The following is a 254,019-nucleotide window of genomic DNA, read 5'->3' as shown; positions in this document are numbered from 1 at the left end:
CATGGTTGGTCAAAATGTTGGAAATGTTGTGCCGGTCGCAGACCTGTAACTATGGAATCCACCGGACTGCGTGTGTGTGTGTGTGTGTGTGTGTGTGTCTGTGTGTGTGAGTGATCGACGGAAGTGGAGTTTAGTTTATCTGTGCTATCAGACCTGAGCTGAGGAGGGTGTGGAGGGCTTCTGTTAAAGAAACTGACAGAGCCGACTGAGATGCAATATTATCTCTCCGGGTTGCGCGGTAAATGAGCGGTGAGGTGATGTATTTCGATTAGAATAGAATAGAATTCTTTACTGTCATTGTACAGGATACAATGAAATAGGGTGGTATTCCTGTTGGTGCTTTGCAAATGAATAAAATAGAATTTAAAAACATTAAAAAATTAAAAAATAAGAATGTAAAAGCAATATTGTCCAGCCATTCCCTAAAAAAGTAAATTTTTAAAAGTGAATACTATATCCTTAAAAAAATGTCAAAAATCCATCAGAAGACAATAATAAATACACACACACACACACACACACACACACACACACACACACTTAAATGATGTACATTCCATCTCCATCAGGAATAATGTAAAAAAAAGAGGGAATAGGAGATTCGGTCCAATATTCGGCCCAATCTGAAGTCGAATCTGGGCACCAAATCCGGGATTCGGCTTCGGGTTCAGTCGGGTTTGGTCAGATTCGGCGGGGTTCGGGATCAGGTTAGATCGGGATTAGGGTCAGGTTCGGTCGGGTTCGGCCTGGTTTGGCCGGGTTCGGGATCCGGTTCGGATGGGTTCGGTAGGGTCCGGTCAGGTTCAGGATTTCGTTCGGGTTCGGCAGGGTTCGGCCGGGTTCAGTAGGGTTCGGCCGGGTTCGGGGGCGGGTTCGACTGGGTTCGGATTCGGGTTCGGCCATGTTCGGGTGGGTTCGGGTAAAGAACTTCAGCTCTAACTGAAGGTCGGGTTAGGGCAAAGAACTTCAGCTCTAATTGAAGGTCGGGTTCGGTCGGGTTTGGGCAAAGAACATCAGCTCTAACTGAAGGTCGGGTTCAGTCGGGTTCGGCCAGGTTCGGCAGGGTTCGGCCGGGTTCGAAGGTCGGGTTCGGATGGGTTCGGGCAAAGAAATTCAGCTCTAACTGAAGGTCGGGTTTGGTCGGGTTCGGGTTCGGTCAGGGTTCGGCCGGGTTCGGTCAGGGTTCGGCCGGGTTCGGCCGGGTTCGGGTTTGGCCGGGTTCGGTCAGGGTTTGGTAGTGTTAGGGCAAATAACTTCAGCTCTAAGTACTCAGGGTTCGGCCGGGTTCAGTCAGGGTTCGGCCGGGTTCGGTTAGGGTTCGGCCGGGTTCGGGTTCGGGTTTGGCCGGGTTCGGTCAGGGTTCGGCCGGGTTTGGGTTCGGCCGGGTTCGGGTTCGGGTTCGGCCGGGTTCGGTCAGGGTTCGGCCGGGTTTGATAGTGTTCGGGCAAAGAACTTCACTCTAACTGAAGGTCAGGTATGGTCGGGTTTGGGCAAAGAACTTCAGCTCTAACTGAAGGTCGGGTTCGGCCGGGTTCGGTCAGGCGGTCAGGGTTCGGGTTCGGGTTTGGCCGGGTTCGGTCAGGGTTTGGTAGTGTTAGGGCAAATAACTTCAGCTCTAAGTACTCAGGGTTCGGCCGGGTTCAGTCAGGGTTCGGCCGGGTTCGGTTAGGGTTCGGCCGGGTTCGGGTTCGGGTTTGGCCGGGTTCGGTCAGGGTTTGGTAGTGTTCGGGCAAATAACTTCAGCTCAGTGCTCAGGGTTTGGCCGGGTTCGGTCAGGGTTCGGCCGGGATTTGGGCCTGGCCGGGTTTGGGTTTCGGCCGGGTTTGATAGTGTTCGGGCAAAGAACTTCACCTCTAACTGAAGGTCAGGTATGGTCGGGTTTGGGCAAAGAACTTCAGCTCTAACTGAAGGTCGGGTTCGGCCGGGTTCGGTCAGGGTTCGGCCGGGTCCGGGTTCGGCCAGGTTCGGTCAGGGTGCGGCCGGATTTGATAGTGTTCGGGCAAAGAACTTCACCTCTAACTGAAGGTCAGGTATGGTCGGGTTCGGGCAAAGAACTTCAGCTCTAACTGAAGGTTGGGTTCGGCCGGGTTTGGTCAGGGTTCGGCCAGGTTCGGCCGGGTCCGGGTTCGGCCGGGTTTGATAGTGTTCGGGCAAAGAACTTCACCTCTAAATGAAGGTCAGGTATGGTCGGGTTCGGGCAAAGAACTTCAGCTCTAACTGAAGGTCGGGTTCGGTCAGGGTTCGGCCGGGTTCGGGTCCGGGTTTGGGTCCGGGTTCGGCCGGGTTCGGTCAGGGTTCGGCCGGGTTCGGCCGTGTTCGGTCAGGGTTCGGGTTCGGCCGGGTTCGGTCAGGGTTCAGCCGGGTTCGGGTTCGGCCGGGTTCGGTCAGGGTTTGGTAGTGTTAGGGCAAATAACTTCAGCTCTAAGTACTCAGGGTTCGGCAGGGTTCAGTCAGGGTTTGGCTGGGTTCGGTCAGGGTTCGGCCGGGTTCGGGTTCGGCCAGGTTCGGTCAGGGTTTGGTAGTGTTCGGGCAAATAACTTCAGCTCTAAGTACTCAGGGTTCGGCAGGGTTCAGTCAGGGTTCGGCTGGGTTCGGTCAGGGTTCGGCCGGGTTTGGGTTCGGCCAGGTTCGGTCAGGGTTTGGTAGTGTTCGGGCAAATAACTTCAGCTCTAAGTGCTCAGGGTTTGGCCGGGTTCGGCCGGGTTCGGGTTCAGGTTCGGCCGGGTTCGGTCAGGGTTCGGCCGGGTTTGGGTTTGGGTTCGGGTTCAGGGTTTGTTAGTGTTCGGGCATGGTCGGGTTCGACCATACCTCACCTGAAGGTTGGGTTCGGGTCCGGGTTCGGCCGGGTTTGATAGTGTTCGGGCAAAGAACTTCACCTCTAAATGAAGGTCAGGTATGGTCGGGTTCGGGCAAAGAACTTCAGCTCTAACTGAAGGTCAGGTTCGGCCGGGTTCGGTCAGGGTTCGGCCGGGTTTGATAGTGTTCGGGCAAAGAACTTCACCTCTAACTGAAGGTCAGGTATGGTCGGGTTTTGGCAAAGAACTTCAGCTCTAACTGAAGGTCGGGTTCGGCCTGGTTTGGGTTCGGGTTCGGGTCCGGGTCCGGATTCGGCCGGGTTCGGGTCAGGGTTCGGCCGGGTTCGGGTCCGGGTTCGGCAGGGTTTGATAGTGTTCGGGCAAAGAACTTCACCTCTAAATGAAGGTCAGGTATGGTCGGGTTCGACCATACCTGACCTGAAGGTCGGGTTCGGCCGGGTTCGGCCGGGTTCGGTCAGGGTTCGGCCGGGTTCGGGTTCGGGTTCGGGTTCGGTCAGGGTTTGGCCGGGTTCGGTCAGGGTCAGGGTTCGGCAGGGTTTGATAGTGTTCGGGCAAAGAACTTCACCTCTAACTGAAGGTCAGGTATGGTCGGGTTCGGGCAAAGAACTTCAGCTCTAACTGAAGGTCAGGTTCGGCCGGGTTCGGGTTCGGGTTTGGGTTCGGCCGGGTTCGGTCAGGGTTCGGCCGGGTTCGGGTTCGGCTGGGTTCGGTCAGGGTTCGGCCGGGTTTGGTGTGTTCGGGTTCGGGTTCAGGGTTTGTTAGTGTTCGGGCAAAGAACTTCAGCTCTAACTGAAGGTCGGGTTCGGCCGGGTTCGGGGTCGGGTTCGGCCGGGTTCGGTCAGGGTTCGGCCGGGTTCGGTCAGGTTCGGGCAAAGAACTTCAGCTCTAACTGAAGGTCGGGTTTGGTCGGGTTCGGGCAAAGAACTTCAGCTCTAACTGAAGGTCGGGTTTGGCCGGGTTCGGCTGGGTCCGGGCAAAGAACTTCAGCTCTAACTGAATGTCGGGTTTGGTCGGGTTCGGGCAAATAACTTCAGCTCTAAGTTTTCAGGGTTCGGTTAGGGTTCGGCCAGGTTCGGGTTCGGTGTGTTCGGGTTCGGGTTCAGGGTTTGGTAGTGTTCGGGCAAAGAACTTCAGCTCTAACTGAAGGTCAGGTTCGGGTTCGGCCTGGTTTGGGTAAAATGAGCATTGATGTGATGTATTTCGATTAGAATAGAATAGAATTCTACATCTCATTGTACATGATACAATGAAATAGGATTGTATTCCTCTTGGTGCTTTGTAAATAAATAAAATAGAATTTAAAAACATTCTAAAAGGGAATAGGAGATTCGGCCCAATATTCGGCCAAATCTGAAGCCGAATCCGGGCACCGAATCCAGGATTCGGCTTCGGGTTTGGTCGGGTTTGGCCGGGTTTGGTCGGGTTCAGTCTTAATTTCTATCATTTTACACGGGCTCGGGCCGGCCTCGGGCCTGCGCCCCGGGTTGCGCGGTAAATGAGCGGTGAGGTGATGTATTTCGATTAGAATAGAATAGAATTCTTTACTGTCATTGTACAGGATACAATGAAATAGGGTGGTATTCCTGTTGGTGCTTTGCAAATGAATAAAATAGAATTTAAAAACATTAAAAAATAAGAATGTAAAAGCAATGTTGTCCAGCCATTCTCAGCCGAATTTGAAGCCGAATCCGAGATTTTAGATGGATGTTTTACTAATATTTTGAGCATGTAAAGGCCGGGCCCTGATAGCACAGATAAACTAAACTCCACTTCCATCTATCACTCTCACAAACACGCAAGCATGCACGCACACACACACACACACACACACACACACACACACACACACACACACACATTAGATGTTACAAAGTGCTTCACAAGACAGTGAGAGCAGATAAATTAAAAGCGATAAAATAACGATATATCAATAACAATATAATAGTAAAAATAGGTTGTTGTTGTTGTTGTTATTGTGTTCTCTCTTCACTTGGGTATTAGCTAAAGGTCGTTGCAGATGTTGTCAAAGTTAAAGGAAGGTGTGTTAAGTTGATGTATGGCAGATAATTTGCTTCGCTAAAGGTGTGTTAGGGATGAATACGCTAACACACCTTTAGCAAACACAAGTACCACATTCCAATCAGGATTGTGATAACAGCCAATAGCAGAAAAATGGACACCTGCATTATCTCTATCTCAACAAGACACGTTAAGAGAAACACAAGTCTGAGGAGAGAGACTACAGCTGTGGTGCACGATGACCATTTCATCTTTTTCTCTAGGACAGTGGGAATAATAGTCTGACTGTACTGTATGCTGCCGTCCACACAGGCACATACTGCATTTTCACAGATGCTCACGAGTGCTCATAAATTCCTCAGAAGCTGTCAACTCCATCCAGTCACCCATCCATCATCTTACTGACACTCTTGGTCCAAGGACAGCATGCATAACGGTGTTTACTGTTTATTATTGTAGAGGAATTCATTCCAGTCAAGAGGAAAGGCTAAGTATATCCTGGCTCTGACATAAAATATATCATACTGTAGCTTGGCATAGCTTAGCAGAGACACTGTACATGAAAACAGCTACAATACAATACCCTTTTCATAACTGTGTCAAAGCACTTTGTCAAACCCATTACAATTACAAATGAAATTCAATATTGTACCCAAAGATTGTTTACACTATTTAAAAACAACTGGCTGCATAAATGTTCTGTGCTGCAGTATTAGAGCAGAGGCTACATTTACTTACTGTGTAAGGGAAACAAAGATCAGGCAATATGTACAGATTTATTGTATTCTTTTACATAACAGCATTATCAGGCAGTAATATACTGTGTATTCACAATGTTATTTTACAAATGGTGTACTTGACAACAGAATCAGAACTACAGTGACTTGAAAGTCGTGTGTATGATTACACTTCTGCCAAAACAGTAGCAGCATTTCTTTGTAACATTATGTATTCATTTTTATTTATTATACCCATTTTCGTTCTGTTCTTACTCCCTAACATCATGCATCAAACATCTTCTTCCTGCCCTCCATACCAGACATACCCTCCAGTTTCTTACGCCAGTCACCCACCTCCATGGTCAGCTCCTATAAGGTATCAAAACAAACACACACACACACACACACACACACACACACACACACACACACACACACACACACACACACACACAGATCCTTAAGTTTTTTGCAGTTTTTTTTTTTCATTCAAATTTTTTGCTTGAGGAGCCGCACCTTCTCTTGCTTGATGTCCTCTTTCTTTACAGACTTGAGGTTTGCCCTTAGGTCCATGGAGCCCTTGTTTTTGGATCCAAAGAGAGCTTTCAGCATCTCATCTGCTGACACTCTCACTTTCCTCAGTGCTGGCTTTTTGAACTTCCCTCCGAGGTCCTGAATCTTCAGATTCAATTCGTTGATCTGGTGATGGTGAAAAGCTTAGCTGGTGACTTTTTGTTAAAGGTGCATTGCCACACAAAACCGTTTTTACTTGTATTTTTTGAAATATGTTAGGTCCATATGTGTTTGTGTTATGTTGTGAATGTGAAAATGAACTGCTATCTCCTCTGTCAGCTCTAGCCACTGAAAAGAAATTAGCGGAGAAATCAGGCCAATTACAAAAGTTGGTCAGTCTGGCGTGGTGTTGCCTGAGCTCATTACTATTCATGAGCTTGCCCAGTTGTGCTGGGTAAAGGATGCTGATAGCCAGGCTCTCATTGGCTAGCTGTTAGCCATTCAGAGTCAAGCAGCTTAGCTCGTTGCATATTAATGATAACTGGCACAAATCAAGCTGAGTCTTCCTGCAGGCTTTCTATACCATGCTGGAATGGCTTGAAACAAGGTAACCAAGGCATTTTTTCCACAAATAAATGTTGTAGAGTCCAGGGTAGAACTTCAGACATTACCACAAAGTAATGAAATATGTGTGGCAGGGCACCTTTAATAAAGGCAGAACCCTTTTTCTTGATTTACTTCTACTTTGTGTGTCATAGCGCATGACATACATCTTTGTTGTTCTTGATGACTTTGGCCTCACAGTCGTAGCGCTCCTCATCCACCATATCAACCTTTTCATGCATCTGCTTACAGAGTTTCTACAAAACAACAGCAAACAAATATCCACACTATATTTAAGTGAGACACATGCTTACTGTTTTTGCATAATCAATCTTGCATTGTTTGTCTTAAGGACATAAGCCCTCTCACCTGCAGTTCATCCATGTTTAAACCAATGAGCTGCAGTGGTGGAAGTTTCTCTCCCAGGTAGCGGACCTTTTCTTCCTCTATTGCAGCCTTCTCTGCCTCCAGCTCTTCTGTTGCACGAGCCAGCAAGAGAATCTGGACGAGTCAAAGTCAACATGGAAAGAAGAACGTCAAATTGTGGTGCAGAATCAGGGCTTATCCTTTCCCTTTTAGTTGTTACATGAAAAAAAATGCTCTTTCATACTAATAGATTGGTGTAGAGTGTACAGTGTAAAGGAATGAGTTAACACATTTACCTTCAATGATAGCTTGCGGGAGGCTGAAATCTTGCATTTGGGCTGAAAATAATGTAAAAATAATGAGATATTACAACTGATCTTGTAGATTTAATGATGCAACTTAAATTAAAATAAGTATAGATTTACAAATATAAATAAATTGCAAATTCCTTACCTGCAATATTGCAATATTGGTACCTCTTTTTGGAGTAGCTGCTCACTTACTTATGTGACTTGACAATGTGACTTTGACTGACTACGTACATTAGCATCTCACTAACAACAGCAGCTTACAATGCCCAGTATTTAGCTATGAAAAGAGTAATTTTTTCTTGTCGAAATGTATGCTGCCTCTGTGTTATGTCATCAAAAATTCCTCCTTAACCTGTAAATTCATAAATACATTTGCCCATGACACTGGACAAAACAGCACTACAAACCTTTAGTTTACTTGACATTTAAGCTACAGTATTTAATCATATGCACCTTAAAACTGGGTAAGATCAAAATGAAAGCAACACATCAACAATTAAAACTGAATGAGCAAGAGAGTTGTTCAGTCAATGCTCCATATACTATGAAATCATTCATGAGGCCAAAGTTGAATCATTAGTATCATTGTTTCTTTGTATTACTGATCTTTAGAAAGAATGAAATTGAAATGTATGAGTCAGTGCCAATATGATACAGTACATATTATAGTTAACATGATTATATACAACTCAACTTATGTTTTTAAACTTTGCATTCAATCTTATTGTAACCCATTTGCTTTGTAATATTGTTATCTTCCAGGGAAGCTGTTAAGCCAAGTGAAAAGATTCAGTCATTCAAACATGCATACTCATAACTACTTGACAGGTTGCCACAAAGGAACTATTATTCATAAACACATTGTTAGTTAAAATAGGTATTGCTACCTTTGCCACTGCCTGGGGGGGCATGAAGGCTGGTGTGTACTGAGGAGAAAAGGAATAAAGACAAGGGGTTTAAACTACATTAAACAATAAACACTGTTAGAAAGCATAGTACAACATGCAGTCTGTAACTTACATCACTGTGATGGCCATGTGGAATGTGTTGGACCAGAGAAATCAGAGATACACAAGCAAACAAGAGACAATGTTATTATTCTGAGACAAAACTTCATAGGCCAATAAACACTCTGTAAAATGTACTTTCAAAATGTGTGATGACAGAACTTACTCATCAGACATTATTGCACCTTTGAGAAAGAAACAATTAAGATGCTGTTAGATTTGAAAAAGAAAAAAATTGTCCAGTGAAAAAAATGAAAATGACACCTACAGTAACAGAACATGCATCAATAGTTAGAAATCAGAATGGTCTTTAACAGCAGTTGGCTGTTATATGTCGGACTGCACCAAAGATCTTCTATTAAGAAGAAGAATCACCCCACTAAATCTTCTGGTCAAAAAGAAAAAAGAGAGATGATAGCTCCCTCTTGTGTATCAGGTCTCTATGGGTTTCTATTGAAAATGTCTGACATCCAGCTGCTTCTTGTCTCTTTGCAGCATTTCAGATCTTCTTCGGACTTTTTCCCTCAAGTCAACACTTCCTTATCCACTTCACCAACACAGTGAGTGTAACAGCACAGTCACATTCTGCTTACATAAACATCTGGTTTGGATTTAAAAATAATAATCATAAAATCCTGTTCTTCACAAAAATGCAACTTGTACTCTGAATGTCAATATTTGTTACACACTAGACTCTAGAAGACTCTAGTCAGCTGCAGCGGTTATCTTGTCAGGAAGACATTTGTGGTGCCTTGAAATAAGACGAAGTGAGATGTCTGCTCTTTTTCTAACTACTCTAATATCTGGCTTTGTGGCACCGCCCACCTCTCAGTCAGGATTTATTGGTCGGTCGCCGCGATTAACGGGAAATCTACACTTTGTTAACTCAACAACTGTACTGACTGACACAATTATCACCTCTGTTGAAAAGGGTGATTTCCTTAGTCTTAAACTAAAATAAAGCATTTGCCTAGTCATTCAAATCCTGGACTGTGAGAGAAATAACTGAAAACACTTGTTTTATACAATATTCACAGTGTATTTGAATATGCTATACATTTGTAATTGTGTGGTCATGTTTGTATGCTTCAGGGTCTAGGCTACATACATGAGTCCCTATAGCTCTATAGTTAACTAGCTTGATTGTTCTTTTTTTGTTTGTGTTTCTCCACAGCAGAGGTCATGTTGCTATATTCAATAACTGTTCTGGTGCTGCTATGTCTGTCATCCACACAATGTGGTGCAACCACTCAGTCACTATAAAACACTTCCTGTAAGAGGCCCAGGGTGCAAAGAAAAGTTCCCATCAAGCATAGCGCACGCATCTGGGAACCATTAATGAATGTACCAAATTGTGTGTCAATCCATCCAGTAGATGTTATGATATTTTATAGGATGAGTGAAAATTTTAAGATGCTAGTGTCCCATCTGATGACCATGTTTTTGAAATGCCTGTATCCTCTTTGATTGTTGTTAATAGAAGTGTCAAAAATTGTAATATGTATTTAAATATGTGTGTATCGGACATACAATCTGCTCAAATTCAGGCCAAGAAGAGCAAGAGGCAACAAGTGATACTGTGAAGAGCACTGCTTCAGTTTTGTCTAAATGAATTACTACTGGGACAAGTGCCCTAGCTGTGTAATACGACCACTGCACAGACTTGAGCAACAACATCAAAGGTTCAACCTGCAACATTCACTCATTCTTCACACCTGTAAATTGTTTTTCAGGGTAACAGACAGGTTGGATTCCCAGCATGCACATAGGGAAGGCAGGCTATGGCCCAGATCACCTGACTTATGTATGTCTTTGGACTGTAGGAACAAACATAAACAAACACCACAGCTGAGATTCAAACCAAGGACATGTCTTTGATGTGAAGTGACAGTGCCAGTGACAGTAACCAATATTTCTCTTATTTCTAACAGGATGTTTACAGGTTTATGTGGGATTACCAGGAAAGCATGTCATAAATGTCTGCTCTGTTATCACTTGCAAGGTGGACAAGTTTTCTTTTCTATCTCTTGGGTTTGCATTGAAAACTGATTCCATTTGCATAGGGCTGAATCACTTTGGGCCATAGCTTGTGTATGTGTGTGTGTGTGTGTGTGTGTGTGTGTGTGTGTGTGTGTGTGTGTGTGTGTGTGTGTGACATGATTCAAGTTTGAATATAATGCAAAAAGAAACTATTGGTTCAATGTTTATTGTATCTTTTTCATCTTTATGGCACATAGCTGTTGTTGGAAAGTGTTGACCTTGATGGTGTCAACCTCCTCTGGCATGCTTCTCTTCTATGGGAGTGATGATATGTTTTGTGGGCCTACATGAACAAAAGCATGTTGTGTTTTAAATAGAGGCAGGTTCAGTGTAGTCTCCTGGTGCATGAGACAGCATGCAACACAACCTTTTTGCATCTATTTTTGGAACACAACTCCATTGTCATCCTCCTGACCCTCTGTAAGTATTTCACATATTGTAACGAACACGGGGCTAGTAACGTTAAACACCTATTTAAGGAAAATTCTAACTTTTAAAATGGGTCCAGGTGAGAGGACATCATTATATTAACACATATAGATGGTCATACATTTGTAACCTAATCATGAGCGATGGCTCCCTCTCTTAATAGTTACAGGGATGACACAGACATTTGTCTTCATAGATATAGACCAAAAATACCCAACTATGGCCTGACTTCCCTCACTGGACAGAGGTGACAAGCTGTTTGCTTTGTGATTTAATTCAGACGAATCCACCTGGTGCATAGTTCAGCATTGGAGTATTTCATGACAAATAAGCCTCAGCCAGCACCTCATTAGAAAGCACTGAAACAATATAAGTGCATTGTGGGATTTTTTGACAATAAGAAAAATGCAAAAAAAACAACAACATACTTATCCATTTCTGTTTACAGTGTAAATAAAAAGTCAAGTGAAACAAAAGGTAAACAATAACATTATTGACCAATAACACTTAACATAACATAACATAACATAACATAACATAGAGACATTATATTTATAACAAAAGGGAAGTAGGCTACTTGCTACTCCAACCAGTGTCACCTGGAAGAGGTTGTTAACATTGCGCATGTCGAAGACAAACCCTAATGCTGCCTTTAGTTAATTTCGGAATACTGTATTTTTGTGTGTACGTAGCTACGTAAGATACAGAGAAACAGATCAAAATCTTCTCTCAGTTATTATTTTATTCATATGTATATATTGTTTTAATGTTTCCAGTGAGGGTAGTTGTTAAAAGGTTTATTTTGGGATTTGTTTCTGACAGGAACATTAGTGTAAAGTTTCACATGGAAGAACGAGTTTACTAGTTGTACTTGAAGGCAGCCATACTAACCCGTGAAAACTCATTCATCATGAACTGTATCAGGCAGGCTAGCCGTTAGCTTTACGCGCTAAACAGTGACATGTGTCTTTCCTAACGTCACTCGTACAGCCGTATCTATTTAGCCGTAATATCAGCTGATGAATATTTCTAAACTCAACGACACTTTCCTGCCTGGTGTACTGGAAACTAACGTTAACGTGTCGTGTTATGGGAGATACACGGAGGTCAGACGAGCGGTGGGCTGTCGACTCAACAGTAACGTAGAAACGTTATTGCTCCGCTGCCGCGTTGACAGCTGTTTGTTGATATTGTAGCAGTGGTAAGGATGATGCTTTTTGCACTGGAAGCAGCAAGATAATATTGTTGTTAGATAGGCGTTGGCTTTGCATTATAATTGTAAAAACATGGCCGATCAGGTAGAGCTAAGGGGATTGACTGCAATGCAGTTAACCTAAGTGGCTTTTCTTGCTAGACTTGGTTTGCTAACATAATCAAGCTAACTGACAGTTGCTGTCGTGTACGTAAACCATAACTTTGAACTAAGGCGATAGGCTATTTATAGTTAAGCTAGAAGCGTTACATTCTAGTTTAGCTGAGGGAAGCTAGCGTAATAGCTAACGATAATGAACATGTAACTTAAGTTATATAAGGGAGGGGGCTCTCCACACTGTCAACAACATATGCCCATGTAGTTAACGTTAAGTGGCCCACTCTTCAGTCTTCACTGTTGTCAGCGTTGATTACAGCAGATGTCAATTTAAAAGCCATTGATACATTTATTATCGTTATTGATTTGTTCACAGATCAACCTAAAAGTGAATCATGCCTGGGAAACTTAAGGTAAAAATTGTGGCAGGGCGCCACTTGCCTGTGATGGACAGAGCCAGTGACCTCACTGATGCTTTTGTAGAGGTGAGCAAAGTCTTTCTTCACATCTATAACAACGTACATTTTACATGTGGTTTCAGTATGGTTGGTACATAATTATTACTCAAAATAGTAAATGAGGCATTTAAAAGATGTGTCTTGTGCCTTTTATTTCCCAGGTTAAGTTTGGAAACACTACTTTCAAAACCGATGTCTTTCCCAAATCCCTCAATCCACAGTGGAACTCAGAATGGTTCAAATTTGAGGTAAAATGCCTGTGAGCTTCTCTTTTAAACATGGCAGGCAGTGGTAGTATTATATTAATACATCACACAATGTGAATTAATTGAATTTCAGTATTCCCAACCTTTCTTACATTCTTGTCTCTGCCCTCTTTTGTCGTCTTGCCCTCTACTCTTGCTGTGTAGGTTGATGATGAGGACTTGCAGGACGAGCCATTGCAGGTCACAGTGTTGGACCACGACACTTACAGTGCTAACGATGCCATAGGGAAAGTTTACATTGACATTGACCCGCTGCTGTGCAGTGAGGCTGCCTCTGTCATCTCTGGCTGGTTTCCCATCTATGATACCATCCATGGTACAAGAATAAACTAATCTGACCATGATAATTGCACTTTTCCCCCTTGTTATGTACCATTCCTTATTATTATGTATTTCTCTCTCTTTTATTTGTTAGGTATTCGAGGGGAGATCAATGTCCTAGTCAAAGTGGAGCTTTTCAATGATTTGAACCGCTTCAGACAGTCCTCCTGTGGGGTCAAATTCTTCTGCAGTATGTCTGACTTGACTTTTGGTTCACAGTTGTTTGTTTGCAGATTAAACATCCATCACAAGACACAATTTGGGTGCATAAAATGCAGATCAACAGTATATAGGGCAATTACCTATGAAGCAATGCATGAATGATGTTTAATTTGAGGACATAATAATGTTGATGTTGTAGGCACAAAGGTCTTGTTCTTATTCAGTCTTATGTGCACCAACAGAAAATGTGTAATTTCCAAGATTAATAAGATTACAAGCTGCATCAGTGCCGATAGTGTCTGCGATCTTTAAACAAGGAATTGTCACTTAAGAATATGTGCTAAAAATTGAATAACAGCTGAAGAGAGGTTTAGAAGAAACTTTTCCTATTTAATCTAAAATCCTTTCACTCTATGTGATGTTTGTCTAATTGTGTATGTTAGCCACATCCATTCCACGGTGCTACAGGGCAGCGATGGTGCACGGGTTTGTGGAGGAACTTGTGGTGAATGAAGATCCAGAGTACCAATGGATCGACCGAATAAGAAGTCCTCGGGCCTCCAATGAGGCCCGTCAGAGGCTCATCTCTCTCATGTCTGGTAAGAAAATTCACGGTGATCCTCTTTTCATGTCGCTGTGGAGGAAGAGGAATTTAGTCCTCCCTGTTCTCCCCCTCTCTTGTTCATGTGGCTGTGTGTTATCCCCTATTTAGGAGAGCTGCAGAGGAAAATAGGGCTTAAGGTACTGGAGATGGGCGGGAATGCGGTGGTGGGCTACTTGCAGTGTTTTGACCTGGAGGGAGAGTCGGGCCTGGTGGTCCGGGCCATAGGTACTGCCTGCACACTGGACAAACTCAGCTCTGGAAGCGCCCCCAACACCAACACACATATGCACCCTAATACAGCCCCTGCTTCCAATGCCTGCAATTCCCCTTCTAAGGATGGAAAGGAGTAAGTATGAACCAACAACACAAGCATGGACCCTCTTTTTAAGTTTCACTGCAAATCTAGTATGTGAGAATGGGGAAAGATGATCGGTGTGCCCATGAGAGGGAGAGCGTGTGGACCAAATTAACTGAATGTTAGTCTGTGTGTAGTCTAGCAGTTACTCCTGTGTGTGTCTCAGAATCTTTGATTCCCCCTTTGTAGTTTGTGTCTATTATGTCACCTGTATTGCATCATAAAACTAACCGCACACAACATATCCTGAGACACACACATGTACAGTACACACACAGCCATCCTCAATCCCGTCCTCCCTAGTCTGCTCTTTTAGACCGCTCTTGCATGGCTTTCTGTTCTGCCTCTGCATGTTTTAGTGCTGCATCTTTTAGTGAATATCTAGCACACATGTTCTGCTCAGCCTCTAAAAGTGTGCTCCTTCACTTTGTTCTGTGTTCCCCACCCTGGCTATTGAGTGTTTAGCTTGTGATTTCATCCAAATACTGGAAGCATACCTACAGTTGAGTGCATGTGTGCCTCTTTTTTTGAATTTATGCAGTGTATCTGTGTGTCAGTGCGTGTGAGATTGTGTGTATCAGGGATATAAACACCTTTTTTGTGATTTTGTAATGGTTCCTCCTGCTCCACATCTAGAGTTTAGCTTGTCCCTGTGCCTATTTAGGCCTTCATCTTGTTTTGCATCCCTGTTGGGCATGTTTGTGTGAGACTGAGCTCTTTAGCTGAGAGCTATGCATGAGTTTCCTGCTGCTTTCACATGCCTTTTAAATGGAAAACAGTGTCAAAGAGAAACTTATTTTTCCTTTTTTGTATCCTTTTACACTCTATTGCAATGTTGTAGTGTTGGTTCTTGTGTGCGTGTCTTTCTCCCTCTCTGGCTCTCTGGCTCTCTGGCTACATTCGGATTGGGGCGTTTCTCACTTGTGTCCAAACGGTTGTCTGTCTTCTTCCTTCTGCGTGCTGACTGGCCCAGGTCCCCCCTTACCCACGGATGCCGCTCCACCCACAACAGCCCAGTGCATTTGGCCTGCAGCTCCCAGAGACTGTCCCAGAACTTCTCTGTCTCTGTTCCCACACTCATCTTCACTGGTACGCAGAGGCAGGGAAGGAAATAGATACAAGAGAAAGAAAAGAAGTAGAGACTGGTGTTTATATGGAACAAGAAAAGTGAATATACTTTTGCTGGAGTCTGGTTGGTTGACAGCCATGTATTAGCAATAAAGCCATTGTGTAGACAGAGGCATCAAAACAAAGAAGGACGGCAGACTCTTATACCTTTGTTAGAGAAAGATCCAACGTTGATACTAGCCTCAAATCCCTCCACCTGTCATGTCTTTTTCCAACAATAGAGGTTGGGCAGTCAGGTTCCCAGTTGCATCCTTCTGCAAGGGCCTGTGATCTCTCTACAGTCCTCTGACCTTTACTTCACTCTAGTGGGACACATGCTTCTGCTTGTCATCCTCAGTTGAATCTGACCTTCTTGTGTTTTGGCATGTTGCTTTCTTCAGTTTAGTGTTTGTGTGTGTGTGTGTGTGTGTGTGTGTGTGTGTGTGTGTGTGTGTGTGTCTGTGTACATTTAATTTCTGTTTATCTGATTTTTGCTTTCCATTCTTGCTTTGTTGTTGTCCAGCCATCCGTAGCACTTCAAACACACCTCACCCAAAGCTAAGAAATCGCACATTAAAACAAGCACCTTCCCACTTAATGGCAGGCATCGCTAACCAACTCCCATATACAGTATGCACACACACACACACACACACACACACACACTCAGAGGCTGAGGTGGCGACTGACGTGTGTGTGTGTGTGTGTGTGTGTGTGTGTGTGTGTGTGTGTGTGTGTGTGTGTGTGTGTCATGTTCTCCTGGCAGGCCGGTATTTGGTGAGGACCTGACCTCGTCCTCCGGCCCGCCAACCCCTTTCAGAGCCCTTCCCACCACCTCCTCCTCTCCTCCCCCCTTCTCTCCCTCCAAGCCATGCAGCCGCCAGTCCTCATCATCAGACACAGACCTCAGTTTGACGCCCAAGACGGGTAAGAACACTTGGCCCCATCCCCCTCTCCCATTCTCATCCCTCCCTTCTCCCTGACCTCATTGTGGTGCTACTCTGGTGGTGGTTTTTGAATTTTTGATCATTTATTTAATACATTATTTTCATGGTTGAGTTTAACATTATTATAAGTTATGTTGTAAATATATATATTTTTGCTGTGTCCCATCCTCGTCTTTGTCCTCAGTGGCCTGGTGTGGCTTCATTTTTCACACTATTATAAAAAGATATTCAAGAGAGCCTTTAATTTGTATAAAATGTGCTTAATTCTGAGAAGACACACCAGATCTCTGTATTAGTTTTCCCCCCTGTTGTTGTGGTCTTTAATAGAAGCATTGTGTCTCATAAGGGTGCTGTTGTTGATCTAAGGTCACTTCTTCATTAGCAGCCATTATGGTTAATCATTGAGGAAAAGGTAAGTTTAGTCAAACCTTGCCTGAAGGACAACTTGAGCACATTTTAACGCAGTTCAGCTATAAACACTGTATAGCATGAAGAACCTGCTGCTCCCGCGACCCCTCAGGAGGGAACCAGCAGTCCCCCAAGCCAGCCTCACTCCTCTTTGCAGCCACTCCTCCCTTTTCTTTTTCACATTTCCTCTTCTCTCTCATCTGTTATCATATTCTCTCCATTTTCCATGCCCCTCATTTTGCCTACAATATCCTCATTTGTGTTAACTTACCTATCCTTATCCTTTGCATACCTCCTTTCTGTAGTTCGGTTTCCAGACCTCTGAATGGCCTCCCACATCTCCGATTTGTTCTGCGATTGAAATGGGTCTGGTGTTGTTCCCACTGTATCATGTGTGCTCATAAGTTTATGAACCCATGCTAAAGTTGACTTAAAAGAGGAATAAAAAAAAAAAATCATCTTTTGGAAATTGATCTTAATGTCTTAATTACATTTTGTTTTGGAAAAATCCAACACTCAAGGACTTAAGGACACTCATTTTCTTTGTGAATGAATAATGTATGTATGTTAAATTCCCATAGAGGCAGGCAGATTTTTATTTTTAAAGGCCAGTTATTAATCTAGAGATTGGCATGGTTTTACTTCAGTTAGCCTAATAGCTGGTTCGATTTGCATTAAGAGTTGATTTTATGGAAAGGACCCCATGCCAATCTCTAGGTATGGTGAAGGGTATGTGATGATGTGGGTCTATTTTAATTCCAAAGGCCAAGGGATTTATCAGGATGCCCCTGTATTTGCCCACTAGTTGGAGAAGCAGTCACCCAATCAGAACTTTGTAAGCTTGCTAGCTAAATCCATGATTAATGCCGACAATCGTTGCAGAGATTGCAGAGTCAACAACATTACGGCTAACAGGAACACAGTATCGTGCTTAATGAATGAAGTCAAACAATATGGCAATTTAGTCTCTCTCTACACTACTGTTCACTTTCTCCCCGTCACATCCTTCTTCCCCTCCTTGGTCGTTGTGCTTCTGACCACTCTCCTCATTGCACTGCCTGTCAATTCTCAATATATCTGTGTTTCTCTTTGCACCCTTCATCTTTTTTTCTGCTGTATAGTGGAGACAGTGAGAAGCAGGTCTGGGATCTTCCTCTGCCCCAGCTCCCCCACCCTCTCCACGAACACTTTGTCCCTTTCTGGCTCTGGCTTAGTGGGCTGTGGTCATGGCTCTGCCCCTAGAGCCACCACCCCGCCCCCTCCCCCTCCTCCATCCCCTCATACACTGTCTTGCTGAGAAAGAGCGTGTCCTTCACTGAGGACCTGCTGCTGGCAGCCTCTGGTATAGTAGGCCTGCTGTGTGTCATCAAGTAACAACCTTCCAATAGTGTAGTGTTGGCACCTTTCTTGTATATTGGGTCAACAGCAGGACTGTTCAGATTGACTTGACTGGTGTTCTCCAAAACAAATAACTCAACATGCATGGTGCATCTGCCCAGAGCTCATTGTGATGCAACAGTACTGACTGATAGTCCTGAGTCCTACTCAGGATTCTCCTACTCCAGCATGTGGTTTGTTTATCAGGCATACTCAAACCTTATTCTAGGTCCAGTATTTATGCCTGAATAAGATACAATGTTAAGAGTAGGCTAGTCTTAGCATGAGGATAAAGCAGGTTTATTGACTGTTCTCAGTCTAAGGTGTTGTGTGCAATTCCAGCTGTTGCTTTCACTTGGTTTGTCATAATAACATTAATACTGCAATGTAGTAATCAACTGACTGTTTGACTGGCTCTTTAGTCCATTGACCTGTGTGTTGAAAGTGACAAAACTCTCCTCTGTGGTCAGGAATGGGCAGTGGGGGCAGCGTCGGGAAGGAGGCAGGGCCTCTGAAGACCCTGCTCAGACAGCAGACGCAGACGGCTCTCGAGCAGAGGGTACGATGACTCAATGCTCACATATGCTTATAAATGTGTTTACCTACTCACGCTATATGCAGACATTTGAGACTGAAATGCACTGCAAAACACAAGTCAAAGTGTGCAGTTTCACTGAATTTCACATACACATATATGGTGTTTTGTTTCAGGCTGGGCCTTAATTGACTTGCTGCATAACTGCAATGAAACACAGAAAAATAAAAATATAACACTTTTTTTTTTCGACCCTCAAGGGGCAACACAAGACCAAGCAGCGAGCTAGGCGTGGCATTTTTGACAGTTAATGCTTTGACATCCAGTTTGCGTTGCGTATCAGCTAGAGATGCACAGATTACAACTTTCTAGGCCAATTCCGATTTCTAATTTTCTTTGAGTTAGGCCAGCCGATACCGATTTTAGCCCATTCCGATTTCAATTTTTCTAATCACTTTACAGCACACACAAATATTTATTTTCTATCTTTTCTTTAATAGAACATTTTACACAGAACATAGAACATTTTTGAACAGATAATGGATCACTATAAAATAGAACTATATAAATTACTCCTGGTGTGGGAAATTCACACACATCTAAAGTGCAAAGTTAGAACCATTTCCTTCTTTTCACATCAAATATCCAACTAAAAAAATGTGATTTTGGTTTTTGGTGTCGTCCCTCCACGCTCTACTTTTTCCTTGCAGGTGTTGCATATTGCAAACTTGTTATCTTCTGCACACACGCTGAAGAATTTCCAAACAGCTGACATGTTGTAGGTTAATTCACGAGGTTCCCTACATGTGCGAGAATAGTGCGGATACGCGCTTCACACCGCGAGCGGTTATGCGCGACACACGGCTGAAAAGTTGAGAGAAAGGAAAAAGAGACTGTGCTGTCGCGTCCGTGTGTGCGTGCATCCTTGAGAACTGTAACTCGTATAACTTATGTTGTCAGTTAATTGTAGCATTGACCGGCATGAAATCGGCATATGTCAGACTGACCTGCCGGTCATGGCCGAGCACGTGAAAACCGGCCAATTCCGGTCACCAGCCGGTCTATCGGTGCATTTCTAGTATCAGCCTCAGATGTCTGCACATAGGGTCAGACAGTTACTCTGTGTCGCACACTATTCACACAGCTGCATTCTTTGTGAAAGATCACTAATTTACACTTAAGTCTTTAATTGGGAGTGGGTCTATGTAAGAGCAAGTAATGTTCCCTTTCTCTGTCCTCTTGACCATTTGTGCTACTCAGGGAGCTTCCTCCTCTGGTTTATTGTTAAACGCCAGGGTATGTCCCATCAGTCTCTCTCTCTCTCTCTCTCTCTCTCTCTCTCTCTCTCTCTCTCTCTCTCTCTCTCTCCACCATTTCCCCTAACATCCTGACCAGCTGATGGCCACCACTAAGTCTGAATCAACTCCTAACCAGTCCTTCCTCTGCTGTTTGTAGATTTCAGTGGGGCAGGCTGACCTGAGCAACATAGCAGTGGGTCCTTGTGTGACCCCTGTTGTGTGTTTGCTTGGCACCCACCGCACTCTAAAAGGTTCAAACATGTTAGGCGGAGGGCTGGAGGCTAGGAGTTGTGTTCCCTTCAAGTTTGAAGGGGTGTGTGACTGTGCGTGTGTGTGCCATCTGGATACTCATGTCAAACATCTCCCTCCTTTCTGACTTCGTTTCCTGAGTCTGATTTGGTTTCCCTGCGTCAACAACGGGAATGAGCACGTTCACCTCATCACCTCATCCTTTCCTCCTTGCTACGAGTGGGAGGAGCTGTCAGTCAAATTAGTAGCTATCTTTCTTGCTGGAGTACTTGACAAGAAATAAACGTATCAGTAGTCCCAGCAGATTTTTTTTTTCTCCCCACGAAAGCCATTCATCACATATACCTGCATGGTTGGAAATCAAACGTCCTTTCAGATTTTCTGTAAGGTGGTCATCACTTCATCCAAGGATGAATACCAAAATGCTAACAGGCAGTCCAAGTATTTCCAGCTCCTCTTGTGAGTGACTGTATGGATTTGCATTCAAATTTTTTGACTGGAAGCAGAGGACCAGCTATTACGTTGGTTGACAGAAAAGCATCTAAAACAGAGGCCTGATCCTCAGCCGGGGCCTTGTGTGTGTGTGTGTGTGTGTGTGTGTGTGTGTGTGTGTGTGTTTGTTCTTCACTTTCAACTCCAAACCTAATTGATGCATTTGTATAGATTTGTAAGGATTGAATTAATCACTAAATCAGTGACACAAAATATGTAGGCTTTACTGAAAACACATTTTCCCAATCACTTCCAGATCTATTTGAAATGCTCTCACGTTTGTGTCTACAAGTGTAGGCTGGAATGCAGCGGGTGGGGACTCCTCAGGGGTAAACTTTGCATGGGGGACACACCATCACAGTCAATCCTTGCTGCATGCTGCCACTTTTCCAAAGTAAAACTGTAGCAGTATTATAACCCATGTCTACACATGTCAGTTAATCTTTAATCAATACATTTTTACAATATGCCCAGAGAGAGAGAATTAAATCTAAAGTGTGCAGTTTTTAATATGTTTTGAAGATATTAATTCTTGTGCCTGTAGCTGCTGTTAAAAACATTTGACTTCTCTGTTTTTACATATAATTAGTTGTTGTTTTTGAAGCCATATAAAACATATTGTCCTGTATTACAAAGTACTGATATGTAGTTCCTAAAATAATATTTTGTAACATGTTTTCCACCTAGCCAAAACAGGACATGGGACAATAGAAACGGTCAACACTGATGTTAGACCTTAAGTCAAGAAAAATACCATAAAATCTAATAAAATGCTGGAATCATTGAGAGGCCACTTAATATGATTAGCAAAAATACATTGGAAAAGTCCAGAGTGTGTTTTCCCTTACTGTAATTGACCCTGCTGTTTTCTACCGGCAGGAGTTCCCCTTCTTCACCTTGACGTCTTTCCCACCTGGTTTTCTGCTTCATGTCGGTGGAGTGGTCAGCGCCCGCTCTGTCAAACTACTGGACCGTATACACAACCCTGGTGAGTGCAGCGCACACAAACACACACAATGTCCTAATGTAGCTTGCCCATTGTCCTGTGGAACGATATAAGTGAGCTCCTCTATTGACTTACAATGTTGTGTGGGTGTCCGGTCTTGTTGAAACTGGCTGTTAGTTAATGCTGCCCATTATCCATTTGTGTTGAACAGTTTTCCCATGTATGGTCCCAACCTGTTTGATTGTTTAGAGAAATCATGTAGAAAATCCTAAAGCAGGTGAAAGCTGTTCCTGGATACACTTATAGATTGCAGCTTTGTAGCCTTTTGATGGAAATAAAGTTAGCATAGGCTATGATCAGCTATTTCAAAACGTTTCATGGATAGGGGCAACTTTCACCTAGTGGTTTGACTGACTGGCTTTGTGTAATGTATTGTGCGTGCGTGTGCCCTAGTTGCTGTGTAATTGTGTGCTGCTCCCTGGAGGTGAGGTGTAATAGTGGTGCATGGCTCCAGTCTGTTGCCTGCTGCTTCTGTTGTCTGGTGTTTTTGGCTGCAGGTGGCGCTGCTGTGGTGAGGTACTGGGGTGTTTTATATATACTCTTGAGTTTCCAAAAAGGCTTCTTCCATCTCTGGGTTGAAATCCTTATGTTTTATTTCCTTTTTGTAAACTTTATTTAATGAGATTTATATTGATGACGATAAGACATTTGCTCTTTAAACAAGTACCTGTCTGTTAAAGGTGTTGGACTATCTGAGTCCACTCTGCAGCCTCAGTAATTTTGCCCTTTGACCGCTCTGACTCAAGGATGTCTGAGAATTTAGGGAGAGGGGAGTGCTGATGAATGTCGGCTGGGTTAGGATAAGCAGGGTTCTTTTCAGAGATGGACAGGGGAACCAATATAAGACCCCAAAAATTATTATAGTAACAATCTGCAAAAAGGTCTAGACATGCAATAATTCAAATTTCATGTCTAAACTAGTGTAAATGGAATAGTTTTCACATTGTTTTCACACAGTTTTTTCTGATCCAAATTGCAGGTTGAACTCGGAAAACCATTCTGAAAAGAGCCCTGTTCACTGTTGCTATGCCTTGACTATATCAACTACAGAGCACCATCAAAGGTACCCTGTGGAGCTTTTGACCCCAAGTAGCACTATGGAGCAATGTTTTTACAAGTTTGTCCATGTTCAGTTTATATTGTGGACAATGGCGCACATGCGCTAGCATGCGGAAAATGCGATACATTGACCATTGGTGGCAGTAACGTGCAACAATTTAAAATGTTAAAACTTTTAAGGCTTTTATGAGGAAGGTGTGTTAGACCTACTGGACACACAAGATACACACAACTCAGTTGTTTACAAGAAAACTCCACAGGGCACCTTTTTAAATTTAGAAAGTATACTATATTAGACTTCAACTGCATGTCCCTTTTTTTGTACTATTATAGCTTCTCTTCTTCTTAAATCTTTTTAAAATGTTTGGCTCAATCTGTAGCTTTTACTCATCTCTATTCTTCTTTTTTCCTCGTCAGTCTTCTTTCGAGATTGTGTTAGCAGGCCTGAATATAGTTTGTCTTTGCATAGCGACTGTGAAGTGCTGTCTGTCTTTGCATAGTGACTGCGGGGTGCTGCTGTTGTGCTGTGCTTGTTTGTTAGACTGTCTCTTCTTTTCTTTTTCTCTCTTTCCTGTACTAACGGTGTGTTCTGGCCCAGCCTTGGGTAACACACGCTCATACAAACTGCTAGACTGGAATAGTGTCACTGCAGGTATTTCCCCCCTTTTACTGCTCTCACCCACAGGAGTGATGGCAGCTCAGTGAAGTTAAACCTGTACTCTCTTAGCATGCACCCAACACTGACATTAAACTAACATAGACCAGCTAGCATAAATATCCACAAACAAATTCAACATTAGCTGGATAGTGTATCGCTGAAAATTGATCAATTTGGTGAGCTGCCATTCTCCTCCTCTCTAATCTGTGTGAGTGTGTGCTGAGCTGAGTTGAGCATGCGCTGTGTCCCCCCCACCCCATCCAGCCTGGCCTGCCCCCCCCCCTCCCCCTACCCAGCTCATCCCGCTGCACAGAAGAGCTACAGCTCTTCCCTAACATTGTCCCAGCGGCAGGGTTTACGCTAGACTTTTTTTTTTTTTGGACAGCCAATATAGTTTGGTTATTATAGTATAGTATAGTATAGTTAGTTATAGCTGTCCATAAGCTGTCAAGCCAGACCCACATCAAGGTGTTGGGTCTGGGAACTCACCATTGGCAGGGCTCAATCCAAGGGGCGGGATAAACAGTTGTCTTTCAAATTCCCTCTGCACTCATAACCAACCAGAGCAACGCTAGTTGATAGATTAAACTTTTGCCGTATCCGGTCGGCAAAACTCCAAACACATCTTCCTTTTTTAAGAATGACTTCAGTGCTTAACTCCAAGTCTTCCAGAGTCGCGGCCAAAGCCGATTCGAAAGACCGTTGTTCGCCAGCAGCAGCAGCCGTCTTCTTTGTTTTCAGGTAGCAGGGAATTCACGTGGAACCGTCGCAACTCTTCCGTCCTTATGTTAAGCCCGCCCACCAGCTCTATACACGACGTGATTGGCCTGACCAGAATTTGTTTTTTCCAGCTCGCAAGCCAATGGAGAGTTGCTAGACTGACCCTGGCTGCAAATTACATTTGCTGCCACTAGGGTGCGTCTAGATTTCTAGGCTAAATATAGTCGTTAATATTCCAGAATTCCTGCCATATAGAACAACTACCGGACACGTTTTAAATAGCCATATACTACATTTAAACATCAATGACACACAAAAAATACAAACCCCATGATCCAAGTTCCAACTACAAGTGTATTTTAAGAAGTCAGCAGAATGATCTCTTCACAAACTTTGTGCACTGAGTATATAGGCTACTGTACAACAATAAAATAAAACAAATAGCCTTGCTATTAGGTTTGGGTGATATGTAAATTTTTTCAACTGGCCACCGTCAGCCCAGCAGCTGGGACTGCTGATATATTCGTTCAGGTGTGTGTATGGCGGCATCGACAACCCCCCTCCTCTGTAAGCTGCAAGACTTGTCCAAGCGGCGTGTTCGCTTTTGTTCCACAAGCTCTCTTAGCTTTTTGAGTCTATAAACTCACAAACTGCCAAGAAACAATATTCCTACACCTATTTTCCTTATGAAACAGAAAAATACAACGTAACTTTACACCTTCTGATTTCAAGTTTCTATAGCCCCATTTTCACCTGGTATTCAAATCCGATTTGAGTGATACGATTACAAGTGGACAGCTCTAAGTACAGGTGTGAATGCACCCAGGACTCACCGAACTAAGCCTTGTTAACTCATGGTAAATCACACTTCAGTTAAACTCAAATAAAACTCACCCGCTTTTCCAACAATCACCACATGTTTTTGGCTGAAATATATCCTTAATTCACAGAGTAAGATGTGAAAGTAAAAGCTGGCATATGCCGGCTATCGTAAACCCTGCCCAGCGCTGTTCTAACGCTTCCTGAATCAGCATCGTGGTCAAACCTGTCTAGACCAGAGGAGGTTTAGGAGGTTTACTCTGTGACAAAGAGCCATTGACCAGGCATGTGCATCCCTGACTCACTGGGCCGTATTCATACAGAGAGAGAGAGAGAGAGAGAGAGAGAGAGAGAGATGAATGGATGCATGGAAGGCAGGTTGATTTGATGGGTGGCAGTTGAGGAAAATTAAAAAATGGATTTGGGATGGATAATAGGGATGGAAGGAAAGATATGAGCTTGGGGAATGGAAGAAGTTTGATATCACTCAGTATTCTCTTACATAAAAACTAGACTAGATTTGATGGACTCTGGTGAATGAATATGGCCCTTCTCTGCCCATGAGCGTGCACATGGTCATGAGTGTGCACGTGGTGAGCCTGTGCCTGTGTGACATGCTGCTTCTGGTTTAAAGGAACCCACCTCGTGGCCCTGATGCCTGGCCATCAGTCATTATTCTTCATCTCTTCAGTTGATCTCCCATTCTTTTCCCCTCATCCATTCTCACCCAGAAGCTCAGTTTCTTTTCTTTATTTTTTTTTTTTTTTTTTTTGGGGGGGGGGTTCCATCAGCATGTGGCCCTCTTAAGGAGTCATGGGGTGCGGCTCAATACTCTAATGTAGCTTCCTTCACGTATTCTTTGCTCAGTAATCCAGAAATGAGTGAGAAATAAACTCACAACTGGCAGCGATTAGGCTCTCATGAACAATGTTAATAAAACAGATGTGGTATTGCAGCAATGCCTCATGAGACTATTGAAACACACCCATGGTTTAGCCTACAGTAAGTATGATGAAGGCTCAATTCCTTTGAATTTAAAACCTTTGTCACCAGGGTTAAACACATCAGGCTCAGGGTCTTCTATTTAATTACTCTTTTACCAGCCAGCAAGATTTTCTCTCTAAAACCTCCACAGCCAAAACATACCTAACAGCTGGTGACCGGATCTCTCACCTGTGTCCTTTCTGTTGGTGTGGCTGACTGGAAGGAGACATAAGGAAGCGAGACAATATGTTTTATATAATGTGCATTTAAGGAATGCCAGTGAGAACACACACACTTAACCTAACCATTGACTTTGCCTTCATCATCATCATCCTCAAATTCTCATTTCATCATTCTAATTGTCACTTTGTTTCACAAACTGATATTTGGTTTTGGCTTGCTTTGATACACCATTTAATTAATGTATCATCAGCAAATACAAAGTGTACTTTTTGATGTCTGTTTGTTTTCTGGTAAATCAAAGCAATCAGATTAGATACAAACTTGCCAGATGTCATGTTAGAGTGGTTGTACTTGTCAGGCAGTCTTTTTTTTTTTTTATCTAACTACGTTGACAACAGTTTGTTAGGGTTAGCGTTAACTCATCATTAGCTAGACTTCAGTGTTCAGTGAGGGTTTTGATAAATAATTTAGCCAATTAGAATTTTTTGTGAAAGCTGTCCGATTCAGAATTTTGTGTTTTCCAGATGAGCCAGAGACTCGCGACGCCTGGTGGGAGGAGATTCGCCAGGAGATCAAATCTCATGCCAAAGCTCTTGGTTGCCATGGTGTTGTGGGGTACAGCGAGAGCACTAGCATCTGGTATGTAGTAGGACATACACACATGGTAAAATATGACCCTTTTATCTTTTTTTCAACTGCCATAAATGCCATGTTTATGTTTATAAACATAAGGTTTCATGTCCTGATCTCGTCCTCTCCCCTTCCTTTCGCTCTTGATCTGTCCATCTCCCCTCAACACAGTGAGGAGGTGTGTATCCTTTCAGCATCAGGCACAGCAGCCATCCTGAATCCTCGGTATATGCGTGAAGGCTGCCTAGACATCGGAATCACAGACCACAGGTTGTTATGATTCAGAGACTGAGCAAACTGATTGTAAATCCTTGTATGTGTACAGTTTATGTCAGCACAGATTAGATTGAGCTATGGAGGCTGATACCAGATGGTGTGTGTTGTTCGCCAGGTTTGAGGAGCCGTCTCCCCCGAGCTGTGGCTTTTGCCACATCCCGTATGATGAGCTCAACATGCCCTTTCCGGCCCAGCTCACCTACTGTTACCACTGCAGGCGACAAAAGGTCTCATATATATGTTCTTGTTTGCCTAAATCAAAGACTCCTACATGTTAAACATATCTTTGGTTGTCCAAAAGTATGAATGCAGTTTAGTATGAATTTATTATAATAATTGTTGTGTTTTTTTCAAGGTTCCTGATGTGCTGTTCACAACAATCAACCTGCCACAAGAAGCAGCTGTCACAGGGAAGGGCTGCCTTATCCAGGCCAGGTAAAACACCTCACAGTTAAATGGCTTCAAGCCCTTTTGAAATGATTGCCAACACTGAGAAGAAACACAACAAATCAAGCCAAATCAGATCATAAAGAAATGTAGCTCTAAGTTCAGTAGCAACAGAGACATTTCAACAGTACCAGGATTTATACAATAATATAGGTAAGATTTAGGGCAGTGAAATGTATAGCAAAGGGGAGAGTACTTCAAACATAAAGTTAAATCCCTCTGATTCAGCAATCACACCCGTGTTATCTGAGAATATTTCCCAAGTGGCAGCATGTAGGCTAAACACACGTACCAAAATGGAGCCTCACATCAAAGACATTGATCAAAGTGAGTTAATGCAAGTGTTTAATGTCTTCTAGGCTGTGTCGTCTAAAAAAGAAGGCCCAGGGTGAAGTGAATGCGACGGCCATCTCCAACCTGCTGCCTTTCATGGAGTATGAGCTGCACACTCAGCTGATGAACAAGCTGAAGCTGCGGAGCATGAACGCTCTGTTTGGCTTACACATACAGATCAGTGTCGGAGAGAACATGCTTCTGGGTCTGGCTGTAGGTTGACATTTTAGGTTAACAGCTTAATCACCGATACATGTGCTTGCTGCAACTCTTTAATGTGTGTGTGTGTGTGTGTGTGTGTGTGTGTGTGTGTGTGTGTGTGTGTGTGTGTGTGTGTGTGTGTGTGTGTGTGTGTGTGTGTGTGTGTGTGTGTGTGTGTGTGTGTGTGTGTGTGTGTGTGTGTGTGTGTGTGTGTGTGTGTGTGTGTGTGTGTGTGTGTGTGTGTGTGTGTGTGTGTGTGTGTTTTTCAGTCTGCTACAGGAGTGTACCTTACAGCCTTGCCGGCACCAGGGGGCATCCAGATTGCGGGAAAGACTCCTGGTGACCTGAGCAATGAGCACCACATCCTCACCATCCAGAAAAGGATTAATGACACCATAGCCAAGAACAAAGAGCTCTATCAAATAAACCCTCCGGTGAGATACACATGCATGGACAGTAAATTAATCCATGGAAGACCAGCTTTGTGATTACGTCTGCAAATTATCCCCTAGTATGCCAGGTTTCCACTGCTAAGTAGGTTTCTGCAGTGTTTCATTTCAACACTACAGTAGCCAGGGTGTCATGAGGGTGGTAGCCTACAGCCCATGGCATAGTCAATGTGAAAACCTTTAGCACAAAAGTAAATAGAAAGCTTTGGGAACGTGTTTCAACTAAAAACATTTAAAATAGTGTTCAGATGTGTTGGAAACTTAGCATTAATTTACCTGTATTTTAGGTCAGTTGTATGTGGTTTTTAAGGCTTTGATGTCAGATGTCAGAATAATATCTACAGTTTATGGTCATTATATACTTAGGAATTGTGCCTGGCACATACAGTGTTATATCAAGTTAATAAAGCTTTATTTTAAACAATAAGTGGAGTGATTGTTTTACACAAACTTGTTGTTGCTATGATTATCTCTTTTCTAGTGTTAATATCATGTACGTAATCATACATTATATATAGTCTGTTCTTGTGAATCATGATAAACTTACCCCTCTTGTCTCTCTCTGGTCATAAAGAAATTATTTGCCCTGGACCCTGAGGTGTTCTGCGGCATAAACATGGTACTGAGCACGGCAACTTTTAGCTGTGAGACACAGCAAAGCATGACAAATATTTCACTATATTAATCACAATATTACACCACCTTTACTATAACTGTATAACCGCTCTTAACTTGGAACGTTTGGGAGCAGGTGGATGTGTAACCCACTCCAGAGTCACCTCTCGAGGGCAACCCACTGTAGACTCATTGTATCTGTGTTAATGTACTCTTATTATGGCCATCTACCCTGCCCATTCACACTCACCTGTGTATGTTTTTATGGTGTGTGTGTTTTCGCCCACTCCTTACCCTTCCAGATCCATATTCAAATTAACATCAGCCAAATGTGTGTGTGATGCTGCGACTCATTGGGTACTTGAGTGAGTGTGAGCATGTGATGTGTTATTAACATAGACTTTCTACTGGCTGTAGTCTGGGCACATGTGGCTGCTGTGGTGTTCTGGTGTGCACTTTGACATCCCGTCTGCTCAGGTCTTGTGTCCATTTGCTTGCAGGAGCTGACAGAGGAAGTGGTGGGTTCTCCGATTCCTGAGCCGAGGCAACGATCCAGACTTTTCCGCTCCCACTCAGAAAGCTCAGATGAGCTGTCAGAACTGGACCTCTCCCATGGCAAGAAGGATGCCTTTGTCTTGGAGGTGTGTATCTATAAAAAGAAACCCATTTATATGCAACTATTTCCATAGACAAGTATAACCATTTGCAGTCATTTCCATAGATTGATGATACTGATGCTGTGGAGGACATTCACTCCCTCCTCACTGATGCTCCTACCCCCACAGGTATACTCTATCTACTCACTCCACAGCAATGATTATGCACTGCACATGCTCAAGTCAGTTATCTCCTGATTGGGTCGAGGCTCTTACAAATGTCATTATGTCTCTGCTTCATCATCCATGTTGCCATTTCCACTTTCATATCTTCAGGTTTCTACAGCTGCAACACTGAGATCATGCCTGGGATTTACAGCTGGACGTCAGGAGTTCAGGTTACTCTTCATAATAAAGTGTTACTTCCTTCACAGTTTACAGCAAACCTTCTGTTTTCTTCACCAAACACAATTTTGGGGTGTCTTTTTCATGCACGTACTTTGTGCCACTGTGCATACATGGTATTTTTTAACCAGTAGAGGCATCTGCATATCCAGCATAAGTACAGTTTGAACATAAATATCGAAAAATCTGTCAGTAAGGCAGGGTACTGTACTTTAAGAAATGAAGCCCCTTTTTTGTTTGTTTATGCTATGTGTTTCTGTTACTGTCTTGCAGATGTTTACATCTGTGAGGGTCTTTAGGTTGAGTAATGCCAATCTTACTAACCAAGGCTTGAACAAGATCTTCACTGACCTATGTGAGAATCTGCTAAAGGTAAGAAGCCATTATAGAGTACATACACTACAGTTGGTAATTACACCATATGTGTTGCAATGCTTATCCTTTGTAATGGGAATGTAACACACTGTTTAAAATGGTTCTTGCAGAGGTTGTGTTTTAAAGGAGTTACAAGTTAATTAATTGTGTTTGTTTCAGAGTTTCTACTTCAAGTTGCGCTCTATGATCCCCTGCTGTCTGTGTCAGCTCAACTTCGCTGTAGCAGTGCCAGAAGAAGAACTTATACAGGTGAGAGGTTTTGGGCCAGCTCTGATTTGTGACACTGCAAACAAAATAAAATTGATGAGTCAAATGAAAAAGTTTCTCATATCTACTACTGTACCTCTGCCTGTCTGCCTCCCAGGTCGCTGTGACAGCAGTTGCCATGACGTTTGACAAAGACCAGGCTCAGGAAAAGCCAGCAGACAACTCCACCACCAAAGGTCTGTCTGGTTAAAGGAGATTATTTATGCTGTTGGGCAAATTTCTACTGACCCAAAGTCAGAAGCTCATTATTACATTCACCATAGCTTCGCTCAATTTCTGGATCTGTGGCTTCAGTTGCAACTCTGCTCAAATGTAGGGAATCACATATTTGACAGCACTGAGGTTTTATTATATTAAACTTGTTAGTCTAATGTTAACAGCTTTTTTAAGCAATGTGTTGTATTTGTTGCTAGTCAAATTTGAGTGATGTGTCATTTACAAAATATAGGTTAATTAGACAAGCCATCTACTGTCTATTTGGACACATTTAAAGGTCCCATGACATGGTCCTCTTTGGATGCTTTTATATGGACCTTAGTGGTCCCCTAATACTGTATCTGAAGTCTCTTTCGCGAAATTCAGCCTTGGTGCAGAATTACAGCCACTACGAGCCAGTCCCACAATGAGCTTTCCTTAGTATGTGGGGGTGTGGCCATGACCAACTGCCACTTTGATTGTTTGCAAGCCATGATGTCTCTCTCTCATGGGTGGGCCAAATTCTCTGGGCGGGCAAAGCAGAGAAAAGGGAGGTAACCTTGCTCCTTATGACCTCATAAGGAAGAGGTTCCAAATCGGCCCATCTGAGCTTTCATTTTCTCAAAGGCAGAGCAGGATACCCAGGGCTCGGTTTACACCCATCGCCATTTCTAGCCACTGGGGGACCATATGCAGGCTGGGGGAACTCATATTAATGTTAAAAAACCTCATAAAGTGAAATTGTCATGCCATGGGACCTTTTTAAAGCTGTATCTTTGAGCAGAGCTGCTACTTGATCCCTCAGTCATGTAGCTTCTGAGCTAAGCTAGGCTAATGAACTGCTTGCAGAAACATAAAAAGGATGTTAAGAGTTTGTCTCAGTAGTAGTGAAGTAGGAGAACAGAACTATCCATTTTAAAGACCACAGTACTCTAAACAGTGTAACACATTTAAGAAATAACACTTATGTTGTGTTTTGTATTTGAGATCAGGCTAAAGTCCCTGAGTGATGCTATGTGCTTCTTTTCAGGAGGCAGTGAGACTGAAGAGCAGCTGCAGTTTCCCATGGAGTTATGTGCAGATGCGTCATCCGCCAACACTCAGCCATCATCCAAAATCTCAGGTAGCTTTTAACCTTTTTTTTAATTGCTCCCTTACCTCCTCCTCTTCCCTGCTTCACTAAAAGGCATTGCCCATCTCCTTCACTAACAACTTTAGGTACAGTCTCTTTACTCACACCAGCTGCAAAACTCTGCCAAAATCAGCTGGTTATGGTTCTTTCACCAGGTAAATAAACAGTGACATGTCACAGTCCAGTGTGTTCTGTTTTGATGTGAACTTGAGACTAGATGACCGTGTGATGTCTAGATGAGATGTCAAGCTCCTAAAGTAGCGTGTCTTACTTTTCGTTCACATTAAATGAACGCCATAAGAAGAGCAAGCAGCTAGCTCCATCTGTAGCAAGTTCTGACTATAGATGGGTAGCATTTTGATGTACAAAACATTTAGATTGGGAGATGAAACCTAAGTAACACATGCTGTGTAAGCCTTGTGGCAAGGGATTGATCATGAACCCTTTTCGTTCCCTGCCAAGTACAAAGGTAGACTTGTGTCTGTATGTGTGTGACAGGTGTCCCAGAGAGTACCAACGTCTCATCCAGAGGTGAGCCCCCTTCCCCTCAACCATCTCTCCCTGCTCCCAAAACTACTACACTGCCCTGTTTTGACTTTCCATCCTTTTGTCGCGGACAGAGTTATCCTGCACCACTTCCAAACCTCACCCACTTTTGTTCTTTTCTGTTCGTTTGTTCATTTTTTGTGTACTGTTTTTTTTTTTTTCCTCTCTTTTTGTTGTTGCGTTTGTGTATGTTTGCGTATGTTTGTGTGTGTGTGTGTGTGTGTGTGTGGGTGTGGGTGTGTGTGTGTGTGTGTGTTCTCTCCAGCTGCCTCCGTTGATTACGGTTCCTTTGCAGACAGATGCAGCACCTGGCTAGAGCTGCTTAGGCTGAAAGCTCACACCATAAGACGAGGATCAGTTAAGACAAGTAGGAGGACACAGTCTCTAGCACACTCTGGTGATCATACCCACAAATACAGAACACAGTTTCACAAGCGATCCCACATATACACACACACACACACACACACACACACACACACATCCGTGCTCGCATACGCTCACACACCCCTCCATGCATGCCGCTGGGGGGCGGAGCATCGTAAATCAAGCACCAGCTTTTTATCTAGAGTGTGAACGTTGAAGCCCCGCCCCTCAGAGGGATCCGCAATCAGCAGCTTGGCTTTGAAATGCCTGTAGCCGTGGCAACCATGATGACAAATTAATAGGATGTAAAAAATAAAATAAAACTGCATTGAGCGTACTTGTACTTGTCTAGATATGAAAGGGTTAGATGAGTTGCAGTAATTTGATGACAATTACTGTAAGAATTCCTTTGATTTTTCTCTGTGTTTACAATCGTGAATGTACTTAAGCTGAGAAGACATCCCATGATTTGAGGATGTACTGTACACATAAAAATTTAAACATAACGTGGTAGAAATCAAGGTGGGGTGGGTGGGTGGGGGGCAATGCTTTTCTGCTAGATCTGGTGTGATTTTCAGTCCTGTGCACAATAATAGTAAACTACAATCTAATGTATGGCTCTGAAGGTTCCTGGTTTGATGGATGTAAGCCACATCAGGTAAATTTGCAGACAATAATGGAGCATCTTTCACACTCTGGCTCGTGTACATGTGCCCAGCTCAGCTCATAGCTGTCTCTGTCCATCTCCATTTCTCAAGCCTCTTTCACAAATGCAAACAGATTCAATCAATCAATATTCTCTCATGTACTTCACTGTACTGCAAATAATGTATTCACACTCATACACAGCTGTGCCCAGGTCTGTCTGTCTGTCTGCAGACACTGTTTAACTGTCTTGTCTGTTTGCTTCAACTGCATGATATGCATGGCAGCGCACGCTTTCCAAGTGATTGTCTTGGCACAACACATCCACACCACAGCATGTCAGGTCACACGTGTTTCTAACACACACACACACACACACACACACACACACACACACACACACACACACAGAAAACTGACATACTCGCAGATAAGAGCACACACTTGTTACTCCTGCTGTAAAAACACTATCAGGGTTGCAGTTTTTGCACGTACATTTCACATTCACATTTCTTTCTGCTTTAAAGTTCATATCTGCTTTTGTTTTTCCACTATTTTTGAGTGTTTTCTGGTATTTCCATTCCCTTTCGTCTTTTTTCCACCTCCCCTCCTCTTGTTTTCTTTTCATGTCTCGCTCTTTTGGACCTCCACTTGCTCTCTCTGAACCTGCAGTCTCATCTTTGGAGCACTGCAGTCCGCTGCCTGAGGGACGTTCCCGCTCGCTGCACTCCAACCGCTCGTTCAGGGGCAGTCCAGTCACCGTGGTGAAGATGACGCCGCTCTCCTTCCTCCCCGGGACACGCATCATTAAATACCTTGGGATCATCAACATGTTTTTTATCAGAGAGACAACATCATTACGGGAGGTACAACAGCAAGAACACATGCACAGGCCCCAGGATCTTAGGCAAAGTGTAGACATACCTGTACACATGAAATGTGTTTGTCCTCTGCAGGAAGGTGGTGTCAGTGGCTTCCTCCATACATTCATAGCAGAGGTGTTTGCGATGGTTCGAGCCCATGTAGCAGCCCTGGGTGGAAATGCAGTGGTGTCCTACAGCATGAAAGAGTGTATGTTAATGGAAAATCCAAACAAGAACCAGGTACTCACACACACACACACACACACACACACACACACACACACACACACACACACACACACACACACAAAGTATTTACCTGTTACAGTCCATTTTTACATGAAAGCACAATGAACTACCCTCTGCATCCTTAGACCTTTACAGTTATTAGTGTCCTTATGGTTTAATCTTCTTGTCTTTGTTCCTCCTCAAGGCTCAGTGTCTCATTAATGTGAGTGGTGATGCTGTCATCTGTGTCAGGGAAACGGACCAGGAGCCCAATCCCTCAATGGCAAATATCGGACAGACCTGCGCTAGCGGAACAGATGGGGCTACATGACAGTGAAACACAGAGCTTCACTTTGTCTGCAGGACACACTATCTAAGTAAATATGCTCGCTAAGTCTAGCCCGTCCAAATTTGAGTCATTTATGTCTGCCTTAAAACTGTAAAAGATCCAAAGGTTTGGACAGAGGTAATAAAGAACAAGTACTCACACACTCAAAGCATGCAGTCTGGATTAATATGGAAGTACAGGATGTGTCTCTGTGTTTTTCTATGTTTAAAGAGAGCATTTGTGCTGGAGATACTAATGTAGCTCAACGTCAAAGGACCCCTCTGCATCTAACTTCTGCTTATGTGTTACATCCATCCATATTTGGGGTCACCCAGAGCTACAGTATGTTGGCCATTCCTTTGTGTGGGCACAAGTGATGCTTGAGGCAGCTATGACTAATTTGTCCATCCATAGCTCACAGCTCAGCTCATTAAATGGCCATGTCAAAAGGGACACAGTTGTATACCATCAGATAGTCAGATTCTCATTCAGTGTTAGGCTCTGTTTTGAGTAACTTTCAGATTAAAGGCCCACCTGCTCATTTCGGAGTGGCCACAAAATGACTGCAAGTATTTAAATTTTCAAAAGCTGGTGCTCTTCCTCAAAATAGAAAATTCTCACTAGAATGGAAATTTTGAAACTAGAATCGAAACAATCCTGTGATGCCATTTTGTTAAAATGATCTGTTAGTTGGTGTCCAGTTTTATGTCTAAATTAGATTTTTTTAAATGTTTTTGTTGATGGATAATCTTCCTAATTACTGTCACAGTATTGCTCACAATCAGTTTCCTACAGATAATCAAATTTCTTCATAAAGTGTCAAATAATGGTGTCATCTATAAAAAAAAAACAGGCCAGGATTACTGGCTTATGCACGTATTTTTGTAGGGCAAGAATTTTCCTTTTAGGACAGTGATTACCCTCTATTCCAGTGACTATTTTATAAATTAAAACTAATGTATTAGAATTTGTATTGCTTCATCTTAAAATGGTCAAATCAAATAGCAAAATTATGTGTATGCCTTTTTATTTACTGTGATTGGTATAATGTGGCCCTTTGGGGTCTAACAACAGGGATGTTTCATAGGATAAAGTATTTGGGCTCCTTCTGACTGAATTTGCAGTGTGTACTGAAGCAACTCTTGCTTCACTTGCAGCTCTAGGATCAGTTCCTCTTGTTGATGCTTCTTGCTGTCAGTGTCAGATTTCACATACCGTTGTCAAGCTTCATCACTGCTGCTTTGGCACTCGTATTCTGAATATTAATCTTGCTACTGATCTGTCCATGTTGACATTCATGTCCAATGCTGGAAAAAAAAACACTGTATAAATGTTCTTTAAAATCAGATTTTAGTATTTTTGTAACATAAAATGTATGGAACCTGCTCATTTTGCCTGTGCAATGGATTCCTGATATTTTGACTCAATGGTCTGAGAATTAGTGGCACTCTAATCTGTTTGTGATCAGTTTAATATATTTGTGTCTAAAACTTGAATGTACATAGATGCTTTTGCTTTCTGACTAGCAGCATGCAGACCCCGTTTTTATTGCTATGAATCTGTATGCATGTCTGGTATGTCTTGCAAAATAAACTCAGTCAAACCAAGATGCATGTGTTTGATCATCATCTTTGATAAGTGAGCATACTCTTCTTTCGGGAATAAAGTAGAAATTGATATAATACTGTAGGCCCACTGCTATTCAATGCCCAGTTTAGGTTTTGTCAGCTGTATTTGAACCACGGGAATATACAATCGAAACTGAAAAATCAATGCATTCTAAATTAACCCTGTGTGTTACAGTAAGCGTACTTCAACAAGGCAACCAGCATTTAAATAATGTACACATACATGTACTGTACATGTTTTATCCGATGCTACCTGAATGCAGCATAACGTTCAAACGAACTGCAGCGACATCTTGAGGCCGTTTGGGTTAACTTCTCATCAACCACTCATCGCTACGTGACGTGGCCCGACCCTAGGCTAAAGTTAAATCCATCCTGTCCCTGCTTCCTCGGCCCCGGCTGTTACAGGAGCAGACAGCGGCAACTCGGCAGTGAAAGCACCGGCTGTCCCATCCAGCAGCTCGGCCCAGGCATGAGGGAAATCATCCTGCCACGGCGCATGTTCCTCTGGAGCATGGCGGTCATCTATCTGGCTGCGTTTGTGTCCCTTTATATGCAGATACCAGGTGAGACCACAACTCTGCTAACTCTGTGGAAGCTAGCTAACTTATCTTACTACTAGCTGGGAACTTGGCGGTCTGTCTTTCTGCGGTGAAGAAGAAGTCTATGTGGGCTGCAATCAGAAAGGTTTACCTGCTCCTGTCTAACTTTACGAGCTAACAGCTGCTGAGAGAGACCCAACCTGTTGTAAAGATGCACAACACACAGGACAACGTTAACGGAGTTAACGTTAAGAACGCTTTATTTTAGTAGCCCAGCAGAAGTCTAAAAGACCTCGCCCACGCGACGTCATAGTGCCAACAGAAATTTCCAGTGCATGGTTTCCACAATGTAATGTATTTTTTTAAAAAAAAACATGTTTATAGACATTTTTAAACTTGGAATATGTATTTGCCAATGAATGGCATATTCAGAGTATATTCAATTAATGCAAATGCAGAAACCAGATCACATCAAGCTATGAAGCGCAAACACACTTTTTAAAATATACGTATATGTATGTCTGGTATTTTTCTTTCTATGAGGCTGTTTTACTACATTCATACTCTATTAGCAGTGGTTCCAACCTTTTTCCTTCAGGCACCCTGGCCTTTTTTATCATTGAGTAAACTGACAACCCCTGACTAATTCATGGATGTTTCATTATATTCAATGCATAACAATAATAGCAATACAATAATACAATAACAATACAGAACAACTGATAAACTCTTTATTTAACCCACATAGTTAATAAAACGAGCGATTTGGATACATTTTGAGCAGACTATCTTTCTGTAAATAATGCATCAGAGATTAACTTTTAATACAATTCTTTGTATTGTGTTTTTTCAATATAGCCTTTTTTAATCTGCTTTCTTTTTGACAAATTCAGTGTTTTCTTCTCTCTCAACGCTTGGCAATTGTTCATTGGCAATAGCTCTTTGGGTATTTTACTGCATACTTTTTTAATGCACGACGAGACTTAGTTTAGCAGAGATGGGAAAGCTCTGTGAATATAGCTTCAGTGTTCAGGTCTTCACTGTGCCCTTATCCTGTTATATAAATAATAAAATGATAATCCAAACTTTAAAAATGTAGTTTTCTTCACAGAAATGATTGAAATGCTGAGATAAAGGCCAGCTGTGTATTTAAAAAAAAAAAGCATACTCCTAAAATCAAGAAGGCCTTGGCGACTCTGACTTGGCGTCGGCACCCCAGGTTGGGAACCAGTGCTCTATAGTAGTGATAGCTCCACTGACGGATAGGGCACATGAAGAATTAACCCTTGTGTTGACTTCGGGTCACATTGACCCATTTTAAATTTTTGTTTTATATCAGAAATTATGGGACGTAGAAATAAGCGCTTAAAAATTTAAAACTTTGGAAAAAGCAAAAACAAACTGTGAAAAAAGACATCAAAAAAAAGTTCAAGGTTGAAAGGAAGACAACACAAGGGTTAAACAAAAAAATAAATTGCTTACAAATGCAGATGCTCCCATACAGTGCACAATGAATCATTTATTGTTTGATGTGTATAACATTTTTTTATTTTAATTGATTTATGTTGATTTACATTGTTGCTGACCATGTCTATTTCTAGGTCTCTATGGTAATGATGGGCTGTTGCCTGCTCGTTGGCAGCTGCGTTACAGCGGTAAGTCACTAGGGGAACAGCTGCTGTCCTCTCCCACCCTGCTGTGGCTGGGACCTTGGCTCGGCTTGGACACGCACACCGCTATGGAGCTGCTGTGTCTCATAGGTGCTGCCCTGAGCCTCGCTGCCACGCTGGTAGAGGCTCTGCGAGACAGCGTGGTGTTTTTCTGCCTGTGGGCCTTGTACCTGTCCATGTACCAGGTGAGTCTACAGTGTCAACTGCACTTAGTTTTCTTTCACAGGTTGCTGTCATGGTGTCTCTTCTCTCACTGGCCATTTTTGTTTCACATTTCAGGTGGGCCAGGTTTTTCTCTACTTTCAATGGTGAGTAATGATCTGTGGATTTTGTATATTAAATGTTTTGTAATTAACACAATAGTGTTATGAATAGCAGCTGGTTAAAGGATCCCAAGATAGTTTTGGTGGTTGGCCCATAGGTTTATGTCATCCTCAGTCCACTGTTTGTAACATCGTAGTAATGTTTGTCTCTGCTGCTGTGCAACAACACCGTAGACATCAACAAAGTAGAATGACAACCCTGGTTCTCTTGTCCTCTCTGTCTGTCCCTTACTTGCAAATCTTTCCATTCATTTAATTGTTTTCTGTTGCTCTTTCTACTTACCACTGTCCAGGGACAACTTGCTTCTGGAGACAGGATTCCTCTGTATCCTTGTTGCTCCACTGACATTAATCCGAGGGTCACGAGGGGTAAGAGCGCATGATCGCGTGACCTTCTGGCTGATCCGCTGGTTGCTCTTTAGGCTCATGTTTGCCTCTGGTGTGGTGAAACTCACATCTCGTTGTCCCACATGGTGGGGCCTTACAGGTATGTTTCAGAGTCTGTAGGTTGTGCCTTTTTAAAGTGTATTGTTGTGTGTATGTGTTGAGGGTAGAAAAAAATCAAATATCACAATATTTTGGACCAAATACCTTGATGTCGCAACAATACTTTAGGGTTGACTATTGGTGCTTTCACAAAATATTTACCCAGTGAGATTTTTGACAAATAATCCTCAGTACTGTGGATATGATGACTAAGTGGGTAAAGGCAAAAAAGCTAGAACAGTCTGGTAAGTTTAGAAAATTACATCAATTTACTGTAACGCAGCCTGTAAAACCATGAAAAGAAAACACTTTTGCCATATTACGATATCCAAAATCTAAGACGATATCTAATATTGTATCACAGTATCGATGTAATATCAATATATTGCCCAGCCCTAGTTGAGGGTGTGCATCCCTTAAGAAAGGACATTACTACAATTTGAAAACTGCAATTTGACTTTTGTGACATCTCAGCCGCTGTAACTGACATCAGCGCATTTAAAATAACGGTTTTATATTTCCTTTTGTCAGGATCTTGTCCTATTTTTCAGTTGAATAAATCTTTTTTTTTTACTGTGTGTTACAGCTCTGACGTATCACTATGAGACTCAGTGTATCCCCACCCCGCTGGCCTGGTTTGCCCTACAGTTGCCGGTGTGGTGGCATAAGTTCAGTGTGGTGGGGACCTTCGTAATAGAGATCGCTGCACCCCTGCTTTTCTTTAGCCCACTGCGCAGACTCCGGCTTGGGGCTTTTTACTTGCAGGTGGGTAGAAATTCAAGTGATCTCCACAAACTGGTTCCGAGATCTACAATTAGCAAATATAATAGCAAGGGTGTGCATGTAAAGCATTTTGCTAGTTAAAAAAGTAGCTACTTGGTTTGTGCAGTAGAATACATTATTGGTTAATTTGTTTTTGTTTGTCTTGTGTAGGTTTTGCTTCAAGTGCTCATCATTTTGACTGGCAACTACAATTTCTTCAACCTGCTGACTTTGGCCCTGTGTCTGTCGCTTCTGGACGACCAGCATGTACACTTCTGGCTATGCAAGGCCGACAAGATCAGCAACAATGGTATGATAAAAACATAACTGCAGCATACATATGCGGGCTATACTTTGTAAACTCTAAAAATTAGCTTGAATAATAAAGTATGCAGGTAATCATCCAGATACACATTTGATAAGTAGTTTTGCACAGCTATAGGCTCAGTGTTGTTTCTCAGACAATATTTTTGTCATATGCTGTCATCAGGGTACGCCAGCATATTAAACACCCACCATCACCTTTAAAATCAGTTGACGCGTAAACGTTTTTCATTTTTAAACTTAAAAAAAACCTGAATCCTGCCTACAGAGTAACGCACAGTGAAAGCTTAAATTTGGACCAGAGTGGTTTGTCCATTATGCCAAAGTTTACTTACCAGAGTATCATCATGCTCTCTCTTGGATGTGGTCAGACTCCAAGTTGCGGTCGTGGCTGTGTTACCTGCTGGAGTTGGCAGTCTGGGCTCTCATGATCTTTGGATCAATTGTATTCTTTGACCTGAAGCTGGATACAACGAAGAACAGCATCTCCTCCAGGACAGGTGTGTGTGTGTGTGTGTGTGTGTGTGTGTGTGTGTGTGTGTGTGTGTGTGTGTGTGTGTGTGTGTGTGTAGTTCCTTTTTGTAATCCATTTTTGTCCTTGCAGCATTCACATTCCACCAGTTTAACCAGTTTCTGAAGACAGTCACTATCCCCTCTATCTGGATTGGTGTTCTCTCTCTCACCTGGGAGATGGTCACAGCCATGTTCAGGTGTGTGAGTGTGAGAGATTATGTTTCGTTTTCTGTATTGTATGTTGTACAAACAACGTACGTAATGTGTTTTTCTAGGTGTGCGTGTGTCTCCGGTTTCCTGAAGAGGTTTTGGGGAACTCTGCAGTGGACTGTGTTTGCTGCTGCCACCGTTGCTATGTTCACTATAAGCCTGGTGGGTGCTGTTAGAAATACAGTAATTATTGAACTTCATATCATAAAGCTAATGACTCATGTAGTTTAACCTTATAATTGATCACAAATATTTTTTTTTTTTTTTTTACTCTTTATGTTGACTGTTTTTTTTTCTGTTCCAGGTGCCATTCAGCTATATAGAGTTTGACTCTCATGCCAGATTGTGGCCGGGAGTGCGTCAGGCCTATGATATGGTGGATCGCTACCAACTGGTCAACTCATACGGCCTGTTCAGAAGGATGACCGGGGTCAGTGGGCGGCCAGAGGTTGTTATCGAGGGAAGCAACGATGGAGTCTCGTGGACGGTGAGAGAAAAGAGTTATCATGGACGATGGTTTGAACAGGATCTAAATATGCCTGTTAATGATGACAGGCGTGCTATGCTAATGTTCTTTAAACATGCTGTATAATCCCTAAATTCCACCTGGCGCATCTGTAACTGTACCCTAATACCGTGGAGGCACTACTGAACAATTTCATTATTAATAATTGTGCAGACTGACTGTCCTGCTACACTGTAGTAAGTTATTCCTATCAGTATGTTTTTTTTTTTCCTTCTTTTAGGAGATTGAGTTTATGTATAAGCCAGGCAACCTAAGTGCAGCACCTGCTGTGCTGACACCCCACCAGCCCAGGTTGGACTGGCAAATGTGGTTTGCTGCCCTCGGGGATCAAACACAGGCTCCATGGTTCACCAGCCTCATATACAGCCTGCTGCAGGGCAAAAGAGATGGTATGCATCCTCAAGAGTGTCAACAATTAATTTTGTAGCTGTGTTTCCTGTCACTCTTTTATCTCCCTAAAGGACAATTCAACACAGAATCAAACTACCACTGCACTGCTTTGCATTGGTTTAAAACTTTCAAGGATGCTGCACTTCTAGCCACACACAAAATAATGATGTCACAGAAGGTGTTTTACCGTTTTATCAGCTTATTGAAAAGGCCTTTATGTGACTACTCACTGACTGAGTTGTGATAAGAAATGAATCCAGCCCCAGATCATTGCAGCGGTGCTCACACTAATGTGTGGTCAGAGTCATTTTAAATACATGTTTCTCACTGTTTGTAAAGGCTGCCCCCCAGTGGTACTATCAAAACACTGCTGCGCCGTCTTTATTTTGATGAAAACAACTTACAGTATCTCTGTCGGGGTGTTAGTTTGGGACACAGAACAAACTGTTCTTGGACCAGGGCTACAGGTACCTAAATGTTTCAACCCATAGAGCACAGAACAGAACATGTTTGAATGTTAAATTATGAAAAGAAGGCAGTGTTTGTTTTTATAAGAACAAGCAGATCTCTGAAAGCTTTGCTTTATGTCCTGCAGTGATAGAGTTGATCCAGACCGATGTATCACAGTATCCGTTCTACCAGCAGCCTCCCACCTACCTCCGTGCCCACCGCTACAGATACTGGTTTACTGAACCGAAGGCTGACGGGTCAGTTCTCTCTCTATCTCTATCTCTCTATCTCTATCTCTGTCTCTGTCTCTATCTATCTCTATCTATCTCTCTATCTGTCTGTGTGTAAAGAAATCAGATCAGAACAGCTAATAGCATCACTACTACAACAACAATAAACATGATTTATAAAAAATTTCAGCAATTTTGTCACTATTTTAAAAGATTTTTAGTTAAGCAAGTTTAAGGTAGGCATTTAGAAGTTCACTTAATTTTTCCTGTGCAACCATGTCCTCAGAACATCAGGATATTTACTGTTTGGCTGTTTTTTGTTGACAGTTCCTACCCAAAGCGTTGGTGGAGGAGGGTCTATGATGAGGAATTTTATCCCAAAGTGCATCTGGGCAGCACTTTCCTGGAGAGCATGCTCAATCAGCATGGACTCAAGGTAAATTAATGTAAAAACATAATATTAGCAATTATGGAAAAAAAGAGAAGTATGTGGGAAGGAAATGTCTTTTCATTCTTCTGTTGAATATTGATTAATATTCATCTATATTTGTAGGACAAATCTCCTCCACGTCGTATGCCCAACACCACTGTTGCCCAGGCGGTGAGGTGGGTGCGCTCTCAGGTCAAAGGTGTTCCTACCCACATACTTATCTGGACTCTCATTGCCTCCAGCGTCACCCTCTGTCTGCTCCAGGGATTGCAAAACAGGAATAAACTAACAGAAAGGACCCCACTCACTTATATGGCCGCTGGGAACGATCACACAGATAATGTACCTGACGATTCTTCAGACCATTGTGGGAAGTCAGATGAACAGCAGGCAGTGAAGGAGGAGGAGGTGGAGGAGGAGGAGAAGAAAGAAGGAAGATGGACGGGACAGTGAAGATGAGGTGGAGGAGGGCGGAAGAGAGGAGAAAGAAGATGCTGTTGACAACGAAGAGGACTAGGTAAAAGAGGAGGAAGACGGGAATGATGAGAAGTTTTGAAAGAGATGAATGTAATCCCGTTATAGACTGTTATCACCACCTGCCTTTATATAATGTCACCAAAATGACCAAAGAAGTTGTTCTGTGCATAGTTGTAATTTTGGATCAGCCAATTATTATAACTTTATTTGCCTTCTCCCATCCACACCTCACTGCAGTATATATTTCATAAATCAGTTGTCTACATCAGAAACCAATTGCTTAATTCAGCACATCTTATCAGATGTTTAAAAACTGTAAAATCTTCCTGGTTGCTTCTGACGTACGTTGAACATTCAATCTAGTCAGATCAAATCATGTGGAAAGAATTAGAGAAATATGAATTTAAAATATAAGATGACGTGTGTGTGTTCCATTACTGTGGTCTGCCTCTTGCTGTATCTACTGAACTAAAACAAGTGCACTTTTTTTCTTCTTTTTTTCCACAAATGTGTCTTTTGTTTCAGTGTTAGAAATGAAACATCACACGATGTATTTTTAAAATGTTTTTTTTTCATATAATAAAGTACAATAAAATAAACACTTTTCTGTACATTTTAATCTGAAAATGTGTAAAAATCGTGAGTTACACAGTATATATGTAATTTGAATTGTCAGTATAGATCAATACGTACTGTATAAGAAATATGTGTGTACAGGAGATACTAAATCCAGCTTAGTGTTATTATAAAGCAACAACATGACAAATCATTCTATATTTCTCCACATATGTAATCACCCTCTACTATATAGTGTTGCAGTTGAATTCAGTGTTGTTTGTTTCACCACTTCAGTATTCCAGGACAGTACTTGTCGATCAGAGACTGGTAGTACGGCTTCAGCTTGTCGACGTCTGGGAGCTCGGTGCTCTTTGTGTACAAGTCAAATTTGCTGTGGAAAGGATGGAAGATGCAGCTTCAGGTCAAAGCAACGAGTGGGATAATGTGCATATGAAGAGAGGAAGATGCTCACTTGAACTCTTGGACCCAGGGCAGCATGCGCAGGTCTTTGTCATTGCACAGGTGCATGTAGTCTCCGTGGGAGTGCCAGGGGTAGAACGAATGAAAGCGAATCATGTACAACCCCTGAAGAGACAGAAAAAGAGTAGATCCATAACTGACAGGTGAGGAGAGGAAATCATTACACACTTTATTCTTTCGCTCCAATTTCGTAATTGCCCAAAACATAACTTAAACAATCATTTAATGTACTAATTTACTGACCTGCTCTGGGATGGAGCAGTTGTTAAACTTCATAACTCTGTAGAGATACTCTGAAGACAACAATGCAAACATTCAGGTACAGTATCGTAGATAAACAGGCACTTTGTGTGTGGCTGAATGTGATGACGTCTCTTACCATCATGGCCCCAGGACATGAGGACTTTGTCGAGTCCACAGTTTGATTCATAGATCCCATATTCTGTACTAAAGAGCCAAAAAAAAGTGATACATCAAACAACTAGCCTACATGTGTCGATAATTGTAGTGCTGAAATAAACGGGTAGTAGAGCAGAGCACTTTAAATGGTAATTGCATAGGAAACATTGTATTTTTGTTCCATTTATTAAAATTGATGGACTGTGGACTACACATACTGAGAGGACAGTTTTAAATGCAAACAATTCAGCGGTATATTTACATTGTAGATGGCAAAAAAACTGGCACAGAGATAGTGTGGAACTTGTGGAAAACCTGAAGTACATCTCCTTAGGGTTAGGGGTAGACCTTCAATCACATACTTTGTTAATGTAACATGAAAATACCAACTTGTAGCTGGTAGTTTTCTCATCTGGGTTATCCATAAAGGTATTGTCTCTGAACACAATGGAGTTTTGAAACTTGCAGCCCACTGGGAAGGTGTCACCTACTACAGCCCACTGTGAGCACACATACACAAAGCCTGCTATAAAAATAAATTATATCACTTCATATATATTATATAAAACGAAAAATGTCAAGTTATTCTTGTAATAATGATAATCTCTTATCAAAACAGAGTTCAAGCATGCCTTGAATGAAAAGACAAAAAGGATTGAAGAGGGCTCACAGAAATAGCAATGACAGTATTGGAAAGACGAAAACTAAAACTGGAAGAACACAAATAAAAAACCTCAGTTTGAGGGAAAGGAAATCTGAAAAGGTGTGACATTAAAGCGGCTATATGTAACTTTCAGATTTTAGAGGCCGCTTTGGACAAAAGCGGTAGTCCTAGTGTTTTTACCACACCTGCTGTTGTAAAGGTGTTTTCTTTACCAGTGCTGTATTGCCCACTGTAGATTATGAGATAGCGTTACTGGGAGGTCATACAGTTGAAATGAATGTTTTGCTCAGACAGAAAAACATTCATTTACAATAAGAGAATAAGTTACAGATGCATCGTTGCATTTTAAGTGTTGCATACAGTAACTTAGCCTACTTTGGATGTCTCATGAGATAAACCGGGTATCACTCACGAGCCAAAGCATTAAGAAGTTCTAGCAACCAACGTAATAATAACTTTCATATAGCGCAATTCATAAAACCCACGGACGCTTTACACAAGTAACGTTACAGGGGGACAAGGGAACAGATAATAGTAAGCCAACACAAACACTGAGTAAAGGGGAAACGTCTGCGCTAAATGGAAGGGGGGCGTAATTATATCGGCTACTGTAACCACATCGCGCATTGTAAAGTTATTTTATGAATGAAATAGACACATACCCAAGGGCCAAGTCGTCGGTTTTTAATCATTTACAATCCCCTAATTGTCTCCATCTGTTGATAGCCCGACCGAAGTTGACTCACGTTATTGCAATTGTCTTTTCTCTTTTAGCTTTTAGTTGTTCTTTGTTTAATTTCCTTCTTTTCTGTGATGGTCCTGCCCCAGTATCAGCCATAACTACAACAGATAACTTCTAAAATAACATTAAAATACAATTAGGCCTAATCTGTGACTTATCAGAATGTGTGACTGTAGCGGCGTCTACCTGCCACAAATCATTCTGTGACTACGCTGGAAAAAATCGAAACCAGGCACGAGTTTTTTTTTTTTTGTAGGGTGGTAGGGGAAAACTCATGAATATTCATTTGGGAACTCATCCCTGAATGGCTAGTACTCGTTGCCTGCTCTGGTTGGGTTGGTTAGGTTTAGGGGGAGTGGGATTGGTTATGGTTAGGGTAAGAATGTCAGGGCGAGCCAATCAGGGATGAGTTCTCTAATGAATATTCATGAGTCTTCCCCTACCACCCTGCAAAAAAAATTACTAAAAACTATATAAAAATGGTTCTTTTCACTGTTAATGTCGTTTGTTGTTACAAGTAATTTAAGACCATTGTATGAAAAATGACAGAGCTTCAGAAACATTATAAGTTACATATAGTCACTTTAAGGTAGGAAATTGAACCCAGTTCAAAGTTCAGCAACCTTGATGGAACTGTAATACCAGACAATGTGTCGTACCTGGGGTTCATCCCAAAGAGCCATTGTCTTCCCAACATCATGGATCAGACCCACCAACTGGAACCAGTCTTAGGAGAGATAGTGAATACAGATATTTATTATTTATTATTTTTATGCATGTACTTGTACACAGCGTGTGTATTTCTGTCTCTCCCTGTATGGTACCTTTGTCCGGGTATGCTTGGCGGATGCCCTCAGCAGTCTGGAAGGCGTGGAAGGAATTGGGGAAGTCCACATCAGGATCGGACTCGTCCACCAGCTGGTCTAGAGACATGATGGCGTCCATCATCCTCTTACGATCGTGGTTGCAGCCGGCCCATACAGAGTGCTGCAGGAAGGTACGAGTCATAGCATTACTGAGGAGGCTTTCTTTCTCAAACTTGCTAAGAAAGCCCCTGAACACCTCTGGGCAAAACAACTTTTTGAAATATTGCTTTCTTGTTGAATTTTCAGGCATAAAGGGACCAGGTTTGTCTGCAATTAATTTGCAGTGTCATGGAAAGCTTCTGTAGCTGGGTCACATACATAAAAACAGGACAGTGTCTGTGTGTTATCTTTGGGAGAAGTGAAAATGAGGTTAATCAAACAACCTTTAGTCCAGACAACATCTTGTGGCTCTTTGCCTTTGGTGTGTTTGTCGGACATGAGGACTTGGTCATCCAGAGCAAAACAGACATTCACAAAATTCAAAGAAAATACAAAATCAGTACGCTTTAGTTTAGGGGTGTCAAACTCTTTTTAGTTCATGGGCCACATATCCCTAATTTGATCTCAAGTGGGCCAGACTAGTAAATCACTCCAGAAAGATCAGAAACTTTATCTGCCACAGAGTTTTCTGCCAGCTTGATGTTGGCAAACACAAGTTGCTTCTGCTAGGACAGCGTTCTAAGGCCATTGTAGGAAAAATATAATGTTACGGACCCGGGAGAGAGGGGTAATATTCTGAGAAAAAACTACAGAATTTCTAAGATTACAGTCGTACATTTACGGAAAAAGAACTTGGATATATTTTCTGAGATTAAAGTGGTAAATTTGGAATTGGAATAAATTAATTCTATGAAATTTGCACACAAGTCATCCAGTGGGCCTGATTGGACCCTTTGGCGGGCCGGTTCTGGCCCACGGGCCGCATGTTTGACACCCCTGATTTAGTGCAAGACAAGTTCACCAAGTCCACCACATGTCCACCTGTATTTACTCACCTTTTGTTTCACAAAGTCTAGTGTCTGATTGGTGTGCATCAGCTTGTATGTGTTGAACACACGGTCAATTAGACTTCCACTCTAAAACACACGCATGCAACACAACAATAGATTTACAGCATCTCAGGTTAATAAAATGCTATTGAGTAACTGCATGAAATCTTTTATGGCAGAAATGTATTTTGTCAATGACCTCTATGGTTTAAAGTATAAAATTCATGAAACGTCTGACTACACCCACCTTCACTCTTCCTTGTGACTTTTTACATCACAGAGCATGAAACAAGGTGAAAATTTCAGTTGCTACATAGCAACAAATGTACATTTTTCATACTGGTAGCATTTACACTGACCCACCAATAGTTTAGCCCATTTGCAGGTAATTTGCAGAAAAGCAGTCCATAAGATTTGTAAATACAAACTGGATTTACATATATTTTGTTACTACAAACTATAATAGGAATGAAGGAAAACTGGATGTTAAAAAAAATCCACCACTGTTGAATACATAATCAGTGAAAATGAGAGATTTAGTAATCTATAGTACTGGTGTTTACTTATAGAGAGAGCACTACAGGGCCAATAGGGGATAACACTCTGCTGATTGAAACAGACACAGCTTTGCATCCCTGCTCCAACCCTCATTATGACTGAGAGAATTGGGAGACATAATCATAGCTCACCACCTGAGATGCACTGTTTTTGAGAAACTTATTTATATACTGCATTTAATTGTAAATCAGATTCCTTCCTTCCTTCCTTCCTTCCGTCCTTCCTTCCTTCCTTCCTTTCTTTCTCCTCTCCTTAGCAGAGGATATAGCCTATCAGTCTCTAGTCCAGATATCAGGAACATTGTACAAATTTTCTCAAACCCGATTGCACAGTTTTATCCTTTTAAAAACTTCTAAATGAGATTTTTATTTGTATTTTTTATTATTACATATGTGGCCAATAGTGTTTTTGCATAATTATAACCCTCCCATACATGTAACAACAGTGTATTTCTCACCTCTGAATTCACCCCTCTGGGCATAAATGAACGCAGCAATAAATAAGTGTCATCATCAGAAGGAGAGCTTTGAATGCTTACCTTGAAGTTTCTGTAGTCTTCCTTTTCTTTGGTTTTATCCATCTCCAAATTTGGCCGATATGCCAGAGACGGGTCTGGACCCTGCATTTGAAATAACAGACATTGCAGACAACACTTTTAGGTTTGACAAAGATAAATAACATTTGTGCTTTCAAAATAAAATTACATATTAAAAGTACTTAAAATAAAAAAAAAGTAAAAAGGATAATATTGAAAGCATAGCCACGGTATTTATTAAGGCCACACGTACGATGTTGATGACACGCATGGCTGACAGATGAATGTCTGTGTTGTGGTGTTTTGTTCCTCCTGCCTGTATATATCCTGCAGGTTTAAAAGGTAATGCTTTCGACCTGCACTGTAAGCCTGCATAAAGTGCACACCAATGTCCAGTCACACTTTAACCAAACCTCATCTAATGGGCTACCCTGTGTTGAACCTTGGCCTTGTGTGCGTGTGTGTTTGTTTGTATGTGCATGTGTGTGTGTCCATCCCGGGAAGAGTTTTTCAGCAGGTTACCTGTTTGGACTGATGTAGCATGACTCAGTAGTTCTTTGTTCCGCAGTTAAGTTGTTTATCTCTAATCATATAATATATTTATTATTTAAAAGAAAGCACATTTACCGAAATTTACAGATCTATCTAAGTTTATACAGTACATCTGTCATCTATACCTGTAGCTACACACAGAAAGAAGAAACCAAATAAGCTTCCATTGATACATTTTTATTTCTGGTTATTGATCACATTACATAACACAGACAACAGGGTCGGCCCGTGATGGTGATTATTTCTCAGTATCAAATGTCCTGGTTCTGCGTAAGTTAGACCAAACCCATAGACCTCTGCAGTGGTTGTGACTGATTAGGAAGAAATCTGTTCTGTTTGTTGTACCCGCGGTAAAGTTGACCTAAGTGTTCAAATAAGCCTCGATCGACAGTCAGTATGCACAATTTGTTGATTCCTGCCAGTCGTAGCCACCATACGCGCTGTTTGGCATCAGTCCTGTCCCTTTCACAAACTTATAGTGTCATCGAAAAAGTGTTCTATAACATGTCTGATCATTTACAATGAGCTCTACCTAGTTAAACATTACTTCTGTGTTTACCCAAATTTTCTACTTGTTTTATTTTTATTCAGGGGTGTCTCTAGCGGTGGCGCCACCCTGAAATCTGATGTATATATATATAACTGACATTAGTTATATTAAATTTTTTTGTAAAATATCAAGCTGTCAATTAGGTTTTCTAAAGAAACTATCTGCTAACAAACCAAGATTTATTCATTCAATTTATGTATCTTCTTCTTTGAAGCATCCAGAGTTTTACCAGTTGTACATTACTGCCACAACCATGGATGTATATTCTTGCAACAAATGCAAAATTGCAATGCATTGTGGGTGATACATACTTCTAGAGTAACCATCTTTCACTCACTCCCTCAGCCCTCCGAGAGTTGATCTCACAAAGTTCACTTCAGTTTTCAGACAAATGGAACAACACTTCTGATGGCAGCAGGGATTCCCCGAGGGGAAGTGAATGAGGGCTTGTTGAACGACTACTGAAACGCAGCCATTTTTAACAGAAAAGCCTGTGAAACAAACTGCAGGTGTGGAGTTTGAAAAATGTGAGCATTCACAAGGGAGTTGGATTTAATGAAAAATGCTATCAAGTTGCATTATGGGAAATATAGGATCAAGCTTTTTTGGAGCTTGTCCCATACTAGGGACTAAGACATCGGATATCTTGGCCTCTACTGCTTTGATTCATGACTCCTTTGTGATGCCATGAACCTGATTCTGATAATGTGTGATCCTGATGAGTGCCACCTGTTCATTAGGAGGGGTGTTATATAAGGGTACTTGATCCACTCTTTTCAGTGGGAGTGGTTTGGACTTTTTATTTTCCCTATCCATGCACTGGCACTCTCTTTCTAATGTGTGTGTGTGTGTGTGTGTGTGTGTGTGTGTGTGTGTGTTCATCATCACCACTAACATGGTGTAACACACATTTTTCAATCATAAACCAAAAAATGGGTATTAACATTAAAAAAGAAAGAAAGCCAGACTCGCACAAAAATACACATGCAGGTTTGACTGGAGTTTTATTACACATTGATGCTATTGTAAAGACAAAGTATTAGCTGGAACCAAGACGGATGGTTTACAAAAGGACACTTGTACCTTGAAGGGGCACTCACATGAACATTTAGATTTGGTAAAGTGGGATATTTACAGCAAAATGGTCTCATTGAGTTTAAGTTAAATAACACATTTTTAAAATTCAAGTCATACTGAATGTAAAGATGAATAAAGTGCTCTCATGCTTTCCTAAAATTGAACTACTGACACTGTTATGCTGAACTGACACACATAGAAAAGCAGAAGACTATAAAGCTTTAAATAACACTTTGATAGTCAACATTCACAGTGATGCTTAATTTGGATAAGTGAAAGGCGAAACATTACAAGGCCTTTACAACAAATTAAAGCAGTTAAGGCTCAAAAACAGACTTTATAGTGACAAAAATCAAAATTATGCATCGTTGATTTACAGTTTACAGTTAAAAAAACACTACAGTATAGTTGTCCTTGTTAAGAGACAAGCTATTTGTCAAGAAGCGTCACAACAGATCATGGATTAGGGTTTGTGGTTATTTTGGCTATTGGGGTTTTTGGGTGAAGGGTTAACGAGGTCTGATTCGAGGTTATTCTTGGTTTCTGTTCTCACTGAAGTAAAGCTACTTGTTTGCAGAGAGCATGAAGGTGCTTTTAAGAGACAAGGTGGATTAGCTCTGAGCTCAAGTAAATTCAGATCAGCAGGATCACCAGTGATGACGATAGTAGACATTAGTCATTAAGGCCAGTTTGAAAGAGGCTTCTCTCATTCACAGTTTTGCACATAGATAGTGTCTACATCAGGGGTGTCAAACATACCGCCCGTGGGCCAGAACTGGCCCGTCAAAGAGTCCAATCAGGCCCACTGGATGACTTTGCAAAGTGTGAAAATTGCAAAGAAGTAATTAATTCCACTTCCAAATGTATCACTTTAATCTCAGAGAATATCTGAGTTCTTTTTCCGTAAATTTACAACTTTAATCTTAGAAATTCTGAGTTTTTTCTCTGAATATTACCCCTCTCTGCTGGGTCCACAACATTATTTTTTCCTACAATGGCCTTAGAACGCTGTCATAGCAGAAGCAACTTGCGTTTGCCAACATCAAGCTAACAAGAAACTCTGTGGCAAAAAAGTTTCTGATCTGTCTGGAGTGGTTTACTGGTCTGGCCCACATAGATCAAATTAGGGTTATGTGGCTCATGAACTAAAATTAGTTTGACACCCCTGGTCTACATGGTTGTTTTGGTATAGCCTAAATGTATGCCAAAACACCTAGGACTCTAGTTTCACTGGAGTAAACTGCCGGTAATGGCCGATAACGCTGGAAATCTCCCATTTGCGCTGGCTTATAACAACATTGTACTCACCAGAATAAATGCTTAGATCTGGGAACATGGTAACATTCCTACATCTGAGTCTAATGGGGCAAGAAACTCAATGTTCTTTCTCAGTCAAATAATCAAACAAGCTAAAAGTATAGCCAGATTTGCTCGTAAACCCAAAAGTGAGCACACCTGAAATGTTGGTGATAATAAAAAAAAGATTGAACCAGGAAATTGGCCTATAAACTGTGGCGAGACTATTGAGGCACCCAGACTTCTTTTTAGTAATGTTGCCACATTCCCAGATCTCAGCAATGTATTTGATTGGTGAAATGTTATTATTACCGATGAGAGTGATGGTCAAAACTACAAAAATAAGACCATAAATGATATAAATAAACCATAATGGCCATTTTTGCTACTAAGCAGCTGAGTTTAGATGATACATCAAGGACTAACCCTGTCTCCTTGTAATGACCTGTATATATTACTAATTTGGAACAGCAAATATGTTTTGGGAGAACAACATTGCTGCACGGATTACGTTTTCTATATATATATATATATATATATATATATATATATATATATATATATATATATATTTATATTAGAAAAATAATTTAGTAGGATTATGCAGAGGTATTTTCTATGAGACAGGGTTGCAAAGACTGATATCAAAGGCTTATTTTGGGCCCTTATTGTATCTCTAATGCAACAAAGGACCTGGCTAACTTTGACGATAAACTCATCAAAGTTAGCAGTAACCTCGAGGTGTGGTGTTAGCCATAGCTGTGAGGACTGTGAGGGTTAATGGGGGAGGAGTCTTCCCTCCCGCTTTGTCCAATCAGCTGGTAGAGACGGTGGCTGAGGTTCTGAACTTGACAGGTGCCAAGGACACACCCCACCCTCATCAGATGGCTGTGACCCCTTCCACCGCCACTGTTGGCATGACGACGACCCCGTGACCCACGCTGCCACACCGGCGCTTCCCATAGCACACTGTCTCTCTGGTCAGGCAACGGGTCAGAAAACCTCGACGGGGGCTCTTTGTGCAGCAGGGCCCTCCAGATGATATGTCTGTCTCCCTCTGTGATGTGGTTGTCAACAGCAACAGAGAGATCAGACGCAGTAGGCATGATGGCGGTGTTAGAAGACTTTGGGTATTTAGCGGTTCTGGGTAAACTCAACCTGAGATACAGAGAAACAGAGAGAACATGTTAAGATGCAATACAAAAGCAGTACAACACACACACACACACACACACACACACACACACACACACACACACACACACACACACAGCATGTTTACATATGGTGCTGCGCAGTCATGCGCATATCGCCTGCTTGTGTTTCTGACTGAAACTGAATCGCTTCAACAAGATGAAATGCCTCACAGGAAGTCAGGCTTGTACTGTAGGAATGTCCACTGTACTCAACCTGTGGTCTCTTTTTTTCAAGAAATGAAACAGAGAAAGAGTGGATTGAAAGAGAAAGTGAGAAGGAAAGATAGAAGGAGAGATTGACAGAGGGTGGGGAACAGGTGGAAGTCAACTTCTATAGCTCGCTTATCCAGCTGCACAACCTCTGTATCTGTGGCAGCAGTAGCTCAGTCCATGGGGAGATGGTTTGGGTCGCTGGTTCAAATCCCTGCATGGACAGTACAGAGTGTGGACTGGTAGCTGGAGAGGTTTGCCTCCTGGGCATTGCCAAGGTGCCCTTGAACAAGGCACAACCCCCAACTGCTTAGCATCTCTCCATAATACATAATGCATGTGTACAGTTCCTCTTTGTGCATATGTGTATTTGGGCCTGTGTGTGAATATATATAACAACAGAGTGAAAACATTTAATTTCCCTTTGCAGGATTAATAAAGTATACCTTCTTCTTCTGATTTCACTTATGGTCTTATTGCCTATGTGTAAGTTTTTAGTGCCTATTTGGGGATACATATCTACAGAAAGCCAATATGGTATATTTAAAACACTCAGCTTAAACGAATGAGCTTAAGAATATCACACCGACACACTAAGATAAAATTGACATTGATCCTCTCATCTGATAACAAGCATATCTGCTAAATCGTCACTTGTAAGTTTTCCTTTAAACACTTGAGACAACTAAGTACTGCTTACTCATCTTCACCCGCAAATACAGTTAAAGAGCGACAAGCTATTTCTTTTACATGTCTCTTAGTCAATCATTGAAGTGTTAGACCAACAGTCTAAAATGCCCCCTAACAGATAATATGTAACAGTATCTGAGCTGACAAATCTTAACAGGGGAAGGGTGAGTGCAAAAAAGTGAAAAGCGACAGAGCACAATGTAGATGGTGGTAAGAGGCTTCTACACCACCACTCCTCTTGAGTGTTTTTGTCTCACGTCATCACAATACCTTTTTTTCTTTTTCTTTTTCATTCATTCCTCGCTCTTTCTCAGACGTTCAAGAGTTCAGCTGCTAGAGAGAGCCGCTCTGTTGTATGTGACCGGTCAGAAATTACGCAATACTTAGTATAACTCATGTAAAGTAGCATGAGACAAAGAGCACTTGGTGCTCAGCTTTCACCTAGTGTAGGATTGTTTAAAAAGCCAGAATTATAACGCAGTAATCTGTTCACTCTGTTGCCCTTTTTCAATGCTGACAGAAATAAGTGGTTGAATCAACACGGGAATTTGGGGCATACCTAAGGACATCAAACTTCTGTAAACAATAGCTTACTTATCAAAGACAAAAGTGGGAACAAGATCTTCATATGGAAATACAGCCAGAAGATTGCTCTTTTATTGCAGGAAAGTACATAAATGCTCTTATAATTTAAGGCATAAATTAGCACTATTTAAGATAATGCACAGGGTCTATTATACCCCAGAGAAATTAAATAAAATGAACAGTGAGATATCATTCCTCTGCTGGCGTTGTAAGAAATATAAAGGTACTTTTTTCATATGCTTTGGTCATGTGAACAACTTTCATTATTTTGGAAATGTGTTACCAAGCTGATATCTCTGTGTTTTAATGTACACCTTGTTCTTTCACCTCGTTTATGTCTTTTGGGAATTAATATGTCTGACAAGTGGAATAAATATGAAAGTATGTACATAGATCTTGCTTTGATGGCAGCTAAGAAATGCATAGCTTTAGAATGGAACGGTTCCAAACCCCCAGCAAAAGTCCACTGGTGGAATGAACTCTCAAGCTACTTTGTTATGGACAGCATTTATTATAAGAGTAAAGCCAGAACCTCCGACTTTTTGAAGACATGGCAGTCTGTCAGAGAATTTGATTTTATACATTTTTACATTAATGTTAGAGATTACGACAAAAGTGTTATCTGAGTGCATTTACTATGTTGTTGATTTGTTTGTTTTGTAGTTTTGTGTCTTTATTTATTTTGTTTTATTTGTATTTATGTTTTTGGCATTTCTTGTCTGTTTTGGTCTAGTGTGAAGGATCTGAAATATGAATAACGAGATTTATGTATGAAATAACTTTACACTGTTTTTGCAAAATAAAAATAAAAAATAGCGTACCATAACTGTGTTAGGAATGTAGTTACATATGTAGTATTTGAAGGTCATGAAGTCTTGAAAAGAACTGAATTCAGTTTCTGCTTCTTCTTCTTAAATGGCAGCGTATCCGGGTTGCATTCATTTGATTATTTATATTATTAGAAACTGGGAAATACTGAAAAATGTGATATAATAATAAATAATCAGGTATTAAACTACATTCTACGTGGAATTAAAAATATCTTCGAAAGTGCTGCAAAGTTAACTTGGTGAACCCTGCAGAAACCCCGCTGTTGAAGTTATTGGTAATGTTAAAGGTTTCTTTTTAAATATAAGTGGCATTTGGATGGAAACATATTGTGTGTGTATACACACATACACACACTTCTCCATCCAGTGTTGGCTATTAACGAGGTGAGAAGCAAAGAATAAAGGGAGAGGGACGGATAATGTTTGAGTTTGTTTGGTGTGAAAAGTGGGCCAGAATAACATATGATCTTTATCCTGTAAGTAATCCTGACTGGTATTCTGATCACTCTTCTGGCTGGACACCTTGGGATTTCACCACACACACACACACACACACACACACACACACACACACACACACACACAAAGACTCATTTGTTCGCTCACCCACTCCCTGACCAACTCACTGTTGTGTTATACCAGTGACTGGAAACCTCTGAGATCGCCCAACTCTATTAACTTTGAATTTTCTCTAATGAATGCTGAATTCTGGCAGTACTGGACAAAAGTCACACAGGTGCACACACTCACACACACACACACACACACACACACACACACACACACACACACACACACACACACACACACACACACACACACACACAGGCATAATGTTGGTTGGTTGGTAGGCATTAGTAGGCACACACAGGCAGATGTAACTGCCTGGCAACAAATAAAATTAAGGTGCACTTTCCACTGTCTTTATCTCTCTCCTACACACATTCACGGTTTAAATGCCACCTGTGGTGAGGTTTAAAACACAGTTGTCTCTGGAGGGAAAGGCCCTTGGAACCAAAGTGGCCAACGTTGCCATCAATAGAAACATGCAGCTAGCATGGCTAGAAAATGTCTGTTTTAAGGTTTGAGGTTATATATTTGTCACAACACTGCATGATAACAGTACTGTGTGAGTTCAGGTGAACATGCATTTGTTTCTGTACTTTTCTAGCTGTACTTTTTCTCTCTCTTGAGTGTTATATGGTGGTCCAGGTTGTGAACCTGTAGAGAGTGTGAGGGCAAAAGGAGCTTCTCCAACATTCCTCCCAAGTTAGATCGCAGCATGGGGTTCTTCACAGAGGAACTGAACACACACACACACACACACACACACATAAATGTCGTAACTACTCCAAAATACTTTGCGCAAGGAAAACTTTTTGTCCCTCCCAGATCCCCACTGTTTCACTAACAGATATTGTTACTGGTTCTACTCATTATTTATTCCTCTTCTTTTTCTCTGTCTTTTCTAAACTAAAACAGGATCCTTTCATTTTTCTTTCTCTGACCTTTTATCTTTTTTCTCACAAGGCATTTTGTTAAGCGCCAGCCACAGTATCATTTTACATTCATCAGTGTTGAATCACTGAGATCCCCTCTCCTCTTTAGCTGGGATTACTTAAAGCACTAATAGGTCACAAGAAGACAACCACAACTGTCACAACCTACAAACTGCTGTTGAGTGTGTTGTTGTAGTTTACCTTACTCAGAGTGTGGCTTGTTTGCTGCTTGGCCCCTCAGCATAGCCTACATGTGTCCTTGTCCCACTAAATCACCCTCACTTCTGTCTCACCTCCTGCTGCTGAGAGGAATTGCCTCATTTTTCTCACATTGACTGCCAGAAGGCAAGACACAGATGTTAAATGTTTTTTTGCTCTTTTTATAATTGATAAACCTGTTCATTATTGTCTTGATTAAGTAATTGATTGATAATTTAGTCTAAAAATAGTGACAAATGCCTATTGCAAGTTCCCATAGCCTATTCTATGTCTTGTTTTGTTCGCCCAAAAGTCCCAAACCCAAAGACATTCAATTTACAATAACATAAAAGTGAATCATTACATTGGAGAGGTTTTGTGTTTTTGCTTGATAAATGACTAAATTAAAAATGTTTGTGTTGATTGAATAATTGATTCATTAACTAATTGTTTCAGCACTAAACAGATATCACAAAAGAATATGTTGTGAAATAAAGGCTTTTTGATTTGGTGGAGGTTTTGCTTCTCATAATCGAAGATTTAAGGAGGATGTAATTCAGATTGTAAAAGCAAACAAATATGTGATTTGGGGCTATATGATATTTAAAAAATGAAATTGATTTGGCTTGATTTTCTATTATTTAAACTTTTAACAATGCTTCAGAGTTTGTTTAATTACAAAAAAGACAGAAAAAGAAAGTTTTTGGAACATAGCAAAACAATAATCTAGGGTCTGTTGTATGGATATGAATGGGCCACTGAGGGACAATAAAGTCCAATAAAGTAATAGAACTAATAAGTTAAAGTTGTTATTACTTACCATTAGGTGATATATATATTTACTATAAGTCTCTAATGGGTTTAAAATATCAATATCTTGATATTTTGTTGGGAATATTTTTCCTTCCTAGAATTTCATCCATTCATTGCATAATAATAACCAAAGATAAAAGCATTTCAGTTTAATTTCTGTTTTACCGTAGAAAATAACCTCCCTAAATCACACTTTGCCAAAGCGAGCGACATTAGGCTACATCTTTAACAGACGTTTCGTTACGTGAGTAAATGTTGCGTTAGGCGGTGGTACCTATGTCTGTGAGTGAGGGTCTGCAGAGTCAAAGCCCGGGACTGGATCTCCAGAGGCAGGAGGCCGAGCAGCAGGCACAGCCACGCCGGCAACAGCGCACACATGGCGGCGCAGTGGAGACGAACTGTCCGGGGGAAGGCGGATCTCAGAAGACCAAAATATTATAATTTAGACGGGAAAAAAATTCAGTGAAAACTCTTTCGTAGTTGTCGAACTTTAGGTTATTTTTTAAGAAGTAAATTGTCCCGTATGAATGAGTGACAGCATCATCAGTCTTGCCTGCTGCACCCTCTCTGTACACTGGCCTTCTCGTTTTGAAAGAAAATCCTCTGAAAAAAGACGTGAAAACTCAGGAGCTCATTGGGGCGCACATCGGGAGCAACTGAAGTCCTGAGTTCTCTAATTTAAAGCCTGATTGAAGGAGGAGGAAGATGAGGAGGAGAATAGGGGAGGAGGGAGGAGGAAGGCTCATTGCCTGTCCTCTATGAACCGCAAGAACTCTTAATCTTGGTTATAGAGGTAAAATAGCAATTCGCCATAATTTTTTTTTTTTTTTTTTTAATGCGAGGTCATGTTGACCTTGATTTTGTTTCTTTTTACAACGTGGACCCTTATTTGTTGGCACAGTGAACCGACAGAACGCGTTTACAGGTTGCAAAACGCGAGTCCTTTTGTTGAAGACCCCCGAAATAAGGTCATATTGAGCATGTTTAGTTTACAGTAACATAACTTTAAATAGGCTATATAGCATATCATGTAGAGACAAGCTGAGAACCAGTTGACGATCACAGGGTTTCCACCAGAAAAGTTGTTTAGCCTGGTGGCAAGTGTCTTTTAAAAAAAAAAACATTAAAAAAAGAATTCCCAGTAGTGTAGGCCTGGTTGGGGGGGCAACTTAAGCCTGGTGGGCCACCAGCCTTGCAATACACTAGGGGAAACCCTGGATCATACAATACCATGCATGTTTGGTAAGGACAGTTTAGTGTTAAACAAGCCAAAAATCCAACCTGTACTATTAGGCCTATACTAGTAACAATAGTGCTATGGCTATACAGGTTTAAAAATGAAAGACTGCAGGTATTAGTGAGACCTTGAAGTGTATGGATGATTGAATGGAAACTGAAAAACTGTTTCTGGCATTAAAGACTCTTGCCCAGCTTTGTCAGTCTATGTATTTATGCCCATGTGCCCTTTTTAAATTATATGGCTCCTGAGCAGAATATGTTCTTGTGACATTTGTAAAATTAACTGCAAAACTGACATTTATCTTTACAACCCAACACAAGATTCAATCTTGTTAACCTAACCAGTATATGTTATTATTAATATATATGTATATTGGTCCAGTAGTGTGTATCTGCCATCCTAGATGTCAGATGTGGATTACAGGGACTGTACAAACTTTAACCTGCTCCCAACCTGGGGATTAAGATCACCCACAACATGAGTTAGTAGATTAATCTAAGGAGTCATTAGGCATTACATTTTTTGTGGAATATGTCTCCTATCTTAGATTTTTTCCTGTGAAATATTGGGATTGTTTTACCTGTCTAGGCCTCTAAATAGTCTTTAATAAAAACGTAAGTCTTCGCTTGAAATGATCACAGACCATGAAAGTATGCAACCTATGACAAGGGGGCTGTGAGATGACTTTGCTTCAATATGGCAAAAAGGTTGGGACCCAAAGCTTTAACCTGACTACTGGCATACGTTACAATATGGAGAAAGATCTTATATCAGACATTAAAGTGTGCAGATACATAATTCTAATTGTGTAACTGGGTTCAGCACAGTCAGCCAGGCTATAATTGTCTTGATGTCCCTTGATTTGCAAATGTCCAAAGAAGTAAAGAAAATGATAAAGGGAGGTCATCTGGCTCCGCTTTGGTTGCAGGGATCCTATTCTCCTAGCTTTCCATTTATAACGACAACTATTCTTTTTTGTGAAGAAGGACACAGATGAGAAGCTCAGAGTCTGAACCTGATTAAAAGAATGCTCTCTATGTGGAGGTAGCTTTAGGCCTTAATTAAAGGGCTGAGTGTGTGTGTACTTTTCTGTGACTCAGCAGTTTGCAGTAATACCTTGTAAGCTCAGTTTCCACACTGTGAGCCTCAACTCAGTCCAACATGTGCATTAACACTGCATCTCCTATCTGTCCTAAGAACAAACCTGTTTCTGTGTGTGTGTGTGTGCGTGTGTGTGCGTGTCCACACTATCCAGTCTCAAACCCTCTCTGTCTGATCTCTTAGCTTCAGGTACAGTGAGTGCAGCAGACAGGTTGAGAGAGGTGTAAAGACGAAAGAGATATACTTTCATTTAAACACACTTTGTTGGGCATTTAAATTACATTAAATAAATATTTTGCCATACAAGCAGTTTTTTGTGTTTTCAGTAGGCTATCAGTCATTTCAGTACTTAATCAGAAAAGCAGTAAGAGTTTCCGTTATGTGTTACCTTCTAATAGTTGCTTAAAACCTTGCTAAAATTGTTATTAACACAGACATGGACAACATAGACCTCATATTACTGTCTTGTTAGCAATATCATTTTACTACTTATGGCAATTTTAAATTAGTCTCCTAGTTTATTTCACAAGTATGGACAGTCTATTCCTTGTACAAATATTGCTATTTAATGGGATTGTTTAATCACTTTTAGGTTGGATTCTAATAATACTGGTCAATGCTGAAACAAAATAAGAAAATCTTCATGAAAAAATGTTCACACCATCTTTCATAACAATGTGGAGGTATTTTGATGCCTCTCCGTGGTGAAATATGGAACTACATGCTCCCATAGGCCTAATCATTCATTCTTTGACTATATTTTCCCATTTTATCCTAGTTAGGGTTTCAGGGTGAGTGGGCAGGGGGACTAACAATGGTCCTGGTATACTGTAAAACATATCTCAATATATGATTCACTTTTTTTTGCTGCAGTGTCAAATCTGCACGTTCTCATTTGTACAAATGCACTAGAAGCAACTCCTGCATCTGAACATGGGCCACTAATGTGAGTACAGTATGCTGCTCCACTGACAGTGAGACATTGAGAGTTAACTGAGAGTGACTTCATAGTCTCACTATTAGTTTGCTTTTAGCCCTGGATAGTCTATTTGTTTTTGTGACTTACAGCAAAAAGCAGACAAATGCAGCTTTTATCTCGTGTCAGTCAGATTACCCACAGTGCTATCTGGTCATACAAAGATGTTCTCTGGTAGCACTGTATTTCCAGAATTTGTCTCTTGATTACATTAGTAAATCAGCTATGCTCTCATATTTCCAGCTTTGGAAATGCATTGATATACATACTTTATATTCACAAAGTCTGGGGTGCCTGTTATTACTGAAATTGCAGTGAATTCTGTTTTATTTTGTCTTGGAAACTTTATATATTTTTATAAAGTGATTATAGATCTGCCCCCTTAACACCCTTTGTGGTAACGCGCCCACCATTTCGGTCCAACATTCAGATAAGCCTAGTGGAACATGAAAAAGATCACTCTTAGTATTATTTTTTGTCTTGCTTGTATTTGGGGAATAATCGGTCCAATTTTTGAAACTACAGTTCCCATAATGCATGTGGGATGTAAACAGGAAGTATGTTGCCATGGAGTGTGCCTCTTCTTTTTTTTTTTTTTTTTGCCAAATTCGCACCATCAAAAGTATGACGAATAAGCTATTCTTAGTTCTTGTTTGCAATCGACACATGAATGTACAGAAAAGTATCACTGGATTATTTTCAGACTGAAGAAAATTTAAAAACGTGATGATTCTCATGCAAGTTCTCGGGGTACAAGGAGCGTCTTTTCCCTATTATTTCTAAGCGGATATATGACCATTTATCCACGATGGACATCGGATATAATGGTATCCTTGGAAAGTGTAAGTCGCAGTGAATCCAAAAATATAAGTATTGTGTTTGTGTGTTCAGATTTGACGATTTGTGACACAACTGCTGACTGTGTTGACAAACGGACCAAATGAACCTGCCAAACTAAAAGAAGTAATGTAAAGTACTTACCTACAGTAAGTCATGCTTTTAGAGCACCGACATGCACCTATCTCTTTATCTTTTCCTCGTGCCTCTTTCTCAATTGGCCTCAGTTTGAAAACCTCAGTGTTCACCATAGATATATCTATGAGTGTTCACAGTAGATAGTAACAGAGGAAGGTCAGAGTGACCTGGGGGATTCAGTACTTTTAGGCCTACTAAGAACACTTTTATGGGTTGTGGTTTGCCAAAATGGGAACTTGAATTTGTGGATCTGGCAGGTAATCATTACACCACCCTGCAACCCAGCAGAGTGCAGTTGTAATGGATGCAGAAGTAAATTGAGGCATTGAGCCATGAACTTTAATTCTGTGAAGATGTACAGTGCATTCCATAAGTATTTTGAGCAGTGGCAAATTTTCTTCTCTTTTGGCTTCACTCCAAGATTTGAAATGAAACAATGACAAAGGGATACAGTAAGTGCTGACTTTCCAGCTTTAAGGGTCCTGCAGGGAGTTCATATCAGTGAGAAGGGTAGGATTCTTAGCCCTTTGATACATACTGTAGGACGGACTGCTTTTTCTAAATACAGTTATCACACCGTTTAACAATCTGGATGTGAACACCCGCACATTAAAGCTAAAATTCAGCACTTTACCCTTTTACCCCATTGTCATTGTTTTATTTCAAATCCAATATGCTGCAGCCAACAAAACAAACATTTAGAGACTGCAGTGTTCTGTAGCTGACAGCGAAGGTTAAAAAATGATACATGCTGAGGTCCTGTGCTGGCAGCGAGTGGTGCTGCTCTCAAACTAAAGCTCTGGAGACATGCTGATATTACAGCACCAGCAGCAGGCCCAGCAGTTATTACAGGATCCAGATAAATACACATGAGATAGTTGCAGGATACAGAACTAAATGTAGCGAAGTGAGACTGATAAAAATGAATTAAATAAAAGTTCCTACAGTCTTTCAACAATCCCTTAAATGTTGCTATTTGGTTGCTTCTAGATAATTCATAAAGTATGGTATTATTAATTAAGTATGGTCATAAATGTTTATTACAGAGTCATTCATAATGCAGATGCAAAGATAGCCGTGTCATTCCGTACAGATGCAGTAATTACAGTGTAATCACATTTTTATTAACACATCTTCCTCATGGGTTTTTGCAAATGTTCAAACTATAAGGATGGCACATTTTGTCTATTGACTGTGAACTGGATGAGTCAATGTTTTTTTATTACAGGGTTAAAGCCTATGAGGAAGACATGAATGGCCTTGAAGATCTTCACCTTAACAAAAAATAAAAATGCATCATTATGTTAAAATACACTAACATGCAATACAGTATCACAGTAACTGATGACAACTATTTACAAAAGGAGGAAGATACTCCTCTTCTGGACTGATGTAGGCTACTGCTTTTTAAAGCAGAACAGATTCTTCCAAATACTGTTCATTAACAGTATTTTATTTTCTATTTTACAACTTCCAGACCTTAAAAAAAATCCATTCTGTTTAAGGTTGGCCCAGAGTGGTGAGAGACACTATATAGCTTTATAACAAGATATAATAAGTATATAAGTGTGTGATGAAAATGTAAGTGTACAACACATGTGTTTGCTCTTTAGGTTCTGCCTAGTCTATATCCACGATATTCCTCTTCCGGGATTGATCCGGTGTCCGTTACCTTTCGCTTTCTTTTTGTTGGAATTTTAAACTCCGGTCGATTTATGAGGACTATGGTGAACTGCTCCTCAGATCTCTGCAGGGTAAATCCAGACAGCTAGCTAAACTATCTGTCTAATCAGAGTTTTCTGTTGCACGACTAAAACAACTTTTAAACATACACCTTCCACCAAAACAAGTTCCTTCCCGAGGCTATTTTGCAGCGGCACTGTGGCTCCGTCCGGCGCTTAGCTGTAATTGGTTTAAAGAAATGCCAATAAACCAGAGCACATTTTTCTCCCATCCCGGAATGCTGTGTGGACTCGCCAGACCCTCCTCCGCACTGTGGAGGAAGGTCTGGCAATGCGAGACTAGGTTCAGCCTTGCCGTCCCAAGGCTGTGATAAGGTCCTGCAATGGCTCAGTATCCTCCGGCTCCAACAGGGCATGCTGCCGGCAGAAGAGTGTGAGGTGTATGAAGAGTGTGTTGAGGTGTGGGTGCAGTCCCAGGGCCAATGTCTCTCTGTAGTGAGACCCGTAAATGTGAGCCAGAGTCCTGAAAAACAGCAAAAACACCTTCTGGACCAGAAAGACGAAGCCTGTCGGAAACACCGAACCTGGAAAAGAGGGAAGAGATAATGGCTTTGGGAATGTGGAATAAGATTCAAAACAATGCAACATAAATAACATGCCGTTTACCTGCTTTCGTGGGGAACACGTCTTCATCAGTCAGTAGCTCCTGAATGTATGACATGGCATAGTCAAAGTAAAGTGGGGCAGAGCACTTCAGCTTCCTGCCGTGGTCATCGGTCCAAACATAAACCCTGACAACATCAACACACATGGTCATTAAGACACAACATGCTGGGTGTTAGCCTTATAAAGGAACTTTATGTGTTTCTATGGTCAAAAATGAACTAAATGACTGAAGTTTAGCAATTATTTGAACAAAAATTGCACAAGTCACAAAAACCAAATCTCAAACCGAGTGAAACTTCTGCAACCATCCCATTTACCGATTTATCATTGCACCCCTAACATTGTAGTGGCAGTTACATACCGGGCCGATAATCGGCCGTTGGACAGTCTGGCGAGGTCAGTGACTCAAGTCTGTTCGGTGTGTTCCATGCCGTCGTCCGTTGGAGGAACTGTCTGCCTTAATTTTTGGCCGACCTGACATGCTCAGTCGGAGACAGGGCAGTTGGGACTCAACCGGAAATGGCAAGCGGGATGAGCGTGTCTAAGCCTCTCAAAGTCTGAAAAAAATCTTTTAAACTGACCTTTGTCGATCTGAAATGAAGACAGATTCAGCAACTGCATGGCCTATTTCTCGCTTAAAATGTTTTCAGAAACACGTTTCGGTGAACTATTTTAGTACAATATGAGATCGTAATCTGAATGAGTTGCCAGTAATCACCGGTTGAAAAATCCAAAATCTGGAAGCAGCAGCCAGACCCATGTGACACGTTTGTCCAATCAGCTGCCGGTTTTCATTTTTTGGGCGACAATACAGATTAGCGACGCCTGCTTATATGGAGACGTATTACGTCTCGTCGCTTTGGTGTGTTCCGAGGCACTTTTTTGACCAACTCAGGGAGACTGATCAGTCCAACTGCCTTTTCTGCCAACGGTCGGTCGTCTGGTTGGTGTGTAACTGTTTTAAGACTCACGATGGAGAGTTTTAAAAAGTAGCATAATCGATGCAGCAGAACCAGAGTTATCGTCTTTTTTATTCCACATATTCTTCTTCCTTGTCAAAACCTGGCACCTACATTACCCACAATACGACTCAACCGCCAACACGTCAGTTGGAGATTCGATTGAGCAAGCTACATGGGTCTGGTAATCTCACTTTTTTCTAACTCCACACCCCCAGATTTTTTTTTTTCTGTTTCAAACTAGTCTTCAGCCACAACCGACGCTGACTCAAGTGACATCACTTGAGGAAATGTATCAGATATCATCTCACACAGCTCCCTCTGCAGTCACCAAAGCTTTATACAACTTTTTTCCCCACATGTAGGCCTACTTCCCAAGACCTAATAGACTTTGATATGAAAATTGGTGGTGTTCCCCTTTTAACAATGGAGGTGAATGCTGTAGAATTTCATTTGTGCTCCCCAAAACAATGAAAACAAAATTCAACAGCAATTTGTCTTTCCAGAAACAGCCTCCCAGTTACTCAGGATAATACCCAAACTGCAATGTCAACAGTTTTCGTGGTTTTGGGATGATAACTTTGGTAGAAAGTAGTTCATATAAAAAGGGTTCACAGTGGATATCTCAGAACCTCTGGAAATAAAACTTAAAGTATATGCAAAGTGAGAAAATGAAATAATATGAGCAGTATAATGCTCAGTAACGTACGTGTTGCCTGGTCCACAGGCAGATGGGCAGGTACTTGGAGTGCAGATCTCGGAAAGTGCACTAGAGAACAGATTTATATGCTTGAAAAACGCCACCGCTGAAAGAAATCAATAAGAAGAAAATTACACTTTGCACATACAGTATTCCTATGTCTGTTTTTTGCAGTGTATGAGGGAGGATAAGGAGCAGGAGAAAAGGGGAACAAAGAAAAGTCTGCTGTTTTTAATGGGGTCTACTCACTGTTGCTGGCAAGCCACTCTGCCTTGTCAACACCAGGTGGCAGCGCCGTGAGGGCAAACATGTCTGTGTGTGTGATCCGCTGGCACACATACTGCTGCTGCAGATATGGACGCTCCTCCAGATTATTGTTATTAATTCCCCTTGGGGGAAGACAGTGCAGAGTTAATAAAGCAGAGACAGAAAGAGAAAGACAGGGAGACAGAAAATATCGTTGTGTGAAACAATCGATAGGTCATTGGATTAATTACTCCTGCTGCTGTCAGTAGATAACATGTTTTACGCTCTCTGATGCTCTCTCATCTGTCCGCCCTCTGTGGCTGGCACACACACACACACACACACACACACACACACACACACGCAAACACATACAAACAGTGCTGTAACTGCAGAGCTGAAAGTCCAATAAACCGGCAGTTAATTTAATGCTGGCAGTCAATTCAGAGACAGGGTAATTACTGTTGATGAAGCTCACTGATGCAGTGGTCAGTGCCACAAAGCAAATGACTGAAAGAACTAGCATTGTGCATGATAATGTACATAGCTGAGTGCTGAGGCCTGCAGGCTTTCCTACATCAGTTCATATACCTACTGATAAGCTACAGGTAGTGTTTTGTAATCAGTCACACAGGACTGGCAGCTTGGGAACTTGTGATAACTATAGAGTGCGAGTGTAGGAAAAGAAGGTTGTTTGCGAATGCTAACGTGTACTGGGAAGTCAAACTTGGCAGCATGATTTGAATAAATGCAAACAGGGACAGGGAGGTGACGCAGGTAGTGTGTTGTGATGATGATGAGCGATTTACTCTGTCTGATAGAGTGCTTTTTTTTAAGATGGCACTTGGTGAATATTAACAAAGTGTAGTGGAATCAGGCAGCTGCCATGTCCACACACAGCAGCTGAGAGTTTACTCAGTGTGACCTTGTCTACTGTGACACAGTGCTTCACTCTCCCTGGTGTGCGTGTGTGTGTGTGTGTGTGTGTGTGTGTGTGTTTTAGTTAGTTTAATGGTCTACACAGCAGGTCTTTGTCCAAACTAAAGGTCACAGGAGGTAGAGAGGGAGGAATAGTGACAGAGAAGAATGTAAACAGCTGTACAAAAGGTAAAGTAGTGCAAACCCTAGCCTAACTTCTCTAATGTCCACAGGAACTCCTTTTGTTAACATCCTGTTCTGTTCCAGCTTCATGATATTAACACATTTCATGCCTCTTGGCTACCAGTTGTCAGCACACAAACACCATGAACCCGGAGCTACTTGTGTAATGTTGTTTGTGTGTAAACACACTCCCCTGTGCTCTCTGCTCCTGGCCATCTGTTTACCTTTACCTCTGCTGTAAGGGTGAAAAAACAGTCCTCTTCAGTGCAGCCACCATCCTGGCTCTAAAAGATTCATGCTAAAGAAACCAGAAACTATACTAAAAACACATACAGTCTTTCTTCGTCTTGGTTTAAACTACTTCTCAACATGTGTTCCCGCTGTTAGAGAAATCCACCTTTACTGATGCCATCAGACAAATATGTAACACACACACACACACACACACACACACACACACACACACACACATTTATCTGGGGAGCATTCTGGAGTAAACCATGTGCAGCCAGCTTTCTAGGCATATTTCCTCCACACTATCCATTACTATAACAACATCTTCCTTTTCTGTACGTTAATTTGTTTTGTCAGAGTACAATATGAGTGTATAAAGGTGACTATGGAAAAATAAAACAGCAAATGCAAAACTTCTTTCCAGATAGGAAACTGAAACATGAGTATAAGTGTAAGGCTGATGAAGAGAGTTAAGAGAAAAGAAATACAACTTACAGTTTTTCACTGCTGATGACAGAAGGATGAAGAGTCTTGTGGTCTTCCTTCGTAGCCGAGGGGTAACTATGGCAACCCCCCATGGCGTAAAACTAAGAGCAAAGCTGTTGGTCGTGCCAGCCCCACTTTTCCATCCCAAACATACTAACCCATACACTCCTACACACTACAGGCAGCATATGGGAACAACTGCTCCAGCACAAACATCTCTCAGCTCACAAATTAATCCATACAGCTGACAAACACATAACAGAAACTTTTCCAAAACACAAAAAAAAAGTAGTCCAGGAGTTGAGAATTGTCTTCTGTGCCTCTCCTTTTGCTCCAGTGATCCAGTGTCAGTGAGTATATGTCTCCTTTGTCTGGAGTCCCACACCCCACAGGCTCCTCCTCTCTCAGCTCCGAGCAGACAGGCAGGTTTCTCCACAACCCATTAAAGTACAAAACAACTCCGCCTTCTTCCCCTTTCCACCCTCTGCCTACATACTCTCTTTTCCACATGTATGCACACTCTACAGAGAGAGCAGGCAGGTGCAGATGACAAACTAAAGGTGTTTTTCTCTGTTGAAGTGGAAAGAGATAGAAAAGGAGTAAGGCCAAGGAGAGAGGAGTAGAAAGAGAAGCTGGAGCAGCAGCAGGTGTGTTTGGTATCTGTGCTCCACTTATAAACTATAGAGGAATGTGATGACATACATGATATATCAGAGCCAAGGAATGCCAACACACCCTCAGTGAAAAGGCAATGATTTATAGATAGTGATCCAAGCTGAAAAGTGAATGTGAAGTGTATGAACACAAAAGAAGGGTCTTTAGCTCCTCCCCCACTGTTACACAACTAATTTCATCTCCCAGCACAGTCAGATTGATGTGACAGGCAGGTTTACGTTTGCACTGCGGGGAGATGGTGTAGCATTAATTGTCAGTGTGGCTCACATGTGTAGGAGTCAGTAAGGAGCGGCAGGCAACATAGCTCACCTGCCCCTAAGGTAAACATTTTTCTTTCTGTTCTGTTTGTACTGTATGTGTGTGTGTTACAGCAGGCTGTTACTGTGAGACAAACACAGGCTCATGCTTCTTCTTGGTCTGACATATTTATTAGGTTCATATTTGAATGTACAAGCTAAATTGACAACAGGAAACAGATACATTACTCTAAATGAAAAAAAGAAAAGAAAAACAAAACCCCCACCAGCATCAGTCCACTTACAAAAAGGCATTTCACAATATGACTGTCTTTTGCACTTGCACTTCCCTCCTGACACACATACTGTACACATACTGTACACACACACACACACACATACAAATGTCAGCTATGATGCTAGAAAGATTTAAACTTTGAAATGGCCTCAGTGTAAGGTAACATACAATGGGATGAAGTAACAATTTAACACCCACTGTCTCTCAATTAAAGTTTTGGGCGTACACTGTACAATACAGCACATGCCCAATGAGGTGAATGAGGCTAATGTGCAAACTTAATGGCACTTAAAGATGACTGTATTGTACCTCATGCCATTATGCATAACATCACACCTTACCTGTAGCTACACTGCACACGCACCACCCTCTCAAGGTGGACACACACACACACACACACACACACACAAAGGTAAAGGTCAGACGCAGTGCTTAGGTTTGGTGAAAGACAGGATGACATATTCTGACCCTGTACATACCCTGACAGAAAAACAGCTCAGTTTTTCTCCTCTAACCCTGACTTAAATCAATGCTTACTCTCTGTGCAGCTCCACTTCAAACAGCTCAAAGTGTTGATAACCGATAACTCCATCACGACTAAAAAAAAAACATGAGAGGAATCAAACAAAGACTGCTTTAGATACGTAAATCTAGACCTGTGACACCATTGCAAGAAAGGAGGCTACTTCACAGATATGAAACCCAGTTGCAACACTGGTGGGAAGACACACTTTGGCAGAAAGCATTGAAGAAAAAGTATTCTAAAGTATCTACATAATTCACTCGTCCAAGTCAAACATTCCCACCTCTTTGAGTGGGGAATAATGTGGTGGCACTTGGCACCACCAAATACAAACCAAAAGTGCTTCTTGAAAAAGTGCTTTTAAAACAAATACAACAATCTATGTTTATCGTTCCGTAGGCATATATGCTATTAAAGTCAACTCCTGCCCTGAGAAAGAGAGAGCCAAGGAGCAGGATAAAGTAAAGCATGACTGTCTTGCACATGCTAACTTAAAAGGATAATTCTGGTTATTACAACTTGGGTCTTGTTTTTGTAGTTTTGCCATGATTTCTATCCCTTATGTTAGATTTGATTATACTCAACAGTTAAATGTTAACATTAAGACAGAAGCGAGGCAATCAAACTGGTTTTAAACAAGCCAGTCAGATTATCTAAACAAATTTACTGTGAGGCAAACATGAATGCGTGCTCATCCAAGTGTTGATAGTATGGCTCCCATGTATGATTATTTTCATTATCGATTAATCTGACGAGTATTTTACTGATTAAAACAATTCATTGTTTGGTCTAAAGGAAATAGTAAAAAAATGTCCAGCCAAAAGTGATGCCATCAAATTCTTTGTTTGATTAACAGTCCAAAAACATTGTTAATTATAACATTAGACAAGAAAAGCTGCAAATTGAGAAAATGAAATTTATTTCTAATTCATTATCAAAAATAGTCACCTAACATTTTTGTGTCGATCAACTATTGGATTAATCAACTCTAGTTGATAATAATCCCTCATTACATGGGAAAGATATGTGCACATACGTAATATGATGAAGCGTATAAGTTGAAGCAGTAGTTTTGGTATTATTTTAATGTTCACCTTCCTTTTTTTCTTCCGAATAAGATTGGTTAGACTGGTATTTTGTTTAAAACTGATGAATGAAAAAAAGACCCAAGTTCTAATAAACCGGTATTATCCTTTACGTAAGTAATACAGAGGACACACCGCAGACTACCAACTCACATTCACGCACACTCCCAAACCTCCATGTAGGAAGCATGTAGCAAAGGAACAGGAACTGATGCTGGGGTATTAACCGAAACACAGACATCATTATTGCCTCATTTCAACAGTACAACACACACATACAATACACACGTTGCAACCTGCAAAACAACCGCCTTTCCATACATTGGATTTATTCCAAAAATATATATAAGGTTTATATATACTGTTTACATTTATATTACGTTTACATATTACCAAGAATAGCCACAACCTAATACAGGTTTAAATTTCACAAATATTACATTAAACAGCTCTGAGGGTGAATTAGTATGTGCACATCAGTGTTTTTTTTGCATGTGTGTATACATGTGTGTGTGCTTTCTTTCTATCTGCATACCTCTCCTTTGACCTGAAGATGCACGCTGTACCTCAGACAAAGCTTAAACACACACACACACACACACGTCTACACACATGGATACAACAGCACACACACCTCTAAACTACCGGAATCTGTCAGAGGTTTGAGGAGGAAGTGACACATAATGCTCTAAAATCTGATGCTCCAAATTAACAAAAAGAGAGCATTTATGTTCCACATGATCAAAGCAAAGAAATCTTACTTGGACTGAGAAATTATTCCAGTAGCATGTGTGAAAAAAAAGCCACATTTTTATCACTCACACATTTGCACTACTGAAATGTCTGCCTGGCATGTACATTGAAATGCTCAAGGGAAAATGGCAGCTAGCTTTGCAAGCATCTTGGCTTTTGTAATCTTGGCTGAATATTTGAATACAGTCTTATTTACTAAAGTGTAAACAGTCAAAAGCTCTAATAGAAAAAAAAAAATCTCCGGACAGTGATTTAGTGCCCAAACATGCTTAAACAATCTGGAATTTGATGCTGAATAAAGGTCAAATTTCAGACGTAGGTAATTGTTTTCTTGAAGTGCAACAGCTGGCACTCAAACTCTTAGTGTAGTAACCTCTGCTCATCACAACAGGTAAGTTGTAAGTCCAATGGGAAAATCATACAGAATTTGGCTTTGGGGTCTGGCACGATGACATGTTCTTTAAAACGCACATTCCTCTTTGAAGCGGTTCACTTGTAATTATGTCATGAAGGTGCAGGAGAGATCAATGTACCTATGTGTAGTTATGTGTTATCCAGCATTCATACTGCTAAGGGCTGTTTGACCTCAACACTGAGCATCTTCCATTCTTTGGACACAAAAAAGGGCATTGGAGGGCTGCTAACAGGAAGCAAAGGTGGCATTGCTGTGTGTTGAATGGACAGGTATGTAGTGTGTGTGTGTGTGTGTGTGTTGCATCGTTAAGCCGGTCCATTAGCAGAGGGCTGCGTCTCTCTGTAAGGTAAAAAAAAAAAAAATTATAAACAAAATGTTTATAAGAAACACAGGATAAAGGAAATTCAGACAAGTTTAATTTTATCTGCCAAGGTTTTTGAGATATTTGCCACTGAGACCTCTGGCACCACCCAAATTCATTCTTGGGAGGTGTTTTACCAAGGATTTTAAGTATTTGTTTTTACATGGTGATCTCACGCCTGCTTTATTCAGCTGTATACAAACACACACTTACTGTGTGACAGCAGCCGACTGCTTAGTTGGACTGGTGGTAGTTGGGTTGGGACAGTCTTCATGTTTCTTTTCTTTCTCATTGCCTTTCTTCTTGTCCTTGATGGAGAGTCCCTGTACCGGTACCTTATCTGCTTCGCTGCAAAAACAACAACAAATAAAGCTGTAACTAACTAGTGGGGTTAGCCAGGGATTGTCATCTTAACTCGTAAGGTGACACCTAACGTAAAGAACAAACTGCAGAGGCTACTTTCTGCTATTGGGTAAATGTTACCACAGTTGTCTGCTTTCAGCTGTCCACACTGGCCATTACCAAGCCCAGTGGGTACAGCAGCGTGTGAATCTACTCTTCTGTTACTTCCAAAATACAAAATATAGCTAGCTGGGACTGACCAAAATCAAAGTGAGTAGGACACAGAGCTGCTAAGGTTTGTGCTCAGGTAGTTACTCTCAGATTCCAAGTAGGATCTATTTAATTGTATCATGCTTGTAGGTGCACGGTTTGTTAGTAACTTGCTAATGTGTTGATTTGTTAGAATGTTGATATGCTGGATTGGTAGCAACTTCTGTTCATAGCATGCTATCTGACATTCTGTTAGTAGTGTGGGTGCTCTGAAAGAAAACAAATCATATCAACTTTGGCTTTATTAATGTAATGACTGAGACAAGAATGATCTGTATCATAAAACCACAGTGAGTAGTTATTACACTGCCCTCATCTTTAAGTGTAATTTCATAAGATAACAGGCCACTGTTAAAATGCTGAGTGGACTGTTCAATGCCGGAGGTCATCGTCTGGAATAAAGGATAAGCCTTGCATCCAAACAGAGGTAGGTTCTCTACAAGCCACCAGTTGTGGGTTAGTATATATATTTTTTAGCTGAATTAGGCTTGTCCCGAATTATGGCAAGGAATTGTTATATCACATCCTGTTAAATGCAACGAGCAAACAAAAACATGTGGCACATCTGTGCTTATGATGGCCCTTTAAATCCTTTTACAATTTCAGGAACGCATTCCGCACTCCATAGCAAAGGACCTCAAGCACAACATACCGTCTGACTGCTGGTCTGAATACTCTGGAGTCAAGAGGAGATGAGAAAGGAGGGAACAGACAGGAGGAGGGCAATATCAGAAGAAAAACAGAGAGGTGGAGGTAAAATTGTGGGGGGGAAGGTTTTGTGGGTGGGAAAGGGGAAGAAGGGCTCTATAAAAGCACTTACAACACTACAATAGGAGAAGGGGGACACGCTGAACCAATCAAGACAGAGCAGCTGCACATTATTTGTATGTGAGCGTGTCTACCTGCTGAAGACTGCCCTTTCATTTTTTGCGTCCACTGTGAGCCGAATTGTCTCCTTGCCAGCCCCTGTGGTGATGGTCTCTTTGGTGACCGTCTCGCCTGTTGCAGACTTTTTCTTTCCTTCTTCCTCATCGCTCTCTGAGCTGCTGGAGGAAGAGCTGTCTGATGCCACCAGTGGAGCTTTTCTCGCCACACACACACTCCACACACATGCTGCGGAGAGCAAGGGAGAAGAAATCATCTGACTTGAACTGAGGCCTGGGTCATATGACTCTATGAGCCTTACGGTAACATCACTTTATCTCAGCAGTTGGCCAAATAAAAGATTTTAGCGTTCTAATTCAGAGGAAATAAATTTGTTCTGAAATTGTGACATTTAAAAAATGGTGCATTTGTACTTTTTGATTAAAGAGTAAACTTACTACTATTTGACTGTTTATCCTTTTCTTATATTCATTTTAATAAAAGAATGAAATGTTCATTGTAGTATAAAGTCTGTATTTGCAATTGTCAATTTTGAATTAATTAAAAAGTTAAAAAAATAAACCTGTGACTGAGGTTTTTTTTTAAAAGCCCATTGACTATGTAGTTGAATGTGCCATGCTGCAGCAACTTACGGTTCTGGTTTGATTTGGTGTTGCCAGATCCGCTGAGCTCCGAGTCCACAGGTGAGCTGCATCTGGGGCCTGTTTCAGAGCTGGGGACATAAGTCACACAAATAAGAAAACCTGAAGAAAATCCAGCACAGCTCATAAACTACAGACACACAGACATTGTAATTTAAGGGTGGATTTGTCCCTGTTATAGTGTGTCTATGGTTGCCTGTGCAAAAAAATGTAATTCTTTAACAAAAAACAACAACAACTATAGGAATGCTTTTGGGGACAATGGGTACAACCAAGGTTTGAAAGTTCTATTTGTTTAACTTTAAGCTGTAAATAAATGCCAGATAATGATGCAAACTTGAATTATGCCCCCCCTCCCCCCCCATATTAAATATTGTGCTTGATACCAATTAAAACATTGCCATTGACAATGCTCTGACGGGAAAATATGTCATTGGGAAGGGAGAGAAACACCGGCCCCCACACAAGTCTTTCATTGTATTCTTTAACTTAGTTACTAAAATTAGTGTGTGTGTGTATATATATATATATATATATATATATATATATATCTCAATAGTTTATCAAAACAAAGCTTTAAGATGCAATTTCCCAAATAAGCTCCTCATGTTAAAACCGCAATCAGACTCACCAACAGAAGGGCTGGAAGTCAGTGAACTTGGCCCATCCTTTCTCCTCTGCGGCAGCTGGTTGGGAGGCTGGAGTGTCCCAGGCAGAAAAGCCCACTCCTGGTGCAGGAGCCTTTGAGTTCACCTCCCCGAAGTCTGCTATCCAGCCGGTGCCTGATTGTGAAAAGCACCACCCACATGCTTAAAACCTGCTTTAGCCCTAACACATAGGGCAAAACAATGATGCATTATTGTAGAATATAATATGTCTCACTCTTTGTTGCCTCGGTCTGGCCCTGGTTTGAGAAAGGATCCAGTTCATCTTTAGGATCCTCTCCTTCCTCAGAGTCTGAGTCTGCTGCTCTGTCAGACGCCTCAGTGCCAGAAGCTGCTGTCCTATCACAATCTTTACTGGCTGCTGGGCTCTGGGATGATCGTGACCCACCAAACCTTGAATCAAACAAAACGTTTTAGTACGTTTGTTTGAGAAAGGGCAATTGATTCACATATATATTATTCCCAACTTCAAGCATAGTGCTGAAATAAAATCCAGAGCATTTATAGCACCTGTATTTACTGTTGTGTGCCTACCTGTTACGGGACTTGGTTTGTGTTGCAAAGTTGATCTCTTTCTCCTCCCAAATGTCCTCTTCATCATCATCAAAGGGATGAATCCTCTCCTTGGAACAGGCCTCAAACACAGCTATATTAGCCTGCAAAGGACAGGTGGACATATCAAATGTGCCAAGTTTAATCAGTGTACATTGACATTCCTAATGCTGCATAACAAATGCTAAGATTAAGTTGAAACATGAATTATGCGGTCGTTTTGATTATTTTCTCATGGCCCCTAGTGGCCATAAGATTCATTAATGTAAGAATTGACAAACACATGTACAGCCCCAAAGTATTACAGAAATACTTCATAGAACAAATGCGCAAATACATTTGTGTAAATACTCTAAATAAACTCACAGTGTCCTGGCCTGCATCGATATTGATATTGATCTCTGCAATTCGGTCAAACGTTGCCCTGCCATAGCAGTAGAAATCATTCAATTGACACACAATAACAATAGTTCACTTCACTGTCATACAGAGAGCAATGTCAGTTCATTTACCCAATGCTGTCATCATGATCAGTAAACTCCTCATCGTTAAAGCCAAACTGATCCACAAAATTAGCCGTCATCTGCTGGATCTGGTAGTCTGAAAAGGCCTAAAACACATTTGAATTAGATTACCATTTCTGATAACAGAAGCCCTCAATATTTAGTGTGTGTGTGTGTGTGTGTGTGTGTGTGTGTGTGTGTGTGTGCTTTTGTATGTGTACCTGCTGTAGTGTCAGTTCTTTAGGGAAGGGGCTCTCCATATCATCCTCTGAGGAGGGGCGTGGGTTTCCAGTGCCAATCTGGACACGGAAAAACCATGGCAAAGGAAGTTTGAGTGCTTGCGTATAACAACTACTATACTGTATAATGTAGATGAGCATGTGTGTGTGTTTACCAGGTCTATGGTGTTCTTCCTATTAGTCTCCGACAGGGTCTGGTCTACAAAGGTTTCCCAGCGCCCTCTGTAGTCTTCTGGCAGCCCTACATAAAAAAAAAAAAAACAGCAGCATTAAGAAAGTAATATTTCAGTTGAGTGGCAAATTGTGTAAATTCCTTCTTTCTTCCACATAGGAATGTGAATTCACATGTCCACACACACCTGTGATGAGGCTACTAATCTGTGTGTGAACAGGGCCCTTCTCCAGGTTGTGGACTACTGTGTTGGCAATCCTGGTCAGATGTCCCATGTACCCTCTTCTCATACCACCTTCTGACCTGAAAAGGGAGTACCACACTTACCCCATAGGCTACAGTCTGTTAGCAAAAACAACAGCATGCCATTAAGTTCCTTACTGTATTTTATCATTCTCTTCCCAAGCCTCCAGAATCCTCTGGACAAGGTGGCAGTGCTCGAACAACTTTAGAGAGACAAAGATAGAGTCAATCAATTGTTTTATTTCAGAAAGAACCACCACAGTGGCTTTTCCAGTAGATTCAATGTCATTTAAGCCTCTTGCTTCAGACACAAGCAGAGACACCTACATGAGTCACCATTAGATTGTGTGCAGAGTTTTCAGGGGTGGCTGAAGGTTCAGAAGGGGTATCAGTCAAAGCCTGCTCTTGTGAAACATCTTGATGAGGCTTGACATTTTCCTGGGATCCCAAGCCAGGCTGAAGTCTCATTTCATGTGCACAGGGCCGGAGGATGGCAGCAACACAAAGCTCCACTTGGAGGTGCAGAAAGTTGTTCCATGTATACTTGAAGAACAAGTCCTGAAAAAAAGGCATATATTTTGGGACATTTAACATGTACCACTTTCTCAACATTGTGCTCTGAAAATGCGGCACGTTTTGCTCATCTCACCAGTAGCAGGTCCATTGTATTGAGTCTGCAGAGTTCCTGTGCTACGACCGCGTGGCTAGCAGAGCTGGTATACAACAGAGAGGCCACCAGTCTGGCTACGTGCAGACGCGTGTTCCCTAATGGTTCCTCCAGCACACCGAGAGTAGTCAGCATGGGATTTCGCTAAAAGTAAGACAGATGGAGCGCATAGAGGAATTAGGAAAGCAACAGTCTGAAGGTTCAGCAGAGTTTTGTTATACAGGCGATTCTACTGCACAGCAAATGTTATCTAAATGGCACAGAATCAAACATAACTATTGAACAATGGGGTTGCCGCAGAGGAAAAATAAGAACATGCTTGACATTTATAGCATGTTCTAACTCTGCAAGTGAAAGAGCTTTCCCTTGTGAGTTTTGGTGTGGGACAAGCCTTTGATTCATGTTTGATGCTTTCCATATTGCCTGGGACTAGCACCTGGATGAGTTATACTGCTCTGCAGGGGATCTTTCTATTGATAACTATCATTAATGTGTAGCATGTTATCTCATACTACAAGAGCTAATATTAAAGACCTATAGATGATTATGTCATATATGTGACATAATTATGTCTCATATTATATATATATTTATATATATATATATATATATATATATATATATATATATATATATATATATATATATATATATATATGTTTACGTACCTTGGGTGGCTTCAGAAGTAGCTGGTGGAAGTGTATCAGGTGTGGTTGGATGGCCAACAAAATGCTGCTGTTAACAGTGTAACTTTTCTCAAATCCCTGAGCATCCATAACACCATCCACCCTGTCATAAAAACAGTCCCAACACATATCAAAAACAGGAAACAGATGGATTGAACATGTAATAAATGGTCACACAAGAGAGATGTGACTATCTTCACCAGGATAGGGGTTAAATGAAAAATGACATTAGCGATCCTCACAAAGTAAGACTAAATGGTATTATTTATAGACAGTTTAAAATTGCTTTAAAGTCTCACACTCACACAGGCCTCCTGATTTCCAATAATGTGAGAAGAACTTGAATTCCATTGATGATACAGCTCTCAGTACTATCTGCTGAGAACATATTCTGCAGCAACTGCTCCACACACTCTTGCCTGTGGAACACAATGGAGTATGTGATTTCCTCCACATCCTGTAAAGAGAAGTGCAAACATATGTATGTGTGTGTGTGTGTGTGTGTGTGTGTGTCTGACTTACGACTCCAGCACAGTCAGCAAAGGGTCAGGCTGTGAAATCTCTTGGAGCTGATTGGCCTGGTCTCGGCTTAAACGAATGATGTCGCACAACGTCTGAGATGCATTGGACTGCCTCTGTAAGAGAAGAAACAAATACACACATGAAGATTCAGTCATGTAAATTGTCTATTCAAAAGTCTGAGTGCTAGTGATAGTATGTTTTAGCACAGAAATGAGTTACTCAAGAATGCCCGTCTACCTCTTCATCTCTCTCAGGGTGAATGAGCTCTACGAGTCTCTGGGCCAGCTTCTCTTCATTCAGCCACTGTTGAGAAAATGCACATTATAATTGCAAACAATATCAGTTTGTTTTGTGTAAAAGTATGAATGTGGGTCCATTTGTCTCATACAATAAGTGTCTCAAGCCGAAGAGGGGGTGGCTCCACACAGCTGATAAGTCTTAGGAGCACATCCATCATGGCTGATGTATCAATATGCTTCAGGACCAAGGAAAGGAAGCCATCCTTCTGTCGCAGAAAACTAATCACCTGAACACAACAGAGAGCAGAGGAAACACCATGACACAAAAAGGATACAAAACTGAAAATAGGTGTCCAGACTTAAATTAAGAAAAGGATCATGGACAGGAACCTAGCTGACAAAAGTTGTCATTGGGATTATTTCTTGGTTAGAAAAAAGGATTATTGTGAGTAAGTGGGATGTTGTTTCTGCAAAGAGTATCATGGACCAAAGTGATGGTCAAGGTTATGAAGGACACCAGAATCTGGAACATAAATATCCATTCAGAATGTCACAGCTTCTGGGACAGTTTTCAAGATATGTTGCTCTGGACCAACGAGCTGAAGAGAAATGAAACTTTACAGCTATCTTGGCTGAGAGTTATTCCCAGTGTGAGCAGTTTCCATTATCTTGCTGTAAGCACAACTCAGACTTCATGAATTAAATCACGACAACACAATAACATAGCTGTCATCGTCTCCTAGTATTCCCCTTTGATTTAGCTGTGTGCGAGTGTGCGTGAGTCTGTGTGTGTTACCTGCTCAGTCTTCCGTGTGATGAGGTTCCCAATTGTCTTGCTAAAGAACGATGCCAGGAGGGGGTTAAGTGGGGATGGCTGCTCCAGGAAGGCATACAGAGTTTCCAGCAGAGGCTCCTCATTACCCAGCTTATCATTGATCACTCCTACATCGCATGTCAACAGCTCACATGCTATATTTGGATACCTGTAATTAATTAAAAGAACACACCTGGCAGTAAAACCAAGCACAAACAAAACAAATTCTTATTTTGTACCTTAGTAGTGCAAAAGTAAAAAGAAATAAAAAAAATAAAAAACAGGAACAGGAGTGTCCTGCTTTTCACAGCTTGATAGGCCAAAGGGGCAATTAAGTAGTTTTACATTTAAAATTCATTATCAATGGTGTGGTTAAATGGTTGGATCAAAAATTTGATTTCACAAATCTGAGCCCACTGAAGCACTCATCTTTACTACAAAATGGCAGGTAGTGCAGCACCAGCAAAAACACATCTTTCCCTGGATACAATATACTACATCAGCACATTCTACACAACCACCTACTTGAAGCGCTTTGTCTCCTCTACACCAGCAGGGGGCTCTGTAGTAATCATACGGACCAGGTCTTGCATGCACTGGTTCTGGCACAGGAACAGAAGAAGTCTACAAATCCATAATGATGATGAAGAAAAAAGCCTCAGTTAGCACCAGCAGGAATAACTGGAAATTAATAATATGTAATGATATCATGTGCTGCAGATATGCTTAAGCTAACAATAAACAGACCTCCTGTTCTGGGCCTTGCACTCCTGCAACACATCTTCCTCGTTCATGAGCTCAATGAGCGTGACATCCTCCTTGTCCAGTAAAGCCTCCAGGTGAGAAGATGTGTGTAAGTCAAACTTCCAAAACATGGCTGACGTCACCGACACTTACACTTAGCTGTTGACAAAAAGGAGGATGTGGCATGGTGATCACTATCATGACCGTGTAGCAAACATGTACAAGTTAATGACAATTTTCAATTGTGTGCTGAACATCAATTCATTTTGTGATACAATATGAATGTATGCTCTTACATTTGGACAAGGAGTAGGATCCTCAGTCAGACTTTGCTAAACAGCCATTTGTCTTATTGACATTGCATGCCCTGGACATCAATCAGCATCGGCAAATTCACACAATGAAAACACAAACACACCCACTTCTTTCATACTAACAACAGACACACAAACCCAGGAGAGGTTGGCTTCAATCTGGTAATGAGAAAATAAGAAATAACAAATGTTACAGAATCATTTCCAGGAAGACTTGCTCTGCCTTCCTTAGAGCCAGAAAGGAGTTAAAGTCAGCATAAGTGCAGAGACTAGGCTTGCACTCCTCTCTGGAGAGAGCAGGAAGCAATGCATCTGTAATTGAGTTAGTGCAGCACATCTGTGTATTGACATTACCCAGCCTGCTTTGAGAATGGCCTCACACATACAGTTACATCAGCAAGTAATGACTGGAGTGAAAATAATGTTGAACAAAACAAACCCTCTGCAGGAAGACACTTAACATTGTGCAATATGAATACTTTGTAATCTGTTTACATAAAACAAATTTATCAGATAGTGAATTGGGTGAGGGCTATTGAGTCTTGCATTAGCTGACATCTGTTCCTACAAAGTGCAAATTTGAGACTAGGTGTTTTTGGTGATAATGACAGTTGACCACTGTTTAAGGCAAACAGGAGTTGTCACTGGTCAATGGCTTTAAGGGAGGGTTCTTCACCTTACATCTCCCTGAACCAAAGCACACCACAGATACAGTAAAGCATCCATTTAACTAAAATTGGCCTATGATTCAGACCATCATCCATTGGATTAAACAGTTGATAAACATGCTGCTTATCCAGCATGTGTTTGTCTAAATTGTGAGAAAGGCCCTGCATGAAAATGGATATGATCTCGGATACAGCAAAGTCAGCATTCACACACTAGAAGGTGTAATATAAATAAATGTGGGTTGAACATAACTTGCTCATTTCCAAGCACCATTTTAATGTATTGCATGACAATAACGATCTCTGAGTATGCTGCCCTAGCGTACCGATCTCTTCAATAAACATGGTAAGGCTAAACAAAACAAACAACTGTTTTTTTAAGCTCATTATTTCCCCATAGCTAGCTAGATAAGGATTTTAAATTCCATACAACAGCACAACCATAGTCAGCTCTGAGACAGGCCTTTCTAGCATCCTAAGATCAGCTGGTAGCGGTTACTGTTAGCTAGCAACATGCATTAGTTATAACAGTAACAGCCATATCAGCGTGAATTAAGGTTACTTCTCTTATCAGGTATCAGGTATCTTAACTTCACGCAAAATTAGTTTGACGTTACCTCCTGTTACCAGTGCGTTTACAGTGTTTAACGACGGTGCATTGCACTTACCTTGCATGCAGGTCGTTAACCAGCCCCGCTAGCAATGTCTTCATCATGTTGCTAACGTTACCAAACTATTTTCAATATTGTACCGGTGGCAAACGATGTTTATATTAGCTAGATCAAAAGATATCCTTGGTCCGTTATTTATCACGGCTGCGTGGCTAGTTGGGACGATGATTCAGACCTAACGTTAGCAGTAAGTTACCGTCTTTCAGAGACACTTGACAGAGATGCAGCTCGCACAGGGTTTACGTTAGTTCACATATGTTTTTCTCCCAATAGACAAGCGACTGTTACCTTTTATCCATCATTTCTATCGGTCGTCATCTACAAGCTGAACGGCAACTCGGCGACTTTGGCTGTCAGGTCATCCGGAGGCCCATAGCTGGCTATTCATGAAGTGCGTTGTTAGCTGGAAGATGCCACCCTTCCCCGGTTGCAATCTCATTCACACACTGCCGTCGCACGGTGGATGCCTGCCGAGCGGCTGTGTTTAACTACAGTATGGTGTGTTGACACTGTCCAAATTATACTTCAGCAAGCAGTCAACAAAAAATCTGTCAGATTTGGAAATCAAAATGGCGGATACTTAAAACGTAATCAAAAGTTCAGCTGTCCATCAACTGTGTTTATTTTTTCATAGTGTGCTTAATCAAATGTCACCTGTAATTTTGTTTATTTTAATTTACGTTTAATTACTGTTACTGTTTATATTAGATATGTTATATGTGATGGTTACATTGTCCCATTCTTGTTTTGTAATAATGTTCTTGATTTTGTGTGTGTTTATAACAGGCCTTATTTATTTGCTGTCACCCTGAAAAAAATGCTGTCAGGAGCTGGGTGGTACAGCATCAAGTAGGCTGATACAGTAACATATTCAGAAGAAGATGCAATAAGATATGCACGCACATCAATTGCTTTGGTCTTGCCATGGACACGTACAGTGCAACAGTGTTTAGGGACTGTCGTTCACTTTCTGACCTCAAAATTTTGCCAAAAGGCCCAGGGACCAATCTGAATGTTGAATATTTACAAATTTATTTGCAACATGAAAAAAGCAGGCAGATAATAGAAATGTATGTTGCGACCCAAACAAGTTTTTGAACCCCTACAAAAAGGATAACTAAAAAAATGCTGTAAGTTGTTCATCACCTGGTGTACTGAGGCCCCCCTGTCACCACAATGACTCTGGTGCCCCCCATGCTGTCGTGCTGCCCCTAAACAGGACTGTGTCAGGTACAGTTCTGCATTATTTTATCATATAGTGCACTTGCACTGTGGAGGTATCACATAATAATCCCGGCCAGGCAAAAACCAAAGCAGAGCCCATGTACTCTGTTTCCATATAGGTCAGTAGTGAAAGAAGTATTCAGATAATTTTCTTGAGTAAAAAAAGCAATCCCACAATGTATAAATACTGCATCGCAAGTTAAAGGCAACACATGCAACAAAATGCACTTAAAGTAGGTTTATCTAACCTAACCTATGTCTATCTGAACTAAAAGTTCTCATTTTGCACAACACCCCCTGTAAGAGTTATGTTACTATAATACTGGATCATTATTATGCCTAGCCATATTTCAATATTGTTGGTTGAAGTGTATCTCATTACATTTCAATTGCTTTAGCCTATACTTTGGGGTAGGGTAATCTAAAATAATGAACAATATTTTATAAATTAATATAAATGTTTGGTATGTAAATGCTTAATATGAAAAGTAACTACAGACTATAGCTGTAAATTATGTTGTGGAGTAAAAAGTGCAATATTTAAATGTAGTGGAGTAGCCTAGTATAAAGTCACATAAAATGGAAATACTGTAATGTACAAGTAACCTACTTTTATTTTAGCCTACTAAAGAACAGTACTTGAGTAAAGGTACTGTGTTACTTCCCACCACTACTGTAGGCTTATGTAGTTCCTTAGCCCTTAAATATCTGCAGAAAATTGTTAATCCCATACAAATGTGCTATTTGAAAAATATGATGCAGTATAAACAACAGGAGACTTGGCTTTGACAGCTGCAAGTTTAGTGACTCAAATTCCCCTCAGGGTTAGGTTGCTGTATTCTGGTAAAGAAACAAGCAGAAAACAGGGGCTTTATGGTTGTGATGCACCGTAAGAGTCTGACTGAACGCAGATATAACCAAAATTGGGACACCATTTTCTAAAACAAAATCTCCAGTGAATTTAGACCATTTATTTCAGTGCTCTCTATGGAGTGGGCTTTCCGATTTATCTACCTCAGTTACATGTTGCTCTTCTCCATATGGAAACTCCAAGATTTGGGGATATATTTAAAAAAAAGCCAAATTCACTCATAGTGAACTTTAATTCTGACATTTGTACTGCCACTGACATTCTTTTCACTCTGACATCTCTCCATTAATGCATGCACAGGTCCTGTTTGTGCATATGTGTGTATTTCGGGCCTGTGTGTAATGTGTAAGCCTATTTCGAGTGTAAAAATGTAATTTCACCCCTGGGGATATAAAGTCTTCTTCTTCTTAAACTTCTTAAGCTCCTGATTGCCTTTCTCTCACACACTTTCCCATGTTATCTAGATACAAACGCAAATTCCTGGCGGTCAGAAGACAAACTTGAATATAGGTTTGTAGCAGGTATTTTTCTGCATGCATTCTATTCATCCAGTCTAAGTAAATGTAACGTTACAGCCATTTCAACATACAGCGTTAATATTAGTAATAATTAAACGTGCCGTATTGAAAATGATACATTCAACGTAAATACATAAACCCTGTTAGTGTTACTGTTTTGGAATAAGAGGGTTGCTGTTTTGTGGCATCTGTTTGCGAGTGGGTGTTTGTGTCGCAAGATCTGGCAACCCTGGACAGTCACAGCCGGTGATTGTTGCCTCGTCGGTTCCTCGTTCAGCTGAACCTCCGCAGAAGGTCTTTCTGTGTAGCCGCCGCCGGTTAGCATCATGGCGAACGTTGTGGACACTAAGCTATACGACATCCTCGGGGTTTCACCGTCTGCCTCTGAAAATGAACTAAAAAAGGTAGGTAAATTACCATTTCAAACGAAAAGGATATGTATTTAGTAAGAACACATTAAAAAAGAAGAGAGGCCACCAGTGAACATTGGCCTAGAAACAAGCTAACGTGAACGCTAGCTGAGGATTCTCAGCATCAGCTTGCTAGCCTAACGTTAGCCAGTAAGATAAGCAGCTAGCTAGATAACTATTCAGAAGCTACTTCATGGCACGACGTTTTTGAAGACAATTAAAGCTATTAATTTGTATTTGTAAAAATACAATGATTGGGATTTTCATCGTTTCTACCGTTAGGTAGCTAGCTACATAAATTCGAAGGATGGAGATAGCCTGCCCAAGAAATACACTGGTGACCACGAGTGTAACGTTAATAGCTTGCCGGCTAATGACGTTAGATGATATATTCCAGCAAATAGTCTCCACCAATTCGCACAGTAAAGAAGCAAGTATCGACTAAACAGCTTAACGTCAGCTACATGGAAATAAATAACTTAGCTAACCAAAAAAAGAAAGCCGCTTGTATGTTCCCTGCTTGTGTGTAACATCTGGTAACGCTAAACTTGGCTTGAAATTAATCTTTACGTTTTGAATTACATTAACAGATAAACTTGTGTGGTGGTTATTAGCTAGCTAGTTCGTAAACGTTAATATCACCCGTCGTGTAGCTACTTAGCAAATATGTAGCTAGCTAACGTTACGTCTCTGTGTAACGTTACCCCAAAGTCCATTCAAACACCAGGCAGTTTATGGGATTGTTTACAATCAACAAACCTACGGCCCTTGTCAAACATCACTTAAGACATTTTACCATATTTTTTGTGACCGCCTGTATATTCGTCTTATATTATGTGACACCAAATTAACGAGAGTTAATGTAGCAAACGGACAATCGTTATCCCAGCGGTTTTTCCTACCAAAACGACGACATTGTGATTCATCTACTTTTTTATGTCTGAATGAAGCGCTTTTAGATTTATGTTAGTGGATTTGGCAGAAGAGCATGACAGTTATTTAACGTACAGCAGGTAAATCCAAAAGATGAAGGTTTTCGGATGTAGTTTTGTTGACTCCTTCACGCTTGAGTATTGTCTGTTATGTCAAAGGCAGCGATGCTCTTGTTAGTGTCCTGATGTGTTTGACAGCAGACACTTAGTGATTTGCTAGCAGAGCTATTTGACACAGTGTGCAAACACAGCTTGGTTCACTTTGGTTTTTGGTTTATTACAGGCCTACCGCAAATTGGCCAAAGAGTACCATCCTGACAAGAACCCAGATGCTGGAGACAAGGTATGATGCACCAAAGCATGTCATGGTTAACAGCAGCAACATCATCGTTAGCAACGGCGCTAACAACAGCAGCTCATAATTTAACAATTGGGACCAGGAAATTATGTCAACTTAGTTTTATCATGATCACTCAGCCCAACTCTTTGAGAATTAAGACAAGGTAAAGATCAGAGTACAGAAGATAAAACAGTGAAATGCGCATCTGTGTTTGATTTGTACTGCTGTTTGACTTAATTCCTCAGATTCTGCAAGAATGTGACACAAGAGACTAGACTGTCATTTTTATTTATTTTTTACTTTGTATCTGGCTCATCAAAGACAAAACTTGTTGGCCCTTTTTTATGTGATTTACCGATTTGTTTGTCTCCCACACAGTGTCAAGCTGTCTGAATGTTCCTTTTTTCTTATTTTCCAGTTTAAAGAGATCAGTTTTGCATATGAGGTACTGACAAATCCAGAAAAGAAGGAGCTTTATGATCGCTATGGAGAACAGGGGCTACGGGAGGGAGGAGGCGGCGGGCCTGGCATGGACGATATCTTCTCTCATATTTTTGGCGGAGGACTGTTTGGGTTCATGGGGGGACAGGGCAGAGGACGCAATGGAGGCAGGAGGAGAGGAGATGATATGGTACACCCCTTGAAGTAAGTGTTACATAAATACAGTTTGGGTGGTTCAAATATAATGTTGCACACGTCTCATAACTCTATTGTCACACAGAGTTTCTCTTGAAGACCTCTACAATGGCAAAACCACCAAACTGCAGCTCAGTAAGAATGTGCTCTGTGCTGCCTGTAATGGGTGAGTTTGCTTTAAATATCTCACTTTAATCGTTTAAAAAAACTGACGGAAGATGGTATGTAATTGCAGTAATTTTGTTTCAATAGAAATCTCTGTTAACAAGGCTGATGCTTCTTTGTTTGCCTTTTAGTCAGGGGGGTAAGGCAGGAGCAGTGCAGAAGTGTGTGGCATGCAGAGGACGAGGTATGAGAATCATGATTAGACAGCTGGCCCCTGGGATGGTTCAACAGATGCAGTCAGTCTGCACAGACTGCAATGGAGAGGGTAAAGTGTCCGAAATCAACCATTCTCTGACTATACTTTTTAAAGACACGGGTATTGTAAAATAACGAGCACAATGGCACTCTGAAAATGTCCAATCTCTGTATGTGTGCTTGTGCAGGTGAGGTGATAAATGAGAAGGACCGCTGCAGAAAGTGTGAGGGTCATAAGGTGAGTAAGGAGACTAAGCTTCTGGAGGTGCATGTGGACAAAGGCATGAGACATGGACAGAAGATCACATTCACTGGGGAAGCTGACCAAGCACCAGGCATCGAACCAGGAGATATAGTGCTTGTGCTGCAAGAGAAAGAACATGAGGTAAAAAAAAACAAACAATTGGCTTCTGATATTGATTGTTTAGCTGTATTTATTTTGTTATCATGGCTAAGAAGATTATCATTTTCATTAAGGGGATGTTTCTACATTTATTTGACAAAAAAATCTGGAATCTCAATCTAAATCAGGAATTCCGCCGTGATGGCAGTGACCTTCACATGGTCCAACGTATCGGCCTGGTTGAGGCTCTGTGTGGCTTCCAGATGACGGTTGCACACCTTGATGGACGTCAGTTGCTTGTCAAATATCCACCTGGCAAGGTCATCGAGCCAGGTAAACAATGTCTTCATACCACATATGTTGATTTTATCACTTTCATGACATTCCTGCTTTTTTTGTTTTGGTGGACATTCTAATGTGCAAAATATGTTTGCTCTTATATTTACTGGTTACTGCATCTATTAAGTTTTTTTTGCAGTTAGTTTAACTTTCTCCACTAGCCATTTGCAGCAGCTAACAAGCCATCTTATAATTTATAAAAATAATAAATAAAATATATATATAAATAAATAAATAAAATTGCCTGATAAATCATAAAAGTGTCTGTAATAAACCATTAACTATGATTTATGCAAACATGTTATGTCTTTACCCCAGGTCTTCGGCATACACATTTTATATGACAGTTAAAACTTGAGGATAGTGGAATATAATAGTTTTCTTATTAAGTGTGTAAATAAAAAAACAAAAACAAATTGGATGATTTTAAATTGTTATTGTAGCACACCATAACATGCCAAAAGCAAAGTGATGTTCATATTTAAAGTATACTTGCGTGACAATTCTGTTAGCTTATGTAACAACATGTAGTACATGTCTTGTAAATTGCAAGGTCAAAGATTCTTATTGCACCTTTACAGTACACCCTTTTGTTGGTGTGTTTGTGTGACAGGTTCTATTCGAATGGTGAAGGGAGAGGGAATGCCTCAGTACAGAAACCCATTTGAGAAGGGAGACCTTTATGTCAAGTTTGATGTCCAGTTTCCTGAAAACAACTGGATTAGCCCCGAAAAACTGAATGTGAGTTGAAATCTTCAAACATCCTGACGTGGCCAATATTAACTCCAATAAGCTGAATGATTGTGGTGTCATGATGTCTTTTCTTTAATTCAATTCAAATTTTTTTTAGGAACTCGAGTGCTTGCTTCCTGCTCGTGCTGAGAATCCTGTTATTGCAGCCGATGCAGAGGAAGTTGACCTGACAGAATTTGACAAGAGTCAAGGGTCAGGTAGTGGAGCCAGGAGAGAGGCCTACAATGATAGTTCTGATGAGGAAGGGGGCCATCATGGCCCAGGGGTGCAGTGCGCACACCAATAGAAAGACTCATACATTAAGACATGTACACACATAAACGCATAAATACATGAACATCCCTTGAGTCCCATTGCTAACACCATTCAAGACTTGACGGACATACATGCAGATTTCTCTCCTTTCATGATTCGCATGAAAAAGAGATATACACAAATACATATACACGTTAATCCACCCTCCTCAGTTCCATGGTGCCCATAAGTCATAGAAATGCTGGACGTTTGATGACCATTTTGTGTTTATGGACAGTAGTGCTCATCAAAGCCTCCAGCAAGAAGGTTCGCTGAATGAACTTGACTCGGACCGCCCTGTTTTCATCCTAGGCTTTTACCTTTCACTGTGGGAAACAGCCGTCTAGTGTATAAAATGCAAATATTGTTGACTATCTTGTATAAGGTGTAGTTTAGTCTATCACACACGCGCATGCTGCTTTCTTGCTGAAGATCTTGCACATGTAGATCCAGGGTCCGGACAGGACACTACAGAGAAATCTGACACCACACCCGTTTAAATTTCAGTATGTCACTGCTATCAAAGTGCCCTGCTTTCATAAGAGCTGGCCAGATTACAACCCTAAAAGTGTGTCCTCTGCACAGCCTGCTGAGAATCTCACGTTTAATCCACCTCATCCTCTAAGGCGAACCGTCATATTTTGAAAATGGGACTTTTTCTGTTTAGTCCCCAGTTGGCCCATTGCTGAAATTATAAAGCCCTGAGTAAAGCACCTGTCAGCCAGGCGCCATATTTTCTTAGTTTGGAATTCAAACTGGTTTGTCTTTGTTGATTTGAATGTTAGTGTGTTCGAGACCACAGAACTTGAACCTAAGTTGTGTTCATTTGATTTGAGGACACACTTGTGTACTTTATGTGTGTAATGCAGTGGCTCAGTGTGTGTGAGCTGCTGTAGAATGTCCTGACTTATTAGAGTGAAAGGTATTCCTGCTTTGTGTTGGACTGCGGTGTAAGTGGACAATTTAAGAGGAAAAAACAGAATGTTTATTTGCTGAGAATCTCTCCCATGTAGACATTCCCTCTACTAACCAGGACTGAGAGATCCTCCTCTCCTGCAGGAAAACCACTGGGCCCACACCAAACTTCTGTATTATACATATCTCCCCATCGTAGAGTTGTTAGACAGACTTACATACTTTGACATGTTACAATATTCCCATCACCATAGACCTGTAAATAAATATAGCCCCAGTCCATAGGTGCAATCAAAGTCTACAGCAGTGTCCTTCGTCTCTTCGCATTATTTCTTACACAAGTATTGGCCAACAGTGTCAATATAAATGTTATGTTCACATGAAGGAAAGTTGATGGAACCTCTGTAGACTTGTAACATGCACCTCTGTGACTCATTGTGTATGTAATTTAGGCCACGGGGATAATGTGTACACAACTAAAAGGGGTCATTGATAAATGACATTATTGTTGATGCTTATGTTTGTCAATATGGTAATTAACTGTATAATAAACAGTGACTTCAAATTTGAGATTTGTCTTATTTCATATGCACCGCCTGCATTCACATCTTTTGTAATGTGTGCTTATATGACCATAAACCGGAAGGCCGCTGCGGATACAAAATGTGGAGCATTGCACTTGCACGCATCCCAGTATTATCTGATAAACATATGTAGCTCAATAGATTATAAATCATAGAAAAACATACATTTGTTAGAAAGTGTTGACAACAATTACGAACTGAAAATGACTTTTTATCTAGACATGAATTTAAGCAGCTGTAGTTTCTCAGTCTGCTCCATCATCAGTTTCTCTGCTGTGGAGAGCTACTGGACCCAGGAGTTCCTTAAATCCTGCAGTATTCCTAGAGGATACCAAAGGAAATAAAGGGGTTGTTGGTTAACCTTACTTTGGTGTTCCCCGTTTAATTTAAAGAAGTGTCCCTTACCTGTCACGTTTGGACTGCATGACATTGGAGCGCTCTCTTCTCAGTTGCTCCAGTCGCTCTCTGACAACTGTCTTCTGCTGGTTCTTATCCTCCTAAAACACAATGTAATAATGTTGATTAAAAACTTAAAATTATGCACACTGATTTCCTCAAAATTCAGTATTTTACCTGTGGTAGATCTTGTGTGAGGTGCTTAAGCCTGTCTGTGTGTTTCAGGCCAAGCAGGTCTTCCTCTGCCTTTCTGTTCTGGATGATTGACAGACGCTCCTGAACCTGAAAGACAGTGTCAGGGTGACATGTCACCTCTGCCCCTCACAAACAATGATCTGAATACTCTTTCAGTGCCGCTCTACACCCTACATCCCTACTCTTCTTCTACACCATTCTCTCACCCTCAGCAGTTGTCTCTCTCTATCTCTCTGCTGCCTCTGTTCGACCTTTCTTTGCATGTCCACCAGGTTGCGCATTGTCCTTTCTCTCTCCATTGCCGAGACTGGCTCTCTTGCTCGCTCCCTCTCCATCAGTGTGGGTTCCCTCGTTGCCTCCCTCTCTGCAGGGCTACAGTCAACCTTTACATGGGAAACAGCACATGGTTGTGAATAATGTGAAAATGTTTAGCAGAAATCATGAGCACTGGCTGCACAAAGATGTAACAGACTTACTGTGGCTTGTGAATTATAATTCTGGTCCTCAGCATGAGCGTGTTCAGGCCCTCCCAGGTCCCACAGCTCGGACTCTGTTGCTGTGGGACACATTTCCACCTCAAGCACTTCTCTGTCCACATTAGCTGTCTCATTGGTCAGTTCAAAGCAGAAGTCACCAGCATGCCGCTCAATCTCAGAAGGGTTAACCAAGAGATGTGGTTGTGCATCCTGCAGGCTCTTTGCTTCCAAAGCTTGTGTTTGCAGGTCACATTCTCCCTTCTCTGGTTGATCCTCTATTGCTCTCTCCTCCAATGTCAACTAATGAGAATATAAAAGGAGAAAAATCAGATGCATGACAATAATACAATGTTTTATGGTCTGCTTGACACTTACAGAGTACTTGTCTTACTGTGCTGCACTGCTGGTCTGCAGACTGTGCGTTATGATGACCTGTGGAATCAGAGTGGAAGCAAGTGGGTTTCAGCTCTTCTCTGTCACTCTCTCCAGAAGTCTCGTCACACTGTGTTTGTTCAGCTGTGCTGCTTGTGTCACTTGACTGTACGAGTCCTGTGCCTCCGACTGCAGCCCCTGCCTCATAGTCAGCGTCATCCTCTGGTGGTTTGCTCCATGCAAGGGCGATTAGTGAGCCCTGTTTCTCATAACTGTGGGGGCTCTTTGTTGCACTGCCCACTTCTTCTTCCTGGGCTGGTCCGTCTGCCTCGAGACTCTGATGAGCATTACTTGCTGCATCTGATACACACAAGATCTCCAAGTAGGGCAGGTCCTCCATGACTGCTCCGCAACCTGGGGGAAAGCAACATATTGTAACTGCAGCTGTAAGTGTACGGTGATCTATGTTTGCCTGTGTTTGCAGTACCTGTACAGATGTCATGTTTGTCAGTCCCTTCTGCAAGTTGCACCACATTTAGTTCTCTGGCTCTTCTGATTGAATCCACTGTAGGAGCTTCAGCTGGCCCACCACTGCTGTTCTGAGCTTCGACCGGTCCACTGCAGCATGACTGAGCTTGGTGTTGCTTATTGCTGCTATTTTCGTTTGAGTTTGGATAAGGAGTAAGTATAGAGCCTGAAGTAAGAGGGGCATCTGAGATTAGTTGGAGTAGGTTGGTGTAGTGCTGTGCTTGAAGTTCAGATTCATAGTCATCTCGCAGAGCTTGGACACGCTGCACACTCTAACAGAGACACAACATTATTTTAACAGTCTGTGCTTTATTAAAAGAGCCTGAGTTATTGTGGAATCATTGGAATGGATGCTGTGGTTGTCTTGACTCACTTTGTCCATCAGTGCTGTCAGTAATGCAGAAGCTTGGACCTCCTGGAGCTCCATCAAATGGGTCAAGAGGAGAAGGGAACAATCCTCCAGCTGGCCATGGTAGCATATTGCCGAGTTACTGCTTATGTGAGGCTGGGGCTGAAGGTGTGTTTGCTTTAAGGGAATCTGAGTCTCATTGGGCATCTGCAGGCCAGCATGGATTTGTCTCAGCTTTTTTATACAGTCCTTTCTTAAAGCAGCGTGCTGATGACTCTCTGCATAGGAAACAGGAAACAAGAAAGATGGAATATAGAAATGAGGGGAATACAAAAGAAAAGTAATTCTGACAAGCATGCAGCAGAAAAAGAAGAAAATAATGATTTACTCTCTTCTGGAGGCATTGTGCAACCTGGCTCTTGCAAATCCTCCATGGAGACCCCTTGTGCCAACTTGACCAGGTGCTTCCTCTCCTGCTCCTGAGTCAGCACCAGCAACTGCAACACTGCCTGCTGTAACAGGGCCAACGTTTTTGTTCTGCTGCTGATAAAACTACTGCAGTGGGTTTCCTTTTAGACATTATTTGACAAACATCTTACTCACAAAATAACATAATTCAAATATGATGTTATGACATTATGTGCTGCCTACAGTATGTCTCAGAATCAGTGGCCCATAAGCAGATTTACAATACCTGCTGTGGTGATACTGAGATTACGTCTTTCTTTTGCTCTTCCTCTTCACCATGTAGCCACAGGGCCGCCTGCTCTGCTCTGCAGGGACTCCTAACATGTGGCCTGAACAGATAACATGGATGATAGACTGCATACAGCTGAGACTGAGTGTGCAAAGGGCATAAAGCAGGCATTGGTGATAGTGAGTACATTTCCATTTTCAGTGTTGAACTGTTATTTTCACTACGGTTGGCTCACCATGTCTCCCAGGACTGCCGAGCTGCCAGAAGAGCGCTGTAGGACATTTTTTCTCTCTGAGCTCTGAGAGTTGCCAAACTGATGTATAGACACAACAGTCTCAGGCTCTCCCTGTCCAGCCTGGATGGCAAAAGATGAATGAATCAACTCATTTCGGACCTTGTTAGTGCCATATATAAGTCAATGTGTGTCAAATCTGTAATTTGCAAACAATTCCTTGCATTCATGGTTACATGCTTTGGGTACAATGTGAGCAATATGTTACACTAAGTAAATCAGATTATTATAAGAGCATTCTAAAGTCAAGCATGTGGATTTATGTTGGTCATCTGACATGATTTAGATTTTCCTGATGTGTAGACTTACTTCCAACCGGTTGGAATTTGTGTGATCTGCACCTGATGTGCTTCAAAAGTATTTACCTCTCGCCCAGGACTGTTAGTGTGTCCCTTTCTTGTTGACAAAATGTGTGTAACTCATACAGGAGCGAGACGGCAGACCACAACTGTTCCCTGGACTCAGGACGGCTTCTCAGGCAGGCCCTGCAGATGAATCATCATTTTTACTATTTGGCTTTTATTTGATGCCCATTAAGGGAGCATGGCAAAATCAAGTGGTTTGTTTGATTAAGTACACTGTGTTTCTTTTTATACATAATTGAAGGAGATTTTCCTTGTTGGAATCACAATGATTGCTCTCTCAACAGTACACATTGTATCTTTACTTCTGTTTTGTTTGTTTTGGAACCAGGAAATATTGTTGTATTGTAGTTTGGTTGTTGTTGTCTCTTCAATTTAAGAGGTTTCAGTATATTTAGTTTCAATTAATCTGACATTTATAATAATAACCTTGTTATTGTGTGTTACCTGTACATCCTAAATGCCCCTGGCAGCTCAGCCAAACGAAGCATATCACCTGACTCTAAAGCCTCATCTGCAAGATCCCCCAGCCCCTCCTCTTCCTCATGTTGTTGCCATGGCAGCATGTTTTCCCAGATACTCAGAGCTGTGGTATCACCCAAAAAAGAAGAGGGAGGAAAGAAAAACAGTAATGTGAAGCACCTGAACCAGGCTATATGATGCTGAGTAAGTTATAGAGTGAGGAGATTGTTCTCTGTTTTATATTGCAACTAAAGTTCAGAGAAACATTTCCTTACTGTAGTGCTCCTGGAGCATTTCTGTATAAAGCAAGTGGGTCACCACATCATATTTCACTTCTACCAAGAGGAGGACGTCTGACAGGGACACACAGCCCCAGGCCTGACCCCTAATCCCTAGGCTTTGGCCCTGCCAGGGAGAGGGCAACATGCCTGGCACACTCTCTGACGCCAATCTACAAAGATAAACACATATCAATATCACAATTATAGTAAACAAGCACTTCAATGTATAATGGGTGGCTTGTAACATTAAATAAAGGTGTTACTTGTTTCTAGTGGTTAAGAAACATTCTCGCTCAAACAAATTCAAAGTTGAATTAATTTGTAATAAAATGCATTGTTGCTCAAATTGTTGCTTAGGGGTTTTGGTGCTACAGCCTTACTTGCTCTGATATGACGAGTATTGTATGATGGCTTACATTAGCTGATGGTTTACGCAAGCAGACTTTAGGTGCATAATGTGATACATGCATAACAGATATTACTGAGTCAGGTCCCTGACTTTTAAAAAAAAACTTGTGCTACTGTTTAGTTTAGTTTAGTTCAATCAATCAATCAATCACATATATACACAACATCACATACATAACATAAATGGTAAAAAAAAAACAAAAAACTAAGTGTCACCTTAGTTCATGCAGTGTCATCTTAACTCGTTTATAATCAATACTGATCGAAAAGGTGTAGGTTGAAGCATTTGCTTATTACACCTACCCTTTTTACATTCTATTTTATTCTTATTTTGTTCTTAGGTCCCTCAGGATATTATCAATCTTATAAAATGTATTATCATTAATTTCTGTATTTTATACATATATTAACACGCATATGTGCAGAAGTAAAAAATAAACAAAACAAAATACATTCCCATTCATATACACATTGCCATTCATGCCTCACTTTTATATTTGTTAATCATCCTACGTTTTAGTGTTTTTTTTTAAAATCTTTGTAGCATGTAACACATTTTTACTTCCTCATCTAAACGATTCCACATGTTTACTCCTTTTGCTGATATACATCTTTGTTTTACATTTGTTCTTTGTGAACATGCACATTCCCCTCAGTTCATACTTGCTCTCTCTAATCTGAAACTGTTCTGGAAAGACTCTGCAACCATCCTATTTTTGACTTTATACATTATTTGCATTGTTTTGGCTTCCACCAAGTCTCTAAATTTAAGTGTGTGTATTTATAAATAATCTGTTTGTTGGTTCAAGGTATTCTGCTCTGTTAATGAGTCTTATTGTTCTCTTTTTTAATATATAAATAGGGTTAGTGATTGTTTCATGTTTCCCCATATTTCCACACAATATGTAATGTATGACAATATTAAGGAACTGTACAATACATATATAGTGAATTTAAATTGAGCACATCTTTCGTTTTATGTAACATCACAATGGACATCGATACTTTTGTTTTCACTTGTTTGATATGTGATTTCCAGCATAATTTGTGGTCTATAATCATTCCTAAGAATTTGCTTTCATAGACTCTTTCTATTTCCACATTTTCTATTATGACATTTGCTTCATAATTGATTTTTTTTTAATTTAAATTCAAAGACAACTTATTAATATCAAACCATCTTTTTAAGATTTTCACCTCTTTCTCCACTGTCTCCGAAGGTCATCACCAGATCATATCATTTATATACAATATGAACAGCTTTGGACCGAGTACTGAACCTTGTGGAAACCCACATGTTACTTTCTTTAAATCAGATTTATCATTACCTATTTGTACATACTGCTGTCTGTTGTCCAGATAGTTACTAAGCCATGTGTGTGCTACGCCGCTTATGCCATATTTTTCTAGTTTTGTCATTGATATTGCATGATCTATAGTGTCAAATGCTTTTTTTAGGTCTATAAATACTTCTACTGTGAATTTCTTATTTTCTATTGCTGTTGATATCTGCTCTACTAATTCCATAACTGCCATTGTGGTGGATCGGTTGGATCTGAAACCATATTGGTGATCACTCAATAATGTGGGTTTCAACGAAATGGTCCATTCTTAGAACTAAACGTTTTTCTAATATGTATAGAGAACTGAGGAAGAAGAGAGATAGGTCTGTAATTTGAAAAGGAGTGCATGTCTCCATTTTTATAGATAGATATGATCTTTGCTATTTTCATTTTGTTGGGAAATATGCCCGTTTGGAATGATTGGTTACAGATATAGGTTAATGGTTTTGCTATATTCTCTATAATATTTTTTATTAGTGTCAAATCAATATCATCACAATCAGGAGATTTTTTATTTTTGAATTTATTTACTACCTCAATTATCTCCTCTTCCTCAATCCCTTCAGAAATATGGTTTTGGCATGTGTGTTGATGTTATCTTCACCTATATCATCCTTCACTTTTAGCTCCACAATATTATATTATTTTATATTTGTCACTTGTGGCCACAGCGACCGCTGTTCAGCAGAAGTTACATAGGCTTGCTTTAAATTAAATCATCATGTTTTGAGCAGATCTTACTGTATGTTTTACAGGTATAGCCTCAATCTGCAAGGTTCCATCCTTCATATAAGCATTTAGTGGAGTAAAAGAATATAAATCCCCCCTCTGTACTGTGGTAGAGTCAAAGTATCAAGTAATGTATTATAAAAAGGGAACAGTCAAGTGAAGTGCCTTTACATTAGAATTGTATTTGAGTAACATTTCAACTTCTTAAACTTGGGGATTTTACTTTAGGGATTGCTTACCTGGCCCAGCACTGCCTGGCTGCTTTCTTGAGCCTCTTCACACCTCTCACACTCCCATACTGCTCTTTTTTTCCCACCACATTTTTGAAAGTATTTTGGTCTGTGCTTTGGTTAAGGCAAATTAGCTCATGAGGATTGATGATAACTGGTTTGTCCGTCATGTAGAGAGTGTTAAGATTTCCAACATTTAGCAGCTGGATGTCCCAGTAGAGCTGCAGATAACAATATTGACTCTTAGTAGGGATGACAAAATAATATCTCAGACACTGTAGTTTGAAATTCAGACGAAAGAAAACAAATTCACTGACTACCTTTTCCTTTTTTTCCCTCTCCCTTTCCATTTCTAGTAGAACATCCAATACGTTTTCACCAACACATGACCAACTACTGTCCGCTCCTGCAATCTGAAACAGACACAGTGTTATGAAACAATCCGATCACACGGTCCGTATCCTGTCATTTACTGGCTTAACCTTTGTTGACAGAGTTGACTTACGAGCACTTTGAGAACAAAGTTACACTAGGCAGGGTTCAGTTCACAAGGTTCTAAAGGGTTAATGAGACACAAGAATATATACATTGTCTAACAATCACTCCATTCACTTTGATGATGTGAGAGTAGATAGATAAGAAAAGGGCAGCAGAAGAAAGGAGGATTGGTTCAAGATAGGTGGTGCACGAAGATAAATCTTCAGGGAGGAAAACAGTGTCACAGTTTATGATACCAATTCAAACAGATGAGAGAGGCTTTGTTCAGAGTTTTCACAGAAGGGAATGTAACAGATTCACAACACACAGGTACAGAGAAGTATTTCATAATGAAGAATGGATATTTGATCAAACAATAGCTGCTTTGTTGTTTAAGACATGTCTGAATTTTTACCTTCTTCATTGCCACATGTGCTTCATCAGTGTTTGAGGAAACATGAAACACTTTGCGGTAGAGAAGACTCACATCTTCAGAGGAAAACTCTGCTCCGACAGACATACCCAGGGACCGGTACAGACCAGCGATACAATCCTGAAGGAAGACGCAAGGACATATGATGTAGATGAAAGGACATGAGATGTAGATGAAAGGATATGAGATGTAGATGAAAGGATATGAGATGTAGATGAAAGGATATGAGATGTAGATGAAAGGACATGAGATGTAGATGAAAGGATATGAGATGTAGATGAAAGGATATGAGATGTAGATGAAAGGACATGAGATGTAGATGAAAGGATATGAGATGTAGATGAAAGGATATGAGATGTAGATGAAAGGACATGAGATGTAGCTTACACATTAACAAATGCACTTCTCACCCAACATCAAACCATCTTACCTGCTCCATGTTTTCACCACTGTGGACTGCTAAATTATACAGGCGGCTACTATGGTTACAGCAGTACTCTAGACAACAGCCGGATCAGGTTACCAAGCAACAAAAGTGACAGTGTATCTGTCAGAGGGAGAAATGTGATATGTGACCATGTGACACATTACACTTGTATGAAAAGTGTGCTGTGACATTGAACTACTAGTGAAAGTTAATGGATCCCAGTGTGTAAATTGTATATTATGTTGCATATGTGAAAGTAAGTTAGAATACAGTTGAGTTTATAAGCATTTATAAACCAAAGTAAATATGCATCCCTTATTCATTTATTATTTGAAACTTTATTCTTCATATATGTTAAAAAATGATTTCACATTTTTGCATACCAATGTAAAAAAAACTTTCAAATGAACACTTTGTCGTTATTTTGCCTGTAATTTGAACCAAATTACATAATTCATTCTAGGAAACTCCCTGGAAAATTATTAAAGGTCCCATGGCATGAAAGTTTTTTTAACATTAATATGAGTTCCCCCAGCCTGCCTATGGTCCCCCAGTGGCTAGAAATGGCGATAGGTGTAAACCGAGCCCTGGGTATCCTGCTCTGCCTTTGAGAAAATGAAAGCTCAGATGGGCCGATCTGGAATCTCCTCCTTATGAGGTCATAAGGAGGAAGATTACCTCCTCTTTCTCTGCTTTGCCCCCCCACATCATGGCTTGCAAACAAGCAAAGTGGCAGTTGGTCAAGGCCGCACCCCCACCCTCCACCTTGCCCCCTCTCTCCTCCTCAATAGCATTTAAAGCTACAGACACAGAAATGGCACATACTAAGGGCCGTTTTATAGTTGTGCGTAGAATTGCAGTGTACCCCCGCAGACCCCTCTGCGTCTACGCCGGACCATACACCGTAGCCTGACGTGCACCTCTCCAAAAATGTAACTACACGTCGCGGCCACGCACGGCTGTGGCTTGGTAGCGTTGCATTTCCCCCGACTCATTTCCTGGTTCTCCTTCTCCATAAACAACATGAAATCAAGGAGAGGGTTAACTTTTCCTGCTACAGATTTCCCACTGTGGTCAGAAAGCACAGGGGAGACACATTGTTTCTCTCACTATGCCTCTAGAGTCACAACTTGCTCCGAAGACAATTGCCGTCACTCTCTCACTTTCTCCCTCGCTCTATCACCCACTCCCCCCCCACACACACATGCCGGCTCGAGGCACACACCAATGCACAACAAAGAGTTTCGCGATTGACCCTCTGGAAACCACACACCCCCTAGTGTTCTGGCGGTGAAATGCACGCGATGCAAAGAAACACGTTCAACCCTGACGCAGAACTCTGAAAGGGTCACGACGCCGTAGGAGTGACACAACCATAAAACGGCCTTAAGGAAAGCTCATTGTGGGACTGGCTCTAGTGGCTATAATTCTACACCAAGGCTGAATTTCGGCAAAGAGACTTTAGATACAGTATTAGGGGACCACTAAAGCCTATATAAAAGCATCCAAAAAGCAGCATGTCATAGGACCTTTAAGAAATTACAGACCTACCTTACGATCATACTCAAGTCTTGATGACAGAAAATGAAATACCACAAATATTAGTGAAGCCTTTGTTTATTTGTACAATGGAGAGCGAAAAAAAGAGTACCTGAGATAATTTGGCTTACTCCATTTACAGTCAGACATCGCACAGTGCTGAAATAAACCTGTACAATAAACAAACGCTCTTTTGGTAGTAAATTATACTGGCACAATACTCCAAAGGCTGTGGACAATATCATAAATGTGTAAAACAAAACAGGTAGAGACAATACCAATATCAACAAAACCCTTTGTGTAGTATAAATATTCAGTGCTACATATAACAATGTTGATAGAAACACTAAAATGCAGCATTTCACTTCTGTCAATATGTTATTACATGTATATACATGTTATTACATGTATATACATGGAGGTTCATCTGTTTTTTTCCATTTCTAACTTCAAACATACAGTAACAGAAGGCTTATGCAGTCTTTGAGTAGATTGGAGATTATTAGAGGGGGCAGTGCATGTGTGTGCATACAAGTAAGTGTCCACTTGAAAGTGAGCACTCCAAGAATTAAAGGGGGTTTCCATGAATGATCTTGGGGCACTTTTCTGGCTGTATGCAGTAGTTGTTATGTAGAACCAGACCAGCAGGACACTGGCAGCCTGGGACACAGGGCTTGAAGCAGTGGCTCTCTATAACCCCCAGCTGTACGTCAGCGTTAAAGCAGGTTACCGGGCACGGGGGTCCGCACTCGTCAAACACAAAGCCTCTCTCCACTGGACATCCCACAGCTGTGGAAGACAGCGACAGAGAAAAAAAATTAGACTAAAAACACTGTGACCACTATGGCGTCAAGGGTGACTAGTGGGAATTAGCAGGTCTCAATAATAAAATAACTTTTTCAAGAGAAAACTCTTTTCATTTTCATTTGAGGCTAAAAAAATCACTGAGCAGTTAACAATAGGAGCAGGTGGACTTTGGTGAGTCTGATCATGAGGCACAAAGTGCGTTTTGAGATCTAGAAATAAAAACGTATTTATTATTATGACTATTATGTTACTGCACGTGCTTATAGGTATAATATGGTCATTTTGAAATGTAGTTCAGTAGAATTCTCAATTATGACCCCATATCTTTCTTATCGTTTCACAATCAGTGTTTAAAGCCCCTGAAAACTTGTTTTCAAATCTAATGCTTTTCCTGATAACATTATATATTCCTGACAAAATAGGCAACAATCAAAAGTTAGTTTGGAGAAAAAAAACATAATAATTTAATATTTTAGAGAGTTTGTAGAGTTTAACACTGGAAAACTCAGAGTCTGTATGTGAAATCACTCCCTATTTACTATATAGTGCACTATATTTCTATGCAATTTATGTAATATAAAGTGCCCTACAAATAAAACAAAAAAAGTTGTCCATGGCACATACACTACTTTCTGCTAAGAATCCCACAATGCAATGCGTAATATTTTACATATGCCAAAATGATCTCTATGTCTGTCAGTGATTACCCAAAATGATGATGATTCATAAGTGTCTGGAATCTCAATTTACTGCTCACTGTAAAGTTAACTATTGAGTGTTGCTGATTATTTCCCACATGCAGTACTCATAATGCTCATAATAAAAAGCTGATAAGTAAGAAAATATGTTATTGTATATGTTATAGTAGAGTGTGCGCCCCATATAGGCTGAGTCCTTAGCAGCGGCAGCGGGTTTGAATCCGACCCACAGCCCTTTGCTGCGTTTCGTCCCCCCTCTCTCTCCTCTTTCCTGTCTTTAAGCTGTCCTGTCAATAACACAATTTTTTTTTTTATCGGGACCTTTAAGTGTGGGTTTTACTCACCACACAGGGATGAGCTCCTCCATTGCAGGATAACTCCAGCCTCTCTGCACTGACTGGCGTAGGCCTCCAGTGTGTCACACAGACACTCATCAGTGTTGGCCCCGCAGGCACAGAGGTCATAAACACAGGCTCCGTACCACGGTTCAGGAGGTACCACACGATGGCAGGGCTTAAAGACAGCAGACTTCAGGAGCTTACAGCGAGCGTTAGCCCCCTTCTTGGCCTGGTAGCCTGCGTCTTTACAGGGGTCGACATCCTCACCAGGGCGACAGGATGAGAGGGAGTGGCTACCATTTGTGACCTAGAATGACAAACAGTTCTTTGATTTTGTGCAGTTGACAGACTTGTTTCTTACTTTATGTATTTTATTATGTCTCTCCATTTCTTCTATACAGTATTTTACCCTCCAGCTGTTGCCAAAGTCAGACTCGGATAGGCTGACTTGTCCGCTGGGCATTCGGAGGTCATCTTGGTAGTAGTTGTTGAAGTTTCCACAGAGACCACACATATGGCCCTTATAGGAGCCTGGCACACTCACTTCCAAATGTGAACGCCCACTCCACAGTACCTAAAGGTGTACCAGTGGGTGTATAAGTGGGTGAGAGAATTGGGTGTCCAAACAGTTTCCAATCATACGTAATTCACAAAGACGATGAGTGATAAAAAGACTGTACCTTCAGCCCGATGTTAGTGTTGAGTAAGATGGTGTTAGTTTGTCGTTCTACATAGATGTATGGTTCTCTGAGGAATGGCAAAGTCACAACCTCCTCATTCACCTGAAGAGTACAAAAATGGCTGAGTAGATGCATAACACAAATATGAGTGTACGAAAATCATTTGCAGTATTTATACACACAAACCTTTACAACCCAGTCCTGGAGTAGCTGCACTGTGACGTCTCCTATAAACACAGTCACCTCTTTAGTCCAGGACACTCCTTTACGCCCACGATCATCGTTAGTGACATGAATACTGTACAAACAAAAAGGAGTCATTGGGCAGTATTAACATTTTATAAAAAAAAAAAAATTTATTGAAAGGGCATGTGAAACGGCATGTTGATTGTTTTCTTTTATTGGCATTTTTCTTTTAACGTTGTGAAGGACTTGAATTCCAAAGTTGTTGCAAGTCTTTTCTACAGCAGGTTTTAAAGCAAAGTATCTTGAAAAGTGGATGTTTTTGCAAACTGACACATACACATACAATCCATTTGGCTAATACTAATTCTAGTTAATTTTGTTGGCAAAGGGTGTGTTAGGACAGTAGCTCCCAAATCTTTTGGCTTGTGGCCTTTTTGTGGCTACTGAAAAGTTGGTTTTAAATCCAAAGTGTTTCTCCCTAAGATTAAATATACATTACTATATACATAACTAAATATATAACAATCAACGTTAAAGTTCAGTTATTATTAATAAAATGAAACACTCAGAAACTCTGCTAATTTGCTTCATCAGGACTGCGTGGGTTTGGTTTCATCCAATTTGATCAACAGCGGCCTTGCAACATAAGCAAACAACTCTGCCATCAAAGTTTGATTCAAATATTGCTAAATCCTGATTGGTGAAAGTAAGTGGCATCAACTTTTTCTAACTCATGCCCACGTCAAACCAGTGAGAAGAGCTCAGAAATGTCTCATGTGAAATAACCAAATCTGTTCAAACTTTTGGCAGAACATTTAGTTTTCATGCAAATCCCCCATCACTCTATTATTGAGTTGTGAGCAGTTCAATCAAATAGTGTTTTTCCTCCTAAGATCGTTTCATTTATATGATTTTTTCACAGGTCAAACAAGAGAAGTAGTCTACAAAAAAACATGTCTACTACCAAACAGAACTTGCTTGGGTACCTAAAGTCTCCACCCTCACAGTCCTGTGCCAGGATGTATGTGCACGCTCCCTGGAAGTGCAGCATGCGGCCATCGAAGGTGCGATAATGAGGGTCGCCGAAAGCAATGCAGGAGGCTGGACGAGGCAGGCAATGAGGACAACACAAACCTGGGACAATGGCTGGCATCTCATCCTAAGAGAACGCACGCACACGCACACACACACACACACACACACACACACACACACACACACACACACACACACACACACACACACACACACACACACACACACACACACACACACACACACACACACACACACACACAGGAGACTGCCGTGTCAAAATGAGCCAGCCAGAGTGTATACACGGATAAGAAATGTCAGATATTTAATCTTTCTCTACAGACTGAAGGTTCAAACAGTGAGGAATCCCGGGAAGATTTCAGACTACGATGAAACCCTGAGAAAGAGTGTGTGTTTGTTTGTTGTACTGACTGTTGCACAGGTGAGGGGAGGGCAGCGTTCACTGTGACAGTGTACATCTCCAGACACACACGTACAGCTTGTGCACTCATCCACCTCCCACTGTTCGTTAGAGTGATACACTGTTCCCTGGTGCAAACATGACGCCCCTGAGTCTACAACACACACAAACACACACACACACACACACACACACACACACACACACACACACACACACACACACACACACACACACACACACACACAAAACTTGTTAGGCAGAACACTTCAGTTATGGACGCTCACTGTATTGGCTGACTGTGATACCTTGGCATTCATAGCAGCAGCTCCCTGGAATCTTCACTTGTTTCTGCCCACTCAGACAAGCTGCAGGTAAACATTCTTCAATGCTGCACTCAATATAGCCCAACTAAGGATTACACACAGAAACAACAGATTACTTTAGAAGTAGAGGGTCTGAATAGATACAAGACTTATCAATAATCTTGGGTACAGTGCTGGAAAGTAATTAAGTACATTTTCTCACGTACTGTACTTAAGTACAAATTTGAGGTACTTTACTTGAGTATTTCCATTTTATGCTGATTTATTCTTCGACATTACTCCATTTCAGAGAGAATTTTTTTTCACTTTTTACTCCACAACATTACTTTTCAGATTAAGATTTTACATATAAAACGTGATCAGTTAATAAAAATATGATGCTTCACTAGTTTTGATTCTTTAAGTAAATTTCGTTGCTTATAATTCTTCTCTTTTACTTAGGTTACATTTAGAATGCAGGACTTTTCACTATTTTTATTATAGTGTGGTATTGCTACTTTTACTTAAGTAAATGGTTTGAATAGGCCTACTTCATCCACCACTGCTCGGATCTAGTTTGGGAAATGTATTGTCAAATATTAGGTGTGAAGGTGTGAGGTTTTTAATAAGGTTTAATTTAGGTGTCATTTGTATTCTACCAGTCCACTTAAGTGATGTACATTGTGCAATCATTATATGTTAGTGGAAGCATTGCATGAGCAGTGTAAGTATTTCTGTAAGACTCACATTACAGGTACATGTGACACAGTCATCATCGCTGTCTGTCCAGCTGCTGCCGTTGGCCACGCGTCTGTTCTGGCCCTCGATCACACAATCTGTATAAAGCACAGGAGAACCATCACAATAATGAATGTTTTAATGCCAATAAGACTTACTGAAAATTTAAAAAGGCACAGCGATCAGACAAACAGGAAGAAAGATGGTGTTATCTCACCTTTACACACAGGGCAGCATGAGTGTGGAGTAACAAACTGTTCATTAAGAGGACAAGTAAGTGGGAGGCAGTTTTGGTGTAAACAGGTCCATGTCAGGTCCTAAATCACAAACACAGTATCACTGTACTGCACAGAATGGCATGGTAGGTTGACTGTAGATTGATCAGTACAGTAACAATTTAGATCTCAAGGTGCCGTACGTCAAATAAAACTCACTTCACTCAGAAACTTCCCATCATTTTTAAACCAATGAAATGGCAAAGATCTAACATTTTATATGATGTCTGACAGACGATATTCTAATTAGATTACTTATATGTTCTACTGTGAAAATGAGACTGTTATATATGCTTCCATTACAGGCTATAACAAGATGTGTCAGTGCCATTCTCTTCCTTAGCTGCAGATTGAGTCACAGATCACTTAATACAGATTTTTTCCTGGCATACTGTATGCAGAACAGAGCGCAAGAAAAGTGTCATTGCTGTGGTACCTGGCATTGGCAGGTAAAACAAGGGTCATCTGTCGCCAAGACCTCGTTGCCAATCAGTGCAGCAGTGCAGTTACTTAGAGGCTCTAAACACACACACAAATGTTACAGATCTCAGTGATGGTACAGAGATAATACACAGTGTATCACAAAAGGTGGTTTAGTACTGACGTGCACAGACAGGACAGCAGGAGTCTGGCCCAGAGAACAGGATGTTGCTCTTAGGACAGTCGACCAGACTGGGACACTGCTTTCGGTAACACCTCAGGTGTTGCTCTCCGTCCGGCATCACCTGGGACACACACAGGTTGGATTACAACTACCACTATAATACTACTTCTATTTCAACTACTACTACCACTATTACCTCTGGATCTTCCACGTCTATTTATATTACTACTGCGTGTACATCAACAATTAGTTGATTCTTCTATAAATTGATTGACAATTTATTGATCATTTTAGTCATCTATTTAATACAAATGGCTAACGATTTACTGCTTAAATCAATACATAAAAAAAATCAATATGATCAATAAGTTAACAAGTTAAACATAGAAATGTCACAATCAGGTTTCCAGTTGTCAGGTGTGTATGCATCGTACCTCACAAGTGCAGATCTGACAGGGGTCATCGGCTGGATGGAAACTGTCACCAGGACCATACACTCTGCCATCCAATACACAGTCTACTCAACAAACAATCATATAAGATTATCATGCACTAAAACAAAAGAAAATCCTGATATGAAACATGAAACGTTTGTGCATTATCCTTCTTTTGCTTACCAGCACACACAGGGCAGCACTCCCCGGGCACGCTGATGAAGTTGATGCAGGGAGATAGACAGCGTACTTCAGAGCAGGTGGTCACCCCGTCCACACACATACACGTCATACAGGGAGTGGAGTCTGCGAACCAGCTGCTGCCCTCGGTATGCTCCTCTCCTCCATACACACAACCTGAGAAGGAAAATTAAAAATCACTGGTAGAAACTATTTCTTTCTGTGATAATATTTTTTTCAGCAATATATTTACCTCTACAGTGAGGACAGCAGGCTCCTGGATCAGTCACCTGATGCATACAAGGCAGCTTGGGACACTCGGGAGAAGCACACTGCACCTCCCCTGCCTGCAAGACTCAGATGGATTAGCATATAGGAACAAGGAACAAATTTGGAGGGAAAGACAAGAGCTGGCGGAATCAGACCTGGCAAGTGCAGGTGGAGCAGTGGTTTGAACTCAGGGTCCATGTCTGCCCGTCATTGAACTCCTGTCCATCAAGCGTACACACTGAGACCAGAGATAGACAGGAGACAAATTGATTTCTCTTTTCTCTTTTTAGAGAGATATGGTTTGTTTTCATGTTTTATGTTTTTTATGTGTTATATAAGTTTCTGCACGTGTGATTTTTGTGATCATGTGCTCGAATATGCATTGGCTTTAATCAATTCCCATAAATACTTTTAGGTGCTTTCTAAGATTAAATTGAAAATGAAATAAACTATGGAAAAATGATTTCTGAATACAAAAGTTAAAGGTTCATTCTCATAAGATCAGCACAATAAGCACACCCTAAACTCTTTGTGGATTATAAAACTGTATATATTAATTTCAAAAGTACAAGTTTTTGTTTAATGTAGACTTTTAAATAGACGTTTTTCTGTCAAACAGTATACAGACTAAGGCTTGAAAGTACCATACATGGAAGATGTGCTAATGCAACTTAGCTGTAAAACAAAGAGCAAAACAAAACACAATAATGTGTCCATCTCATGCTGAAAAAATATAATTATTGTTTTATTGTAGAGACTGGGTTCATTTAAAATAAATATAAAGGCCGCAAATTTGCTACAGTTGAACATATTACAGGAATTGATAGAAACATGTAGGCCTTCACATATCCTTTTCACAAACAGTTCAGGAAGTACCTGTGCACTCAGGACAGCACTGTCCTGGCTTGGTAATTGGTCGGACACATAGCGTTGGTGGGCAGACCAGTGGCACACAGGTGACGGTGCCTCTGACACAAGTACAGCGCTGGCAGGGGTTGGAGGAGGGTGAGAAGGTGTGACTGTGAGACTGGACAACACCCTCATACAGACAGGAGTCACAGACAGGGCAGCAGGTGTCTGAAGGGACCGGGTGGGAGCACCGGACTGGACAAGGTCTCTTCTGACAGTTCACCACCTCATTCTGACCAGAGGAGGGGATGAAGGGACACGTTGGAAACACAGAAAAAGAGAAGGGATGGAATTAATCAGACAATCAAATGCATGGTCAGATCATTTATTTTTCATTCGGAAGGAATTGTCAGACTGACCAGACAGGAGCATGACGAGCAGGGATCAGAGGGAGAAGTGAAGGAGGAGCCGGACTGATACTCGTTCCCCCGATGAAGACAAACCCCTGTGCAGACAGGGCAGCACTCACCAGCAGGGGTCACTGGTCGCACACAGGCAACACTTGGACAAGAAACATGTGTACACACCACACCACCGTTCTATACACAGAAACACACACACACACACACATACACACACACACACACACACACACACACACACACACACACACACACACACACACACACACACACACACAAACACATACACATTGAAGTTGACACTATTTCTTTTACATAGTCAGTTATAGTCCTTATGTACAACTGAAGATAAATAAATGATGGAGTGGTAGCGAGGTTTATTCATGCTCCATGTACAATAAATAAAATGAAGTGCTCTTCACAAGGCCAGGGTGATGGGATTAAATGAATACTCCACCAAAAAAATTACTTACGTTACCTCCTTGTAGCTCCAAAGTGCCACCAAAAGTACAATTTCTATAGCAATGATTTTTTGTAACATACTGAAAAGTTAAGTGGTGCAATTGCCGTGTTTATATGATCACATGTATTTTTTTGCTGCGACGGGTCGCCACCGGAATGCTGTATATCAAATTACAGCTGCCATTCTCCATGAAGAAGCAAAGTACAAACTTTTCAGAGACTATTGTTGAACTATTCCTTTAATACAATGTCAATGTGTAACATGGTCATCTTTTGCAAAGGTAGACCACCTTGCTTCCAGTTAACTGATGGTTTTTAGGTTTAAATTTATAAATCTGATACAGATTTAAAAAAAAATACGTGCGTGGTAGTACCAGACAAGAGCAAAGCTGGCAGTGGTCTGTAGGGTGTGGAAATCGTTCTCCGTTGAAACAGCCTCGTCCATTAAAATTGCATCCGTCACACACTCCACATGCACAGCCATCCAGAGCTGGGTGTGGACATGACACAGCAGGGCATCTTCTGTGTGCACACACCACTTCACCTCTCTGTGGAAAAAAAGATAATTAATACAGTAGCTGTGAGGGTTCAGCAGGTCCCCAAACTAAATGCAGCCCTTCTCCCTCTCACTGAGCATGTGCAGTCCTGGCACCCTCCCTCTCCTCCTGGAAGGATCTGTCCGTCAACATAGGTCACACCTTGGAATTGACAACCTACACAGAGAGTGAAACACCAGTTATTTACTTACTCTACATAACATGAACTGTCATATGTTATAAGCTGGTTACCATCACAGACAGGGCAGCCACACGGATTGGTGACCGGGTGAGGACAGCGAGCTGCTGGACACGACTTTTTCATACATCGCACCGAACCACTCTGTAAGAGAATAAGCATGAGAATAAACAGATGTTGTCTAAAGAGATTATCCAGCATAAATGTGTACGTGAATGTGTGTGTGTTGATGCTACCTGGCAGGTACATTCAGAGCAGAGGTTTCCTGGATCAGGGATTGACTGCCCATTTGCAAGGACTGCGCTATTATAGAAACAGCCTATCAAATAAGGACAGGTTTATTTTGTCATTTTATAATCATGTGAATGATGAACAAACACAATTTAAAATCAATGATCCTCAACTAGAATTTGAGTTTGATTTTGAGTTTACATACGTTCACATTCTCCACAGCATTGTCCGGGTGGTTTGTATGGGTGGCTGCACTCTCCATAACAGGGTATTTTGGTGCAGATGACTTCACCTCCATAACAGTAACATACGCCACATGGGTCTTTGTCATCACCAAACTCAGTGCCATCAGGGTATTCTTTACCATGAAACAGGCAGCCTGCAAGTAGAAAACTGGAGCTTAAGATAATTTTGTGACAACCTTGGGAAAATAGTTCCCAATGAAAACTGTTGACAGAAATGTCTGTGGATCATCTTCTGGGACATTTGCTGTTAGCTTTTTGGATCACTCACTATCACAGGACATGCAGCACTGTCTCTGGACAGGGTGGTTACAGTTGGACGGTGGACAGCGCTTCCTCTCACACTGGACGGAGCCCTCACGGCAAACACATACTGCACATGAATCTGATGCGTCATCCCATGTCTCCCCATTAGCTCGCTCACGACCCTCATATAGACAGCCTGCAAGGGAAATGCAACCAATAGAAAACATGATTAAACTAGAAAAAGTGCAGTTTCGTATGTGACTGAACAACTGCGTCAAACTTGCTGAGGTCTTTTGTTGTAACGTATGACATAATGTGCTAGATCCACATATACAAATTGCTTTGTCCTTATGTTACAACATCTTGGCAGGACTAAGAAATTGTACCTTCGCAGGTCCGGCAGCACTGCTGTGTGATGGGGTGAGAACATGGAGCAAAGGAGCAGGGCTTGCGCTGACAATGAACTGTCCCATTGGTGCAGGTACATGATCGACAGTTGTCAGTCGGGTGGTAGAAACGCTCAGTGTGTCTGTAGGGTTGTTGTTCGTACACACAATCCGATGGAGGAGCTGAGGGAATATCAGTGGAAAGAATCAACTGCGTGCTTCCACTATACAACTTCCTAATTGATGCTGTGTTTGATCATCAAAAGCCAAGAAACAAATTCAACAGTAGATGATCTCACAAATCAACATTACATCAACTACAGAAGGAGTACTGGACAGTGAAATTAAGAGGTATAGCATTTGTCTGAAAGGAAAACCTTAAAACTCTAAATTCTTAATGGCAAATAATTTGAAACAGATTTTCATAATGGTCCCTGTTTAGCTTTCTCTTTTCCAAATAAGGAGAGAAAGTACGCTTTTTGACGCAAATGGTAAAACTAATAGCCTCTATGATGAGCTCTAACTGCTGACCATGTTAATAAATGGGCCAAATTAAGGTGCCAAACTACAATAACTTGTCCATTTTACCTCTTGCAATATCTTTTACCTCACATAAAGATATACGTGAGGTATTTCCCACCACACTCCACCTTTAACTTTTATTTCTCACCCTTCTGAACTTTTCTCTTGCACATCCTTACCAGGACACTGGGGGCAGCAGTCTCCAGGCAGCACATTTGGGTTGGAGCACGGCAGCGGTGGACACCTCTTCATCAGACACTGGACATTCCCATTCTACAACAAACACATCACAGAGTGAGGTAAAAACCTGCTTTAAGAAGACCACAGGTAATCAACACAGCAGGGTGAGTCATGCTGTGATCATCATTATTCTTACTATGCAGCTGCATGTCCTGCATGTGTCAGTAGGATGGGGGAACTCCTGTCCATTGGGATACTCTTTCCCAGCATAGCTGCAGCCTAATGCAGAGGAATGTTGTGTACATTAATTTGTTACATTTATTTGTATTCCTGATATAAAATTCATATTTCCTCACCATTGCAGTTGTTCTGACAACACATTCCAGGTCGAGGTGCATTACAGTGAGGATGAGGGCATTGTGCTTGGTGGCAGTCAATCTGGCCGCTCACACACTTACACTCCTCACACACACTCACAGGGTTAGGAAAAGCCTCTCCATCAACAAATATGCGGTTTTCAAAGGAGCAGTCTGGGAAAGATGCAAACACAGACGTTATAGTGAGCTGACTGATAATAAACTAAAAGAAAATTCAATGGTCATACATAAATTGATTCATGACCATGTCTGTTTCTGAGTTTGAGTACCTGGACATTTAGGACAGCACTCTCCAGGTGGTGTGTATGAGTTGGAACAGTTGAGTAGAGGACAGGGTCTCCTCTCACACTCTACACTGCCATGCTGAGGAGAAAGGAAGGCTGTATCAGCAGGTTTGAAAGGGAACAGTACTGTGTAGTGTGTGTGTGAATGGATACGCGCTCACCTCACATGTGCAGATGTGACAGGGGTGGTCAGGGGTCATAAACCTCTGGCCGTTGCTGTAGATACGATGGTTATAGGTGCAGCTTTCACACACTGCACAACAGGAGCCTAGGGAAAGAAAAGAGACAGTGTAATTAGGTTACAAAGTCACCTGCATATAAACAAAGCTCAGGCAGTCACACACACTCTTACCAGTGATCTTGCTGGGATGCAGGCACTCGGTGGGGGGGCAGTGTGTGTGTGCACATAACGTTTCTCCATTCACACAAGTGCACATGGCGCAGGGACCCTCAAGCTGCCAGTTGGAGCCTTCCTCATATTCCACACCCTCCAACACACACGCTACAATGAGAAAAGTTGTCATATTAATTGATGAGCTGCACCTGTGTGTGTGTGTGTGTGTGTGTGTGTGTGTGTGTGTGTGTGTGTGTGTATGAGAGCGCATTATTACCTTTGCAGATTGGACAGCATAGATGTGGGTCTATAATGGGGTTGGAGCACTGGACAGGAGGGCACTTCTCTTCACGGCAAATGACATTCCCACCCTATAACAGATACGTGGTATGAAAACATTGTGACTACAGTGTGTATTGGTTTATAAGAGCATACAGAAACATAACAGCTATTATGTGCCATCGGGTGCTTTAAAAAAAGTATAGAATTATACGGTGCTCTAAAAGAAAGTGAAAGAATTAGTAATTTTTCAAACATGAGACAAAGAAACAACTGAATGAAGATAATACACACTTGCTCATTAAACTGAACATGACAAAAATCCTCAAAGTTTCACCACTTTCTTTATTGCAAATACCGCACAGACTTGCCTTACACCTGCACTGCAAGCAGGGTCCACTTCCAGCAGGGGTGAACACTTTTCCATCAGCATACACCCTCCTGTCATACTCACATTCTGTGGGAACAAATACAAACTCTGACTATGTTTGTTTGGGTTTGGACAGTAAAAGTCAAATTAGGAAAATGGCAAGCCATAGGCAAAAGAAATTGACAAGTACATGAGGAAATTCTGACCATCGCATGTGGGACAACACTCTCCTTTGCGCTTAGCTGGATGACTGCAGCTTAGTGTGGGACATGATGAATCCATACGCTCACAAGACATTTCACCTGCCTTGACAGATAGACACAAGAAGGTATTAAATGTGTCACTCTTATAGAGAATTTTAACATTCAGTAGCTGTCAGATACAAAGCTCAAACCTAGACAAACTAGAGGTAGATCAATAAATCTGCCTCAACATATTGGCTGTTATTGCAGACATATCAGCATCTGTCATTTTCAGGGTTAAAAAAACAGCTTAAAGCTATAGTGCGTAGTGTCTGTCGCCCCCATGAGGAATTCTAAATAATGGCAACAACACTGTCGGCACATCCGCATGACGTGAGCCTTCCGTGATCGCGCACCTGCGCCAACCCCCCCACACACACACACACACCAATCACATTTATTTATGAAAGTGCAAAAGGCGTTGACAGGATTTCTTTAAACCCCTGGGTCATGAAACCATGAACATAATAAAAAAAACTTTGCCAGACTGAACTCACAAAGCAGCGGCAGTGAAGGCAGGGGTCTCTCCTGGAGGGGAATGTCTGTCCATCCACATACACCTTGGACTCATATTCACACTGCTCACACCTACAGGTCACACACACACACACACACACACACACACACACACACACACACACACACACACACACACACACACACACACACAAACGCAAATAAACTATAAACATTTGAAACTTTTGGAAATGTTTCTGTTGTCTTGAAAGCAGAGAGAGATTAATAAGGTGGATAGATGCAGGTTTGAAAGTGATATGGATGAGGTTAGGCAGGTTGGTTACCGTGGGCAACAGTCTCCGGCCCGATGCACAGGGTTTTGACAAGACAAGGCAGGACAGGGAAGGGGTGAACAAGCCACATTTCCATTCTAGAGGTGAAAGATATAATAAAGATAAACTTAATTTATACACACAAAAATGGAACTTAATAAGGAATATGATGATAAATGACATACCACACATGTGCACTCTTGACAACGGTCTCCAGTAGGGATCACGGCTCCATTAGGGAAGTCATGACCGTTCACACCACAGTCTACAATACACACAAACAGACACTATACTCTGTCTCTGCAGTTCAACGAACCCACACATACACACCACTTCAGTGAATTGAAGAAACCCACCTTGACAAGCTGGACAGCAGGTATTGGGTGGAGGAGCAGATGGGAATTTACATGGGGTGTTACACCGCTCCCTCTCACAGCGAACATGCCCCTCCTGGTGAAAGGAGAGAACGATATTAACAAAGATGAAGGTGATTGAAAAGATGGAGTGTTAAATTGTCAGTAAGTATCAGACCCACCAAACAGTAGCAGACATCACAGGGATTCTCTACCGGTCTCCACTTGGCTTTGTGATCATACTGGACACCAGAATGGATACAGCCTGCAAACACATCTTCATCAGATTGCTTTACTGTTTTGGTATTACAGGCAGTGAAGTGGCTAAAAGTTAATTCAACACCAGAACACATAAGAAAGAAAAATGTCTCTTTCTGCAGAACCAAACTTTCAACCCTTTTCCTGCTAATCAATCTTATCTGTCAGCTTAGACAAATGGACCAATATCAGCCCTCAACTCTGGAAGCACATTTGCACCCCCTGCTGTCTGAGAGAGATGTTTCTGGTCAGTATTAAACTGTCAACACATTGTATTACATGTAAAATAGAGAAGTCTGAGTAATAATAACTTTGTTTAAGCATTTAATGGCTGCATAAAGATGTCCTAAGCCTTGTGTGGTCTTCCCGTTGACAATGAACTTGTTGTTCTTTCAGGTAAAAATTGAAAATTAAAATTTTTGTTGTTTTTTTCTATTCTTTTGATGCTTTTTAAAAACATTTCTGTCACTTTTTTCAATGCTTTTTTTATTCATGGTCATTTTTTGAGTTTAAAAAAAGCAGAAATTATGAATTATTTTAACTCTTGAGGACGTTGAGTGAATCACAGTGTCAAAGTTTAGTCAGGAGACTGTTTAAAACCATTTAAAAAACACCCAAAATTTAATGGAAGTAATCATTACTTTAACCTGCGAAGAATGTTGTATGGCTTCCATACAACATATATGCATGCATCCAAGTTATTTTTGGGCAATTTGGTTGAAAGAAACACAACTTGCTCATATAGAAAACTTTGAGGGAACATGAGGGTTAAGATCTTGTTGTGCAAATATATATATTTTTTAAACCAGTTCAATGTTTGGACGTATTCCAAAAGTTTTTTTTTTAATATAAAGAACAATCTATGCTTTTGGGAACATACTTTTAATTTATGGGTGTATCAAATGAAAACTATTCCATTTGTTTGAACCAAAATGTAATTCATAAAAGTGTAAAAAGACCTACTAAGGAGAAACTACCAAAGATGAGCTCATATAAGCATCCTGTGAAATGGTAATATTGATAATACTAATGGATCTCAATACAGTTTTTAATGTAGTTTACTGAGGCACTTTTAATGTTTTGTTTTAGGTTTTCTTTAACTAACAAAGATCATTGTGAACAGATTTTTATTTTATTTTCCTTACCTCTGCACCGCTGGCAGCAGTCCCCAGGTGCAGTCTCCTTGTGTGTGCAGTCCAGTGAAGGGCAGGGTTGGGGATAGCATTCCCTGTTACCCCCCTGTTGGCAATGAAAGGACACAGAGATGAGAGAAAATAATGAACAGTGGAAGACAGAGCAATTGTTCAGGCTCAATAAATATGTTTGTGTTAGTGTAGGTGTATGTCATAATGAAGGTACTCACCTTACACGTGCATGTCTGACAGCCATCTATACTGTAGGACACATTATGAACTGTACCATCCAGCTCACACCCTGAAGATGAGACAGAAGTTTAAGTGCATACACATTTTTGAGCTTGTGGGTGTGTGTCTGCATTTCCCAAGTGATAAAGTTAGAGTGTAAACTGATAGTTTCAGTAAGAAAAGAGGAATGTGGAAATAAGTTTGAGCTTTACAGATGGTCCATCTTTGTCTATCAATGCAGATTTGCTTCACATTTTTTCTACTCTAGGTCACTGGGGAACATCTGGCTCTGCTCTCTCTCCAGTGATGACAGAACAGCATGGTTCTGATGTAATACATGTGCTGGCTCTCACACACACTATACTTTATGGGCTGTAACTATAACCACAAGTGCCTGCAGGCTTCCAGCCGTTAAACACTACCACCGGCAAGTCTATTAACACTATCTATTAAAGATTTACTGTAAGACAAACAGATCAGATCATGGCCCTAACAACTTGCCCTGTTCTGTGGCTGTTTAAGTTATTTAGATGAAAAAGAAAATTGTTTACAGTACAGCACATGCCAAACACTGAAGAGCAACATCGCTCAATTTGTTTCATCAAAGGCTTTCAGGGAGCTCATCAAATATTTTTTTGCTTAGCTTGGACATTTCAACAGACAATTATTTTAATGACAACTCTCCAAAGGACAGAGACAATGTGTTTGTGTGTGAGAGAGGGCAATAATCACAGAGTGGGGGAGAGGCTAGTGAGGCTGCCTACTGTGCCAGCAGCCAACAGGCATTTCCTCTAGCAAGCCAAACATGCATGAGATCAAAGTGTGAGTTAGTGAGTGTGTATCAACTGGGTGCCATTGGAGTCTTCTGGCCTACATGCTGAAACAATTAGGGGGAAGATGGATGAAAAGGCAGATACATTGACAGAGAGAGTAGTCAAGGGGGGAGAGAGAGAGGACAGAGGGCTGTTTGGGCACATGTGTGTTACATTGATGGCAAATATGCGCACAATAAGCAGAACAAAACAATGTTTGTTTTACTCTGTGAGAGTGGACTACTGGAGAGAGCGACAGAGAATCCTTAATTAAGCCATTTAAAAAACAAAATTAAGCCAGTCCAACATCAAGTAAAGTCCCATATGTTTGTTTCACTCCATTATGACAGGCAGTTATGCACAGTCACCTCAAATGTACCAACCAGGAAGTTGATCACAAATGTATTACTGCACAACAACAAATTACTCTAAAACTTAGTTTTGACAAATGGTAGTAATATAAAAATACATTGGCAAAAACATGTAAAACTACCAGGATGATACTTAACCTGTTAACACAACAGTGACAAACTATCCCCTTATAAAGTTGACATGGTGAACGTTTAAGCAAACAGTTGCCTATTTACAGATCCAGCAGCAACAAGTTCTGTATCACCTGAAGAATGTTAGTCCAATATTCACTCTTTTTAAGCTTTCTACCAATGTCTGAGGGAAATATCCGGCTCTTCCGCAACTAATTGCTACACTATGATCACCAGCTAGTTGAACTTTGTCTGTCTGCTGTCTGGGAGCTTGCAAAACGTTTTTTTTTCTTTGCCAAAAACAGTTGCCTGCTGCAGTGAAAGTGAACCAACAGGAAAGTTGAGCCAAAACAATGAGCTGAAAGATGCTAAAATGCTCCATAGAGCTAACATGATTGCAATGTTGGGTGATCATTCTTTGTGGGCTTATCACTACCCATGACACCCTTTACATTACAAGTATTCGTTTGAGCCGTCGTTAATATATAAAGATTGACTAGAGCAGCTTAAAGCCCTGTGTTTTACTGACTTCTGGTGGTATCTCGCTCTGCAGAATGTTTTGGTTTGGAGGTAAAAATATTTCAAAGTCTGTTTTGCTAAGGTAATGAAGTATTTGTCCTATTTCATTCCAGTATCAGTCCTTTCAACGGTCATCCTTATCATGAATTGCCTTCTGCTTCTCTGAGCTCACAGAGACGAGGTAGGTAGCGAATGATGGTCCAATCTCTTCTCACTGACAAGTACTTTATTCCTCTATTCTTCTGTCCAGTAAAGGAAAGGGTCTAGTGTTTACCAGCCATGGCATATTACAAGGTTTCCAGTAGCTGAATCCCGCCACTCTGTGAAGCAGGAACCACAATTGTGCATATGGCAGACAGCCTTGGGGTACACTTGGCAACGGGCCTGATGGCAGAGGTCAGGACAGCTGATAGGCGCAGAGCCAAGGGGACAGCCGCTGAACCAGTGGAGCTTGAAACAAAACCTACAGACAGTTTTGCGAGGAAAAGGGGAACACAACATTGGTTTGAATGCTAAAAAAACTACTTAGAAAAGATTTAACTTACAAAACATATTCATATTATGACTATTGTCTTGTAAAGCCAGCTGGTATATCTCAAGTTTTGTTTTCAGTTTCAAAAAATTCTACTGAGATTCGCAAAGCTTGGCATTTGAATGATAAAGCTTGGGGGAGAGGTTTAGATGATCATGTGATTCACTGACTCTGGAAACCTTAAGAACAACTGTTTAACTCACTATTGTAGGTGTAGCTTGGTTTTCACCTCAAAGTTTTTGAGAAACCGATACTAATAGATAGAAATTGAAAACTGACCACCCACAATTAGTGTGTTTGTCCAGTAAGATGTAGGGATCCTGTTTATGTCTAGGGTAAGGAAAACACTAGTCATTAATCAACCTACTTCAAATGATGCCTCTCCCAAGCAAATACCCACTGAGCTGTGTCATGCCACAATAAGCATCAAACAAAAAATTGTGGGCTGGCTTTGCGAGACTATCATAACTTTCTTTTTGTAATGCTGATACCTGTGGTCTGGTGTGATTGGAAGCCATATGTTGCTACTATTTTGAGTAGCATTTGTAACAGTATCATCACTTTCTGGCTTCATTTGTCCCATCCAATCCTGCTGACCACTCAGAGCACTGCTTTTGTCCGAATTAAAAGTCATCCAGTCCTGCTTGACCCAGTGCTGGGGCAGGGAGGTGATTGGAGGGCAGGTACGGGTGATGCGTTTTAAAGCTTGGTCACTGGATGATGTGTGTGAAAGTAGAACCGCAGGTAGTGCGGCCCATTGAAGAACCAGTTGCAATTGTCCTTGTCGTAACCATCCGTTCGAAAGCCGAATGCATCAAACCCGCTGCGATCCAAACCAAATGGATCAAACCCATAGATACTGTAGCCTTTGTCACTGAAAAGCTCAGACATTATCTTGTCTTTGTGTGACTTATTATCACTCTCCTTTTCATCTGTCTCTTCATGCTGATTCTTCTTCTCATTTACAAACACCCCATCCTTCCGCATGCCAAACCAGGTGAAATTAGAACGGTTGAATCCATAGCGATTGAAGCCAGATACATCATATCCATCCATATCAATAAAGTCCCGGTTAAAGCCATCTTTGCCGTAGTCCCACCTGTCCCAACCACTCCGGTCATAGCCATTACGATCATATCCATGTTGGTCGAAACCACTGCTGTCAAAGCCCCCCAAAAAAAAGGTGTATCGGTGTAAGTTGTGTTTCTGATATTTTGGACTTCCTTTTGGGTGTTTTTGTAATGTCATATTACAAGGCGCACCAATGGTTATGGGCACATATACAATACACATCTGCTGCTGGGAAGAAATTACATCATTGGGGGTAACTTCAAAAGGCTTCATCTTCACATGTCTCTGTGTAGCAGGGTAAAGAATGTCGCTCTGAGCATGATCATCTCTAGAAGTTTGTCTTTTTGATCCATGCTGATGTTTATCTTGCCACTGTGCCCACAGCTTGTCCATGAATGCCATGTGTGACAGGTATAAAGGGTCGTAAGCAGCTAGAGGTGAAGCCATGTGACCCCCTACCCAAAGCCTAAAGAGGCCAGAAAAGGTCTGCAGGGACTGGGAGAACACGTGGAAGTCTGCCTGGTTTAGAGTCCTCTGCAGGGTCACTGCATCTGGCAGCCACACCTAAAGGAACCAATGGAAATCAATTAGACAAACCCTGTTACCAGTAATACAGCTCAAAGCACTTCAATGTATAGAGAGTACAGTGAGGTGGGCTGTCAAATGAACAAACACTGTTTGACAAACCGAAGAGTTGAAACTCCGTCTGAGACAAGGGGACCAGTGGAAATGGGAAGTCAGGCCCTGGAAAGGGTGATGTGGGATGCAGCCAGAGCCAGGCTCACCGTCTCCTCCAAACAATCCAGCCTGCCACACAGCTGAGAACTTTATCAACCCAGAGTCCACTGTCCACTCAAAATATGGAAGTGCCAGTTTGCATGATGACACTGACTGCAGCTCACGCTCTACTGATCGCAGAAAGTAGCGGTGCCAAGGGAGGAAGAAGGCATGATCACCAGCCAGAGGGGAGAACTCAGCTCTCAGTAGCGCAAAGCCCTTCCACACAGCTAAATCCACATGCAAACACACACACACACACACACACACACACACACACACACACACACACACACACACACACACACACACACACACACACACACACACACACACACACACACACACACAGACATAAATAAACTCATAACAATGATACAAAGGTATACTTTGAATTTAAAAAAGGAAGGGAACCAAAACATTTAGATTTGCAGTCTTACCTGGTCTGGCATAGACTTTCCTGATAGCCCGTTGGTACAACCTCCTCTCTGTCAGTGTGAGGTCTCTGATCTCTTTACGCTGGGTCAGGTGTCTGCACACACAGTCAACTCTGCCACTACGTGTGCATGTGCACTTTTCACAGCCTTGCCTGAACCATTCCCCATATCTCCACAGCTTTTGATGAAAGAAGCAGCCACAACCTCCACCACATCTCACGTCAGAACACCTCACTCCGGGAGAGAAGCTCATTATTTGTGCCTCTCCAGCTTTATCCTTCACCAAAGCTTGGCAATGTATTAGAGTGAGATAATCACAGGTATAAGTAAAATCTGGGTCCTCGCAGCAGTCTACACTTTGAAGATTTCCTTTAAGATCTTCCAGCTCAGTACGGTTGAAGTCTATATTGCCATACCACACTTCATCCTCCAAATTATCCTGGTCGTATTTACAGAAAGTCTTGTTCACAGAGGAGACGTTGTATCCATGTTGAGTATTATTCTGGTGGCCAGTGGGAAGACCCTGCCTTGCTTTGCGGAGGCAGCTTGCACCCAACATGCACTGGTCTCTACAGGCATTAAAGGATAGGAAGTTGTTGCTGCTGTTTCCAGTGCAGTAGAGGAAGTCCTCACAGAGGCCAGAGGTAGGATTAAAGGCCCAGCGCCGTTGAAACGGCAGCATCCCTTCACAGTTGTTCACTGGTTTGGGTACCCAACATGCCTGGAAGTAGGGAAGGGGGACACAGGGCCTCTTACCCAGCCTTAAACCCCATTGCAATGCTTAGCCAGAACTGACAAAGGACAAAAGTAAAGCAAAGCACTGCTCTTGGGCTCAATCAATGCAGCAGCCCAAGCAATGTTACAGCTAAACCATGAACACATAACACACAATCACAAGAATGATCTAAAAACTAAATCAGTTACATTAAAAGAATAATATGCCATTTTGAGAAACACAGTCGTGTACTTTCTTGCTGAGAGTTAGACGAGGGGGTTGATACCACTCTCACATCTGTCCGTCAAATAAGCCACAGCAAGGCAACGTTAAACTTAGCTTAGCACTAAGATTGGAAACAAGGAAAAAGCTAGCCTCACTCAGTTCAAAATTAAAAAAATCTGCCTATCAGCAACTATGAGGTTGGTATTGACCTTCTTATCTAACTCATGAAAAAAGTGTATTTCCCAAAATGTCTACCTGTGTCAAATTTAGAAAAGTGCAGAGGCCAGTAAAAACAAAATTACTGAAAAGAAAATGCTAGGCTATAAGAAACTATAAGAAAACTACAGTAACACAACACTTAACAGAAGGGGGTTTGTGATTGACCCACCTCAAGCATTTCAAAAGTTCTGGAGACCTGTCGGGTAACCAAACATATACAATACAATAAGCAAATCTTTAAAACTAAAACAATCAAACACAGTAGATGAAACTGGGAAAAGCACACAAGGCTACCTGCTCAGCAATACAAGTAGCATAGCATCTACTGCTCTGCTAGCAGCTATGTGTCAACATGCTCACAGTGACAATGCTAACATTGCTTATGTTTTGGTATGTTTACCATGTTCTCCATCTTAGTTTAGCATGTTAGCATGCTAACATTTGCTGAATAGCATTAAACAAAAAGTACAGCTGAAGCTGATTTTTATGGGAATCCATTCAATCGGCCTAGTTGTTAAGATATTTGGACTGAAGTGCACTGACATCGCCACCCCTGGACATTGCTGCTAGCATGGCTAAAAAAAAAGGCTGGAACTGATAGACATTTTCACAACATGGACCGACTAGTTTGACACCAACATGGACATGTTTGTTGTTGTTTTTTTTATACTCTACTCCACTAATCCTGGCATAAAAATACCTGTCTCAGCGGTTTCTGACACACTGGTCCCTTGGTGTTTGGGGGACAGGAGCAGTAAAACCCAGTGGGGTCAGAGGTCAAGACGACACATACGCCTCCATTTTGACAGGGGTTAGACAGACAAGGGTCTGGGAGAAGGACGGTCATCTGCAAACTAGCTACTTAACACCAGTTAATGTGCGTTAGTGTAAGGTTGTTAAAAGTGTGCCAAAATCATAGGTAGATTTTATTGTGTGTTTTTGTACAGTATGTGTTTGACAAAGATAAAAAGAGTAAGCAAATGCGAGAATGAGAACTGTCAGAATCAGTCTTACCTTTGATGTCAGCTTGGCATTTGACCTTTCCAGATGTGCACGTACACACAGTGTTGAGGTCAATTTGCCAGTGCTGGCCATCCTCTACTTCACGGCCCTCCCACACACATCGCTGCCTCACACACTCACATCCCTCTAGGTGCTGTACGCGAGACTGTAGGTCTGCATTCTGTAGAAAAACAAAAACGCAATGCCGCTTTATAACACTTGACATTCTTGTTTTATCATGGAAAGTCATGTAATCTGAATGCAATACGTACCTGAGTTTTGACCATGTCCAGCATACGAGCCAGCTCCTCCAGCCTCTTTTCCAGCTTCTTTAGCCTGTCATCTTTCTGTGTCTGAGAAACAGACTTCACCCCTTGAGGAGATCCCGGTGGCCCCAGCACCACACCTCTCTGCAGCTGGTCACTCTGGACGTCCTGGGGATAATGGTTGGTTTGGTCCATTGGCCTGCGGCTTGTTTCAGGTTTACTGGGGGATGCATCCTGCTGCAACATTCGACTGCTGTCAGTCTGAGAATCTGAGCTATGGCTATCTGCGTACTTAGACGGAGGCAGAACATCTGGAAGAAGACAGTGCCAGTTGATGGGAGAAAAGATTCCTGAATAATTCTTGAATGAATAAAAGAGGAAATTTAGAGCATAAACAAACATCCTGGGAAAATTATGTCAAAATGAAGACCCACACTGAGGAATAATAAACAAACTGTTTGGAGGAAGTTCTGCCTGAGGGCAAAAAGATATGATCTATTGCATGTAAACCACAGTGGTCCCACTACTTTAGGAGTATCTATGTTTGGAATTCTAGACAGAGTTGCAAAATACATTTTTATCATTTATTTCATAGTTTATATAACATGACAGGAAAACTCTTCACTGACAACAATTGTCTTGTCTCCCAGAGTACTTAAAATATAATAAATTATCAGGACCCAGTACTGAAGAGAAAGAATGAAGCAAAAGAAAACAAGGAGGGAATGACGCTGCAACCTATTCTGCAGTTTCTGCTTTTCAGCATGCTGATACAAACTGATGGATGCACATATACAGACACAGAGTGTGCACGCAAACATGCATACACATATCCAGAAAAAAAGGAAATCGAAGCTCTCCAGTGAGCTTCGAAATGTTTATTTTTAAAGGTGTGCTTGTGGGATCTTTGGGTATTTTTTGGCAATGTCCTTATATATTTATTCTTTTTATGTGCTCAAATGGATTCAGATTTCAGATTATTTTCTTTCATTTCACAAACAAAGAAAATAATTTACACTCAGTTTCGATATAGATAATCTTACTTTACCTGTAACATTGTCACAGAGCCATGGCCTCCTTAGATATGCTTTCAATGAAATCTCAGCTGTCTTCAAATAACCCTGCATTCATAAAGAAACACAGAAATGCTCACATTCTAAATATTGCGGTATGCAGTATGCACATCAAATGGAGCTTAAGTAACTGCAATTGTTTCTCTAAAAGAGTACTGCAAATAGTAAGTCAATCAGTAAAGGAGATGTTTCATGTTGTTAGTATGCAAGTATGTACAAGTATGCAGTATGTGCAAGAAACTCACACTAAATTTGCTGTCTTTCTTCCCTGGTGTGCTGGCAAGAGTGACAAAAGCATCTTGAGACAGTTCCAGATTGATTCTCTCTTCACTTTTTAATGGTATAACCACAGCTTCTTGACAGTCTACAAAAAATGCCAGCCTGCTAGTCTCCAGGCTCACAGCCAACTGTACCCACTCCTCCCCGGAGAAAGGGTTTCTCCTGGGGAAGTGAAAGCTGGCAAGGCCCTGAGCTCCTCCTCCAGCCTGATAGTCCAAACGCAGAGTGTTATCGAGGGTGGAAGAGATGATTTGGAGAACGGGTGAGGACTCAGAGGAGAGAGAAAAAAGAGTGGCACTGGAGCCCGATGCCTGATGCCCCACCAGATGCACCCCCATGCTACCCTGAAGGTTGGAGTACAAGAAGTGGGAATATTCACGAGGAAGAGTCAGGTAGGTTGCTCTGGGACGTATTTTGTATATGACACTGCTGGGACTCTGCAGTCTGGCCACACCGCTTATGTGGTGGGACATGTTTAGAGCTGCCAGAAGGTCGATCACTAGGAAAGAGATAAAACAGACTTGTGACAAACATGTATACATCAACATCATACACATACTGCATGAGGTCCTGCTCTGTCTAATGGAGGATGACACTGCGGTTTCTGGGTTGTAAGGAGTCTGTGTGAGAGGGAATCAGAATGAAGCCATTCATCAGCTGGTCACACATGGCTGCCTACCCACCTCAAACACAACACCAACAGGACAGCATGGCACAGTCAGTCTGATCTCTCTGCCTCTTATTAAATCTGGAGATAGCTCTTCACTGCTAAAAGCTTACAGTGTTAGAAAGTTTTGTTTATGGGATAAATGTATAGAGTCCATCAGTGGTGGAAAGCAGCTACATGTACACAAGATAAGTACTTAAATACAATTAATGCTGAGAAGCCTACTTGTATTTGAGTATTTCCAAAGGCTACCATCTTCTTCAACGCCACTAAATTACAGATGGAAATCTTGCACTTTTTACTAAATGTATCTGAGAGTTAGGCTATAGTTACTTTTCAAAGAAATATTTTAAATAAAAACATATGACCATCTTTAAAAAATTGATGCATTGTTAAAAATGTTAAAACATGTTAAAATGTTGCTTGCACATAACTAATCTGTAATAATAATTAAATCGCCTACTATATTATATTATGTAACACTCTGTTCTGCAAAAATGTTTACTTACAGCCTACTTTTGCTGGAAACTTATTTTTACTTCAATACTTTCACTCTGTAGTATTGCTACTTTTCAGTAAAGTATCTGTTGTTTTCAAGTAGCCTATACTAATATCAAATCAAAAAAATTAAATCAAATTATTATAAATAATTATAAAATCAAACTATAAAAATGTAAACTAAACAACGAGTTAGCCTTCTAATGAGCACACTTTTGTAAACTCACCATTCTCGTGCTGTGGACTGGAGTGCCCCTGCACAGACAGCGCAAAGACCCAGAGCAAATGTATCTCCAGCAGCATGAGCGTCCTCAGTTTGCTGCTCTCCATTCTCCAGACGGAAAACAATGGGAAGCCTGGATTCAAATCCAACCACTTTATGCAAAAGACATAGGGTTGGTCGTCTTTTTAACCTCAATCTGGTGACATGGACCTTGAACTGTAGAATGTCCCTGTTTCCTTTGCGAGCAGACCTTTTCCAAAGAGTGCGCGGGGGAAACATGAAACATCTGGATGCAGGCAGGGCGTCACTTCTCTGCAGTCACACAGTTAGAATCCCCCCTGGGGCCATATCTACAAAACACTTTCACTCAATGATCACAAAGGCGAAGAGTTTGATGATTATGCCTATAATTGCTCAAGATGCTTGTTATTTCTAATGAGAGAGAGAGAGAGAGAGAGAGAGAGAGAGAGAGAGAGAGAGAGAGAGAGAGAGAAAAGACACGCATGCAGAAAAGTTCAGGTGTGCAGTGCGCGCGTGAGGTCACCGGTTCTTGTCTCTGTCTCGTTCAGTTTCCAGTCCCAGAAGGGTAGCTGTGAGTGAAGTATTTTCTTCCCCTGTTGTTCCTCATTTGTCAGGCAAAAAACATCTCTCCACCCAACACCGCTCAGTGTTGTTGATTCCCAAAGACCCCCGTTTAGGGAATTAGCTAAAACCTGGTCTGGAGACACTGGAGAGGAGCCATCCTGAAGCAGCCAAAAATGTGTATGTGTGTGTGTGTGTGTGTGTGTGTGTGTGTGTGTGTGTGTATACAGAGAGAGACAGAGAGACAGAGGGAGACAGAGGGAGGGTGTAAACACAACTAGTCATGTTTCACTGCTTTGGAATCGGTCCCAGTGTGCATCCCACAGTGCTAAATCCCCCCCCCCACACACACACACACACACACACACACACACACACACACACACACACACACACAACTGTCTCCACAACTCTTGGCTTTTCCCTCTTGTTGTCCTTATCTTCTCTGCTGTGTTTATTATTTCAGAACCTTTCTTTATGTGCACCCTCATAGCTCTAGGACTAGACTACACAGACACTGCTACAAAGAAAGACATGCCTCTGTGTCTTGTTGAAGTATTTTTAATGTGATGATAGGACACCCAGGTGTTTTCCTAATAAAGGAGATACAGGAGACACATGATTTTAACTGAGGTCTTCCCACCCTCTGTCCACTTACCAAATAAAACCTTATCCGTGAATCATGCTAGTTAGTCTGTAATAATCACAATTAAAAGTTTTCCCACAGGACTTGCTCTGTTCGCTTCAGTGGTTTTTCAGCATACACTCAATCCCTCTGGATGGCATTGTACTTCCAGGCCGAGAGGGCTGATTGAAGACAGTGATAAAGCAGTATAGACTTGAAGAATGCAGCAAATGTTTTTTTCAACGTAGAATCAAGCTTTATGAAGGAGGCCATTTACTGTTAAATTGTCTTTCAGAGGAACACTAACAGGAACATAATGTTGCTCTAACACCCACTTCGTAGCCAGTGGGCCTTCCTCTTGAGTGGAAGAAGGTTGGGTCGATGTGCAGGACAAATTGAGCAACTTAGAACAAGACAAATACATCTACAGCCATGTAAGAGGCTCTGTGAGGCTGTATGCACATTGGTGCTTTGAGCTGAATGCTAAGCATGCTAACATGCTCATAACGACATGTGTAATATTTACCATGTTCAGTCAAAAAAAGTCAGGGGATCACCAAAGTTATTCAAATCCATCCTAAAGGGGGACAGGAGTGTGTGAACCAAATTTCATATCAATCCATCCAGTAGTTGTCGAGACATTACACTCAAAACTATAAATGCAAACCTCAAGGTGGCACTAGAGGAAAAGTGAGAGGATCAGCAAAGTCATTAGGATTCATCCTCTGGGCACCATGGAATGTCTGTGCAAAATCAATCATCTGTCAATTTTTTTTTTTTTTTACTTTACCAAAGTTGTGGACTTAAGATGGACCAACATTGACATTTTTAGAGCCTTAGCATACGACATACTGAATTTATGAGATTTCACAACATTAATGCAACATTTGTTCACATATCACAGTGTTTCATTATTCAATTTATTCACTTGGTATTGCTACTGTGTATTTGAGAGGTAATGCAAACTTTCCTTTCTGCCCATGAAAATATTTACATATTCACATGAATAATTACACACAAAGGACACAAAATGCACTGAAAAATGTTTGTGTGACGGTGTGAGAGTTTGATATGTGCACATATGTGTCTACATATTTTACATCATGTGAGTATAAACAGCAAAGTCTGAGTTAGACTCCAAACTACTCCTGCTACAATCAATTTGTCTATAGTGAGATGTCTTTCTTCAGTACAATTAACAGTCCTCGACAAAAGTTCAGCTAAGTTTCTAATGATTGCCATTTTAGGTAACATCATTACAAGAAAAAGCAAAACACACACAACAATCCAACTATTATCTATCAACCATTCCCTATCTTCTTTTCAACCACATCTCTGCTGACATCCAGTGGTCATGTCCAATCACAGCAATATAATACAACCTCAACAAGTCTGTTTATCTATGTTACTGTAATCTATTTAGCTATTGTTCATCTTATTATGTCAACATAAAAACCTTAAAAAACTGTGCAAAAAGTGCAGTGATTGTTTCATCCTCTGAATTCACAACTCTAAATGCTGCTTGAAATACCATCTTTAAACCTAAAAATATGATCTGAGAAGTGCTTGTCCTCTGTACTCTCTCTCAGAGACACAGACTGTGCAGTAGTTAACTTTCCCCTGAGGCAAACATTACACTTCTGCTCCTCCTGTTTTTTTCTCTGACAATAGAAACCACTGACAAGTCTGCTCTAACCAAAACATTTCTGCAAACGATAGCTTTCATCACAGAAGCCCTAAAGATATGTTCAGACCAGACATACTCCTTTAAGTGTGTGTGTGTGTGTGTGTGTGTGTGTGTGTGTGTGTGTGTGTGTGTGTGTGTGTGTGTGTGTGTGTGTGTGTGTGTGTGTGTGTGTGTGCCTATGCATGCTGGGACAAGTGTGAGTTAATCTTCAGAAGGTGAACAGCCAATGTTTGATAACTAATCCCTTGTCAGGCCCCATTACTTCGTGTCACATGTCGCTAATTGATCAAATCCAACCAAAAGCTTTGTAGCTAAAGTAAACACTCATACTCTTTTAGCAAGTTCTAACCTAAACAATACACTGACATACAGTATATATATACACTTAAAGAATGTTTCAAGCTTCCAAGACCTAATTTACTGAGGAAAAAGACATTTTCTGTTATGCTCTGTAATAAAGCAACTACAGCTTGAAGTAGAACTGACCGTTCAACTTTGATTGCATGACAAAATGTCTCTGTCTTTGTACCAGACAAATCTCTTAATTTCACTTGTGACCACAGTCTCTGACCTCACCAGCAGCTGCTTGCCATCTCTAATCTGGTTGGCTCAGTCTTTGTCCCTGTCCAGGTAAACTCCGCCCTCTGGCTTTAGCCTCTGAGCTGACGTTGATCCCAGGATACACACCATAAGGTGCTATCTGCTTTTTAATGTATGTGGGGGGGTCAGTTTGTGTGTGGCCGGTGATATCTATTGTTGTGTCTATTGTTCAGTCCTAAAAGCCTCAGTTTGCCTTTTTGAGTGGCGTTTAGTGGCTTTTCAGGGCTTTGGGAATCAGAGATGCTGCTTTCATCACAAGTCCAGAGGATATGGAGACTGACAGACAAGCTGCAGAGGATTTGACAACCACAGGTCAGTCAGCTGAACAACAGCATAGGCAATTTGTGTTCATATCCATTATATGAGTTGTGTGTGTTTATTTACCTCACATTTGCAGCAGAGTTTCTGTTAGGATGTGACCCCAGATCCTATTTAGCCCCCTCACCCCATTCAAACATGTACACAGACAACACCCCAGTGCACCCAGAGACTCACAAGAGCATGATAGACATTAAATCACACACCTTAATTTACTTGAAATATAACTGAAGCTGAATTTTGTGGTGAAAAAATGTGGCCAAGTTTCTGAAATACTGACTGACATACTTCTAAAAAGAGTCATTGTAACCCCATAACTCTTATATGTGCTTGTAGGAAATGCAACCTTTAAAAAGCCACAGATGCAGGAAGAATATAAATCACAGGGTTTACATGAAAATGAAACACATGAAAAGAAGAAGGATAGTGGGCTACTATTCTGCTGGTTTGCTCTAGCTCTCAGACTAAGGAAAGCCAGACAGAAACACACTTTAAGGGGATTTGAGGGAATTACAGGACAGAGCAGAGAGAGTGTGTGTGTGTGTGTGTGTGTGTGTGTGTGTGTGTGTGTGTGTGTGTGTGTGTGTGTGTGTGTGTGTGTGTGTGTGTGCATGCTGGTTTGTTAATACATTAGGAGAGGGTCTTAACCTAATGATGCTTCTTAAGACATGTTGCCATCAAGGTACAGAAGAAAGCTAAGCCTAGCCCACTCATTCATACCATAGAAGTGAAAGGATGACCGTGTTTAGCTAATCATGTTTGTTATTCCTCTCTCTTCACTTAGAAATAACTGATCCCTGAGGCTTGACTGAGCCCAGGAATGGCCCTCATTGAACTTAAATGGAGTTTGTTTCAAGCCAAGGCTCTGGTCTGCTCACTGTTGTTCCTCCTGTGTCTGCACACAGCCACAGGTACAGCCACGTCACATTTGTACGCATCAGAGTTTGACTTGTTGCCAGAATTTATGGGTTTCTTACACTTTGCATATGTTTGCCTTGACACAGGAATGTCAGGGTGGGGTGGCTGTTTGGATGGTCAGGATGTATATGCCACAATCAGAGAAAACAGCCACTCAGGAGAAATTGTTGCTGAACTCATGGCTGAGACCACAATGGAGGGGGTTCAATGGAGCCTGGATGGAAAGGACGCTGATTGGTTCTTCTTGGAGGGAAGAAGCATCCGGCTGAAAACATCAGCTGACAAGGTCCTTGACCGAGAGGTAACTGAGTCGGGACATGTCCTCTTAAACACTGATCTGAGTGTTGGAGCTTTCTTATAAACAGAAAGACGTGAATATAATGCAAGGATTACAGATTTTATCTGTGCAATTCCATTTCGCCGAGTCTGTAGGAATGCTTGTTATAGTGTGGGGCTGCAATGAGGAAGTTGTATCTAAGTTTAGAGCAAACTATCAGGGATGACCCGTACAGCCTTGTCCTTGGACCGAACACAATCTCTCTTACCGTCATCCTCTTCCCAGCCAGCTGATTTACATCATGGCAGCTATTAAAGGGTCAACCAGATTAGCATTCTCTCTCTGTCTCTCTCTCTCTCTCTCTCTCTCTCTCTACTCTCATTTGATCTACTTCTGTCACTCTATCCTTAAAAAGAAAACATTAGTACAGCTATATAGTTTCAACATTGCATATTTATCAAGTATACTAAGCTTTGAGTGACCAAGAGGGTCCATATGTACAATTCACTTATTAAACACACCTTATAGAAATCTCGTCTTCCCAGCGTGCTTGATAAAAAATGGGCATTTCATACGCTGTCACCATAAAAGGAAAATATGACATTTTTATTAAAAGAACAATAAATACATAAAGTGTGTTATGTGGCCTATTATTTCTATATGTTTTGGTGTACATGCATGATTGATTAATGATTAACATCAAATAAGAGAAACTGCATGTTACAATATAATATTTTTTAGGCACATTTCTTTTTGTATTTCTTACGAATACAAAAGCCTATAAAGACTGGGTTATTTTTTGAAAATAGATTGAACATATTTATACATTATGTGCTTTTAATATGGAATTAAACATTATAAATTGAGTGTTTTCCTAAGTCAATGTCTTGGCAATAGCCTGTTCACAAAGTTATCCAGTTGGTTATCATGATTTAGGATTTGTGTTAAAATATTTGATCATATTGAATGAAGGTCTTCTTCGTATCTTCATATGTTTTGTTCCCACATCTCTCAGGCTCAGGGTCCTGTTCTAATGGCTGACTTGTCATGTTATGAGGATGACACACTTCAGGTACACATTTTTCCATTCATTTTACCCATAACTCTTCAGTTCGTCATCCCACATTCAAACCTCTGTGTCTTTTTGTATGTTGTTGTAGAGTGTGTACAGGATCATGGTGGAGATTCTCAATGAGAATGATAATTCCCCTGTGTTTGCAGAAGACACTGTCCAGTCTCTCATTATCAGCGAGGTATGGCATGCTCACAAACACATGCACACATATGCATACATCAAACATACAAGAATAAAGTGTTAGCACTTTAATCTTGTATGTTTGTATGTTGCGTGTTTCTCTGCCTGAGTTTCTATCTGTGTGTTTTCCAGCTAACTCCAGTGAACACTGTGGTGTTAACTGTCCAGGCCACAGATGCAGATAACGACAAGATCATTTACTCCATTGACCAGGCATCAGTGAGTTCTACTCTTTAACTCTTTACACTATAAAAAAACACCACCACAAAAAGCACCATTGTTAATGTGTTTGTGTGTGTTCTGCAGCCTGATGCAGAGTACTTCAAGATTGATCTACCTAACAGTGGAGAGGTGATCCTGTCCAAGCCTCTTGATTATGAGACCAAAACCCTGCTTACTATCATCATCCACGCCTCGGTAAGCTATAAACATTACATTTTTAACTGTTTTAGAGTAAATGTATCCACAAATTTATCTTATTAAATCCGTTTCTGTCATCCTTCCCAAGAAAATAAAGTAAAGATTTGATTCCCTGATGCTCTTTACGATTACTAATGGAGAAATAGAACCATACCTCATATACTGTAATAGAATGCCTTTATTGCCATTGCACATAGTACAAAGAAACTTGCTGTGCATCTCCTGAAACTGTACATTAAACATTCAACAGATGCTCGCACGCTCACACATACCACATACACAAATACATGCACATGCCATACGGAAAAAAATAATAACAATAAAAAGGAAGATGAAAATAAGTAATAAAAAGAAGTGGCAGTTCATGCATTCATTAGTTTCTCCATCAAACTTGCTTCCAGGGTTATATCCTCTAAAGAAATCTTGACTTGTCATTATTTCAGGAAATGAGCACTGCTGAGCGCTTTAATACCAGCAGCAACATCACCATCACCGTCCTGGATGGAGATGACCAGTACCCACAGTTCCTGCCCTGCATGCTACTTTTTCAGGATGAGAATAGTCGCATCTGCACCAGCCCTGTGTACACAGTCAAAGTCACAGAGGGGGAAGAGGTCAGTTGCTAAACCCTCCTTCTATCAGACCACACATATATCCCTAGTGGTAGTGTAGGAAATTATTTTGGTGGCAACTTTCACTGTCTAAAAAGTCAGGGCATTTACGAAATTTTGGGGGCACTTTAAAAAAAAAGAAAAAAAGAAGGTAATTAGTGCATAAAGCTGTTTTTAAATGTGAAATGAGCCCAGATTAATGCATACAGTAATCATCACCTTGTGCCAACATGAGTAAATAAAAAGCATAGTATTGCTATTATCAGTGCATTTATGTAACAGCGCTGTTTGTGTGAGTGTATGTTATAGACGGAAATGGAAATTAAATGAAATAAAATGATGGCTTAATGTAGTGAATAGTGTTTTATTGGAATGGTCATTTATGATGTCCATATACAGTGGGTACGGAAAGTATTCAGACCCCTTTAAATGTTTCACTCTTTGTTTCATTGCAGCCATTTGCTAAAATCAAAAAAGTTCATTTTATTTCTCATTAATGTACACTCAGCACCCCATCTTGACAGAAAAAAAACAGAAATGTAGACATTTTTGCAAATTTATTAAAAAAGAGAAACTGAAATATCACATGGTCATAAGTATTCAGACCCTTTGCTCAGCATTGAGTAGAAGCACCCTTTTGAGCTAGTACAGCCATGAGTCTTCTTGGGAATGATGCAACAAGTTTTTCACACCTGGATTTGGGGATCCTCTGCCATTCTTCCTTGCAGATCCTCTCCAGTTCCGTCAGGTTGGATGGTGAACGTTGGTGGACAGCCATTTTCAGGTCTCTCCAGAGATACTCAATTGGGTTTAGGTCAGGGCTCTGGCTGGGCCAGTCAAGAATGGTCACAGAGTTGTTCCGAAGCCACTCCATTGTTATTTTAGCTGTGTGCTTAGGGTCATTGTCTTGTTGGAAGGTGAACCTTCGGCCCAGTCTGAGGTCCTGAGCACTCTGGATGAGGTTTTCTTCGAGGATATCTCTGTACTTGGCCACATTCATCTTTCCTTCAATTGCAACCAGTCGTCCTGTCCCTGCAGCTGAGAAACACCCCCATAGCATGATGCTGCCACCACCATGTTTCACTGTTGGGATTGTATTGGGCAGGTGATGGGCAGTGCCTGGTTTTCTCCAAACATACCGCTTAGAATTAACGCCGAAAAGTTCAATCTTGGTCTCATCAGACCAAAGAATCTTATTTCTCATAGTCTGGGAGTCCTTCATGTGTTTTTTGGCAAACTCTATGCAGGCTTTCATGTCTTGCACTGAGGAGAGGCTTCTGTCAGGCCACTCTGCCATAAAGCCCCGACTGGTGGAGGGCTGCAGTGATAGTTAACTTTGTGGAACTTTCTCCCATCTCCCTACTGCATCTCTGGAGCTCAGCCACAGTGATCTTTGGGTTCTTCTTTACCTCTCTCACCAAGGCTCTTCTCCCACGATTGCTCAGTTTGGCTGGACGGCCAGGTCTAGGAAGAGTTCTGGTCGTCCCAAACTTCTTCCATTTAAGGATTATGGAGGCCACTGTGCTCTTAGGAACCTTGAGTGCTGCAGAAATTCTTTTGTAACCTTGGCCAGATCTGTGCCTTGACACAATTCTGTCTCTGAGCTCCTTGGGCAGTTCCTTCGACCTCATGATTCTCATTTGCTCTGACATGCACCGTGAGCTGTAAGGTCTTATATAGACAGGTGTGTGCCTTTCCTAATCAAGTCCAATCAGTTTACTTAAACACAGCAGGACTCCAATGAAGGAGTAGAACCATCTCAAGGAGGATCAGAAGAAATGGACAGCATGTGAGTTAAATATGAGTGTCACAGCAAAGGGTCTGAATACTTATGACCATGTGATATTTGTTTTTCTTTTTTAATAAATTTGCAAAAATTTCTACTTTTCTGTTTTTTTCTGTCAAGATGGGGTGCTGAGTGTACATTAATGAGAAATAAAATGAACTTTTTTGATTTTAGCAAATGGCTGCAATGAAACAAAGAGTGAAAAATGTAAAGGGGTCTGAATACTTTCCGTACCCACTGTATTATCCACTGACTTGATCTTGCTAAACTTAACAACACAACCAAGAAGTAAGACCGACAAATGTGTGTCATGTTGCAGGATATTGTGTTGGACTTCTCTCCTGGTCCCATTCATGCAGTGGATGGAGACAGAGGCCTCAGCTCTCCACTCAGCTATGCCATTCTCTCAGGTACCATACACCAACGCAAGTTAGCATTTATTCAAATGTGCTGTGCTTACATCTGTAACTATAGTAACTATGTTTGTGTTCATGCTAGGAGACAATGATGGGCATTTCCTGATGGATTCAGAAACGGGGGAGGTGAAACTGATTCGGGGGATTGGAGACAGACTCAAAACTCCAGAGCTGCATCTACAGGTCATGGTAAGATTCAATGTTCGCAGTAGGCTTGAAAGACATCCACTCCACAATTTTATTACTCCCAATACCAATCTCACTGATTTGTTTTTTTTTGTCTCTCTGTGTCTTGCACCCAGGCATATCAGGATGATGACCCCAGAAAATATTCTGTTGCTACAGTGTTGGTCCGAGTTCTGGCTGTGAACAAGTTTTATCCACAGTTTGACAGGGTTGACTATCAAGGCTTTGTAACTGCCGGAAATAGCCCCGCCTCACTGGTCTATACCTATGGCAGCAAAGCGCTGATGTTACACGTACAAGATCAAGACTTTACCCATGTACCACACTTTACTCAACACACATGCCATATACACCCACAGTGCAAAAATTCTCAAAGCAGTTCTGTATGTGATTTACATCGTCACCTACCCACCTCCTTTTACTCCACAAATTGACAGGGTTTCAATCCCATGATCCACTTCACCTTCAGTCCTACATCCAATCACACAGACATCTTCCAAATCACACAGGAGGGTCTTCTGATCGCTAGGACCAATAAACTTCAAGCAAAACAGAAACACATTCTAGAGGTGAGCCTCAGTGAAAACCTTTTGTTATCGTTTGATTTTTTTATTCAATTTGATTGAAAAGACAATACCAGTGTTTTTTCATATCGTGGGTCACGACAAAACAACAATATGTAAGCTTACATTTGGCATCCTTTTTTCTCTTTTCAATACTGTAAGTGTTTAGAAAGATTTCCTATGTAGCATGAAAGCAATAAGATGGCGATGATGTGATAAAAAGTCAAAATACTTTGCAGGTAATGGCTATAGACCAGGACTCAGGTGATGCCACTTTTGCTACTGTAGTGGTGGAGGTGTTATTTGAAGGACAATCAAGTAAGGACACTCTTACACACACTGGCATTCACTACTGATGAGCCTGCAGACTGAAACAATGTATCTGTATGTCTGTCTGTGTACACTGCAGTCCCTAATAGTCCACTGGGAGATGAGCGTCCGATAAGCTGCACTGTGGGCAAAGCGTTGTTTCTGAGCATGGTGTTCATGACTGTACTTGGATGTATCCTATTTATGGTGATGTGGCTGAAGAAGAAACACAAAGGAAAGAGGGACCCACTGCAGAGAGGCTGTGTGGCCCAGGGCAAACACCCCAATGTGGTGAGATTTTTAAGCTCCGTACTCCAGAATTATATTTACCAAAATTTGTTGGTCAGTAAATTTGAGTTTCTAAAAATATTTTCTACTGCATATTCTCCCTCAGAGCTTACGGTGGTTCCAACTGGTGAGTTATTTGTTTACTATTGAAGCTTCTTATGTAATATTCATCATTCATTGTCCTATATTTCCTGCCCTTAATAAACTCTGTACAGTCCACTAGTCATGATCTCCATTTCACAGTTACTTATAGTTTTCTAATTAGCGCATGTCTGAACTGTCTGAAATCTTTATTAGCTGTTTCTGATGCTTTTGATCTCCTGGCCTTCATCACCGGATGGAGTTTCTCAGTTGTCATGGAGAGGATTTAGTTCTTGTAACATGACCTAAGTGTGGAATATCACATGACAACAACTAAACCATCTTCATGACAACTGAACAACTCTATCCGCTGATGAAGGCCACAAGATGTGGTCGAAAGCAACATGTAAGTCAGACCTTGTTTTGAAGATTTTCTCGTCAAACTGTTTCTAAGGTTGGGAATACCTTCAAGCTCAGTATCATACAGTCATACTGTAAGTGTGGAAAGTAAATTACTCACATTGTAATTAATCAACTCACTCCCACTCACTACAAGGTTAGATTGCCTGGTTGATAGAAGGCCTGGCAATTTCGACACGTTACACTAAACTGGGATCATTCACTCACCTTCTCTCTGCGATACAGTAGCGGTTTACTTTTTCCACTGTTGTTGCTCTCCAGGTCAGTCACAATAGCAGCACGACGAACACGGAGAAAGCACCATATAACAATGAAGAATATGGAAACTGCAATCCTTCCTTCAGCTTCACAGACAATCCCGGCATCTACACCCACCAAAACCTCCCCCCCTGCCGAGGAACCCTTCCACCCAGAACAACCGCTGCACCCGACACCAGCTTCATCCCCAATGAAACTGTGCCTAGCCCTGTGATCTTCAATAATAATGTTTCTACACCAATCAAAATCTCCTCCAGTTCTCACCCAGCCACTGTGAAGATGAGCCCCATACGTATGGTTCAAAATGCTGCTCCACCCGAAGAAAACCCTGGCTCACCAAACGATACATCCCTTGACCATACTGAGGCACAACCTAACACCAGTCCTAGCCCTGGATCCCCTGGTGACACTGACACTCCACCGTTCACCTTTCCTGATTTACAAACTACAGAAACAACCACAAACGATGAACCTGCTGACCCTGCTGACCCTGTCACCAGCCCCTCCTCTCAATCCAGTATTCCATGCAGTCATACCCGTATTGCTTCAGCAGAAATAGACAAACCCTTCCGCAAACCTCGTTTGAAGTCACCCCCATGTGCACCCCTACTGTCCTCACCCGCCCCAGAGCATGCGTCTTTAAAGACCACACTTGTAGATATAGATACGTCTCCTCTTGATACACCTCCAGTATCACCAGAGCGAAAATCTATGACTCAAAGCACAGAGGTAGACCAACCCTCCACATCACTGGACCAAACAGAGCAATCAGAGTTACTAGGTGGGGCTGCAGACGCCGAAACTCCATCTGGGGACAGGAGGCCCTCGACGAACTCGGGAAACGAGCAGGACGGCCGCGGGGCCGGGGGTGTGGATGATGATGGTTTTCTTGGAGATGAAGATGCAGACAAAAACAGTGAGGATGACGATGAGTTAGCGTCAGACGAAGAAGAGCTGCTGAGAGTGATGGCTCGTTGTAATCCCATGTTTATCACATTTACTACTAAGTGATGTCATTATAATATTGTGTGAACTGAGAGTGGCGGGGCAGACGATGAGAAGGTAAGCTGAAGATGGATGACAGACGCTGGATCACAGACGCCGGACACGTCATCGAGCAAGAAAGAAACGCTACAGTGTGGTTCTGCTGTGCTGTAGGAACTAATGAGGCAAAGACAGAATACATATCTATATGTAAACATAGACATTTACACAATTACAACACATAATGTTCCATTGCGTATATGACAGGAATGAGTGACCTTGAATGCACAATGCAGTTAAAAAAAAACACTCTTAAATCAAACTTGTCAGTATAAATTATGGATTCATCAAAGATACAACATGCTCATTCATTGCAAAGTTAGTATAAGTAGAATAGCCTGAATAAATCAGTAATGAATCAAATACATTGTCTGTGAATGTCTACAAATTATAATGAGATTGTGTGTTTTTTAAAGGTAAATACACATGAAATGAAAACTGTTCCACTTCTATCTATGGGATTAAAGTTCCATGCAGGCAGAATATCTGACCACTGTCATCACATACAGTAAATCGGTGAAATACCTGCAGAGAACTACTGTATGTTTAAAACTCTCACAGTGTACCTCTTTTATATAATTGTTTTGTTATGCCAACTCTACAAACTGCCTCAGTTTTCAACATGAGTCAAGTTATTGTCTAAAGTTATTATAAATCAGTTTTGGTGGTGAGTTAAACTGCTTCATTGAAGCTCCTAAATGGCAAATTAAAAAGGAAGAGCTGCCGAAAAAAGCACTCAAGTTAATCAAACCTTATTTGGTTAAACTGAAAAAAAGATAAAGTATGTCTGACGTACATGCTGAGATGTAAATGGCTAAGAAAAAGCTCCTTCAAGCGTCAGTTGTTTGATCTGTAAAAAATAGACAATCATACAATATGTATTCAGTTCTGATACTTTATGGAATGGAACTAGCCAATGTTTGATTTATTATGGGGAGATTAAGCGACAAATGATTCTCCTGAAACAGATGGTGAGAGGAAAATGGTCTGAAACAACAATCCAGAGATCAGTGGGTCAACAGCCCGAAGGAAAGCAGGAAACGGAACATTCCCTAACAAGGAAAAAAGTTGGGAAAAACAGGGATTCCTAATGCAACACAGGCAAATTTCAACTTCCACGTTTACTACATAAGATCAATTTAAAAGTCGTTATTAGAATTTTTTTTAGGGTGACAACAGAGAAACCTATGTATTGGTATGTTTTGCTTTCCGCAGAAACAACTTTCTGAGAACAATAGCTTGGCTACAGAATGTGATTTAACACCCTAGCACTTGTAATAGCAACTGCCATATGAAAAATACCTGATACTATTACTTTAAGTCAAAAAAATACAGCAGAGTAAAAGCTCCAATTTTATTTGTTTTTATTGAGACATTCTTCTCAATCACAAAAAACTGGACCTGATTGTTAGAGTGCTCAGTTTGCAGACCATCAACTTATTTACAGTAAAGTCACTAGTGAAAGGGTGGTCGCTGCAGTGAGCCTGTAAAAAAACATTATCATATACATTATAGTATACCATAAAAATTCTCAACAGTGGTTATAAATGGTTGAAGTGATAATACAAGCATTACAAACATATTTAGGAGGGGGACGTGTTTGAAAATGAAAGAGCTTTTTTTTATACAGCTTACAAAACAGGACAAAGGTGTTTCCTTGGCACACATATTAGTTTGTTCAGCTGAAACCAACAAAAAATTAAGAGTACAAGTAATATATGTACACACAGATTCACACGCACACACACTATCGAGGTGATGAGAAGGAGGCAGCTTCGAGGACAAAGCATCCATCAGTCATTAAATCAGAAATTCTTGATTCCTTCAACTAACACACAACTTGCCCTTATGTGGGACCCTGGGCTTGTGTTAGCATGGATGCTTTGGGGACCAGTATAGCAAACACAGCGTGGTCCCACTGATTATACTGTATTGCACTAGTCCAAATAGTCTTTATCGTCACTGGAATTTAATATTTACTCCTCGTTCCAAACACCCTACACTCCAGCATTACGATCAATAAAGACATGAAAACATAGCACAAGTGAATCAGAAACTACTTTTCAGTTTGGGCTCGACTACATGATTAGACAAGAGGAGTAGAACAAATTCTGTAGTAGAACAAAACTAGCTAGACATCAGCTTTACTCTTCACAGTCCAGTGCATTGCAAAAAGAAATGGTACGACAAAGTACTCTGTATACTGCAAACTTAAACTTGCTCTTTTAGGGTTTAATAAAACATGGCTATTTCATAAAATTATTCTTTCAAAGAAAAACTAATTATCATCTACAGTAACGCTGTTTGTTCTTCGACTGACCTAGAAAATGGGAAGAGTAGTGTGTGGACGCAGAGCAAAGGCTGGCGATATATCCCAATCTTACACACAACTGAGCATGACGACACACTGTTAGTGTGTGTACATTGGGACACATTCAACAAATCAAATAAATTACTGTCCGTGGCGTTGGATTAGGCGAGCTCATCTCGTTTGAAATACTCCATCGACTGTCGGAGGACTAAGGTGGTACACAAAATGAACAGAGTCTTTGGAGGCAGGTGGATGTTAGAACTCGTCGTGTCGAGTCAGAGCTTCTCCGAAGTCAGTCGCCTGGCTGCCCACGAACAAGTCGTACTTATCCACGATTTCTGCTTTGGTCAGGCGGCCATCCTGATGGAGGGAGAATAACACACATGATAAACCTTGTATTTGTGTCAGTACAAAAAGACTATTCAGGAAAAAGAACTGGTACCAAGATATGGAGGTACTTGTTGTCATTATGTGTTTCCATAGGTATTTGGTATGTCTTGTGTGATTTGCACTTGCGTCACTGGGTGCAGACAATAAATAAGATATATTTTCTCATCTTAGTTACACAATAAACAAATCCCAAAGGGCTACAATACAGACAGGGCTGAGATGAAAGCCTGTATCTCTTGCATTTGTCATGCTTTGTTAAGATCCTCCTTTGCAATGTCTTAAACTGACTGACAAATAAAAAATGTCAAAAACAAATGCACAAAACTAAAATATGACTGTTTACATTACACGCCTGGGACAGAAAGACATGAAGTGTCACACACTGGTTTTTACGGGGAAACAAATGCAGGCATGAAACAAACATTTTGAGTGAGTTGCTAAAAGCAAACTCATTATTTCATAAATATTTGTATGAGTCTAGACTTGTATGTGCTTCTTTGTTTCATTGAGTGTCATATTTTCATTGCAATGTCAAAACATTCTACCACTACTTATTGCATATACTGTAAAAGCACACTTAAATTAATAAACTACAACCCCCCCAATATTCATTGAATACGTCAAATTCATTAGAACTTGTGCATTTCTGATGAAATTTGAAATAATTTACAGTTCTACAGTACGTACTTTGTCTGTATCAGACTCATAGACCAGATGCTTGGCCTCGGCGTCAGCATGGTCGTAGTCACTGGGCAGGATCCAGTCTCTGGTCTCCTCCTTGTCCATCTTTCCGTCTTTGTTTTTGTCTCTGAATTCAGTAAACTGTTCCTTCTCCGTCTTCACCCACTCAGGTTCTGTGGCATCTCCCTCCTGGCTGTACATGTCACCTAGAACAAAGAAAGATGGCGTTGATGATGTTGCAAATGCTCATTTCATAGGGGTTCCTCAAACATTGAGCAATACCTTAACTTTGTATTATCTATTTGCATTGGTTTTCCACCAATAACAACCCAAAATTGTGTGGTACAAATTGATGATGCTTATATGACAATGGGCTAGAACTCACCTATGTACTCGTCTAAGTCTATTAAACCATCTCCATTCTTGTCAATGTCTTCCATAGTTTCCTATAGTTAGAAAAGAGTCCACAGGGCAGTGAGAAGGGATTTTAAACAGTGTTAGTGTCATCATTTAACACCTGTGTGCATTTGTTACTCACCAGCACTACAATGTCTTTCATGTGGTCGTACTCCTCGGGGTGAAGGAAGGCTGTAAACTCCTCCTTGTTGGCTTTCATGTCATTGTCTTGGTCGGCCATTTTGAATCTCCTCTCATCGCGATTCATCATCTGCCTGTAACTGAAGCCATCATCGGGGTCGGGATCATCTGCAAGTCAGAGATCACAACTTTGTATAGAGTGTGCATGTGTATGCAACGTGAATTTGTTTCTATGTAGTACACAGGTGATACTTCAGGGATATATCAAGTATATAAAAAGAAGAAGATTGTCTGCAGCCATACCAAGAATGTATCCGTATGTGGCGTTCTTGTACTCCTCCCAGGACACCACCTCATCCCCATTGAGGTCATGACTCTTCCACTGTCGATCCACATCATCGTAGATCCACCTCTTCTGAGCGTGCTTGATCCACTTCTTCATCTCCTCAGCTGTCACATAGCCATCCTTATCCTCATCTATACGTTCAACCAACATGCTGTAGATAAATGAAAGATATTTGGCAGACGATCAGTTTGTTCCCTCAGATCATCCGGTGGTGTGCCACCGCAGATAAACTTGACTGCTCCTTGATGAGAAACTAGGTCATTACCATGGTGACTTCATATATTCCCAGTATTATAAGAACAGATTTGCACATCTCCCTAACATGCATTCTTACCCAAGCCTCTCCTTGCTCTCCTCTGGTGTGAGCTGATCAAAGGTCTTGGCCTCCTCTTGTCCCAGAAAGGCTTCATGGTCATAGTCAAAGTTCTCCACATCATCATGCTCTCGGTTGCTGAGGGGTTCATCGTGGTGAACACGGTCCTTCTTCTCTGTGGGTTTGCTGGTGGCGTAAACCACACAGAGAGCAAAGCACATTACAAGTGGTCGCAGCTCCATCCTGCGTACGTGCAAACGCGGTCTGAACTAGGGGTAAAAAGAGGACACCAGGAAGCTGTGGTTATTGCTCAAACAGGGCATTCTGGTTAAAACATTGTATTGTATCGCTATCTTAGTTCATCGTGAACTTTTCTGTACTACTTAACTGCGTACAAGTTTAAAAGTGCATGACTCAGTGCAAGCAAATGTGAGAGGGGAATTGTTGGGTAATCTGTTCTAGCTGATGCAATCCCTTATTTGTCCCACCTCTGGTATGCTGTAGAAGTTCACATCCCATATAGTGTATTAACAGCAGCTCAACAATTCTCAAAAATATTAACATTATCATTCATGTGCAACAATTTATGCATTATTTAACTAACATTTCAAAATTTTAAATCTATCATTAGGTACAACTAGCATAGGTAAAACCAATGCAGTATAATATAACTGCCCTGCAATTTAATCCTACATTCATAACAGTATGTTATGGTTAACGCTATGTCTGAGATGTTTAGAGTGATTCACAAGAACATATTCAAAAATCACCTGCTAGCAATCCAAGTTTTTATAAATAGACTGTAACGTTATTGTTATTATGACAGCAGGAAATTGAATGCAGTATTTAGAGGGGAAAAGATTATTTTTTGACAATTTCAAAATCTCTCCGTTGCCACTCTCAATGTAACTTAAAGACGTTCATTGCTAACGTGGCTGCTTTCGTGTGACACAGCACAGTATCTGTAGTCTCACTTTTGCACGTCGTGACACCGTAGCTAAATCTTGCCATCGTTTTTGTATAATGAGTCAGTAGCAACAGTTTGTGGCCGTTATTTCCAATTAGTTAGCTGCCGTTACCATCCAAAATCAAAGGTTGGGGACTAACATTCGACTGGCTAACCTAGCGTACCGTTAGTTTTACCTGCTGAGCTGCAATTTCACTCGTCCAATGAAAGCAACTAAGCAACTATGTAATGTCCATTTTGCGTCTTTCTAAACACCAGCTACATGAGACACATTTTAGTTACTTTTTGTATTTTAAACCACAATTTATAAAGAGAACTCACCGGTGTCTTCAGGGAAGTTCTTCGATGCAGTTTAAGACCTGCCCCCTCGGAAACACACCCATGCACTTCCTGTGCTAAAACGCCAGCCGACCAATCAGGCGCTGAGAAGGCGAGTGCGATGTCGCTCGCTCACTGGTCCAGTTTAAGGGAGCATCGGTGATTGGATTGGCCGAGAACCGCCACGTCCTCAAAGTCAACAAAACTTCGCTCATTCATAAAACAAACGCCACAGTGTATGGGACAGGTAAGCTCCAAGAAAGCAGCCCCAAACTAGCACTTTTTCGCGTATTATTCAAATAAACAAAAGGCAAACACCATAAACTGCGGTAGAACTTTATTTACAGTCTTGAAAGCTAAAACAAAAAATGGATTTTGCCTGATTGACAGCCTTTTGCTCTGTAACCAAATGCCAAATCCACATCTTCTCTGGCAGAAATTCCACAAAAGCAAAACATCATCAAAAACAACACATTAAGACTGAGGCCACTCAAAAGAAGCAAATCAATAGTCAAAGTACATTCATCATAAATCTGAAAAATAGGGTCTTTGTATTTTTTTTTAAGTCTGGTACTCCTCACTCACTTCTTTGAATGTATAAATTATGTACTATAACCCTGCAGCTCAAGCAGATTTCTCTCCCTCTGCTGGTTAAACAGTATACTGATTTATCATGATCAGAGGAAACAAAAATTGATGATATAAAAGCACAATGACAGGACTTCCTGCTGCTAAGCTGAGGTCTCCGGACACATTTCTGTGACTGTCCTTCCCAAGACCCTTCCTATCTGGAAAGAAAGGATTTACATGATAATTTGTACAAGACTGTTTTCCCTTTAGGTGTCATTTAGCCATATTTATGTTGCACATCAAATATGAAATTCACTTATTTTGAGGTCCAGTAAAGAAGAGGCAATACATGTTTTTGGACACAATGTTTACATTAACGCTGACACTTTCCTCCTGTTATTGCTGAACTGTATAAATTCAACTGTCTTTGAATTGTCTGTTTTAGACATGGAGTCCCCTACAGCCTCGCAAATGCTGGTGTGTCTCTACACTTGTATAGGGAGGTCATAATATGCCAAGGCCTCCATTTCTCATACCACTGCTGAGTCTTCCAAATCTGTGTTGCCCATATCGTCTTCTGTCTCTCCCTGTTGGTTGGCATTTTCTTCTTGATCGGACTGGTAAGTTGTGTTCATCTGTTCACCACTATCAACACTTCCTGCTAGGACAACACAAAAAGGCCATATTCAGGTTTTTAACAATGTTGTGCAAAGTGGATTATTTGTAAAGATGCATAATATAAAGAGAGTTGGGTCAAGCTACTCCTAAACAGAAACACTGTATAAGAATGGGTTTCACAAAACACAAGTTAAATTAACTGTAGTAGAAGAGATAGATCACAACAGATTTTGCAGCATGGAGAGTGTAGCTGTTCTGGCTGACCTGTGCTGGTTTCTCCGTCTTTCTTCTCAACGAGGAAGATTCGTTGCATCATCAGTTTCTTCACAGTGTGGCACATATACTTAAGCTCTGGAACACTGTCTGCTTTTTCTGCAGACATGTCAAAATCATAATGGACAATAAGTGAAAGAAAGAAAAAATATATATACATTGAAAATATATGGAGAACCTTACCTTTCTGTGGTCCCTCCTCGAACAGCACACAAGTTCCCAAGGCGTCTTACAAGAGGCAAGGACAGCAAGTCAAATGTATGTTTAACATCCTTTTTATGATAAAACTCTATTATAGGAGTTCATGGAGGCCTTTTGTGCTGGTAAAAATAGTCAGCAGCCTTATGACAAACCATGTTTATTAAAAATATGCCTCTATTTCCATACATTCTATTGCAAAATAAGGTATTAGTAATGTTCTTGACTCTATGATAATCAGACTTTTGAGGGTGCAGTTGGGCCATTCGTTATCACTGAAACCACAAAAGTAGGGCTGCACGATATGAGGAAAATATCTAATTGCGATTATTTTGACTGATATTGCGATTGCGATATGATTCACGATATTGGAAGGAATGATCGTTTTTGTATCATTATTCTAATTTTCATAAAAAATTAACATTGAAAGAAATTAAAATGATTATAGTGTGATTTTTGCGAAGATCTGTACCAAACAAAGGTTTCTTTAGTCTGTAGGATACGATTTGCAGGCTCTGCAGCACCACAATACTTAATTCAGAATGGTTTGACACATATTTTGCCATTAACAAATATTGCACTAGTCCATATTGTGATTTCGATACATTAATTGTGCAGCCCTACACATAAGTCAATCACTGGCAGTGATGACAGCATTTCAGGTTAGAACATTATTCTTTGGAGGTGGTGTAAAAAGACATTTTTCCAACATGACCACTTGCTTTTAGAAGAGAGAAAGGAGGAGAGTGCAATTTGTTTTAACAGCAGGCACAAGTAAGTTAAGCTACACAATAGTTTGTATGCTTTTCCTTCGATTTTTAGCTGCGTTCTTACTTTCATATTCTCCTGCAAACACATATTGTCCAACCTGCATCATGGGCTTCTCGCTGTCAATGTCCTAGAACACATGGACAAAAGCTATTTAGTAACTCCTGCGGATAGGGACCAGATATTGATGTAATGCATGATGGCCAGGTTTCTTCTCTTTCTTTACCACAAAGCATTACTATCCGATACTCACAAGAATCTTGCATGTGCCCCGACACTTGGATAGGAAGTCATTGTTGATTATACCAGAGAGCTCCACCACAACAAGCTGCTCCTAAACAAGCGGAAAGACAAAAAAGAGGGATTGTAGGCCAACACAACGACACTCTACAAATAAAGCGTAATTTAGATTTTGCAACAGTCAAAATAGCATAGAGAAGAAAACATAAAATAATTACAATATAGTTAACTATTTACATTGTCAGGGGTCTTACACAATATTTGGACCAGAGAATGAATATCTCAGGGAGTCCCACACACGTATTTACACTCTACAACCCAAACCAATATTTAGTAGGAAGTTTGTCCCCGAAGCTCTTACTTGAAAGGTTAAAGTTAACATAATGGTGAAATTAAACCAGTGGTAGTCCTCATCCCATCAGGACCCCCCCCATGCTAGCCACATGAAGCTAATGTTGGTAAGTTTACACTAGTAACGTTACGCTGATAGTATTTCATACCTCCTCTTCCCATTCATCTTCCATGTTGAAAGTCCTGGAATAAAGAAGAATGATAGCAATTAACGTAAATACAATTCCCTCGGTTTTACATACAGAAATCGCCCATCTTACAACTTCCGCGAATGTATGGTGCCCGAGAAGCCTTATGTGTTTGTTTTTTCTCTTCTGCTTGGCATAAATTCAGTAACGGGCCCCGAACAACGAGGGGCGCTGTTGCTCAGTTCTTTTGTGGCATCATGTTTTTTTTTGCAAAGCCATTTCATGTGAACTGTAAATAGAATAAATAACAATGCAATCTCCCTCCCTCCGACCCACCCTATCTATCTATCTATCTATCTATCTATCTATCTATCTATCTATCTATCTATCTATCTATCTATCTATCTGTCTGTCTGTCTGTCTGTCTGTCTGTTTGTCTGTCTGTCTGTCTGTCTGTTTGTCTGTCTGTCTCTGTCTGTCTGTCTGTCTGTTTGTCTGTTCTACTTATGGTTGAGTATGATTTGATCTAAATATTGGCTACCTGTAGGCACACTCATCCACATCTAACATTAATGTTAATGTTCTCCTGCAGGAGGCCATAGCGGAGGTGATGAGATGAGATGAAATGAGACGATACACTTTATTGATCCCCAAGGAGAAATTCATCTTTCAAAAGGCAGAGGCAACCAAAACAAGCTCACACATCAAACATATCCAAAACAAAAAAGAAACAGAATGCCAGATGTGAAGCACGACTAATTCATAATGAAAGTGGACAATAAGTAAATTCTGTTTTGTTTGTCAGGATTGCATTTATTGCACAGAAGTCAATTTGGAGGTCTTTGTAACAGGCAGGAGGTAGACCAGTGCCTAAGCAAATTCCTGATACACACACTTGAGGTAAAAATCACAGTCTGTAATTACAAATGTATTTCTATCATTATGTTAGGAGGTAAAGTGTAAAATAATTAAATCTTATGGACATATAACATAATTTATGAGCTAAAGACTTATGGTGATTCATCAACGCAGTTTTGATCAGTTTTTAAGGGGTGGGAAATTCTCCAGTATTTCATTCGTTTATGCTATTGAATTTTGGCAAACAACATATGTTTATTTTTAATCAAACAAATGTATTGCAGTTTTTGGTGAACAAAGTTTAAAACAGGATTATTCACCAATAGAATAATAAAGCCCTTAGGATGAGAGGTGAAATGTTTTAAATTTATTTATCATTCGGTTGTCTTGATTTAGTTTTTATATTTTTTGCCTTAAAATGCTTGACTGGACGTAATGTATATTGTTATGTACATGTATATTTGATATGTATATTATACATTTGATATGTATATATACCTATATTTTAACAATCTTTTTATTGATTTTTTTATTGGAATTACAATTACAACTTTTAACAACCCCCCCGTCCCTGCCCACAACACAATAATCTTAATCTCTGTTGTACTATAACAGCTAAAAAACAAAAAGCAAATTATATGACCATATCACATGTACAGAATGAAACAGAAAACTGAAAACAATGGCACCACCAGACAGTTGATATATTTGAAATATAATATGTATTTAATAGTCCTGATTAATAATGGTACATATTGATTCTTATAGGACATATCTCTTTTAGTTCGTTACCCTCTACACAGGGGTCAAAGATCAGGGTGAGCTGAGGGGCAGCACCCCTGGAGCTGGTTGGGATTCATCATCTCGCTCAGGAATTCTGAAGTAGGAACGTTTTTCTCACTGAGCACTCCATTTGAAGGACCATCCTGGCCAGCACAGTTGTGATAAATAAAAATGTATTTGTGCAAATCTACTAGGTCAACTATCAACTATGCTTGTGCCTTTAACACATGTACAGTTTGGTATTCAGTAAATATTCTAGGAATCTTTTGCATTGTGTTAGAGACTAAGTTTTCAATTCTCTTCCACCGACAGCACATTTTGTAATAGACTGATGGAGTGAATTGCATTAACACTGAACCTGTTTAACTGTGGTATAACAAAGTCACTAAATTGGTGCTGGGATGGTTATAGTACTGTCCTCAGATTTAGGAAATGGAGTCTAAACGAGGGTTTAATATGTAGATATTTTTATGCTGCATGGTTTTTCAGATATCTGCATTTCCTGTTCATGAATTTGGTGGTAACCGTAAATAGCAGACTGGGTTTAATGCCAAAAAGAGCAAAATGTAAAAACATACAGGTTTCCTGCATTGATCATGTATATACATTTTCTTTGAAAAAAAAAAATTCTGAATATAGAACAACATATCCATCCACATCCATTAATATTTTTACTATTACAATTTTTTACAATGTCCATCCAGGTGCCGTAGAGAAAGGCAGGTAACAGTCGTGGAGATGCTCGGATGCCGATAGTGTCTGTAAATACCTGTATAAATGCAACGCAGATTGACGCTGAATAAGCCTCTCCCTTGGAAAGAGTTTTTTTTTATTAGATTCAGGCAAACCAAATTAAAGGGGGTGCAAATCCCCCATGTGCCTTTTCCCTCCCCATTTCTGGCCTATCATCTATATCTGGACCATGGTGGGGTTGTCATGTCGACCAGTCCACAAGTTACTATGACAACGGCTCAAGGGGGAACACTTGCTAGGGAGGTTATTGCCTCCTTGGGGATGTAAGAAGGACAGGGGGAATGTGAGCAGAGACAAAGATAGAGGGACTTATAGACACCAAAAAGAGTTTAAATGAAGGGAGAGGTCAAGTTGGAATATGTTAGCTGGAAGTGTGTTTGTGTGGCCTACTATAAAGGCCAGTTTACATTCAGAGTCACGCTGAAGTGGACACAGTGTGTAAATCAGAGTTGCCCCATTGAAGCTTTGGATGCAGAGTAAGTTTTCTGCTCCTGGACGAGCCTATCCTGTACATGATGTATTACACTTCCCGCTCAGTGCCATACCCTGGGGCAGAAAGGGGTGGGGGCAAGGGAGGGAGTGACATTAAGGACCCACCAAGGTGTCAGATGGTTCCCCAGCTTCCCCCATATTTTGTCATCTAAATGTCATAAAGACAAGTTTAGAGTTGGGGAGCTTTTGGCTCTCGTTCTGCCTGGGGGGTATCATGGTGGTTAATTGTCCCATTAACACTGACAGGGTAAATTGGTGGAAGGGCTAACTATATATTACAGTGAAAACAACAACCCCTGGCATACACCTGAGGGCATGGCGTATTTTACAGTACGGCCTGTGCATGTTTGAGTGTGTATGCAAGAAGTGTGTAAGTGTGTAAATTGTAAATGTAAATGTACCTTCACATGAGAGCTTTAATATCGGTTAAATAATCTATATTTATCACTACGGAAATTAACTTGCAGTGTCCATTAGGGAGAGCGTCTCTCATATTTGTGCTGGACTTTCTTAAAGCGTACATTTAGACCATTCAGAAGCATTATTGCATTCTATTCTTTTCTGTAAAAATGTGACTTTATGTGAGGACTGCTTTAGAGAGGACTCTGTATTTCAGTGTATATTAATTGTGAACCACAAATAGAGTCTATGACATTCCCCCCACGTGAAGGTAGACATCAAATATGTGTTCACGTTCCTTTTCATTGTTTTAAATGGGGCCAAAAAATGCAATTGCAAATACAGATATAAATGTATAAGAACCAGCTATGCAAATAATCATGGATCATTTTAAATAATTTTATTATTGCGTCACAGCACTATAGTGTAAAATTTAAGATGATTTGTTTATGATGAATTTCAAATAGGCTACATTACTGGTTTCAAATTCTCAATACCATATCTTCATCATCATGTTTTTTTCCCCTGACATCACATCTGTGATAATTTTTACACAAATGTAATATGTTACAATACAGTACAGTGTTAAATCATATGCACATGGAAGGATAAACATAAACAGCAGATTCCCATATTGCCTTAGCTTCAATTAACATTTTAACATTATTCTTATTATTCAAACCCATAAAGGCACAGACGCACCTAGCAGATACACACACACACACACACACACACACACACACACACACACACACACACACACACACACACACACACACACACACACACACACCTAGGACCAACGTTAAATGTATATCACCATTCACTGTCATTGTCTTTTGCTCATGAAATGACATAAAATTGTAACCGTTCTGACTGCAGCCATCATTACAACAAAAGAAAAAATACAGTGCCTGATTTATGTTTGTGATAACCTGCAATCTTTGCTTGGTGGCACGTGCCAGACAGACAATTACTTTAAACGTTTTAAAATCGTAAAATAATTATTGGATGTTCTACAAACATAGGCCAAATCATTACTGTAACTAATAGCCAATGCATCGATTCTATATTTACAGTTGCACAAATGCAAGAAAATAATCAGACCAAACCAAGAAAAACAAAACAAAATCAAAATGCCAGTAGCTTTCACAAAACGAACACAACGAAATGTCATCAATATTCATGTACTATTCCGATATGGCCTTGTAGTGCGGTTGTTTCACGCAACAGTGAGCTGATAGTAACCTTACTGCAGTTAATGCTACAGCCTATTTTATATTCTGTTAAAATATTCCTTTATTGTTTTTCCATAGGGACTTTCTTTGTAACATTGTAGCCTTCCACACCTTTCTAAATTTATATTTATAAAAGCCTAAGGTCAGCTTTGACAATCAAAATAAAGTTAAAAGATACAATTTCATATTACAAATAAATGCCGTGTTCACCTTCTAAAATATGGACGATCGACAGATTGCACATCCAGCGTGAAATTCACAATAGTATTATCATAACAATAGACCCGAGTGGCGAGGATGACGGCCAGAGCAGAAAAACCCCAAAGGTCTTCTCTGATGACCTAAACACATCAGTTAAGGCTTAAATATTGTTTTTGTTTTCCAAACTGAGAAAATGAACTAGCAAACCAATGCCCGAAACCCAAACCTGCAACCATCAGTCCAAAAACAGTCAAGGGTGCAATGTCTCATTTTATATTCAAACATATTTAGAAGACCCCTCCCTTGTTTTAAACATAATTGTTGTGTATCTCTTTGTTAGACGTGAATATGTGTCTGCCAAAAACCTTGCGATTACAGGTTACAACTTTTCCAAAGCAAGTGGGCTATCACATCGAAATTTAAATATTTTATGAAAATAATGCTATTTAAGTCTGGGACATAATGCTTACATGTGAGCGTCTACCGGCTGCTTTATCCCAAACAAAATGTCAATTTAACATTCCTAAAATAACCCTCCAGGGCCTTGCAATGTGCTTGTGGTTCTTAATAGTGAATCACGGTGACAGTGTCGCATTTTGTAGCAGATTTTCTGGCATCACAATATTCTACCAAAAAAAAGCCTTTTGTGTCTGTTTTGTGAATATTGACTTTTTTGACATTATTGCGTGGTATATTATCACGTATTTTGGTGCAACTAGAGATTTTTCTGCGATATCTTATCTCTACATTTTTTAGATAATGCTGCATGGGATTTGTCTTAACATCTATCTAAAATGTATTACTGGAATTTTACAGCGAAACGTATTTATAATAAAACATTCCACGTTTTACCTTCAATTTCTAGTACTTTTTAAATATTTTCTTCTCCTTGTCCTCTCTATAGGTGCCCTGTAGCCTCTTCCCCTCCCTCCTCCCTCCCACTCTCTCGCGGAATCCTATTGATCCAAACGGGCTAATTAGCGGTGTCTGCGCAATTACGCACATGCGCACTGAGCGTAATCTCAGCCATTTTTTGAAGGAAACTAATTAGCAGGAATAAAGAGCCAAGTGTTTTCCCCCTACAGTGATCAGAACTCATTCTACCTCTGGAGCTCGCACAAACCCCTCCGTCCCCCATCTTCTGTTTACTACAGCCTATATGTAGCTTTAATTACACTGTTGTTTGGTAACAACTTGGACCCGCTGCTCTCTCTCCCTCTCCCCATTTTTCCTCCTGGCTCCGTAAAAACGCAGAGGATCATTCATAAGGAATGAGTGGGCTCTCTATACGATTGCTTTCTGGACTACTACACATTCAGCGTACGGAGCTTTGTACCAGAGTCGCTGCAGAAATGTAAGTCTGCCATTTGTTTACGATATTAAAGGGACGGGAGGAAGCAACCCAGCGGTGGGGAGGAAGGGGTGTTTGGTTAGTGCAGCCTGTAAATCGCACAAATCGAGCTTTTGTTGATCTGCTTGTGCATTGAGTCACCTGTTACTGGATACTGAACGCGATCACTCTTGGTTACGCTGAATCGGAGTGTGGTACGGTGCGGTCCACTGTAAACAAAGGCTGAAGTAGTGTGGAGGCTGAGTGTTGGTCAGAAGCTTGACAACACAGACAGAGACGGGGAGTGTACTTCAAGTCGCTGCCCGTCTGGTATTCTCCAACAGTCCCGTTATTATGGTTCCCAGAAGAATGCAAAATACAGCTTAGTGATATTACCTTGAGACTGGTGTAATAGGCTGTATGCGCGGTCCTCACGCAAAGCAGTTGCGTTCATAACAGTATTTGTCCATGTCCAACTGCAGGCTATTTGTCCAGGTCACTCGAAAGACAAACAAAATGCATTTTCCTAAAGTATAGCCACACAACTCTTCTTTCTGTGTCTTTCTCTCTCCCCCTCACACCCCTGTTTATCCTTTCTCTCTATTCTTAAAACACACACACACACACACACACACACACACACACACACCCTAATATAGAGATTCAGGGGACACACTTTGTTGTTGGATGTTTAGACGTAATTTTATGTTGCAAAATCTGTATTCATAATAAAAAAGATGTCTTGTGCATTCATATTTCTATTAATTAAATGTACGATTCCAGGTGATTTGTGTGTGTGCTTAATTGACATTATCAGAATTAGTTTGCAGTGCACAAGAGGATTTACTCATATTAACACACACATACAGTAGATGTACACACACACTGTTAAATGATGGTTTCCTGCACTTGTGATCGATAGAGAGCCAGGAATGTTTGTATAAATAGTTACATTGCCGATAGACACAGGGTATTGATTGCAGTGTAAATGAAAATCTTTATCAGATTAGAGACTGTTCTCAACTGCTGGCAGGCAAGCTAGCCCCTCAGCACTATCCAGCGGGACAGTGGACAGCTGCAGTGGGCAAGGGTCTGTGGCCTGTGACATAAACACAGTACATTAAAGCACTATCAGAGTGCCGATATGAGCCATATATCTTTAAGGTGCAGAGAGGGGGTGGCTGCAGAAGAGAGAGGGTGTTTCAGCAGGAGGGGGTTGGTTGGGTGGTTGAAGGAGAAGGTGAAAGGGTACATTAAGGTCTCTTCTTGATTTAAAAAAAAAAAAAAAAAGGTCCGTAATGAGATTGTGGGACACACAGATTAAGAGAGATGTATCTGTCTCATCTGGCATCCATCTGTCAGTTAGAAACAGAAGAGGAGGCCCGATTTTTATTTTTTAGAAAGTCTCTGTAGTGATGCATGATTGTGCTTGTCATTCAGATTCTTTGTAAACCTTATTGATCAATTTTGGGAAATTGTAATGATTAACTTAAATGTTTATGGTCATTCATGCATGATAAAATGTTGTATCCCAAAAGCCAAGGAAATGCAATCTTGAAATAGAGATTAATTTGCTTTAAATTGTTTTTTAAACACTCCACATTATTCATTATATATGCATAATACATAACGTTTCCATTTATTGCAAAAAGAGATTCATTATTTTAATGTACATCATTGCTTCAGTGTTTGTGTATATAGTGTGCAAGCAGTAGGACTTACAGGAGGTGTACACAATGCTACACATCCAATAGGGAGAGGAGAAATGTAATATGCTGCACTGTAACACACGCGTCTGAAATCTTAACAAAAATTACTTAATTAATTTCATTCATTCAAAAAAGCTTCATACAAGTATTTTGTATTTTAGACTAAATTAGATTATACAGGTGTTAATATATTGTGACCACCCCCTGTGTTTGCACTGCGTATCATAAAATGGCTTGTGCTAAACAGAGATCCAGTTTCCTCTCATAATACCTCTGTACCAATGCACAGTAAAAGATGTAAAGACCGATACACTGGCTTTGAAAACTGTTCTTTTATCTGCTTTTGTTTAAGTGTGGCAATTTAGTGGAAGCCCTTTAGCTCAGAAGCATTCAGTTCTTTTTTTAATCCTATCCCCTGAGGAATATTATAGACCTCCTGTGTAGCCTTTACCCGCATTCCTCTACCTAGTTTAGCGCTCATGCTATTGATTTTCCCATTAAGGGCTAACGCTAACCTCTGAATAACCAGCCTCTGTATTGCGCACTGTGAGGGCAGTATTGAACAGATGCTATCCAGGGACTGTAATCAATGGCCTTCACTGTTATGCAATATTATTAACATGACTCGTGTATTTCATTTTGTCCTTTTTTTTTTCTTCTTCACTTTTCTTCTGTCTGTCCTGCTCTATTCTTCTCTTTTCTGAAACACAGGTGGGGTAGTAATGAGTGGCAGCTGTAGCCTCTGGTATGGACAGCGGTGAGGGAGGAGGAGGGGATGGAGGGGGAGGAGAGGAGAGAGATGCTGACCTTAGTCCCCAGGCTTTATCTCTTCCTCTCCTGACCCTAGCGGTCATTCCGGAGCAGGGGTCATCTTCTCATACCTCAGCCATGGCCCCTGCCAAAGAGTCCCTGACCCTGCCTCAGCAGGAGGAGGAGGGCGCAGAGGGGTCCCAGGCTAGAGAAGAGACCCAGGGAGGTGAGCAGAAAGAACGAGGCCGACATTTGCAGGAGAATGGAGCGTGTCAAAAGCAGGGGATGAAGGAAAACTTCGGGGAGGTATATTTGTCAGGGCAAAGGAAGGAAGAAGGGGAGGTACATGTAGGTGTGGGAGAGGCATCAGTTACAGGGGGCCTCCCAGCAACCCTTAGCAGCAGCAGCGGAGAGGAGGAGAAGGAAGAGGAGGAGGCCATCTCAAACCAAAGCCAAACCAAATCCAAATGTTCTTTAATACCTCAACAGAGCCAGCACAGCTCTTCTTCCAGCACTGCGAAGGCCACTGGCACACTCAACAGCAAAATAGCCGCCTCTCCAAAGCCCTCCCCCACTCCTTCCACCTCTCCAAAGTCCTCCCCTTTTCTTTACACCTCTCCAAAGCACTTCACTTGTCCATCCTCTTCTTCTGCCCTGCTGAGCGTGACAGAGGTAAAAGACATTAAGGGAGATCAGGGCTGGATTTCTGGGTTTCCTCAGAGCTTTAAATCCCAGCAGTCTACTCTGGCTTTTCCACTGGCAGGTACGGAGCCTGCCAGTACACCTGCTGAGGATGATGGGCCGGCAGGGGTTCCTCACTCTTCCATTTCCAATGGAGATGGTGCCAAAGCTCCAGAACCAAATGACAGCCAGTTAGACACAGAGGTGGATGACGAGGGAGACAAAGAAGAACAGAAAGAAGCTGTCCTTAAAAACCTCAACCAAGACCTCTCTCTTAATTCACTGACCAGTCACATGACCATAATGCACTCACGCAACTCCTGCAAGACGCTGAAATGCCCCAAGTGTAACTGGCACTATAAGTCTCAGCATACACTGCAAGTCCACATGAAAGAGAAACATCCAGAGATTGGAGGCCAGTGTGTGTGTGGCACCTCCGGGGGAAAGTGTGTGTGTGGCGGTTCAACACGAGGTGTGTGTGGATATTGCAGTTCGGGGAAACCCCATCCTCGCTTGGCCCGTGGTGAAACCTACGCCTGTGGCTACAAGCCCTACCGCTGTGAGGTGTGTGACTATGCTACGTCATCGAAAGGCAACCTCAGCATACACATGCAGTCGGATAAACACCTTAATAATGTTCAAAATGGGGGACACTCAAATGGTCACATGCACACTTCCAACATTACCAACAATAGCAGCTCTTCCGACGGCCACACAGCGGATGAGCCCACATACAAGCCTCCACTCTCTATTCCCACGCCCACTACCCAGCCCGCCAAGCTCACACCAGCTGCACACACTCACTCTCATGGTAAGCGGTGGCGGTGTGATGTGTGCGACTATGAGACCAGCATTGCCCGCAACCTGCGCATACACACCACCAGCGAGAAACACACACATAATATGCTACGGCTCCAGAGAGGTTACTATCTGTCTCACTGCCGGAGTCTTGCCCCGCAGCTCAAACACCTACAAAACACAGGTGAGTAATGCGTCTCTCGGTGTAATCAAAAAATTAAAAATTAGGATATTCTTACAGGAGATCCCTCTGTGTTTTAGGTGCCGAGCTCTCCTTGAACATGCGACTGACCAGTCAACAAGTCACAGATCAGCCAGTCACCCTTGGGTCTACACTGACTCCTTCGCCCTCCCCCTCCCCCTCTCCCCCTCCAGCCCCATCTCTGTCCCCCACTGAACCCCTCTCCCAGGGCATGTTTCAATGCCTTGTCTGCTCCTGCTTTTCGTCCGACAGCTTAGAGTCTGTTGAGCAGCACCTGAACGCCCCTCGCTCTCTGCCTCAGTCTGAGTGGTGCTCATTGGTCGCTGGTGGCTGCCACTGCAGGCTGTGCGGCTACACTACCCCGCTGAGGGCTAACTTCTCCTTGCACTGCCAGACTGACAGACACCGCACCCGGTACCAGCTGGCTGCTCACCTCCAGGAGGGTGGGGACAGGGGTCAGGAGGGGGCATCCCTTATTGCTAAGGGCAACCCCGTCCAGCTGAGATGCAACTTGTGTGACTACGTGACCAGCAGTTTGGACAAGCTACGAGGACATTCCCTCAGTTCACACCATGAGGCCAGCGTCCGGGTTTACCGAGTCAGTACACTCTCAATAATAACTTTGTCTTAGGACATGCAAGCAGCATTTGAAACGAAAAATGTATTCAGCAATCCATGATAATCAGACTAGATTTATGAACTGTTGTCCAACCATAATTCTTTTCTTTCTCTCCTTCTCTACCTCATTATTTGTAGTTCCTGCAGCAGTATGATGGTGAAGTTGATGGAGGTTCGTGGCTGTTCCATTGTCTCCTATGCAACCACTCCTCCTCTTCTAAACTCCAAGTACTGAAACACAGTCAAACCCCAACCCATCAGCAGAGGGAAGGGCTACTACAGCTGCAGCCACTAGGCGGAGAGGAGCTGGCAGCCATTTTTACCATCAGGAAAAGCCCTGATGGTGTTACAGGTGAGAATATGAACTGTGTGGCCTTATTTGATTTCATGTTGCATGTGTTTGCTGACATCAGTGAGCAGGCAGTGGATTAAGATGAAAAGAGTGAGAAAATGAGTAATGGCTGTTGCTGAGATATTGACCAAGTAAATTGATTTGTCGATACACATCCTTGTTATATCCCCAATAACCCCTGGCAACAGCTAACTAGCACCTGCTAATCAATGGACCAATACAAATGTCCTGGATAAGAATGGGGGAGGTGGAGGCTAGTCACCAGTCTGCAGTCTGTTCAAGATAAAACACTGAATTGACATAGTTTGGATTGCGTGAACTGCTGGCACAACATCTAAAATTAGTAGTTCAACACTTCAGTTGTAAACTAAGTCTATCCTGTGATTTGTCTATGTGCAAATTAAGACTTATTGAGGTGAACTGATGTGTTGTAAGTCCATATTACGTCTACTCCACCCCTGAGGAGAATCTAATGGAGAATCAATACTTGATCAATAGTGTATGGGCGCAAGCAAGAAGAATGAAGTTTGGTCCAAAGACATTGGTCTTTTTTAAAGGATGCTATCTAGAGGATAATATGAACTACAATTAGCCTGATAGTTTATGAGAACATATTGTTTGAAGCACAATGTTTGTGTAACGTAATTATTTGTTGTGTCCCCTCCCAGGAGAGCTCAGTGAGGATATGGGAACTTCCAGTGAGACCACCACTAGTCCTTTGGACACAACCAAAGACACTTGTAACTTGGGGGTGAAGCAGATTTCTGAGGAGACAGGTATGGCTGCTTCAATGTGCAAAACAATTCAACACATTCTACAACATATTATAGTTAACTCAAATGATAGCATGATAATATATTACATAAATATCAATCTTATTTACATGTCCATGTGAATTTTTACTTGAAGAAGAAACTAGTGACGAGGAAAGAGAAAAGAGGGAGTCATTGCCCTCAGTCAAGCGTCCATCCTCTGGATGCGAGGAAGTGGAAAACTCTATCTCAACCAAACGCCCCAGAATACACCAGCAAAATGAGAACCAGCAGGTGAGCAGTTAACACACTTTTTAATAATTTAAGTATGACCAGGTGAATATAAAATGTAACAACAGACACAATAAATGCTGTTCTAGTGTAATTCCACAAACTCAGCACATCAGGGCTCTCTTTAAGCCTTCTAATCCAACACCATTTTTCTCACTTCTCTCTTTTCTATCTAACTTTTTTAGACTGTCCAGTGCCCTTTGTGCCAGGTTAAACTCCCACACGCACACCTTCGACAGCATCTCACACATGTGCACTGTGTGGCGCAGGACTGTGTAGACAAGCTCATAAGCACAGTAAGTGTATGCAAGTGTGTATTTGTTGTATTTGCGTTTGTCAGGAAGCAAAAGAAAACGAGAAGGCAAAGCGATGGGGGATGGGGGAGAGTGAAATGTAGGGAGACAATTCCATTAAGAAGGCACCACAGAGAAAGGCAGTGCTTTTTTTTAATGCATGTTTAAGTAGCTCCCCGCTATCATCTTTGATGCAGCCGTGCATTCTGTGTGTATGTGTATGCGCGTCTTTTAGAGTGGAAGAGAGAGGATTTGACTGAGTGAGGGAAGAGCCAGTCTTTCTATAATGCATGTTTAAGTAGCCCTCTATTACCAGAAGTGCAGTCAAGCTAAAAAGGGGCCCCCATGCTTTTTACTGTGTCTCTCCAACTAACAAAGACTGGTCATCTATCCACATCACCATCCTCCATATCCCTGGCCCGTATGCTAAGTGGCCTTTGTCTCTCGTGCTCTTCGCCTCCACTTGACTGACTGCTTTTCACCCTTTCTCCCCTCTGCTGTCCCTCCCTCCCCCCTCCAGCTACTCCTATCATTCCTATTCAGCAATCTCTGTCCTTGCCCCTCCCTTTCTGTCTCTCCCAAGCTCTTTCTCAATTTCTTATGCGTTACCCCTCCCTTTCTCACTCTCTCTCTCTGAAGCAGTTTTTTTTTTTCCATTGCCCCATACTTTCTCCCTCCCTGCTCTCTCTTTTTCATCTTCTACACCCCTTACCCCCCACCATCGTCCTCCCTCCCTCCCTCCCCTCTCTCACTCTCTCTGATAGTAATTGAGGTTCATTAATTCAGACTGAGGTGATGATGGCCATTATGTACCTTGCTTTCCAATTACGCTCTCTAGATTAAGCCTGACCTTCAGTTTTCTCTGCAGTGTGTGTGTGCGTGTGGTTGTTCTTCTCTTTCTCTCTTATGAAGCTGTTACGCAGAGAAAACTCTTGTCATGTAAATCTCATCTTTAGCTGTCCGTCCTTTCCTAAGGGTAGCTAGCTGTTCGCAAAGATATAGTATTTGCTCTCAGTGCTCGAAGCTGTGGAGATGGAGCTTTTCTATATGAAGAATAATTTAAAAAAAAATCATTATTCAGCTCAGTAAAGTTTTATTAAACCCTTGGGGCATGTTGGAGGGTGTCGCAAGAGCTGAAGGGCAGACACACACATATCTCAAACATATACACTTATTACCAAATTGATGTGCCTTGCTGTCTATACTGCTGTGCAGGCAGGTGCAAGATGTAACGATATACTTACAAATTCACACTTTAATGTTTTATGATATTAGGACAGGGTGTGCAGGCCCTCATGTTTATACATCTTGATATTTGCTTGCTATTATGCTGTACAATTAAATGTTTTATTCATAATGTGGGATTAAGAAAATATGGTAATATCCCATATTCCTTTCAGTCTGAATTGTTGTGTAACTGGCAATAAAAAAACAAGCAATAAAAAAAAAAAACAACAGACATTTTCTTTCTTCCAGGTCACACTATCCATGGAACAACCGCAGCCTCAGCTGCAGACAGAACTACAGACAGATGATAGTCAGAAAAATAAAAACACCAAGAATAACAATACAAATTGTACATATACTGCTGATTCCAGTGCCTCAGTTGATTCACAGAAAAACAAAGGTTGGTATAAAATTATGATAAAACTGATAATCATTATCAATTTAGATGTCAATTGAAGAATCAAATGCTAAACCAAACAAACATGTCATGGTAATTCGTTCAAAACACATTGTCTTCTTGGCCTAATGTTATTTAAAATGCACTATTACTATATACTATTTTTATGCATTTTGCAGGAATTTCAGTAGAGAACACTGAGGGAGATGTAGCCGCACCCAAAGATGTCACAGCTCTACTCACCCCACCCCTGGAAGACACCACTCACCATTCCAATGGCAGACTGGCTCCTCAGTCCCCAACTCAGACCCCCCCCTCCTCCCCATCCTCCTCCCCGCCCTCCTCCCCGCTCGCCGACCCCCCTCCCCTTACTGATCGCCATGGTTACCGTTTCCGTTGCAGCAGGTGCAGCCTAGCGTTCCCCACTCAGGAGAAGCTCCAGCTGCACTGGCAGTACCATGCCATGAGAGCGGCGACAGAGTGCCCTCTCTGCTCGAGACAATGCCGCAGTCAGGAGGCCCTGCAGAGACACATGCAGAATACGCACTCACAGCTTGACAACACACAGGGGCAGAATACACTCTTACCGCTTCACACTACTCAATACATGGAGCATACTAAGAGTTCAGTTCAACAAGATTTTAGCTTATCACCTCAAGTGGGTCAAGAAGCAGGAGAGCATGAGGATGAAGAGATAGAGGAAGAAGCACTAGGTATGGAGGGAAAGGAGATACAAAAAGAAGAAGTAAAATTAAAAGATAAGGAAATGATTGGTGAAGTTGATGGAGGTGAAGAGAATTTAACTGAGCCAGAGAAAGAGATCATATCTGAACCTACTTCCAGCTCTCTTGTCAAAAAGACCCCTAACCCCACAATGGACCGCTATCTGGATCCAACCAGGCCCTATAAATGCACAATATGCTCTGAATCTTTTACACAGAAAACCATTCTTCTGGTCCACTATAACTCTGTGTCCCATCTCCACCGGGCCAGACGAGCCCTACAGGACTCTGGCACAGGTGTTGCTACCCCCGAGGCTCCCCGTGGTCCAGATCCTAGGCCCTACCGCTGCCGATTGTGTGGAGTGGGCTATAGCCAGAGCTCCACACTGGACATACATCTTCGCTCTGTCCTTCATCAGACTAGAGCTCGTGCTGCCCAGAACTTAGCTCCACAGAGCCCAGCATCTAGTGTAGCAGCTCCAGTGTCAGTCTCCATTACTGCCACTCAGGCTGCTACCACCAGAGAAGAAACATCCAAGAGCGTGCCTTTCACCAAGAGGCCAGATGTAGTAAGCTCTTCAACCTCTTTACTTTTAGGCCCTGGCTTAGCAGCAGAGGCCCAGCCAACCCTCTCTAACCCAACTGACAGCAAGCAGGCTAAAAAGAGAGTGGCAGAACTTATAGCATCAAGAAACCAGCTAATGCTAATACAGCAGCAGCAGCAGTTAGTCCAGGCTCAGGCCCAGGCCCAAGCCCAGTTACAACACACAGCTCTGCTCCAGTCCCAATTGATGCAGCACCTATCCTTTGGGACAGATAATCTCCTTAACCAACACTTCTCCCTGGCACCAGACAACTTGCTCTCTCTGCATCAGCAACTTCTTCTGCCCTTTTACATGTCAGGAGACATGAATCTTAACCCAGAGTTGGCTGTTAAGAGTCTAGAACTTAGTCAATTATTATCTGCTAACTCTATCCTAAAAGAACAGATTAAGGCAGAAGTTAAAAGGGAGTCCCAACCTCAAATAGAAGAGAAACAACCCCAAAAACAAAGTTCAAACTCAACTGTTAACCAACCAAATGATGTGCAGTGTGAAGCCAAGGTCGAAGCTGGCTGTAGCGGATCCTCCATCAACCAGTCAGAAAGAGAACACAGCAATTCTAGTCCTGAGGAAGAAAAAGAAGAAATGCTTGTTCCTACTGTTAAAAATGAGAGTCAGAAGGTGGAAACTGATTCCTCTTCATTTAATTTTCTTGGATTGCAGTGTCCTCCCCCCAGAGTGCCCTATGCTGCTGTGAATGGGGAGCCTCTTCGAGCCCTGCTGCAGAGTTATGGCTATGAGTTGGCACTGCAATATATACAAAGTAGACATAGACACCAGCAGCAGATATCAACTCATATGATACCAGATAAACAGGGGTGCTCTGACACCAACAAAATGGAGGTATGCTCAGAAAAAGAAAAATTTGAGTTTAGTGGACTACAGGATGGAATGATGGAAGGCTGTAAAAAGGATAACAAAGGAGTAGAGAGCAATAGAGACATAGAACATTTGCCACAAGAGAAAAAGCAGAATGATCAGGAATCGGCAAACAAAGAGAAAGGATGTTGTGGAATAGGAGAAAAGTGTAGAGACTGTGGCAAGCTTTTTTCAGATGCCTTGATTTTAAAAAGCCACCGGGAGTACATTCATAGGATGCTGTTTCCCACTCCTGCACTGGAGAGGTTTTCTAGAGAATACAGACTGCAGTATGACCAGATGTACCCACTCACACAGCCTAAATCTGGAGATAATTCAACTGCTTCAGCTGCAGCCCCAGTCCCATCCTCAGAATCAGAACCAGCACTGGAACCAGTTATGCCTCAAATTAAAAGTCTTGCATCCTCACCTGTACCCTCATTTTCAGATCCCATAACCAAAACATCTACTTCAGCTACAGACCTAACACCAACTGCCCCCGCACCTTCTTCTCCTCCATTTTCTTCTCAACCTCACAGATTTCAACAAGAGGCACCCATCCCAAGCACATCTGCTACAGCTACTTCTCAAACCACATCCATAGCTAACTCCATACCCCGTACCTTACCTAAAATACCAATGCTTCCTCTTTCCTTGCCCCAGCTTCCTTTACCTTTACCTAAGCTTCCCCTACCCCACATTCCTTTTCCCATGGACCTACCTCTCCTCTCTCCGGTTGTGATGCAGTCTGTGGGTCTCCAGCCCCAACCTTGGTTAGACTCAAGTGTGAACCCAGAGTTGGCAAAACTCCAATCTCAACTTAATCCAGCACTGCTAGGGCAACAACCACAGCTCAGCCCAGCTTTGCAAGGTCAGCCTCCACAGCTCAATCCTGCACTGTTGGGTCAACCATCCCAACCCAGCCCTATCCAAACAGGACAGCAACCCCAAGTCAGCCCAACAATACTTGAACAACAGGGTAAGAGAACCCGAACCCGAATCTCAGAGGAGCAACTGACTGTTCTGAGGAAACACTTTGATATTAACAGCCTCCCCAGTGATGAAGAGATCAACAAGATGTCTACTCTGTCTGGTTTGCCTCATAAAGTCATCAAACACTGGTTTCGCAACACCCTATTTAAAGAGCGCCAGCGAGACAAGGATTCTCCTTACAATTTTAATAACCCCCCGACCATAGCCCTGGAGGAATCCAGAGAGGAAGTAGCACAAAACCTGCCTCTGACACTTTCCCCATGTTCACTGTCTCCGGGCCTTCCAGCCAACACCTCCCCACAGGCCCTGACAACAGACCTCCAGAGAGAAGAGCCCCATAGAGGCAGACGCTCTTCCCGAACCCGCTTCACGGAGCAACAGCTGGAGACCCTGCAGGGGGTGTTTGAGGCGACCCCCTACCCCAGAGAGGAAGAATATGACAGGTTGTCTGCTCTGTTGTCTCTTCCTAACAGAGTAATTGTTGTATGGTTCCAAAATGCTAGGCAAAGAGCCCGCAAAAATCAAGACCGGGGGGCAGACAATGGATTAGAGGGGAAGAACCAGCTTGACAACAGTCACAGACAGAGAAATGGCTGCTATAAGAACGATGATGATGATGATGATAACAGCTATGGGGATGAAGGACAAGGTGAATCTCAAAATGAAAACTCCATGGATCTGACTTATGAGTATTACACAAACCCTGACTCACCTGCCCTTGATTCTTCCTCTCACTGCACAGAAAGTGAGCATCTAACAACCGAAGGTGAACCAACACCTCTTACTAGGAAACAGGAAGATAACACAATCTCTCCACAGGCTAACAAGAGCACAGCTCTTGTTCAAACTAAAGATGGAATTTCAGATGCAGACATCCAATGCAAGGAAATTGTTGAGGCCATAAAAATAGGGTCCTCTCCACAACCTGAGCCCAATCTACAGCCAAAAAGGACTCCAGAAAGAACCCAGCCTCGCTCTTCCTCCTCTTTACAAAAAACAGTACCCACCATCGCGTCCACAGCTCACTCCAGCCCCGGGCATGCGCACAGCTCTCCTTCTGATCAAGCTGTTGAAAAGCCTGCTGATACATCACTCAGCCTCCTTGCTGCTCCAGAGTCTGAAACAAGCCACATTCGGCTGCCTGGTGCCACCTCTGGCCTATCCACTGAAACCCAGTCAAAAAAACATCTCCAACCCCAAACCCAGACTCAGTTCCAGTGCAGTCTCTGCCCAGTGTCCTTGCCCTCATTCCAGCTGTGGCAGGAGCATCAGACCAGGCACCTCCTGGCAGCTCAGTCCCAGGTCCAATTTCTCCACCCTGGGTTCACAGACCGACCTATGCCTTACATGATGCTCCACCCCAACCATTCCCTGATGGCCAGCCAAATGATTTCAGGTGCTATGTCCCAGATGCACCCTAATACCACACATCCCATGATTTCACACTTAAATAGCATACAAATTAAGAACACACTCTCTGATCACTCGACTAACACCCTCAGCAGCCTCTCTCAAAGTTCCCTGACACCCATGAAGCAGAGTTCAAAGCTTATGTCAGAGACCAGTTTTGAAGGCCAACGGAGCAGTAGAGAGATTGAGGAGGAGCACAGAAGGGATAAGCGTCAGAGAACCACCATCACCCCAGAACAGCTTGAAGTGTTGTATCAGCGCTACAGCATGGACTCTAACCCCACCAGAGGAGTCCTGGAAGGGATTGCACGCGATGTAGGCCTTACAAGACGTGTGGTTCAGGTATTTTATGAATGTTTGTTGTGTCTGACTATGTGTAAATGCTGAGAGAGAGAGAGAGAGAGAGAGAGAGAGAGAGAGAGAGAGAGAGAGAGAGAGAGAGAGAGAGAGAGAGAGAGAGAGAGAGAGAGAGAGAGAGAGAGAGAGAGAGAGAGAGAGAGAGAGAGAGAGAGACTTTGTGTATCTCAAATTTTAAAACATGCTGGTCTTTCCTTCACAGGTCTGGTTTCAGAATACACGAGCCAGAGAGAGAAAAGGACAGTTCCGGTCAATGGGGCCAGGATCCAGTTTCAGCTTGGGTCTGAACCACCTACGCTGTCCATTCTGCAGGGCTCTCTTCAAGGTGAAAAGTGCTTTGGATGCCCATATGAGGTCACGCCACTGGGCAGAGGCTGAAAGAGCAGGCTACAACTTATCGATGAGTAATGGAGCCAATGGGCAGATTGGGATGGCTATGTCATCTGTCATGGACAGACCAGGCCCATCTATCTCCTCCAACCTCATCCCAAACCATGGCTATGTCATCATTAACAAAGAGATAACTATAAAGCCACCTGTGACCTCTTTGTCTTCAACCACTGATCTAAACAACCCAGAGGAGGATGATGACTATGAGGAAGACGATGAGGAGTACCAATGTGAGGAGGGTTCCAGTATGGCTGACCAAGGGTCTCCTAGTCCTGAGGGATCTGGGGGCCCAAGCTCATATTGGGGTGAGACGCAAAGTCTGCAACAGCACCAACATCAGCAGCAGCGCCAAAGGACACAGATGAGCCACTTCCAAGTACTCCAACTCAGAGACTTCTACAGGAGCCACCGTACCCCCAACCGACATGAGTGTGAGACACTGGGCCAAGAGTTGGGACTGCCTCACCGAGTGGTGCAGGTACATTTCAAATATTCATAAAGGATAAAATGCAGTTTGATCTGAACGTATTAAAGATTAAAAACAATAGTTTCAGAAGTCTTTTAAGGGTAATAGCTCATTTATACATACAAATATTCTTTGCAGGTGTGGTTCCAGAATGCCAGAGCCAAGGAGAAGAGGGCCAGGAGCCTGAGCTCTGATTCTGCCGAGAGGGAGCAGTCCGAGCTGTCCGCAGGGGCAGGGGAAAGAGACAGAGCTTAGAGAGGCAGATTACGGTCCCTTTGCTTCTACTACATTCTCCCCAAAACCTCTCCTGCACCTGCTTTCGTCCTCTAACCATATACCTTTTCCACTTTGCTGCCAAACCTGTAACCTAAACACCCCAAAGATGCCGAGCCACAGTGGCCCAAAGAGAAACTGAAAGTAGGAAAGAGCCTAAACCAAGTCCTCTCCACCACAGCTTTCCTCTTTTCATATTGTTCTTAAACTCTTTCCTGGTCTGTCCTTTCTTGTTGAAAAGAGCCCCTCTCCCTATCCGTCAGACACCTTACTACAACCAAACACCACCTTGATAAAAACCAACCAGATGCCACAGAGGCCAAAGAGCATTCTCCAAGTATGTGACCTCACTGCCCAGCTAGACCTGCAGTCTACCTCTCAGTCTGCATGACAGACTCACAGTGGGCCCTCCACCAGACAGTGCTTAATGACTAGCTGTGTAGCATGTAGTGCCAGTCTGTAAGAGGCTGGAAAAGAAATTGTCAAAGAGATTTTAGTGTAAATAGAGAGCTCCAAAAGATAAACTTGAAGAAAAACAAAGCAGTTAACAGTGGATGAAAAAGAAGATGAAAAAAAACACGGAAAAATAGATGGAGGTATTCACATAGAGCTTTTGTAAAGACTGACTCAGATTCCAAAGCTCGTAACCAAAATTTTACATGTCTGTGGATTTAGTTTTAACATGTTTGTTTTCAATAACAAACTGCAGAGCTGACGTCTGTACAGTAAATGGGTGAGATCTGCAGCTGGCAAAAGTAAGCCGAGTACCAATAGACTGATACGGTGCCAGACTGCAGCTTCACCCTCCACAAGCCAATGATGAGTCTTCTGTTGTACATGTACACCTTCTATGTTCCTTTAGTGGATAACAGCCCAAATAGCACAGAACGTAAAGGCCAGTTTGTCCTGAACGGGGCAAACTATTTTTTATAGCACTCAACCATTATACTGTATATGAAAACTTTAACCAAACTCAAATTTACATTGTGTGTGTTTAGTAATAGTTTCTTAATATAAATCTTATGGATTGAGATAAACTGTCTTGCTTCGATATAATAGTGTCATGATTATGAAAAGATTATGACAGCTTTGATATGTTCCGGCAAGGTGTCTTACTGCCTTTCCGTTCTATTTGAATATACCAATGGCTGACCAATGTTATGTGATTAATGTAAAGCTTTCTATGCTCAGGTCAACAGCTCAACATGGCTCCGCTTCAAATGTGATCTTAATACTGTACTTTTCTGTTTTTAAAACAGAAGAGGCATGGTTAAACCTTGGACTAAGTATTTAAAGATATCTACAAAAACATCTGTATTTCAAAGATCTGAGCTTTTCACCTCTGAGTAATAGATTGTGACAAAAACCTTATTGAAACTAAAGTGTTTAATAGTGTGAGGGGTAAATGTACAGTATTTAGCTTTTGTATGGTTGACTCAAGACTTCATTGGATGATTGAGACATGGCTCCCTTTTTCACTTATAGATAGGGAGCTACTGCGGAAAGCTGAGAACAACTTTGGATGTTATCGATGTTATTTTTGTACACTTAATTTATTTTCCCTCTTTCTTCCTCTTTTGCTCTCTACCTTTCTTCCTGTGTTCATTTGCAACCAGTCCTTATTCTAACTGTAATAATGATAATATAACAATAATAGCTAAACAATAATTAATGCTTTAAGACAAAAATCCAAAGACGTGATAATACTTTAACCATATGACCTACAAAAATAAGCGCTACTGTTTACTTGACGATGTATTGCTGTTTTTAAAGAAGGAAGGAGTCCCTATATCTAAGCTACTGTTTTCTGCCTCTCATAAGCACACTGGAGACTGTAACCAAAACCCCAAACTAGAGCCATGGCAGTCTGTAATATAGCGGTTAAAGAGTTTTACTTCTCTTGAGAAATGTTGCAGTTTATTTTCTTTCTTTTTTACCATAGTGTTGAACTTCAGCCCTTAAGGATGTCCAGTTTGCTGCTAATGTACTGTAGTTTCTAACGATACTGTAGAAAGATGCATGCTCTGATTGCTTTACCACTAGGCTTTAATGACTACAAACTGTAATGATAACTGTGATGCTGTTGATAAACTGCTCCTATGTTGAAAACAAATGAATATGTGGGGCTCAATTCCATCAGGTTTGTTTTTCAGTATCCTATTAATTACCCCTACTCAGAAGATTAAAAAAAATGGCTTTCGTAATACCAGAAGTATTTTTTCAAGCTTCCAGTTTTAGAGAAACCTGCTTGGGGCATTAACTTCTCAATACTTATGGAGATACTGCATAGCTATTTGAAGGAGTTTAGCCCCAAACCTTTCACTGGTATGGTGTCAGTCTTTATGTGTTGCAATGTCTCAAGTCCATTTGTCCAGCTAAAACAGCTTTGCTGAACTCAGACTGACATCACAGCCAACTTTCCAAAGGATGTGGACTGACTAACTCTGTCATGTTTTGTTCTTAAACTAACCAATGTTTACGACAATACCAATGAGCTTTCTTCTGTACAGAAATGTGCATTCCAAATACCACAAAGGCAGTTTTTTGTATACTGATTATTTTAAATTTAATTTGTCATATTCTCTTGATCTTAGTGACTGTAAGATGTACATATTGGGGTCCTCTATGGTGAAGGGACTCTGTTATCCTTACTGTAGGTAAAACTATTCTTTTATTTTTTTTCTGGATATGTTGTTGCCATAGTGATGACCAAAAAGATACCTGTGATGTGCACCTGTCCTTATGTCCTGCTCCAGTGGATTAGTGTGTCTCTATACTCTCCCTCCCCAAGTTTTCCCCTACTGGTGTGTGTTTCTCTTCCTTTCCCTTCCCATACTCCACTGAGCTAAATAAAGTCTGCTTTGGTGCATGCTCTGGTCTCATCCCTTTGCTCTAACCAAGAGAAGCCATTTTATGAATTTTGTGGTATGCGAAGGTGTCTGCCTGTTTCATATTCCAGGTTGTATGTTCAGTGTTAATGTGTGTTTGGCTGGAAGGCTTTTGATGTGTGTGTGTGTGTGTGTGTGTGTGAGACAGCAATGTGTGAAAGGCATTTGGTGAAGGGAGCCATGACCTCTGGGGTCACTTCATTAATTACATTTGTGACATTCAGCCAGATGAGTTTCCTTTGTGACTAAATAATATGATGAATATTAACGACCTCGGATGAATTACACTGCTGCTTCTGCTGCTGCTGATGATAATGTGTTTTACGACTCTGGGAGAAAGGGGAGTAAAATTGCACACTACAGCACATTTAGGACATGCAGATTTTCATATGCAACATTTCAGACCACAGCAAAGGTTTGTAGAACAGATTTTATTTTGTTGAATTTACTTTTTATGTGTAAAACCTTCTGGTGGTTGATGAGACAACTTGCCAGAGAAAAAACTACAATGCAAGAATGTGTCGTCCAGAGTTTCCAGCACAGACTGGTGCCTGCTCCTTGTTCTGTAGCTGCAAGCCATTCATTTAACCATTACACATGAATGCGACAACTGAGGCAATATATCTGTGAAACAGTTCTGATTGGGGTTGCAGGCAGGAACCAGACAAACAGATACATGGGGAGAACAATAGAAAGTAAACACAGAAGAGGGCTTAAGATAGCTTCGTAGCTGATGATAGTCATCTTAGAAAGTCATCCCGATAAAGTGATCCCCCACCATTTCTACTTCTCCCTGTCCTCCCCCTCTTAATGAAATGAGTACTGTGCAGCTGGTGGGGTTGCGGCAAAAGGGGGTACGAGTGTGCAGAGGAGGTGGAGGGGGGGCTTTGAGAGATGGCGTGAAATTATTGCCTGCTGGTATATATGTGTCGCTGGGGGTAGTAAGGTAGAGTAGGGGGTTGGGCTGTGGCTGGGGGGTGTAATGTCATTGCCTGCTGGTGTATCTGTAGTGGGGGCTCATTTAGATTTAGATTGGTTATGTGAGGAGAGAGCTGAAAGGCCAGCTCATGTTTATGCATGAATCCCAAAGCATGCTGCTATGGTGGAGCCCCGAGTTAAAGAGACAGAGCTGAAATACATTCGCACATTTAGACACAGCTCTGCCTCTTTGGATAAGGCTTTAGCCAAAGCAACTCTGCGCTATCAGATACATTTCAATCTGTGTGTGTGTGTGTGTGTGTGTGTGTGTGTGTGTGTGTGTGTGTAGGCCTGTTTGTGACATTGTGCATATGCAGATAGATTACATCTGTTCCCAAATGAGCATCATGCTGCTTCTTTTAATCAAAAAAATTGAGATCTAATTTTAGTTTTAAAAATGTGGACACCACCACCCACTGCTCAACTGTGTCCTGAAGATTGCTTTGGTATCTTCTACAGCTGATGCAGAGCTACACACAGAACATGGGTGCTTCCCACATTACACTCACTCACACACCGAGAGTAATCAGTAAATGTCTTTGAAGGAGTTTGTTCAGCACTTCATCAGGTATAAAGTGGTTTTTATTTGGAAATGTGGTCCCTATCCATCTTTTAAATGACTTTTTAATGGTCGTCACACCATCCTAATCAATCATGTGGCAGAGCTAGCCTGCAAGCGCAAATACACTATTTATAATTCCTACATTCTGCTGCAAAAACTGACACTGTGCCTTCTTTTTACTGTAAACAAGCAGAAAAATGAGTGAAATTGTCTTTCTGATTTTGTGGAAACAATAGAAAGACTTCCTATACCGATCGCCTGCATCCTAGTTATGAGGTACCCTGTGTAATCTGTCTTTATATCACTAGACCTCTGTAGAAAGGGTGGATGATATAGTTTATAAAAAATACTGCTGTTTTTTGTCATTCTTGGGTGTCTCTACATTAAGGCCTACACTTTTTTGTGACCCCTCACCATCCCCCATCCACACTGGCACCCTCCCTGTTGGACCCCCTTCAGCGCTTTACATCTATAATGAGATACAAATACGCATCAGCAGGACAGTGTCTACGCCACGCGTCACTGTGTGAATATTACTCACACTTATTAGCTGGATTATGTTAATCTTTACACTCTCTGCTCACAGACAACAGACACCCCATGATATGGGGGTGGTCACGGCAGTAGGCGTGTGCCGTCGCGTGTGTTTGTCTGTGTATGTGTGTATGGCTGTAAATGTGTGTTGGAGTGAATGCCATGTTGTCAAACTGATCTGCATGTGAAAGGGCAGTCTAATTACATCACTTATGCAAATGAGAAAAGCACATATGCATGCACATACATACACACCACTGACAGCCAGTGTTACCAACTTAGCGACTTTTTTTTCAAAAAAGCGACTAGCGACAAATCAGTATAGTATCACTAATCAGTATTGTCCAGCGAGCACGCGAGGTATTTCTCTCCTCTAGCCGCCAAAACAGTCTTCTGTTCTGTGACTGAGGAGCAGAGGAGCAGCCTCTCCCCTCTCTCCTCGTGTGTAGCAGCACTGTGCACAGTGTGCAGGTAGTTAGAAGGGGAGGGGGACAGGGTGTGTGGGGGCCGGTATAGGTAGGAGAGACAGCAGGACGCGACGGGAGAAAGACGCCGCTGAGCTGGCCTGGACCTGGCCTGGACCTGGCCTGGACCTGGGCAAGCCAGCCTTCTTTAATTCTTTATCGATCTTTTAATCGATCTTAAAATAGGCAAATGAGCGTATGGCGTCATCTAGCGACTTTTAGCGACTTTTGGAGCTGGTGGTAGCGACTTTCATTGGAAAAGAGTTGACAACACTGCTGACAGCTTACTACTAAGGTCAAAAAGACAGTAGTCATGTATCCATCAATGTATTTTTATGCACATTTTAAAGTATCGCTTTAGAAAATGTTGATGGAAACGGCAACACTCGAAAACATACTCCAATTCGCAAAAAAGTTTTTCCGCTCGCTTGAGGTGGTTTTTGCCTTTTTTCGAAATAGAGCGCAAAATGGGAGATGGAAACAGCTTTACCGAATAAGTTGTGACGTAGCGAACATGTAACTCACATGACTATAGTCCCGGTATCCATCGGATGGGGGAAGGATCAGGATATGAGTCCCATCCAGTACGCCGTACACTTGTGGCACAAGGTGCGTTGTGGAGTTGCGGTGTGCTATAGCCTGTGCCTCAGCCACGTCGGGTAAATTGACGAATTGGTTCAACAGCTTGAATGGTATGGCCCTGCACACCGCGTATACACAGTGGTGAACGGTTGTCTCGCTAACACCAAATGTCTCTGCCACAAACCTGTATTCTGCACAGGTTGCCAACTTGTACAATGGCTACCTCTCTCCATTTAGCAAAAGAATTAAGCTTCTAAACTCTTTGATTTAGCAAGCCGGTTTGCAATCTACAACCATGCGTTACGTCAACTTGTGATGAAACTACCCTTTGCGTAGTCTAGTTTATTCGCTCTAAACCAGTTGATGAAAACGCTTCTAATTCGCATTTTCTTTTTTTTTTTTTTAAAGTTCGCTTAAAATTTGCTTGAAAATTAGATGGAAACATGACTAGTGTGAGCTATCCTCTTATTGACTAAAACAGGGTGGCACTACCACCTGTCAGAGATAGACATGTCTTGACACAATACAGAGAAGTCACAATGGATGTTTTGATAAACTCCTACAGATAAATTAGAAAAAAGAGTGGATGGGTCAAGCTCACAGTAGACTAAATCACTTAAACTGTTATTGGAAAATGTCCGACCGCATATCTACTGATTAGTCTTTTTTCAGACTGAAACATTGATAGTATCCCAGTTGGAATGATTGATTGAGTCTGACACATTTTAATTACGCCCAAATTAAATGAATCGGCTGGCGGACTATAAAACATTGCTGTTTAATAACGAGTCCCTCCATTTGCCTTTTTTTTTTCTTGCTTCATCCAATCCCATTTTGGCTGCCTGCACCAAATAACCTCTCTCCATTTAATGATATGCAAATGAATTTTCATGAACCCCATGATCCCAAGCGATGATTAAACTAAGATGACATTAGCTGCCATGCTGTAGCCACTGTCACTGTTGCTGTCTACCTCCTTCCTCTTTTCCTATCTCTACCATCTTTCTTCGTATTCACGACAACGGCCAACTGGTGATATTAAAGGGGTTCATTGTCACCATTCCCTTATGAATTTGCTTTGTGAGAGATGACATTCTGCGTATCCAGTGCTATTTCAGAGTTTTTTCCAAAGGCAACAGAGATGGAGCATCAGAGCGAGAAATGTTGGTTCTCACACCACATGTGGTAGTGGTACACTGAAGACATACATGTTACAACAATATATAATTATTGGAACACAGTAACACCATATAGATGATTTTGGTAACCTTCCACATCTCTTCATTTTCCACTTCCAGTGCTCCCCTCCCACTGTTCCGTTTCAGTCTGGATCCAGCTCCACCTCTGCTGTCGTTTATTGTACTCCATTTGCATAATGAAGCCCAGGCTTAATTAAGATCCCACTGGAGTCTGGAGCCAAGGATGAAGGAAAGAAGGACGAGGAGGAGGGGAGGGGGGATCCGGCGTTCCTTAGCTTATCTGCATGTGTCCAAATAGGAGGCACAATTTAAGGGGGGAGTAAAGCATTGATGAGCGATTAAATCGCTAATTATGATCGGCTGTTAGAATTAGTGTGTGGCTGTTAATTAGCTGCAGATGAGATGCCCAGACAGTTGCCCGCCCTTGACGACTGCAGCCCCCTCCCTGACTGGCAATAGAGAAACACAGCTTGACACCCTGGAGTTGATGCCAACACATCCCTCCCTTTAACAGACACAGCAGTCTGAGGGGATATCCCTTTAAGAATGTCCCAGGTGTGCATGTGCAGGAAAGAGGCTCTTCATCATCCTTGTCCACCCACTCCTCGTGTTCTTCGTAAAATACAGCATTCCCCATTTTTCGTCTTCTATATACTTTATTCATTTTGCTCATTATTCCTCTTCTTACACATACTCTTCCTCTTCATAATGGAATGGTATGATCCCTTGTAGCTCTTTGTAATGGGCAGCAGCTTCCTTTCAGTGCAGCAGTTGGCACTGAGCAGGGTTGGCATCGAGGAAATGGTATTTGTCCCGTATTCCTACCATACTTGCATACAGCTCTGGTTCAGACCTTCTGCTACTATTTTGTGCCTGCATTTACTACGCTTTTCTACAGCTTCTGGTGGCGCCTGTGAATGCCTCCCTGTTTGCGTTTGGCATGGTGCCATCTCTGTTTCTGGTCTCTCCCTTGAGGGGATGCCATCGCCAAAACATTTAAGGCATCCGAAATGTTCTGCTTACCGTATGGAGGTTTCTGTTTGCAAATGTGTGTTATGTTGGCTTGGCACATGCCATCTTTCTCCCCGTGCCCTTGCCGCCCCTGAAAAGATGCCATCACAGAATCGCTGGCAACCGTTGCCTGGGCACCTCTTCTTGGCTTTGTCCAAGCAAACAAATGGCAATTAGCAGCAAATCCTCAGGAGGTGAGTCCCCTTGTCTTTGACTAAGACAGTTCTCCGCCGATCGCTTTAATCGCTTCGATCGCTTCGGTTGTGCCATGACTGCAGGCTGGCATGGTGCCCGCTGGCTGGCACGCAATGGCTGGCATGGAGAGAAAGAAAATTTGAAAAATGAATGGAATGCAGGATTTTTCGCTGATATTTTTCTTCGTATGATCAACGGTCATCAACGAGTTATACCTTACAGTTTCATAATATCATCCAGTTCTCTCCTCAACATACTTCTATGCTTCCCTTCATCCATCTACATCTGAGTCATCCTGTGTCTGCTGGCATCTTCCTCACTTCTATGCTCTGCTGTCAGCAGATAGCTTCCTTTTCTCTGCCCGCTCTGCTGTTCGTTTCGCTGCATTGTGCCTGTGCCAAGGTGGCACCATGGTAGCAGTATGGAGGTCTGTTTCTCTTCCTCTTCCATTCTTATTCTCTTCGCCCCTTCGCCCATGCCCATGCCCGCCCCCGCTCAAGTCCTGACTGGATGGCACTGTGCCAACCTGCCACCGCCATCCCTCTCATTTGTAGCTCATCCCTCCGTTGCCCTTCCCCCTGTCTCTACATTTCCATCCCTCTCTCTTCCCCTCATTTCATTCATCTGTAAATTGACGCATATACAACTTTTCATTTCTTAAATGCGTGCAGCAAATCGTCTGTCTTTGTTGTCAATTGGGAGACTTTTTTGGCACCTGAAGGAATGCTCTGAGTGACTGCCCTGTAGGTAATTACAGCAGCAGTTACTTATTCCACCGAGACAAGAGGAGAAAGACAAAGAGAGCCCTGAGTTTGGATAAAGCTTGTATTGTTTTAATTAACTTTTACCAACCCCCATCATGTGTGCTTCATTTCACGTCTCTAAGAGCCTTGTACAGGTTGTGCTTGTTCAAGCACGCACTATACAGCAATACGATTGATCCGATTATCACTAAAATCGATTGTGTACCATTGACCTCACCCACTTTCCTAAGATGACCCTTGCTCCCTTGTTTTTTTCTCTACTCTGTAAAATCTCTTGTGTCAAACAAAAGCTGCCAGTGGTGGTGGAGCTATTAAGCAAATACTCTCATTAGTACACAAAACATAATGAATATGTAAATGATGTGTGTAATTTATGCATGGGCTAAGAGACTTGTTCTCCTTTCAGTCCTCCATTGTATTCACTCTATATCCCCTTTCCTTAAAATTTCACACTCTTACTACAGTTTTCCTCTTTTTCTTAGACCACATTCTGTGAATAAATCCATTGGGGACTTCTTGAGGTCTTACTATTGTCTCTTTTATTTTGTGTTTTTTACACCTCCTACATCGCCTTGCCTTTAACCATGGTTTGTAGTTTCTTATACTCTGTCAGAGTCTCTCTGTTTTTCTCTGTTTGCTTCTTTCTGTTCACAGACTGTCCTCTACAAACCCTGCAGTGACGCATTAAACCAACAACTGAGTGTTTGAACAAGGTCTTTCTTCCAGGAAAATGAATACTGAATAATCTACCCACTAAATCACATCCACACTAGACTGTGTTTTATGCTGCGTCTTCTCTTTGTCCCTTTGTGACCGTGTTGATCTCAATGTGTGGTCCAAACTGTGCGGTAAATTGAAGCATGTCCTGATAGACGGTGAGTAGCCTTGCGCCTGTCTAGGATAAACACCTATAATACACTGGCTCCCTTGGCAATCACCATAGCAACAAACCATGGTACCCACGTGAGTTGCATAATAAGATGTTCTCCAAGACCATGGACCATAAAGCAGCGACAAACTACACACCCGCAGCTATTAATGTGAATCAGAAAATAACCATTCAAATGTCAAACTTCACCTCTGACTCATTCCAGACCAATCTTCTCTATTTATCAAAAGGCATGCATCACACAACACACACTCTCAGACGCTCATGCACCTTCTCTCTCTTTCTCCAGACCTTAACAGGTGCTGATGAGCCGCAGTCAATGACTGTAATGAGCTATCGATCACCGTGGGAAAACCGAGGGGCAGAGAGGGGTGAGGGAGGTAGGGGGAACCAGAGGACACACACACAACGGAAGGAAGTGGACCTCCAGAAAAAACTTCAAATGAACTAAATGGAGACAAGCTACCCAAGACAGGGTATCAATACTTGCTTTAATCAAGTCCGTATCTCCTATTGTTCTGCTTAAAATAGAATATATGGGGAAACGCCTAATGCCAGCGCAGGTTGAAGGGAAGTGTTCAACTCAGATCAGCTTCGGGCTGATCTGCTCAGGCTGACCATGCAGACATGCTTGTCATGACCGAGTCCAGATGCCAGTGAATGGCACTGACGCAGTATCTCTATTTTCCTCTCTTTTTGTGCTGTGTGCATGGAGTGGAGGCAGACAGCTTTAGGGAAGGGGGAGGTGCGTTGTGTGTGTGTCGTGTGTCTTGGCTGGCGTTTCAGATAATGAAATGCAGCAGGGAACAAAGAGCTGGGGGCCCCTATTCTCTGTGCTGCAGCTTCATTTTCACCCCCGTCAGTCTATGATTCTTCCAAACCCTCTTTCTTGTGTATGTGTGTGTGTGTGTGTGTGTGTGTGTGTGTGTGTTTATGTTTGTATGAGCGGTTTGTTGGACCAGTTCCCACTCCCCCCCCCTCCTGTTAGTATTCTGCATGGCAGATCCCCCTAATGTAATAACTGTGTCTGCATGTCTAATTTACAGCAGGAGAGAGTAAATAGCCTGTGGTTAATTACAGTACGTGTGTGTGTGTGTGTGTGTCTATGCATGTGTCTACATGCGCGTGGGTGTGTCAGAATGATTTATGAGTTGCAAATAGCTACACCAGTGGCCCGTTTCTCCTCACTTAGTTTTTAATCTGTCTTTCCATTAATTTTCGTGGAGACGTTATTATGGTTTTATAACAGTGTGCACGAGGATGCACATGTGAGTGCACGTATGTGTTAATGAGACAAAGGTGTGGACATTTTGTGAGGATCTAGGCTACTTGGACAGCTGAGCTGTACTTTGCTTTTTAACTCTTTAGACTTCTCCCGTTTCCTTTCCTTTCTCTTTTCTGGTGCTTCCTTCACTCTCTTCATTGAGAGCCACAATGAACAGAGATCTTTATTGACAGTACACATTGGAACATGGAAACAGCAGGTCAATCCGTTTAGCCCAAGGGCCGATACACCAATTCACCAATTTGTCAGTGTTAGTTTGAGAGAGAAAAGCAGCTAATCTCTCCTCTCTGCTCTCTATTGATCACACACTTAGACTCCACTTCTCTGTCTAAACACTATTGATTCTCTCTCTCTCAGTCTCTTTCTCTCTCTCTCCCTCTCTTTCTGTCTTGTTCTTGCCACATACCACAGCTTTCAACACATCTTCCTTTCATACTCTCTTCTTCTCAGATAAAAGCCTAAATAATTGAGATTATATATCCTTGTACATTATGCCCTGAGTCACACTTTAGATGAATACCTGAGAAAATTTTTAGCATTAACAAAATAAACGTATCAACTACAACTACAAAGCATTTTAGAGTTTGGTTCACAAGTGTCACACATTATTGTTGCCTGCTGAGTATATTCAAAAGCATATGCATGGGCTCATTAAAACAAATTACTACTATTAGCAACCCCTCTACAGTTTGAATACAGACCATTATTTAAAATTCACTGGTGGGTACAATGTTTTCTGGCTTTGTTTTTCAGTCTCACATCACAGGGTGCACTTGAAAAGGACCACATTCCTGTGAAGATTAAGGCTATGCAAAGATTATAGAATGATTTTCTTAAGGGAGGTGTCCCCCCTTCATTTTTACATAAATTCAAATTGAACCAAAGATCTCTATTTGATTGGATTTATCTTGTGTGGGACCTTGTCATGACACATTTTAGTACAGACTACAATTTGGTAAAGGAGTGATTACACTGTAGATGAGAAGATGAAACAGAGAAAGAGAGAGGGAGAGAAACCTATGACAAAAACAGACATTATCGTAGCCTGTATCATATGTATATCCCGCTACCATATTATTAAATTAATGAAATGTAAACAGGGAATCCCAACTGTTACACAGATGCTGTGAAAAAAACAGCCAGGGAGCCATGGGTTTCACTATCCTCCCTACATAGGTATATAGGACTGGTACACCCTCTACTGGCGATATTAACCCTTTACAATTATTTAGCTTTGCAGGTTACAAAACATGAACACATGGCTTGGTCAAAGTCAGCTGTTTGGTAACCGGTACTTGGGTGTCGTTATGTTCAGGACGCGGAGGCTTATGTGCGAAACTATACTAGACTTAACGTCACATAGCTACATTTTATAGCTATAATTTATCGTCACCTTACTGTTGAAGATACCCCATTCAGTGGCTGCTGCCGAAGATAGCAAAGCCTTGGTGAGAAAGACGTTACGGGAAGTGCTGGTGGGTCGAGAGGATCCAGAGGGGTTTTTTGCGATGTGTGTGTCCGCTTTGGGGCACCAGGAGACCCGCTCACAGTTCCTATCTCTCATCCAGCCCCTATCCACGGCCACCAACAGCTCCCTGCACTCCATCCTCACGTCCATTTACAGGGGATATTTCTCTAAGGTCAGTGCTTGTTTGTTAAATAATTAAGTATAATTATAAACTTGGTTCTAAGTTACTGATGAAATAACTAGAAAAAAGACGTTTGTCTAACGTTACTTTAAAGTTGGTCTGTTGTGTCTTACTTAGCTTGACCGCAGTCTAAAGAGCATGGAGCCAAGAAGTGACTGGAGAAGACATTATTCAGCAAGCCAAGAGTCAGCTATTTTTTCTCAGGAGCTGGCTAAAATGCCAATGAAAGTACTTAAATTCGCCCATGTTTCAGATCGAGTAGCGAAGTTAGCGAGATGATACACATGGGACTACTTCCGGTTTTCAAAATAAGGTGTTAATACAACGTACTACATATGAAAACTAGTAATGGATTATATTCACCAGAAGTAAAATATATGTAACCTGTGTCTGTCCTTCATACAAAACAAATGAGTAAATTGTGAAAGGAATGTATAGTTTGAGTTTACAAGAATACATTAACAATGAATAATTCCAGACAATGATTTATTTCAGGGGACATCTCTGACTACACCCATATTTAAAATCAAGCAATTAAACGGTATCAATTTGGAGATTTTAGGAAGTAAAAGTCCCACATTTCTGGGTAAAATGACGTCATATCTGGAACTTAAGGTGCTATAAAAGGACTTTGCTCTATAATTCCAGGCAATGACTGACATATTTGAGTACAGGGCATCACTTAATACACTCAAACATTTTTACTGTATAATTTTGGAGATTTTTGGAAGCAAAGTCCCATTCAGCTGCTGTAAAATGACTAAAAATATGAAACTGGAGGTGCCATAAATAGACTTTGGTCCATAGACTTTCTTTACATTTTTCTTTAACGTCAACCCCTAGGTCTTCCATCCATTTATTGTATATACTTTGTAATAATTCATCACTGCGTTCCATGCTTATCAGTAAATTGTACATACAGCCGATCAGCCTCCTTTTTTGGTTGCTTTGGCTTAAAATGTTAGACATTTCAGGGCTGATGTACTTTTCCAAGTCAAAATTGCAGGTAATCCAGTTTTTCAGTTGCATATACCTAAATAATTCTTTATCTTTTAGGTTGGCTTTTTAATTCACTAAATGGTGCAACAGTGTCGTGGTTTGTGACCTCTGACAACTGCTGGATTCCACCTTTTATCCATGCTTCCCAGTAAAGCTGCGTGCTCTGTATATTTATTGATGGATTGCTCCAAATAGGTATATGCCTGGGAAGCCCTATTTCTTGATGAATAATTTTTTAAATTTTATTCCAGGCCTTTAATGTACTATTAATAACAACATTCGTTGATTTAATGTTGCCCTTAGAAAAAAGTGCTAACAGTAAACTGTTGCACTGTAATTGATTGTTTTCTATGTCTGTCCATGGATCTTCGTTTGTTTTATTTATTATGCAATCATTATAAAATGACTGAGCTGCTACGTGATAAAACTCTAAGTTAGGGAGATTTAGACCCCCTTCTGCTCTTGAGTGATACAAAAGTTTCCTTTTCAATCTAGATGCTTTATTTGACCAAATGAACGAAGAAATTATTGAGTTTACCTCTTTAAAAAAGGTTTTAGGAGGCGTTATAGGAATAGTTTGAAATTTAAATAAGACTGCAAAGAAACATAAAATAGATTTAACATTAATGGCAGTTGATGCGGAAAAAGCTTTTGATAGACTAGAACGGTCCTACTGTTTAAAGTTTTGGAGGTATACAATTTTCCATTACATTTTATGAATATGATTAGAACCCTGTACAAGTCTCCTAAAGCATATGTATATACAAACGGAATTCTATCAAAACCTCATTAACTAGAGGAACTGCCCAAGGATGTCCTCTTTCACCATCATTATTTGCATTAGCAATTGAACCCTTGGCTCAAAAAATTAGAGAGACAAAAGAGATAGGAGGTATCGAGATTGGTAAAAAACAATTTAAATTGAGCCTATTCGCGGATGATTTATTACTTTACTTAAGTAATGCAGTCACCTCAGTTCCACATGTTATGAAAATAATTACAACCTTTTCAGGGATCTCAGGTTATAAAATGAACATAGCAAAAAAACGGAGCTGTTGGCAATAGACTCTTGTAAAAAGGACTTGGAGAATCTCACACAATTTCGGATACAGAAAAAAAATATAAAATACCTCGGAATCTATATTAGCCATGACAAGACCCAGTTGTATAAAGATAACTTTCTTCCACTTGTGAAAGACTTTAAGAAGGATGTTAGTCCGTGGTCGATTGCAGTTCAGATAAATATATTTTATACAAATTTTCAGAGAATCACAACTAATGACATGTCATTTAATCAAATATATCATTCCTTGAATTATGGAGCAGTGTTATGATTTTCTCAAAGTTCTGTAGCAAATCATTTTAAGCAGTACAAATGTTTGGTTTGGGTTTAGTTCAAGATGTCCTTAACTCAAATATGTCAGTCATTGACTGGAACTATGGACCAAAGTCTTTTTATGGCACCTCCAGTTTCATATTTCTACTCATTTTACAGCAGCTGTATGGGATTTTGCTTCCAAAAGTCTCCAAAGTTATACAGTAAATTGTTTGATTTTCAGTATGACAGTATTAAGTGATGCCATGTACTCAAATATGTCAGTCATTGCCTGGAACTATGGACCAAAGTCTTTTTATGGCACATCCAGTTCCTCCAAAAATCTCCAAAATTATACAGTAAAAATGTTTAATTTTCAGTCGGCCTATGGGTGTAGTCAAAGATGTCCTCTACTCAAATATATCAGTCATTGCCTGGAATTATGGAGCAAAGTCCTTTTATAGTACCTTAAGTTCCAGATATGACGTTACCCTAGAAATGTGGGACTTTTACTTCCTAAAATCTCCAAATTGATACCGTTTAATTGCTTGATTTTATGAATATAATCCATTACTAGTTTTAATATGTACGTTGTATTAACACCTTATTTTGAAAACCGGAAGCAGTCCAATGTGTATCATCTCGCTAACTTCGCTACTCGAGCTGGGCCGTTTGAATGCATTTACCATGCGTGTCGGAATAAGAGCGCACTACAAGTTTAGTGTCGGCTGATTTGACCACGGAGATCCGAGTGTCGGCTGGCTTGACCGCAGTCTCCTTAGCTAGCTAGCTATATGTCAGGTAAAACTAGCTTGTGTTAGCTCCTATGCTGGGAACAGTATGCCCCACTAACACAGAACGTTTAGGGAACGTTGGGGAACGTTAGTTTCTGGTTCCCTAAAGGTTAGTTCGAACCAAACCAAAAACTAACGTTTAGGGAACGTTCCCTCATGGTTATAACGTCCCCTAAACGTTAAGGGAACCAACCAACTGAAACGTTCTCCTGTGGTTGCACTGTACCTCCAGACAACGTTCCCGTTTGGTTGTTTTTGGTTGTTCTAAAGGTGTTTAGACGTTCACTAAAGGTTACAACGGTAGGTGAACGTTAGGGGAACGTTCCCTAAAGGTTAAAACGGTAGTGGAACGTTAGGGGAACGTTCCCTAAAGGTTACAACGGTAGCGGAACGTTCTCTAAAGGTTACAACGTTAGGCGAACGTTCTGGGAACGTTCTGAGAACGGTCGATGTAACCAAAAACTAACGTTCCCTAAACGCCAAGAAAACTTTCCATGGGAACCAAAACCTAACCAAAAACTAACTTTCAGGGAACGTTCCCGCAACCAAAAACATGGTTACATGTTACATTATCATTCCAATATGCATCCCTAAAGGTTGCAACGTTAGGGGAACGTTCCCTAAAGGTTACAATGTTAGGGGAATGTTCTCTAAAGGTTACAACGGTAGGGGAACGTTAGGGGAACGTTCCCTAAAGGTTACAACGTTAGAGGAACGTTCCCTAAAGGTTGCAACGGTAGGGGCACGTTCTCTAAAGGTTTCAACGTTAGGGGAACGTTCTCTAAAGGTTACAATGTTAGGGGAATGTTCTCTAAAGGTTACAACGGTAGGGGAACGTTAGGGGAACGTTCCCTAAAGGTTACAACGGTAGGGGAACGTTCTCTAAAGGTTACAACGTTAGGGGAACATTCTCTAAAGGTTACAATGTTAGGGGAATGTTCTCTAAAGGTTACAACGTTAGGGGAACGTTCCCTAAAGGTTACAACGGTAGGGGAACGTTAGGGGAACGTTCCCTAAAGGTTACAACGTTAGGGGAACGTTCCCTAAAGGTTGCAACGGTAGGGGCACATTCTCTAAAGGTTACAACGTTAGGGGAACGTTCTCTAAAGGTTACAACGGTAGGGGAACGTTAGGGGAACGTTCCCTGTCAACCCCCAGCCAACTGTCCCGACTACAGCAACCTGGAGACAGACCGAATCAGAGATGCTCTGTTCAACTGAATTCTGTATCTCAGCCTCAGGGAAACAACCACGCCCAGCTAGCAGATGTAGAAAACACCAACTCGCCACAAACTGGAGCCTGGGTCAAGGCGGGCCCACCACAGACAACCCGAGAAATGAGCCTTAGAAAAGCACACATGTTGACGAATATAAACGTGAGATGCCAGGGACAAGTCAGACTGTTTGTGTCTCCAGACTGTCTGACTTATTTTCCAAGCAAGACACGGTTGAAGAAGGTGACCAAATGATGGATGAGGGAGATTTGAATCAAACAGAGAAACTAAAGTGCTCTAAGAAGAGGCGACAGCGGCGTAAATGTGCTGGCCAGCAGGTTGTAGGTTTGCCCAGTTCTCCATCAGCACCGCCATCGGTACTGCTGTGGTTCAGGAGGGACTTGCGACTTGGGGACAACCCTGCTCTCATTGGCTCATTGGTGCACCTGTCATCCCTCTCTTCATCTGGAGCCCTGATGAGGAGGAGGGACCTGGGATCACAGTGGCTATGGGGGGAGCTTGTAAGTTGACAGAGAAATGAGTAATTATTGGCAATCGTTGTCAAAGCACAATGCAGCATCACTGCCCTTTGTGGTGGCTGTACTTGCCAATAACTTTTCATACAGAACTAAAGCTTATGACTACTTATTTGCAAGTCTCCTTACTGTTATCAAAACACATCTTTTCTTTTTTAACAGGTAAATACTGGCTTCATCAAGCATTGTCTTGTTTCTCCTCATCTCTGGAGAGCATTGGCAGCCATCTTGTCTTCCTCAAGGCAAATGGATCTTCTCTGCGTACCCTTAAGGAGCTAGTAAAGGAGATGGGGGCGAGAACGCTACCGCCCTCTATGAGCCCTGGCTGAAGGACAGGGATGATGTGGTGGTGTCAGCCCTTCAGAAACATGGTGTTGAATGCAGGATGATCCACTCGTACTGTCTCAGAGACCCTTACTCTGTCAGCACGGCGGGTGTGGGACTCAGAGGTTAGTCACAACAAAATGAATTTGGTGCACTGAGCTTGAATACTTGTGATAAATATCAAAACTTAAAATAGGTATACTAATAAAAGTTGATTGGCAATGAGTTAATTTTATGGTGAACTCCTGTGTTTTTCTTCTCCTGATTTAGGAATAGGTTCAGTGTCTCACTTCATGACTGCTGTAGACAGAACCCAGGGTCTGCGTTAGGGTTTCCCCTGGACCCTCCCGGATCTCTCCCCACACCTGCTCACTGGCCTCAGGGTGTCTCTTTGGGCACACTAGGCCTGGCACGCATGCCCCGCAGGAAGGATGGCACAACGGTCAGTAACCCCAGCAGAGCAGCCCTGTAAGGCCAAAAACAGCCCAAAATACAATTAAGATTACATCATGAAGTCCTCAATATTTTCCTGTGTTCATTTTGGCATTCAGATTGACTGGGCGGCTAACATCCGTAAATCATGGGATGTTAGGAAGTATGGCATTGATCTAACAGTATCTTATGATTTTTCCATGTGTTCTAGGTGTGTATAGATATGAAAAAGAGTCAGGCAGGGCGGATGCCCCAAATACCAGCTGTCTGTCTCCCTACCTTCACTTTGGCCAGCTCAGCCCACGTTGGCTATTGTGGGATGCCAAAGAGGCACGATGTCGACCCCAAAAGTTTCAACGCAAACTGGCGTGGAGAGATTTGGCTTACTGGCAGCTGACATTGTTTCCTGACCTCCCCTGGGAATCCCTCAGACCTCCATACAAGGTAGAAATTGGCAGACATTTTGATAACACATTAAAATATACATTATTATTAACGTAAGAAAGAAGTATGTAAAGGTGAACAAGCCTCCTTTCTTCCTCAGTAATGAAAAGCTTACATCACACTATGAAAAAACTGTTTATTACAAAGTGTGATTCATCCAATGTTATTTGCAGGCTCTGCGGTGGAGCAGTGATCTTGGCCACCTGAAGGCCTGGCAGCAAGGGAGAACAGGCTACCCACTGGTGGACGCAGCCATGAGGCAGCTGTGGCTGACAGGCTGGATGAACAACTACATGAGACATGCGTTGGCATCTTTTCTCATAGCATATCTCTATCTGCCCTGGCAAGAAGGCTATTGCTGGTTCCAGGTGACACGTGCATGCACACAGGCACAAAATGCACCCGCATAGATATCATATAGCAGCAACACAGTATATTCAGTACTACCAGTGTTGGGCAAGTTACTGAAAATTAGTAATTAGTTACAGTTAGTAGTTACTTCTTTTAAAAGTAATTGAATTACTTAACAATTACTGTATATCAAAAGTGGGCTTATTACACAGGGATGGCGGTGTGGTGACAGAAGGGAAGCAGTTCCTATTGCCTGTTATCACCCGCATGGAGTTCAAACACCAGCTAAAATGCCCCCCTCAAATCCCTACAATGCTGTTCTAAAAGGATACGTGAGCCGCAAGAGGGATGACACCATTGCTTTCCTTAATGAGAGAGACTTCACTGCAAGTGTGATGTACGAGGGAGTTCAGAGAAAGGAGAGGCTGGAGAGGGATTATCGCAGAATCGAGGGACTCCCTCAGCCTCCTGCACCTTAGGGCAGGGCCAGACGAACGCCAACATCCAAGGACAGGTTTTCTATAGTACCTGGTGGGGCGGTCTCCTCACTCAGGTGAACCAGAGCTCAAGACTGAAGGTTTACAGGTCGTGAAGTGACTAGACTGTTTCTAGCTGTAAAAAGTACAAAATGTTACAGAACAATAGTCTTGGAGTGCAAAGATAGGGAAAGAACGACGCTGTGGATAGAGTGAGAAACATGCGTTTGTCCTGTGACAAGTTTGCCAGAGAGTTGCAAGATGCTGTACATCAAGTATGCAGTATAATCTCAGGTATTACTGTATACCATTGCCTGGGTGCAGACCTTTGAATCCACCAACTCCACAGAGTTAAATGATGAATATGTAAACAGAGTGTAACTAGTTGACAATTCTGTCTTGATATCAGGCAAATTGTACCAGCCTAGGTGAAAAACATTGGTCTGGGTCAGCGAAATATTTGATGTCAATGCAGACTTCGGGTCACATTGACCCTTTTTAAATTTTTGTTTTATATCAGAAAATATGGGACGTAGAAATAAGCGCTGAAAATGTGTAGAAGAAAAATTAAAAAATTTAAAATGTTGGAAAAAGCAAAAAACTGTGAAAAAAAGGCGTCAAAAACATAGGAAAAAAAAGGTTTTCAAGGTTGAAGGGAAGACAACACAAGGGTTAAAAGGCTCAGTCTGCATTTTTGAACACACAAAACAGAGGTCATTTGGTGTATCTTAGCAGGTCATTTTAAAAATAGATTTCCATTTTACAGTGTTTACAAACTGATGTAAACAGTAGGCCAGCACGATAAACCGTTATAAAATCGCAATCTCGATTCACCCCTGTTCACGATTTAATTTTTAAATGACTTCGATTTTTTTATTTTTTTTTCTCCCTCAGTTAATTTATTGAAAGCATTTGACATTAACATGTTTTATTTATGTACAGACATTTTCAAAGAGTTCAGATAGAGCCTGTATCAGGGCCATTTTTAGTTCAATGTGTTATGTCACCATTTTTGGTAGCCTACTGTACTTAAATGGCCAGTATGTACTTTATTTTCTTTATTCATTGAAGCCTCTATGTTTACAAACTTGTGGTGATGCACAATGTGCTGTAGGTGCCAAAAATAAATCTAGGTTTGGTACTGCTGTTTTGTTTTGTCATGGTTCATGTGTGCAATAAACATTACACTTCGTGAGAAAAACATTGTGGCGGAGAATCTTGATATCAATTCTAAGCTAAAAAAAAATGGTGATTCATATTTTTCCCTGAATCGTGCAGGCCTAGTAAACAGCAGCAATTTATCAAACTACTTACGTCAAGATGGAGTTTGTATCAGGCTCCAATCTGCTGTTTTTAAATGTAGTTTCAGAGGCTATCTTTTTGTATACATTTGTACATACAGTGGGTTCTAACTTTAGTGTGTGTGTGGCGCAGGTGGGTTGACTGAAACAGTTTTATGTGATGCAAATGACAAAATATGCAAATAGCATTTATATTATGTGATGCTCTAAGTGTCAAGTATATTACCTGTTCAATACCTGTGTAATAGCAAATATCTTAAGTCAAGTCACATGATTTGCTGGCGGCATTCACCAGGGTGGCTGTTTTTCCGTGTACTGATCTGGCAGCCATGTTCTGCATTGTGGTGAGCCCTGCACAATTTGAAGGAGCTGAAGGGATTACATTTTACTGGAATTGTACCTCATGATTTCATGTGACAAATTGAGTAAAACTACATGACATGCAGACTATAAATACTGCCTACTTTTATAATATAAAGTCTAAACTTTGGGAAATAAAAAATGAGATAGAAAACGCAATGTCTGGAAATGGAAATGTTTATTATCTATTTTACCGGTCCCATGTCTATAGTTTAGCTGTCATACATGCAGTGTAGACCAACATTATTATTAATACCATGAAGACCAAAGTGCTTTTTAAGTCTAACAATGTCCTATAACAGAAATTCAAGTTTTTCTTTGACTGAAATGTGTGTAAACTGTTCTAGTGGCCCGTGTCTCAGTCTCTTCTGTTTGAGGATTTGAGGCTGCAACGACTCAACATTGGATGTTTAGTCAGTCCAGATTGACAGGTCCCCTAGAGTCAGTCTTTAACAGTAGATAAAGGATTCCTAATGTTCACAGCTCTACAACACTGGCAGGTCAGCAATCTGAAGCTCCTGAGCGCCACTGGTGGATGCTAAGCATAGAGTTGTAGCTGACACAGGCACGACTTGTGGATCTCCCTGCCAGTTGTGTTTTACAAAGGAGAGAGGGAGCATAGCACTTATTAGGAGGTGTTGGGTTAGTCCTCAATGGAGCGGATGTATCTCTCATAGGCTGCTTCGTCCATTAGAGCATCAAGCTCCTTAGGGTTGCCAATGGTCATCTTCATCAGCCAGCCTGTATTGAAAAGGTAAAATCAGGTTAAGGTATAAATTAAGAAACACCAGGGTTTTTGCATACTTAAGCCAATTTAGCACAAGCCACATATTTTTTAGGTATGGAATAAAGATGGTTCAACTTGAAATATACAAAATATACCAGGTTGTACAAGGTACACCAATCTACAGTCGAAAGAATCTGTCTGTAGATTGGTGTCAATGTACAAACTGCACAAATGACCTTAAGACTCCAGAGAGTTGGTAATATAGTCAAACATAATCCTACTTACAACTTTGTTCCTGTTTAAGCTTTCCCAATAGCCTAATGTATATTTTACTTCTTTCACTTTCCAATTTCTTCTTCAAATAACAGATCTACATGGACTGGATTACGTATTTGTATGTGCGCTTACCATCTTTGTAGCAAGATTTGTTCACCAGACCAGGGTTGTCTGCCAGTAGTGTATTGACCTCTACAACTTCTCCAGTCAAAGGGGAATAGAGCTCACTGGCAGCCTTTACACTTTCCAGAGCTCCAAACTCATCTGTGGCAGTAGATGTTAGAAAAAAGTTAATCAAAGTTACATCATTTCTAAGGTATGGCAACTACACAGAAGGCACAGATATTGCCAAGTTATGTTGATCTTAATTAATGAAGGTTTTGGTGGCATGATGAAAATACATGGTCTGCCAAAAACAGGTGCTACAAGCTAAATTCATGCTACAACAAAATGCAAATAATAATAATAATAATAATAATAATAATAATAATTGTATAGCGAAAGAAAGAATCAAAAATAGTTGAGCAATTGCTTGTTTCTCAATAACTTTCTGAGGGAGGAATAATGTAGCTCTTTAAAATGCAGAATGATTGGTTATTATTATTATTTCCATGCTTTGCAAGGCCTGTTGCATTAGAAACACAATTTTGAGATTTTTTTCAGACTTATTCTCCTAAACCAACAGGCAAAATAACCCAAACTCATCCTGCATGGCATTTTTAATGCCCTGAACTGAAACAAGATTAGATTTTAAAACTGGCAGAAGAAAAAGGCACTTCATGCAGGAAACTGACTTTTCAAGCCTGTGCAAGCGACCTTACTGTCATCTATAAAGTAATAACTGGGATGATACTTACAAAATCTGATAATCAATAGCATGTTGATCAAGAAAGTATTGGCATAATTGTTTGTTTTGCTCAGATACCTTCAGAAAATCGTATTACATCATTGTATTGTAGCCATCAAGAAATCTCAAATCACAAAATGTTTGTTGTAGGCCATTAGTATCACCAACTATAGAGCGAACAGTTTGAATTGTCTCTACACCGCCATGGAATACGATGCACAAGATCAAGATTCATTCCTTCATATTAGTACCTTACAAGTGTGTACTGTAATGTTGAAGCCTGAGCCAAACTGCCCTGAACTTCATACCTTGCTGAGCCAGCTGTGTTCCCACCTCTGGCAGACCACAGTAAACTACATCTCCCAGAGCCTCCTGCAAGTGGCAGAAATCAAGGTCAAAAGGTAGTAGCAAATGGTTTACTTTAGTGTGTGCTTCCGCATGTACATGAGCGTGTCTGTGTGAGTGCGCGCACGGCAATGGAACTTACCTGCGCAAACTTGCTGATACCGACAGTCCCAATTCCGTCGTCTTCGACTCGAATCCATTCGTGCTTGTCTGTGAATTTTAGTGCTGCAAGATAACACAACAGACTCAGAAATACAAAAAGCCTCCCACTGGAAGAGTTTGAAGTATTTTGTAAAGGGTGACAACCAGAAGAAAAACAGACAGACATGCAGCAGCGTCGTGAGCTTCCGTGTCCTTTTCTTTAGCTAATGTTAACGTTACCCTCTAGCTACCGAAAAGGTGAGCTAACATGCTACACTAAAACACATCCACAAGGGAATACCTGCTGTTAATCGACTGGAAGTGGCTAGTGTTCTTCCAAAGTAAGGTTTAGATGCCAGCCGCAACGGTGAAAGAGGTACCGAGCGGGTAAGTAAAGGCAAAACTGTGAAAAAGTTGGAAGAAAGGGAGCGGAATAGCCCACAGGCGGCCATCTTTGTCGCTTACTGATGATGAGTTCAGGGTGGAATTATTCTTCGTGGATATTAGAGGCAATCAGTTCAGTGGTATCAGTTAGCTCTTTACTGCCCTCCAATGAGCTTCTTCGCAGCTGGCATCCTTAGTGCTGCATTACTGCCATCTCCTGGAGTTAGTTAACGCCTACATTGTCCGCTATCCTCTCCAATGTTCCTTCTTGTGAAGAACATTACTTTTTTGTTTTTTTTTTCTCCTGAGAAAAGAAATCCCCTTTGCTCCCCCCACATTTCAACATGATTTATTTTTATTTGTCTAAATGTCTGCAAATAAAAAATACCCTATCATTTACCATAATTGAGATAGTATAGGACCCCTGAGGTGTCCCGTTTTCTACCTCATACTTATTGGAGTTCTCTTATAAAAAAACTTTTCCTCCAATTCCCATTCGATGTATCAGAAGCCTCTCCTTACATTGCATATCATACTCTTTCTACATCTAATTTTATTTTCATATTATACAGTACTACTAATTGATTCAATCATATATATATATATATATATATAAACTATGTACCTTTAGTTTTAGGGATGGATCTTAGGATGGACACACTTAGGGAGTGCTGTTCTAATACCCTTTCTTAGTTTATTATCAAGAGTTTCTATAGTCATATAACCATTACTCTGATTCTGATATTTATCACTATCTCCCTTAAACTTTTCCACCCCTGTCCACTTCAGTCACTGATGCATCAATGTTTATTTTACACAAGACTGGATATTGCTCACTACCTACGGTGCTTTCTATATACTTTCCAGTCACATATATTATTAGAAACCAATGTAAGAACAAGCATGGGCTCCTTTCCTGTATTTATCTGTTTTACTACAATTATTTGAGCACACTATACTCCTCCCATCTAACAAATCTTTTATTACCGGTGTCATTAGTTTGATCACTTTCCCCACAATGGGTTATGTGCACTGAAGTCCCCACACCACACAATGCAAGCCTAACGGTCTAACCCTGTTTCTGTTCCAAATACTGCTTGTCTAGACATTTTGCTGTTGCTGTTTGTGAGGAAAATCAACATCAGCTTCAGACTAAATAAGATGATCTCATCACAGCACTAAACTCCGATTGATAGGCGTACTGCTTTGCGGTTATTTTACGTTCCATTTAGAAAATAAATCCACAAATTCAGACTCTAGCAGCACACCAAATAAAGAAAAATAAATGGACATTATGTTTATTTAAAAGAAGATTCTGGTGAAGAACACAGGGTTATGTTATAAATCTGATTCTTCCCTTTAGAATAATAGTTATCATCTCTTGGAGACCCACACACCAGAATGTAAGACCCATAATACTATTGTGTGTGGTATTTAAATAAACACTGCACGTGCACATTAACATCCCAAGTTATCACAGTTTCTTACATTGTGTAACCATTTTGGAATGTGTATGGTAATAGCTACATAGTTAAATTGTTTTGCAGATAATGGCCACTTTATTTCAGATTCGCTGATTAACGTTATCTGTCTGCACATTCATGGCTCCATTGTCAATAAAGACAAAATACTAAAGTTCCATAACACTTATCAGAGTTGTTTCAGAAGCCACGCAGATATCCCCAGAACTACTAATCAATTATATATTTTTTTGACAGGTCACCTACATGTGTAAGCTTTCTACCTGGAGCTGTAAGTCTTTTGTTCATAAAAGTACACAAAGACTGATCAGACATGGCTCAGGGCTTATTCTTATTGACCACCCTAACAAAAACTTAAATTAGTAGTAACACTTTTATTTATACAAAACAACAGAATATATAAAGAAAAGGTCACTCTCATGCCTGGGAGTTCTACTATTGCTCCAAATTGCATTAGCTGAGGAAATGGCATGTTTAGAATTTAAAAAAATAATAATAAAGCAAACATGAGTGTTTCATACAACCATACACTCCCTTTGTCCTGTTCTGGCTTCATAAACTATGCTGTAAAACAAACTAAAATACAGAACGACTAAAAAGCGTCCTTCCCTATACCTGGGCTAAAAGCTACAAACATAAATAACAAAAGCACATTTGTTTGGCTTTTACATTACACAGCTTCAAGAGTCCATCCAGTGTCCACTTTTCCTTATTTGATTCTGAAGATGAGAACAAAAAAAACAACAACGACAACATTGATAACAGTAAAGAGAAACGACAGCTTGCTGAGAGAGGAGTGAAAAGAAATGGGATGAAAACTTGTGTGTGTGTGTGTGTGTGTGTGTGTGTGTGTGTGTGTGTGTGTGTGTGTGTGTGTGTGTTTCTTCATCAGAGTTCAATGGAAGCTTGCTCGCCCTCGTTGAAAGGCATTTAACATGTAGCATGTCTGTGTTAGGTCCCTCCTGCAGGGGGTGCTGTGTGCTGCCTGATGGGTGTGGGCAGCAGAGGCGAGTGCTGGCAGTCCGTGGCAGGCAGACAGAGGGGGTCTTTAGTCTGTAAAGTCTCTCTCCTCACTGCGGGATGGAACAGCTAGGTTGGGGAAGGCAGGAAGTTCATCTCGGACCACAGTCAGGTCAGCATCGTGTACCACAGATAACACACTCTCTCTTTTGTACACACTCCTGACATCTCCGTTCCCACAAACACGCGCACAATCAGCCAGACCCAGATACCCCTGCTGGTTTTTAGGTGGTCCGTTCCTCTCCATCGCTCTCCTGCTTGGTCCTGCGCAGGTTGCTCTTCATCTTCACAAACTCGGGGGTGTTCTCCTGTTCCTCCTCATTTTTCTGTTGATCCAGCTCCAGCTGCAAGAACAGACATTGGTAAATTCAGATTAAAGAAATTATAGAGGTAATAATCTGTTGATAGCATCTATTAACCACATCTTGTTGCAGGTCTCAAGGTCCAAAACCAGGGTTAAATAACTTCTTTTTTTTTTCTTGTGGTCAGATACAGTAACAATGTACAGTAACAACATGTAAGTGCTAAAATGACAGTTTCTACGTATGCTTTCAATCATTTACCTGCTCTAGTTTCTGTTGTCTTTTCATGAGCTCTATCTCTAGGTCACTCCTCTTCTTGTGGGCCTCCTGCTCCTCCTTCTGAGCCTTGAGAACTTGCTCCCTCTTTCTCTTCTCCATAACCTTCTGGAGCTCGGGTTTGTTCTGAGGAGCCAGACCCCTGTGCAGAATCAGTGAGACAGCATGTTACTAAAATAAAGCTTCATGAACAACCTCCGATGACACTACAGAGCCCCCACTCAGAGGGAGATTTGCATTCACATTCATGCCTAACAGATGATGACCATGACCTCATTCTCGTTTTAACGTGCATATCTGTAGTAGATGTTCTGGATTAGACATGTCAGTCATGTTTCAGGAAAGTTTGGATTTTAAACCCAATCACAGATTGTTCCACATTTACTAATCTGTCTATGTGGTGGTACAGTGGTGGCCAGCATTGAAACTGATTTTGGAAATGAGGGTTGACGCCAATGGCCTTTTCTCCTTTTCTTTCCCTTTCCTAAGTACCAAAACACTGACAATACATTAACCCATATCTTAAACTTGTCTTTGGGAAACCAGAGAGATTGTTACACAACTGCCTGGGTTTGTGCAGCAACATTAAAGTGGCCATATTATGCTCATTTTCAGGTTCATAATTGTAATTTGAGGTTGTATCAGAATAGGTTTACATGGTTTAATTTTCAAAAAACACCTTATTTTTGTTGTACTGCACATTGCTGCAGCTCCTCTTTTCACCTTGTGCCAGGTCTCTGTTATAGCTACAGAGTGAGACCTCTCAACTTCTGTAAGATCTTTGTTGTCTGTTGCACATGCGCAGTAGCTAGGTTAGGATTACATGAGCTAGCTATCCGTTTCTGCAACTTCGGCTTGTACAAGGCAGGATTACCTGGGAGACTTCTTCTAAACTAGGGCACACTTCCAACTTTGTGTGGAATACCTGCAGACGAGGGATATGTAAGTAGTTCTATACAATTTATTTTGTAGATTAGGGTGAATTTGTGTGTGTTGTAGCAGTGTTTTGCCATTGAGAATGAGCTAGCATGCTAGCGCTAGCATGCTAACGGTTAGCCCCCCAGGCCCCTCATCTCGGCTAGTTACATAGAAAGCCATGTAGATTTTGAACAGCTCACCCGGAGACTGAAGGCAGGATACATTCAGAAACCCGTATCTCACTCAAAACAGCATGGATGTTTTTTTTGAGTCAGCTAGAAAAGGCAGAAGCCAATAAACACAAAAGGATTAAGGAGGCACAATAAAGTGCCACACAAGAAAAATAAATAATCAAAAGCAGTATAAGGACAGAGGCTATCTTTTGGTCAAATATGCATTCTCCTTGCCCTTGATTAATTCATTAATTCATTTAAAAAAAAACATATTATCCAGATTACTTTACTCTCCTCGTGGTTACTAATTTTCATCTCGCCATGAAAGCCTGACTGTGCACAGGCTGCGTCTGTTCTTCAAATAAAACACAGCGTGCCTACCTGCCTGCAGTTCCGCAACAGCAACGTCTTAATTAAATACATTATTAAACCCTGAAGATTGCATAACCGAGTTCATGGTGTTCCAAGAAGGAGTGGGAGTTAATTCACAACAAGGCACTACTTTATTTCAAGTCATTGCTGTAATTAAATGCCCTGGTTTTCTTGACAGTGTGGGTCTTTTGACAGCACTTAACGTGCTGAAGCAGAGCAGAGGGTAACGGGCGTGATCGGGGCGGGCTGTTTTTCGAGCAACACCACGCGCAAAAAGGGAGGAGGGTCAAGGCCGCTGAAAGCAATAAGACAGGCTATAAAGATGCTTACTCCACTCTCCTTTCATTGTTGGCAACGTTTACATAAACACAGACCCTCCTATCCATGACCCCCCTCCCATGAGTGTATACCCTCTAGCAGACTAGGAAGACTGTGTGTTCAAAATCCCACACATCAATACCACCATCTGCTTAACTGCTTCACTAGTCTTGAGTCTGAAATACCTCTGTGCGCGCGCGTGTGTGTGTGTAGGAAGGGTCACCACAGCTTAGCTAGGAAAGGCAGAGAAAGGCCCTCAGCTAGAAATGGTTTTGTAATCTTGATTACATAACACATTTTTTTTTTTTCTCTTCATGCACCCAATCCATCCATCCACCCACCCCACCTTCGTCAGGGTGACTAATCCACTATGCAGGCAAGCTTTCTATACTTTCAGTACACGATAAAAAGCCCAATCATAACAAGTATATCCCCCCCAAATTCCTACTAGATTTATCTCACAGTCTTCTGCTGATATTCCAGGACATTTTCCGTCTAGACGACTAGAAACAATATTCTGCAGCATTTGGAATGGAATTTTTTCTAATATTTTTTTTGATTACATTTCTTCTATGGCCTCCTTATCCTGCCCACCCTGGCCTCTCTTCCATCATTTATTAATGCCCTGCCACCATCAAAAGCACCTCACTCTTTGACCTGTTTAGGACAGAGCATCGCTGCTGTGATGTAACAGCTGTCAACAGCATGTGTGTTTACATAGCTATTTATAGCTCAGGCACGAAGCTGCCGCCACCGTTTGATGAGAGAAAATACAAACATTTAGTGCCCAAAGAGTGATCACAGGCCCCAGTATGCATGCACGTTCAGACTGATGCATGGATGCTCACACAGACTCCATCAAATCCAGAGTTGTATGATCCGGTATCAGCAGCCAGAGCAGGTTTATCCTGTACAGTATGTCTCTGTGACCTTTACATATTGTATAAAACCCCAGCACTTGGGGAAGTCAACTACAGTGACCCACTGGTTACTATCCGACCAATTACAACAAAGTAGCAGGGTTACTTTATTAAGTCATCCGCCATTAGTAAACTACATTAGCCTGAATCTGTATTGTTTTCCTCTGTCTAACTTGTTTTGGATGGGGGCAAACTTGATATTGTTGCCAAGAACAAAACAAGGAAATAATGACGATCAAGACAGTGTTGGACATTAACAGAGTTTTTTACCACCTAATAAATGAATAAACCATTATCTCCATTCGTAGGCTTGGAATTGAACACTGATCTGATTTTGTTTATGTGCTCTAAACCATGATAGAGTTGCTAATTGTAAAATAAGAATCCCTACCATAATAGTAACCTGGGAATTACCACGGTTTGTTTTTCCAGGAAACGGAAAGGAAAGAAAGAAGAAGAGGCAAAGGGAGAAAGGTATTGAAGGTGTCTCCTGACCTCTTCTGGTTCATGAGCAGCTCTCGGTGCAGGTCCTGGTGGTTACGGGAGCTCTTGACTGGGTTGCTTAACTTCTTGGGTTTGATGAGCTCATCACAGTCTCCCTCCAGGTAGTCGGGCTCCGCCATGACACTCCTTCCCGGTGACAGCGATAGACCAGGGTCACACGGATCTGAAACAACAGAAAAACTTTCATTTAACCACGATGTCACTAAGACATGGGTTTCGGATGCAACAATGCAGTGGTGACAGAAATATTTAAATCAGTGTTGCAAAGAAAACATGTTCAGGGATCTTTTATTATGTCTCCTTTCCAGTGGTGTAAATGTAACTAAGTACATTTACTCAAGTACTGTACTTAAAGCTACATTGTGTAAGAAGTTCTCCCATCTAGCGGTGAAATTGTATGTGACAACCAACTGAATATTACTTTCTAGCCCTTCCTCCTACGGTGGCTGAACCTGAAATTAGCTCTCTCCATCATTTACACCAGCTGTTCTAGCCACACACTAATATTAACTTTGGTCTTGCTGCTTTGCCTGTCGCGTTGTTGTTTTAATTCTCTTTTTCGCTTCCCTGGCGAGTGATCTCCCCCTTGCATTCGTCACGGTGCCAATAGGTGTAAGAGGGCGAAATGCGGAGGTATGTCCCTCTTTGGCTAATGTATTTTAAAGATGGAGGCGCAACATGGCTGCCGTCATTCGAGCGAGTCGCTCGTATGTATTCTGAATGATTCTGAATGTCAGATTCTACGCTTACGAGAATACTTTGACTAGTTGGAGGAAGTAATTACACATGAATGAGTACATATTTGTGAATATTTTTTTTGCTAAGAATCAACTCAAAAAATTACACAATGTAGGTTTAAGTACATATTGGAGGTACTTGGCTACATTCTACTTCTACTACATTTCAGAGAGAAATATTGTACTTTTTTCTCCACTACATTCATCTGACAGCTTTAGTTACTAGTTACTTTACAAATTAAGATTTTTGCACACAAAACACAGTTTATAAAATAGGATATGTTATTATAAATTAAACTACCCAACAATGTATAAGCCAACAAGTCCAGCTGAAATGACTAGCCGATTAAAGACTTACTTGACTGACAGAACTGTTTTAATCGTTTCCAGTTTCTTAAATGGGAGGATTTTTCTGCATTGAGTACTTTTACTTTTAATACTTTAAGTACATTTTCCTGATGATACATACTTTTACTTAAGTAACATCTTCAATGCAGGACTTTTACTTGTAACAGAGTATTTTTTACAGTGTGGTATTAGTACTTTTACTTAAGTAAAGGATATTAATACTTCTTCCACCGCTGCTCCTTTCAAAAAGTCATATGAGGATCTGCCTGATCCTCTGGCACAAGCTCAGAGTTTTTGAATCGTCTCTCTAGAGCGACAGAAGGACTCAGCGCTGGAATTACATAATTGTTCACACTTAGTAAAGAGGAACATTTCAACCCCCTTTCAGAAGCCATATGCAATATAATGAAGAAATGAATCAGAACAGTACTGTCAATATCTTTCAGGCACATAGTTATATAAATATTTCAGAAGTTGCTAATACATAACCAAAAAGGTCCAATCCATTGTTTTCCATGACCTCAAAAATCACAGCGATTCCTATCTACGACCCCCAAATGTAGGCACACTGCTTCAATATGAGCTCATTGGATACATTCTGTATTTTACAAGTATAGTGTACACAGTATTTCTTCCATTTATAGAAAACAAACCAGCTCGTGTGTGGAAATCTCCTGACCAAAAGGGTCATTTCAAAGCTGAGCAATAACTGGGATACAGCAAGTCTGACCAATGCCTCATGTTAATCACAGGTTACATACAATAACACCACAGTTAGTAACTTTGGCAGCTAAGCGCCACTGTTTCCCAGTCTGCTTTGCTCAATGAAAATATTGCAACTTGCATCTGACTGACGGCTAATATGCTCCATTTGAAATTATATTTATGAATGATTCTAATGCTAATTATAATGAATGATCAGGAATTTTTAGATACAAGTTTCTATCTAACCAACTGAATTGAGAACAGAATATTTGACTAAAAAGATGTTTTAACACATATTTGGTAAAGTCTAAAAAAGCTGAGTACTTCAATTTTATCTAGAAAATTTTTATCTCTTAAAAAAAAAAAGAAAAGAAAAAAAAAGGCACGACATTCAATTTTGGCTTAACTCACCCTGCAGATGAGGAAAGACGGGGCATCTGAACATTTTTGTCATCTCTGCTATTTTGATCCAGAATTTATTTTCCAGGAAAAGCTATTAAAACTCCCGGTCCTGTTTATCAGTATGTTGCAGAGCCTTACACAGGAGAGGTGCTTTGTCCTGCACAACTGTCTGCTACTGAGCTGGTTGGAGTCTGTTTTATAGCTACGCTCACACTGTCTCTCTCCCTTCCTCCCTCTCTCCTCCCTCCCACTCCCCTTCAATGTACATCTCTAGGCGAAGAAGACTTTATAAACAATGTTTCCCTAAAGATTCTTCACTGATGAATGAATATTCTCGCTTGTCCCGGTATAGAGTTTAATGGTATTGTTTTTGATCTTGTCGGTAAAATAGTCCCACATAGAATTGGTCACAAGAGGTCTTTTTAAATAGTATTACATTGGTGTAATAGTACATAAATTAGCTGAGATCAGATAGCAAAGTCACATGCATTTCTTCTCCCACAGTCTGAGGAATGACTCAGATTTATTAACAATCATGTTCTTAAGTGCGTGTGAGCAAGTCTCTCCTGTCTGCGACTAAAAACATGGAGTGAGGTTTTGGATCCTGAGAGGGCCAATCATATTCATCAAGGGTACCAAAAAAAGCATTTTCCTGCACGTGCTAGACACAAAGGAGGGGTGGGAGTGTGTCCTCAGAATCAAAACATACACGTGGAGGATTGCTGTAATGAGTTAAAGACACCACTAGAGGTCCATATTCTTGCATTCCAGGAACAAAACCGTGTCAGTTACATAACAAAGAAGCCCAAGATACACATGGTTTGTGTCTGCACACTGCAGAACAAAGAGGGAGAAATACCACATAATAAATACACTTGATGGATATAGTGGAATATGTTGACAAATGAAAACACTGCTTTGGCTGTGATCTACAGTCACAGTGATAGGTAATCCCTTCTAATCTCAGATTAGTAACCTTTAAAAAAATGCATTTGTGGCCTCACTCATGTGGCCAACACAAATCTTAACATGTATACGGTAAATTCATAAAATCATTATCTTAGATTTGACAAGTTAAGGGTCAGTTTCGAAACGAAAATATTCATGAATCAGTTGCTAAAAATAAAAGAGATTTTACCAGTTTAGTTAACATTTGAATCTGCATGCTACTACATCACTGGCTATAATGTTGTTCAGAACATGCCAGACAGTGCATTTTGTGACACAGCCAGAACATGGTGACAGTGTTTGTGCATGCGAGGTGGCAGAAGTGGGCAGAACAGCTTGTGGCTGAAATCAGGGGCTGCGTGCGAGCACACACGTGCTGTGTACATCAAAGGTGTTTTTTGTTAATGCCGGTAGTAGGGGGTAGAGGAACTTAACAGACTGGCAGTGTTGTCAAAGTGTCCGTTAGCTTAACACATCTGCTCCTACTTCCTTTGTCCCCCGAGGGAGAGAGGAAGTGACATGGGGAGTTCAAAAGGAACCTGCAACCTCAAGTTGAAGCCCTGGAGCCCCTTAAATTCTGCTTTATCACTGGTAGTTCTGCATGTTATAGTCAATGTCCCTTCTGGTTTTACTTGAAAGCTTATATAAAGATAACATGTTTCACTATCAGTTAAAAGTCCACCACCTAAAGAGCAATTTACAGTTGATAAGATGCATAGTTCTGTCCCAAAATCTGTCCTTCTACATGTGTCTTGCCATGTGTGGATTCAGAACGATAGAGTTGTGTAACGAACAGCCACTTCCAACACTTACAGTAGATTGTACGTGTTGATATTTGTAACATTGTACAACAAAATGTGTACTATGGAAGCAACCCTCCAAGCATGTCAGTGTTTTGGAAAACACTTCCTGCTGTTCCAGGAATCCCATTAAAACAGTTTGTTTATTGGTTTTAGAAACACGTTACACTACAGACAACGGCCACACACACCAAATCCTTTCAATAATTGTGGAGATGGTACTCTTCTGAATGTCCAAGAGAAAGGGTTCAGCATTTAGAGGATTCAAAATGCCCAAGCATTCAGGGATAAAATAGGAAGAAAGTTGGTGGAAACAATGGAAAAGAAAGGACAAAAACTGGGTCAGAGGAGAGTGTAGGAGAGGAGAAGAGGGAGTTGAAGACAGCTTTCCTCTGTTTACTTCACTCTCTCCCTGTCTTCCTCATGACCGTATGACTGTGATCTCATATACTGTGAAATGTCACATTTTTGAATCAGCCAGCTACAGGAAATATCTGATCAATCACCCATGAAAAGAAAAACTAAAAAAGTAGGACAGATGATTAAATCCACATAGAGGCGGAAACTATCCACATACGTTTTCAATAATACAGCACTCATATCATGCTCACACACAGACTTTGCTTTTCACGAGAAGTGTGTTTGGCAGCTTTTTTAGAAAGGTTTTTAAAAAAGGAAGTCATTGAATGAATGTGTCTGATAAGAACGTTTGCAGTGAGTGTGTTAAAGTGAACCCCACAGTGGCAGGTTGCATTGGAGCTGATAGAATGATAAGAGAGGGATAAGAGTGCCTGCACTGTGCCAACTTATTGCATCACTGAAGCCAGCTCTGCTATATGAGCACGCACAAAGACTTGCATTCATAATCGGACTCATTTCTCAATTTCCCCCTCAACTGTCATCTTCTCGAAGGCGCCATGGAGACCGGCCATCAACCCCACTGCATTTAGTGACGCAGCATTCAGGAAAAGGAAGGCTGCTGCCAACTAATACTGACATCTTAAGCCTTCCAATGGGCATCACTGAAGAGATTTCAACAACCAAAATGCACTCCTCAAAAACTGGATCTGGATCTTAAAGCATTTTTTATAACAGCAATGGATCAAATGACTGTGTGTAATGTGAAAGGTGTCGCTTGTAGTGATGAAGCCACAGAGAATTATCACCTCAACTTGACGGCGCTTTATAGCTTCTTTCAGCTCAAGCCCACAACTTTAGTGTTTCAGTTCCCTCTCACCATTCTAATAGCAATGTTTTTGCAGCAGGCAGCTGACAAGCTGACAGACAAGCTGCTAAACACAGTGGAGCATTTAGAAGCTAAAGAGCTGTATATCTATGCATGAAAAGCATTCTTCCTCCTCTAACCCAACAGTGAAAGAGCACAGATGGGCAGAAAGGCTAATGATGGGGGATTGGGACGGATAACCTAAATTGGCCATTATCAGTGCTTCTCTTTTGTGTAACTGCTAGGAAGCAAACAGGCAATACTGGGAATACTACAGGAAAGAGGAACAATTACAAAAAGTCGATTGTCACTGACATGGAAGAGAGGAAAGAGGTCAATAACGTTATGTTGAGATCAGTGACAAGATGGACAGACTGTAAAAAAAATAAAAAAATCAGAGAAATTACATGGTTTAGCTCTCATAAGTCAACAGTGGCCTTCTTCCTGCTGCAGCCTCGAAAGACAGAGAAAATGAAGGCGAGTAGAGCAGCTGGTGGCCTGCTTCACCATCTGACCCCCCTGTCCTCCTCCAGGATACAGGCACAAACCATCCAGAGCTCTGCACAGAGTGGGGTTGGGCCGTTAACGGTCATTGGTTGTGAACACATGGCTGACCACACCCACTCCATCATGAGCGAGCCAGGATTTGTTTTCCACACTATCCGGCACAAAGGTAAGCAGGGGTCAGGTTTTGCAAAAGGACTGATCAGCATTTTAGCATCCGGTTTGATGTATGCTGATCATGGACACTAACATGAAAAAGGGAGTTGACGTTTGAAAGAACAAAACCAAAGTCAATTAATTTTTTAACCTAATTCCATGAGAATGAATATGCTCAACGAAAGGTATAAATTGCCCATATTCTGATCATGGATGCATAATGATATGAAGAAAAAACAGGATCAGCTGGCTTTGATTCAGAGTCCACATACTTTCATGAAACACTTGAGAAAAATATGTAACATTTTCTAGAAACTAAACTTACCATTCACCCTATTGTTCCTATATCTCCCTCTTGTCCCATATAGTTCCTCTTGTTTACTCACTCTCTATTTTTTTTGGGGCCAGATCCTGTCTATTCCATTCACAGATGGAAGGTCTACCCCTCAGGGGAAATTGCATCATCAATACCCCTAAAGCAACCCCCACACCCCGTTCTCTCTCACACACACACACACACACACACACACACACACACACACACACACACACACACACATCTGAATGTGCATCTCCTAGCCTTGTTGTTAATGAAGCGGCCATTGAGCCATAAATAGGGGAGGCCCTAATTAAAACACACAGATAGTTGAGCTTTTAACAGACAGCTGTGGGGGGATGGGGGAGGGCGAGCAGGGGTGTGTGTGTGTGTGTGTGTGTGTGTGTGTGTGTGTGTGTGTGTGTAAGAGAAAGTGACAGAGAAAGTGAAGGAGAAGCAGTGAGTCAGTAGTGACAATGAGCTCATTTCCCGGACAGGCCCCGTGTACGTGGTCCTTTACAAGCCTCCCGCGTGACGACACATAAATCATGGTAGGCAGCGCAGTGACGTACATGTGCACATTTTTCCAGAGCACAGATTCAAACAATAGAAACAGACATTTTCCTGTCACTCGCAACTACAAAGGACATTCAAAGTCAGTATCAACTCAAACAAAAAAGCCCACATACCCACAGCATTTGTTTTCAGTGTGTGTGTGTAAGCAAAATAATGTGCGAGTTCCACTTAGGAAAAACTGACCTGCCCGTGCAAGCCAAAGAAAGAAGAACACCATAAACCAGTCAGGATCACACACATTTCTGTCATTTCAGTTTCAACTAAGTAAATAGCTCAAATTTATAGTTACTACCGATAGCGTGAGCAGCAAACAAAGATGTGATCTTTAATGAAGTACATTTAGTCTACAAATACAACATTGACAGAATTTGGCAAAAGAGGACTGAAAGAGAAACAAAGAAAGAGAGAGTAAGAGGGAAATGGTTCCTCAAAAGTATGCCTGGGAATTTGGGGCTTGAGATCTGTTTTGTATTTCCTGGAGTGGGGGTCTGGAGCAGAGGAGAAGAGGAGCTAGGGAATTCTGGGGCCTCATTGTGTACTGACCTCCGAAAGCACCCACCACGCTCCCACAATATGATGATGTCACTAGGGAGACCCGGGGGTATGGGAATTTACAATCAGGGTTTTAGGGTTCATAAAGCGCACCCATGCACTAACACCCACACAATGAAAGGATAACTTAACACAGTACATCATGTGAGAGAGGTTTTAGCTACGCAGTACTGTATGTGTGTGTGTGTGTGTGTCTGTGGATGTTTAAAACCCTGATGTCATTAAGGGAGTACTAGGCGGCTCTAGACAGGATTAAAAAAAACGAAACAAGTAATATTCACACAAAAACATCTTTATCACTGCGACTCTCTCCTTCTAATTTAGTTCCTATCTCTCTGGCTACTCAATGTTTACTGTAAAAACTGACTGAAAAAAAGTTTTTAATATCATAACTGGACTGATAAATCCTCCGAGGCAATATTAGCTTATTGCAGATAAATTGGTGTTGGCGTATATACAGCATATACTATATATATATGTCTTTGCTATTTTTGCAATCATTTGGAAACAATGTCACCATTTCATAGTTTTCTTTAAAAACAAATGTAAGCGATCTTTATCAAAAAACGTTTACTGTTACGTGTCTATGTAAAATAAATTTTATCGCTCGGGCTATATTTTCTATCACAATCAGCTTATCTAACTCATCTCCTCATGATCTTAAGGCAGTGAAATGGAAGTTTAAAGTTTAAACTAGCCCATCACACAAAGGCCTTTGTTGTGTACCTGACATTGTAATTCTGGATAACTGACAGCTGAATGTCTATGTCATGTCTATGTTCTGCGCAAGCAAGTTCTTGTTTTCCATTTTAAAAAAGTGAAAAAAACAAAGCACATGTATCACTTTGGCAACACTTATGTGTAAAATGTTAATGTGATTCTGGGGTCTGATCGAAATCACAGTGTTGTGATTTTGGCATGAAAACGGTCGTCTCTTGTGGCTCAAATCTTTGTCTGTGTTGCTTTCCATCCCTCTTCGTGTCTTGCATTTGTGGGATAACCACAGAGGCTGCATTTGGTCTTGTCTAATTATAATGACAGTTTAACTGCTTCCATATCTGGCTTTTAAGAGCTGATTGCAAAACAAGTATCCAGATCTGTCCTAATGTGTTTGGATGATGAGTAAGTGACATCTTGTATTGTGTCAGATAAGCACAAACTGATCATGTCAATCTGTGATCTCCCCCTTTGAATTTAAACATGCCTGTGTTGACAGTTTGTGTTCAACAATGACTGAAGTTATTTCATGCGGTGGCTCATGCACTGTCCTGTTGTCACACGTTGTGAGCCCTGGGCTGAAGCAGATTACAGAATGAATGGGGGGGATTGAAAAGGCACAGACACCACTTTTGAGTCATGCTGTGGGAATGTGATGAACCTGCAAAGTGATTCTTACTTGGGGCACACAACAGCATATCCATGTAGGGACACATAGCCAGAGAACTATTTTCATACACTCGACATCTTCAAGTGACAGAAACATTTGGATGCACGCTGTGTGCACTTTTCTATGAAAGGTTAAAATCAAAGTGCTTACTCACACCAAATTCTGAACAGATGTCCTGAATAATTGGTGAGGGGGTACAGTTTGGGGTCACACCTGTCAGTCAAATACAAAAGGTTGGTCTATACTCTCTCACAGCTGACACTGACATGTGGTCCTGTATGTATATGTATAGGCCTGATGAGAACAGGTGGACTGAGACATATGCACAGGGTTAGACGTTACAGGTTACATAGACACCAGTGATGAAAGAAGTATTCAGATCCTTTTCTTAAAGTGCTCATATTATGCTTTTTGGCTTTTTCCCTTTCCTTCATTGTGTTACATATCTTTTTTTGTGCATGTTATAGGTTTACAAAGTGAAAAAGCCCAAAGTCCACCCCAAAGGGACTTACCATCTCCAACAGAAAACACTGTTCACAAACTGCTCCAAACAGCTCTATTGTAGTCCAGCCTTTACTTCCGTTACGAACGTGCGTCACTTTGTAACACACGTTATAATGCTCGCCATGCTGCTAGCGTGTAACGCCTTCATACTCTGCTTCTGACTGGCTGGTAGTCCTTACCTAGGTACTGCGCATGTGCGACTCCCAACAAAGATGGAACTGAAGTGTGATGCCTCACTCGGTAGCTAAAACAGAGAGCTCAACACACAGGGTGAAAAGAGGAGCTGCAGCAATGTGCAGTACAACAAAAATATATATATATATATATTTTTTTTTAATTAAACCATGTAAACCTTATCTGGTACAACCTCTAAATACAATTATGAACCTGAATATGAGCATAATATGAGCACTTTAAGTAAAAGTATTAATACCACACTGTAAAAAATATCCTGTTACAAGTAAAAGTCCTGCATTGAAAATGTTACTTAAGTAAAAGTATGTAAGTGTCATCAGGAAAATGTATTTACAGTATTATGTATATTTGTTCCTATGTCTATTTAATGTGTATTTGTGTTCTTCTGATGTGTGTGAATTTTTCTTTTGAGCTGCTGTTACAAAGGAATTTCCCCAGTGTGGGATTAATAAAGTATCTTATCTTTTCTTATTAAAAGTAAAAGTCCTCAAAGCTGAACAATCCTCACATTTTAGAAACTGGAAGCGATCAAAACAGTTCTGTGTTTAATCGTCTAATCATTTCAGCTGGACTTGTAGGGCTATATATTGTTGGGTAGGTTCATTTGTAATGTGTTTTGTGTGCAAACATGTCAATTTGTAAAGTAACTAGTACCTAAAGCTGTCAGATTCATGTAGTGGAGTAAAAAGTACAAGACTTCTCTCTGAAATGTAGTGGAGTAGAAGTAGAAAGGGGCATGAAAAGAAAAGACTCAAGTACAAGTAGGCCTTCCTCAAATTTGTACTTGTACTGTAAGTACAGTACTTGAGTAAATGTACTTAGTAACTTCCACCACTGATAGACACACCCTAAGAAGACAATTTATAGGCAGAGCACAAGCATGTTTCATGTGGCTCCTCCTCACTGAGATGTAAACATGTGCTCATTTACTGCACACACATATCAGCCTTTTAAAGTTTCAATCGGTCTCCGTAGTGGTGTAAAAGCCATATAGTTGAAAACCTACAGCTGTTTTGTCTGGCGCAGCAGTGTGAAGTGCCGCTCAGTCATAAAGGAGGAGTCTTTGTTATGGCTTCAGATTCAAAGCTTTGTGCTTTACTGCTGCTCTTTCCTTATGGAGCAGAGTCACGCCCCTCCTCACCGTCTACTGGCTGAGCCCAGCTGGGAGCTCAATTCTCATTGGCCGGGGGGGCACACCCGGGGAGGATTTGAGAGGTTCTCCTTTGTTTACATGCTAGCAGAGAAAACCCCAATAACAACTGTTACCTTGGGCAACCAGACGATCTCCAGTTAGCCAGACAGACAGACACACAGAGGTGCAAGCTGATCGTGCATGCACACACGTGTAATGAGGTAATCAGGTGTCCAAAGCAGGCCAAAAGAAGAGTCTTTGTTCTCTCTGATTCTTTGCTTTATGTTCGACATGACTCAAAATACACAGTATACATGCATATTTTTAGTTGGGGTAGTAGGCAATCATGTGGTTTCGTTGTCTTGTGAAACTTTCCAAAGCCGGTATGGGTATACTTCAGAAAGCCCTGTCGGCTTCAGGCTGTAACAGAAAGAAATGGCTCTGTTCCTCCGTGGGCGTGTGTTGTGTCCTGTTTGCGTTTGTAATAAGACAGGATCATATATCTTGATACTGACTTACACAGAGCTTAATCCAATTCATGCCGCTGAGACTCCAAATCTCTCTATACTTCAACTTAACAAGCTGCAAGGAGGAAGGCATTTAGAGTCTGTGTGCGTGCATTTGTATCATCCATTCTCCAAGACTACGCAAAGTGGTCAGCACAGTAATGGTGCTTTATTGTGATTGAAGCTCCAGCATAACAGCAGCAAAATCAATGGGATTCTTTGAGAAGCTGAGTCTCTGTAGGTGTGTATACATGTCTCTGTTTAAGCCTTTGGAACGCATAGCTTATCTTAAATCAACATCAAGCCCTGGGCCTGCTCAAATAAAACCAAGCCTGTGCATGTCTGACTTTCATAACACACACCCTGGCTGGATGAGGTTTGTGTATCAGTAATCTGTTAGTGTTTGAGGCTCTGATAGTCCAAGACTATTGATTTGACAGTGCAGCAGCACTCAGCAGTCATTTGCATTTATAAGGAGACTAAGTGGAGGAAACCAACTAGTGAGAGTCTATTGAAACTTAATCAACAATTGGTACAGGATAATGGGGAGAACAACAGGCGAGTTTGTCTGGTCGCTGGAAGCTGTTAAACAACTAGAAATCAACTCTCCAAAGTGTTTTCTATCTATCAATAATTGTAGGTAGTTTTGTGCAGAGTTTCTTCTCACAACAGTTAGTTAGTCCGAGCCATACAACACCACATACACACCCACTTTCTAGGAAAAATATAACATGGAAAGCTTGGCATGCTGGTATGTTAGCTCTATATGATCCAAATTATACAAATGCACATAACAGAAGAAGAGTGCAAAGATTAGACAAGTCACACGACACACGGAGAGAAGACGATATATGATGGAGAGCAGAGCAGCACATTAACACCAAATCCTTTCAATAATTGGAGAGATGGTACTCTTCTATGTTGTTGTCCTAAAAAGATTTCCTATACTGAAGAAACCAAGAGCAAAGACACACAATTCAGTCCTCAGAAGAGTACATTTCACACACACACACACACACACACACACACACCACTCTCTCTCAGGAAACTCAATACCGGAATTGTGACATCATAATCTAAAACCATGGCAACAAAACCACAGCACAGTGTAAACCATGGATGTATTAAGAGAACGTAAACAGATCCTTTGTCCTGTTGTAGGATTCTGTTGCATCACTTGTGTCTTCATTGCATCATAATATTTCATTCAGCCTGCATTGGGAGGGGCAGTAAAGCATCCAGTGTCGGTCAAAACACGTCCATGTTAACAAGATTAATAAATGCCCACCAATAATGCCCATGCTCACATACGGCATATACCAACTGAAATGTATTGGTATCCCTGAGTATTAAGTCACGTGTTTATGACTTAGCCTCAAATGCTTTTCAGGTCTTCAGGGTTTCCTCTCAGGAAATGTTTAGACGAGATGACAAACCACCCAGTTCCTATTTTATTTATATTTTTTAACAATAGCCACACTCAACTGTAGGACACTTGCTGTGTAAAATAGAATTTTCTGAAAGTTAATATTTCATTTAAAAAAAAGTAAATTAATGATGATGTTAGTAATGGTAGATATTTCCTGATGTAAGTAATAACTCCTCCAACTGTACACTGGCTTGCTTTGTATGGTGTAAAAATAACATTGAATACTTTTGTATTTGTTTTGTTAAATTAGGAAAGGTGGTACAGAAGAAAACATATTCAACATCATAAGTAAGGTATTAAATAAGTATTGTTTTGGCATCAGTATCAAAACACAAATATGGCATTGACATTTTTTATTTAGAGGGGCGCTATGCAGTTTTGGCCATTTCTTCGCTTTTTGCTCGCAGGTTTCTCTATAGAGCTCCCCCTACAGCTTCGGGAAAAGATATCTGGCAGCTCCTATGTTTACTTGTGTCTGACTCCTCGCTCGGTCAGTCTGCCGTTGCCTCTTTCTCTGTTCCTCCGACAATGCTTTCCTAGCTTTCTGCTTCTTTTTTGCTGGCTCAGCCATGACGATAGTGTGAAAAACTCCATCGCTACCTTGTTAGCCGGTTCCTGAATGGGGGTATGTGTGCAGTGCCGTGAAGCAATTCGTTACATCGCGAGACCTGATATCACGCGATACTTCCTGACACTGAGGCCGGCGAGTTGTAAGTTGCAAGGGTGGTTTTTCCGCTCACAGGCGCTACGGGGAAGCGAGACGACCACCATTCAACTCGAAAAAAGTCATATAACCATTCCAATGACTCCGAAGCTGTTCAGTTAAGGTAAATTAAGCTAAAAAAAAACTGCATAGTTCCCCTTTAAATCAAAACAATAACTAGTCCTATAGGCTCACACTTTTAAGTTTAAGTATCTCTGCAGGCTAGAACTGAACAGAAAGGGGACGTGTTTGCTAAAACCATGAGGACTCCACTCTTTGTACAGAGACCCTCTGAAACCTCACTCAATGTTTGCATCGCTCATTACAGGGGAAAAGACTTACAAACATTCGCTACAACTACAAGGTAGTCTTTCACCACTCTTGAACAAAACGTCTAGTAACAGAGCCTGATCATGAAACACACAAGCGCGCGCACACACACACACTCACAGCAACACTGTGTCTCGTGCAGTGTGGATCTAAAGGATCAGTGCGTTCTGCTGAGTAATGAAGTTTTGTGCCCACAGACAGACCGGCAGCAGGACTGTGGGAGATAATACTGTCAACACACATGTGGTTGCCAGTTACCCCTCTTGGACACACACCCATTCCTGACCCAAATACCTTGCTTTTCTTGAGGTCAGCTTGAGTCCTTGACATGGACACAGATTCTATAATGATACATCTGAGAAACGCACCAGAACCACTAATGGACACATGCTATTATAGAATGGAAACTCAGACATTTCATTCACATATTTAAATTCCTTTGAGTGCAATAATAATGGAGCAGAGAGCAATCCAGTTGTAACACCCACCACACACACGCATGCACACACACGCACGCACACACACACACACACACACGCACACACACACACACACACACACGCACACACACACACACACACACACACACACCCACCCCTTACGGGAAACAGAAGACAGCAAGAGCGGCAGCGTAAGAGAAACAGGAGAGAGAGGAGGGAAGGAGGGGGTTCAAAGATCAGAAAGCAGATGTAAATCGTTTAGCAAACTCCCCTCTAAATGACTAACACATGTGCACAAAACTTCCCCCTCTCGGCATACACTCACCCACTCTTGAAAACTCTGCTTCTAGACAGTATAACATACTCATTCATACCACCTGCTTTTGTCACTTCTCCTATCACTAGAACACATGTGATGAGCCAGAGTTTAAACTACTTCACATGTTGAAGCTGCTCAGTCGTATTTACCTGGCTGCTACTCCACCTCCACCCAGCAAACATCCCCAAGGGCTAAGGTTGAGCCCTGTTTGTTTAATGTCTTGTTAAAGTTTGACAGCAACTCTATAAGGCTCCATAAGTTTAAGACTTATTGCCACATCAAAATACAAATAACACATGCAAACACACACCTCTTCACATGACAGTTGGTCTGTGCACCTCATGACAACACAGACCAGTGTGTCAGCTCTGACTGAAAGCCATGTGCTTTGACACAGAAGGCAGCAGTCATTGCTGTGCTATTACACACACAGTATTACTCATACAGGAGGAATTCAGATACAGGTCATCCATTAAATATGGTCTCTTCTGATGTTTGTCTCATAAATGGCCCTGATTTTAAGAGTTAAGATTACATTATGGTCTAGGGACTATGGTGACAAATGAGAGCATAGCAAGTATTGTGTTGTACAGATTGTAAAGCCCTCTGAGGCAAACATGGGATTTTGGGATAGGTTAATAATCTTGACTTGGTTTAAAAACAAGAGTGATTCTATATTTTAGAAGAATTGTGTCCAGATATTGCCAACTGTAATATCACATATGTCATAAGCACCCATAACATCTTCTTTGTACACCTCACACACACTAGGAATAACATTTTTCTTCTTCTGCCAGATTAGGCTATCAACTGCCGATAATAGTATCGGCTCCAAAGAAAACGTAACTGTAGGCTAGTCTGTACATGCTGTACAACAACCTCAACGTGTTTGTTCTTCACTGTCCCGTCGGCTGAAGTCATGCGCCGCAACAAAAGGAGACAATGAAACAAGAGTTTGTATTTTGCAATCTCATCTCAATCTTTTCCTCGTTAATTTCCAGCTCTTTTTAAAACTCCAAACCTGCTGCTACTGCCGACGGGAGCAGACCGTCCAGTTAAAAGGTGCTGCTTTTGTTAGTGCGCTCGTGAAACAACCTCACGGGGGGAAAAAAACGAGCTCCAGACACACACACACACACACACACACACATACATACACACCTACCTCAAAGTCGACCCCGACGCGACTTCTCCAACTCGAACTGTTTAATATTTAAAATGACAAAGTGGTTCAGGCCACATCAGTGCGTCTCCGGAACACTTCTTGAGGCTTGAGGTGTGTCTGCGAGACTCTGATTTTGTAAACTGCTCAATAGCTGTCGCGCGCGCACACACACACACACACACACGTTCACTCAGTCAGGACCCATTGAAAATGTAAATTGAAGCTGGGTGGGAGGGATGGCGTGACGTCACGCAAAGGCTCCTCCTCCTCCTCCTCCTCTGTCTTCATCACTGAAGTAGATGAGTGGGGACTCCTCGAGCGTAGGGCGGGGCGTGGACGGAAGGGCTCGCGCGCCCACAAATAAACACTAGATTTGAAATGTTTATCATAGATATCCATGTCAGCCTTACTGAAAAGTGTTATAGCCTGTGGTTTTGTATTGTGTTTTTTGACATTTGTATTTTGTCTGTTTCATTAAAAAAAAATTACTTTATATGTTAACATATGTTATGTGAGGCTATTTCCAGTGATATTACAATATAATTTATTTCTGACCCTAATTCTTTATACGACAAGTGTTGCTGGAGTTTTAACCTTCAATATGATTTCTTTGACATGTGGGTTAAGCTGCAATAAATGAATTGTGTTCAGTTATATTATTCGTTTTACCCCTTAAATGTTCTCCCTTTCTTTCCCTTAAAGCAGCACTATACATATTTGAATGGTAGTAAGTGTAACAGCTCTTAATGTGAAAGAGCTCTCTCTTTGTGGCAAACCCACAGATATCACACAGCTGCCATCCTCTTCAGCTCTACAGAGTGTTTTAGCATCTTTTAGCTCATTGTTTTGGTTTGGCCCACAACTTTTAGGTTCACTCTCATTGCTCTCATGACCCGCATTACCACCGGCAGCTGTTGTCAGTCAAACAGCTGAAGAAAAGCTATTTCTCTAAGCTGATGGAGACCAAAACAGGGATAAAAGGAGAGTGGATTTTTTTTAAACTTTTTTTCATGAAAAATACAAATGAAAGCTAATGTTGATCTGTGTCTGCTGGATGTGTAAACAGGCAACTGTTTGCCACAAAATCTTTATGTCAGTATTATGTCTAAGGCTTGTTGGGCTGCTCCCAGGTGGCAAAATTGTTTTAAGTAACTTTAAGGTATTATATCAATATCATGTTTTATATTCTATATTATCTTGTTTCAACTCTACATTCAAGCTATATGATGTTTTAACATAGTGAAATATTCAGACATCATCAAGTGAAAAGATGTGCTGCGCCTTATTTTATATGCATTGCCTCAAAATTCAGCCGGACTTTAATACGTGTACTATAGTGTCCTTCAAAAATGATGGTTCTTTTTCTTTAATAACTCAAGGGTGACGTTTGCAGCACTCCCTTAGGAAGATCATGTATTCTTCACTTTGATTACAACAGATCAGTCTGCTGTCTGTTATTGTAGCAGACTGACTATCCCGAGCATTCTTTCTGATAAAGAGTAATCTGCTTACTGATGAAGGGTCAGTGGATCTGCTTATCCACCACCCTTCTGTTAAATCAGCTCACTGAAACCCCTAGTTTCATGTTATCGTTTACGTTGCCCTGCTTATTTCAGGGGGTCATCCTTCTTGACTATATCTCACTGGGTTCAATCTCTGTTGTATAAAGATCCAAGTCCGGTAAGTTGCTGTCCAATTACCGGAGCAAGCTTACTGGAAATGACAAAAAGAACAGAAAATGGCCAAAGGATTGGGTTTGAAATCTAAACATGTGGGAGGTGGGGGTGTCAGAGAAGTAAAACGTTCCTAAGGACCTTCTCAAAATTTAAGAGAAGGGTGACTAAGAGTATTGGGCTGAACAATATGAATCATGAGAGGGTCGCCCTGACAGAGAGGACACTCCCTCCACATTTAGAGCTCCCACCATGCAGGAAACAGATGTGTACGTATGTAAGAGAGTAAAAACTGTTTGAGAAACCCAAAGTCCAGTCATCCTCACCATGTTTCACATGTTTTTCTATGGCTTAAAGAAATAGATCGACATCATGGGAACTATGCTTATGTGCTATCTTTTTTCAAGAGATGAGAAGATTGATACCACTCTATGTTTGTACGCTGAATATGTACTTATTGCCAGTTAGCTTCGCTTAGCATAAAGAATGGAAACAGGGGGAAATACCTAGCTTGGCTCTGTGCCAACCAGCAACTCTAAAGCTCACTAATTAACACGTTATATCTCGTTTGTTTAATCCCCACAAAAACCTAAATGTAAAAATTACAATTTTGTCATTTAACTTCTGACAAGAAAGCAAATAAGTGTATTTTCCAAAATGTGGAACTATTATTTAAACTTAAAACTCAAAATAATCTAACAGACATTACCTCATCTATTTATGATTACATGACTGTTTTAGATCATTCACTTTCACTGCTATTAAACTTGAGCCATGTTAAATTTAAAACCTTTACCACTAGGCTATAGGAAGAAAGTACTTCCTCAATGTTATGGCAACCGGCCTGTTTGTGAAGAAACTTCTCCAGTGATCAGAAAAGATATTGCATCTGTCAGTGGTTTCCGTTGAAGTTTCATACTTCTTCCTATAAACCACATCTGAGTTATAGAGATTGAGCGGGACAGTCACAGTGCTGAGACCCGCCCAAATAGTGGTTTGGAAACCTCTTTTTACTGCTCTAGAAAAGACACAAAATTCCGCTTAAAACCACTGTGCTCTTTACCCTGAATACCTACAGTACGTTTTCTGTCTGCACTGACTGGACTAACCTGTCTCCTCCTGCAGGAGCCTGCAGTCAGGAGGGCCTGTTTAGGCCTCCCCCAAGCCTATAAATACCAGGCCCTTTGGTCTCTTCCTCTCTCTCCTAGGATCCACAGGTTTTTCGGTCCAGGTTTTGGTTTGTTTGAACGTTTTGCTGCCTGCAACACTTGCACATTCCTCACTCATCCATACATTCCACTCACTACTAATGCATTTCATCTCTACACCCCATGCTTATTAGTAAATAGTTGTGCTCGTTTCTAATAAATTACTTTGTGGCACTTTAACTTGACTGGTCTCCCCTCCTTGTCTCCCCTCCTTGTCATGTGCATTGACTCTCTCAGTGTCACTGCCTGGAAGTGGACAGCTTCACTGCCCCCTCCTCTCTATCTTACGCTGCTGGTATCTGAAGTCTAACATCTGGGACAGATGTTTCTGTGATTGTCCCAGAGTTTCCCACAGTTCTTGTGTGTGAATGTGTGTATGTAATATGTAGGTTTGCATGTGAGGCCCCTTGTTTTTTTCTTTGTCAGGCCTCCAAGGGCCTCCCACTTTAAACAGGATATGGCAGTTATCTGAAAACCATGGTGACAGAGAGGCCTTCCTGTAAGTGAGGGCAGGTCTTAAAACTGATAATAGTGAATCTATTTTGACAAAGGTTTAAGGGGTATTCTTTTCTGGGCAAGTCGTAAATATGAGATAAGGGTGGTATTTGTATTAAATTAACTGAAGATCTTTAAGAGCAATTTTTGTGCTCAATTTTTGTTAATGTTTGTTGCTCAATGACGACGTAAACTGACACAAAATGAAATATGATAGAATTTGAATTTGAAAATGCAAAAGAAGTAAGCAATGTATTAATTGCTGAATCTAAAGCATTTTTAACAGCACACAAGCACAGGAAAGGAGTAGATGGTAAATAATTGCATGTAATTGTGGTGTACGTAAACACTGCCCCAATGTGTGTGACCTACTTCTGAATGACTGGGGGTTTACACCAGCAGTAGAGCCACCATATGGTGAAGCAATGTACGTTCAAGAGCCCTCGGTTACATTTGAGATACTTGTTGAAATCCTCAGTTCATCTTTTTTAACATCAAGCCACCATTTTCTTTTCTTTCTCACTCGCCCCCAAACAGACTTAATACATTCTTTCCACTCTGTTTTCTCCCTCATGTCTGACCCAGGAACAGCTAGTCCATATAACCTCAAGGAAAAACCACAAGATAAAACACTGTACTGTAGTGATATTCCACATTTATGACATGTGTTTTGGAAGAAATAGCCAGTTAGGTCACTGTAAGCGACTTTGTGAACAATGTGCACATTACAAAGAGGGTGTGTGCAGGCTGTTTGTGTAGCTTTAATGAGGCTGGCAGATTTTCTAATATGATCTGGGTGACACTCCCACTGTCTCTGAGATGTGTTCACCAGTTCTTGGGGTAACGTAATGCCTTCTGCTTTTCCTGCCTGTCCCTCTTTTCCCTGTGAGTGTTCAGCTAATTCAATCACTGCTGGATGACTCACACCACAGTGTCCCTTTCTGCACAGATGCACATGCACGCAGGCATGGATGCACACACACACACACACACACACACACACACACACACACACACACACACACACACACACACACACACACACACACACACACACACACGCACACACACAACACATGCACCATGATGCCTGGCTGGATGAGGTTTGTGAGGTTGGTGCTGCGTCAGCCTCTCAGGACACTTGTGAAATAATCTCTTGTTCCCTAGCCTGTCTCTGTTTTACATCAGCTGATACACTGTCATGCTTTTTCATTCTCTCTGTTGTTGGTATTCTTTGTCATTCACTATTTTCTTGTCTGCATTCCCTTTCTTGGTGTCTCTTTTTAATACCAACCCAGACATTTCCCTTGCCATGAATACATCGCAGAGACATAAAACACATTCTGGAGCAACAATAATTCCTGTGACAAATAAATCTCAATTTTCATTAAACATTAACACATTTTCAGGGCTGGCTCTCTTTGGTATATTGTTGTTTGCTTACAGTAATCAAAGATGGCATTAGACAGGTTTTTGTCACTAGTTTTAGTTTTAGTCATTACAGTGTACCTCCTTCTTAGCTGTCTGTTACAACAGATTTCTACCAGCCACATAAGATACATTTGACAACAAATTACTTCTATTCAAATGAAAAACGATTCACTGAAGTGTAGCAGATGAAAAAATGACTGCATGCCATTTCCTGCATTTGTATGCCTTTGTGTGTGTCCGTGTTTGCATGTGTTTGAATGTCATGCATGTGAGCACATGCAAAAAGTTCAAGATACCGTCATTTAACTGCAGTCTTTGAATGTTATCGCAGCAGACTGTTATTATTGGTCAAGCCACCCAGATTTATTGAGCTTTACTGTACAGAGCCTTTCCACTTAGCCTAATGACTGCCAACAGGAATGACAGCAGATGGCTCTGTTACAGTACAGTGAGGGTGACATATACACAGAGTGGACAAAAGTGCCATGTCTATTGTATCACTCAGACCACAGACACAGTAAGTTTATATGTGTCTGGGATATAAATCATTGCCGGACACATAGGAATTGATACAACATACATATGTTCAAACTAGGAACACTTTTTTCATGGATATACAAATCAAGTAATTCATCACTCCTTGTACAATTTCTAAAGGCATAAAAAGCTTTTTATTCTTGGGAATGTGCACACATACAGTACAAACCAACTCAAGTACTCCCTCACAGCACTGACATAAACTACAGGTTATGTGCATCTTTGTATGCCATTCATACAAGTTCATCATATATTCATCATCTGTCTGTCTGTCTGTCTGTCTGTCTGCTTGTTTGTGTGAATAAGCTGAATAAGCAGGATTTCCAACACAGAGCAGGAAGGCCCCTCCAACAACGCATGCACACACGCACGCACACACACCATAAGCGCAGGAAATCAAGGTCAGTATGACAATTGTGTGCATGTGTGTGTGTGTGTGTGTCAGAGAGAGAGAGAGAGACAGAGGAGGTTTTGTACTTACATTACCCCCTGGTGCATCATAATCTCTCCCATTTTTTCCTTGCTGGGGGGGGGGTACAAAAGTTGCTTGTATTGTTTAAAAAGCTCTCATTGGAATACAGAGACCATAGTTGTCAGTCTTACTGTGCTCTTTGTTTGGATATTACAACTCTTAGGGAACCTCATGTAGCAGATGTTCTCTTGTTTTTTTTTTTAGTGTGTGTGTGCATGTGGTTGTGGCACAGAGGCATAGTTAAAGATGTTAATCCTTTAAAAGCACCTAAGGAACTGTGCTAGGTTAGTAAAGCATTCATGAAAGTGTAGTTTGGTTAATTTATTCTGCCTGTTGTTCCACCCTCCATACAGAAGAGGAGAGCCTCCTTTCATTACCTTAAATACATGTAATATACCTCATAAAAAGCATGGGATATATACGTACAGTATATACCTTTGTAAAACTTTCAAAATTTGATTGTTGTTGCGTCAGATTCACTCATATTGTAATTTTTGAGGCCGTAGTTAATTGTGTTTTTATTTTTTTTGTGAGATGTTTTTATCGCCCAACCCCCACCCCTAATAATATTCTTTGTAATGTTATCAGATGGGGTTAGAAAACAAAAGACAGAGCGATTGACTGCAGATGGGACAGCCTTGGTTTGTGTATGCAAAGGCTGCACACACCCTCTCCTGTAGGTCTACTGATACTCAAATTCAAACTTTAGCTGCACACAAAGTACACACTCAATCACATTATTAAACAACTACTCAACTCCATCCTTATACCCATTTTTAGCCCTCCACCCCTCCCAATGCTTTGCCCCAAGACTCATCGCCAAGGTAACCACCAACACTGAGCTCCTCCCAGACTTCCTGGTAAGGTGAGTGAACACACACACACACACACCACACACACACACACACACACACACGCACGCACACACACACACACACACACACACACACACACACACACACACACACACACACACACACACACACGTACAGAATGTCCGTCCTTTCCTCTGGATCACTATTCAGACCGACAAAGAGAAGGCTCCCTAATCACTCATGAACAGACAAGTTATAGAACAAAAAATCTTTCATGAAGACACGTTGACACATTGGGGGCCCAACTGTGTGAACCATTTCCTCATACACAGAGTAATTCTTTTCACAAATATGTTCCCCTCCACATAAAAATCTAAGTTGTTTTTCAAATCAGTCAAATCAGTGCCCAACAGCTCCAGAGTGCAAGAGCCGGAGGTGGAGAAGGGAGCGTAGAGAGAAGAGAGGAGGAAGCTTGTGTTGTTTTCCGTACCTGATAACCCTCCATCCTCTGTCTCCCTACCGTCCGACCTGTCAGACACCGTTTCCTGGAATTCTGATTCCTGAGGGGAGTGTGGGAAAGGAACACAAAGGGATGCTGTCAGTCATTGTAAGGCCACCTGAATCTGAATAACAAACACATCAATCTAGTGGACATAACAATAAGTACATGCCTGCATGAGGCTGAACCAAGCAAGGTGTAATTATGGGGCAATAAAAAGATAAAGCTAAGGATCTTAGCACTTAACACTCGTCATACATGATGTCACACATTATTGCAATGCTTAATGTCAACAGGAGGTATTTTAACCAAGGACATAGTGTCTTACTATTGCCATATATGGCCAAGGACACTAACAACCAAGGGACTGGAATTCAGGGCTTAACACCCTTTTATCTCCCGCTAAATGTCTGCATGCAACACAACAAGAAATTACTGTCAGATACAGTTTGAAGCCAGTGTTACATGTAGGATAGACAGTGATGGTTCTATAAGGTAATGTCCATGTTCTTTGCTCTCTGTCATCCTGTTTAAACCACCTCCACCATTTGCATAATAACAGTAATCTTTCACTTCTGTGTGTGGCTCTGTGTGTTGTGCGTGTAAAAGAGACTGAAGAATCTTTATGATTGTTTATAGTTAAACATTCTTTCATGAATCATAAAATCATTGTTCCTGTGTGTGTGTGTGTGTGTGTGTGTGTGTTTGTGTGTGTGTGTGTGTGTGTGTGTGTGTGTGTGTGTATATGTGTGTGTGTGTGTGTGTGTGTGTTTGTGTGTGTGTGTGTGTGTGTGTGTGTGAGTGTGTGAGTGAGACCAAGTCGTTTCTGCTCTGGATATGGGATGTGTCCCATAAACACGTCTGCCTTTGAGGGAGTGTTGTCAGAGATAAATGCAACAACCGTATTATCACACACTGATATGGACCCACACACACACACACACACACACACACACACACACACACACACACACACACACACACACACACACACACACACACACACACACAAAGATAAAGCCTCAGGGCCCAGGAGATCAAAGCTACATGTATGTATGTTGCTTTGCTGGATATATCTCAACAAAGACATTAATGATTAAGTCAGAGGAATTGCACACTGTGGAATGACATGATGGACTGGCACATAATACACCAAAAGTCACCCTCTGTTAGTCATGCTCACACACTCCTACTCATTTCTCTTTTTGGACACACTATACAGCCGTATACAGTCGTTAATTGCCAGCATTTTCACATTCAGTCCCTTGAGCTCTTCAACAGAGAGGACATTAATTAGTGCCTCAAGGGCAGGAATCACTAAGGCTTTTGGCTGTGATTTGTGAGGGGTCAGCTGAGGAGTTGGGGGACTACAAGGCTTAATGGACATGCTCAGATCATGCCCGGGCTCCACTGGATCAATTCTTTGATCCTGCTGTCTAGATCACAGTTCAATAAGGAAGCAACCCTGGATGTAAGCTTACACGTTTAATATTTGCTTTGCTACAGTAAACATTGTGAAACCTCCTTCCTGTTTCCAGACAAAGTCAGAAACATAGATTGTGTAAAAACACTCTTTTGCAACTCATTCTGATACAGCACAATAATGGCTATGTTGGAGAAGGTCACAGTTGTATACAATCACAGTCTTATAACCCTGGGAGGTGTCCTACACATGTATTATAGTGTTGGCCTATGAGCAGCTTTGCTGCAGTTTTATTGTGAGGCTGGTGCAAGGTAGTTAAAGGGCGCCTTTATGTAAACCGTTAAATAATGGTTACAGTTGGCTCAATGTTTTAGTCGGTCAAGGATTTCTCATACTTTCAGCTTTCACGGCACATTTCTCAATTTAGACTGTAACCAAAGTGACAATCCTCTGGCTTAAAACGATCAAGCCAACAGATGTCAAAACATGCTGATGAAATGTCTTCCTTTGGATGAAGTAATCAACAGTGTAAATTCCAGGATTCCTATTAACACCAGCCCCTCCTCCCGCTCATTCTCATGCAGTTTCCATTGCTGATCAGCATTATTGATCAGAGCCTGAGGTGCCCAGCTTACATAATGTGTCATCCTCTTCTTGGAATGGGGGGGGGGCGTGTTTGTGTGCAGAAAGACTGTTTGGCGAGTTTTAGTCAAGACTAAATACCGGTAACTCACATATACAAGCATAAACACCCAGACAAGACACACGTGTCATGAGACAGATCATGTTGAACAGGAGCTCACATTTCACTGACACCTAATCACCTAGTCATTAAGGCACTCGGACTGCAAACTGTGTGCGTGTGTGTGTATGTGTGTATTTCAGAGCTTTACATCTTATTGATAAGAAGATTTTGTAGTATTCTGATGAGAAATGAATGAATTAAATCCTGACAAGGGGAGAGCAGTGTCTACTTACACCACCATGTGAATAACTTATTCATTTATCTTCTATACCCACCTTGTGGTGATATAATGTATTACAGGAAATCGACAATCAACTGAATTTTTTTTTACTCCATAATTTATTTGCTTCCTGTCAAAATGATTGCTGTCATACTGAATTACGTTATTGATTATTATTGACAACATCAGTTGACCACAGCCGCCTTACCTTAGGTTGTCTGATAATAATGGAGGGTCTGGGTATTTGAGGATATTTCAGCTCCAGCTCAGGACTAAACTCCACCTCCAGCTCATCATCCTCTGAGCTCTGGGAGAGGCTACGGCAGGCCGGGGGTGACTCAAGGCATGGGTCGTCATCTGTGTCCTGCAGGTGGCAGATAGAGTTTGAGTTGGTTCCATTTACTTTTATGGTTCTGGTGGAGTGGTTAGAGATACAGCTGACAGTCCTCTGAGGCTGTTTGTGCTGCTGCTCCTGTGGGCTGCATGGTAGGGCTTCTGGTTGGGATATAACCGGGTCTGCTGCCGGATGTCCATGGTTATTTGTGCTTTGCCTGTAATTATTTTGCTCCTGAGAAGGTGCTGGATCAGTGTTAACATCAGATGAATTATCAAAACAGTGGCCCAGAGAGGAACAAGGTAGTCCGTGCATGCTGGCGGATTCAGAAATGACCAAAACAGAGAGTAAAATAAACCCTAATTGCACTGGTGGATCTGGGGTTTTTCAGTGTGTGGAGCAACATTAGTAGCATTTTGTACATCAGCAAACACTTGAGCAGAGTATGAACAATAACCAGTAAGGAATATACATAATTTCCTTTAAGTGTTAAGAAGGCAAATGCACTATATAACAACGTGCCAACCATTTCCACACTTTTGAAGTAACGAATGAAATAAAAACATCTCTTTATCCAGGGAAGACATTCAGTTTGATCCATGCCAACAAATATCCTCAAAAGCTGTCCTCCATTTCAGCATGTCTTGGTGTGTCATAGCAGCATTAGCTGTCCACTTAACCACCAGCAGCAGCAGCAGCAGCAGCAGCTGTATCAATGGATCATCAGTTTATCCCAGACTTAACCTTAAAAGTCCAGTCTGTGTCGGCCATCTCACGGTCAGTAGGGCAATCTGTCAGCACATCATTCTCTCTTTCTCTCACAGAAAATAGATTCCTAGCCAGGTTTCTTCAACCACTCTTTACAAGCGAGGGTCACTCTTTCTTCAGCCATTCGTAGTCCCTTATCTGCCTCTCTACAACCTTTGTCTGTGTGAGTGTGAGAGTCTCAGGGTTTTCTGTGTGTGTGTGTGTGTGTGTGTGTGTGTGTGTGTGTGTGTGTGTGTGTGAGTTGCAGTGTGTCAGTGCTGGGTGTCTCATTACTTGACCAGGTAGTCCCTGGTCTATTGTGAGCAGGGGTGCTGCCACAGGGGCTCTTGTTACCATCTGATTCAGGGTCAGTTACTAATACACTTGCTCTAAACTTCCCTACAATTAATTAATGAACCCATCTGATCACAGAGCAGTGGCCTAGAGTGTAAAGGTTTTTGGAGTATTACAGATGGTTGAATATGAGAGTTCAGGTTACAGGCAAACACGTAAGCGATAGGCCTCAGATGAGAAAGAGAAAGGAGGGAAGAGAGGGAGAGAGAGAGATCTTCAGACAGAATGTGTGAGACAGGAAAAACCCAGCTGCCCTTGGGTAAAGGCTACTCAAAAATTCATATAATCACATAAAGCAGACTTGCATCAATAGTTTATCCAGCCTGGTGTACTGGTGAATATGTATTTTTTATAAACAACATCAAGCGTAGAGTTATGACAAAAATGCAGAGCATCTTATTGGCCATTGGGTTTCAGATTGTTTCCCAGGATTTGGACTTGTTATTTAATACAGCAGACACTGTTTAAATGTATGTTTGAAATCCTATATACCGATAAAATGCAACAGTGCAACATTCTATGTGGTAGCAGGTGGGTTATGGAAAAACACTAAGCTCCATTGCAAACACCCAATCCAGCATCTCAGCTTCATCAGGGGTTAAATAGCCTGCCATTAAACTCGCCCAGGATGGCCAATATATAGTGCAACAGTATGTCTTGGCCATAAAGTATATGGGGGAGCAACACTTGTGAACACTCCGCATTTCAAAATAAAAGGGTTGAATTTATACTTCCAGAAAAATCAAATACCACATTCAACTGTGTTTAAAGATGAATTACAGGTGTACCTTTGGTCCAACTGATTCATTGGGTGGCAAGTTCAAATGAATAGGCTACAGTTTGGTCATAGTGCAGAGATGACTGAGATTTAAGAAATATACTATTGGTGCCCAGAAATAGTAGGAGTAGGAGTAAATACTATAAACTGTTGATTGATTAATTGCCACAGTATTGTTTTTTTAATATATTGCCCACTTTAATCTATATTGCTCTTCTGTTTTACAATGGAAATGTGACCCTCTTGCTCACAAGACATCTTCTCCTAAGCAGTGGTCAGTTCCTGAAGGTTGGGAAGATTGTGGTACACTCTGATAGCAGCAAGACTCAGTCTTGTAGTTGTAGATGTGACTGACTAATATTAATAAAACATTTACACTTGCATTTATTTATTTAAGAGTAGACATTGCTTAGGTAGTAGACCTCAATCGTAATATCTGTCTTCTAAAATGTATTTCAATAAGCCCTCATATAAATATATTCAGTTTGTTTCCCTCTCTTTCTCATTATAAAAAACCTATATCTGTTATGAACACACAGAGTCTCTCCAACATACTCTCTTCTTAAGGCAGCTCCGTGTTGTGAGTGTAACACACCCTGACAAATTGAACCTGTGTGTGATCCTGAAACATGCATGAGCTCTTTTGTGAGGGGATATAGTTGCAAGAGTTGCAGAGTATTTAATAAAAAGCATGTGATAACTGTGTGTATTGCTATGGAAGATATATATTGTCTGCAACATGTTAATTCTGATAGAATAGGCTACTTAAAGGTGCAGTAGGTAAGACTTATAAAAATAACTTTCTGTCATATTTGCTGACACTGACCCTATGTTCCAGTAGAACTACATGAAGCAGGTAATTAACACACACCCATTCATTCTCTCGTGTGGGGGGAGGGGCTTAGGAGAACGTTTTGGGCTTTAGCAGAAAGGGGGGAGGGACTGAGAAGTTGTCTTTGGCCAAGTCCTGAATCTTCGCAATCCTACCTACAGAACCTTTAAAGCTAACTTATAGTATGAGGGTAGAATGTGGTTAAAAGAGAAAGCTGGATAATATTTTACTTATATGACAGCAGCAAAAAAAAAAGAATGACGGAGCAGCTACGGGTCATATTATTGCGTAACTGTGGCTCTTAAAGACAGTAACACATTGAATTCAGTCGGATTCCCTCTAAGAAGTAGAACAATGGTGCCCAACCATCATTACACTACTAAAGAACCACCATTGCACTACATTAATAAATAGGGTGTTAGATGTTGAAATACATCTTTTGGAAATTGATAACTATCATAAAGAGGAATTCTGTCATAAACAGGAATTCCTGAATATACATGCATATTGTATATTCACTTTTGCTCAATGTAAACAATAAATTGGTGCAGCAAGCTTGATTGAAATGATTGCAAGGGTGTCTTGAGAGGGCCTTATATTCTGAAGGTTCACAGTTGAACACTATTTTACAATAATTACATGTCTTGCTTCGCCTTGTTCCCTCTACCTCTGTATGGTGAATTACGCCTCATCAGCACAGCTGTTACTGTGTTCATTTTAACCAACCATTCACACCCTACCGAGAGGCATAAAACTAGCCTCTCTGAAGCTACAGTTTGCCTTTTTGCCACAGCACAGGTCCTGCACTTTGCAGCTGAGTAAACTCTGCTCCACAAGCCTTACCGCCATAGTTGCAAATGAGCCATTTATGTGTGTGAAAATCATTCCATTTAGGCACGAAAATACAAACTGAATGTTCTCATTACAGGCTGATAAGTAGGCTGTCACGCAGCAGCCTACAGTATGTGATCCATCTTTTTAGCAGTAATGTTGTAGCAGAGCTCTGCTTCCCTCTGGCGGTCAGTGATATGGACTACAATGGTTGGGATTTGAGAACAATAGCCTACAGTGCATCCAACCGAAGCTGTTTTCAAGACAAAGATGAATAAAAAATGCAACTTGGTGCTTTGAAAATAGTATTCTCACAGCGACATTAGCCTAAACAACTACGCAACAATGACCTAGAGGCTGTTAACTTGCCTTTAGGGCTTACTTTTATAATATTTCACGTAAGCTAAATATAGCTTACAAATTATATCGCGTCTGTTTGTTTTGATTTGTTAAAGCGTCAAGATAACAAAATATATTTTTTCCTGAGCGACGTCATAGTAGCGTCAGAGGCGGTGGTTAAGGGCACACCATGGATGTATTAAGAGAACGGGGCACACACGCAAAGCAGCGTAAAGTCAGCCAGACAAATACCAGACGTATTACATTTTCATCTTCAAAATAAAGTGACAAAATAGTTCCTAAACATTGGAGGCAATGAACACTGATGTAGACTACATACAAACTAAATTCTATCACAATTATTGGGGGAAAAACAGGCATGGATAAATAAACTGGTGACAAATCTGTCCCTCACACATGCGTCACGACTTTTACTTTGAAAACATTAACCGGAAGCACTCTTTTATTCTGCCCAGTGTGATTGTGATGATGAGGCCACCCTGCTGGAGCGCACAGTCTGAGGATAATCGCAGGTGGTAAGGGTTACAATCTGCCGACAAGAGGCGACAGAAGCGGGTGTCGATCAGAACCAGAAATATTTCTGGCTCAGGTTTAAGATACAATTATCCATCCTGGATCGAGGTTGTTGTTTTTTCTCCCCCTTGATGCTCTACAATGCGGTCCTCGGCTTGGTTCGTGACCAATTGCGCTCTCATCCTCTGCACGCTCCGGTTGATTGACGGGGCCAACGGACTGCGACTGTGTAGCGAGGTGAGAGATGCCATATTCGATCGATAAGGCTTCATCATGTTGCAATGCTTCCGTTTTTATTGTTTATTGAGCTCACTACAGGGAATGGCAATAAGAAAAACGCGCAGCTATGGCTGCACATGCTGACAGCGAGTTGGTAATCCAGATATCAAATAGCCTACGACTAAAAATTGATGACACGTTTCCGGGCCGATTATGGTATGATGTTTAAAATTAATTCCCTCATCATCTGTTGCAGCAGGTTAGTAGACAAAATGCACATTGCTGTCTTTGTAAAGAGAACAAGTTTGAACAACATGGGGGAGCACGAATCTCTGATGGGGTCTGGTGTATGTTGAACTTCAGCACTCAGTGCTGTTCAGGCTGTTATCAGTTTCCTGCATGGACTGGCCTTTCCTTCCCCTCTGGTCTGGCTCAGCTCAACACCTCCTCAGTCCAGGCTGGCAGCTCAGTCACACAGCAGACAGTCCTAAGATAGAGGAGCAACATTCCTTTGAGTTATTGGCTCAATCTCTCTTTTCACACTGGCCGAGAGATTACTGCAGCTCTCCAGTGAAGTGCTATATGGTGCAAAATTTTCTGGGATGACAATGTATGCCATCAGAGCTGATATCTTGTTTTAAATCTCGAAGTGCATTCAGGAGTGTAGACTCTCATGATGAAACATGGATTGATAGAAGTATTGAAAGTCTGCCATATCAGTGATTGACCATAGCTCTTTGTAGGAGTCCCAAGAGATAATGAGTGCAACATAGTTCAGAATACGATCCTATTCTCAGTACATTTCTCATGTCTCAAATCACTGCAGCTGTGATGTTAAAACATTGACTTTGGGCGACAATTATGCTCGATTCTGCTTTTTTTTTTTAACTTATCGTCAGTATGACTGAGCTCTATCTCCAGACACCAGTGGAAATCATTCCTCTCACACCAACAGCCTGTGTGTCAAAATCTGGTTTTGCTCAAGGAGCAACATTATGTAAACTGTCAGAAATTAGGCCACCCTCCTCTGTAAATGGAAAGATGGAGAAAAGCTCTGTGGAGGCGAGAACATCAAGCTAATGTTGTTCACTCTAGACCACAAATTATAACTATAATGTGTGATTATCAAATGTCTTAAGTGTTCATGAAGCTGAAAATGTGAAAAGCTGCTGGTAAAACACCGCCGCCTGCTGCCATCCCCCCTATTCCCATCGCCGTGGAGATGGTATGTTGTGTATCTAGGGCAGAAGAGTGGTTGTGGCTTGAGAGATAACACAGCGTAACAAGCAGTCATGTTTTGTGAGGCCCAAGCAGCTGGATACTGAAGTTAATTTCAGTGCTGGTTGCTAATAGAGTAGCACCAGCCATTTAGTCTGCTCTGATGTATTGTCACCCAGAATGAGATGAGTCAGGGCTCTGATGTGGGTGGAGGCCTCTTGTGGTGTGATGTTTACTGACCTGCCTCTGACCTACATTTGCTCATAGTTTGGGTCCAAGACTGTCGTGGCGACTGATTTCTTATGCAGATGTTTTGTGTGTGTGTGTAATTGGCAGACGGACTACTACTATGAGTACACAGAGTGTGACAGCACAGGATCTCGGTGGAGAGTGGCAATCCCACAGAGCCCCGGGGCCTGCACTAGACTACCAGAGCCAGTACGTGGCACAGAGTGCAGTAAGTATATTTGTGGTGTGTGTGTGTGTGTGTGTGTGTGTGTGTGTTGATGTGGGTATCTCACCTTCTTATCAGTAGCCTGGAAACAACCACAACCTGGCTGACCGAGTTTGGATGTCCTCCAACCAAACACAGAGCAAAACCACAGGCCAATACTCTGAGAAAAACGCTGTCACATAATTGCTTTTTGGTCAATCATTAATGGGTCATGTTGTTGCACACAATAATTGTATGTGTCTAATATGAGATGCAGTAACTGGTGACAGATGTTGGTGTTCCTCAAACATCTGTCACTATTAGGAAATCTGTCCAAACAGTAAGTTTGCAGAGTTGGTGCTTTTGAATGGACACAGTTATTCACAGGCAAATGTAAGTAATTCTTATAGTATTTGTCAATGCTAATGTTTTGCCATGAAAACAGGTCTGCTAAGTAATGGGTTAAATCTACGTGTAAGATCTTGAAAGATCACTCACAGAATAGGGTGCATGTTAATGGTCAGCTAGTGCTAACATGGATATTTGAATGTATAAACTGCATAAAATGGAAACTATTCACATGATGATAATGGATCAGGAAGGTGAAATGGCTCGTAGAGGTAACTCTCTTAACACCTTTTGTTATATTGACATTTTTCTGTTTTCTTCTTCCTGTTCAAACTCGTACATATTTCACTAGAAGAACACCAGCCACTTGTTTCCTCATAATAATTGGACACACTATCTGGCATAGGTTATGAGGGTGCTATCCATTGCACCATAATGCACTGCAGTTGATAAAGTTAACTGTCACCTATTAATTATGTCACCATGGAAATGCATGCAAACTATCCTTAAATCAAATCACACCTACAAGCATTTCCTGCTGCACACATTGACACGCAGCACTTACCCTCACAGCGTGCTACACAGATAGCCTAACGACACACCTTTTGCATTGGTTGCTTTGAAGCATAAAAAGGCATCACAATGAATGACATTTGACCAACTCAGGTATGATGAAAAGCTGGCGCTGTTAAAACAGTCAAACAATTGGAAAACACAGAAGACGTTATGGCTCCGTGGGGGGAAAAAAAAAAGACCTGAAACAGGATGCAAGGATTAAGTTCCCTCATCACAGGGGCTACATTTTACTGAATGTGGCAGTGATTTGCATGACTATTTCTCTGTCACCTTAGTCTGTGTGTGTTCTATAATAGGTGTATGATTTTTGCAGCAGAATGCAAAGACGGTTAAGAAATTACTTATTCAGTGTGATATTCTTCTTCTTTCCACCCCTCTGTACCTTGTTTCTCTGTGTCCTCTAGCCTTCTCATGCAAGGCTGGGGAGTTCCTTGAGATGTCGGCTCAGGAGTGTACCCAGTGTGCAGCAGGAAGCTACTCCCTCGGCAGTGGCATCCGCTTCGACCAATGGGATTCCATGCCTACTGGATTCAGTAGCCTGGCAACCTCACTGGAAAACAGTCCCCACAGAGATGACAGGCCCACCTGCAACAGGTGTGTGAGTAGACCGCAAGAAAAACAGAAATTCAGATTTGAAGTGTATAATTAATTTGTGATATTCTTCCTTGTAGTTCTTCCTGGGTGCCTCAAGGAAGCTATCTTGAGTCCAACAGGGATGAATGCACAGTCTCTCTCATTTATGCTGTTCATCTGAAGAAAAAGGGCTCTGTCAGCTTTGAGTACCAGTATCCAGACAACAATCTGCTGTTTGAGTTCTTTGTAAGTTTTAAACATTCATTAGATTATATCTTTTTCCTTCTTGTTTGTCTGTTTATCTATCTATCTATCTATCTATCTATATATCTATCTATCTGTTTAAGTGGATGCTGTTTGTTTGTACATACATAGTGTGTTTGTGTGTTCACTGCCAGTGAAATGTTTTTGGACACCCTGTAGAGTACTTCTGTATTTCTTTTGTTAAATCTCAAGCAATTTACTCGTCATAAATGCCCTAAAAATGTAATGGCCACAATGCTAATGTTAATGGAAAAAAAATGCTAGATCTAATAACAAATTGCCCCAGAAATTTGTCATTCTAATTAGATGCATGAATCAGACAGCATACTATACTAGACCTAAATCGTAGTTGAGAATCTGTTAATAGACCTTTTTCATGGCAGGCATACTGACGCGTCATAGCAGGAAAAGCAATAACACTATTATTGGCTGCATTCATTGGCTGTACTGGTTCCAGGGCCCTGGTATTGTGCATGCTGGCTCACTGACATGGCTTACAGATTGGGGCACCTAAATAGAACAGAGCCATAATTAATGTTATTAGTTGCACCTGTGCTTTTGTTTGCTATGGCAAGTTAAATGAGGAGTCTCGTAATCCGTGCTTTATTGAAGGCAGGTGTGCTGAAAAGATTTAAGATTTGAAGTTAATCAAATTTTGGTGATCTGTAAACAGGACATTTTTAGATTTTTTTTAATTATTTTTTACATTATAAAAGACAGATGTTTTATTGTTTAAAAGAGTTGCCCTCACAAAAAGACATTTATGTCCCGAGACAAAAAGTCACGTCAATATTTTGTATTGTGCATCAGTGTATATAATGTGTATATTGTAGTTATAAAACACTACCATGAAATAGGTGAGAGTTTCAGCTGATGGACACGGATGATTTGTGTGTGTTTAGATCCAGAATGACCAATGTCAGGAGATGGATCAGTCTGCTGATACAAAGTGGCTCAAGCTCACCAATAATGGTGAATGGGCAACCCATACGGTAAGTGTTGCATGCCGTAAAATAAACAATAGCCACGGAGGACACATCTTTGGCAGGTGGCCTGGGTCTCACAAAATAAATGTGTTGAACTCAGGCAGAGCAGAAAGAAATGGGTGGATACAAGTAGGAAGTAGTAGCCTGTTAGTACACAGTAAAGTGTGATTTATGGTCCCGCGGAGGCTCCACGCAGAGCTTTCGCCGTTGCCTACTTAAGTGGCCTGAAGTTTATACTTGTGCGTCGGTCTCCTTAAGAGAATGTGTGTGTGTGTGTGGGGGGGGGGTGGTAGAGCGAGTGAGAGAGTGACGGCGATTAGCTTCGGAGCGAGTAGCGACTCTAGAGTCATAGTGAGAGAAACAAAGTGTCTCCCCTGTGCTTTCTGACCACGGTTGGAAATCTGTAGCAGGAAAAGTTAACCCTCTCCTTGATTTCATGTTGTTTATGGAGAAGGAGAACCAGGAAATGAGCAGGGGGGGAATCATAGACTGTGTATATATAATGGACCAACAGATCCCATTGCTCTGGACGGAGACCAGTGAAGGCCATTAGAAGCACTTTTCCGGTGAGCGCCGCGCGTTACTGTGCAGCCTCCAACTGAGAGAGACGACGTAAATGTGACGTGAGCAACCTGTCTGAAAGTTGTAAGTCTTCTGGTAGCTGTGCCAAGAGAAATCTCAATCATTCCGAATATTGCAGAGATGGAGAGCGTAGGTATATGTAAGGAGATAACATGGCTAATTATTGCTAACTAAAATGCTAGTTAACATTAGTAATTAAACTTAAACAGCTAATGTAAGTTGAAACTGCCTGCGAGCTTCTCCTGTACTATACGGTAATTCCTCTACTATGCGACAGTAAATCCCGTGGTTATGACACAATCATTAGCCTATTTTTACAAAAACGTCTGCTATGGAGCCATAACGTGAGGTACAATGTAATGGAGCCTTTTATACATTGTCGTGTTTCTTTAGAAATAAACAATGGACAAATAAAGTCTTTAAACGCTTCCGATGTAAAGTTATTCGCTGTCAAAGTGACGTCAAAATGAATTGCAGTCAATGGGATGCTAACCGGGGGGGGGGGAGGTGAGTGCTTGTTGGCATCAAAATGGCGCCATAGAAGGTACACCTTGTGAGGAGAAGCTTACCCCCTTGGGGGAAATGCAACACTACCAAGACACAGCTGAGCGACCTGCGTCACTGCAACGTTTAATGAATAGTTACATTATTCGAGAGGTGCACGTCAGGCTACGCCGTATGGTCCGGGTTACCACGTATCTACGTACGTAGCCACGGCATAGACTTAAACTTACAATATGTAACTTTCTCCCGCTAGGGGTCTCTCAACCAAAACAATGGATTGTAAACACAGATGTTTGATGACGTAGAGAAGTTGCGTGGAATTATGGGAGTTTTTATTGCTAAACGCTGATTGTTGATTAGAATGCATCTATTCACGGACGTGTTAACCCATTCAAGTTTATTCACGTTACGTTTAGTAAAGTTTATTCATATCATGCTAATAAAATGGCTTTCCCCAACATAATTACGTTTTTCTTGATTCAATCTGAATTGGTAGCTGGCTGACCAGTTAGCTAGTGAGCCGGCAAGCTAACATTAGCGGCTAAAGTTTGCAGGTTTTACCACACTATCACAGTCTATTTCACATGCCAATGTCACCTTTTGGATTTTACCGGGCGGACGGGGTTTGTTGTAACCCTAGCTAGCTACTCAACGACTGAAAGACAGGTGTGGGTGGGGATTGCAGGGGGCTTCTCCGCGGTGGCGATGATGTTCGAATGCTGTTGTTAGCAGCAGCAGAACATCTCCCAGCTGCCCGATCTCCCCCTTCACTTTTCTGTAATCTCAACTATTCGTTTTGGTGCTTAACACACCTGTTGTCGGGTTAATTTAGCTAGCTAACTGTAAAGACAGCTAAACGTGAAGGGGGGAGAAATTCGGCAGGGAGGAGATATTCGGTACAACATCGGCATCGGCCATCCATAATGTTAGCTAGCTAGCTAGCTAGCTAACATTATGGATGGCCGATGTTGTGACTAGGATGCCTGCGTCTGCTATTCTGTTTCCCGACGCTTCATTAAACTGCCGTTAGCGCCGTTGGCACCGGCTGATGCAGAGCGGAGTGTGCTAGCTGGCAAAATTAGCATTAGATTAATCGTATACAGCTAACGTTACTAGTGAACTTATTTGTGGGTTAGCGCAGTGCTGCTTTTATCCATGGTCAAAACAATCATACTACTAATAACCTTATGAGTGTGATGAACGATGTTGTAACCCTATGATGTTATCCACCAAGCATTAGCTAGCATTAATGTTAGCTACTTGTCAACCAGCACATACATTGTAGTAACATTAAGCTGGATTAATATTGATATGTATCAATAAATAAGGTTTCTGCTGTATTACTGTGTTGCAAAGTGGCATGTTATTAATCACAAAATGATGCATTTTGGCAGAAAAAGCAGTGTTACCAGTATTTTTTTTTTTTTTTATGTGACATTGTATGATTTACAATTACTCTCGAACGTATCATCTGGGTGCCCATGTTTTGACGGAAGTTACGAGTAACTACATGGTGAAAGGTTATGACGCTACTGACGGGCGACTAGCTAAATGAAATGTGACGTGTCTGAAAATAAAATAACAGATTTCTCTGGGTTTGCCATTTGATGGAAACATTTGGGATAGTGTAACTACACAACTCAAAAAAATATATAACATAGGTATGGTCGTTTTTAGACATTTTAATGCAGAAAAGTTACATATGTATCTTTAACGCAGAAGCATAAATCATGCTTAAGAGGCTGGCATCACTTATTGTTGTCACACTGAAATTAGTATGTACATAATTCAGTTGTTGCACTGTAGGTAGAACAATTAGTTGTAATGTGGGATCAATATGTGGATCTTCTTAAAATAGCATATTAATAGTATTTTTTTCTTTAGCTTATAGGTAGCTATAGGTAGCATGTGTTATGGCAGCATAGTTTTGTGTCAGTTTAATTGACATGCTGTATACACCAATCCAATTACAGTGTTTTCTGTTGAAGTTTGAAGCCTTTTTTTCTCCTCTACTGCTTGAAATCATGTGTATTCTAGGTGAACCTGAAATCTGGCACCAACATCCTGTACTGGAGGACACGTGGGGTCCTGATGGGTAGCAAAGGGTTGAAGCCTGTTTTGCTGAAAAATCTTCAAATAGAAGGTCGGAAACACATTTTAATCTCTTTTCCCAAACTTCTCGCTGTAATCAATGTCAAATCAATCAATAATTCAGTTTTTATTTTGCTTTTCATTCTCTATCTGTCATTTCCTTCTACCAGGAGTCGCCTACACATCAGAGTGTTTCCCGTGTAAGCCAGGGACGTTCAGCCGAGTCCCAGGCTCCACCAAATGTGAACCCTGTCTTCGGGACACCTACGCTGGCCACGGTGCCAGCTCCTGCACCCCCTGTAACACTACAACTCAGTATGCAGGTAGGAACACACTCTAACACACAGAAAAAAAGATGTGCACATGTTGAATTTTTGGAACAACACAATGAAACTGCAGTGCAGTGTTCAGTGTAGCCTAACTGTTATCAGTGCTGCTCGCAGAGGCACATAACACACAGCCAAAGGATAGAAAGGGCGCTCATCCTATTTTCACCCACATTAGTCCAACTTCAAAAGAAGAAACACGCTTGTTAGTTCAGTGCGGAGGGCTTGTGTGATCGCAAGGGAGTAGCCGATTTTGGCAAATGATGTAGCGAGTATACTCTTGTATTTTTCATAAAGCTCCTATAATACTTGCATTTTATACATTTTGTTTTCTAATATGCTGCTTCTGAGGATAAAAGCAATATGCTCCCTAATCTAGGGAGCATATTGCTTTTTTCTCAACAGGGATTACAATACTCATTCCTCATGTAAGGCAGTCACTGTACTAGACCTTGTTATTCCAAATAGTTCATAAATTATGATAACAGAAATCTGAATTACCTGACAGTTTTTGTACTTTTGTGATATTGTAACGTGGTCTAACGAAATGAAAGTCTAATGAAAGACTGCTTTCCCCCCCTCCTATCATTTGCTTTGATATCAAGTCTATATCTTGTATATATCTTCCCATTGGCATGTTAAAATTCATATCATATGATGCTGTTAATGCAAGAGTATTTTACACATTTACACACATTACATAATTTAGTATACCTCTTTTTGCATATTGCCAAAGCGCTCTTCTTTAAGAGCACATTATTCTTTCTATTCTTTTATTAACTGCATTTATTTATTTAATGAGTAAAGCAGATAGCAAAATATGTGATGTATTTTGATGTACTCATTAAAGTGCTACAGTATTTGTGGGGTTCTGTGTAAAAAATATAGTCTGCAGTTGCGTTTTTAAATGATTGATGACATATTTTCTTTTGCTAATGTAGTTTTATTTTTGCCTTATCACCAATTTTCCAAGCCCAGGGATCCGCTATGTGTAAGGACAGACCTCCATGTTCCAGGAAGGACTATTTCCAGATCCACACAAAATGTGACTCCGAAGGCAAGGTGAGAGAAATGAGGCCACCGCTAGATTAAATACTCAGAGAAGTCCCATTCTGTGATCATAGTTTCTGTTCTAGTCCATCACCCTCCATCTCTGTGTAATTTCAGACGCAGGTCATATATAAGTGGATTGAACCTAAAATCTGTCTGGAGGGTGTGACTGGAGCTGAGTCATTGCCTCCAAGTGGAGAAAGGGAGCCCTGCCCCCCCTGTAACCCCGGTTTCTATAACAATGACACGGCCACCTGCTCCCCATGCCCACCTGGGACCTATTCTGATGGGATGAAACGTATTGACAACTCTGTTGATATATATTTTATTCCTCCCTGTTATTTTCCTTCAGTTACTTTTGTTTTTCCTAATTGTATTTGTCTTTATGTTCATCCCACAGCTTGTACGCGGTGCCCAGCAGGCACTGAGCCCTCCTTGGGTTATGAGTTTAAATGGTGGAATATTCTTCCTCCAAACATGAAGACCAGTTGTTTCAATGTGGGCAACAACAAATGTGACAATATGAATGGTGGGTATTTCTGGCAACATACGTCTAGTAGTGCTCTCTCTCTTTATCTTGGCCTTTCTCTCCCTGTATGCCTCTCTTAAAGGAACATGTCACCATTATTGATATACAGTATGCTTACACGCTTTGTTGCAAAAACGTAAGTGTTGAAGATTGATAAAACTCTCATGTCTGTATGGTAAATATGACGCTAAAGCTAAGAGATGGTTAGCTTAGCTTAGCTTAGTTTAGCACAACACAACATCTGTAAATAAAAGGAAAAGGTGACCCTGGCTCTGTCCAAAGGTAACAAAATCCACCTATCAGCACCTGTGAAGCTCACTGATTATGTATTGGAGTATTTCTTTGCAGGGAGTTAATAACTTTTTGGAGTTTCTGCTGGTTGCCTGGCAACCACACAGTGACAACAACACTCCAGGAGGTTAATCCCCAAGAAATAGTCTGTCACATAGCCCCCTGTAAAACTACAACAAGTTGGTTTTACACTTGTAGCTGTTTCCAGTCTTTGGCTGCTGGCTTTAGCTTTGTTTTTACCATACACTATATATATATATATATATATATATATATATATATATATATATATATATATATATATATATATCTATATATATATATCTTTAAATAGTTGAGTAATGTGATTTGTTTTATACTTTAGGCTGGGAGGTGGCAGGTGATCATATCCAGAGTGGAGCAGGGAGCTCAGATAATGATTACCTCATCCTCAACATCCATATTCCTGGCTTCAAGTTAGTACTAGCTAGTTATGTTTTTCAGTATCTCTCACTCTCGTCACTCAGCCGTTTGTTTCTTTTTGTTGTCACAAATTCCAGCCTTCTCTGTTTGAATCTGCCACCAGGCTCCCTACGTCCATGTCGAGCCATTCTGCGACGGAGTTTGGTCGCATTACATTTGAGTTTGAAACTGTGTGTGTAGCTGACTGTGAGCTCTACTTCATGATGGTGAGAATAGCTCCTGACAAATGTTTGCTTATATATATATATATATATATATATATATTGTTATCTAGGTGATGTGAATGAAGTGAACATGTTGTTTTTTTTTTGTTTTTTTTTCAGGATGTAAACAGGAAGAGTACTACGGTGGTGGAATCATGGGAGAAAACGAAAACAAGACAGACCTACACACATGTTATGACAAAGAATGCCTCGGTTTCCTACACATGGGCTTTCCAGAGGACTAACCAACCTTCAGATGTAAGTATTAGCTGCCCAGTTTCATTTATATTCACATTAGGGCTGGCAATAAGTAACTATCTTTATTATTGTTTTGTGGCATTTTTTGGTATTCTCAGTTTTCTTGTTTTTTTAAGAGCTCTATAAATCAATTATTCAATAATGTCCCCCCTGAAATGATTTCTTAACCCTTGTATGGTGTTCATATTTTTGTTACACAGCCAATGTTCCTGGGTCTGGTGGACCCACCACATTATTAGGCTTTTAAATCAATACAGCCATGACAATTTATGTAAAAATACCTAACTGATGTTTACTTTAGCTCAATTACCAATGATATATACATCATTTATGGTTCATATTTGCCATTTATCCCTATGAGATCACATTTATGAGCATATGATCATTTTCGTTTTTTGTGAGAAAACAAGGAAATTTAATTTATAAAAAACGGTAAAAAAAATATAAACAAGATTTTTGATCATTATTGGTTCTTATTTCTTAGAACTTAATCAAAACAGGTAAGAGTGCTTGAAATGTAACAATTTTTTTAACTTTGTGTGGGAATAGCAGGTGCATAGTTTCATAGCACCTACAATTAAATACACTCACCTCATATGTAATAGTTATGTGTAGGGGGTTGTACCGTGTGCAGTCATTGAAAATAAGTTATTTTTTATGTTCTTCACAGAAAATGAGCCAAGGCCAATGAGTTTGAGTTAGAAGAAATAATAAATAGCATAATCTTTCTTTTAGCAAACATTGAAAATGGGTCCTACAGACCCGAACACCATACAAGGGTTAAAGAAGATCACACAGCAAGTTCACATATATAATGGCTCAGTCGTGGAGGCCAGGCCACTGACCCAGGATTTGGCTTCTTGGTCCTTCAAAAAGTCAGGCAAACTGGCCTGCCGTCTGGTGGTTCAACCTTCATATTCATTGTCTTATGTCCAGAAACAAGAACACTTCCTGACAGTTTTTTTCAGAGCTTATTCAGCAAGTTCAAACAACTGCTGGGACAACCTTTAGTCTTGCAAATCCACTCCACACTTGGTACACCCAACACTCCCTTCTGTTTGGTATTAAAGATACTATCTGTCGTGGTGTTCGTGTTTAAACGAAACCACAAATCAAACAGACTATTTCATCACTGTGCTCACTTACTATAGGTGGAGCTTAAATCGTTAACTTGCCCTTTTAAAGTACCTGATTTGCAGGAATGTGGGCATTTCAAGTGAGGGCAAAACTACATCTTGTATAAAGGTTCAATACTGTGTGTTACGATCCACTCTTGTAGGGGTTGGTGTTGGAGTCCCTGGAAAAAGTTTTTTATTTTTTTGTATAAACCTCTTAAAGCTTTAGTGCGTAACTTTTTTATAATAATGGACGTCCAGTGAATTCAAGCCATTGCCAAATGAGTTGATAGAAAGCTAATTATGACTAACTCAAGTAAAGTTACAAAGCTAATTATGACTCATCAGCTCCACACAACTCTCTCTGTATTTCTCAGTATGGCTGTGTTTAGAAATGGTGTCGTCCGGGGACTTTTACGCGCAGAAACTCAAGTAAAGATAACTACCTATTCTGAAGAGTCCATCATGTTTTTTAATCCTCCGTGTCCTCCTTGGCTACGTAGCAACTTTGTGGAGGAGGGGTGGGGGTGAAGCGTGATCACGGAAGGCTTGTGTCATGTGGATGCACCGACAGAATTGTTGTCATTACTTAGAATTGCTCATGGGGGAGACAGAAACTACGCACTATAGCTTTATGGGGCGGTACTCGAAATACTGAAAAGAACAGCGGGCTGGGATTTCTTCCACACGGCTCTCACATACCGTTCCCAAATATGTGAAAATATAATGAGTTTTTTTTCACAGCCACATGCACTAACATGCACACGCGGCCAGACCGGCTATCAAACAAATAACAGAGAAACTCGGATTACAACAGAAGGAAGGAAGTGTGACTTCATTCTCTGCGCAGGACACCATTACTCAACTATATCTTTACATAGAAAATATTAGTTTGCTGCTATATTAAAGTTCTGAATATTGAGTACAGCACCTTTTTTAAACTCCATAGCACCTATTCGCAACATCAATCTGTACCTGTTTGTCTCTCTCAGGTACGCCGGTATGTCAACGACGTGGTGCGAATCTACTCCATCTCGGTGAGTAACGCTGTCGATGGGGTGTCCTCTGGGTGCCGGGCTTGTGCTCTCAGCACCCAACCCTCCAGCTCTGCGTGTGTGCCGTGCCCATCTGGACACTACATAGACACGCGCACCAGCCAGTGCACAGAGTGTCCGCCTAACACATACCTCGTCCCTCACGCCACGCCGGGCCCCGACGCCTGCAAACCCTGCGGACCGGCCAGCAAGTGCGACAAGGTTTGTTGGTGATGTGGAAAGAAATCCTATTCTGATCAGTTGTTTTTGTGAAACTTTTAATTATTTATGACATGCAACCATATCAATCAGGAGAGACTTTGTTGACAGGTGCAAATAAGTTTATTCCTCACATAATGCACAAGATTGAAATGTCTTTGGCGATTAGACTCCATCACTATGTAAATAATTGTATAAGGGGTAGAGAAGCCATGACTAGGCATATCCCCCCCCTCCCCTTGAAGAACTGGATGGATGTAGGGGAGCGGGGCTTCTCGGGGAGAACCCAGGTTGCTGTGAATGATGATGATGATGAGGAGGGTTGCTCGATTTGCCTGTAATGACAACTGACAGCAGCAGAGAGAAGAACAGATTTTTTTTTTTAAAAGCAGGGATGCAATGATGTGACTGGCTAATGGAATTCATGGCAAATTCTGATTGGTTTAACTGAAGAGTCAACACCCCGAATCAGCTGATCAGTTTAGAAAAGAGAGAGAGGAGAAAGCGGAAATTTCCACTGGATGCGTAACGGCTGCGGATCCGCTCCGGAACAGCGGCGGAGTCATTCGGTTTCCATTAAAGTCAATGTGTGTATTTCCACTGACTGCAGAACGGCTGCGTTCCGACTGCGTCCCAGCTCCGGCGGTCCGTAGCCCTCCGGAGCAGATAGGCAGAGCTTCTATTTTTGCCGGACGCCGGAGAGCTCCGCAGCAATTCAGCACATGGCAGATAGTGCGGGACAGGAAGTCGAGCACAGAAACAAAATAAAAATCCAGTTAATTTTCAAAATAAAATACACCGTGCTCACGGCGGATCATATTTCCCTGCACTACACCTTGAAAACACAGCACAGAGTTGTTTCCCCTCTACTCCTCTGGATGGAAACAAACTGTTGTTGGTTTTGTGGTTCTATTCTATGTGAATTCGCGAGATATTGTGGGTCCTCGTGACTACAGCTGTCAGTCATGGCCGCAGCCGTGCCGCAACAAATCCGGACCTGGTGGGTATTGACGGACGGCAGAGCACACAGCCGTTCCCGCCGCGGAGCCGGTCCGCAAATGTTCCACATCCAGTGGAAATTTGGAGTTAGACATCACAATAATTTACACTGAGCTTCATATACCTGTATTTTTTTTAAATTTTTTTACAGGACCACAGTTTTTGTTACAGTGACTGTCACTTCACCTACGCAGAGGGCAATGCCACTCTGACTTATGACTTCAGCCTCCTTGGGTCTGTAGGATCACTGATGAACGGTCCGAGCTTTACCTCCAAAGGAACAAAGTACTTCCACCACTTCAATATCAGCCTGTGTGGAGGAAAGGTGTGAAGAGATGAAAACACACACACATGCAGCAGAGAAAATACAATCAAAAGTGTGTGTGTACGAATGCAATGTCCTTGCTATTTGCTCTATTTTTTTTTTCTTCATTTAAGAGTCAGTTGGCGGAATGCACAGACAATGTAACAGACCTATCCATCACGGACTCCCAGAGAGAGAACGGCGAGGGAGCCAACGCTGTCAAGACCTTCATCTGTCAGTCAACAATAATCCCAGCTGCTGGACGAGGCTTCCACACAGCGCTCGCCTCGCAGTCCATTAACCTGGCTGACACATTACTTGGTTAGTGAGCATAAGATGCAGACAGTGGTGGTGCGGAGAGCCGCATTCGGTGGGTTTTATACTGCCGTCATTGCTTTTAAAGATACAAGTATAATGACAAGAAAAGGTTTGGTCTTTCAAAATCAAATTTATGTTCAGAGAGAAAACCAAAGACATTAATTGTACATACACCCATCAAATCAATCTTTCTCTGTATATTATTAACAGGAGTGACCGTAGAGAGTACACTTGATGGAGTAAGGGCGAGACCAGAGCTGTACCCACAGACCTCCAAGAAAGTCCCTGATGTCAACTTCTACTACAGGTACCTCTATTATTTCAGATATTTTCTTCTTGTCAAAAAATCGAGTACTCTAAAGTTCTGTCTTGGTTTCTGTTTTTTTTTTCCGTTGCTAAGGTCCTTGGAGGCGACCTCATCTTGTGAGTCAGGTCGGAGTGCAGTGGTGACACTTCGCTGTAACCCAGAGAAAAACACTAAAGGAGAGCTCTCAGTTCCCAGGTATTACATCTCTGTCCCTGCTTCTCCCATTCCCTGTCTAATATCCCATGTAACCCTTACCTGTGGTGTGGTGTGGTGTAGAAGTGACAGCTTGTTTTTGGCTATTACAGCCAGTGCCCTGCGGGAACATGCGACGGCTGCACCTTCCATTTCTTATGGGAGAGCTCAGGAGCTTGTCCTACATGCACAGAGAGAGACTACCATCAGATAGAGGGAGCCTGCAAGGGAGATCAGCAGGTGTGTGTGTGGACAGTTATTTCATGAGTACTGGGAAAAAGAATTTTAACACCCTTAAAGCTGAAAGTCTAACGAAAGACTTGAAAGTCTATTTCAAGTCTCCAAATACTTACAGATTGCACTGTGTGAGGGATATTTGTATAAACAATATTCAGTGTATGTTCTGGCTTATTAAATGTTATTAAATGCTATATGTGTGTATGTCCTTTCTCAGGACCTGCTGTATGTGTGGACTGAACCAAAGCTGTGCATAGGAGGTGTGAACTTACCTGAAAAGGAAACGTTGCCATGTGAGGGTATGGAGTTCTGGGTACGGCTCGGTGCAGGGCTGGGCGCTTTCACCGCAGTGCTGCTCGTCATCCTCATCTGCTATTTCTGGAAGAAGAGCAAAAGGTACAAATTGCGTTTCCCCCCCCCCTTCCTTCTTTCTTACCGGTCTTCTCCTTTGACTTCTCCTGTACTTCCTTCCTATATTCCTTCTTTACTTTATCCCTCCCCATCCTTTTACCTCTTTCCCTATACCCTCTCTTCCTTCTCTTTCTGACTCTTCCTTTTCACTTTTCTCCCTCCCTACTCCCCATCACTTTCCCTTTCTATCATCATGCCTACCTTACTAATTTCTTTTCATTTTTCTTTCTCGCTCCTTTCTTTTCCCACCAGCTTTCTTTCTTTCCTACTTTATCTCTGTTTCTCCTCCAAACTTCAGTTTGATCCCATCCCTCCTGCTTTTGTTTTTCTTGTCATATTACAGTTTTTGTTAACATGCATGAGGACAACATTATGTTTCTTTTCCTGCAGTATTGATTTTGCCACTTGTCTCTTTGCTAGGTTGGAGTACAAGTACTCCAGGTTGGTGATGTCTGCCAATAAGGAGTGTGAGATGCCAGGAGCTGACAGCTGTGCTGTGATGGAGGGAGAGAACGAGGGAGACATGGAGGATGAAATCGTGTACACAAAACCCTCTCTACTTGGCAAACTCAAAGCCATAGCATCCAAGGTGAGAGTCACAGCACCACTGTACTTTTACAGTAAGAAAGTCTCACTATGGTAAAAGTCTTTTTAAGCTATTGAAAAATTAATTTGTTTGATTTTTTATTTTTAGGGCAACGGAGAGCACTATGAACATGTGCAGCTAAACTCATCTCATTCGAAAGCGTTGGTATGGAGCTAGAGAGGTGGTAAAGTGAGGGGAGAGATCGCACCCTCAAGAGATTTTCCGCTGAATGACCCCTTTAACCAACCACCCCCTTTATGAGCTCTGGTACCTGGAATACCAACTGTGTGAACATACACACATACACACACACACACACACACACACACACACACACACACACACACACACACACACACACACACACACACACACACACACACACACACACACACACACACACTTCATGCACCTAGAGCCAGGTTCAGAGAAGTCACACGAACATGGTGGCCTTAAAGCTCGGTACGACAGAGCCGTCCAACTCAAAGCATAGTACTGTGAAGCAGGTGCGTGAGATAGACACTTCCTGGTAATATTCTGATTCAAACTGATGTCAGAAAGTCTGTTAGAAGAGCTCAGGGTAAGACAAGGACCTATTTGATTGATGTTCTGGTTTATATTAATTTCAGTCTGTGTAGTGTCAGTTTCTTTTGAGAGCCATGGTGTCATTTGCCATTAGGATCAGCATGGTGAGTGTGTGTTCATCTCCCATTGACGTTTACACAGACTGCTATATTGTGTCCATATAAAGCCTCTATCTTCTCATCTGTTTGTTCTTTTGCTTAGTTGAAATTGTTGTAATGAGGAGAAGCGTTCTGCTGACCAATTAAAAATGAAGATGTCATGTTATGCAGATGAGGTTGGGGTGTTGACTGTCTATGTATGTCAAATAAATTATGATGTATTTATGTATAAGTGGACCCAGTTTGATTATTAACCAATTCTTTTGAGAAATCCTCTAAAGGGCTTGGAGACAGATCTAAGTGACATTGTGGTTGAGAAATAGATTTCAGCTATTCAATTTAATTGCTGAATAATTTTGAATGTTAAAACCTGAGCTGAAAATTTGGGCTTTTGTTTGGAAGTAAAAGTCCAGTAATCAGTCCTGAAAATGTTAGCGAATAAATGCATTGTTGCCCCTTTTTTGGGCAACAATTGAGCTGTGAAGTCAAATAGCCAATATTGTACTGTATACTACATTTTATAATTAAATTGACAGTTTTTTCTTTCAAATAATTTCTCATAATTACAAGATTTGTAATTAAGTGTTCACTTACAGTGTTTCTCTAACATAAGCTCATCTTGACAACAATGAAAATTTTTAATGGAGTTCTCTGCAAAAAACCCCCCCCCCAAATCACAATGGTTTCTGATCCGCATAGCAAATAGACAAAATAAATGTTAAGCTGATTTATATTACAGGATTTTGAGCTCACAATTACCTGATGAAATGTCATATTCACAACTGTGGGAGTAATAGTATACGTTGGAGGTTTTTACTTCTCTTGTAGACATTCATCTATACAAATGTGTCTTGTGTGGTCCAGAATAATTCAATGCTTCAAAAGCCTCTGTCACTTTGCTTACTAAACCATTTTATCAAAGTACAGTGCTTTGGCCTGCCTTTATATAACAGCTGTGATATGTCGGTGGCCTAAAGTGAGCAAGCCCCTGATATATCCTACAAGCTGAGGGCACTGCAGTCTAATATTTCAACACGATGTATTACTTTCAAAATGATCATAACACAAGTCACACCACCAGTTCTGGCTCAGAATTGGATACTTTGTTTTAGGGTTTTCTTGTATTTCCAACTATATGACCTTTATGATAAAAGCATTCATGATGACCATCACTTTTTTGTTATGATTACATTGACTGAGCTACCCAATGTCATAGTTTGAGTAATTAATATACAGTAGGCGCATGTTATATCACTTTACACAGCTTAAGTGAAAAAGTGTAGCATGGGTTTTCACTGCGTGTTACATTTCTTGTCTAAACAGTAAAATGAGAAGAAAAAGTAATCTCATATCATATAAGTAATCATATATATTGTCTTGTTTTGGGATTTTTCTAATATTAAAACTATATATATTTAAATACAAAGTTTTTTATAAGAATATTTAAACCCCAGTGGGTCAAGACCTTATATTACAGCTCTTCACTGGCCTTCATTGGGCTCTCCTGTAGAGGGCAGTGGAAAACAGAGAAACACATTTTTTTAATAGTTCTTTGCTTCCCTACAAGCATACGTTGGGAATCTAAGTGTTAACTGAAATGCTACTAGCCAACAGTGGTGAAAAGTACAATTTAAAAGTACATTTACTCACATACAGTGCAATATTGAATATGCATTTTCTTTGTCCCACTAGATTTATCTGACAGCCATAGTTACTGGTTAATTCTTTAAGATTACGATTGTATTTAAAAATAAGAAAAAGTATCACATTGTTAACAATTAGCAGTTATACAAAAGCGTGATTTTCTCCGTAAACTCATCAGGTAGTTTCATTTAAATAACTCTGGGAGTTCCAAAGAGGTGAAAGTATACAATATTTCTGTAAAAAGATTAGAGAAAAAAAAAAAAAATGCAAATGTTTGCAGTACTTTTCTTTCGACATTAGTTATCTAATTTATATGTCAATATGTCATATATAACAAAATATATCTGTCACAGGAGTCATATTTTTCTGCTGAACAAGGACTTTTGATACTTAAAGCACGTTTTGCTGACAATACTTCTGTCTGTACTTTTACGCAAGTAGATCTTGAATGCATGATTTTTACCTGAAATTGGGATATTTGTACATTGTTACATTGGTACTTTTACTTGAGTAAATGATTTGAGTACTTCCTAACAGTTTAATGGGGATGGAAATTCCTATCTCTATGTATGAATGTTATTTGTGTAATGGCCTGAGCCTACCACCAGAGGGTGACCATTGCCTGGCTACAAGAAAAGAGTCAACATGTAGTTCTGCAAAAGTAGGAACTATAGGCAGTATGATGGAGCCAGGAATTAGATACAGGGGCATGAATTACCTGAGAACATTGAGTACTGCAATATTTTCATGAACCGAATCAACATCCTGACCGCGTAGGACAGAAAACTACAGACAAACGTCGCCCTAACTCTTTCTTTCTTTCTTTCTTTAGTCCATTACTTTATCTCTCTATTTGTTTATTTTTGTCTTTCAGTCTTTTTTGAGGAGACTAAGCCTACACACTGGAGTACATTGTCCTAAGGCAGTGAGCACTCCAGTAGATGGTTTAATTGGAGTGCCATTACTTAGGGAACAGATTAGGCAGGAGTGTTAAAGACGTCTTTCAACATTTGCCAACACAACTATGAATAGAGCGTGTGTGTGTGTGTGTGTGTGTGTGTGTGTGTGTGTGTGTGTGTGTGTGTGTGTGTGTGTGTGTGTGTGTGTGTGTGTGTGTGTGTGTGTGTGAAAGGTGTGGTGAGGAGCTGTTGCTGTAGAGACAAATCTATCTACACTAGCATTCAGCGTATAGATTTTAGCAGAGATTTATAGACACACTGAACCACTTTTTCTCAGCAGAACAGACTGGACACAGAAGGACGAGCAGACAACACCAGCTGTTTGCTTGTTGTTATTTATTATGATTTCATCACAGCCTCTTTATTGCACGTTTCATAAACACGGAACTATTGCTTTGACTGACCAGTTCCAGAGTTCAGCTTTGACTCAGCTTCATTTCGAGATCATCTCTAGCCTAGAGGCCAAGGACACATTCTGTTGTATAGCAGGGGGCCACAGCACAGAGACCTTTGTACAGCACATGGCAGTTGGCAGAGGCTGAATAGAGGAACAATGTCCGTAGTGGATGGCTAGCTGTTTGAAAGGGATATTCATAAGTAAAGCCAATTAAATAAGATACCACATAGAGTTAGTGGGTACATGAGATGATAATCTGAAAGGTAATGTATTTCAAAGTGATACATTTTCTTTAGGTGCGAGTCCCATTTTCATTTCCTCATACACTCTCCAACTCTTTAATCTACCTTCCCCTTATCCCTTCTCCAACCTCCTCAAGGCCGCCTCGTTGGCATGTGCTGCACTGGGCACCCAGCTCTGTGTGCTTTAGTTTAAGTGTGGGCTACCAATCTGTTGGTCTGGCTTTAGGTGGTCTTGGGTGAGACCGACTCAGCAGCAAGTTTCACACATAGAGTGGAGATGAGGCGGGCACAAGGTGGTGGGGGAAAGGTTGAAGGGGTGAGGTGTGTTAAGAGAGAGAGGGTCAGAGGAAGAGTGTGAGACTGTTGTCCGAGACTAGTCCCCTGGACCAAATGAGAGGAGAATCAGGGTTAAGTGCTCTATTTGTGTGGCCATTAAAAGCTGGGAGTAGAGTACTGGGCCTTGCTGAGCCAAATCTCATCAGTCACTGCCAATTTGAATCACAACCAGCAACCCGTTTTTCCTCTTTCTATTCCTCTTCTTTTGCCCTCTCCTCACCCCTCCTCCCACCCTCCTCTTCATGCAGACAAATAGACATTCCGGCAGCGGATGTGGCAGTGGTTGTCCATAGCAACCTGCCATGTGGGGTGTATCTTGTGGGAGCAGGACCACTGATTGAATGGCTAAGCCTTCTGCTAACAAAGACTGTGAATCTCTGAGATGCTTTGAGCTTCCATACAAGCGCTGTGACTTCTGGGCTGTGGGAGTGCTTTACATAATCCAGCAACAGCAGCTCCCCTCTGCTCTGCCACATCGCTCTCTCCTCTTGCTCTCTGCACCTAACACACACGCCCCAATGTAGGTCGGCCCGTCTTGGCGCATACTCCAAAATTCTTTAAATCTATCATTTAATGTAATAATCTCAGAGTGCTGTTGGGTACGGCTGCGCAAAGGTGTAGACCGGTCAAGAGATGTATGTTCAACAGTTCTGCCTGTACCTACGAAATAAATTTTAACATGGAGAAACTCCTCTAAAATGCTGCAAATAAGTGATTCTGATCACATATTTTGTTAGAAATGTCAAGTATAACAGTCACACTTTATTTTTAACAGCATATTATTGTATGCAACATTTAAGATCAGTTTATTAATCATTTACTACCATCCTAAATGCAATACATTCGTGCATGAGAGGCCACTCATTAAAATTAAATATGATGTATAGTAATAAATTAGTTCACTAATTTAGGCTATTTAGATAGTTTTTCATAAATAACTTTATTCATGTTTTTTGACATTTATTTCCCCCCACTACATAACTGTCACACAGCAGAGAGTCTGGGATATGTCCAGCAACAAAAAGAGAGTTTGATAGGATGTTTTGATAAATGTTATGTATGTTGTGCATATGAGTTCTACTCTAACATTTTGTTAGAAGTGCCAGCAGCTGACATTGTGTGCTCTGCTTCCCCGCGTAAGCCTCTCTGGGACCGCCGTAGCCAGCTGCTCCACTGTGCCTCTCAACGTCAACACATTTAACACAGACATGTAAACTGCACACTTCAATAAGTCAACGAGTCAATGACTTCATCTTAATGGTATATGAGCTTTTCTCTTCCCCTTCCTTCTTTTATTGGAGCCGCTTAGCAGTGTTATGGGTGTCTATCAGAAAAATCCATTTCAGTTTGTTTTTTTAAATCACAGACTGGAGAAAGAAGGGGGCGTAGAGAAAGTCATTTCAACATAAGGATTCCTCAGATTCACTGTTTCAACACGTCAGGTAAACAATCAATGGCAGAAGGCTTGCTAGGGAATAAAACTAACTGACATTGTGTTGCCCTGAAACATGTTCTCTATACTGGGGTCACTTTTACATTTACCAAACAAGGATTTGCAGCTGGTAATGTAAAACTGACCTCTTTTAAACCTCTACCTGGAACACTATCAAACATACATTAAGGCACATAGCCATATTCAAAACATCACCACATACTGTATCTATGGGGCATGGAAACATGACCTACCACTCCCCTGTAGTTGGAAAAATTCGACATGTGTTTAGCAAAGCAGACAGTTTCCCTCCATTAGTGTTTGAGTCATTTGAGCACAAATTCATAATTACCGGGTAAGACACCAGTTTGTGTTGACAGAACTACCGCAGCACTGTCTGTGTTGACAGTTTTGAAGCAAAAGAAATGCATTTGATGCAGTATATATTTTCAGCCCTGTCACTAGTTATTATTAGAAATACATTACAGCAATTGTCTAAGGAAATAGGCAGTTTGAGAGTAGGAGTGAACATACTGTTGCCTTGGTGAACACATGTCTGGAACTATGGCCATTAAGATAAAGGGATCCCATGATTAGAAATAGAAAAATGAACATTTGTATCAAAAGCAAATATATTTTTTCCTGCAAAAACAGCTACAATGGGTTCTTTATAAGGATCTAAGATGTAAAGAAAATCAATCAAGATGTGAATAGATGAACTCTCAAACTGAAAATTGTGTTCTGGCACAGTGTAACTGTAAGTCGATGGGTTGGGTGGGTTTTTGTACATGTCCTTTACAGCCTTCCTTTACCATCCAGTTTATGATTTTGTCCACATTCTTTCTAGGGTTACAAGACTGTCATCATTGTGCTGTTTGAACCATCAGTAGTATAATGTACAAATGTACAGATACACAATAGAAATGCATACATAATTGGTTATTACAATGAGACCTACAAAAAAGCAAGAGAATAAAAAGTCTGTGGGATATTGCAGGTGAGGCAAGCAGAGCCACAAATGTGCATCCAGACTGAGGGACACACGCCCTCCTACCATGATTAAGCGCTTGTCTATTTACACCGCATCATAACAAAGCTATCAAAAACAAAGGCTCCAAAAATTCCTCCTAAAAACTTTTTTTGTTCTTTTGTTTCTCTACTTACAATGTTGATTCCATGTATGTACATCCCTAGAAAATAATTTAATTATAGTTACACACTTTCTACATTTTTGAAACAATACAGTTCTAGTCCACAAGGAAGGTTGTTTGTTTGTTTGTGCTTGTATTTGTGTGTATGTGTACATATGTATATATGTGTGTTTTTTTGTGTGTATACATTGTGTGAATGAGGTGGGGAATGATGGTTGAGGGGGATAATGTTCATGGGTTGGCTAACAGTCGCTGGGGAAGATTTAATGAGTGGACTGGATGTGGTCACAGAGAGGAAGTAGTGGAGTCGACAATTTCTCTCCCGTTGCACACGGTTGGGACGCGGTGGGCGCTGACAGAGGCTATAAAACGAGATAGAACGAGAAAGAAGAAAGACGATTATTAATTTAAAATCAAACATTCTTTGACATTAGATTTGTGCATATAATCGTTCAT

At 41.3% G+C, this 254,019-nt stretch overlaps 18 protein-coding genes across 34 annotated transcripts in view; 7 read left to right on the top strand and 11 right to left on the bottom strand.

Moving 5' to 3' along the window:
• Positions 1-5,823: 5,823 nt before the first annotated feature.
• tnni1c (troponin I, skeletal, slow c) lies at positions 5,824-8,384 on the bottom strand. Its single transcript, XM_078256222.1, is given in 8 exon segments — positions 5,824-5,845; positions 5,847-5,923; positions 6,071-6,253; positions 6,838-6,927; positions 7,040-7,171; positions 7,333-7,374; positions 8,235-8,273; positions 8,373-8,384. Coding segments are annotated over 8 exon segments (597 nt in total).
• A 3,112-nt stretch (positions 8,385-11,496) lies between these two features.
• c2cd5 (C2 calcium dependent domain containing 5) lies at positions 11,497-36,644 on the top strand. Of its 10 annotated transcripts, none has more exons than XM_078256880.1 (29): positions 11,498-12,024; positions 12,509-12,617; positions 12,752-12,838; positions 13,001-13,172; positions 13,272-13,367; positions 13,783-13,938; positions 14,052-14,289; positions 16,172-16,332; positions 18,608-18,696; positions 21,591-21,699; positions 26,665-26,779; positions 26,942-27,040; positions 27,162-27,273; positions 27,402-27,481; positions 27,853-28,039; positions 28,297-28,461; positions 29,051-29,095; positions 29,592-29,732; positions 29,813-29,876; positions 30,024-30,085; positions 30,366-30,464; positions 30,627-30,716; positions 30,832-30,910; positions 31,960-32,052; positions 32,560-32,592; positions 32,903-32,974; positions 34,291-34,484; positions 34,575-34,721; positions 34,915-36,644. In XM_078256880.1, exons 2-29 carry the CDS (start codon positions 12,528-12,530, stop codon positions 35,038-35,040), a joined length of 3,201 nt encoding a protein of 1,066 aa, XP_078113006.1. In that variant the 5' UTR covers positions 11,498-12,024; positions 12,509-12,527; the 3' UTR covers positions 35,041-36,644. The 10 variants fall into 10 exon arrangements, with proteins under 10 accessions (XP_078113004.1, XP_078113006.1, XP_078113003.1 ...); XM_078256877.1 differs by having other exon boundaries at positions 32,903-33,004; XM_078256876.1 differs by having other exon boundaries at positions 32,873-32,974.
• A 355-nt stretch (positions 36,645-36,999) lies between these two features.
• Positions 37,000-44,597, top strand: lmf2a (lipase maturation factor 2a). Its single transcript, XM_078256873.1, has 14 exons — positions 37,000-37,231; positions 38,809-39,062; positions 39,157-39,185; positions 39,494-39,687; positions 40,273-40,451; positions 40,620-40,758; positions 41,144-41,272; positions 41,377-41,482; positions 41,561-41,657; positions 41,800-41,982; positions 42,242-42,410; positions 43,007-43,118; positions 43,419-43,527; positions 43,645-44,597. Exons 1-14 carry the CDS (start codon positions 37,138-37,140, stop codon positions 43,972-43,974), a joined length of 2,124 nt encoding a protein of 707 aa, XP_078112999.1. The 5' UTR covers positions 37,000-37,137; the 3' UTR covers positions 43,975-44,597.
• Positions 44,598-44,645: 48 nt separating this feature from the next.
• miox (myo-inositol oxygenase) lies at positions 44,646-50,060 on the bottom strand. Its single transcript, XM_078256874.1, has 10 exons — positions 50,043-50,060; positions 49,793-49,873; positions 48,703-48,783; positions 47,666-47,828; positions 47,501-47,568; positions 45,826-45,935; positions 45,416-45,483; positions 45,280-45,329; positions 45,029-45,141; positions 44,646-44,947 (listed from the first exon to the last, which is right to left on the bottom strand). The coding sequence occupies exons 1-10, from the start codon at positions 50,058-50,060 to the stop codon at positions 44,839-44,841; spliced, it is 861 nt and encodes a 286-aa protein (XP_078113000.1). The 3' UTR covers positions 44,646-44,838.
• Positions 50,061-53,819: 3,759 nt separating this feature from the next.
• On the bottom strand, positions 53,820-59,921 carry adm2b (adrenomedullin 2b). Its single transcript, XM_078256063.1, has 2 exons — positions 59,560-59,921; positions 53,820-54,422 (listed from the first exon to the last, which is right to left on the bottom strand). The coding sequence occupies exons 1-2, from the start codon at positions 59,661-59,663 to the stop codon at positions 54,014-54,016; spliced, it is 513 nt and encodes a 170-aa protein (XP_078112189.1). The 5' UTR covers positions 59,664-59,921; the 3' UTR covers positions 53,820-54,013.
• A 4,678-nt stretch (positions 59,922-64,599) lies between these two features.
• On the bottom strand, positions 64,600-70,038 carry LOC144522079 (MOB kinase activator 2). The gene is made up of 5 exons (XM_078256872.1): positions 69,661-70,038; positions 67,834-67,973; positions 67,594-67,690; positions 65,926-66,050; positions 64,600-65,843 (listed from the first exon to the last, which is right to left on the bottom strand). Exons 1-5 carry the CDS (start codon positions 69,741-69,743, stop codon positions 65,605-65,607), a joined length of 684 nt encoding a protein of 227 aa, XP_078112998.1. The 5' UTR covers positions 69,744-70,038; the 3' UTR covers positions 64,600-65,604.
• A 694-nt stretch (positions 70,039-70,732) lies between these two features.
• Positions 70,733-84,433, bottom strand: ppp6r2b (protein phosphatase 6, regulatory subunit 2b). 3 transcript variants are annotated; one of them, XM_078256869.1, is made up of 25 exons: positions 84,123-84,433; positions 82,478-82,654; positions 82,185-82,340; positions 81,963-82,061; positions 81,420-81,606; positions 80,773-80,910; positions 80,622-80,687; positions 80,385-80,497; positions 80,168-80,281; positions 79,845-79,965; positions 79,159-79,320; positions 78,846-79,067; positions 78,648-78,712; positions 78,454-78,569; positions 78,250-78,335; positions 78,077-78,154; positions 77,865-77,962; positions 77,719-77,776; positions 77,335-77,456; positions 77,018-77,193; positions 76,767-76,917; positions 76,127-76,206; positions 75,512-75,722; positions 74,211-74,345; positions 70,733-73,975 (listed from the first exon to the last, which is right to left on the bottom strand). In XM_078256869.1, exons 3-25 carry the CDS (start codon positions 82,310-82,312, stop codon positions 73,942-73,944), a joined length of 2,760 nt encoding a protein of 919 aa, XP_078112995.1. In that variant the 5' UTR covers positions 82,313-82,340; positions 82,478-82,654; positions 84,123-84,433; the 3' UTR covers positions 70,733-73,941. The 3 variants fall into 3 exon arrangements, with proteins under 3 accessions (XP_078112995.1, XP_078112993.1, XP_078112994.1); XM_078256867.1 differs by having other exon boundaries at positions 78,837-79,067; positions 84,123-84,432; XM_078256868.1 differs by lacking the exon at positions 82,478-82,654 and having other exon boundaries at positions 78,837-79,067.
• A 2,273-nt stretch (positions 84,434-86,706) lies between these two features.
• On the top strand, positions 86,707-92,339 carry dnaja2b (DnaJ heat shock protein family (Hsp40) member A2b). Its single transcript, XM_078256870.1, has 9 exons — positions 86,707-86,851; positions 88,073-88,132; positions 88,548-88,774; positions 88,851-88,931; positions 89,062-89,195; positions 89,314-89,510; positions 89,657-89,801; positions 90,421-90,548; positions 90,658-92,339. Exons 1-9 carry the CDS (start codon positions 86,774-86,776, stop codon positions 90,844-90,846), a joined length of 1,239 nt encoding a protein of 412 aa, XP_078112996.1. The 5' UTR covers positions 86,707-86,773; the 3' UTR covers positions 90,847-92,339.
• An 8,793-nt stretch (positions 92,340-101,132) lies between these two features.
• On the bottom strand, positions 101,133-128,809 carry kcp (kielin cysteine rich BMP regulator). 2 transcript variants are annotated; one of them, XM_078256865.1, is made up of 46 exons: positions 128,046-128,809; positions 126,620-127,152; positions 126,350-126,422; positions 125,308-125,612; positions 125,048-125,216; positions 118,244-118,314; positions 118,026-118,119; positions 116,805-116,887; positions 116,626-116,719; positions 116,455-116,534; positions 116,282-116,367; positions 115,979-116,069; positions 115,446-115,545; positions 115,241-115,326; positions 114,868-114,961; positions 114,609-114,758; positions 114,418-114,524; positions 114,242-114,335; positions 113,952-114,125; positions 113,792-113,874; positions 113,595-113,688; positions 112,894-113,076; positions 112,533-112,703; positions 112,225-112,398; positions 112,025-112,107; positions 111,842-111,932; positions 111,684-111,766; positions 111,428-111,601; positions 110,589-110,768; positions 110,197-110,461; positions 109,476-109,558; positions 109,304-109,397; positions 109,054-109,227; positions 108,871-108,953; positions 108,437-108,557; positions 108,269-108,351; positions 107,775-107,874; positions 107,567-107,655; positions 106,823-106,925; positions 106,526-106,668; positions 106,045-106,217; positions 105,059-105,170; positions 104,873-104,974; positions 104,602-104,766; positions 104,199-104,499; positions 101,133-103,138 (listed from the first exon to the last, which is right to left on the bottom strand). In XM_078256865.1, exons 1-46 carry the CDS (start codon positions 128,146-128,148, stop codon positions 102,918-102,920), a joined length of 6,315 nt encoding a protein of 2,104 aa, XP_078112991.1. In that variant the 5' UTR covers positions 128,149-128,809; the 3' UTR covers positions 101,133-102,917. The 2 variants fall into 2 exon arrangements, with proteins under 2 accessions (XP_078112991.1, XP_078112992.1); XM_078256866.1 differs by lacking the exons at positions 125,048-125,216; positions 125,308-125,612; positions 126,350-126,422; positions 126,620-127,152; positions 128,046-128,809 and adding exons at positions 120,332-120,520; positions 121,081-121,268.
• A 661-nt stretch (positions 128,810-129,470) lies between these two features.
• LOC144522075 (uncharacterized) lies at positions 129,471-141,126 on the top strand. Its single transcript, XM_078256864.1, has 16 exons — positions 129,471-131,847; positions 132,638-132,764; positions 132,858-133,072; positions 134,064-134,120; positions 134,209-134,301; positions 134,436-134,522; positions 134,610-134,720; positions 135,167-135,337; positions 137,440-137,530; positions 137,619-137,725; positions 137,839-138,039; positions 138,160-138,291; positions 138,525-138,603; positions 138,695-138,885; positions 138,989-139,009; positions 139,645-141,126. Exons 2-16 carry the CDS (start codon positions 132,674-132,676, stop codon positions 140,650-140,652), a joined length of 2,655 nt encoding a protein of 884 aa, XP_078112990.1. The 5' UTR covers positions 129,471-131,847; positions 132,638-132,673; the 3' UTR covers positions 140,653-141,126.
• Positions 141,127-142,579: 1,453 nt separating this feature from the next.
• Positions 142,580-146,657, bottom strand: calub (calumenin b). Its single transcript, XM_078256860.1, has 7 exons — positions 146,552-146,657; positions 145,285-145,532; positions 144,908-145,101; positions 144,606-144,772; positions 144,453-144,513; positions 144,074-144,273; positions 142,580-143,356 (listed from the first exon to the last, which is right to left on the bottom strand). Exons 2-7 carry the CDS (start codon positions 145,503-145,505, stop codon positions 143,252-143,254), a joined length of 948 nt encoding a protein of 315 aa, XP_078112986.1. The 5' UTR covers positions 145,506-145,532; positions 146,552-146,657; the 3' UTR covers positions 142,580-143,251.
• A 213-nt stretch (positions 146,658-146,870) lies between these two features.
• Positions 146,871-149,818, bottom strand: gtf3c6 (general transcription factor IIIC, polypeptide 6, alpha). Of its 2 annotated transcripts, none has more exons than XM_078256861.1 (7): positions 149,716-149,818; positions 149,229-149,309; positions 149,042-149,105; positions 148,193-148,237; positions 148,001-148,108; positions 147,655-147,779; positions 146,871-147,336 (listed from the first exon to the last, which is right to left on the bottom strand). In XM_078256861.1, exons 1-7 carry the CDS (start codon positions 149,737-149,739, stop codon positions 147,280-147,282), a joined length of 504 nt encoding a protein of 167 aa, XP_078112987.1. In that variant the 5' UTR covers positions 149,740-149,818; the 3' UTR covers positions 146,871-147,279. The 2 variants fall into 2 exon arrangements, with proteins under 2 accessions (XP_078112987.1, XP_078112988.1); XM_078256862.1 differs by having other exon boundaries at positions 147,655-147,776.
• Positions 149,819-158,174: 8,356 nt separating this feature from the next.
• LOC144522072 (zinc finger homeobox protein 3-like) lies at positions 158,175-172,758 on the top strand. The gene is made up of 10 exons (XM_078256859.1): positions 158,175-159,870; positions 159,948-160,486; positions 160,645-160,858; positions 161,527-161,634; positions 161,768-161,904; positions 162,087-162,197; positions 163,671-163,821; positions 163,998-168,745; positions 168,963-169,628; positions 169,755-172,758. The coding sequence occupies exons 1-10, from the start codon at positions 158,205-158,207 to the stop codon at positions 169,869-169,871; spliced, it is 8,457 nt and encodes a 2,818-aa protein (XP_078112985.1). The 5' UTR covers positions 158,175-158,204; the 3' UTR covers positions 169,872-172,758.
• A 14,339-nt stretch (positions 172,759-187,097) lies between these two features.
• On the top strand, positions 187,098-191,517 carry LOC144521666 (deoxyribodipyrimidine photo-lyase). Its single transcript, XM_078256221.1, is given in 11 exon segments — positions 187,098-187,642; positions 187,645-187,731; positions 187,909-188,049; positions 188,052-188,195; positions 188,341-188,364; positions 188,367-188,512; positions 188,622-188,711; positions 188,713-188,946; positions 189,120-189,350; positions 189,442-189,592; positions 189,595-191,517. Coding segments are annotated over 11 exon segments (1,773 nt in total). The 5' UTR covers positions 187,098-187,377; the 3' UTR covers positions 189,855-191,517.
• A 7-nt stretch (positions 191,518-191,524) lies between these two features.
• Positions 191,525-194,254, bottom strand: LOC144522071 (glycine cleavage system H protein, mitochondrial-like). The gene is made up of 5 exons (XM_078256858.1): positions 194,072-194,254; positions 193,772-193,854; positions 193,593-193,656; positions 192,570-192,701; positions 191,525-192,175 (listed from the first exon to the last, which is right to left on the bottom strand). The coding sequence occupies exons 1-5, from the start codon at positions 194,220-194,222 to the stop codon at positions 192,078-192,080; spliced, it is 528 nt and encodes a 175-aa protein (XP_078112984.1). The 5' UTR covers positions 194,223-194,254; the 3' UTR covers positions 191,525-192,077.
• Positions 194,255-195,989: 1,735 nt separating this feature from the next.
• On the bottom strand, positions 195,990-216,033 carry fam107b (family with sequence similarity 107 member B). Of its 3 annotated transcripts, none has more exons than XM_078256857.1 (4): positions 215,814-216,033; positions 200,430-200,601; positions 197,219-197,375; positions 195,990-196,999 (listed from the first exon to the last, which is right to left on the bottom strand). In XM_078256857.1, exons 2-4 carry the CDS (start codon positions 200,555-200,557, stop codon positions 196,880-196,882), a joined length of 405 nt encoding a protein of 134 aa, XP_078112983.1. In that variant the 5' UTR covers positions 200,558-200,601; positions 215,814-216,033; the 3' UTR covers positions 195,990-196,879. The 3 variants fall into 3 exon arrangements, with proteins under 3 accessions (XP_078112983.1, XP_078112982.1, XP_078112981.1); XM_078256856.1 differs by having other exon boundaries at positions 215,818-216,032; XM_078256855.1 differs by lacking the exon at positions 215,814-216,033 and adding an exon at positions 202,640-202,768.
• Positions 216,034-230,039: 14,006 nt separating this feature from the next.
• Positions 230,040-247,634, top strand: elapor2a (endosome-lysosome associated apoptosis and autophagy regulator family member 2a). The gene is made up of 22 exons (XM_078256853.1): positions 230,040-230,321; positions 231,858-231,978; positions 233,283-233,472; positions 233,550-233,697; positions 234,618-234,707; positions 237,825-237,930; positions 238,049-238,201; positions 239,178-239,266; positions 239,372-239,552; positions 239,655-239,783; positions 240,439-240,529; positions 240,640-240,742; positions 240,860-240,997; positions 243,105-243,368; positions 244,516-244,689; positions 244,803-244,989; positions 245,197-245,293; positions 245,387-245,488; positions 245,599-245,725; positions 245,940-246,118; positions 246,554-246,722; positions 246,828-247,634. Exons 1-22 carry the CDS (start codon positions 230,226-230,228, stop codon positions 246,894-246,896), a joined length of 3,003 nt encoding a protein of 1,000 aa, XP_078112979.1. The 5' UTR covers positions 230,040-230,225; the 3' UTR covers positions 246,897-247,634.
• A 6,157-nt stretch (positions 247,635-253,791) lies between these two features.
• The window catches only part of grm3 (glutamate receptor, metabotropic 3), a 22,709-nt gene continuing 22,481 nt past the window's right edge, over positions 253,792-254,019 (bottom strand). For both annotated transcript variants that reach the window (XM_078256061.1, XM_078256062.1), the window contains exon 12: positions 253,792-253,915. In XM_078256061.1, coding sequence (XP_078112187.1) covers positions 253,849-253,915 — 67 coding nt within the window. In that variant the 3' untranslated portion in view covers positions 253,792-253,848. The remainder of the gene's footprint in view (positions 253,916-254,019) is intronic.

The sequence above is a fragment of the Sander vitreus genome, chromosome 8 (genome assembly GCF_031162955.1).
Source record: "Sander vitreus isolate 19-12246 chromosome 8, sanVit1, whole genome shotgun sequence".
NCBI classification, from domain to species: Eukaryota; Metazoa; Chordata; class Actinopteri; order Perciformes; family Percidae; genus Sander; species Sander vitreus.
Note: the sequence above shows the minus strand (reverse complement) of the source record. Positions and strands in the feature narration are given on the sequence as shown.

Coding starts and splice junctions, on each gene's coding strand:
- kcp (XM_078256865.1), bottom strand. CDS start 128,148: ATGGAGAGCAGCAAACTGAGGACGCTCATGCTGCTGGAGATACATTTG. Junction 118,315..125,047: donor ATGCCAAGCTGACATCAAAG/GTAAGACTGATT, acceptor TCTCATCTTCAG/GGTGTGAGCTGGATGGTACA. Junction 116,368..116,454: donor GTCAAGAGTGCACATGTGTG/GTATGTCATTTA, acceptor TTTCACCTCTAG/AATGGAAATGTGGCTTGTTC.
- LOC144522071 (XM_078256858.1), bottom strand. CDS start 194,222: ATGGCCGCCTGTGGGCTATTCCGCTCCCTTTCTTCCAACTTTTTCACA. Junction 193,855..194,071: donor TTCCAGTCGATTAACAGCAG/GTATTCCCTTGT, acceptor GTTATCTTGCAG/CACTAAAATTCACAGACAAG. Junction 192,702..193,592: donor AACACAGCTGGCTCAGCAAG/GTATGAAGTTCA, acceptor CTACTGCCACAG/ATGAGTTTGGAGCTCTGGAA.
- adm2b (XM_078256063.1), bottom strand. CDS start 59,663: ATGTGTGCGCTGTTGCCGGCGTGGCTGTGCCTGCTGCTCGGCCTCCTG. Junction 54,423..59,559: donor ACCCTCACTCACAGACATAG/GTACCACCGCCT, acceptor TCTGTATCTCAG/GTTGAGTTTACCCAGAACCG.
- lmf2a (XM_078256873.1), top strand. CDS start 37,138: ATGAGGGAAATCATCCTGCCACGGCGCATGTTCCTCTGGAGCATGGCG. Junction 41,273..41,376: donor CAGCATCTCCTCCAGGACAG/GTGTGTGTGTGT, acceptor TTGTCCTTGCAG/CATTCACATTCCACCAGTTT. Junction 42,411..43,006: donor GCTGCAGGGCAAAAGAGATG/GTATGCATCCTC, acceptor TATGTCCTGCAG/TGATAGAGTTGATCCAGACC.
- LOC144522072 (XM_078256859.1), top strand. CDS start 158,205: ATGGACAGCGGTGAGGGAGGAGGAGGGGATGGAGGGGGAGGAGAGGAG. Junction 159,871..159,947: donor CAAACACCTACAAAACACAG/GTGAGTAATGCG, acceptor TCTGTGTTTTAG/GTGCCGAGCTCTCCTTGAAC. Junction 163,822..163,997: donor TGATTCACAGAAAAACAAAG/GTTGGTATAAAA, acceptor TGCATTTTGCAG/GAATTTCAGTAGAGAACACT.
- calub (XM_078256860.1), bottom strand. CDS start 145,505: ATGGAGCTGCGACCACTTGTAATGTGCTTTGCTCTCTGTGTGGTTTAC. Junction 145,102..145,284: donor GAGAGCAAGGAGAGGCTTGG/GTAAGAATGCAT, acceptor ATTTATCTACAG/CATGTTGGTTGAACGTATAG. Junction 144,773..144,907: donor CACATACGGATACATTCTTG/GTATGGCTGCAG, acceptor TCTGACTTGCAG/ATGATCCCGACCCCGATGAT.
- dnaja2b (XM_078256870.1), top strand. CDS start 86,774: ATGGCGAACGTTGTGGACACTAAGCTATACGACATCCTCGGGGTTTCA. Junction 89,511..89,656: donor TGCAAGAGAAAGAACATGAG/GTAAAAAAAAAC, acceptor AATCTAAATCAG/GAATTCCGCCGTGATGGCAG. Junction 90,549..90,657: donor TTAGCCCCGAAAAACTGAAT/GTGAGTTGAAAT, acceptor AATTTTTTTTAG/GAACTCGAGTGCTTGCTTCC.
- fam107b (XM_078256855.1), bottom strand. CDS start 202,682: ATGACAAAAATGTTCAGATGCCCCGTCTTTCCTCATCTGCAGG. Junction 200,602..202,639: donor CGTCTTTCCTCATCTGCAGG/GTGAGTTAAGCC, acceptor CTGTTGTTTCAG/ATCCGTGTGACCCTGGTCTA. Junction 197,000..197,218: donor GACAACAGAAACTAGAGCAG/GTAAATGATTGA, acceptor CTGTTCTTGCAG/CTGGAGCTGGATCAACAGAA.
- miox (XM_078256874.1), bottom strand. Junction 48,784..49,792: donor AAGACTACAGAAACTTCAAG/GTAAGCATTCAA, acceptor CGTGTGTTTTAG/AGTGGAAGTCTAATTGACCG. Junction 45,330..45,415: donor CATGTCCTGGGGCCATGATG/GTAAGAGACGTC, acceptor TGTTGTCTTCAG/AGTATCTCTACAGAGTTATG.
- ppp6r2b (XM_078256868.1), bottom strand. CDS start 82,312: ATGTTTTGGAAGTTTGACTTACACACATCTTCTCACCTGGAGGCTTTA. Junction 77,457..77,718: donor TCGATGCAGGCCAGGACACT/GTGAGTTTATTT, acceptor TGTCCTTTGCAG/GCTAATATAGCTGTGTTTGA. Junction 76,918..77,017: donor CCAGACCGAGGCAACAAAGA/GTGAGACATATT, acceptor TTTCACAATCAG/GCACCGGCTGGATAGCAGAC.
- LOC144522075 (XM_078256864.1), top strand. CDS start 132,674: ATGGCCCTCATTGAACTTAAATGGAGTTTGTTTCAAGCCAAGGCTCTG. Junction 137,726..137,838: donor AGCTGCATCTACAGGTCATG/GTAAGATTCAAT, acceptor TCTTGCACCCAG/GCATATCAGGATGATGACCC. Junction 138,604..138,694: donor GTTATTTGAAGGACAATCAA/GTAAGGACACTC, acceptor TGTACACTGCAG/TCCCTAATAGTCCACTGGGA.
- LOC144522079 (XM_078256872.1), bottom strand. CDS start 69,743: ATGGGGGGTTGCCATAGTTACCCCTCGGCTACGAAGGAAGACCACAAG. Junction 67,691..67,833: donor AGAGTGGCTTGCCAGCAACA/GTGAGTAGACCC, acceptor GATTTCTTTCAG/CGGTGGCGTTTTTCAAGCAT. Junction 66,051..67,593: donor GCCTGTGGACCAGGCAACAC/GTACGTTACTGA, acceptor TGATGTTGTCAG/GGTTTATGTTTGGACCGATG.
- elapor2a (XM_078256853.1), top strand. CDS start 230,226: ATGCGGTCCTCGGCTTGGTTCGTGACCAATTGCGCTCTCATCCTCTGC. Junction 233,698..234,617: donor ATCTGCTGTTTGAGTTCTTT/GTAAGTTTTAAA, acceptor GTGTGTGTTTAG/ATCCAGAATGACCAATGTCA. Junction 237,931..238,048: donor GAAAAATCTTCAAATAGAAG/GTCGGAAACACA, acceptor TCCTTCTACCAG/GAGTCGCCTACACATCAGAG.
- c2cd5 (XM_078256875.1), top strand. CDS start 12,528: ATGCCTGGGAAACTTAAGGTAAAAATTGTGGCAGGGCGCCACTTGCCT. Junction 13,939..14,051: donor GCTCATCTCTCTCATGTCTG/GTAAGAAAATTC, acceptor TCCCCTATTTAG/GAGAGCTGCAGAGGAAAATA. Junction 14,290..16,171: donor CCTTCTAAGGATGGAAAGGA/GTAAGTATGAAC, acceptor TTCTCCTGGCAG/GCCGGTATTTGGTGAGGACC.
- gtf3c6 (XM_078256861.1), bottom strand. CDS start 149,739: ATGGAAGATGAATGGGAAGAGGAG. Junction 149,310..149,715: donor AAGATGAATGGGAAGAGGAG/GTATGAAATACT, acceptor CCGCTTGTTTAG/GAGCAGCTTGTTGTGGTGGA. Junction 149,106..149,228: donor GGGGCACATGCAAGATTCTT/GTGAGTATCGGA, acceptor CATGTGTTCTAG/GACATTGACAGCGAGAAGCC.